Here is a 288,358-nt window from a genome sequence, read left to right on the forward strand (position 1 = left end):
AATCCTTTCTCTATACACCATCAGCTAGAATACTGGAAAAAAGAGACTCAAACGCCACAGGTATTTTACTTATTAAAGTACATCTCCTGAGGTACCCAAGTTTAACTTACAGAAAGGTCAACAGTGTGCTTTCCATCACTCAGGACTCTGAAGGTGTGCCTTGAATCCTGTCCTGAATTCAGTAGCTGCCACATGAGTCACATTATGTAGTTAACCCTCTCAGCCTCCGCTGCTTCAGCGGTAAAATGAGGATAATTATTAACTCAGAGTTGCTGCGTACTCAGTAACTGAAGTGCCTGAAGGTTGATCAGGACTCTATAAATGTCAGTCTTTTTTTCTGGTCTTTCCTTGGTCTCACTGGGAACTCAGTTAAGAATGCATGAATATACAGAAATTACTGGAAAAGTACATTTAGGCTCTAAGTTAAATTTTAGTAAAGGATAATGGCATTTGATTAAATGTCTGGGACATGAATAGTCATTCCCCTTGTTGGTAAAATGGTCACCCATATCAACTTTTAAAACTAACTCATAGACTATAAATCCAACATATCCATTTAGTATGTTAAAAAAAATCTAATCACAGATGCATCCTAAAGGGTCCCAATCCTGAGGGAAAAAAATAAAATAAAATAACAATCAACCCAATCCAGGACAGCACCTGTGAAATTGTCTTGCAATCATAAAACCAAGCATCAATCTGGGATCAAAACAAAATGCATTTGTAACTCACTCTCACCTTCCTGTGACTGACAGACAGTTATTTTTTAGGTGGTTTCTGTTTAAATATGGAATGAAGGTTGGATTATATAGCACAAGGACCTGCATCCTGGCTGAGAATGTTTTTACCTCTAAAGTTTCATTTAGGGTCAAATGAGTGGAAACCTTACACTGTCAGTTACCGTTTAACCGTTGTGCAGTAGTTTAAGCTAAATGTTAGTACTACATCTGGAATGATCGTGTCAGTAGTTTAAAAAAGCAGCACAGTTAACACTAGAACAGCTGTGAAGAGCAATGCCTTTCATTTTACAAATGTTGTATTTGTACTAGTAGATATAAATAAGGTTCACTGAGAGGAATCCATGTTACTATCTAATTTGTTCATTTCTTTATATTAAAAAAAATTCCTTTTGAGATCAGCCTGGGCAACAACCTAGGGAGACCACCTCCCCTCTGACCGCCCCCGCCCCGGCCGCCATCTCCACCCCACTCCCCATCCCAACACACACACAAATCCCAAGGCTCTTCGCCTACAAACACTCTAGCTTGATGTTTGAGGTCAACCAAACTCTGGCATCAAATACTCTCTGTGGAAACTCCCACCCTAACACCTGGTACTTTTCCACTTCCCAAGTTCTGTCATTGCTGTCTCCCAACACTCTTTGCTCCGCCTTGAGATCAAATCCACCTCCCTGGTGTGCTCTTGCAATGGCTTCCGGGCAGGCAATGTTGGTGCTCACTGGTATTTTTACATCATTTTTGTCTTTAGCCTTTACTTGGCAGTTATTAGTTAACTTTTTAAATGTACCTGCACATGCTATTAACTCTCCGCTCAGCCTGTAAACGCCTTAGGGTTAATGATATGCATTTACATATAACAGGTACTGGAAATATTTAAGATATTCACATTTGAAATGTTTCATTTTCAATCTTTTAAACAGTACCTGATAAGCCATCTCACAATTTAAAAGTAAAAAAAAAATTTAAAAAGTAAAAAAAAAAAAAAAGGCATCTCATAATTTAAAAGGATGCTCAAATCTATTAAGACAATAAACAATTATTTTGCAAAGATACCAAGAATGCCCCAATTCCTTTTAGGAAAATCTAAAGACTAAGATTTTCAAAAAGAACATTGGTACAAAAAGCCATAAAACCCTGAATCTTACATCCAAGGAACATTACAGTTCTTTCAAGAACTCTGTGGTGATAAAGAAAGGTTTGGAATACTGCAAATTTCCATTTTAAATGTTAAGAATAGCAATAAGCAAATAGAGCCAATCAAATTTAACAGAATAGAAACTATGTTTCCACTCCTGGTTAATTACTGATGTTAGAATGTGGAAACATTTTTAGTGTCAACATATTAGATGACAATTTTTCACAGTGAAAAAACCTATTATAGGGATCTTCAACTGGAGGCTCATTCTGTATATATACTCACTACATGTTGTAATTTATTTTGAATACTGTATTAAGATAACATTTTTGTAATAATGTAATTATTACAAAGTTAGTCTTTCTACATTTTTTTTTTGAGACAGGGTCTTGCTCTGTTGCCCAGGCTGGAGTGTAATCGTGTGATCACAGCTCACTGCAACCTCTGCCTCCCTGATCCTCCCACCTCAACCTCCCAAGTAGCTGGGTCTACAGGTATGTGGCATCAGACTGTTAATTTTTGTATTTTCTGTAGAAACAGAGTCTCACTATGTTGCCTAGACTGGTTTCAAAATCCCGGGCTCAAGTGATCCACCTGCCTTGGCCTCCCAAAATGCTGGGATCACTGGTACAAGCACCGCACCCGACCCTCTGCAGCTACTTACTATTCCTAAGCATCAGCCCTCTCATCTCTGAAATATGGCTCTTCCTGCCTACCTCAAATATTGGCTGTAAAGATGAAAATAAAACAATGAAGATAAGGGTTTTGCAGAGCTTCTGGTCCATAACAAGTACTTAATACTTCTTTTGGACACATATTTAATAAGTGCCTACATGTACCATATGCTGATCTAGGTGTTGGAAATTCCTAATAGAAGAAACTCCTTTTTCTCATGGAGCTTACAATGTTGCTGCCAGTGGCAAACAAGTTGACCTATAGTTACGTCAGGTGGAAACAAATGGTATGAAAAGAACCTGGGGTAAGCGGATGGAAGAAGGGAGGAGGTGTTTGCCTGCACAAAGGCGCCATTTTACATAGGGTGTTAAGGGACACCTTCTAAAGATAAATAGGAGCAGGGGTCGCCGATGTATGGGGAAAAGCTTTCCGAGGAGAGCAAACACCAAGGGCAGAGTCCTGGGGAGGGTAAGCATGTTTGGAATGTTTAAGGATCCAGACGGATTCCACGGGGGTGCAGCCAAGTGGGCCGTGGGAGGAGAGGAAGGACATAAGGTCAGTGATGCACCAGGGGCACACCTGTCATCTTGCAGGCCTTGGTAAGCTCTTCGGATTTTTTCTTTCTTGAGATAAGAAACCTTTGAGGGACTGTCAGGAAGTGAGGTGATCTACATATATTTGAAAAGGTAACCTGCCAGGCACGGTGGCTCACGCCTGTAATCCCAGCACTTTGGGAGGCGGAGGCAGGCGGATCACCTGAGGCTGGGAGTTCGAGACCAGCCTGACCAACATGGAAACCCCCGTCTCTACTAAAAATTCAAAATTAGCTAGGCGTGGTGGCGCATGCCTGTAATCCCAGCTACTCGGGAGGCTGGGGCAGGAGAATCACTTGAACCCGGGAGGCAGAGGTTGCAGTGAGCCGAGATAGCGCCATTGCACTCCAGCCTGGGTGACAAGAGCGAAATTCCGTTTCAAAAAAGAAAAAAAAAAAAAATAACACACAGTAACTATTATCAAATGCTGTAACCGTAAGTGATTTAATACATAGGAAATGAAAATTGCCTATCATTTTTCTTTAATCTGGTTTAAATGGTTGAGGCTTATGACACTGCTGTTTCTACGGGTCAAAAATGGTGGAATATTGTCATAAAATTCAACCTGATTTAAAGGATAGGTCAAGGAAAAAAAGCAAAAAAAAAAAAAAAAGCTTTAGAATAAAATATAATTGGATTACAATCCCAGACACAAGACTCATTAGCTATATTCTTGCGCAAGTTACTTAACTTCATCTTTCCTGGGTTTCCGCTTATTTGTAAAATAGGGATAACAGTCTAACCTAAGCCCAAGTGGTACTGATGATTAAATGAGATATGCATGCAGGACATTCAGCATAGTGCCTAGAAGCTTAATAAATAAGCAAGCCATTAAGAAGGGGATTGCATCTTTTACACTAGCAGCATCAAAACCTTGATTTTGATTTTTCTAGGTACTGAAACAGCCCTCATTACTTAGAGACCATAGCTTTTTTGCAAGTTACTATTCCCTGCATTTACAAAATTCATCTTTAAACAGGCTATTCAGTAAGTACATATCCTATGGCTCTAAAACAGACACGGCTGTTGCAGAATTTGAAACATCTGACAGTTACATTTTTAATGTTATCTACCAAGGCTACTACATCTCCTCTGTCAAAGTAACTTAATTTTAAAAACGAACTCTGTGCTTGTTAAACGAAAAGGCCAGAAGCTACTGGCCACTCAGCGTTCGTTTGAAATTCTTACAATGCCTTCAGTACAATTCAAACTTACAGGTGATTCTCAGAATTCGTGTGAAGCAACATTTTACAAAAAAAAGTCAACTACGTTCACTGTTAAGTCAGAAGACAGAATGATTAACAGAAAATTTCAGCCGCGAATTACTCTCACATGGCCAACTGGATATTAAGTAACTTTGCATTATTTTAATGGAATGTTATAAAGGATTTGCAACAAAATGCAGACGTAGATTTAGGGACTGCCGACTTCTATAGATCAAGGACTTCATTGTTGCAGCTCAGGAAATTCTTCCAAACAAGTCTAAATGTTGGAAATCCACCAAACTGCAGACAAAGACCTCTTGCCTCCGTATTCTTTCTTCATCTGTAAAAATGTTGACTTCTGCTTTTCAGACTACGCGCACAGGCTCTTTATTTCCTACTGCGGCTTCATTCCCTCACGGAACACTGACGCCATCGCGAAGGAAGCATTTCGAGCACGATTGACGCTCCCCTTATTATTTGCTGAGCCGCTGCGCTCGGGTCTCGCTACGATTTGCTTTCAGAATAACGGAAAGGTACAACAAGATCGCTTCCCTGCAGGCGCGTCACCCGCGTGGCCCGGACCCCCCACGCCCGCCCCGTGGGTGCGCACGCGTGTCCGCGCAGGCTTCCCCCCTGGCGAGCGCGAGGCTCCTCTCCGCCGTGCTGCTTTCTAGCCTCTCAGCAAATCACAAACACCGAAGCGAGCCACGGCGGCGACGGGAGGGGCGTCGCGTGTGCTTCCCTCGGCGACAAAGCGGCAGCCGGGCGCGCCGGCCGAGGGCGCCCGGCGCGGAGTCCCGCAGAGGCGGACGCCGCGGCACGCGCCTCGAAAAGCCTCAAACTCCTATACTCGGCTCCCCCGCCCCACCCCCGCCCGCCCCGCACCCAAGACCCGCGCCGTGGCGGGCTCGACGGCCAGGGAAAGCCCACCAGCCATCCGCACCGTGGGCGACGGGCCAGGACCCGGCCCTAAACAGCCAGACCCAGCCCTTGGGCGGCTGCCGCCCCCAGCCCCGCCCCCGCCCCACGCAGGCGCGCTCCGGGCCCCTCCCCTCCCCCACCGCGCGTTCGCGGGTGCCGGCGGGGGCGGAGCGACCCTCGGAAGGGGCGTGGCCACCAGGCTCGACACGCGCACGCGCTCTGGAGCCCCCACGGCTACGTGTCGGGCCACGTGATGCCCACCCCGAAAGTCCCCCGTGAAGCAACAGGACGTTAAAAAAAAATTTCTCTTCTGCGGGGTGGATAAGAGGTTCTGAAAAAACTATAGTAACGGGAGGCGAGGCGGAGGCAGCGCTGGCGCGTCCCGCTGGAATTCCTCTCGCCTGCCGCGCCAGCCCCGACCGCGCCCGCGGCCCCACCCGCCCCGTACCGTGGAAAGCCCCGCGCCCCCCCGCGGCCGTCGGCCCCGCAGCCCACACCCACCCGCCCAGGGCGCCCCGCACGGCGGCGACCCAGTCCCTGCGCCCAGGCCCGGGCCCGCCGAGCGCCGCCTCCCGTCACGCTCCCGTTGCCCCCGTCGCCCGCCCCGCCGGGGAGGCAGGGAGGAGGGGGCACGGCGCCGGCGGCTGCCCGGGTCGGGGAGCGGCGGGCTGTGGGCAGCGGGAGCGCGCCGGCCGAGCCCCGCTAACGGCCGCCCTGCGCGGCCCCGCCCGCCGCCCGCCCCCGGCCCTCCCCGCGCCGCTGCCCCTCCCCCCGCCGCCGCCGCTGCTGCCGCCGCCGCTGGCAGCGCCGCCTGAACTGAGGCGAACTCCGCCGCCAAGTGAGTGAGGAGGAGGAGGAGGAGAAGGAGGAGGAGGAAGAGGAGGAGCGCAGTCAGAGCGCGGCGGCAGCGGCAGCGGCAGAGGCGCCGCGGCGGGGACCAGCCCAGAGAGACCCCCGAGCCCGCGGCACAGGCGGCGGCGGCGCTGAGCGGGCTCGACCAGCCGAGCAAGCGGCGGCCCCGGCTCCTCCTCGTCCGGCGCCAGCAGCCCGCGCCCCGCGCCCGCACTCGGCCAGCCGAGACCCGCCTCCCGCCCGCCCGCCGGCCTCGTGAGGGACGCGCCGAGCCGGGCGGCCGAGAGCGGCGGCGGCTGGGAGCGCGTCGGGCCCGGGCGGAAAGTGCCTGCGGGGGGCGGGCGAGCGCGCGGTGCCGGCCGCCCCGGGGCTCGGCGCGGGAGCCAGAGCGGGAGCCGGCGCGGAGCGGGACGCCGGGTCCCGAGCGGCCCGCGGCCGGGGCTCGCCCCCGCCCCTCCCTCCTCTCCGGCGGCGGCGGCGGCGGCGGCGGGCGGAGTGAGCTGCGGAGCCTGGAATATGGTCGGGGAAATGGAAACGAAGGAGAAGCCGAAGCCCACCCCAGATTACCTGATGCAGCTGATGAACGACAAGAAGCTCATGAGCAGCCTGCCCAACTTCTGCGGGATCTTCAACCACCTCGAGCGGCTGCTGGACGAAGGTGAGCGTCTCCAGGGCCCCGGCCCCGGCCCCGGCCCGACCCCCGCCGGGGCGGCCCCTTTCCCCGCTTGGGATGGTGGGGAGGGCGGGAAGGTCACGGCCGGGCGGGACCGAGCGCCGGGGGGACGGGGAGGCCGGGAGGGCGCACAAAAGGGGCGCCGGGCCGGGCTTGTGGCGGGCGGGCGGGCCGGGGTGGATCCGCCGGTGCCGGACGCCCCCTGCCCGGCCGGGACCCCGCGCCGCTGGCGTCCAAGTTTGCGCGCTGCAGAGGGCTGCGGGGTGAGCCCTGCGGCCCCTCTAGCTTTGGCGGTCACATTTCCGAGAGGCCGGCGGGGGCCGCGCGGACTCGGTGGTCCTCGCCGAGCCCTCCCGAGAGCAGGCCCACGCCGCGCCGCCGGCCTGGAGGACGCGTGTCCCCGGCGCGGGCCCCGCTCCTTCGCTCGGCCTCCCGAGCCTGCTCTGCGCGGACCCCCGCTGCCCCGCGTTCGGGAGCTCTCCCCTCCCGTGAGGACTAAAGCGGGGTTTCGTGCTTGGGGAGTTGGTGCAGCTGGTAAATACTAAGTGGAAGTCAGCGTGGGGCTCGTTAGTTTAAAGAAATTCCGTAGGAGACCGAAATTATGCTGGCGTAGCCGACAGGGAGGACGAAGTGACGGCGAAAAGCACTTTTTTCCCTTTTGTTTGGGGAAGCGAGAACTGTTAGGGAGTTGAACTTCACTTTTCGGGGGTGGGGGGGGGGTGGAGTGCGAAATAACGCGATGACAGATCGGAGCGCAGCTTGAGTTAGAAGAACTTGGGCGGAGGGTTTGCTCCCGGGGACGCAGCCGCCTGAGTTTGTAGGACAGGGAATCGAGACGTTTGGAAAGGGCTAAATAAAATTGAGCCAAAGTTTCCAAAACGCTTTATGGAGCGCTGTGGGGAGTGAAGAATGACAAGAAGATTAATGTTGACCAATTCTGGAATTTTCTTAAGTTCTCATAGTAGTACCTGAAGTATTAATTTCTAGTAGCTGTGGGTTTCTGTGGACGCCTAGAGAAAAAAAAAAAATGACCACAAAAAAGTCTGTTTCGAAAATCGACTAGCCAGGAGTTTTTTGTTTGTTTGTTTGTTTTTTGTTTTTTCTGCTTAGAGGCATCACGGGAGGACTGTGTAAAGGAAACTGAAAACTATAGGTTGAAGAGATGAACAATGGAGTTTAGATTTTTCGCAAGAATTTCGAGATTTTAAAAATAGAGTCGGGCAACAGGAGTTTGAAGCTTGGGGAGTTGGAATGTCACTAGAGAACAAAAGGCCGGAAATGTTTCCATGATAAAAAAATGGTTAAAGAAAAATCCCAGGAGTTCTGTTGTCTTGAAAGTCATAGAAACAACTTAAAAGTAGAAAATGGTTAGGTGTTACGGCTTTCTCGTTGTTTTGCTTCCGTATGTTAAACATACAGCACTCACCAACATTGAAATGGGCATTTTCCACTGTTGGAACAGCAAATCTGTTAATTTCAAGTTGTTCCACAGAAAACCTGAGCTGTCCCTTTAAGGAGTTCTGCTTTTCCTATTTGTGTTGGCATTTGAAAGATTGTGGAGGCAGAAAACTTTCTGGAATGTCAAAAAAAAAAAAAAAATTGCTGGAACTCTTAAATTGAGTATTTCCAAATGTGAGCGCTAAGGGGCGCCAGTTATTTTTTAACCATGAAAATGGTTGGAACAAAATGTGTAACATACTCAATCTGACCTACATTAAATTTAGTTGAAACTTCAATTATAGATTATTTGATTTGTCATCATGTGTTTATGTAGCGTTTTCGAACATTGAAAATACTTTCCTTAAAATTATTGGCATAACTTTATGACGTTTCAAAAATAACACTCTATCTTCTCCTTGGCATATTTTGGTTAAGTTAAAATTTTAGTAGTATTAGTAACAATTTCTGATGAAAGTTTTTTTTCTTGAGTGCAGTTGTTTAGAAGGAATCCTTTATCGACGATAAAATGAAAATAGGCCTTGACAATATTTAGGGTTAATTAAAATTAAATTGCATTCCTGAAATGTTGAATTCAAAGACTAATAGGAGATTCCGAAAAAAAGTTTGAAAATACTTTTACCTTATGTATACTATTTAAAAAGCTGCATACTTTTGAGTTCTTTAGTTTTAAAAAGTTTCTTGTGCTTTTATGTTGATCTAAAATCTCTAAATTTAGAGCTGATTCCTTGTTATCAAGTTTCCAACCTTAGGCTTTAATAATTTTTAATCTTTCAAATCCAGAAATTTCAATTATGTCATTGTCTCTAACAAAGGCTTCTCTGTGGTTGGAAATAGTACTCGTTTGCGTTTTAAACGTAGGAGACCACTATGATATCTCCTAGATAATTTTGTTTCCCCTTCCCCTTTTAATGTAGTTTACTCCATCTCTCATCTTAATCTATCTTTAGTTTTAGCCTTGTCAATTTCCCAGTGTAAAGATTGCTTCTGTGTGGCATATGGTATGTTTAAAATGGGCAATATAATGACGAGGAAGTTTGATTGTTTTTTATCAGAGCAGTACAAACATGCAGGAAAAAGGGCTATTCCTTAGTGTGGAATAAGCTGCTTCCTGTAATTGTTAGCCTTGTTATAAACTTAATTTGACTTAAGAAAAATATTGGTTTCTGAAGTCCATCACATTTTTTTTTTTTTTGGATGATTGTGAAATTTGGCATCTTGTGCCTTACCCCTTTGTGGTTTGTCATTGTCCAAAACAAATTAATCATGACTTTTGTTTCTGGTTAGGCATTACTTTTTTGTTGTTGTTTTGCCTATAATGCTTGGCTGAAAAATTACTTTTACATTTAGATAAAATTTAGTAAAAATTTTACTTTAGTGATTGGTTTAATGAAGTTAACATCGTACTTAGAGTAGATGTATTTTCTGATAATTAGGAATTTTAAATGAGATTTTACATTTTTTATTTTAAAATATTTTTCAAAGAATAAGCTTTTAAAAAATGTGCTTGTCAGCCTAAGAATTTCCATTTGGCTAGTTACAAATTTGAGGATTAAGTGTGCTGGTTTCCTAGTTGATGAAGACTTGGATGTTTTAGAATATTTCAATTCCTTGCCAAGTTAACCTTTAGTCTCTATCTTGACTGTGGACAGTCCTTTTGTTTTACTGCTTGTTTTTGTTTTGTTTTGTTTTTTGCTGTTGCCGGTGGTGGGGATGTGTGTGCCAGCTCTTCCACTGAAGTATCTTCAACACGGTTGTTTTTTAAAGTTGTGAATACATTTTAGGTTGGGCCCGTCATATAAAGGGCATAAACTTGAGTTTGAAACCTTTTATTGAAGATAGAGATGATTATAGGATTACACATAAAGCCTAGGTCTTAAACTGCCCTACCTTTATAGAGACGTTTTCAACTGAACCCTTAGAGAAGATAATATATGGTTTTTAAAAAAACAAACTTTTTTTGTCATGAGAATGAAACAACAGTAGTTGAATGCAAATTTTAATAAAGTTTTGTAATTTAGAATCCAGAAGGTGAAGAGTACAGTCTATTAGACTTAACAATCCTGTATTAGGGGAAAATGGAGAACTAGTATTTTAAAAGCAGATTTTGAGTTTTCAATTTTTTAGGTGGAGGAGGGGTTAAAGCTGCTGATACAGAAATAAAAAATGTGTAATGAGGAAGAACAGTCTAAATCTTTTTATGGTGGATATCAGAAAAATTACTGTGTGGCTCAGAAAAGAGAGCAGATGGATTAGAATGCCGTATTACTGATTTGAAAATATATTTTCATTTTCTGATGGTCTTTTTGTGTTTACAACAAACTTTCTGTCTGACCTGTTTAGTTTGTACCCTGCCTGCTCCCTCTCCTTTAAATATATGAGTAAAAATATTTTGTTAAAACTTGCTTAAATGGTTGCTATTTTTTCATGTTAATGTTTATTTTCACTTCTTTTGCCTCTGTTATTGGATGTATCATGAGGTTTTCTTACCATCATTTTTTTTTCCTGAGAATTCATTTACAAAAGCTTTGACTTAAGAATTATATGGTTGTTGGTATTGAGAGGACTCTTGCTATAGAGATTTCTTACAAAAAGCTTTTCTTTTTGTCTGAAGAAGCAATTGTTGTTGTCAGTAATCATCTTCTGTAACAAACAGGTTTTAAGGTGAAATAATCTGTTCTTTAGGAACTAAGATTTTGCTTTTGTACACAGCCCTTGAATTAGTGGTAGCAAGAAGGAAGCTACTATTTATAATCACTTCTTTCCATTATCTTTTCTCACCCAGGAGGTGTCAGCAGCTATATATTGGCAGTCACGGAAAAGATCAATTGTATCATTATGGGGCATTTATTAAACATTCATTCTGTACTTTTAAAGCTAAATTCCCCTGTAGGTGGAAGGTGATTCCTTTGGAAACTGTATCCAGTTTACATGTTTTGTAGTAAAAGTTGTATCCGACTGTAACACAGTTGATAGAAATAGGTCTCTTTGCTAGTCACATTTACTAGCATATTTGGGATGGACACTTTTTCTTAAATGACTGAGAATGTCAAGTTAAATCAAGTTAATTTGACTTCTTAAATGCTTTATGCACGTTATATTTCTGTTAATGCTTCACTAGTCACTGTCGCTGTCCTGGAGCTGATTGAAATTGGTCAGTTTCCCATAAGAGCAAATGGTTTTTGGTTTCCTTTTTCAGGGAAATAGATTTCTGTGATGAAAAAAGTGAAGTATAATAAAACCCTCATGCTTTGACCCGGCCTTCACTGAAGCATGATTCAGATTCTTTTTCTGAGGCCAATATACTTAGACATGTAAGGGCTTTTCTTTTGTTTTTGTTTTTTTTTTTTTTTTTTCTTTTTGGTGGTTTTTTCTTTCCCTTTTTTTTTTATGGTTTGGTTTGGTTTTTATATCAAGGGAATTACACCAGTGTGATCATAGGAGCAACTTTTTATAAACTGACTGGAACTACAGTTTAATTTACTTGAGAAATTCGGTGTAGCTAATACATTTGTTTGATTTATTTGTTTGATGTTGCAGTTGTAAGCAAAATTTGCCCTTCTCTGTTGGAGATGGAAAATGCTGTGACATTGTTGGTTTTTGTTTGTTGATAACTTAAAAGGCAGCCCACTGAGCAACTTTCTGCTATTGGTATGTCAGCTGTTATGAACCTATCCAAGGTTCTATTTTAAGGCCAAGGGATGGGGAGTGGTGAGTGGGCCTATGTTACGAGGTCACACAGATATATACCGGCTTTTTATTTACATGATCAACGGGACTTCATTTTTTTTCTCCAGTCCCTCCTGTATTTGACATTAAGACAGCTTAATGTGAATTTTAAGTGCAATAATGTGTTGTTTACCCTGAATGATAACTTTTAGGGAATATTTATACCCCTTTAAAAAAGTTTTGAGCCCAAAATAGCTAGATTATTTGGTGTTTTACAGTTATATTTTTTACTTAACAGAAAAGCACAACTAACAATAAACTTTTATAGTGGATATAGTTTGTTATGTTAGTGGGACTGTTAAGAAATTTGTTTATAACCCCAGTCTGTGTTAGGTACTACCTTCTATGGAGTGATCATTATAGTTAGCATTGGAATATTATTACCTGTCTGCCCTCTTAAAATTACTTTCTTGAAGGTGCCTACCTTAGAGCCTAGCATACACTTCTCAGATGTTTGTTGAATTAAACATGTTGACATCTTACCTCCTTTTTTGATTTCTAGTTTCTCAAAGATAGGGTATGTGCACATGGTTTAAAAAAAATGAAAATCCGGAGGTGACATTAGAAGTACTGTCTAATAATTTTAAGAAACGAAGCAGTTGTGTGATTGTTGATAGTTTTGTGCCCTTAGAGGAAAAGGCACTTGTATTTTTTCTTAAAAATAACTTAAAAAAATGTCATGTTATTTGTAGTACTTGCTGCCAAGGTGCTTAATTTTACTTTAATGTCATTGTTGGGAAGGAGATTTAGGAAGATAAAATTGCTTTACTTAAATAGTATAGTTTCTTGTCAGTCCTTATACCAAAGGGTATCAATTCATAAGCAGAGATAAACTACCAGTGTTCATCTCAGCTCTTGGAAAATTTTGGCATTTATGGAATTATATAGGTAAACTTTCCCCACCCTGTTAGTTACCCTTTTAAAAGTCCCCATGTATATAGTTCTTGTACTCCATGCAGGGCACAATAGATAGGAATGATTTCTTGTCCCTAAGTGCTGCTTTGGTGTGTTCAGGATAAAGACGGTATTTGAGTGATTTTAGTTTAAAAGAAAGCTGAGTATAATCATATGTGGCTGATTGTCATTTAACACAAATAGTTATGTTTTTAAACACAGATGTGTCTTTAATTTTAAACAGTGCCATTACTTAGAAAACTGATAAATTGAAGCTTTCACTTAGCTGAAACTTAGCTCTTTTATTTCTTTTTTTTTTTCAGTTGGAGTCTCGCTCTGTCACCCAGGCTGGAGTGCAATGGCGTGCGCTCGGCTCACTGCAACCTCTGCCTCCTGGGTTCAAACAGTTCTCCTCCCTCAGCCTCCCGAGTAGCTGGGATTACAGGTGCCCGCCACCAGGCCCGGCTAATTTTTGTATTTTTAGCAGAGACGCGGTTTCACCACGTTGGCCAGGCTGGTCTCAAACTCTTGACGCCGTGATCTGACTGCCTCAGCCTCCCAAAGTGCTGGGATTACAGGTGTGAGCCACCAGGCATGGCCAGCTCTTTTATTTCTAAACTGTTTATTACTGTGCTTTAGCAGTAACAGTGTTTGAAAATCTGTGATGAATTTTTAAAAAATATATTGCAGAAGTATTTATCTAGAATTCTTACAATTAGCAAGAAAAGGACTGCACTTAATGTTTTCGTCTTCAGTTTCTTGATGCAGAAACTCTAGTTTGAAAATCCAGCAATCCTATCAAGTCTAACAGAATAAATTATGTTCATAAAGTTGCTTCATGTATTAGTCCAATATTTTTATAGAACTAAATTTTGAGGCTGGGGAAATGAATCGATTGTAAGATTTATATCACATTATTTATTATAAGCAGAATGTGTCATATTCTGCTTAGCAGATAAGCACATATTGAAGTATCAGAAAGAACATCATTAGTCGGGTGTGGTGGTGTGTGCCTGTAGTCCCAGCTATTTGGGAGGCTAAGGAGCGAGGATTGCTTGAGCCCAGGAGGTCAAGGCTGCAGTGTTATGATCGTGCCACTGCACTCCACCTTGGGCAACAGTGAGACCCTGTCTTAAAAAATAAAATAAAATAAACATCAAAATGCAGTTACATCCATAAAGTGGCTCCACATTATGGTCACAATGTAAGTAAACGGCATGTGTGTGCAGGCATTTATATCTGTAAGTGAAGACATGCAGTGAATGTGAGCTGGGCTTTGTGAGTACTGGGGCTGGTTAAGTTCCAGCTGAGAAAGGTTGGCCCCTGGATTGAATAAGTAGCAGGCCTTAAGTAAGCACCTTGCTTTTGCTTTAGTGCAAGAGAGGTCATTGTAGAGACTGGGCCTGATCTCCTGGTCAGTAGCAAATCATTGGGGAGCCCTTGGTTTTTAAGCTGATTTTATAGTTTGAAATATATAGGAAAAAAACAAACAAAAAATAGTAAATTTTAAGAGTAGAATTAGGGAAATGCATAGTAAAAAAACAAACATGCAATTTTAAAATTTGAAACCGAGCCAGGCGAGGTGGCTCACGCCTGTAATCCCAGCCCTTTGGGAGGCCAAGGCAGGTGGATCACGAGGTCAAGATTTCGAGACTAGCCTGGCCAATATGGTGAAACCCTGTCTCTGCTAAAAATTAGCCGGGCATGGTAGAGTGTGCCTATAGTCTCAGCTACTCAGGAGGCTGAAGCAGAAGAATCGCTTGAACCTGGGAGGTGGCGGTTGCAGGGAGAGGAGATTGTGCCACTGCACTCCAGCCTGGGTGACAGAGCGAGATTCCATCTCAAAAACAAATAAAATTTGGAACTTTTTCATAAACTCTTCAATGTCATAATTTTACAGGGTCTTAAAATTACCTTGCAGATTATATCAAAGAATTGTGTTTTAGAGCTGCAGGGGACCTGAGAGTTGGGAGTATATCTTCATTTCATAGATGCAGAGACTAAGACCTGGAGTGGTTGTGACTTGGTTTGTCTCAAGACAAGTCGGCAGCAGAGCTAGAGCAAGACACTCACTTCTCCCCTCTGTTCCATTTTGTGGCCTGTTTCTCCACAAGGGGAGCTGGAGGGAAAAACCTAGAGTATTTCCATATGCTAAAAAGCTGCTGCTGTTGCCTCAAGTTGTGAAGGTAAAGAAGAAAAAGCAAATGGTTTTTTGCTAATTCTGTGATATGCTGGTTTTGAACAAATGATGGTCAGATTCTTAGAACTAGAATTTATTTTTAATGATAACTTTGTAATTAAGAGGCTAAAAGTGAGAAAGCCATTTTTAGAGGATTTCAGCTCATTCACTTCTTTGAAAGCAAAGGCTAGAGCCTCAGTTTTTTTAATAATGTAGTAAAAATTGTTGCTGCTATTATTTTTAGTACTCAAGAGGAAACATTTTTGATTGGGTGATTTCATAGAGAAGTATACTATTGCTAAGTGATTCAAGTCAGGAATGTATACTTGTATCAGTTTTAGATCAGCGTGGGGTAAACAGCCCAGTGATATATCAGGTAGATAACTGAAGAGTGACACCCAGGAAATGGATGGTTATGAATTAAATGGAAACGGTGCTGCACCAGGTAGCCACCAGGTAGCTACCACATCGTATTCCTGATGCCAGCATCTGGAGGATGATTGCTCATTTCAAATAATTCAAACAAATTAAATGTAAGCCACAGTTCTTTGCTGTGTTACAGTAATTGTATCCCTTTGATACAGTTGTTACATGGCAGGTGAATACATTTTTTTAAGAAAAAAAAATTTCAAACTGGGATCAAAAAAATTACCCTGAAACCACATCTAATTGTCTGTTGTCGCTGATTCCACCATGGTTGCAGTGATGCCATTATCATGAGAGTATTCAAGTTTTAACTCTGTATGTGTGCGCGTGCACATGTGTGAGCCAGCATAAAGATGAAATGAATTTATGTTTTTGTGCATATGCTAATGAGACCCTGTGGTGAAGTGGTAAGCATTCTTATACTATAAACCTGGGATCTAATCATGACTCTGCAATTAACTGGTTTGCTATCTTGGACGAGATAACTAATCTCTCTGAACCTCAAGCTTCTTCATCTGTGAATGAAATTATCAACCGCCCTGCCAACCTCAATCCAAATACTCTGAAGTTGATGCGTATTCAGAAGAGCCTCTCATACTATAAAGTAGCAGCATCACTGCCTTTTTTTTTTTTTTTTTTGTGAAACTTGCTCTGTTGCCCAGGCACTGGATCTTGGCTCACTGCAACCTCTGTCCCCCAGGTTCAAGCAATTCCTGCCTCAGCCTCCGGAGTAGCTGGGATTATAGGCGCGCACCTCCACACCCGGCTAATTGCTGTATTTTAGTAGAGACAGGGTTTCACCATGTTAGCCCGGCTGGTCTCCAACTCCTGACCTCAGGTAATATGCCCGCCTCGGCCTCCCAAAGTTCTGGGATTACAGGTGTTAGCCACTGCCCCCGGCCTGCATCATCTGCTTTCTATCAACATTTTAAAATTGTTTATGATAGGATAAACAATTAGATAAGCAAAGCAGCTTTTAGAGAATGAGAAAAGGAAAATGTATCCATGTAGGTTCAGCTAGTTTTTATGTGCATGAGAATCACTACTAACATTCTGGTAGTTTAGAGGATGTCACTTTGAGCTGAACTATCTAGTTATGTTTATTTGAGAAGTGGAACCTGAGTTGGTATTAACAGCTGGTATGATTTAATGAGGTGAATGGGAAGGTGGAGGATGTTCCAGGAGAAGTGAAGGTGCAGCAGTGCCAGCACCATGGTGATGGGCAAGGCTTAGGAAATAGGTACGGATTTAGTTAGTTGGAATGGCAAATGCATAGATAGAAGTAGTGGAAATAGAGACTACAGAAAGCAGACCAGGTTAGGGCTAGATTGTGGTGGGCCTTGAAGGCCAGAATACATAGTCTGAATTTTATTCTGAAGGTTGTAGGGAATCTTTAAGGCTTGGATTATTTGGGAGTGTCAGAATGAACTCTTTGTGCATAAACTGAGAATGTATACAATATATATGGGTTTAAAGTAGACATTGGATGAAGTGTGAAGAGTCAAACTATTATGTGGTTAACCCATTAGGAAAATTTTTTGAGTAGTGATATTTTCTTAAAATAGTATTAATAAAAATATTTATATTGAGTTTTCTGTATTTTAAACTCCTTAAATATTTTTTAAAGTGTGTTTTAACTAGAAAGAAGTCTTTCTTTTCCTTACCTACAGGTTGGTGTATTCACCCTGAAGGATTGAGAACATGTGGGGCTCATTTGTTTAGCTGTCAGCCCAATTTTTAGAGAATTGAGCTTTCATTTCTATATGAGCTAAAGACAATTGAAGAGACTCTTGGAGAAAATCTTAGGAATTCTTGAATTAATTTGCCTTGAAGAAAATTTTGTCCCAATTTCAGAGATCCTTTAAATATGTTTTACCAAGCTTGATGCGGACTTTTAAAATTTAATTGTATTAATTTTTGTGTTTAGTTATTTTAGGTAAATGAGAGATATCTTGACATTTTATCCATAGAGAGATACATATTTGTGTGTCTTTAAAAGTTAACACTTCCTTACATAGTGACATTACACTGAACAAGATGGATTAATCCTACAGATAATGTAATAACCAGTCCATATTCAGATTTCTGTAGTGGATCCCCAGATATTCTTTATAGCTGGATTGTTCAAACCAGAATCTTATTCAACACCGCTCATTAAATCTGGTTGTTACACCTTTTTAAATCTAGAACCATCTCTCTTTTTTTTTTTTTCCCAAATGACATTGATTTAACTAGTTTAGGGCTTGTTCCCTTATGCCCTGTGTATCTATTACATTGGAAGCTAGTTCTAAAGTAGGTTCAAGTATAGCATCTTCCACTAGAGTACTTCATAGGTGCTGCTGTGTACTTTGTTTTATCACATTAGGAGGCACAGGTTCTGCCATCAGATAAGGAAAGATTGATACCTGGATTAGAGTGGTGATAGATGGCTCCTTGTACTTTAAAGGTAGTTGTTGTTTTTTCCCTCTTGGAACCAGAAGGTGCCCCATCGACCAAGGGTGCCCCATCAACATTCACACCATGGTTTTGACCAGTTTTTTGCCTGAATCAGTTTCATTAGAGCTTGCACCATGATGATATTTTAATTCTGCCATTCTTTCTGCAATTACTTGGCATCCTTTGAAAGGTACAGCTTTCTGACCCCAACACGGAAATACATTGCAATTTTGAAGTGAGTTTCTAATGGGGCAAGCCAGATATGTGCTGCTGGTTATTATTATTTGGTTCTCAAAGTAAAGTGTTGATTTGCTAGCTGCTTCAAATGGAGACCAATGAATTTTTTCTCTTTTCTAATCATCATTGTAGACTCATGGATTTCATAGATTCAATGTACTTAAGTCAGCTATAATTAATTTTGATGTTAAAATTATTACAGCTTTAGCCATTGATAATTAAACTGGCTCCTGTGTCTGTTGAACTCGTGCTTGCTTTCTGGGGCAGCGTTATGCCCCAGGCTCCCCTTGTGCCTTGTCTGCCTTGCCTGTTCTGGATCTAGACTTGGCCATTTCTCCAGTAGGAATGGTATGAAATACTTGAATTTAGGTCTTAAACATGTTGATTACTCTCAGGATGTTATTACTTCTGAGCCATTTTCTATGGAGAATTTTGACTTTAAAATTCATCCATTCATTTTTATATTTTCAATTCAATTTTAGCGTTATTGTTAATTTTATATCTTTTTTTCTGGCCACAGCTAAACTAATGTTGTTCTTGATAGTGACATACTTTTTTGCTTTATTGTACAATATTAAGGAAAATACTTTCAAAATAACAAAATTGATAATATTACTAATAACAGTAAAACTATCTTTAAAAATTTTTAATTTGTTTTAGACCTGTTACCAATAATAGATATAGCCAGTGACGCATTTTTCTGGTTGATGACAATTATTTTCCTTTTCTTGGGGGGGGGTCCTCATTCTGTGTATACTAAGTTTTAATTTCTACTAAATCTTGTTTTTGACTTTTTGATGCTGTCATTTATTAGCTGTGTTCTTTTGTTGTACTTACTGCTTCTATTAACTTTTATGCTCAGAAGAAATGGAAAATACACATATATTTTAATGTCAGGTGCGTGCGTGCGCGTGCGTGTGCGTGCGCGCGCATGTGTGTGATGGCAATATGATCCAGAAAGATAACTTACAAGGAGATGGTTGTTTATACTAGTGCTTTGTATCTTAAGCACGAAGGGTAGGGAAAAAAGAATATGACAGGCAAAATGTTTCAATTTAGTGAATTCTTCTGAATGATATCGGTAAAAGAATATATATAGATCTTTAAAGCTTTTAAAGTCGTATGAAGTGGGGGAAACCTCATAGGTAGAAAGTAAGTCTTAAAATTGTATTTCTTAGTAGTTGCAAAATCTCTACTGCAAACTTGTTGTCATTAAGAACTTTTAGTAGTAAGGAACTTATGTTCCAGCAGATGGGGATATTAGTACACAGAAGAGAGCACTCAGTGATTAAAATGTGTTGAGAAATAACCCTTTTGCCATAATAGGAAAATGTTCTCCTTTAAATTGTAAAGGAAGAGTTGCTCAGGAATATGACAAATAACAGTTACCGAATTGAGTATTTTCATTGGCATGTGAAAAAGTTGTCATAGTTCTTTAAAGAACTTGTCTCTTTAAGAGACTATATGTTGGTATGTTGACCATATTAAATGTAACTAGTTTAGGACATCAGATTGATTGCAGCTATTTTCTGAAATAGTTTCTGCCTTTACAGCTCAGTTGTTTGAAGGGTTTTTGTTTTGGTGGGTGACTGAGTCACATATATTGAGAGGTATCCTGTTTGTACATTTTCTTTGTAATTATAAAGTCTTTAACCAGGCAATTTATTTCTGTTTATTAAAATAAATCAGAAGAAAATGTGTCATAGTTTATGTTATATGAAGAGAAAGTTCTTTTGGGGATCATAGTTTTATCATAGTAATAAAAAATTATCAGCAGTAAAAAGATAATCTTATCTCACTTTTTATTATAGTTTATAGCATTACGACATACTTTGTTAGTTTTTTTAGTAGGTAAATACTACATAGATTGCTTTAACATATGCTTTGCAATTGTTGAAATACTGCTCATTTAAGTTCCTTCTTAGATGTGATTCAGAAGTGTACGTTTATTTAATGTATTTAAGTTATATTTTCCTAGTTCAGTTATATTGAGCTTTTTTTTTTTTGAAACTGTCAAGGCAATTTAAAATACTCTTGCCTTCAATGACTTGAAATTGAACTCTGCACAGGAGAGAAGAATATGTCTTGTTTCTGTATAGAGAACCAGGGAGGAAGAGATTGACTTTGCCACCTTTGTAACTGATAATAACTTGCATTTTAGTCCCTGCTCCCCAGCCCCACTTTTTTCCTTTTTTGTTATTCCCAAAATGTAGAGAATTGGAGATCGATCCACAGATTTTCAGTTCATCTTTGGCAGTAGCATGGTTTGTAACTTTTTTCAGTCCTGGGAGAGGCAGTGGTGAGGGCACAGAGATAGTGTAGCACATTGTCTTTGAACCTTAATGGGAATTACTTCTTTTCAGGGAAATATAGGGATGGCCAATTTTGTCTATACATTTTAAGATTGTTCTTAGAGAGTTTATGAGAAACTTGAATTTCTTTCAGTAATCCTAAAAACTGTTATAAAGAACTTATTTATCAGAAGAAATATTCCTTATTGGGAAAAAGTAAAATATATCAATTAAAAAGTTAAAAGTACTCATCATGCACTGATAGCTGCTCTTAATGTTTTCCTTCTAGTGCCCCCCCCCACACCACCAGTGTTTATGGATGTAGCAAAATTGGAATTACGGTTTTTAAAAAAAATAGTATCATGAGCATTTTTCCTTGCCATTTCATATTCTTTGCAGATATGTTTATAGTAATATATTTCATGCTGTCGAGGTATATTATAATTTACTTATCTGTTGGACTTGCCACTTTGCTTTCAGGACATGTGTGTAATGATAGCATTAAGTGGCTTCAGAAGTTACTTTTTTAAAAGCCTTAAGTTACAAAATATTGTAACTGGGCATTATGAATACCAGACTCTTATTTTTGCAATGTAGTTAATCTGAAATAAGCATTTTATGTTGCATTGCAGTATAAAATGGTTGTTGGGATGCAGCATGTGATTTTCGAATAATGTCAGAGTTGCATATTTCATGTATTAGTTTTTAGTGATTTAACATACTTAATTGAAACTTTTCATTCTATTCTAGGCTGTTTGGTTGTATGTTATTAATATGTGTGCGATGTTATGAGGGACACATTAAAGCTTCAAATTCATTCCTTCAAGTTATCTCAGTAGTTGCAAAGAATATAAAAATAAAAGTAACAATAGAAATATAAACATACCAAGAAGACTAAAGACTGGTGCTGAAGAGGCTGCTTTTGGCTGAGGAGGCTATGGAATGTTTCAGGAGAGGAGGTAAAATTTCACTTGGCTCTTAAAGGACAGGTAGGATTGAAGTGGAGAACAGGTAAGGGAGTGGTGTTCTAGACACAGGGAACAGTGTTCTTGAATGTGGGAACATTCTGAGTAGGGAGGTAAATAATTCTCTATTAGAGCTTTTTATACCTTTGGTCTTAGCTTTTTCCTTTTTCTGCCTCCATATGTCTGTTTTGAGTCCAGGTTTTCTTATCTCTATCCTGTACAGGCATTATATTATAGAGTGATGTATTAATGTGGTAGATCACTATGATTGCTGCTGTCCTTCTCTTCCCTTCATTTTCAGATGTTCTTTTTTCTTGACTTTGACTCTCTTTAGGTTTTTGGAGAAGAGGGGTATCTTACTGCCTAACTTTTTATTTTAACTATTGTTTATCTGTATGCTTAATTTGGCTTTTTATTTTTTTTGTTTTCCTAGTGCATTTGGATTTTACTTAGCTTTTATTATGAAACCATGTGTTTCAGTTTTTTTCTGTATGTGTAGGTGATTGTATGGGCTTATGAATTGATCAGGAGCATGGAGGAAGAGGTACATCTGGATTAGTGAGTGTGTGAATTCTTGAGCTGATGGGCCTAAGCTCTAAAGGATAGATGAGTTGTCAGCATATTCTGGTCTAGACAGTATGGCATAGTTTTTACCAGTATGCCTTCTTTTCCCCGTCTTGCCAGTTTGCTTTTTACTCTGATGGCTTGAAAAAGTATAGGTTAGGTTGGAAGTGAGAGAACAAAAATCTGCTAATTTAACTCTGAACAAGGAAGGCTTTAGGCTGATGTTTGAAAAGTGTGTTCCATGGAATACTGGTCTCCTGAGGTAGTCTGAGAAAAGAAGGGTTCTGTAGTCCAGAAAGTTCTGCATACTCCTTTTGCGAATTCAGGATGTGTTGCCATATTGTCTCCAGGATTTGCAGTCAAGAAAGTTAACTTGGTTTAACTGAGCATTTTCTGAAATTACTTGGTTAAGGAAATATGTTTTTTCTTCCTTTTATTCTTGGTACTAGTTCTGAGGACATGTTACGGGAAATTTTAGGGGATTGTTAAAGACCTGTGGATCCTTGGGTGGAGGCAGGTTTAAACAATAATTGGGAATCTTAATTTTGAATGAGAATGCTGGCTCAAGTCAAATCAAAGTACCCCTTGGAAAAAAAAAAAAGTTATATTATTCCACTTAGGTTGGGCTTCAGGTTTCAATTGAAAGGAAGCAAGAAAACTGTCCTTGTCTGGCTTTCATTAAATAACAATTCAGCCAAATGATTTCAGTGATGAATTTTGTTTAACTCAAATGCATTTGTTATTTAAATAAAAATTAAGATGTGCTGTTTTTTAAAAATATAATTCTCTAAATGAAAAAATTAACATCGAATCCTGCCAGCTTAAACATCAAACTGAAACTTACTTTAAAATAGGTATATACAGAGAAATATGCTCATGTTGTAACTCATGCCTGGTTTACATTTAAATTTTTTTAAATTTGGGAATGACTGAATTGTGAGGTGAAGAGGAATTAGTAAATTTTGGAAAGAAAAATACTTATCTTTGTTAGGTAACTTAAACAAACATTAAGATGCAATTTTGTGAGATCTGTCAGTAACTGGTTGAGTTTTTTCTATGATCTTAGATTTTAATCTATTAATAGAATATATTATCTCCTCTCATTCAGTTATATCACAAAGTTTTGGTGACCTTTGTAGCCTTTATAAAAGGGAAGTCTAAGGGTGGGTAGTAGAATAGCATTTTATTTGAAAGGCCCTAAAGATTTTTGTAAAAAAAAAAAAAAAAAATTCTTATTAGAAAAAAACCCCTGTAATTCTGCAATTTTAAGGCAGGCGTTTATTTTAGAAATCATAGACCCATTCTTCATTATATATGTAAATGCTGTTCCTTTACAAAGGATATGAATAAATTTTATAGTTTGGAAACTGCTGGTTTCAGGCATGTTAGATAATTTGGCTCTTGGGACAGAAATATATTTAAGTTACATTATTAACAAGTAAGAGTACCTTTGAGCCTGATCCCCTCTAAGCAGAATAATGTTATGACTGATAATTGTGTAATGTGGCTACCTTCTGATGTGAATAGTCTTAATTAATTTAATTCTGTTTTGCTAGAAGTATCTACCCTCAGCGTATTTTAAACTCTTCCCCCAAATAAGAATACAATCAAGCATCTAATGCACAGTCATATTATCATTAAATTGATGTTAAACCAAAGACAAACGTTCTCTTAGGTAGTGTCCATTAGCATTTTCCAGCAGGGTGAATCTAGGTCTAGGAACAATTCACTGAATATTTGCCTAAGGGTTTCACTGTCCATGTTTTACACAATATAAATAATTTAAAATCCTTTAAAAAGAAAAAAAAAAAGAGATGGGGTTTCACCCTGTCTAGGCTAGAGTGCAGTGGTGCTATCATAGCTCACTGCATCCTCTAACTCCTGGGCTCAAGTGATCCTCCTGACTCAGCCTCCAGAAAGGTAGGACTGCAGGGGTGAGCCACCATGCCTGGATAATTAAAAAAAAATTTTTTTTTGGTAAGAGACAGGGTCTCACGATATTGCCCAGCCTGGTCTTGAACTTAAGGCCTCAAGTGATCCTCCCGTGTCAAGTGTCAGCCAGTAATTTAAAATGTTTTGTTAAGACTAGTCTCTTGAGGCCGGGTGCGGTGGCTCACGCCTGTAATCCCAGCACTTCGGGAGGCCGAGGTGGGCGGATCACGAGGTCAGGAGATTGAGACCATCCTGGCTAACACAGTGAAACCCCGTCTCTACTAAAAATACAAAAAAAAAAAAAAAAAATTAGCCGGGCGAGGTGGCGGGCGCCTGTAGTCCCAGCTACTTGGGAGGCTGAGGCAGGAGAATGGCGTGAACCCCGGGGGGCGGAGCCTGCAGTGAGCCAAGATCGCGCCACTGCACTCTAGCCTGGGCGACAGCGAGACTCTTCAAAAAAAAAAAAAAAAAAAAAAAAAAGAGTAGTCTCTTTATTTCCCCAGTTCCTTATAAATCTGAGTCATTTGCTTTGGAATAATGTGATAAAAGTCTAAGATAAAGGATTGCCAGACTAATATTTAGACATGTTTGTGTTGATGTTCTGTACAGGTTGTAGTTTTATAGGCTAGAATAGACTAAATTTTAAAGGGTGATTAGTTAAGAATAGACTAAATTTTGAAGGGTAATCTGAAAAGACTTTATATTGTTCTTTTGTAAATGTTGAGTAAAAGAAAATAACCCAACAGGGTAGTGAGTAGAGAGATAAATGAATCCCTTAAGAGAATGATAGTAATAAAGGCAGGTGGAAGTAAGTTCAGAGTTAGAAAATCTTAGATTTGTTTTAGGTTATAGGAAAATTGATTTATTTTACATGTTGGTAAAAGGCACAAGAGGCTTATTTTTACATTTTACTTTCATCAAAGTGAAACTTTTCCATGTGATTTTTAAATTGGAACGCATTAACTGAATGGCATAGGATATATCATAGTGATGTTGTTTAGGTACATGGTAACTGCAGATAGGTCTCAAGTTGACCACGTTTGAATGTTACATTATTACTTTGTGGATATTTAAAGACAGATGGCTTGAAGCCTGAGAAGGGGGAAAGAGTGAAAGTATAGGAGCAAGTGGTGGTAATTTAAGAAGATCCTCAAGTAGAAGTCTGATTTTGTGATTTCAGAGTCTCTTTGATTGTTAATGTTACTATTATTAAATAACAGGTACGTATATCCTAACAGTATAAATATGAACCAGAAAAATAGTATAAGAATGAACCACAGGCCGGGCGCAGTGGCTCATGCCTGTAATCCCAGCATTTTGGGAGACCGAGGTGGGCAGATCACGAGGTCAGGAGTTTGAGGCCAGCCTGGCCAACATAGTGAAATCCTGTCTCTACAAAAAATACAAAAATTAGCCGGCTGTGGTGGCACGCGCCTGTAGTCCCAGCTACGGAGGAGGCTGAGGCGGGAGAATCGCTTGAACCTGGGAGGCGAGGTTGCAGTGAGCTGAGACCACGCCATTGCACTCCAGCCTGGGCAACAGTGAGACTCCTCTAAAAAAAAAAAAAAAAAGAATGAACCACAAAAGGTAGTGTGTCTTGCACTTTTAAAATGCTACCTATAAGGGTAAATATTTTGTTATGAACTCAAAATATGTACATATACATTTATATAACCCAACAATTGAAATGAAAGTTTCATGAAATAATACTTGTCTGTACTACCTATGATGCAGTATACTATTTTTCTATTCTATTTCATTTTTAAAAAGGTTGGTTGTGATTGATAATACTGATTTAGTGGCTTGTGTGCTGTGCAGTCTTAGCAAAACTGATGTTGACTCCTGCTGTAATTTAGTTTTCAAAAAAAAATTTTTTTTTTAATCCAGGTCTTTGCTGGGTGCTGGGGGGATACAAAGATGGATAAGACATAGTCTAGTGCTCAAGGAGCCACACAGTGGCATGGAGAGTAATGAAAATAGAAGCTGCAATGCTGTAACTGCTCTAACAGAGGCATGCCCAGCCTGAGATGGAAGGGGCCACATCATTTCCTAGCAGGAAGATGGCAGTTTCTTCTAGGTTCACAGATTGCTGCATATAATCTGATAATCCCTCTTATGACGGGCTTACCTTGATGGGAAAGTTAGTTTTTTACCTAGATTTTATAAAAACTAAATATCAAGTTTACTTGAAAATAAGATATTTTTGAACTTTTAGCTTACTGGCCAAGTTTGTTAAAAAATAAATATTAATCTCGGCACTTTGGGAGGCTGAGGTGGGCGGATCATGAGGTCAGGAGATCGAGACCATCCTGGCTAACACAGTGAAACCCCGTCTCTACTAAAAATACAAAAAATTAGCCGGGCATGGTGGCGGGCGCCTGTAGTCCCAGCTACTCAGGAGGTTGAGGCAGGAAAATGGTGTGAACCCGGGAGGTGGAGCTTGCAGTGAGCCAAGATCGCGCCACTGCACTCCAGCCTGGGCAACAGTGTGAGACTCTCAAAAAAAAAAAAATAATAAATAAATAAAATAAATGTTAATTATATAGATAATCTTTAAAAAAATTAAATTTTACAAATGAGTAATATTTTCCTAAATATGTCATAGGAACTAGCTTTAATATTATTGTTGGAGAAATACTTCTTTCCTGACTTTTTCCCCCCTTGGTATTGTGACTTATTAAGAAAGGTAAAGTCAGGTAGAAGTTTAATATAAAAATATATTTGATTATTTGTACAGATGGTAAATTAAACTGTAAAATAAACCATTAACTTTTTAATAATGGAATAAAAGATGGATACTTAATTATCTAACACTTAAAAATGATTTTTTTTTTTTAAATTGCAACCTGTGTATATTCTGTATATTGACTTTTTATCTCACGGTGAATTCACAATAATACTGAATCTAGAAGTTAATAGTTGCATATTATCCAAAAAACATAAAGCATGACATTTCTGTAGAATTTAGTTTCTGTAAGTTACGCAATTGTTACAGGTTTTTCCTGTGAAGGGTAGGCTACTACATCAGGTTGAAGAAGCTAATGTCGGAGTGAATGTGGTGGTTGCCTTAGAATGATTTTGCCGGTAGCAGTGAAAAATGTTTTCCTTATAGTTCTTGTGCAGCAGGCCATGGAGTAAAGCACATTTTTATAATAAAGGTGATGAATTTAATCGCAAACTGGCAGCCAAATGGAAATTGCAGACCTTGATACTGGGAGAAAATTGCCTATAAAGCAACTCTTGAGAGAACAGGCTTTAAATTTATCTACCCATTTTGACATTGAGGAGAACATTGGAATCATAGGATATTTTGCTTGGCCTGCTTAGTTCAGATGAATGACACTTGAGTATTCCATTTAAGTGTTAGAGATGGTTTAAAGTTAAGTTTTATACATTAAAGCCTTTAGCACATGCATTTTTGTATTTATAAAGTATTTAAAATTTTGCTGGCTTTTAACATTTTAGTAGGTGATATGCCTAATGAAATCCATTTGCCACGTTTCTAGTCATATGCTGTGTATTTCATGTTTCTGCTGTATATATGAGGAACTGCAATCTTAAAGGATATAGAATATTGTGGGCCTATAATTAACACACTATTGACAGAATGTTTTTCATATAAATGATCAGTCTTTACTATTTTCTATTGTATTTAAGCCATTTATATTATAATATTTAAACACAGAATGGTAGAAAATTTCTATTATGGGAAAATCTGGGTTTTTGTCTTTTTTTGCTCTAAGTGACTAATGTTTGTAATTTCTTAGGAATAACCAAACCCTTGATTCAGTACACACTATTTAAAGTGTTTAATCCAGAATTTAGCTGCGTTGTAGTGTGTATTTTGAGATGCCTGTTCTGTCCTGCAGTATACATGCTTGTTAACAGATAGCTAATGTCCAAGTTCAGAGAATTATTTGTGGCTATTGGAAAAATTTACCCATCCAAGCAAGGTAAATGTTTAAAATGTAAAAATGCTGATGTAAAATATAAAAATAACATTTCTCATTATACTTATTGAAACTACTGGGGTTTAAAGGGAAAGAAGTGTTAACTTCTAGAAGATTATTAGATTTTACTTCCATCCACAACCCTGATTCTTTTGACTGTACTTTTGGGCAGCATGGTACATTATGTAAGAAGAGTATAGCTGTGGTAGATCTTTGTTCTCTTTAGGTATAGAATTGGAGAAGTTTTAGTTTAAAGCAAGTGTGAGAGCTTAATATTTTGATGGAGAAAGCAAGAAAAATGTTTTGCAAATCTCTATTCAGGGAACAACTTATTAAGGTGGTCATGAGACTGAAGGTATGAAAAGGAAGAAAGGGCCAGATGCGGTGGCTCACACCTGTAATCCCAGCACTTTGGGAGGCCGAGGTGGGTGGATCACTTGAGGCCAGGAGTTCAAGACCAGCCAGGCCAACATGGTGAAACTCCATCTCTACTAAAACTACAAAAATTAGCTGGGCCTGGTGGTGTGTGCCTGTAGCAGGAGAATCTTTTGAAGCTGAGTGGCCGAGGTTGCAGTGAGCTAAGATCACGCCATTGCTTTCAAGCCTGGGCGACAGAGCCAGACTCTGTCTCCATTTAAAAAAAAAAAAAAAAAAAAAAAAAAGGAAGAAGAAATAGAAGTATTCCTTTTCTTGCTAAAGCAAGAACCAATAAATTGTTATCTTTTTCATTGAAAGTAGTTCCATCTAAATTACTTTAAGAGCCTGACTTTTTGGAGAATGATTACATTCATAGGAGAAGAGCGTGTAATGTTGAAGATACATTTCAATGTTTAGCCATCTCTTAAATTTCCCTGGAGAGGAGAGTTCAAAATAAATCAACTCTTTAATTCCCTTGTCGGTGACATAGATGCTTGGTCATTTGTTTTATTTAGCTGAAGGAAGCTGTGGCAAGTTGAGAATTCAGAGGTAAAGCCTTTGTGAGAGAGATGTAGTTTAATTACTTTAACTCTAGTTCTCCTGATCCAGGAAAGCTTTATTTTTACTTTCAGATGAAAACTAAAATTTGTTGCAATTTAACGTGTAACATGAAGCTAGAATAAGGTATATACATTAGCTATATATGTATATAATTTAAATGATATAAGTGATGTATGTTTACATATAGTACTTATATTAAAATGTTACTGTTTTTCTGTAATAGGCTATAAATTTAGTGTATTGATTATCGAAGTATAATTAGCTGAATATAATTATTTGTTTATGAGATGATACTAAATTCAGTTCCCATAGATACTGGTGGTGATTTACTTTTTAAAAAGAGTTTTTCTTGTTACGTGCTTAAATCCACACCCCAAATGTAGCCATAATTGAGTTCAAGATTATTTATGCCACAGTCTGAAAAACACCTGAAGTAATTGAGATTTTTGAGTGATTGTGAATGGATTTTAGAATCATGTGTTGAACAGTGACACCACTAAATTAGCCATAGTAATGTTACTGTTTCATATTGACAGTTTCAGATGTGATGCTTTTCAGTTTTTTGTTTTTGTTTAGATAACTATTTTAGGGTTTGAGTTATAGTTATGCAAATTTACATTACAGTAATGCAAATATACCTTCCAAATTTATGTCAATATGTATTAGAAGTTAAATGCCCTCCCCTCCCATCTCTGTTTCCCTCAAATTATTCATTTGAGGTTAATTTTAAACTCCGGAAAAGTGGTTAAGCCAAAAAAGGTCAGATCCTGAAAGAAAAAGCTCTGACCTTTTAAAAAGAGTGTTGGAAAAGTATTTGACGGTCATTTTCATAAGCTAAATGTACTGTGAGATTTGTGTTTGAGTAGCTTTTAAGGTTTTCTGGATTATGTGGTTGAATTTTAAGGAAGAACTTAGTAAAAATGAGTTGGGAAAGTTAAGCTGTTACATTCTACCTCCTTTTACTATGTATAGTAAATCTACATGTGAGAAGTCATTTGCAAACAGCATTTGTTAGGTGTCTTTTCTAAGTATTTTTTATGCCTACAAAGTCTGGGAAAAGACCATTTTCAGATTTCAGATAAATAATTATCAGATCAGTAGATACTATCTTTCAGATCTGTCAGAATACAGTATTTCCAGAATATATAATTTTACATCATAGTCATCATTTATAATGATATTGATGACCAGTACTATTATTATTTTAAAGTGAAAGATATATATACATACACATACACATAAAGTCATGAATTGCTTAAAGACAGTGATTCTGATAAATGCATCATTATGCTATTTCCTTCTTTTGCGAACATCATAGGGTGTACTTGCATAAATCTAGATGGTATAGGCTACTACACACCTCAGCTATATGGTATAGCCTTTTTTGTTCCTAGGCTGCAAAAGTACAGCATGCTGCTGTACTGAATACTGTAGGCAGTTATAACACAATGGTATTTGTGTAAACATAGAAACATTCTAAACATAGAAAAGGTACAGTAAAAATATGATATAAAAGATAAAACATGGTATACCTATATAAAGCACTTACCATAAATGGGACTTGCAGGACTGGAAGTTGCTCTGGGTGAGTCAGTGAGTGGTGAGTGAATGTGTGAAAGTCCTAGGATACTACTGTGGACTTAATAAACATTTTGTTCTTAGGCTGCACTGAATTTATAAAAGATACTTTTCTTCAGTAATAAATTAACATACTATAACTTTATAAACTTCTAAATTTTTTAAACCTTTGACTACAATTACAGCTTAAAATACAAATACATTATACAGCTGTACAAAAATATTTTCATTATATTCTTATTCTATAAGCTCTTCTCTGTTTTTGAATTTTGCTATTTAATTTTTACTTCTGAGACCTTTTTGTTGAAGACAAACACATTAACCTAGGCCCACACGGGGTCCAGATCATCAGTTTCATCTTCTTTCACCTCCACAGCTTGGCCCACTGCCAGGTCCTCACGGGCAAGGGCTGTATTGCTTACCAGTGTGTCTCCAGCACAGTGTCTGATACCATAGAAAGATAGGAACTATTGCATTAATAGTAGCAGATTCTTGAGCATGTATTACATGCCAGACACCTACAAATATTTGTTGTTCAAGTGGAAGAATTTATTCTATCAAACTCAGAATTTTCGCTCTAGAATAATCCTTTGTGTGTGTGTTTTTTTTTTTTTTTTGATGGAGTCTCACTCTGTTGCCCAGGCTGGATTGCAGTGGCACGATCTCGGCTCACTGCAACCTCCGCCTCCTGGTTTCAAGTGATTCTCCTGCCTCAGTCTCCCGAGTAGCTGGGATTACAGGTGCCCGCCACCACGCCCGGCTAATTTTTTTTTTGTATTCTTGGTAGAGATGGGGTTTCACCATGTTGACCAGGCTGTTCTCAAACTGCTGACCTCAGGTGATCCACCTATCTCGGCCTCCCAAAGTGTTGAGATTACAGGCATGAGCCACCACATCCTGAATCCTTTTTTTTTTTTTTTTTTGAAACAGTGTCTCACTCTCTTGCCCAGGCTGGAGTACAGTGGCTTGGCTCACTGCAACCTCCATCTCCAGGGTGCAAGCAATTCTCATGTCTCAGCCTCCCTAGTAGCAGGTATTAAAAGTGTGTGCCACCAAGCCCAGCTAATTTGTATATTTTTAATAAAGATGGGGTTTTGCCATGTTGACCAGGCTGATCTCAAACTCCTCACCTCAAGTGATCTGCCTGCCTTGGCCTCCCAAAATGCTGGAATTACAGATGTGAGCTACTGCGCCTGGCCTAGAATAATCTTAGAAGTCCTCATGGATGAGTAAATATGGATGGTGAAAAGCTTAAGTGAGAATGCCTCGTCTGATTTTCATTCCACTTTTAATTTGAATATACCATTTCCTTTCCCCCCTCATTGTATATGTCTCTACTTTTTTGTTCTTTTCTTCATTCATAGTTCTAATTTCTACTCACTGCCCCATCTTTTCCCTCTTCTCTATCTAGCTCTTACCATCTGTCATCACTGCTTTTCCCACTATCATGATCACTCACTCTAGCAGCAACCAAATTTAACTTTGGGGATGGAGCAATAGTGCTGGAGAGGCCAAATGGTATGAGTAAAAGAATACAGCTTTTGGAGTCAGAGCTAGATTTTCATCTTTATGTGGTCTTTGGTGAAAGTACTTAATCCCCAAATCTCTCTTTCCTAACTATGAAATGAAGGTGAAAATGTTACTTATCTGTAAGGGAATCTACCTGATAATACTGGAATAAAATGCTGACTTCCACCACAGAGTTCTTGGGGAGGCTTTTTATGTGGAAAGACATTAGACTTCATTACTCTGAATTCTGGATTTGTATCTCCTAGCCATATAGACTGAATGACCTTAGAATCCAACATTAATGCTTTTTAATATTGGCATAACTTCCTTAGTTTAAGTTATATGATGAGATGTAGAAACTCAATAAAAGGTAAAATTATTCTTTGTGTTGTGAAGTATGTTTAGAGGTTTCTTTTAAGAGGTCATATTTTGCTACTCTGCTTCAACTGTAGTTTTTGTTCATTTAGTTTGTTATAGAACTGGGACCATGTCTGTATTTGCACATGACTATATTCCTACGGCCTTGGCCAGTGCCTGGTACATAGTAGGTGTAAAATACATAGTTGTTGAATACATAGATGAAAAAATCATTATATTGTATCATTGATAAGACAGTTTTTTTTTTTTTTTTTGAGGCGGAGTCTCGCTCTGTCGCCCAGGCTGGAGTGCAGTGGCGCAATCTCGGCTCACTGCAAGCTCCGCCTCCCGGGTTCACGCCATTCTCCTGCCTCAGCCTCTCCGAGTAGCTGGGACTACAGGCGCCCGCCACCACGCCCGGCTAATTTTTTTGTATTTTTAGTAGAGACAGGGTTTCACCGTGGTCTCGATCTCCTGACCTCGTGATCCACCCGCCTCGGCCTCCCAAAGTGCTGGGATTACAAGCGTGAGCCACCGCGCCCGGCCGATAAGACAGTTTTTTTTTTTTTTTTTTTTAAAAACAGATGATACTTTATTCAGGTCAGTTCAGTTTTGTTAAGTTTTTACTTTTAGGAAATTAAAAAGCTTTTATTTTATTATGTTCTGAATATATTTTTACTAAATGTACTTTGAGTACAGGGTTAATCAGGACTGTGCAGGCTGTGAGTATAGGGTTTATGATAAAGCTCAGTAGGAGTGAATGATTGCAGTCCTTTCGTGCAACCCTGGCAGGAGCAGCCTTTTCCTTATTGGCTCGGTTTTTTTCTTAAAGCCAAGACTAGTCGTATATTTAGATGCCTGTATATTTTATTTTCTCATCTGACATAAGATACACTGGAAGAATTTAGCATTGATGTAATAAACATATGTTATTAGCAAAGTGTTCTAAACTTCTCAAGTCCAGAATAAAGAGACCAAGCCATTTGCAGAAGAGCACTGTGCATTTATATTACTTTAAAGGGAAGAGGAGTAAGCTAGCTAGAATTGTCAAGCAGATACCATATTGATGCTTGAGTGAAGTTACAAGAAATGTTTTTGTAGCTTTGCATGTTTTTGTGCTAATAGTCCTAATATTTGTTCAAAAGGTGTTTTTTCTCCAAGGATGTAGACGTTACAAATATAGCAAAAGGCAAAAACAAAGCTATCTGCCCTCTCAGTTAACATTCTAATGTCAACAGGCAATAATCAATAAACAAGTACAGTAATGTATTAGGAAATATGAATTATAGAAATAAATTGAAGAGTAAAGGGGATCTGGAGTGTTCCTATGGATTGAGGCAAGTTGCCATTTAAAAATAGGAAGATCAAGGTTGGACTCCTTGAAAAACTGGAGCGGAAATCTGAAGGAGGTGTTAGTGTGAGCCATACTGCTCTCTGGGGAATAGCTTTCCAAGGCAGGGAAAGAGTTAGTGCAAAACCTTGAGGGCAGGACTAGCAGTTCCTTGTGTGGACTGTAGCCAGGGACGGAGGTTAGGTTGGTTAAGGAGACTAGGTCAGAAGAGCAAAAAAGGTGAGGGCAAGGGGAGCCTGTGTGGATGCTGTAGGCTATTGTTTATCTTTGTAAGGACCTGGGATTTTATACCAACTGAGATGGGAAATCATAAGAGCAGTGGTTCTGGGCATCCTTTTAGGGAATCTGTGAAATCAGACTATTTTTGTGATAATAAGGTGTTATTTGCCATTTTCACCACCATTTACATACGGATGTACAGTGGAGTTTTCCAGAGGCTGCGTGCTATGTGATGTTGCAACAGATTAAATTCAAGAGAAGAGAGAATCCAGCTGTCTTTATTAAAACAGACATTTAAAAGATTGCAAAAGTATAAAACTGACTTTTTCAGTAATTTGTTTAGTTGGAAAATAGATTATTTTCTGTAAAATGTGCATTTTTGGTTAATATGTAGTAAGTTTACTAGTATTTTAAAATGAATAAAAATAATTTAAACATTTTTAGTTTTAATTTCTAGTATGGTAAGTTTTATTAGATATAACTTTCGTGAACAGGGATCTCTTTGGGCTCCTCCAATTAATTTTTAGAGAGTGGAGTCCTGAAACCAAAAAGTTTGAGCAGAGGGGTGACATCTCACTTGGATTTCAGCAGGCTAACTGCAAAGAATAAAGAATAGACTGACCAAGGTAGTGGTGGAAGCAGGTGTAGACCAGTTAGGTTAAGATTAGGTAGGAAATGATTGTGGTTAGAGCTGTAATGTTAGGGCTTGTGGTGGTGAAGTGAAATTGGGGATATAGTCTGAAAGTTGAGTACACAGTATTTGCCAGTGGATGGAATATGAAGTGTGAGAATGGACTTGACATTGTGACATTGTCCGAGATCAGGAGGAACAAATTTTGGGGAAGGCTTAGGAGTTTGGTCTTGAATGTATCAAATAGGTTGAGAAGGGAGTTGGTGATAGGATTTCAGTGTGGAGGGTTGGTCTGGAATGTCCATTACAAGGGCTTTTGTTGGATTGTATCAGTAATATATATATTTTTAAATATAGTATTTAGCTTCTATTCGAATCAGTTATACTTTTATAATCTCAACACAGAGTGCTGTATTCTGCATTGAAAAACTGATTAAATTTGCTTTCCAAGAATGTGATTATATGATAGAATGTACACTTGAAGAGGCAGTAAGAAAGTAATAAATGTAGATTTGCGGATAGCATGACATGACTTAGATTTTCTGAATCTTTGTAAAGTAAACCAACTGGTTTAATTAAAGGAGATCATATTGCTTACCATATTAAAATAATGTTTTCAATACCAATTACTTTGACATTTGAAGGCACTGTGTAATATGTTGCTCTTGTTACAGACCAAGATATTTTTGCTGAAGTTTTATTTTTCTAATTCAATGTCAGTGCTTGTTGTAGGTCCTTTTGGAATATTGTGTATAGTAGATTGTTTCTTAAGCCTTTAAAAAAACTCTTCACTGGGTACGGTGGCTCATGCCTGTAATCCCAGCACTTTGGGAGGCCAAGGCGGGTGAATTACGAGGTCAGGAGTTCAAGACCAGCGTGGCCAAGATGGTGAAACCCTTTCTCTACTAAAAATACAAAATTAGTTGGCGTGGTGGCGAGTGTCTGTATTCCCAGCTACTTGGGAGACTGAGGCAGATAATGGCTTGAATCTCGGAGGCAGAGGTTGCAGTGAGCCAAGATTGCGCCACTGCACTCCAGCCTGGGCAACAGTGTGAGACTCCGTCTCAAAATAACAACAACAACAACAATTCCTCTTGGCTTTTTCATCCTATGAGAGAATTCCCTTGCAACACCTGTGAATGTCTTTTGACATGTATTTTCTTTTCTAAAAATGTCATGAAGTGACAGACATGTATTTGCTTTGTTTATGGAATTAAGGTGATACTGAGGTAAACCTATGCTACATGATTATAAACCTTAGGTTCTTTGTGTATTGAACTTAGGTGAAATTTTGAATACAATTGAAAAGGTTAATTAAAAATCAAATAAATTATTACCTAGGAAAAAGCAATTTACTCCTACCTCCTACACAGACGTAACTCCTTCAGAATTTTTGGGGCATCTGTTTCATTTTCACTCTGATTTACCAAATTCCTTTTAAAGCCCTAAGGGATTTGGAGCTTCAAGAGGGCGAAATACGTAGGTACAGACCTTTCCCCACTTCTTCAAGAACAAGTGTAGAGGAATCTCATTACATGAGGATTTGGTGTTTTACGAGGATGTAATTTAAAGTAAATTCTGGTGGCCAGTAGTAGTTTAAGACATTTTAGATTATGTAGTTCTGGCAGGAGTAGGATTGTCTGGCCTGGAGTTCTCAACCAGTCATTGAGTATATACAGCCCTTGCCTGTGGGGGGTCAGTACAGAAGGAGTGCAAAATGGAATTCTCTGTAAGAAGACAAGGAGATGCATTTTAGGGCAGATAGAAGCCATAAATGTGATGTGGTCTAACGTGCTCATTTTGCAGATGAAGAAAATGAGACCCAGAAGGTTCAGTTCGAAGGCACACATCTCAGCTAAATCATGCCGGGGAAGCAGGAGTAAAATCCAGGTTGTGTAAACTCAAGGCCAGTGCTTTTTGCCTTACCACATGTATTAGGAAGATAGGCTTTTTATAGAAAGGTCATTGTTTTGGATTGTAATCTTTCTCCACCTTCTTTAAGGAAGGTTCAAAGTGTGTGTGTGTTCTTTTAAAGCAGTATATTAAAGAAAATCTAATTAAAATTTACAGATAAAGTTTACAAAGCTTTTGCAAGGAAAGTCATCTGTAGTTGAGGTTAACATTAGATCTTGTATCTGTGGATATTTGTTTTGGAGAAGAATAATGAATATATTAAGCACTTATATTTAACCTGTATTTTGGATGATTGGTAATGATTGCTTATTTGAAGAAAGCAAATATGTATAATTAAAATTTTAACAACATTAAACTGTAGAAGATAACTATTTTGAGTGATTTTTTTCCCTCAGTTTTCTTTATCTTTTGTCACAGCTTTCATACTTTGTCACAATTATTTCCCCCTTCCCTCATTAGAATAAATAACCCCAAAGTCCGTAGCAAACACTTTTTAATTATTATTATTATTTTTGAGACAGGGTCCTGCTCTGTCACCCAGGCGAGTGCAGTGGAGTGATCATGGACCACTGCAGACTCTACTTCCTGGGCTCAAGCCATCTTCCCACCTCAGTCTCGAGTAGCTGGGACTACAGGCGCACCACCACACCTGATTAATTTTTGTAGTGATGGGGTTTACCATGTTGCCCAGGCTCACTTTTTAATTTTTAATTCTTTATTTTGAAATAAATTTAGACTTACATAACAGTGGAAAAAAATAATGTGGATGTTAACTCATCTAATCATAGTATAGTTATGGGAAGCAGGAAATGAGTATTGATACAGTGCTGTCACTAATCTGCAAATCTTACTCAAATTTTACCTGTTTTCCTACTCAGTTGGTTTTTCTGGTCCAGGATTCCACATTGTATTTAGTAGTGATGTCTGTTTCGTTTCCTCTAATCTGTGGCCATTTCACATTCTTTCATGACCTTGACACTTTTGAAGAATGCTAGTTATTTTATAAAAATGTTCTTGAATTTGGGTTTGTTTGATGTGTTCTCATGATTATAATGAGGATCATTTTTGGCAAAACAATCAGACACAAGCGCTGTTGTGCTCATCGCAGTGGATCGTGCTGTGGAGTATATGTCTTTTTTTTTTTTTTTTTTTTTTTAAGATGGAGTCTTGCTTTGTCACCCAGGCTGGAGTGCAGGGGCGCGATCTTGGCTCACTCTAGGCTCCGCCTTCTGGGTTCATGCCGTTCTCCTGCCTCAGCCTCCTGAGTAGCTGGGACTACAGGCGCCTGCCACCACGCCTAGCTAATTTTTTGTATTTTTAGTAGAGACGGGGTTTCACTGTGTTAGCTAGGATGGTTTCGATCTCCTGACCTCGTGATCCGTCCACCTCAGCCTCCCGAAGTGCTGGGATTACAGGCGTGAGCCACCGCGCCCAGCCGTTGTGGGGTATATGTCTTAATACTGGTGATATTAACTTTGATTAGTTGGTTAAGGCGATGTCTGTCAGATTTCTCCACTGTAGTTTCTCCTTTTTCCTTAGTAATTAATAAATGCCTTACAGGGGAGATACTCGGAAATCGTACAGCTATCCTTTCATATTTTTGCTCACTAATTTAGCATTCATTGAATGATTTTTGTTTGCATTGATTGTTACTAATTAAAATTATTTAAGGAAGATCTGTCCCCTTTCCCCCTTGTATTCATTTATTCAGTTATTTATATCTTTTCTTACGGGTTGTAATTCATTACTATCACTATATAAGTAAAAACTTTTAAGAAAAGTTTCTGAAAAGTTAATACCTTGAGATAATTCAAAATTCAGAGACTCGTAAGAGTACATTTTCTTCTGTTATCTTGGGTACCCGTTTCCATTGCCAAGAGTTTATTCTTTCAGAAATATTAAAGGATTGGGAAAAGAGTTAATAATAATTGCTGGATTCTCAGGTATTTCTTTTTACCTGGATTCTGATATCGAACTAGCTTGCTGTTGCATCTTCTTCGGATATTCATTAAAATGTTTCTTAACTAGTTCGCCATTAGATTTAAATTTACATTTTAATACAGTGACTATTATATATAGATGGGGACTGGCTTCCCTTGAGTATCCTAAGGAACGACATGACCAGAAGACCACATTTTCTATTAAATGAATAATAGTTAAATATTAACATGTAAAACTAAAGAGGTTTAAAAGTAAACTCTTTTTGGTAAGTTGAAACAAAAGTCAGTTTAAATGAGAAAGGCTGCCTATCCAATTAAGTAACTGGTTTTTCAAAAGTGAATGAAGGCCCTCCCCACCAAGTCCCCCGCTCTGTTCTGTTCTTTTCAGTGACCTGTTTTACTTTCTGTGCCTACCGGCAGTATCTGTTTATTCATTCAGGATGTCACTTTAGGAACCTAGACCTGGAGTTCATCCACAGAACTGTGTTCTGTTAAAATGGAGTGAAAGAAAAGCTAAAAAGACTTTTTTTCACACACTATTAAAACAGCGAACATACTGGTCTACACTTATTATAATACAGCCAGCAGTACATCAAAAGGTGGCTTGTTCCATTTTATTTCCATTCTCTAATTACTGTTTCTTAAAATGAATTTTAAGAGTTTCTTATGCCAGGAAATCCTCTATGAAACTCTTAAGTAAAGCTGGTTAGACTAGCTGTGACTTGGTCCAGTTTCTTTTATTTTTTTTATTTACCTTTTCTTTATTTTTATTGATAACATATTTTACATATTTATGAGGTACACATGATTTTTTTTTTTTTTTTGCTATATACATAGAGTGTGTAATGATTAAGTCAGAGTGAGGTCTCCATCCATTGAGTATTTATTATTTCTGTGTGTTGGGGATAAGTCAAGTTCTGTCTTCTAGCTACTTTGAAATATACAGTGTATTAGTTAACTAGTTGCTCTAATCTGCTGTTGAACAGTAGAATTCATACCTTTATCTAATTATATGTTTGTACCTATTAACATACTTCTGTTCATCTCTTCTCCTACTCATCCATCCTTCTCAGCCTCTGGTATCTATAATTCTACTCTGCCTTTATGAGCTAACTTTTGTAGCTTCCCTGTATGTATGATTGTGAACATAACGATATTTGTTAATTCTTTAATCACTGAGCATTAGTTGTTTTTTCTTTTTATTTTGGGGGGACAGTAAAAAGGGTATTGTAATATGTCCTCCTTCAGATTCTGGTGAAGACCAGTTGAGTCACATAAAAAATAACTAGATCCCTTTATTTTTAGAGTTGGGAGGCATGAGTTATAACATCTTTATTATGCTACTGTTTTTATATAGGCAGTCCAATGCTTGCAGTGTTTTGACGTAAGCTTTCTGCTTTCTACTCTCCTAATAGGTGATTATTGTAAGAAAAATTTATATAATAACATGAAAGCTAAATAGTCCTCGTAAATTCATCTCCCAGAGATTATTACTGTTAATAGCTGTATCTTTTTTGACTTCGTTGTGTCTACCAAAAAAATATATACTTAAGTATAAATTTGATCATATAGTAGAGGTTCTTTTCTATAACCCTAGGAACGTGTGCAACTTACTATTAGGTACTTCTGTAATACAGAACTGCTGCTGAGAACAATCAGGGAAATCGAATTAACATTGTTACAAGGTTTTTGCTGTTTCGTATTTTTGCATGTGAAATTTATCGCCAATTGTGGACAATTGTTAGTTTTGGTAGTACAAAGAGGAGTTATGATTAATTTAATTTTGTAGTTTTTGTTTTTGGACTTAGGATTGTGAAGTACAGAGTACAATTTAACCCCTGGAATAAGGTTCCATCTAGAGAATTACTGATAGCTTGGGTTTTTTTTTTTTTTTTCTTGCCAGTTTGAAAGGAATTGCTTTGAAATTAAATCAGATTTATTTGGTTGTTACAGTAAGCAAACATATTTCACTTAATAGTCTGTAGTCTAGGCCAGGTGCAGCGGCTCACGCCTGTAATTCCAGCACTTTGTGAGGCTGAGGCAGGTGGATCACCTGAGGTCAGGAGTTCGAGACCAGCCTGGCTGACATGGTGAAACCCCATGTCTACTAAAAAAAAAAAAAAAAAAATTAGCTGACCGTGGTGGCGGGCACCTGTAATCCCAGCTGCTCGGGGAGGCTGACACAGGAGAATCGCTTGAACCCAGGAGGCGGAGGTTGCAGTGAGCTAAGATTGTGCCATTGCACTCCAGCCTTGGTGAAAAGAGTGAAACTCCATCTCAAAAATAAATAAATAAATAATACATACTCTAGCAACTTGCTTTTTAATCTAGTTGCTCTCCATACCTTGTGAACTTGGCCTCTTAAAAAGAGCACAGTGAAGTTAAATTCCATGGGTTGTTCTCAGCTCAAAAATAACTTTAAAACTTTCTCTGTATTTAGTCAAGCCTTAACTAAAGTTTATTTCTTTTTACAGAAGAGATTGTTGTTAACCCTAAATTCATAAAGTTACGTACCAGCCGCATCTTTATGAAGTGGCAGTTCTTCAGTTTTAAATAGATTACTAATATTATTGTTTTAAGATTTAATAAGTATTATCTAAATAAAAACGAGTAATTTGTTACTAAAACCTAAAATAACTAAATCTTAACTTTGCTGTTTGTGTTAGTGTGCTACTTTAATGTCTAGCAAGAGGTAGGGATTGCAGACAGTGTGGAAATACTGGAGCCTATTTAAGCTTCAGATGAAAGCAGTCATTTTAATTTACCTCATAAAATGTATTTTATGTATATCAGATTATGTATGTGTTTATATATAGTTGTCACTTTACTGACAACTAAGATTTTCCATAAGTTAATGGAAAATGTTAAAAAGCACAGTATGGTCAAACGACACAGTGACCTTTTCATTCCTTTATTAGCTCCTGCTCTAGTACAATGATAAGGCAAATTTTGTTGATGGATTCAAATGTAATGTACAAAGAAACAGCCGATAGATACCCAGTGAAAAAATACATATGTCTATAACGTCAGCATTGCAGATTGAGCAATCGAATCGGCTACCACAACACTAAGTATAGGATGCATTTTATGTGAGTTTTTCTTCAGTGTTTTAAAACTGTTTTGTTTTTACAAATCCTGAAAGTAATTCTTCGATGCATTTTGGTTTTGAATTTTACTTTTCATTAATATTCTGTTGCTTATGATTGAGTTAGTAAATATTTTCATGTTTCATTTCCTAATTTTGATTTTCTTAGTTTAAATTTGTTGAAAAATTTCTAAACCAGAAAGTAATGTAGAGCTGTATGTTGATTCTTTGGCTTTCCAGCATTGCAGTATTGATTTTATACACAGCCTTAGCTATGTATTTATATATATTGGGAAATGACTGCTCAATGCTGTAATTTAGATTTCTCACCCCATTTTTTTTTTATTCTCTTAACAGTTTTTCCTGTTGTCCTTAATTCCAGTGTTCTAGTTTTCCAGAGTGATTGATCTGTTAATTAAGTCCAATAATTCATATATATGTAATTGGATTTAACATATATATGTGTAACATATATGTATAACATATATATATATAACTATATATATGTGTGTATTTTTTTTTTTTTGAGATGGAGTCTCACCCTGTCACCCAGACTGTAGTGCAGTGGCACGATCTCAGCTTACTGCAGCCTCCATCTCCTGAGTTTAAGCAATTCTCCTGACTCAGCCTCCCGAGTAGGTGGGATGACAGGTGCCCGCCACCACACCTGGCTCATTTTTGTATTTTTAGTAGAGATGGGGTTTTGCCATGTTGGCCAGGCTGATCTTGAACTCCTGACTTCAAGTGATCTGCCCACCTCGGCCTCCCAAATTGCTGGGATTACAGGGGTGATCCACCACTCCCGGCCCAGTAATTCAGATATTAAAAGGATGTGTACAAAAGTAGCAGAGTGCACGTACAATAATTTGGATACACTAAAAGAGTAGTGGTAATGGAAAAGCCAAAGACAAACATGAGCTGAGGCTGTTGAAACATAAGAATGACTTTAAAACCTTTTAGTGAAATCCATAGTTGGGTGAATTAAGGGGAAAGAAAAAGGAATAAAGGTCACATAAAACAGAACTGTGCAGTGACATCGGAGCAGAATTAACTGACAGTTGAGCCTTAGTTTGGAAAAGAAAAGAAATCAAGATAATTAAAGCAGAGAAGTGTGACGAGGCAGTAAGTAGTAACAGGTTTTCAGGCCTAAACAAAAAATAGTTTTCAGCATAGTGAAATTCGGAAAAAAAAAAAAAAAGTAAATTCAAAAAATTGTAGAAAATGGGAGGAGCCTAAATGCTGTAAAGGCAAATACTCCCCAAAGCTGAAAAATGTGTATTCTAAACTTGATGGCATAACCTGTAGATTCCTAAACAGATTATTTCCAATTTAAACTGGTGGCTCCAGAAGGAGGTTCTGGTCCCATTGTAGCTTGGGATTTCATCAAGTAGCAGATAAAGATGTGCCTGTATTTTGGGATCTGGGCCAAAGAAATCTGTGCTCTATAAACTTGCAGTTGGATTCTTGACTCAGAGACTATTCATCCTTAAAGAATATCAGCTGATAGATTAATATCAGTCTGATGAAGGGGTATGTGTAGCAGAAAATAACCAGGAAAAAAATTGAAATCTTCTGTTGGTGTCTGAACAAACAGTTGTGGAATTATGGAATGGTAGAGATTTGTCTTAACACCATTAGCAAAATATCAGCAGTGTGCTGTGTTTGCTAAGGAAGTAAAGATATTCTTAAACATCATCAACTCTTAAACAGTGATTATGGACGGGGCAGGGTTTGGGACTAGAAGTTGATAGCCTCAGTTGGCTTACCCATTGATCATTATGGAATGTTGTGTACAGTATAGGGTTTTGCATATTAAAAGGGACCTAGACAAATCAGAGTGCATCTAAACAAGTGGGAGGGTATAAAACCATGTCATTGGTTTAGGGAAGAGGACATTTAGATATTTTAGAATTTTTCAAATGTTTGTGGGGCTGCTGAGTGGTGGCCAATGGTAGAAATTTTAGGAGAGCAGATTTTGGTTTATTAAAACAGATTTATAATATTTGAGATCTTTAGAGATGTCTAAAAATATTGGGGATATTTAGACAGAAAGTACATGCCTGAGGTTCATGTTGGGAGAGTTTTTGTACTACGTGTGATTAAGCAAACGGTTTTGAACTTTTAGTTCTCTGCAACAACTGCTGCGGGTTGATGAAGGTAGTGCGGTTGGTGGTGGGGCATTTGAGTGTTGTAATGTTTGATACAGCAAAATAGTGTGTACAACGTATTAGTTATGAAGCATTCCTATGTTTCATGAGAACACCTGTGAAGCTATTACTTACAAAAGGACTAAAGCATTTCCCAAACCCATACTCGTTGCATGTTTCCATAGTAGTTTGGCTATAATTGTATCCTCCTGCTAGGATAACATTCTCAGAAGCTGTGATTGCCACGACTTACAAATGGAAAGTTTTAAAGGCAAAACTTTTAAAAACAAGATTATGGAGAAAAAGAATAAATGGGGCTCTTGTATACCAAGATTGGAAACCAGTGGATTCAGTTCATTCATTGAGTAAGTATATGAAGCACAGACACAGAGAGGTTGTAAGAAAGAGACTTGTCTAAAATCACAGTTACTGTTAGAACTGGAATCAGAACTTGTTCTGACTCGAGTGTTCTGAATAACACCAGGAAGTGCTGATGATTTTCTGCTTTTTTTTCCCTGTTTATAAAGGTAGTACATAGTTGGCCAAACTCAACAGCGAATAAGATTGTAAAGTCTTTGAGGACCGGAACTATGTCTTAGTCACCTTTTCATTCACATCATTACTGTCCTATACATTAATTTGTGTTCTGTTATGAAATTGAGTGATATATCTTAGAGACTGAAAAAAATCATGGTAGAAAGACTTCTTATCTGTCTTCCTTATTAGAATAAGTTCTTTGAGAGCTGGAACCATGACTTGTTTAACTTTAATGCTCCAGAAACCTAGCTGTTTCTTGCCTTTGTTTACCCCCACCAAGTATTTATTGAGGGCCAGCTGTGTTCCAGGCACTGTTCAAGGACCTGCGGACACACTGGGTAACAGAATCTCATGGAACTTTGTGTTATTAATCAAGGAATCACATAGGTATTTATAAAAATACAACTTAAGTGGTAGATGGATTGTATCATCTAACCAGATAGATGCTTATATATGAGGACTGTTGGTTTTATACATTATTTATTTATTTATTTATTTATTTTTTTAGACAGTTTTTTGCTCTTGTTGCCCAGGCTGGAGTGCAATGGCACCATCTCGGCTCACTGAAACCTCTGCCTCCTGAGTGCAAGCGATTCTCCTGCCTCAGCCTCCTGAGTAGCTGGGATTACAGGCGTCTGCCACCATGCTCAGCTAATTTTTGTATTTTTAGTAGAGACGGGGTTTCACTATGTTGGCTAGGCTGGTTTTGAACTTCTGACCTCAAGTGATCTGCCTGCCTTGGCCTCCCAAAGTGCTGGGATTACAGGCATGAGCCACTGCGCCCGGCACGTGTATTTAATTTTTTAATCTAGTCATTTTATCTGAATTTTCTGATAACTTGCAATAGATTCTTTTTGTTTTTTTTTTTTTCTAAGTTTGATAAATTTGTTTACCTGGAAAATCAGTATTTTTTCTTCCCTAGATTTATTATATTACTATGGTTACTTATAATAGTAGATTTTTCATTAATGAACTATTCTTGCACTCAGGGTATAAATTCTACTATGTCTTAGTGCATTTTTCTTTTTCTATTTATTTCAGATGTTTGCATCTGTATTTTTTTTTTTTTTTTTTTTTTTTTTTTTTTTTTTTTTTGAGACAGAGTCATGCTCTGTCCCCCAGGCTGGAGTGCAATGGCGCGATCTCAGCTCACTGCAAGCTCCGCCTCCCGGGTTCACACCATTTTCCTGCCTCAGCCTCCCGAGTAGCTGGGACTACAGGCGCCCGCCAACACGTCTGGCTAATTTTTTGTATTTTTAGTAGAGACGGGGTTTCACCGTGTTAGCCAGGATGGTCTCGATCTCCTGACCTCGTGATCCACCCGCCTCGGCCTCCCAAAGTGCTGGGATTACAGGCTTGAGCCACCGTGCCCGGCCTGCATCTGTATTTTTAAGCAAATTTTATCTATAGTTTTCTTTCCTGCTGTGTTATTCTTAGGCTTTGATATTGGTGTGGTGCTAACTATATAGTAAGAATAGGTAGTTTCTGAAGAAGATATTTAAATGATAATTATACAGAAAGTGCTTTTTTAGTCCAGAGACCTGGCTAAAGGATATATGTGTGATTTTAATTAGATTAAATTTTTCTAATGCCCCTTGGTTAATTACTTGTTGTAATTATGTAAATGATGTAAGTGAGCATGTGTTTAAATTATTACTTGGTTGTTGAAAACTTGAGAATTGCTGTCATATGTTAATTTAAGATAAACACCAATTTGATACTGGACATTATTAGGAAAGATTTAATTATGAAGCTAGAAGTATAAAAAGAACCTTAGGAAATAATAAAATTCTGCCCTTATCATGTAGTCAAATCCAAGGTAATCTCTAGATTTTTGTTGATTTTATTTGCTATTCAGAGAAAAGCATTTGGTAAGCTTTGACAGGCAAATTGTTATTTAAGAGATAAAATTTGTAATATGAATATTGGTATCACTGAAGCAGAAAATGTATTACAGTGCCTTTTTTAATTGGTTGAGATTTTATAACTGGGTAAGAGTACCTTTGATCCTGCCTTTTGGCTGTGTTGGATTTTATTTAACCGAAACTGATTTAAATAACTAGTTAGAAAAATTAAAGAGTGCCTTCGTATTTGGTAGTTCCTAAGGAACTATCAATAGATTGAACTTCCCCGTGTTTGGAAAGCATACAAAATACATTTAAAAAATACATTTTATTTTTAAATACTAATGGATGCAAGCCTTTCTCCCAGGGAGGACACAGTCTATAGGATAGAGAGACATTACATCTGCATCTGGCTAACCTTAATAATGACAACCCTTATTAGGCAGTATGTTCCAATGGACAGGAACCTGTCTTCTGGTGCATACTAGAAGCTTAATAATTTTTGAAAAGATCCATTTTCTTTATGGGACTTGGCTCATTAAAATAGAATTCTCCTACTTTAAAAAAATGTATATGTATATCCAAGAACAGCAATACAGGTCTTTAAAAACAAGTCATTGATTTTAGGTATCGCTACTTCCTTTTTTGTATTTAATATTTCAGTCATTAACCCAGTGTAGTTTGAGCTGTTACCATCTTTCCCTTGAAACTTCTCTGATCACCAGTGGCTTAGTGGTCAAATCCAAGGTACCATCTTTTGCTGTTTATCTTACATTCTTTTGGAGTATTCGATACTGTTGATCACCCTGTCCTTGAATCTGTCATTTCTTAGCTTCTATAACACCTCTCTTCTCTAGTTCTCCTGCCTACCTCCATTTCTTCTTGGTTTGGATCTTTTTTTCCTTACCCCTTCCTTTTTCTCAAGTGCATTCTGTCCTTCTTTCTCCTGTTACTTGCTCTAAGACATCTTTTCTGATAGCTTTAACCATTAAATTTGTATATGAAACTCAGACTTCTGCTGAACTTGCCGTCTGTTGTCTTTTGAACATCTCTGTTTGGATATTCTAAAGATACCTAAAAATAATCGAAGTGGTCCAGTTTAAATATCCTTCAGACAAATTAGTTCTGAAGTACAAAAGAGGCTTTGGTATTAGTTTTGTCTGACAGGCATTCTTATAGGTGTTTACTGAAGCTATCATTTGGAATGACTGGCCTCGTTTAGACTTGGAAAAATTAGATAACCTAACAAGTCCATATTATACCAGTTAGGAAGGAGCTCGGGCTTTGAAGTTAATTTAATAAGATATGTTACTTGATTCGTATAAAAATTGGTTTGCGGTAGAAATTAATTAAGGCTATAGTCGTGTTAAACATGGGCTTAATCCAGAGAATGATGGAATAGGCCAGGAGCTCTTTATTCGAGTTTTAACGCTTTGTCAATGAAACCCTCCCCTGCCCTCTCTTTTTTCCTCTGGACTAGCAAGAATATTTTTTTTGTCTAACACATTTAAAATTTTTACTTTTAACAGAAATTAGCAGAGTACGGAAAGACATGTACAATGACACATTAAATGGCAGTACAGAGAAAAGGAGTGCAGAATTGCCCGATGCTGTGGGACCTATTGTTCAGTTACAAGAGAAACTTTATGTGCCTGTAAAAGAATACCCAGATGTAAGTATATTTTGTTGTTTTATTCAATTTTGTTCTGCTGCACATATTTTGGGAAGAGATATATTTGGTGGTAAATACTTAAGCATTATTAACCACTTTAAAAAAAATGCAGTCATCAACTGAAGTGTGAATAATTTGGCATGGATAATTTAAAAAAATTCTTTCTAAATATGTTTCCATTTGATTGCTGCTATGTCACTTTGGAAATGCACATGGTAAAGACTCTTGGGTTTCAAAACCGGATGAGGAATTGTGGAAAGCACTTTGGCCTGTCACAGAGCACCAAGCACAACTTCGCTCATCTTTAATCTGACCTTCAAGAAGCCACAGCTTGGGCCGCAGCATTCTTTCTGTAAAATGAAGGTGTTGGACTGTAAGGTTCCTTTCAGCTCTAAAATTTTATTGAAACCACTGATTGTAATCTGATTTTTCCCCCATCTTAGTCCATTGTTGAACTATTCTCTATAAGCATCTTGTTGTGAATAGGCTCCTTGTCCTATATCTGTTAATTTCTAAATAAATCCAGATTCTTTGCTTTTTGTTACAAAGCCCTGTATGATACGGTCCATTCTATTTCTCTGGCCTCATCTTAAATGATTTTCCCTCTTCTTTACCACACTGTAGTCACATTGGCCCTCTTTTGGCTTTTAGAACAAGTCAAGTCTATTCCCAGTCTTAGGGACCTTAATTTTAGTTGTGCTCTGATCTCTACTGGATGGCTGCTTCTTGTCATTAAGAATTTAGCTCAAATGTCACTTCAGAGAGGCTTCCCCTGACCTTTTTATTTAAAAGCCATCTATCTAGCTACTCACTGTTTCACATTGTCTTTTTTTTCTTTGCAATAGTACTTATAATCGGGCATTTTTCTGGTTTATTTTCTCTCTCTCTGTCTCCCCGGAAGAATATAAGGTGTACATAAAATAAGAACCTTGTCTTTGTTATTCACTGCTGTATCCCTCATAATATTGGCACATAATAGGTAACAATACTTGTCGAATACACCAAGAAAAGATGATGGCTTTTTGCTAAGTTTCAGAGGACTTTTATGAAAGCAGATGAAAAAAGAAGTTATTGTAATGTCAAAAATATGATGTTGTGCTCTATGATTCATTAGTTATATGGACAGAATACTAGTCTGTAGATGAGAAATGTCTTAAGTTGAATTAATAGGAAAAAGCTTTGATATTTTAGTTACATTACAATTTGCAAAAATTGATCTGATACATTTTTTTTAAAGGTTATATACATTTACTCTGGTTTTATAGGTATTTTTGGTTGCAAATACACAAATAGTCTTGGATAATGTAGGAAAAGAGGAGTTGGTTGGAAGATTATTGAGTAACACAGAGGATTAAAGGAATAGCTGGAAAACAAAGTGCCATGTTAGGCTAGGAATCAGGGCATCTGAGAACTTGAGCAGCAGGAGTTTGTGGAGCTTCTCGGTTGAGAGCCTTGCTGACATAACTTGGCATTGGTGCCTCCCAGACTTTATCTTTAAAATTCAGATTCTTAGAAGAGTGAATGTGTTTTGGGCCTTTCTGACTGGGGAAGTGAGGTTACCTACCATTACCTAGACAGGACCACTGTGAGCCTACCCTAAGTATTAGGATTATTCCTAGAGATGAGAAATTGTGATTTGGGCAGCTGTTCCAATTGGGGTCTACTGCTGTTAGGTTTTTCACTATCCTGGAAAGGATAGCAACTGTCTGTTTTGCTTATTTAAACGTTAAGGGATAATGTTTCTGCAGTGGGCATTAACATAGAATATGTAAGACTATAAGACCTTGATAGAGAATATAATGTTAATCTATCTGGTTCCATCTCTTAAAAGAAATCCTATTTAAGGAAGGGGTATTTATGCATTCTTTAAAAGACATGGGTTTCATACAGTCTTCTAAGTCAGGACTTGAGTCTAGAGGGCACCTGTTCACTATATTCTTTCCTTCCTCCTCCAGTTGTGACTTCTTGCCACCGTGAACTACTATTACCGACAGTTGCGTTGGAGCGTGGCATTTGTCTTGATCGGTGATTCTCAAAACACAGTCCTTGGACCATAATATCTACGCTTTCTGGGAACTGTAAATGTTCAAGCCCCTTTCTAGACTTATTGAATCAGAAACTCTGGGGTAAGGGCGAGGCCTAGCAGTCTGCCTGTTAAGCCCTGTAGATAATTCCGATGCATGCTGAAGTATGAGAATCACTCCTCTAATTTTTTTTTTTTTTTGGAGAGGGGACAGGGTCAGCCAGGCTGACAGGTAGGTGATCATGTACCTGGTCATTTTGCCAGCCATCGTTTCAGGAGGCCTGAAACGGTAAGTCGTGAAGTGATGAATTAAACAGTGTCACTGGTCTCGTGGAGTGGACATTTCAGTGGCAAAGACAAACAGTACACAAATGAATCTATAGCTGTAATCAGTGTTATGGAGAAACATAAAGTAGGGTAGACAGATGAATAGTGACTGTGTATGGAAGAAGGTATTCATTTTTAAGGGTAATCAGGGAAGAAATCTCTTACAATATGATGGGAATGGAGAGACAGGAACAGAATGATGGGAGGAAGGCATGAAAACCATCTGGGAGAAAAACATTCCAGGCAGAGTGAACAGCAAGTACCGCTGACTCAGGCAGGAATGTGCTTGGGAAGTGTTGTAAGATATGAGGTTAGAGAGTTAGCACAGGGGCAGTGTCATGCTGTGGTCAAAAGTAGGAACTCAGATTCAGACTTCCAGCTAGTTTTGCTGCTTGTTTTTGTGACTTTGGTACTACACTTGATCTTAACCAAAAGGCCAGGAAGTGATGATGTTTTGTGACTTTAAGCAGGTTACTTTTCATTCCTGGTGTTCAGTTTTCTCATTTCCGTAATGGAGATATTAAACCTCTGACAAGATTATGAAGACTAAAGAGTTAATATGAGTGAAGCAGTTGGAAAACGTCTTTATGCTATATGTCACAAGAATGTAAGCTCTATGAGGGCAGAAATCTTTTTGTCTTTCAGTGCCATATTTCCAGTGCTTAGAATAGTGTCTGGTAAATGGTGTATGCACAGTAAGTATTTGTTGCGCATATTTGTATGAAACTCATTCTTACAAATATTTTTAAACTTTTCTTTTTCTTTAAACCTGTTGTCTTTTGCATTTGCACATAGCACCTTACTTACAGAAGTCAGTGTTAAGTTAGAGATGTGTTTTGGACTTAGCAGTGCAGAGCTCTGAAACTGATAGGAGAAGAAAGTCTCAGACTCAAGGTCTGAGAAATGAAGCAGTGCTATAGTCTGTAGCCCTTTGCAACGTTTTTGAAGTTTGGCCTCATGATGTGAGAATGAGAGGCTAATATGAATAGGCCACTGAAAATGTATTAAAATTTTTACAGAATTAATATTTACTAATAAAGCAGACTTCTACTGCATCTCTACTGTGTACGAAGCATGTCCTGGGTAAGAATATTTAATTCTTTTGAAAAAACTCTTTGATATAGTAAAGACAGTGTTTTTTAGTCAGATAGGCCTAGGTTTTGAATTCTGGCTTATCCTCTTATTGGCTGTATTTGTCAACAGTTGCCACAATAATGCTCCATGATAAAACACTCTAAAACTGGGTGGCTTAAAAATAATAATCATTTATTTCTGTGCTCATGGGTCTGTATGTTGGCTGAGGGTCTACTGATTAAGGTGGAACCTAGCTTGATTGAGGCTAACTGTAGGTTGGTTTAGATCTTCTCCGTTTATGTTCCTGCTGGGCCCAGGCTAAAGCAGTGGCTGCTTAGGGCATGCTCTTATGGCAGGCCACTGGAATGCAAGATCTAAGCCAAACTGCATAAGCATGTATAAGGCCCCTGCTCTTGTTGCTTTCCGTTAGCCCAGTGATTCTCAGCTGGTGGCAGTTTTACCTATGGGGACATTTGGCAATGGCTAGAGATACTTCTGGTGTCTAAACTTGGGAGAGGGAGTACTATTGGCATCTAGTGGGTAGAGTCCAGGGATACTGTGAAACATCCTGTAATGCACAGGGCAGTCAGCCTCCGTGCACCTCCAGCCCCCCAACAAAGAATTATCTGGCCCCAAATGTCAGTAGTGCTGAGGTTGAGAAACCTTGCATTAGTGTTATCAAGTCACTTCATTTACAATGAGAAGGGGACTGAAATAAATATTTGCCGAAAAATAATTGAGATGATCACATTGGCTTTGAGCATACGCTTGCTTTTTAGAATCTGTTTGTCTATGAAGTTATAAGGTTCACTTCATAGGATTGTTTGGAGGAGTAAAGGTAACAAATGTGTGACACCTGATAGAGCAGGCACTCTATGGTTTTTGTGATTACACATAAGAAAAATAATCCTGTTCTTGAAGGAGTTCAGTCTTGTATGAAGGATACAAGATTAAATTATTTAAGATTTTAAGTTTCTCATGCATTCATAAAACTACAAACATGAAAGAACATTGAAGTTATATTTAGACCATCAAATTGTTTATTTGGCTGGTCAGGTTTTCTTGTTTGAATCCATGGAGATGTGTTATGAATGATTATGAATAGAGTTAACTGATTTATATAAGTAAAAAGTGTTATATTTTGAATGAATCAGTAATAATTTTGTCTTTAAATTTGCCTGGTTATCAATTTCAAGTTGTTAGAAATTGTTCTATAGGATCTGCCAGAGTAGTAGACTTGGTAAATATTGGCAAGGTCTAGCTGTTGATGATAGTAGTCGTCCTGTTAAATACGTGAACAGATTAGATTGGTAAACTGCTTCCTTTGGACATGATTTGATGATTAAATTGTAGTGAGACTTCTTGGAGTTTTACGTGAATATAATTCTGATTTTCTGATGTTTTTAAAATGGGCTTTAATTTCGAATAATAGCTTTGAAAGGCATCTCTTGGGTCTAGGCCATCATGAATACCCATATTGTCAAAGGTTTTGTAAGACAGACAAATGTCTTTTCAAGGATTGTGTTTTCAGCCTGTAGGATCCCAGCCTGGTTGCTGTAGTTAGTAGTTTAGATTCATAATGTTATTCACAGTACACTCCACTGTCTCTCTTATAATAATACATGTTGATGATGGAACATGAGTTGTAAGTTCTCTTTCTGTTTCATTTTCCTGGGTTTGCAAATCAGCTTAAGCTAGTCATAGCTTCTGAGTTAGTTAGCGTAGGGTTGTTATTTGTCAGCAGTCTTGAGAAGTTGGTGTCAAATTGGTTGTTGAGCTGGCATTTGTTTTAGAGGGATTATGGGGAGAGGCACCAATTCAGTAAGTTATCTTTCCTTAAAGTCTTTGTTCCTTTGACCATTGTGGCCTTCTTATTGTTGAAGGATTAATCAAGAACCTCAGGAGTCTTGATGTACACTACTTTCACTCTCATTCTTCTGAATAACAAATGATATTAAATCAAAATTTAATGATATTCAAAGTCTCCTTTTTCAGTACCCAGGTTAACACTTGATTTTTGCCTGAACGTGATCATAATTTTGTGAGTGAATATAATAATGCTTTAAAAATATGATCTGCACATCTCTCTTTGATAGTTTGCACAGAAATCTATTTAAAGGTAGTTCTTCTCATAAGGTTAGTATATATTTTTATTCAGTGGAGTTGTGAAGTGATTCAGATTACATATTAAAGTTTTAATTTAGCAGTGTGATTTGATAATATAGGGCATATCTTTACGTTTTAGGTAGGGAAACTTATTGTTGATGTATAAGTTCAACTAGATCGGTTTAGTAAAAGCCAATTTATGACTCTTTGTTTTGTTTTGAAGTTTCTTCTTTATTTCACTCTGTAAGGGTATATTTAGGGCCTGTTGTGTACCTAATATTTCACAGGCTTTTTATGGTTTGGGATATACCAAATTTCTTAGGATGTTAGTAAATAATTACAGAAAGGGTTACAGGACAGTCTGAAAACAATACATTTTGTTTAGCTGATATTTTTCCAATGTTTAACGTTTCTTTAAATAATAAGGCTTCTCTGAGTTTTAAAAATTCAGGCACTTTCTTTTGTAAATAATATGTTTTAATATTTGATCGGAACTAGTGCTTAGAAGAACAAAATAAAAGATGGGGTTGTTAGGGAAGAATTATTCAGATTAGACAGAGACGTTTATCTATGGTTTATCTAAAAAGAGTTTAATATTAGGATTTACTCTGTTAAAATTACTGCTACAAAGGACTTATGGATAATTTGATATCTACTCATAGGTATTCAATCTCCGTATCTCTGAGATTCTTGCTGAAATAGCCAAAGTATGTAATATGGAAATCGAGAAATCTGCTTCTCAGTGCTATCCATATTCCAGGAACATTGAGCTGTTTCTGATAAAGATTAAAGGAAAGCTCAAGGTGATGATCTACTTTCAGCCCAATTTGAGAGAGCAGTGTCTCTGGGAGTAAAATGGCTAATAACAGAATCTTCCTCATCCTAACGCCTCAGAATTGTCACACATGAAATGGGCTATGAAGCAGTCAAAGGTTATACTGCTTGAACTCTTCCACTCATTTCAGTTCCTCTTTATAACTAGGTGACCTAAATTTATTTTGTAAGTTAATGAGACTGTGTTTTCTTTTGATTTCAATTTGGGCAGAAAAGTACCTTAGTTTTTGAGATCACGTGCCTTTACTTTAGGGATGTTGAGGTTGAGTTTTTCAGCTACTAGCTTTTGAGCTAAATTCAGTTAATCATTTCACTGGGAAAAAATACACATATATTTAAGTAATTTTTGTTTCGTTTTATCTTAGAGACAAGGTTTCATTGTGTTGCCCAGGCTGGTCTTGAAACTCCTGGGCTCAAACAGTCTTCCTGCCTCAGCCTCCCAAAGTGCTGGGATTACAGGCGGGAGCCACCGCGCCCAGCCAGAAAACATTTTATGTCTTAATAAACCCAGGATTTACAACAAGGTAGCTTACAAATAAATTGAGGATTTCTTGAAATCTTGTTTTGTCTGCCATACAACACTGCTTTTCCCAAGTCCAAAATCAGTGTCATCAGTAAGCAGCCTGTCTATCATAAACTTGAGCATCTCCTTGTTTCATATTGGTATAATATTTTCTTTATTATTTGGTAGGGAATTGATTGACTTTGAAAACTTCTATGCTGTATTGTTTGGAGTTACAGAACAATGGTTGTTTTGATTAGTTTCTTTCCTTTGTACTTTTAAGATTGTGTATAAATTTGCCATGTTAAGGGCAGATTAAAACAAACCTCTTAAAATTTGAAAAGTAATTAGAACTTGAACACTAAAAAGGATATGTGAATATAAAACAGCAAAATTTTGGTATCATTTCTTCATCCTGGAAATGTTTGTGTGTGGTCTGTGGTACGTAACAGGGCACAGGAATATGAAAAGACATAATTACTCTCATGGTACTGATATAGCCACAATCCAGGTATGGAATAATGAGAGCTTGAACTCAGGCAATGGCAGTCGAAATGAAGAGCACAGATTAAATAGGGAGAATCTTAAGATTTCTTTATCTTTTACATGTGAAGGCTAATGAGGGAAGGGCCTTGCTGGTATTGCCATTCATTGAGAATAAAGATGTATGTGATGAATGTTAAAGTGGTGACAATCAGTAAAAGATATGAAAATATTGAGAAGCCCGAGATGTGATTATCTGAAATGATATAGTAATGATATGTTTGGGATATATGTGGGTGGGGAAGAAATGATAAAAACACAACTGGACTAATTCTGAAAGTAAACTTGGGATTTGAATAGAGTTTCTGTAAACTGAGTACTAAACATTTTGAAAGATTAACAATAATGAGAAAACTAACCATGAGTTTTTGTTGTTATCAGGGTATATGTTAAGGTCTTTAGAAGAGAGGCATTATACTAAAGTGTCTGAACTCTAGAATCAATCTAGGTGTTCTAGGATTTGGGCTGCTGATGTAACCTCGCATGTATTAGATGTAGGTGGTAGTGGTAAGCACTGCGCAGTGGTGTTTTGAGGATTAAGTGACCTAATGCATGTAAAATACCCAGCCCAGAAGTTGGCTCATACTTGAACACTCAAAACATACTGCAGCATACTCAACACCTAAGAAATGTTGAATAACGTAGTCCTTGCGCTCGTGATACTTCCATTTGACACCAGCAGCAAAGGGGAAAAATTAATAACCAGTTATAAACAACATTTGAAATCTGTGGTATGCAAATTTGGATATCCTAAATTATGGTGTATCATTCTTTGAGTACCAATATAACTGGATAATAAGCTGAAACCATTCAAAACAAATATAGGTGAGGAAGATAGATTATCACTCCAGATGCTAAGTAACAATTAGAAAAAAGATTATTTAACCAATTAATAAAAATACGAAGGCAGTAAAGGTCAACAAGTGTTTTATGACGAGCAGAAGACACGCAGAAGACAGTATCTGTGAGAGTATGAGATCCAATGCACAAGGCCTTTTAAAAGATCCCAAACTACTTTTCAAACCTTTATTTTTGCTGCTACCCGTGTTTTCCAGCCACCTAAGCAATTCACTCTTCTGTTAAAATGGCAGGTACTTTTAATTTTTCTTCCCTGTAACACCTCTTTTCTTATTTCTTCCTTCCCACCAAACATGCCCAGCTCCTCCTCATCCCACGATATTGAGCTCTAGTGCTCCTTTTGCTGTTTGTGTGTGCTTTGACTCCTACAGACAGTTGTTTCCCCTTAGAGCACTTTGTACCCACCTCTTAAGCTCTTATCACATGGTATGTAGTGATCTGCATGATTCTTGTAGGTCATTCCCTGAAGTCAGGAACTCGCTCTTAACTTTTATTTTTTAAAAATCTATGATACCTCGCACAATACATAGCCCATAGAAGAAACTATGTAGTGAAATTACATAGTGATTTTTCATTCTCACAGTAAAAATTTCCTGGGATTTTTTTTTTAATGGGTGGGAAACTACCTGGAAATAGTGGATGCCAGAGGCTTGAACAGAAGGAATGAAATAATAAAGATCAGAGCAGAAATAAATGAAATAGAGAACAGGAATACAACAGAAAAGGTCAACAAAACTGAGAGTTGGTTTTTGAAAAGGTAAACAAAATTGACAGACCTTTAGTTGGACTAACCAAGAGAAAAAAAAGTCAAAATAAATGAAGGAGGAGACAATACAACTGATACCATAGAAATAATAAGATCATAAAATACTACTCTGAGTAAATATATGCCAAAAAATTGAACAAACCAGAAGAAATGGATAAATTCCTAAAACATACAACCTATCAAGACCACATCATGAAGGAACAGAAAGTCTGAACAGACCCATAATGAGTGAGGAGATTGAATCATTAAGTGAAAACCTCCCAACAAATAAAAGCCGAAGAGCAGACGGCTTCACGGGCAAATTCCTCTGAACATCTAAAGACGAATTACCACCAACCCTTCTCAAACTTCCAAAACACTGAGCAGAAGAGAACACTTCCCAGATTCATTTATGAGGCTAGCATTACCCTTAACCAAAGCCAGATAAGAACATTATAAGAAAATAAAGTTACAGGCCAATATCCTTGATGAACAGATGCAAAAATCCTCAACAAAATACTAGCAAACTGAATTGAATAACACATTAAAAGGAGCGTACACCATGATCAAGTGAGATTTTTCCTCTGAATGTAAAAATGGTTCAACGTATGCAAATCATTAACTGAGCTACACCAAATTAACAGAATGAAAGATAAAAACCATAAGATCATCTTAAAAGATGCAAAAAAGGCATTTGACAAAATGTAACATCCTTTCACGATGAAAATTCTCAACAAATAAGGTGTAGAAGCAATATGCCTCAACATAATAAAGGCTATGTGTGACAAGCCCACAGCTAATATCATACTTAATGGTGAAAAACTGAAAACTTTTCCTCTAAGATCGGGAAGAAGACCCTTGCCACTTCCATTAAATATGGTAAGTTCTAGCCAGAACAGTTGGCCAAGAAAAAGAAATAAAGGCAGCCAGGAGTGGTGGCTCATGGCTCTGATTCCCAGCACTTTGGGAGGCTGAGGTGGGCGGATCAGTTAAGGTCAAGAGTGGAGACCAGCCTGGCCAACATGAAACCCTGTCTGTACTAAAAAATACAAAAATTTGCCAGGCATGGTGATACATGCCTATAATCCCAGCTTACTCGGGAGGCTGAGGCAGGAGAATCACTTGAGCCCCAGAGGTTGAGGTTGCAGTGAGCTGAGATTGCACCATTGCACTCCAGCCTGGGCAACAGAGCAAGGCTGTCTCCCTCAAAAAAAAAAAAAAAAAAAAAAGTGAAAGACACCTAAATCATAAAGGAAGAAATAAAATTATCTCTGCAATGGCATAATCTTGTATGTAAGAAAAACCCAAGACTTCATCAAGAAATTTGTTCATTTAGTCAAGTTCTGGGATACAAAAATCAACATACAAAAATCAGTTTTCTGTCTATACACTAACAACAAACTATTCAAAAAAGAGATTAAGAGGTCAGGTATGGTGGTTAACACGTGTAATCCCAGAACTTTGGGAGGCCGAAGCGGGCGGATCACCTGAGGTCAGGAGTTCGAGACCAGCCTGGCCAACATGGTGAAACCCTGTCTCTACAAAAAATACAAAAAAAAATCAACTGGGTGTGGTGGCGCAGGCTGTAATCCCAGCTACTTGGAAACCTGAGGCAGGAGAATTGCTTGAGCCTGGGAGAGATGGAGGGTGCAGTGAGCTGAGATCACGTCACTGTACTCCAGCCTGGGTGACAAGAGCGGAACTCCATCTCCAAAAAATAGCATCAGAGAGAATAATATAATTAGAAATAATACCCAGGAGGTAAAAGATGCTGGCTCGCTGAAAACTATAACACTGATCAAATAAATTAAAGATGCAAATAAATGGAAAAATATTCCATGTTCTTAGATTGGAAGATTATTGTTAAAATTTCCATACTTCCCAAAGCAATCTATAGATTCAATACAATTCCTGTCAAAATTCCAATGGCATTTTTCATAGAAATAGGAAAAAAGAATCCTGAAATTCATGTGGAACCACAGAAAGCACCTAATAGCCAAAGCAATCTTGAGAAAGAACAAAGCTGAAGACATTGCAGTTCCTGATTTCAAATTATATTAAAACAATTTGCTTCCGGCATAAAAACAGACCAATGAAACAGAACAGAATCTCAGAAATAAACCTATGAATATAGAGTCAACTAATCTTTGGCAAGGGTACCAGGACTACACAATGGAGAAAGAATCGTCTCTTCAATAGTTGGTGCTGGGAAAACTGGATATTCACATTCCAAAGATGAAAGTGGACCCTTATCTTACACCATACATAAAAATTTAGTCAAAATGGATTAAAGACCTAAATGAATTCCCCGAAACTGTAAAACATGTAGGAAAAAACACTGAATTATAAAGGTATTTGATACTGGTCTTGGTAATGATTTTGCTAGATATTACACCCAAAAAACACAAGCAACAAAAGCAAAAATAGGACTACATCAAGTTAACATGCTTCTGCACAGCAAAGAAACAACAAAATGAAAAGGCAACCTACAGAATGAGAGGAAATATCTGCAAACCTTATATCTGCTAAGGGTTTAATATCCAAAAGATATCAGAATATTAACTCAGCCCAAAACAACAAAACAGCAAAAAAAAAAAAAAAATCACATCACCCAATTTAAAAATAGGCAAATAACTTTTAGTGATTTTTTCAAAAGAAAATATACAGATGTCCAAAAGGCTTATGAAAAGGTGCTTGACATCACACACACATGCACACACACGTGCGTGTACATGCATGGGCACAGTAGCTGTGTGGGTGATGAATGTGTTAATTAGCTTGATTGTGGTAACCATTTCACAATGTATACCTGTATTAAATCATCATAAGTTAAACCTTGTTTGTTATATCTCAGTAAAGCTGGAGGGAGGGATTCAGTCACTAGATTGTAAGTTGTATGCAGCACAGGAACTCATACGTTTAGAAATTTCTCATATAATAAGCCTGACTGGCTGTTCTCAGGATAAATCCCAAAGGACAAAGTCAGTAATAAAAAACAAAATTTATTATTTCCACTTTCTATTTCAACATGGAAGTATGCAGCTTTAAATTTTTGTTTTTACATAGCCTTGTAAGAAAGCTTTCTTACACAGCACTTGTACATAACATGTGCCATGTGTGCCATGAACAAAAATGTTTATAAAGGCCTAATATGTGAAAGGTTTTGCCAAATGTTTCCTGTAATGTTAATTATATTTTATAAATTAGCTATTTCTCCAGGAGATATATTTAGCCACTTATTTATAAGAATTAATATGAAGGTAACAAGGCATAAGATGCTTGTTTTCCCTCAAAATACAAGACATTTCGGTATATAGTCCCCAACTTATAATGGTCTGACTTAGGATTGTTTACAGTGGTTCGAAAGTGATATGTTTTCAGTATGCTTCTCAATTTATGATGGGGCCATCTCCAGATAAAACCATTGGAATTGAAAATATCATAAATTTTAAACTGCAGTTTCAACTCGGTGGGTTTATTGGACTTAACTTCATTGTAAGTCAAGGATCATCTGTATTCATTTTGTATTTTTAATTAAAAACAGTCGTGCTGTTAATATATAGACACAACTCTTCTCTCATCTTACATACTTGTATAAGATAGGCCCACTAGTGTTGACTAGATTGGGTGTGGTCCGTTTTTTGTCTTCTGCTAAGTGAAAGACTTTAAAAAATATACATATACACTTCTGTGAATGTATTTGTTTCATACCCACTGTGTTGCTTATATGATATAATGGAAGATTTGTAAGGCATCTAACTAAAATCACCCTAAAAATAACTAGACACAATATTTAAAAACAGATTATCAATCTGTTATGCAAAAAGCAATCCAAAAAATTGCATTTTTTAAATGAAAACTTGGTCTCTCTCCTCACCCCCAAATTTTAGGCAGAGATTACACTTTATCAGTTCTTAGAAGTGTTTCACTTGAGGTGCTTTTGGAAATCCATTTTTTATTATCTATTTTGGTAATGTGTCGCAGGAGTTTATCTTTAATTATGGAATTTTAAAAAGGTTAACGGGTTTTCTATAATGCTTTACATTTTGTTATCGGGAAAAATCTATCATTTCCATTTAAAATGAAGTGTGAGCAGCAATGAACAGCATTAGAAATAATTGTTGTTAAACCTCTTCCTTGTAAATTAACATGCCACTTGGCAGAAATATAATTGATGAGCCACAGAGAAGGTCTGTATTTAAACAGTAGGGTTAATGAATATCTTTTTTTCCCCTTTTTCTTTCCCTTCTTTTGGCCTTTAAAGTTGCACTTAGCTCAGGCTGTTTGAAATGATTTTCTTTGAAAGTGTTGTGACATTGTTTTAATTGAATGAAGCTGCAGAACTGGCGTGATAAATCAACACAGAATGAATTTTAATACAAGGCAAACGATATTAACTTGGAAATTGGTTGCAGTAGACAAAGCAGCTGCTATGATTAGTTTTTTTTTTTTTCATTCTCTACTTATGACGTTTTGAGAAGGATGACCTTGACAGTTTCAGCTGTACCAGAGTCCTGATGGCTTGCACCTTAACATCCTTGAGCTGTTTGTGGGTTCTTGGGGCAATAGTGATTGTTTCATTTTTTAAGGTTAGTAAAATTTTGTCACAGATTTAATGTGATTTTAACTGTATTACAAACATTTTTAATTTAGTAAATAATAATTGTGAGGATTAATTAGCTGTGGTAGAAGCCCTTTTCTATGTAATCTTGATGTGGTTCCAGCCAAGGAGGTTAATACATGAAAAGGGTGGGGTACGCCAAACAAGGCTCTATATGTGGTGACAGAGTGTAGGGCAGCTGGTTTCACAAAGGGTACGGGTCAAAACCAATTACATATTAGTTATTTGTACTAAAGTATCTCTGTTCATAATGTGTTTTTCCCGACATTTTTGGGCCATATGTAAAGTATATAATGTGTATCTAGTTTGTGACAATTTGGAAAAAGATCTGCATAGAGTACAACTATTATTGAAGAGTAGCTGGCAAGGTTACTTATTTAAAGAAATAGCCAAGGTAACAAATGTAGTAGAGGCATTTTCACAGACTTCTTGAGAGCAGAGTTTCCTTATTCTCAGTCCTTCACATTTACTTCACTGCTTGCCACATAATAAGCCTTAAGTAAATGTTTTGTTGAATTGAATTTGAAAATGAAAGGCTGTTCTCTATTTTACTGAAAAACAGTGGGTGAGTGATAGGATGTAAAGATTATTATCGCTGTCCAGGTTGTTTGGAGGAGCGGGGAAGTGAAATTTAATGTAATCTGTGACTTACATAAACTGGTTAAGTGATGATGTTGTAGAAAAAGTAGGAAGAGCTTATTGGAGATGAACATAAGGCCAGGCATGTTGATAGATTTTCTGTTATGTTTCTTTTTTCTTTTATTCAGATCTTCATTTCAACACATTGTTACACCATACTACCTTATGTCAATTCTAGACCTCTTTAGATTAAAAAGCAACTGTGCAAAAAGTGCCAGTAGACTTATGTTTGTTAAGGACTGACAGGGTAATGCAGACCAGCTGAGCAATTCCAGGAAAATAGGATACAATAGGAAAAAAAATAACTGAACACATCAGGGACCCAGCAAGGTTGTGAAGAACTACTAGTTCATGGTCTTCAGGAGGTGAGATGATCAAGGATATAACCCTGTTTTGGGGGATCTCTTTTTCTGCTGAGCATGTTTGCAGAATCTGGAGAGGACAGACGAAAGGCTGAGCTTTGGGGGACGGCGTTTGGAGTCTATAATTTGTCTATGTGAACCTCCCTTGCCATGCCCTAGCCTAGTCTTTGCTTGGGGTAGGGACACTGATGGATATGTACTTTAGGAGTAAGAATGTAGGAGGTTGCAGGTCCTCACAGAGACAGTATCTCAGCTCAAAATTGTCTGTCTCAGTAAGTGAAATTGCATTGATCCTGGGTTGCTAGTAATAGTAGGTGCCTGGCAGAAGCTGATATGTATCTTCCCTGGAGGAAGATACTATTGTCTTTGGCCTTACATTATTTTTATAAGCTATTTAGTAGGTGTATTTTCTGACACACACTAGAAAATAAGCACACAAGGAGACAAGATGACATTAACAAAAATCTGAACAAACAGTCTGAAAAACAATAGAAACAAATCCACAGATACTCTAGATTTTAGAATTTCAGACCCAGACTTTATAAGATCTGTAAGTTTTCAGTGTAGAAGAAGACAGAAGAAAAGGAAGAGAAATGGAAGCTATAAAAGAAAAACTAAGCCAGAAAATTATTTACCTACTATTAACTCAACAGGTGGGTTTAACAGAAGATTAGAAGCATTTGAAGAGAGAATTAGTAAACTGGCAGATAGCTCAGAAGAAAATTTTCAGCATGGAGATACAGAGGGATGGAAAAAAGTAGAAAGGAATGTGAAAAGTAAAAGGAATATAGTGAGAAAATTTAATATACGTAGTCGTAGTATTAGAAGAAGAGGAGAGGTGGAATGGGACAGAAGCAGAGTTTGAGGGAAGTGTGTTTCAGAACTATAAAACCAAAGAAAGAAATAAAGTCACATTGTGAAATTGTGGTTTTCTTTATATTTATCATACTTACTGATAAACATGATAAAGGAAACTACACCTCAGCATGTGATAATAAAACTACTGTAAAGTAATGATGAGAAAATCTTAAAGCAGCTAGAAGAGAGAAAAGGTCACCTTCAAAGGAGCAGCGGGAAGACTCAGTTCACTTCCATTAGTAACAGTGGAATGAATCCGGGAGATGGTGTATAAAGAATCTTTAAGATGCCCTTCAAAAATAAGACATTTTCAGATAAGGAAAAATGGAGAGAGTTCATTACTAGAAGACGTTCACTAAAGGAAATGCTGAAGGTTGTTTTTTAGGCAGAAGAGTGATGACTGAAAAGTTGAAGATGCATAAAGGAATAAAGAGCAACAAAAATGATAAAATTGTTGATAAACTTAAATGCTTATTTGTACAAAGTGAAAATAATGGCCTGTTGAGTTTAAAATACATACAATTTGAAAAACAAAGGCATATAAACTGGATTGAGGATAAATATTGCACTTTCTGAGGTCCTTGTATTTGTATGGGAAAAGGGTAAAAGTACAAATGAACATGAATGTTGATAAGGAAGCATGTTGTAAATACTAGGGTGAACAGGCATATAACTTCCAAACTATAGAAGAAGAGAACGAAGAAAATATGTTCATATGCAGCCCTCCCTCCGCCCACATCCAGGAAAAAGAGGCAAGAAAGAAAAGAAAGTAAGTAGAGGACATAGAAAACACTTAGTAAAAAGATTTAGTAAACCATGTAGTATAAATTGGCTGTTCTGTTAAAATTCAATGAAGAAGCAACTCATTTAGATGATTTTTACAGGAGTCCTGTTTAAAATAAGGATAACAAAAGTTTGAAAGTAATAGGATCAAGAAAAGACACATAAGAAAAATTAATAAAAAATTCTATCTATATTAGTATCAGTGTAAGCTTAATGGCAAAAGGCATCTCTAGAGATAAAGAAGGCCACTTCATAATGACAGGAAGATATACACTTGACCCTTAAACAATATGGGGCTGAGGGGCACTGACCCCCTTTGCAGCAAAAAATGCACGTATAACTTTTAACTACCTCCAGACGTAACTACTGATAGCCTACTGTCGACTGGAAGCCTTACCGATAACATAAACAGTCAATCAACACATTTTGTATGTTACATGTATTAACACTGTATTCTTACAATAAAATAAGCCACAGAGAAGAAAATGTTTTTAGGAAATCATAAGGAAGAAAAAATATACTTATTATTCATTAAGTGGAAGTAGGTCACCATAAAGGTCTTCATCCTGGTGGTCTTTACATTGAGTAGGCTGAGGAAGAGGAGGAAGATTCAGGTTTGGTCTTACTGTCTGAAGGGTGGCAGAGGCAGAAGAGGTGATGGAGGTGGGAGGGGTGTCATACTTGGTGTAATATTTATGGAAAAAAAATAGACCCACATAGTTCAGACCTCTTGTTTAAGGGTTGGTTGTAATTGCCTTTATACATAATACAGCAAAAATATAAGTAAAAGGTGAAACAGATAAAATTTAATCACACCAGACTTTGCATTCTTTTTAAGCACCTATGGAATATTTACAAAAACTGACCATATGCTATGCTGAAAAGCAAGTTTGAACAAATATTAAGGATGGCTATTACATATAATACGTTTGCTGATTACAATGTAAGAAGCTAGAAACAAAACTATAGGAAATTATGATATGTTGAAATGAGAATAATATATTTAAATATTTAGTAGATGTCAAATTACTTTGACTTTGAAAATGAAACTGCTCCCTATCTGAATTTGTGGGATACAACTAAAACCAGTTTAGAGGTATATGTAAAGCTTTAGATGTATATGTTAGAAGGAATACAATAAGCAAAATATTCATTTCAAAAAATTGGAAAAAACAGATTAAACGAAGGAAGTAGAAGGAAGGAAATAATTAAATGAAGAGTAGAAATCAATTAAAGACAAACACAAAATGAAGTAATTCAATATATCCGCTAGCTAGCTCTGTATTATAATAAATTACTCCAAAAACTTAAGTAAACCACTTGTTGAGCTCCTGAGTCCTCCTTCCAGTCAGCTGTAAGGTCAGCCAGGTGGTTCTACTTCTGGGAGTTGCGTGGTTGCAGATATTGATGATGACTGGGTCACTGTCTTTCATTCCCCAACAAGTTTTAGTCCAAGCTTGTTTACATGGGGGAAAGGGGCTCTAAGAGAGTAGAACCACGTAAGACTAACACTGAGGCATATCATTCTCACCACTACATTGTATTGGCCAAAGCAAGTCACAATGCTACCCTAGATTCAGGAGGTGGGAGGAGGTGCAGATACCCTTTGCAGATGGCATGGACACAATGAGGGGCAGAGAATTATGGCCATTTTTGAAATCAGTCTACCTCAGTCAACAAAAGCAGGTTCTTTTAAAACACTTTTGAAGACTGATCAAGAAAAAGGAAGATACAGGTAACCAGTCAAGAATAAAAAAATGGGACATCGTTTCAGATCTTATTGGTATTAAAAATAATTAAATTAGACATCTATTTTAAATCAACAAATTTGAAAATTTAGACAAAATGGACACAACTTAAAAATTGACATACGAAGGAGTGGAAAATCTGAATCCATAATTTAAAACCTTCTATAGAGAAATCTCCAGGCTCAGGTAGCTTCACCAGTGAATTTTATTCATTATTTAAGGAAGAAATAACAGCCATATACAAGCTTATCTGGAGAGTGGAAAAAGGAGGAATACATTCCAACATGTTTTGCAACCAGAATAACCTTGATACCAAAACCTGAGACGTGTATTATGAGAAAGAAAAATTGTGGGCTAGTTCTGTTTATGAATGGACATTTCTTTAAAAAAAAAAAAAAATCACCAGAATGCCAGGAAACAATTTGCTCAAGTTGAATTTGCTTTAGATTGGTTTAACGTTTGACAATTAGTTGAAATCCGCTGCAATAACAGAATTAAGGAGAAATGTTGTTTTAATAGATAGTGAAAAATGATAAATTTAGATATTCACTTGTAGTTGAAAACTCTTAGCAAACTAAGAAATAGAAGGGAATTTTAATGTGATAAAGTGTATCTTCAAAAAGTTTAAGATTACTTTAAACTTTATGGTGAACTGTTGAAACCTTTATTCTTGAAATTTGCAACAAGTCAAGGATGATACACTTTTATTTGACTTTGAACTCAAGGTATGCTGACCAGTACTGTAAGGATAGCAAGAAAAAGAAATAAAAATATATGATAGGAAAGGAAAATAAATAGAGAACTGTCATTATTTGCAGGTGATGTGATTGTTTAGCATCCAAAAGAATCTACAAAAGATTTATGAGAGTCAGTAATGAAGAAATGCTGGTTATAAGGTTGATAGAAAAAAACCCAATTATATGTTCATATATCAGAAACAGAAAATGAAAACTTAAAATTATGATATACAGTAGCAGAAAAAGCCCTGTAAATTTGTAGGAATGAATCTAACAACAACAAAAGTAAAAACAGGTAAAGGCACAATCAAAAAAGCTCTATATTTTTGAGGCTGGACGTGGTGTCTCCAGCCTGTAATCCTAGCTGTTTGGGAGGCTTAGGCACTGGGGTGGAGTCGGGGTGAGGATGGCTTGAGTCCAGGAATTTTGAGATCAGCCTGGGCAACATAGTGAGACCTGATGTCTACAAAAAAGTTAAAAAAACAAAACAAAACAAAAAAAAAACAGGCATGGTGAGGCTGAGGTGGGGAGGATTGCTTGAGGCCAAGAATTCAAGGCTACAGTGCGCTATGATTGTGCCACTTGCACTTTAGCCTAAACAAAAATAAACTTGATGTTATTGAGAGAGATGAGAGATAACTTAACCAAATGGAGAAATTTTACCATGTTTATGGTTTTTGAAGAGTCTGTATTATAATGTGATCTCAGTGAAAATTCTTGCAAGTATTATTTTAGAAATTGACCGACTTACTCTAAAATATGTGGAAATGTAAAGGGCCAGGAAGAGCTAAGACACTCCTGAGGAAGAGCAAGAGGGAAGAACTTGGTGTACCATATAATTTACCATAATTAATACAGTATGATATTAAAGCAAAGATAAATAAATGGAATAGACTAGAGCGCTCCAAAACAGACCTAAGTACTGTCAGCTGTTTGTATCCTCAGGTTCCACATCCGTGGATTCAACCAACCTAGGATCAAAACTTTTAGGGGAAATATTTCAAATGGTTGCATTTGTACTGAAATATACAAATTTTTTCTTGTCATTATTTCCTAAGCAATGCAGCATAACAGTGATTTACACAGTATTTACATTGTATTAGGTATTTTAAGTAATCTAAAGATGATATACATTATATTGGAGGTTGTGCATAGGTTATGTGCAAATATGACACCGTTTTATATAAGGGACTTGAGCATCTGTGAATTTTGGCATTTGTGTGGGGACCTGTAACCAATTCTCCCCACCCCAGATACCAAGGGATGATTGTGTAGTTAAATATTTATGACAGTGATGACACTGTGGAGCAATTGGAAAAGAGTAGTCTTTTCAATAACATTTCTATTCAGTAACATTCGTATATTTAATAACATTTGGATATTCATGTGAGAGAAAAAAAGAAAATTATCTCATACACAGACATCAATTCCTGGTACACTGTAGATGTAAATTCGAAAGACTTAACAATAAAGCTACTAGAAGATAACACCAGAGGGTATCTTGGTGACCTTAGGGTGGGGAGAGACTTCTTTTAAACAGGACACAGAAAACACTAACCATGAAGATAAGGTTGAAAATTTGAACTATGTTAAAATTAAAAACCTTCAGTCATCATAAGACATCATTAAAGAGGGAGAAGACGAGCCACAGGATGGGAAAAATACTTGTCAATTGTGTAACCACAAAGTAGAAATCAATAAGGAAAAGGTAACACAATAGAAAAATACAGGAAACTTCAAATGTCCTCCAAAAAATGCATATCCAAATGGCCAACAAATGTGAAAAAATGCTTAGCTTCATTAGTAGTCACAGGAATGCTAATTGAAACATTTAATACATACACTAGAATGGTTAAAATATAAAAACACTGATAATAAATATTGGAGAGGAAGTGGATCAAAATAAATTTTTATACTATACGGAGGGATAAAAATATGTACAACCATTTTAGAAAATAATGTAACACTATGTACTAAAAGTTTTTTTTTTTGTTTTTTTTTAATCATCTCCTTTGTCCTGTAGTCTTTTTTTTTCTCAAGGGTCAGTCTCTTGTCCTGCTTCTTTATCTTGTCCTGTCTCTCTCATGATAGAGCCCTTCCTGAACCTTTGGTCAACATTGTTTAAGTGTGAAACAATGAAAATTTGAATTAGGAGCTTGTGTTCATGAACAGAGCTGTCCACTGCCAACCTTAATTTGGGGTGACCACCTACAGTGCCAGTCTTTGAGATGGAAGTCATGTAATGGAACACAGAATTCTTTTCGTGGGTTATTTCAATTTTTCTAGAGAAATAACTAGCCCATTACCTACAGGTCAGAAGCCTGGCCTTTCGTGTTCTGTGGGCAGTGATGGTCGCTTTGTTCTATGTATTAGTTCCACCTTTTCATTCTTGTTTTCTGCAAAACTCAGTGTCTGAGTGTCCAATCTCTCTGGAGTTCTGTAGGGCAAATTTGCTGCTGATCACATCTTCTAGAAATGACATTCCAAGCTTAATTAAGAGTAAGAGCCTGAGGTTTTAAGCAAAGGATTTGTATTAGACTTGGTAGGCTCTTGTGAACTATATGGCACACTTTTTATTGCACCTTGTGTATGTATTGTGCTATAAACATACATATCTGTGCATGCCATCATCACTATAGCTCTATCAGATAGTATTATCCCCATTCTGTAATTGAGGCTTATTTGATGTGATTTTCAGATTCCTATTTTTTTTTTTTGGAGACAGATTCTCACTTTATTGCCCAGGCTGTAGTGCAGAGGCATGATTTCAGCTCACGGCAGCCTCTACCTCCTGGGTTGAAGTGATTCTCATGCCTCGGCCACCCAATTAGCTGGAATTATAAGCATGCACCACCATGCCCCGCTAATTTTTGTATTTTTAGTAGAGATGGGGTTTCACCATGTTGGCCAGGCTGGTCTTGAACGCCTGACCTCAAGTGATCCACTCCGCCTCAGCCTCCCAAAGTGTTGGGATTACAGGTGTGAGCCACTGCGCCTGGCCAATTATCAGATTCGTAATTACTATTTTCATATTTGGGCTTGGATACCAGCTAGAATCTGTGTGCTTTCAGAGTTTAAGCACATAACCGTAGTATACTACTTGAGTTTATTTAAATTGGAGATGTGGGAAGGTTAAGTTGATGAGTTTCTAAATTGGAAGTACTTTGTTAAAATGGATCATGGTAGGGGTTTAGGTTGGGTAAAGAGGTAAAATTACTATATACTGAAGCACTGGGCAAAGATAAGGGACTTTATTTGAATATAAAGAGCTATTAGCAGATTTCAGAATCTAGGATCTTGAAGAGCTAAATTAAGTGCTTATAGATAAGTCTGTGAGTCTCAACAGAGGGTGAAATAAGATTATGAAAATCCCCTCGGAGACTTTCTTCGAATGATATAGGCATACTACCTACCACCTTTCATTTGAGAATCACTTTTCTAAGGTGTGGCAATGCAGAATAAGAGCCAGTGGAGTACAGATGATACCAGAAGTACCCAGTCTTAAGCCCTGACGGCAGTGGATTTTCTAGCATTTTACTTTTATGTAATGATATACTAACAGTTGGATAAATGCAAGAAAAAAGTAGGAGACCATATGCATAAGAATCAGTACCTATTTGATTGAATAAGTAAATGAAAACCACCTGTGGAATTTTGTGGAACTGATAGCAAACTCTTACATTTTGGCCTTTTATGCAGATGACATGCAAATGAGGAAAATTTGCTTTTCATGATTTAGCCCATTTTTCCTATTGGCCTTAAAGAAATAACTTGTATATATGAATACTAGGAATTTCTGTTGAGCGATGGTAATTTTTTATTTTTTTATTGTACAATTTTTTATTTATACAATTATTTATATCACTGTCCTATTTAGTGATATTCAGAGTTTAGGTTTCTTATAAGTTAAAGGTAGAAAGGAATATGTACTCTTAAGACACATTTAGCATAGCCAACGCATAATTTTCGTAACATGTTTCTGAACAGTTGCTTTGGAGAAAGTATAATTTTTCTTAGGTAAACAAAAGAGGACTTTCCACCAAGGATTTTGGTAGAAAGGGCAGTCCCTAACAATTTCTTCAACACTGTCATTACAAAGAGACAGTTGGACATTTTGTGGAAGGGACTTGTATTCTTGGCTGGCATCTGATATTTTGTCAAACTCTTTAATACTCTCTGTTTTAGGTTATTTGTTGATGGACAGTTGTATCTGTTCTAGCTGTATGCTGTTCCCAGTTCATAGTTTGTGTTAATACTTGTGAAAATATAATGCTAAATGATGAGCTATTGTAATTAGACCTGAGACATAGCAAGAAATTCATAAGGGCTCTAGATTTTATTTCAACTTAGTATTAAAAAGACATTTAACTTCAGTAAGTAAATGTAGATATTCTTCATATTTTAAGAGCTGTAAGTTCCAGCAAGTGAATAATGTATGGTGACCCTTTTTTTTTTTTTTTTTTTCCAGTTTAATTTTGTTGGGAGAATCCTTGGACCTAGAGGACTTACAGCCAAACAACTTGAAGCAGAAACCGGATGTAAAATCATGGTCCGAGGCAAAGGCTCAATGAGGGATAAAAAAAAGGTAAGCCCTTGAAAATGGTCTGAGTCTTCATGTGAGTAACTTACTATACTTTTACATTTTAATAAGAAAATTTCCAGATTTTTTATGCTTAAAACACTATATTCCAGGCCCAGCATGGTGGCTCACGCCCGTAATCCCAGCACTTTGGGAGGCCGAGGCAGGCAGATCGTCTGAGGTCAGGAGTTCGAGACCAGCCTAGCCAACATGGTGAAACCCTGTCTTTACTAAAAAAATACAAAAATTAGCCGGGTGTGGTGGCGGGCGCCTGTAATCCCAGCTACTCAGGAGGCTGAGGCAGGAGAATCACTTGAACCCGGGAGGTGGAGATTGCAGATCATGCCACTGCACTCCAGCCTGGGCAACAGGAGGAAAATTCTGTCTCAAAAACGAACAAACAAAAAAACCCACTATATTCCACGTCAGGAACTTTTAAACTTTTTAAAGGTGTTGTCATGATTTTCCCTTGTTTTTCTTTTTTGTTTCTTTGTTATTTTTGAGACAGAGTCTCACTCTGTCATCCAGGCTGGAGTGCAGTGGTACAGTCTCGGCTCACTGCAGCCTCCGCTTCCTGTGTTGAAGTGACTCTCCTGCCTCAGCCCCCTGAGTAGCTTGGATTACAGGTGTACACCACCATGCCCAGCTAATTTTTGTATTTTTAGTAGAGATGGGGTTTCACCATGTTGGTCAGTCTGGTCTCCAACTCCTGACCTCTTGATCCATCTACCTCAGCCTCCCAAACGGCTGGGATTATAGGCGTGAGCCACCACGCCTGGCGATTTTCCCTTGTTAATTATCATTTTTTACCTAGCAAATTAAAATATCAGTTCATCGTGTTACCTTCCTTTGTTATTTACTTTTGGGAAGCTGCCAGTTTGGAATTAGTCAGACTGTAATGTGTGTAAAAGTATATAAAAGTTTTGAAAAATCTGAAATATTTCTTTTGATGAGATTTAAATAAGAATGGTCAAATAACTTTGGATGTATGTCAGATCACTGGGAGAGTTACAAGAGAGTTAGAAGACAGAAATCTATTAAAAGGAAGGCTGTCACTAGCCACATGAGATACACTTTGGGTTTCATCAACATTTTCTGTTGATTTTACATTTTAAAGTATATTGTTTCTGTTTCTGTGGGTTTTTTTCTCCTGCCATTTCTTCTTTTGCTGGTTTAATTAGTAAAGACCCAACTATCTAAATATTATTGTTAGGAAGATTTTATTTACCTAGTTTGTCTTATCCAGCAATACTGTGAGGCAGGATAGTTTTGAATTTCTATTCTTGTAAAAATTGGTGGATTTAAAAAAATAGATTTTGATGGCCAGAGATTAAAAGTGTTTTAGGAAGGTTTGGTCTGTCTGCCTGTCTGTCTGTCTGGTCTGTCTCTCTCTCTCTGTGTCTCTCTGTCTCTCTTTCTCTCTCTCTCTTTTTCTTTCTTCCTTACTTTCTTCATTTCTTTCCATTGACTTGAAGGGGCTATCTAGGAATAATGTGTGGTTAGCTGTGTTAGACCAGTACACTGAATCGCTTTGTGGAACTTACGGAATGAACACCAAACCCACAGGGTATCTGATAAACTTGTTTTCTGAGCCCTCCACCTCATGTCTTTTAAGTCGTCACGTAAGCTGACTGGATCTCATTCATTTTTGCTCCTCATCAGTGATTTAGTAGCCAAGAAATCTGGGCAAAAAGTTCTCATAATAGTATTTAAAAATCTTATTATAATATATTTTTTGTCAGCTGTGTTTAAAGATATGTTCATGGGAGTCTGTGAGTTCTCCTTGAGCAATTTTAGATGTATTAAATTTTTTTATTAGAATCTTTAAAAAAGTGCATATTTTGAATCAGTTGAGTGATAATCTTTTCAAATGAATGTTGCCACAAAGTTTTGGTTCTCATGTTTGGACTTAGGATTATGTGGGCATTAAGTAATACTAGTTTAATTGCCTATGGACAATGAATGAAGTCTTGACAACTGACAGATATATAAATCTGTACAAAAAGATTAATATATATTCATCAGTTAAGCTATTCTGTCAGCCAGTTAACAAAACCCGTTTTTCCCTGCTTCTGAGTTTCTGTGAATTCTGCAGTAATGGCCCCCCACTCACCTTGGTTACTCTTTCAAGCCCTCACAGACAAAGAGCATTAGAGCTTGTAACTGTGTGATTATACTGTTGCACTCTTATAAATGTTTGTAATAAAAGTAAAGTCAGAGTGGAATGCTTGGCCATTTGGTAAAGAACATGAAAAGAGATGGAAACAAAAAGAAGTATTGATGTAAGTAATAAAGATAGCTCATTGAGAAGTATTTCAGGAGTTCAAGAGGAAAAGCCATTTGCTTTAAACTTTTCTACAGAGTTGTCCATATATATATAGACATGTGTATATATATGTGTGTGTGTGTGTATATATATAGTGTGTGTATATGTGTGTGTGTGTGTGTGTGTGTATATATACTGATTGCCTGTTTTACTTTTAACAAAAAATGCTATGATGGGAATGGTGTGTGCTGGTCTGAATCCTTCCCTACACTGGTAAACTCAGTGAGAGCCTACCATGGCTATTTTATGGAGTATTAATTTCCTTGGTGTTTGGTGAGTACCTGGCACAGAGTGCAGGCACTTGAAAAAATACCTGTGAGAGGAGACTAGTTCAGGTAATGAAAGGCTTAGGTGTACCTTCTCTCATGTTCCCCGAAAACGTTGGTTAAATAAAGAAAATTGTAAATGCTATGTACTTCTAATGCTTTGGGGAATATAGTACTATATTATTCTAAGCTACTGGTTTTAAGCAAGTAAGTTAATATGCCACTTTAATTTTCATTTTCTTGGATTGTTATTATTTCAGCATTATTGATGGGCTCAACAGCATTGATTTAGTGCATAAATACCCAGTGGAATGGTACTAGTTAAGATCATGGAACCAGGGCTTGAAAACTATTATGAACTTCTTGTCTGTACCGGCTGTTTTGTAAATGAAGAGACCAAAGCCTTGGGGAGGTTGAGTAATTTGCCAAAGGTCACACGCCAAAATGTGGCAGTCAAATTTGAAACTAGGCTGGGCACAGTGGCTCACACCTGTAATCTCAGCACTGTGGAGGCTGAGGCAGGAGGATCCCAGGAGTTGAAGACCAACCTGGACAACATAGTGAGACCCCCATCTCTACAATAAAACTTAAAAAATAATTAGCCAGATGTGGTGGCGTGCACCTGTAGTCCCAGCTGCTAGGTAGGCTGAGGAGGGAGGATGCTTGAGCCCAGGAGTTGAGGCAACAGTGAGCTATGATTGTGTGCCACTGCACTCCAGCTTGGGTGACAGAACGAGACTCTGTCTCAGGGGAAAAAAAAAAAAAAAGAAACTGAAGTCTGAGTTCTATTCTGTGGTACATTATTTTCTAATTATAAATCATTTCTGAGAGTGATAACTTCAGACATATTAGAACAACTTGAATATTGAGTATTAGAAACTTTGACTACCATTTCACACACCACTCAGTATACTTGTGACCCCAGATGTTGTGAGGGTTTCTCCTCACAAACCAAACAAATCTCCAGGAAACACCATCTGGATGTCCTCTAATTCAGTTCAAAACTGGGAATAATGTCACATACCACAGGTTGAGGGCTCAGTCCCCTAAGACTGCCTCCACTTCAGATACCAGTTGCAAGCCCCAGTGATGACCTGTGCTTTTGACTGACCAGCTATAAATGTGTTTTTTTGCAAGTCCCTCGTCGAGTTCAATTAATTTGCTAGAGTAGTTCACAGAGCTCAGGGAAACACTTTACTTATTTATTATAAAGGATATTACAAAGGATACCGATGAACAGCAGATGGAAAAGATGCATAGGGCAAGACATGTGGGAAGGGGCTCAGAGCTCCCATCCCTTCTCCAGTGTGCCACCTTCCGGGTGCCTCCATGTGTTCAGCTATTTGGAATCTCTCCAAACCCCGTCCTTCTGTTTTTTTATGGAGGTTTCATTATGTAGGCATGACTGATGTTCATCATTGACCATTGGTGATCGACTCAACATTCAGCCTCTCTCCCTTCCTTAGAGGTTGGGGAATGAGGCTGAAAGTCTCAGCCCTCTATTTACTTGGTTAGGGTTTCTCTGGCAATCAGCCTTGATCTTGAGACTATCCAGGGCCCCCACCATTTGTCACTTCATTATACAGAAAGACACAAACAGGTTCCAGACTACCACAATAAGGGGAACATTGCAATAAAGCTAGTCACACATTTTTTTAGTTTCCTAGTGCATATGAAAGTTATGTTTATACTATACTATAGTCTATTAAGTTTGTAACAGTATTATGTCTAAAAAATATACATACCTTAGTTTAAAAATACTTTATTGCTGAAAAACGCTAATGATCATCTGAGCCTTCAGGGAGTTTTAATCTTTTGCTGGTGGAAGGCCTTGCCTGGATGTTGATGGCATGTTGATGGCTGCTGACTGATGAGGGTGGTGGTTGCCAATGGTTGGGGTGACTGACGATTGCTTAAAATAAGAACAACGAAATTTGCCTCATGGATTTGTTCTTCCTTTCACAAAGATGTCTCTGTAGCATGCAGTGCTCTTTGATAGCATTTTACCCACAGAACTTTTGCTGTTGCTTTATAAACTAAGTTTATGTAATATTCTAAATTTTTTATTGTCATTTCAACAGTGTTCACAGTATCTTCACTACAAATACATTTCATCTCAAGAAATCACTTTCTCTGCTCATCCATAAGAAGCAACTCCTGATCAAGTTTGATCATGCAGTTGCAGCAATTCAGTCACATCTTCAGGCTACACTTCTAATTCTAGTTATCTTGCTCTTTCTACCACATCTGCAGTTTCTTCCTCCATCATACTCCTGAACCCCTCAGAGTCATCCTTGAGGGTTGGAGTTAACTTTTTCCAGACTCCTGCTAATGTTGATATTTTGACCTCTCTCCATGAATCATGAATGTTCTTAATGGGATTGAGAATGGTGATTCCTTTCCAGGAGGTTTTCAGTATACTTTGCCCAGATTTATCAGAGGAATCACTATCTGTGGCAGGTATAGGCCTATGAAAGACATTTCTTAAATAATGAGGCTTGAAAGTCTAAATTACTCCTTGATCCATGGGCTACAAAATGAATGTTGTGTTAGCAGGTGTGAAAACAACATTCATCTCATTGTAAATCTCTACCAGAGAGTTTGGGTTACCAAGTGGATTGACAATGAGCAGTAGTATTTGGAAAGGAATCTCTTTTTCTGAGCAATATATCTCAACAGTAGGCTTAAAATATTCAATAAACCTTTCTCTGCTGACATCCAGGCTTTGTTGTTCAATTGTAGAGCACAGGCAGGGTACATTCGGCTTTTTTTTTTTTTGTTAAAGACAGAGTCTCACTTTACCGCCCCGGCTGGTGTGTAGTGGTGCGATCTCAGGTCACTGCAACTTGCGCCTTCTGGGTTCGAGCGATCATGCCTCAGCCTGCTGAGTAGCTGGGGTTACAGGTATGCACCACCACACCCAGCTAATTTTTTGTATTTTTAGTAGAGATGAGGTTTTGCCATGTTGGCCAGGCTAGTCTCGAACTCCTGGTCTCAAGTGATCTGCGCATCTTGGCCTTCCAAAGTGCTAGGATTACAGGTGTGAGCCACTGCACCTGTCCCATTTAGCATCATTTTTAAGGGCCCTAGTATTTTTGGAATGGTAAATCAGCATTGGCTTCAACATAAAGTCACCAGTTGCATTAGTCCCTAACAAGAGAATCAGCCTGTCTTTGGAAGGTTTGAAGCCAGGCATTGACTTCTCTCTAGCTATGAAAGTTTTAGATGTCATCTTCTTCCAGTAGCAGTCCAGACACACACAGTACTTGTCATTTAAGTTCACTGTCTTATATGGGCATGGTTTGGTGAACCCCAGAACAATTACAGTAGTAATTTCAAAGATTACTGTCTACAGGTCACCATGGCAGACATAATAATAATAGTAATGTAAAAGTTTGAAATATTGTGAGAATTACCAAAGTGTCTCTTGGAGACATGAATTGAGCACATGCTGTTGGAAAAATGGTGCCACAAGATTTGTTTGATGCAGGGTTGCCATCAGCCTTCAATTTGTAAAAATGCAGTATATGCGAAGTACAATAAAAGGAAGTATGCCTGTATTACTTGGGAGATTCAGGGGTTTTAGGAGATTTGTGCCAGGAAACAAAGACCAAATATATTTATTTTATCATAAATCACAATATCATACTATCATTCTTTTGATTTTTCAGGAATTCTCCCTAGAGGATTTAATCCCATGTCTTATTGGAAATCTATATACTTGAGCAGATTACAAATGCTAGAGGAGTAATTTTGATGAGATTGGGTGCATTCAGTGTGGTGTGGTGTAGACTAGAGGATTAATTTTAGGAAAAGAAAGTAATTATGGTGTTTCACTTGAGGTTGCAGAGGCCTTATCTAGGGCTGTGAAAGAAATGTATTCATGCTAGGAGGCATGGTCCACGTTTAGAAACAGGTGGGAGTCAGCTGGTTCTAATGTAGCAAATGAGAACATGTAAGCCATTAAAACAGAACAGCGTTTTGCACGTAATTAGGTGCTTGGCAAATTGTTGTGGAGTGACAAGTGGTACATTGAAGTTCACCCTTTGGGTATATATATGCATGGTCATTGTAGGGGACACCATTTGTGGATTTGTCTTATCCGTCTGCAATTTGTCAGCTCTTCTGAGATCTCCCTTCTCATAAACAAGAGGAGAATAAGTAGCCATGCTTGTGGGTTCCTCCTTCTCACCTCCTTTTTCTCTCCTTCCTTCTCTACCAGTGTGTTGATGGGTGAAATGTATGCAGTTTATCAAAGCCGTGTCAGATGTTGCATCATCTGGAAATGTGCAAAGACTCAGCAATTCCAGTTCTAGTTCTTTGCTCAAAATGAAGGGATGTGCACTCTTTTTCTAGCCATTCCAGAGCTGCTAATAACAGTGGGTAGAGCAGGGGTGTCCAATCGTTTGGCTTCCCTGGACCACATTGGAAGATGACAAATTGTCATGGGCCACACATAAAATACACTAACAATAGCTGATGAGCTAAAAACAAACAAAGAAACAAAAACCTCATAATGTTTTAAGAAAGTTTATGAATTTGTGTGAGGCCACATTCAAAACCTTCCTGGGCCGCATGTGGCCTATGGACCGGGGGTTGGACAAGCTTGGGCTAGATGGAATCAGCCACTTCTACTATCTGTGCTGCATCATGTTCAGACCATGGGACAACCTTGGAAAAGAGTTACACTCTTCTAACAGAAATGGAGGCCTAAAGAAGTGAAGTAACCCACCCAGTTCCTCATTTCTACCTAGAGTACACGAAATAGAAACTTCTGTCTCTCACTGGATATTCAAATTCAGTTGTACAAATCATTCTTGTCAGAATGTGGGCTTTGAAATAAATTGGTAATAGTTTTTAACTTAATATTTGTTTCCCAAATGTATTTGGCCAGTCTCTCCTTTTTTAAAGATGTCCCTATAACTCCTTGAAGAACTACAGTGTTTTGTGGAACATGACTTATGAAATGTTATTAGAGTCATATTGTATAATTGCAGACATAGGTGGAATTCTTGAATTTTGTTTTGCAGGACTTGTTTAGGTAGAGCATTTAATAACTTTTACGTGATACTTTACATATACATTACAAATTGTTAAGTATCTCTTATAACAGATTTCTTAGCTCTATTTGTTATGCTTAAAATATATTTTAATTGGTCAATATGTTATATTTTTAGAAAAGTGAGAAAGTTCTAGAGGGTTTCAAGAAAATTAAAGGCTCCCGACATTCCATTAGTTTAGACACTATCCTTGTTTATAGTTTGGTATGTCTTGTAGATTGTTCTTCATGCAGTTATATATATGTACACGTGTGGTATATTAAGTGGATCATATTATATTTGCTGCTTTATAATCAGCATTTTTTTCCTGCAACTCTGTATCCTGTCCTATGTCAGTTCACCAAATAATAGAGCTTTATGCCTAAGACTGTGCTAGGTGATAGGAAAGTACACTTGAAGGACATTTCAAGGCAGCATTCATAGTGATATGCAAAAATAAATTTCCTTGAATTTTTGGGTGGGGGAACTTACAAGATTTTATTTTTATATGTTATTTTATATGTTATGTATATGTTATATATATGTATGTTATATATATACATATATACATATATACATATATATGTTATTTATATGTTATATATGTTATTTTATATGTTATATATAAAATATATATATAAAATATATATATACAAGATTTTATTTTTATATGTTATTTTATATGTTATATATTAAATATGTTACTGCTGTGTCAACACTTTGAAAGAGATAAATAAATTCAGTCTTGTGACTGATACACCAGAGTGGCTTTGGCAGTTGGTGGCATGACAACAAGTACAAGTAGGGTTCCAAACAGCCCGTTTTATGGATCTTGTCGAATACTTAGCTCTCTGACAAGCTCTAGCATGGATTTTTTTTTTTTTTAAGTTTTCATTATGCAAAATTTTAAGCAATGGAAAGACAAGTAGTGTAGTGAACTCTAATTTACCCATCACCCGGGGTCAGCATTGCCTCTCTCCTTTCAAAAGGGAACTCTCTCATTCCCCATTGCCTCGCTCCACCTTTTGCCTCCCAGATTATTTTAGAAGCAAATTCAGACATATAATTTCAACTGTAAATATTTTATTAGCTATCTCTAAAATAGAAGAACTCTAATGATAACGTGTTTGTGTTTTAATCTCTAGAAAATTATTTATCATCAAATATATAGTCAGTGTTAATAGTTTCTCTGGTGTCTCATAAATATGCTTTTAAAATAATTTGTTTTAATGGGCATACAAATGAGGGTCATCTACATTGTAATTGATAGATCTCTTAAGCCACTTCCCAAACCTCTATTTCTCTCTCTTGGCTTCACTGGGTGATTTGTCTTGAATTCCCGTGGATTTTGCTGGTGGCATTTTCGTGGTGGTGTTTAACATTTATCTCTGTTCCCCATATTTCTTGTAAATTGGTAGTGACAAAGGTTTAATTAGATTCAGCTCTCCCACCTTATCTTCCTCATTTCTGTTCTTTTTTGAAAGAATATTTCATAACTAGTGTTGTGATGGTAGTACATAAAGTCTCATTTCCTCTCTGTGATTTTAGCAATCATTGTTGATTGTTTTCTAGGTCCTTTTTTTCAGTGGGAGTTGCAGAATAGCTATGTTCTATCTCTTCATTCTTATTAGCTAGATACAGTTTTTATCAGAAAGGCGGAATAAATGTTTAATTCTTTATTTGCTAGTTTTTAAATAGTGAATTGATTCCCAGGAATCCTCCAGACTGAAAGAATGAGTGTTCCCCACCCACCCCCTTGGGTAGCACTACGAATGCATTTAAACAGTTTTATATGTTTCCGTTCATTGAAGATATTATTATTAACCGGCGCTCAAGTTGTTTGGCCATTGGAGGGACTTCTTCACATTGACTTCTAAATCTTTTCAACATAGTCCTAGTAGATGGGAATAGTAACTTTGCCTTCTAGTGTAGTGTGATACGATAGTCTGCACTCTTGTAAGAATTCTTCCTCAGACTTGGAATCAGCCAATTTTTTAGGGAAGCTTTGTTAACAAACAACAGTGACAAAAAAAAAGAGAGAGAGAGAGAAATAGTGCAGAGATTATAGTCTGGGCTCTAGTGATGCTCATTATTGTAGGCTTTTCAGAGCTGTGAAATACGAATATTTTCACAAGCTCATTCTCATTAAATTTAGGACTGTAATGTTTTTATTTAATCTTGTATCTGTATCTTCTTTTCTCACTGAAAATTCTGGTTCCTAATGACACAAAATAATGTTTCATTTGCTTTATTTCAAAAAAGGAATACAAAGCAGTCTCAGTAACTATAAACACTACTACCAATGATACAGTTGGTGACAATTTTACACTGAGCTCTTAATATTTTGAGGGTATATCCACTAGATACAAGTTACCATCTTTTAAAGCAGTTGGAATAATTTTTACTATGTAACAGTTATGCTAGTATATAGATCCATGGTTAGGTTCATTTGTTGCACTGGATTTTCTAGTTGTGGAAATTGCATAAAATATTTTCCTGTTTTCTACCTTAAAATGTTTACATGGTTCCAAAGCAAAATATACAAAGCAGAGAATTTTTACAAAGTATGGCTTTTATCTCAGGCCCATTTATTTACCTAGTCCTCCCTTTCTGTTTGGGGAGATTTTTTATTTTTAGTTTTTGGTTTATCCTTCCATTTCTTTTTTTTTTTTTAAACATAAACAGTTATGTAACAGTTGTTTTGTGTGTGTATGTGTGTATAATTTCTCACTCCTTTCATAGATTATTATACTCTCAGCACTTTTTAATACCTTTATTATTTATTTTCACTTAACAGTATATTGTGGTCATTTAATGGGAGTATATAAAGAACAGCCTTTATTCCTTTTTTTTGCCGTTATAAATAGGAATAGTGCTGTGTTGAAAAGTGTTTCTTGAAGTTGCTAGTTTATGTTTGGATAGAATTGTAGAAGCAGGATTGTGTGTGGTTTTATTAGTTAGTGCTAAATTCCTCCGTCTTAGGGTGGTGGTTTGCATTACCATTGGCAGTATATGAGAGTAGCAGTTTCCCCACAGCTTCACAAAGCTTTGCTCTGTTGTGCAGGAGATTGAGCATCTGTTAAAGGCACTTTCAAAGAAGTTATGCTGTGTGTGTGTGTGTTGTGTGTAAAAGTCATTACTGTTATGAACACTGTTACCATCTTCAGTTTCCCAACTATTGTTTGTAGTGCATTTTTTAATATTCTGACTGAAGCAGTTTATAAATAATGGTTAGACTTATTTGAAATGGTACCATTAAAACATGTCTTAAGGCACATCGTAATTGTAATAACTTCTGGCTGGGCTTAAGAAACTACTTACTACTTAAATGTTTTTAAGTGGAAATATGCTTTGATTTTTTCTATAAGCTTACAAGCTTTTCTCAGCTAGGGTTCCTCATCTGAACCACAGAACATAGGAATTATTTCATTTTATTAAAGATGACTCATCAAGAGAACCATTATAGTTACACAGGAGAGAAGTTAACCACATATAATTTTTATGTCTTGGGCTGGGCATTGAAATTTGATTCTCATGTGGAATTCTTAGTTGAGAAAGGTGTACTGTGTGAGAAATGTTCTTTTTTCTCACATTTTATATTACTGCCTCACCATCAAACCATATATATCTCCCCCTCTTCCTTCAGCCTCCCTTATTGGTACCATTTGACGAGATGATTAGGGAGTAGGAACTGTTACAGATCCTTTGTTAAAGGGTTAATCTTGCAAATTGCATACTTATCAACTTTCATGAATCCAATTGAATAGTAGAATTCGCTATGAAAACAGATGAGTTGCTTTAGAAAAGTGGCAATGAAATGTATACTCTTGTATAACCTGGTTTAGAGGGAACCTTATTAAGTCATCGAGTCTAAACCATATTTGTGATACTTAATTCCGTGATATTTCAGTAAGTAGTACTACAAATGACTGTTAGTCAGTTTTCATTACCTTCTGCCATAGTTAATTTAATACAGTCTGAGGCAGCAGTTATGTTTTTGAATGCCTGTGATTTTTTGCCCTCAAGGAACTTTCACCCCTGGGAGACTGATACATTGACAGTGAACTAATGCAACGGAGATGATACATACATTGTGCCACAGGAAGTTAAGAAGTAATGTGTTCTTTGAAGGTTGAAGGTTTTTTAAGGAAGCTGGAGAAGATTGAAGTAGGAGGTTCACCAGGCAAATAAGTAAAGTGGTATTCTAGACATCAGAAATAGAATCAACCAGGGTATGTTGCTATGTGGATGCTTGGTGTGTCTCAGTGGAAGGTATGGGGCACAGTGGAGTGTTGGTATTGGAGATGAGGCTGAGGTCTGAGGATAAAGGACCATGAACCTTATAGCCAAGTTTATTTCATTTTGAAAGCAGTGCATTGACACTCTTCTCTTTTAAAGATGAGAAGTTATATGACATATTAATTGTTTTGGAAAGGTAACTTGACAGTAGTGGAAGAGATGGACAGAAGTGGGAAGTGACTAAAGGCAGAAGACAAATGATCAAGTCTCAGACAACTCTGCCTAGAAAGTTCTTTCTTGTGTTAGGGTAAAATCTTTGAAACTTCAGTCCTCTGATCTTAATCTACTTTGAATTCAAAACAAATATAATCTCTTAAACTTTAGAGACTTTGACATATTTAATGACAGTGCTTGTCTTAAAGGTGTTCTGCCCTAGTTAAAAGTTTATTGCCTAGTAGCCTTAGTTCTCTTTTTTGTTAAGATGTCATGTGATATGGTGTTGAATTCAACTTCAAAAGTGGTAGATTGGTTTGTTTTTAAAGAGAAAAGAAGGCCCACCATTCTTTTCAGTGCTTTTCAAACTGTCTGTGGTAAGAGACCCACTAAAAAAATTCAATCCATTATATCTTTTGGTGAAATACAATAAAATTAGTTATCAGAGAAGTGGAATTTTAAAAAGACATATATTTAACCCCATTTAAAACTTTCTTTTATCAAGAGACATAAAATTATCCTGTCAGAATGCTCAAAGAGTTTCTGAACAGGCTTGATTTCTGTACTTGTAGGCTGCACTTCCGGCCGCACTGGTTTAAATGACAACTGTGACGTGGTATGTTTGTTTCAGGATTGTAAACTAGCTCTCTGGTGTCCCTCCTCCTCTACTTTTGTTATTCTCACCCCCTCATTATTTTTTATTTTTTATTTTTTTGCTCTGTGTTTATAAAATAAAATTCATTTTAGATTATTGACTAGATTATTTTTAAATTTGATTTCTGGTTACATGTTCATTAAGGACTCAAATGGCTTAGCTTTAAGATATAAGAGTACAAAACGGTGCAATGAAAATTAAATGTTTATTTCTGGTTTGATAATAATACAATTATAGAGTGGAGTCACTGCTTTTTGCCCATTGTTGAGAAAGATTGGGAAGACTTGAAATAAAAAATTTATTTGAAAATACACTTATTAAAATCTGTGAGACACCCTTTGAGAGGTAAAAAGATGGACCCAATGAGAATAGACCTTTGTTTTTATTAGTAAAGTAATACTTTAACCTGTAAAACTTCATGTCATTACTCAGCCATAGATATAACTCCAGGATGAGTTAATTGTCCATGTCTAATGAAATGAGACGTGAGTCTCAGTGAAAAGGGAGAGTCCATTTTATCACTAGATGCTCTTAATGAGCCTTTTAAAATTAAGTCTTGATTGGATTGCAGTCAATTTCGTTAAGGAATATTTGAGCATCTTGTAGTTGTGTCTTATGTAACAAATTTTCTTTTTAGAGGATTCAGCTCTCAGTTGACAGAATGAGTAGTGGAATGTTGCTGACGTGTATTTAATGCTGCAGCAATTGATTTTTTCAAAACCCATTAACCTTAGTTGAAAATGCTTTTTCAGTCATATTAACAACAAATTATTAGGCAGTTTCATAAGCCTAGGGAGCCATCCTATTCTGTCCTACTAGTTTTAGTTTTCTGTTTATTTCTTCAGTTATGAGAGAGCACTATTAAATTATTTTGTTGTTCTTTAGATTTTAAAACATGTAATTGTTAACTCTTGATTTTAAATACATATAAATTTTTTTTTTTTTTTTTTCTGAGACGGAGTCTTGCTTTGTCGCCCAGGCTGGAGTGCAGTGGCGCGATCTCTGCTCACTGCAAGCTCTGCCTCCCGGGTTCACGCCATTCTCCTGCCTCAGACTCCCGAGTAGCTGGGACTACAGGCGCCCGCCACTATGCCCGGCTAATTTTTTGTATTAAATACATGTACTTTTTAGTTTGGTGTTTTTAAGTCACAGGTTGTTATAGGACACAGTTTGTGGGGCTGTGTTTAATGTTTAACAACAATTGTGAATCTCAGATTATTGAAATTATTCTTCATTTTGTGAATTGTTACATGTTTAATTATTTTTAAAAACAGTAATAGAAATTATAGCAGATAGGGAAGAATGTTTTTAAAAAGGTCTGCTTTTTTAAACAAGATTTTTGGTGAATTAAAATAATTATAAGTTAGTCTAAATATAGAGGACTAGTCACTTCAAATAGAAAAAAATTTTCTTTAATGGGAAGGAAATTTTTAGTAATTTTATCTTTGTAACTAATAAGATTAATGTTTGAATAATAATTTGTGTTATCTCAGTAGTGAGATTATTGAATAATAAGAAACAAGTGAGTAAACGGATGTCTATATGGATGCTTCAGGATGTGTAATATGATCAAGTGTTACAACAGCACATTGTTTAGAACGTTTAAGATTTAAGATGAGTAAGTACTTTAAAAGGAGTCAAAAGAAGTGAAAGCAAATACTGAAGCTCATCTTTTATAACATAAAAATGAATTTTTTCTTAATTATGAAAGCCTTTCACGTTTAGTGTAGAAAAAATTTAGACAATTCTAGTATTTTAAAAATCTAATCTTCCCCATTTAGCGTCATTACTTATGTGTTAATACATATTTTGAGACACTATGTATTTGTGACCTGATATATTTTGTTTAAGTATATTATGTACTAAAAACGCATCTACAATACTTTTTTTTTTTTTTTGAGATGGAGTTTTGCTCTTGTCACTCAGGCTGGAGGGCAATGGGCGATCTCAGCCCACTGCAACCTTCACCTCCTGGGTTCAAGCAATTCTCCTGCCTCAGCCTCCTGAGTAGCTGGGATTACAGGCGCGTGCCACCACTCCCAACTAATTTTTTGTATTTTTGATAGAGACGGGGTTTTAATGTTGGTCAGGCTGTTCTTGAACTCCTGAACTCAGGTGATCACCGCCTCGGCCTCCCAAGGTGCTGGAATTACAGGCATGAGCCACCGCGCCTGGCCTACAATACTTTTTAATGGTTATAAGTAGCATTTAATTGTACATACGTGTATTGAGGTATATTGTTTATTGAAGTTTTAAAATAATTGTTTTTACTATGAAAATGCTGTGAAGAATATCTGTACATTATCATTAAGATAAATGTGACTGGGCACTGTGGCTCATGCTTGTAATTCCAGCACTATAGGTGGGATTCCACCACTGAGGTGGGAGGATCATTTGAGCTTAGGAGTTCGAGACCACCGTGGACCCTTCTCTAACTTAAAAGTACAACAAAAAAAGATAAATGTGTAGAATTGGTTGGTGGAAAATGCATTTCAAAATTGCCTTTCAACTTCACTGTTTGAAATTGTAAGCTCCCTCAGAAAATGAAAATGCTTATGTAATGAATCTTCTAAAAAATCACTTTTTTAAAGGGACAAAAATATAGACAAAAATATAACAGAAACATACTTCTGGTTAACAAGGTTAAAGCTTATCTATTTCACTTTTTTATTGCCTGACATTGCTGCCATCTCTAAACCCCCACTTTGTATTTTCTTTTAATCCTCATTTTGAAAAAATAAATTATACATACAGAATAATTACAAGGCTAACAAAGTGAATTCGTGTATACCCTCAACCTAAATTTGCCATATACCTTGGCGCTCCATACTGCAGGCCCCACATCCTCCAATTCAGCCAACCACAGATCAAAAATATTCGGGGGGAAAAATAATAAAAAATAATAATACAACAATAGAAAATAATACAAATAAAAAATATGGTACAATTATTCACGTAGTCTTTGCGTTGTATTCAGTATTTTAAGTAATCTAGTGATTATTTAAAGTATATGGAGGATGCGCCTGAGTTCTGTGCAAATACTGCACCTTCCTATATCAGTGACTTGAGCACTGGTAGGGAGGCGGTCCTGGGACCAATCCCGCAGGGATACTAAGGGACAACTGTATTAACGTTTTGTTCATTTGTGTGTACACACAGTGTTGATTTTTTATTTGGAAGTTCACCTACTTGCCTGAAACTTAATCTGTAACCCTCAAATCATTACTGGCGACACTTTCACGGTAATTCACAGACACACACACAGTGGCAGTAAAAATCCGAGTCATCCAAATGCTCTTGTTTGATGTTGAGATAGAACAAGATGACACACCACTACCTTTTTACTTCAGTTCATATACTATTAAAAAAAGTTCTTTTCATGGTCTGCTTAGTGTCACGTTTTGGGGTTTTTTTGTGTATTTTTTGTTGTTGTTGTTGTTTTTGTGTTTTTTGACTGTTTATTATGATTTTGCTGTTTAAAATGTCCCTCAAGCATAGTGCTGAGGTGGTGTCTAGGATTTAGGATTCCTAACAGCAAGAAGACTGTGTGTGATGTGCCTTATGGAGAAAATACTTACGTTAGAGAAGCTTAGTTCAGGCATGAGTTAGTGCTGTTGGCTGTTGAATGTTAAAGAAATCTTAAGGTGTCTTTTTTTATTATTTATTTATTTTTTTTGAGACAGAGTCACACTCTGTCGTCCAGGCTGGAGTGCAGTGGCGCGATCTTGGCTCACATTAACCTCTGCCTCCTGGCTTCAAGCGATTCCCCTGCCTCAGCCTCCCAGGTATCTGGGATTATAGGAGCGCATTAAAACACCTGGCTAATTTTTCTATTTTTAGTAGAGACAAGGTTTCACCATGTTGGCCACGCTGGTCTCGAACTCCTGACCTCAAGTGATCTGCCTGCCTCGGCCTCTCAAAGTACTGGGATTACAGGTGTGAGCCACCGCGCCTGGCCTAAATAAGGTGTCTTTGAACAGAAACACATATAAAACTGAATTATGTATTGATGGTTGATGAAAATGTGACCAGAAGTTTGTGGGAACCAACCCTGTATTTCCTTGAGGAGCAGTATTGGCTAATTCAGTGTTCCTGGTGACTTTACCACAAATAATGAGAGTTGACTTGCATGTGTGTGTGAGCGCGCACGTGTGTCTGTATGTATGTATATATATAAAATAATTATTACTGTTTGCTGAATCATTTGAGAGCAACTTGCAGACATTACGATCCTTCATCCCTGTCTTAGAGTGCATTTCCTATAACCAAGGACATTCTTTTACATAAAATTACTTTATCAAATTCTGAAAATTTAATATTATTACAATATTGTTATTTGATGGACATTCTAAATTCAAATTTTTCCAATTTTTCATTAGTTGTAAGTTCTTTCTGATTCAGAATCTAGTCCAGATCACAGATTACATTTATTCGCCCTGTCTCTTACAGTGTAATTTGGAACAGTTCCTTAGACTTTTCATTATCTTTTATAATTTGGGTGTGTCTTTTCTTCATGACTAGATTCAGGCCATGCATTTTTGGCAAGAATGTTTTAAAAAGTGATGTTGTGTCCTTCTCAGCCATCACATTAGCAGTTAGATGATGTTAATTTGCCTCATTTTTGATGTTGGTAACTGATCATTTGGTTAAAATAGTGTGTTATGTTTTGTCACTGTAAAGGTAACTTTTTCGCCTTTTAAATCATATCTGAGGAGAAATACTTTGAAACTTTGTAAATATTCTTCCCTAACAAATTTAGGATTGTAATGTCTCTTGTCCAATTTTCCAGTCATTCCCTTTACATTTGTTAACATTTAATTGTAATGAATATATTGCCTGTCATTTCTAATAGGTTAAGATCTCTTTCTGTATTACATGTATTCTTCCATATCCCATTCGTTTGTTGATTTTAGAGTCTCTCTCCTTGACTTTTACACTGCTTGATATCTTTACTTGGTTAGATGGTGATAGTAGTGGTTGTGGTGACAACAATAAGTTGATGTTGTTATTGTTAAGGGCTTCAAGACACTGAGCATTGATTTAGGCATTGTTATCAGTCCATGTGAATTAACCCATTTAATCCTCTGAAAGCCCTATGAGGCAGTTATTGTTCAAATTTTATAGATGGGGAAATGAAGCGTTAAGGAGGTAAAGTACCTTCTGTGGCTGGTGAGTTGCTTGGCCTCAAGATATGAACCCAGGCTGGCTTGAGTTTAACTACTACACTGTACCTTTCCTCTAAGTAGTCTTCTGATTTCCTTATTTCCATTCTTCCGCCCTTTTCTCTTTTCAGCAACCAGAGTGAATTTAAAGAATAATCTTCTAGCATATTTTCATGTATTCAGTTAGAGTCAGGTCTTTACTGTGGCTAAAGGCCCTGCGTGGCCTTGTAGCTTGCTCCTCCCTAGACTTTTCTACTCTTTGCCTCCTCTTTGTGTATTCCTCGAACATACACATGGTCTCATCATAGGGCTTTGGTGTTGCTACTCCCTCTGCCTGGAATACTCTGCCCTTATGTATGTGTAAACTTGATTTATCCGTTTATTTCAGATCCTGTTGAATCTCACTTTTCAGAGAGACTTTCCATAACCACTTGGCCCCCATAGAGTAAACCTTCTTGCCCTTTTGCTTTCTTGTATTTCTCATCTTACCATCAACAGCCCTGATATGTTCTACATATATATTACTATCACCCTCACTTAAGGGAATATGTTCATTGAGAGCAGAATTGTCTCTTTTATTCATTGTTCTGTCCTCAGTAATAAAAGTGTACATACCTGCCATGTAGTTGATACTCAGTAAATATGTGTTGAAGGAAGGAGTAGTTTGTCTTTTAATTTTGCTTATAATTATTTTGTGTAAAGAATTATTAACTGAATAATTTTAAAGTATATTTTATTGTGGTTTTATGGATTCTGTCTTTAGTGTCGTGCTTTAAGGCCTTTACCTTGTTCAGTAGTTTATATAGATATTTGCCATTTTGTGCCATCATTAGTTTTGTTCTAGCATTTGTTCAGTCAAATCTTAAATTCTTTTGGAAATTCATTCTCTAAGGGAAGACTGTAAATTTCGCTCTTTATCAATTGCTTAGCTTTTTAAAACAATTTTATTGACTTAAATTTTTTAAAATTGCTTTTAATATATAGTTTACTTTTTTCTGTATGTTAAAAATGAAAAATTCACACTTGAAATTCTTAATTCAGTAGCAAATTTTTTTTAACTTATTAACGAATTTTTTGGTGCAGTGTTTTAGTCTTTGGAGGAATTTGCTCTTACTGTATGAGTAAGAATTTACTCAGGCAATTAGTTTTATTTTATCTAGATGTGCTATATTTGTTACCTAATGACCTGGGAAAAAATAAGTAGATATTGTTTGTTAAAAAAAAAATCCATGTTTTTGTTAAAACCCCATTACCTTCATATTTTGATAGCATGCTAAATTTTCTTCTCAGTATAGCTTTTTGGAAGAGCGACATTAAGTTTTGATTTGCCGAGGATAGTTTTAGCTATATTTATTGTCTAGTTGTAATTACTAATAGTATCTCCATTCACTTTCAGAACATTCTGGTTGGGATGCAGACTTACATAGTCACCTTCAGATTTGGGTGTTGTTTTACTGTTTGTGACTTCTACAAAACACTAGTGTCATTTTTAAATCTACTTTTGTTACTAGCCATCATGGGATTTGTTAAGGAGTGATACTGTTAAGGAGTGATACTGCGGCCTTACGAAGTTTTTGATATAAAATTAAAATACTACTTTCAAAATTTCTGTTACTGTATTGCTGTTAGAATAAGAACTAAATTTCGTATGATCTTTGAAGAAAATAAATTATGGAAAAATATGTAAATCAGCAGATCTTTTTGTTCTCCAGTAGTCTTATTTGCTTATAGGATTTAATTCATGTTCTTCATTAGTTTGCTCCTACCACAGCCGTGGTAAAAAAATGTGTATGTGGGAGGCAACCTCAACTCCTCTCTGCCCTCAGTCATTTAACAAATTTGCACAATTGTGCAGCTCAAGACTCTCTGGTGCTCTCACTGCTTCCCCACCACCATTGGCTGAATTTGTGTGGGCATTATTTTTCACCTCTACTTTCTGTAGTCATCTCTTTCTTACTCTCCTCCTCACCCCACCCCAAATAATTTGCACAATTTTAATGTATTTTTCAGTTAATTCCTTTTTTTTTGTTTCTACACAGGAAGGTTAGTATCTTATTGGTATATTTGTTTGTGAGTGTCCGTCTTTTTAGGTATGTGTAAGTTTGTAGTCCTCTGTACTGGGAAATAAAATAATGGTTTCTTCTCATTGCCAAGCAGTTAAATGACTTGTTTCCATTACCTGATTTATCTTTAGTCACTTTCAGTTCTTTAATTATTTAAGCTGTATAGATAATTTATAAAATAAACATAATTTCCCTTATCAGTTTTTGAACTATCCATTGGGTACAGGGCAGTTTTCTTTTACTTGTTGATATAAAACAGCCTAATAGTTTTGTATCAAGGCTGTTTTAACCACTTGTTCAGAACTTTGCATGTATCTTAAAACTTTAGTAGGAACTTGTAGCTATGTAGAAACATCTCAGACCACATTGCTTTAGAATTTAAGTTTTTTTTTAAATGTAGTTTTTATAGCTCATTATAATTATCAACAGACGATAATGAAGTCACCATTGAGAACAGTGCATGAATTTATGTTTAGAGCATTATGCATGTATTAAACTAACTAGTGGAAGAGCCTTTAAATAAAAAGTACATTCTGTATACTTGACATGATGGCAGAAATCATTTGGCAGGAATTAAACATTGATTATTGTCCTAATCAGATCTCCGATAGAAATTTTTCAAAGTGCAGCATTCTGCATGATCAAGGTTGAAGTGCATATAAATATTCTAGAATGATTTCAATGTCCTTTGTCACCAGTAATTAGCAGATTCCTTATGGGAATCTCTGGGACTAAGTTCAGGACACTTGCCATCCCTAACCTCTCTCACCTCAACTCAAGCCTTGAGCCCTGAGTTTGTTTAATTGAAACTGCTTTAAGCATACCCAAAAGGGTGTTATGAGAAAGAGTATTATCATTTCCCAATAAACTAGTCTTAGCATTACTTGTATAAGTGAAATGTTTGGACCTGTGCTGTCAATTAGAGTACTGTATTAGTTCATTTGTTCTGCTCTAACAAAATACCTGAGATTGGGTAATTTATAAAGAGCAGAAATACATTTCTGACAGCCCTGGAGTCTGGGAAGTCCCAAGATGATGGTGTCACTGACAGGTCTTGTCTGGTGAGAACTCAGCCTCCCATTGCACAATGGTGCCTTACTGCTGCATCCTCCAGAGGCAGGGAATTCTGTGTCCTTAAGGGACAGAAGGGACAGAGGGGCAAGGAAGTGACCAAACTGTCTCCATCAAGTCCTTTCTGTCAAAGCATTAATTCGTACAAGAGGGCTCTGCTTCATGACCTGAACACTTCCCAAAAGGCCCTAGCTTCTAACACTGTTGCATTGGGGGTTAAGTTTGTAACACATGAATTTTCGGGGACACATTGAGACCATAGCAGGTCACCACTGACAATATACAGATATTTAAATGAAAACTGAATAAAAGAAGAGTCACTCAGTCACATAGTGACATTGACATCCTCAATACTGATATGTGATTTTAGCTACCGTTTTGTACAGCACAGATAAAGACCATTCCCATTGTTAAAGAAAGTTTTATTGGACAATGTTGGTTTAGGCAGAGCACATTTATACAGAAAGTTGGAAGAAATAAAAGTTTGGACAAGTAATTCCGGTTTGTAATTTTATGTTTCGAAATAATTTTAAACTTGCAGAATTATAAAAATAGTACAAAGCTCTCTTACACACCTTTCACCTCACTTAGCCATGTGTAGCATTTTACCATATGTGACTCTTGGTGTATTGGCCGCCATGTTTGTGTCCCTCATCCCCCTTCACTTTCAGGCCCTCCCACTCTTCCTTTTGTTCTTATGTCTGTCTCCCTCTTTCCCTCCTCTCCCCTTTTTAAGTTGGAGTAATTCCCCAGACTTTGTTTTTTTCCTCACATTGTTTTGAAGAATATTACACTAGTTTTTAGAAATAATTTTTTATGATTAAAAACTGATTCTAGATATTTGACAGGTTTGTACGTGTGTCTGCTGTTAGAATATAAAACTAGACTGTAAGCGTGCTCATTTTATTTTTCCATTGCCTTTGATATCACATGAATTTAGTTATACATATGGAGCATCCGAAATGCTTGGGATGAGGAATGTTTCAGATTTTGGGTTTTTTTGGATTTTGGAATATTTGCACATATACAATGACATATCTTGGGGATGAGACCGAATACTAAACATGAAATTCATTCATGTGCACATAGCCTGAAGGTAGTTTCATACAGTATTTTAAATTTTGTGCATGAAACAAAGTTTGTGTATATTGAACTATCAAAGGGCAAGGGTGTCAGGTATGCGGTTTTACACTGTGGCATCATGTCAGTGCTCAAAATATGTCATTTTGGAGCGTTTTTTTTTTTTGGATTAAGGATGCTCAATCTGGGCTCAATTAGTCACTGGTTTCAACGTGTTTTCTCTTGCTGAAAAACTCTTGCAGTATTAAAAATAATTCAGGAATAGTGATGATTGAACTTGCTTGACTTTTATTCGTGTTTACCTACATATATGACATTTGTTGGACCAATTTGTAATATTTAGATAGGCCACTGATAAACCAAAGCTAATCTAGACACAGCAAGTGAGGTTTTTTTGGCGATAAAGAGATGAAGGTAGTCATTGACTCCTCACTTTTGAGGAGTTGTCCTTTGATGATATGATTAAATGAAAAAGAAGAACATTTTATCAAGTTGGCAAGGAAGACTAGGACACTTTGTGACATTTGATTAAATATATGCTAAAATGTGAATTTGTTGCATTAGCATCACTGACAGTGTACGTTTAGTTTAACATTAAATGGCAAATAATTCAACAAAGTCCCTTGTCTCCCTCATACAATATTTCCAGTATCTTCTGTGTTGTCAATCCTGTCCTCGCCTTCTAAAAAATCAAGCTATCTTTATTCCTTTCACATGTTCTACCCACCCGCCACCCCCTAGACTATTCTTTCTTCTACTTTTCAAAGTTTGTTAAATAGTTTAGTAAGTATTTTTTATTTCCTACTCTGGACTAGACACAAAACTGGATGGTTCTTGTTCTCATGGAGCATAATTTAGGAAGACAGAAGCTAAACAATTAAATGAACAAGGTAATTTCAGATAGGGATAAGTGCCATGAAAATTACAATAATGCCAGGCAATATAAGTATGGGCTAGGTGGAAGGCTTTTAACTAGGAGGGCCAGTGAAGGACTCTGAGGAAGTTACATCTAAACAGAGACTCTAGTGGGTGGTTGACATGGGGAGGTCTGCAGACTGAATGTTTCTGGGTGAAGTTAGAGCAAAAGCAGTCAGTTGGGAATGTGATAGGACTGTCCAAGGAATAGCAAAGTCAGCATAGGTGGAAAGTGGGAAGAGAAGACGTTTATGTCCCTGTCCACATGCTTCTCTATAGGCTTGGTAAAATTTTATTGGAAGTACCAGGAAGTCAGTTGATGGTTTTAAGCAGAGGAGTGATGTGATATTTATTTTTAGCAAGAGTTGTCTTTACGATTAGAGACATGTATATGTGTAGGGAGTTGGGCAAGAGTTGAAGGAAGGGGATTCATTAGTTGGCTGTTGCAGTTGTTGAGGCAAGAGATGGTGGTGTGGACTAGGAATCGTCTTCACATTCATTTTATTTCCATGCTGTTAGAATTCTTCAACATTTGCTAATCTTGGCTGAATTTCCAAAGCACTTGTTCTCTAAATATACAATGTAATGTTTACATTTATTGTTTGCTTTTGTTTCCTTACCCAGGCTGTCTTCTTCAGGAGGGACTAATTTATATTTCCAGTTTCCTCAATGAAGTGTGGACATAATTGGTGCCTACTAAAAAAATTATGTTCTTCTTACTACAGAATTTTACAGGAAATTTCTTACTTTCTGAAGTAGAGGAGCATCAAATAATGCAGACACTTACAAATTTAAATAAATAACTGAATAAAACTTAAATTACAGAATAGAGAAAAAACCAACAAATACTTTATGAATTAGTTGGAGTCGAAGTTAAGAAGGAAAGTTGAATGTAAAACCTAAAAGTAAAATTAATTGCTAAGCTAGAGACAATATGTGAGCATATTTTGCAAAGACTGTTGGTGGCCATATTAGGTTTTCAAGCCACGCCCACACACATAACTGACAATTTTTGATACTTATGAAGTACAAATTCTCCCCTCCAATGTATGCGTGATTCTCCACAGTAACACCCACATGTAGCTTCTGATATAAACTCATAAAGTAAGATGAAAATAGTTTCTCAGTCAAATGGTTGGAATATTTAGTAATACTTGGTAATATTTTTTATTTTCTTAATAATAGGTGTCATTTAATACAGTGACTTTTAAATTATATATTAAAAGAAATTTTTAAAAGTTTTATGGCAAGCTGTGAAATACTCAAATGGATAATGTGAATTAAGCGTGTTCTTTGGCCACTCAAAGCGCTCCCCACCCAACAGTGGCATGGACTGCTCACTAGGTGGCCAAAAGAGAGATTTCATTTATGGGTGTGTTTTGAATGTTTTAACATTTGAAAAAAAAAAAAACAAAAACCCAAAGCATTTGAGGCAGAGATTTCTTTAGACAATAGTTGTTTAATGAGCTGCCTGTATATACAAGAGAAGAGAATGGGCCTGATTGCTCACAATCTGATGTTTGAAAAGTATTTTTCTGGATCTTATGCATTTGCATATCTAATTGCTATGTAATCAAAACTAAGTGAACTGTAGCTACTTGAAACTCTAAAATGAAAGGCAATCATCTTATGGGGAGGAGGGAGAACCCCATTCCATGCAAGTTAGCCTGAATATTAGCATTATAGTCTTCTTGTGTTTAATTATAGGTGTCTGTCTGAGCAGTAAATTTATGCTTGTGTAATAAAGAAGTGAATGTGACCCTGAAACACCAGCTCAGCTTTGTTGTAACTGAGCATTGGCTTTGAGAGAAGTTAGCATCCACTGTGTATTTTGGTGATAAGGGATTGTGTCAGAATGGCTGTTAATTACGTACTTTGTGTGATACGGAAAGTAGTGGTTCTACACTTTCCACCAGTGACAGCACTCAGTTAAAACTTGTATTAAGCAGCTATAATGCCTTTATTTATCTGTTTGGAAGACATGAGGTGAAGAAAATTAACTTTATTTTTTCCAGCTGTTTGTTGGCAGCTTTGTTTTTGGTAAATCCTTTGAGGATAAAAAACTGTTTGTTATAAGATGTGTCCTATATGCTTTCATAGACTTTAAATATTTTATTTTTTGCTGCCTCACAAAAAGGTTATTAAGAGATATTTTATATTCTTGCCAGGCATGGTGCCTCACACCTGTAATCCCAGCACTTTGGGAGGTTGAGGTGGGTGGATCGCTTGAGCTCAGGAGTTCAAGACCAGACTGGGCAACACAGCGAAACCCCATCTCTACAAAAAATACAAAAATTAGCCAGGCATGGTGATCTGTGCCTGTGTTCCCAGCTACTTGGGAGGCTGAGGTGGGAGGATCACTTGAGCTGGGGAGGCGGAGATTGCAATGAGCTGAGATTGCACCACTGCACTCCAGCCTGGGTTAAAGAGTGAGACCCTGTCTCAAAAAAAAAGAAAAAGCTATATATATATATTTTTATATATTCTTAATATTGGTTAAATGTCATTTAGAAGCCTTGTAGACTAGTTAAAGCTTTTTATATGTTAACCCATTTGAACCTAATGTTGAGTCAGTAAGCACTTCTTGATGATTTAAACTCTGAGAGAGCAAATTCAACCTGGACCAAAATTAAGATAAAGGGAACGTTTATCCCCCCCCCCCCCCAAAATTTCTGTGCTTCAAAAAGGGGCTCCATTGTAGGTTGAATCTAAGAGAAAAATACTGATTGTATTTATGGCAAACTTGAAATTTATATTGTCGTTTTGAACTTATTTTATACACGAATTCTCTAATTTCCACAACTCTTTATTTATTTGGTGGTATGCCATGGTGTGTATTTGCTGCATTTTCTTCATCCACTTTACTGTTGATGGTCGCCTTGGTGGTTCCGTGTCTTTGCTGTTGTCAGTAGTGCTGTGATGAACATGCAAGTTGCATGTGTCTTTTTGGTAGAGTGGTTTGTTTTCTTTTGGATGTATACCCAGTAAGAGGATTGCTGGGTCAAGTGGTAGTTCTGAGTTTTTTGAGAAATCTCCAAACTCTTTTCCACAGCGGCTGAACTAATTTACATTCCCACCAACAGTATATAAATGTTCTCTTTTCCTCGTAGCCACAACAGCATCTATGGGTTTTTTTGCCTTTTTCATAGTAGCCATTCTGACTTGTGTGAGATGATATCTAATTGTGGTTTTGATATGCATTTCTCTGATGATAGTAATGTTGAGCATCTTTTCATGTTTGTTGGCTCTTTGTATGTTTTTTTTTGAGACGACACTTCTCAAAAGAAATGAGATGAAGCTGGTCTCGAACTCATGAGCTCAGGCAATCCACCTGCCTCTGCCTCCCAAAGTGCTAGGATTACAGGCGTGAGCCACCACGCCTGGCTGTTAATTTTTGTATGTAGTGAAAGATATGGGTCTAATTTCATTCTTCTGCGTGTGGCTAGCCAGCTCTCCCAGCACCATTAATTGAATATAGGGAGTCTTTTCCCCATTGCTTTGGCCCACTTTTTAATGGAGTTGTTTTTTGCTTGTTGAATTGTTTAAGTTCCTTATAGATTCCAGATATTAGACCCTTGTTGGATGCGTAGCTTGTGAATATTTTCTCCCATTCTGTAGGTTATCTGTTTACTGTCTTGATAGTTTCTTTTACTGTGCGGAAACTCTTTAGTTTAATTAAGTCCCACTCGTCAATTTTTGTTTTTGTTGCATTTGCTTTTGAGGGTTTAGTTATAAATTCTTTCCCAAGGCTGATGTCCAGAATGATGGTTCCTAGGTTTTCTTCTAGGATTCTTACAGTTTGAGGTCTTACATTTTAATCTTTAATCTGTCTTGAGTTTTATTTTTAACTGTTATTTTTTGGAGACAGAGTCTCGCTCTGTCACTCAGGCTGGAATGCAGTGGCTCGATCTTGGCTCACTGCAACTTCCACCTCCTGGGTTCAAGCAATTCTCCTGGCTCAGCCTCCTGAGTACCTGGGACTACAGGTGGCCACCACCACACGCAGCTAATTTTTTTTTTTTTGTATGTTAGTAGGGATGGAGTTTTTCCATGTTGCCCAAGCTGGTCTCAAACTCTTGAGCTCAGGCAGTCTGCCTGCCTCTGCCTCCCAAAGTGCCAGGATTACACGTGTTAGCCCCTGCCCCCAGCAGTTAATTTTTGTATATTGTGAAATTTGTGGGTCTAATTTCATTCTTCTGTGTGTGACTAGCCAGCTCTCCCAGCACCATTTATTGAATGGGGAGTCTTTTCCCCATTGCTTATTTCTGTCAAAATTCAGATGGCTGTAGATGTTCTGGTTCTCTATTCTGTTCCATTGGTCTTTATGTCTGTTTTTATACCAGTACCATAATGTTTTGGTTACTGTAGCCTTGTATTATAGTTTGAAGTTGGGTAATGTGATACCTCTAGGTTTGTTCCTTTTGCTTGGGATTGCTTTTCCTATTTGGGCTCTTTTTCGGTTGCATGCGAATTTTAAAATAGTTTTTTCTAATTCTGTGATAAGTGATATTGGTAGTTTGATAGAAATGGCGTTCAATCTGTAGATTACTTTGGGCAGTATGGTCCTTTTAATGATACTGATTTTTCCAATCCATGAGCATGGGATGTTTTTTCGTTTGTTTGTGTCATCTCTGATTTCTTTTAGCAGTGTTTTGTTTTGTAGTTCTCCTTACAGAGATCTTTTAACTTCTTGGCTAGATGTATTTCTAGGTTTTGAGGGTGTGAGTGTGGCTGTTGTAAATGGGATGCATTGGCTGTCAGCTTGAATGTTTTAGGAATGCAACTGATTTTTGTACATTGGTTTTGATCCTGAAACTTTACTGTGAAGTCATTTATCAGTTCCAGGAGCCTTTTGGCAGTCTTTAGTGTTTTCTAGGCATCAGATCATATTGTTGGCAAAGAGAGATAGTTTGACTTCTTTTCCTATTTAGATGCTTTTCCTTTCTTTCTTTTACCTGGTTCATCTGGGTGGGACTTGCTCCTCTTCTTTTTAAAAATGTTTATTAGCTCTGAATCCAAGCATACTATTAAACCCATTTTAAAAACACTGCTTACATTTCTTTGCCTTCTGAAAACTGTTTCCTAATGTTTTGAGGAAAAAATGGGTGCCCTGCATTCCAGCAACTCCAGCTCCAGCTGTAGCTTAAAGGGCCCGAGGTACAGCTTGGCTGTTACTTCAGAGGACACAAGCCCCAAGCCTTGGGAGCTTCCACGTGGTGTTGGGCTTGCAGGTGCACCGAACACAAGAGTTGAGCTTTGAGAATCTTTGCCTAGATTTCAGAGAATGTATGGAAACGCCTGGATGTCCAGGCAGAAGTCTGCTGCAGGAGCGGACCCCTCATGGAGAACCTCTGCTAGGGCAGTGCAGAAGGGAAATGTGAGGTTGGAACCCCCACACAGTCCCCACTGGGTCATGGCCTGATGGAGCTATGAGAAGAGGACCACCATCCTCCAGACCCCAGAAAAGTAGATCCACCGACAGCTTGCACTATGTGCCTAGAAAAGCTGCAGGCACTCATTGTCAGCCCATGAAAGCAGCCAAGGGGGCTGAACCTTGCAGAGCCACAGGGACAGCGCTGCCCAGTGCTGTGGGAGCCCATCCCTTGCAACAACATGTCCTGGATGTGAGACGTGGAGTCAAAAGGAGATTTTGGGGCTTTAAGATCTAATGACTGCCTAGCCAGGTTTTGGACTTGTATAGGGCTTGTGGCCCCTTTGTTTTGGCAAATTTCTCCCATTTGGAATGGGAACATTTACCCAATGTCTGTATGCCCATTCTATCTTGGAAATAACTAACTTGTTTTTGATTCTACAGGCTCATGGGAGAAGGGATTTTCTCTGTCTCAGATGAGACTCAGACTTTGACTTTCACGTTAATGCTGGAATGAGTTAAGACTTTGGTGAAGTAACTGGTGGGATCTTATGGTTGGTTATGAAATGTGAAAAGGACATGAAATTTTGGAGGGGTCAGGGGCGGAATTACATTCATTGGCTCTGTGTCTTCACCCAAATCTCATCTTGAATTGTAATTCCCATGTGTTGAGGGAGGGACCTGGTGGGAGGTGATTGGATCATAGGGGTGGTTTTCCCCATGCTGTTCTCATGATAGTGAGTGAGTTCTCACGAGATCTGGTGGTTTAAAAAGTGTTTGGGAGATGTGTTCCCACCCCACCCGCCTCCATCACCTTGTGAAGAAGGTGCCCTTTTCCCCTTCCACCATGATTGTAAGGTTTCTGAGGCCTCTCCAGCCATGCAGAACTGTGAGTCAAACTACTTTTGTTTATAAATTACCCAGTCTCAGGTGGTATCTTTATAGCAGTGTGAGAGCTGACTAATAGAAGTATCAGAGAGATTTTCATTATTCTTGTGAGATTTTCCCAATTGAATTGACATTTCAGTTGTTGGTCTGTTGAATAATGAATGCACTATAAAAGTGGTTGTTAAAATAAAAATATATGATAAGGGATCAAGATCAGTCAGTAAAATCCATATATGGGAGTTTTATGATTAAGAATATTTCTATATTTTATGCAGGACATCTGTAACCACAGGAAATTTCACCGTACAAATGAAGAAGAATACCCTTTTATATCACATGATTTGTGATCTCTGGAAAATCTCCCAAGCACCTGGTTTCTAGATTTTATTTAGATTTTTCAATGTATTTTCTAAGTCTTAGGCAATATTTTCAGAAAAGTTAGTTCTTTCCTATTCCTTTGATCCTATAACATAACCACATCATTACTTAAGCACTTAGTCTGCTATAGTGGATTACAGAGTTCTTTAAGAGTGGTAACTCTTATCTTAACCACTATAATGTGCATAGTGCCTGGCACATTGTAGACACTTAGGAATGCTTACTATGACCCTTAGTATTGTATATTTGAGTTAATTGCTAGAATTTTTAATATCTCCTATTGAATTTATTAATACTATGTTCATACATAAGTACACCCCTTTCAGTGTTGTGTTTTAAGATTATATTACCCACTTCATTCCTCCCATCCCTCACTCTCACCCAACAATGGCAACTTTGGCTAACATGTTTGTGCATAGTAATCCTGTGGCCACAAGCACATAGCTGTAAGCAAGGACTGAACTAGAAGACCAACTTGATTCTGGGATGATTAAGGGAAAAATGGCTAGGAAATTGACTTTGAACATGAGTAATGGACATTGAAGCCAGTCTCACAAGACTAAACTATGCTTTGGGTATGCTGTATCACCTGTGAATACAGCCTAAAAGTTATGCCTGTCACCTAGGAAACATTTCTGGTTGCAGGAGGACTGGAGATAATATTGTAACTAGAACTAGGGCCAAGCTGCCAAATGGCCTGAATACTGGATTATTGATATTTCCATGGAAGAATGGGCTTTGAACTGCCAAAATAAGAACTTGAGGGTTTCTGTTTCCAGTAATGAATGAGTAAATTTCTATCATACTTAATCCCCTGCAATAAGCAACTCTAAAATATGCATGATAAAAGCCAGCTACTCCAAGGAACTCTGTAGGATGGGTATAAGCAGAGTCTGAAATAGAGTTGGTCCTTGGAGGAAGGAAGTTAGTACACTGAATACTAGTTTTCCTGGCTTTTAGCCTGAGGCAAAGCGCATTAGGTGGCACTAATTCCAACCTAGAGAAATCTCTGCTGATGGAGAAAGGTAAAAAGAAGGGAAAGAAAAGAGAACAGGAATCCCCAAATTGTAGCTGACCCCAGGATTATATGTGCAAAGAAGGCATAAGCATCTCATCTAAAGATGTGAACTAAGACCAGAGTTGGCACCTGAGAAACAAAGTGTGCAGCTCTCAATTGAATCAAGATATTGCCTACTACAAAACAAAACAAAAACAAAACCAGAACCAGAAACAAAAGAAAAAAATCTGTCAAAATAATCTAGAATCAGCATACAGTTTAAAATTAAGCTCTGAAAGTAAATCATACTCTCAAAAGAAAATCAGCTGATACCAACCATTACGTTTTGGAACTAAGAGACAGATGTTTTGTTTTTGTTTTTTAAATAGCTGTTAACTATTCTCATAAGGACAAAATACAAAAAGACAATTCTTACAGAGAAATAGAAGCAATAAAAGGAACCAATGGAAAATTTAGAACTGAAAAATAGAATATCTGAAATAAAATTCACTAGATGACATAACTGCTGAGGAAAGAGTATGTGAATTTGAAGAAAGAGCAATAGAAATGTTCCATTGTAAAGAACAAAGAGAAAAAGAATTGAGAGGTAGGAATGGCATGTGAAGTAGTCTGACATACGCATAATTGGAGTCTCAGAAAAAGAGGGTAAATAAGACTGAAAAAAAATACTTGAAGAACTAATGGCTGAAAAATCTCACAAATTTGATGAAAGACATAAATATACAAATTCAAGATGCTTAAGAAACAGCAAGTAGAATGAACACAAGGAAGCCTACACTGAGTTACATCAGAGAGTAAAACTGTGAAAAGCCAAAGATTAAAGAACCAATCATGAAAGCAGCAAGAAAAAATTACACATCATATATAGGGGAACAATGATATGATTAATTGCTCACTTCTTATCAGAACATAGTAGAGAGCCAGAAGAGAGTAAAATATCTTTTTTTCTTTTTCTTCTTTTTTCTTTCTTTCTTTTTTTTTTTTTTTTGATGGCATTTCACTCTTGTTGCCCAGACTGGAGTGCAGTGGTGCGATCTTGGCTTACTGCAAGCTCCACCTCCTGAGTTCAAGCAATTCTCCTGCCTCAGCATCCCAAGTAGCTGGGATTACAGGTGTGCCACCACACTCAGCTAATTTTTGTATTTTAGTAGAAATGGGGTTTCACCATGTTGCCCAGGCTGGTTTCAAACTCCTGACCTTAGGTGATACACCCACCTTGGCCTCCCAGAGTGCTAGGATTATAGGCATGAGCCACCGCGCTTGGGCACTTTTACCTTTTAAGAGATGTTTTGCTGGCCGGGCACGGTGGCTCACACCTGTAAACCCAGCACTTTGGGAGGCCGAGGTGGGTGAATCACCTGAGGTCAGGAGTTCGAGACCAGCCTGGCCAACATGGAGAAACCCCAACTCTACTAAAAATTGAAAAATTAGCCAGACGTGGTGGCGGGTGGCTGTAATCCTAGCTTCTCAGGAGGCTGAGCCACAAGAATCGCTTGAATCCGGGAGGTGGAGCTGCAGTGAGCCAAGATTGTGCCACTGCACTCCAGCCTGGGTGACAGAGCGAGACTCTGTCTCAATCAGTCAATCAATCAATCAATGGTAAAAGTAAGAAATTGCCAACCCTGAATTCTATAACCAGTGAAAATGTCTTAAAAATAAAGGTGAAATAACAGAGCCCTCAGAAATAATGCTGCATATCTACAACTATCTGATCTTTGACAACCCTGACAGAAACAAGAAATGGGGAAAGGATTCCCTATTTAATAAATGGTGCTGGGAAAACTGGCTAGCCATATGTAGAAAGCTGAAACTGGATCCCTTTCTTACACCTTATACAAAAATTAATTCAAGATGGATTAAAGACTTACATGTTAGACCTAAAACCATAAAAACCCAAGAAGAAAACCTAGGCAATACCATTCAGGACATAGGCGTGGGCAGGGACTTCATGTCTAAAACACCAAAAGCAATGGCAACAAAAGCCAAAATTGACAAGTGGGATCTAATTAAACTAAAGAGCTTCTGCACAGCAAAAGAAACTACCATCAGAGTGAACAGGCAACCTACACAATGGGAGAAAATTTTTGCAACCTCCTCATCTGACAAAGGGCTAATATCCAGAATCTACAATGAACTCAAACAAATTTACAAGAAAAAAACCAACAAGCCCATCAAAAAGTGGGCGAAGGACTTGAACAGACACTTCTCAAAAGAAGACATTTATGCAGCCAAAAAACACATGAAAAAATCCTCATCATCACTGGCCATCAGAGAAATGCAAATCAAAACCACAATGAGATACCATCTCACACCAGTTAGAATGGCCATCATTCAAAAGTCAGGAAACAACAGGTGCTGGAGAGGATGTGGAGAAATAGGAACACTTTTACACTGTTGGTGGGACTGTAAACTAGTTCAACCATTGTGGAAGTCAGTGTGGCGATTCCTCGGGGATCTAGAGCTAGGAATACCGTTTGAACCAGCCATCCCATTATTGGGTATATACCCAAAGGACTATAAATCATGCTGCTATAAAGACACATGCACACTTTTGGCACACTTTTGTTGCACACGTTTATTGCGGCACTATTCACAATAGCAAAGAGTTGGAACCAACCCAAATGTCCAACAACGATAGACTGGATTAAGAAAATGTGGCACATATACACCATGGAATACTATGCAGCCATAAAAAATGATGAGTTCATGTCCTTTGTAGGTACATGGATGAAACTGGAAAACATCATTCTCAGTAAACTATCACAAGGACAAAAATCCAAACACTGCATGTTCTCACTCATAGGTGGGAATTGAACAATGAGAACTCATGGACACAGGAAGGGGAACATCACACTCCAGGGACTGTTGTGGGGTGGGGGGAGGGGGGAGGGACAGCATTAGGAGATATACCTAATGCTAAATGAGGAGTTAATGGGTGCAGCAAAACAACATGGCACATGGATACATATGTAACAAACCTGCACATTGTGCACATGTACCCTAAAACCTAAAGTATAATAATAAAAAATAAAATAAAATAAATAAAAAAATAAAAATAAAAAATAAAGGTGAAATAAAGCCATTTTGAAATGAAAGATAACAGACAGAACTAATTGCCAGCAGATAAGCACACCAGGAAATGCTAAAGGGAATTTTACAGGCTAAAGAGAAATGAGAGCAGATGGAAAGTTGATTACATAGAAATTTTTACCCTGATACTGGGAAATATCTTCATAAAGAGGAAAATAACCATTTTTTTTTTGCTCTTTCCCCCTTCTTAATTTCTTTATATTACATATGACCATTTAATAAGGGGGGGAAAATAGTATTGTCCTGTGGAGTTTTTGACTCTTGTATGTGTACACGTGGACCTATATGGTTACAGGTGTCTACATATTATGTGAAACAGTATAATATTAATTGTAAGTAGGCCTTGAAAAGTTAAAGATTTGTATTGTATCCCCTATAGCAATAACTGAAACAGCAATGCCAAAAGGTATATGTAAAGAGCCTTTAAATATAACTTAAAAACTGAAATGGAATTATAAAATATATTGAAATAATACATATATATATATATATATAGATATATTTTTCAAAGTCCAGAAGGGAAGCTAAGGAACAAAATACAGAGGCTACAAAAAGAAAAACAGTAGTAAAAATGGTAGATAAACACCTAATCACTCAAAAATTGCATTAAATAGAAATGGAAGAACCACTTCAATTGAATGACAGAGATTGTCAGATTGTCATCATGGATTAAAAATTAAAAGCAAGGCTGGCCGCAGTGTCTCATGCCTGTAATCCTAGCACTTTTGGAGGCCAAGACAGGCCAATTGCCCTGAGCTCAGGAGTTTGAAACCAGCCTGGGCAATATGTTGAAACCCTGTGTCTACTAAAAATACAAAAAATTAGCTGGATGTGGTGGTGTGCATCTGTAATGCCAGCTACTCAGGAGGCTGAGGCAGGAGAATCGCTTGAACCTGGGAGGTTCAAGTGCCACTGCACTCCAGCCTGGGCAACAGAGCAAGACTCTATCTCAAAATAACAATAATAATAAGTAAACTAAAAAGCAAGCCAGGTGCGGTGGCTCACGCCCATAATCCCAACACTTTGGGAGGCTGAGGCAGGTGGATCACTTGAGGCCAGGAGTTTGAGACCAGCCTGGCCAACTTAGTGAAACCCTGCCTCTACTTAAAAAATACAAAAATTATCCAGGCATAGTGGTGCATCCATATAACCCCAGCTACTTGGGAGGCTGAGGCAGGAGAATTGCTTCAACTCAGGAGGTGTAGGTTGCAGTGAGCCAAGATTGTGCCACTGCACTCCAGCCTGGGTGACAGAGCCAGACTCATCTCAAAAAAAATAAAAAGTAAAAAAAAGCAGGCCCAACTATGTACAGTTTACAGAGAAATACTAGACACAGGTAAGTTGAAAATAAATAGATTGAAAAGCATATTTTAAGAAAACAGTAAAAGATTGAAGTGACTATATTAATATCAGGTAAAATAGATTGCAACAGAAAAATTTTGTATCAGGTAATGTGGATTCTTCATAGTAACAAAAGTTCATCAGGAGGATGTATCAATCATGAGTGTATATTTATTTAATGCAGAATGACTTAATATGTGAAAACTGACTAAAAGCAGAAATAGTTCCACAATCAGATTGAGATTTTAATGTAACTCAGCAACTAATAAAAAAAATCACTCGGAAGATTTAAACTTTATTATCAGCCATTCTTGATCTTATTGATGTTTATAAAATATTATATTTTACAGCTAGAGAATTCTCATTCTTTTCACATGCATATGGTACATTCATCAAAACAGCACATACTGGGCCATAAGGTACAAAGGATTAAGATTATATAGAGTATGAGCTTTGACCGCAGTGGAATTAAATTTCAAGTATTTGGAAAGTGACACACTTTTTTTGTAATTGGTCAAGAGATGTCAAACGGGAATCAGAAAATATTTTGGACGGAGTGATTGTGGAAATGCCAGATAACAATTTATGAGCTGAAGCTAAAGCAGTGTTTGGAGGAAATTTATATATTTAATTGTTTATGTTGGAATAAAACTACAATGATCTAATTTCCTACCTAATTAAATGTTTAAAGAAAACAGCAAGGTAAACCCAAGGTAATGTAAAAAAAGGAAATAATAATAATAAATTCTTGAAATAGAATACAGACAAGTAGAGAAAAATAATGAAACTAAAAAGAGTTCTTGGAAAAGTTAATTAAGATAAAGCTCTAATTAGACTAATCCAGAATAAGAGAGAAGACACTAATTACCAGTATCTTTAATAAAATAGGAGACATCACTGTCGATCATATGGACCTTAAAAGGCTTTTTAAAAGAATATCATAAACAGCTTTAAGCCAGTAAATTAGACAACTTAGTTGAAAAGAATAAATTCTTTGGAAAACACAAATTATTACCAAGGAGCAATAGAAAATTTTAGTATTCCTATATCGATTAGAGAAGCTGAATTTGCAACTAAAAATTATTCCACCAAGAAAATGTGAAGCCTAAATGGCCACACTAATAAATTTCATCAAACTTCAAGAAAGAAATATTGTGAATCTTATGTAAAGTCTTCCATTAAGAAAAAAAATGAGAATACTTCTTAACTCATTTTATTATAACAAATTGGTAACTACCATTGTTACTGTGATACCAAAATTCAACAAAGATAACAGCAAAACAAAGAATCAGTATTCTTCATGATATAGATGTAAACACCTGCTTTTGGTGGGCTGGATTTCAGAAGAGGAGCCCAGGGCCAAAGTCCCCACACTTTTTGAGCAAGAAGCAGACAAGACAGTCCTCTACCCTTAACCTCCTCAGTTGCCTATGTTACTGCAGAAACTGCTCAGCCAGAGGAGATAGATAACCCTTGCACTCTGGCACACAGTGGGAACATTGAGGACTGCTTAGAGCTCACCCAACAGTGGTTAGACAGGAACACCTGTGGCCTACTGCTGCCTAGCTTATGGCATTAATGAGACACATCGGGTTTCAAAAAAACCTTAAAATACTTCTTAAGAAATGTCTTAGAATTGGTGACACACTGTAAGTAAGTGAAATCAAGGGCCAAATTTGGAATACTGTAAATATTTAAAAAATCATGGAAAATGCAACAAACATCTTTAGAGCTATAAATTTGAAAACTGATATAATTTATTTATCTTAAAGATATATATTTTCAAATCTATATAGTAAAATCTAGTTAGAAATCCTAACTTTTTTTCTGGTGGAATTTAATGAATTGATTACAGAATTCTTGTTTTGTTGTTGTTTTTTTTTTTTTTTTTTTTTTTTTTTTTTTTTTTTGAGACGGAGTCTCGCTCTGTCCCCCAGGCTGGAGTGCAGTGGCGCAATCTCGGCTCACTGCAAGCTTTGCCACCCAGGTTCACGCCATTCTCCTGCCTCAGCCTCTCCGAGTAGCTGGGACTACAGGCACCCGCCACCATGCCCGGCTAATTTTTTTTGTATTTTTAGTAGAGACGGGGTTTCACCGTGGTCTCGATCTCCTGACCTCGTGATCCGCCCACCTCAGCCTCCCAAAGTGCTGGGATTACAAGCGTGAGCCACCGTGCCCGGCCTGATTACAGAATTCTTAAGATAGTAAAATTGCCCATTGGTAATTGGGACAGTTCTAAAAGAAAAATGGAGGAGTGCTTTCAGAGCATTTAATTCCTATCAGTTTCATAATTGTCTGTATGACTGAGGGATAAGCAGGTTGACCAATGGAATTAGACTAAGCTATTTTACTAGGATATATATGTGTGTATTGTGGAAAGAAAGAGGTAGATGGAGAGAAATTTACATGAGAAGTGGGAAGCATGAATTTAATAAATGATATTAGGATAGTTGAATTTGCATATGCAAAAATAAATCTTTTGATGGATCACACGCCCAAAAATGAAGAACAAAAAACTCAAACACTAGAAGAAAACATAGGAGATACATTTGTGACTTCATTGTAAAGCAGGATTACTGACTAGAAAACTTATAAAGGAATATCAATAGCTATAACTACATTGAAATGTATTTAAAAAATCATTTTTATGCAAAAGACACCATACCCCATTTAAAAGACAAGCCACAGAGTGGGAGGACATTTGCAACGTATGTAACAAAATGTGTGTATTTAGAATGTATTAAAAATTCATTCAAAAACAATTTTAAAAGATCACAAATTCAATTAAAAATGAACAAAGTATGTGAACAGGCAATTCACAGGACAGAAAACCTGAATTAACAATGAACATTTGAAAAGATGCTTTACCTTATTAATACCCAAGGGAATGCACCTTTATGTTTAATGAGAATAATGTACCATTTGATGTCCTCAATGTTATCAAAGCTATGTCTAGGATATGGAGAAATATGAACTCCCACACAGTGAGGTCAGTGTAAATAGACACAGGCATATTGGAAAGCAATTTGGCACTGTCTACTAATAGTGTGTGTTTTTTTTAAGAAGGTCCTGTTTGTGGAAATTTCAGTTTCTTCAGAAACTCTTGTCACATGTGTTTTGGAAGATGGGAATGAGGATATTCACTGCAGGGTTGTTTATAATAATAATAAATTGGAATCAGTATAAATGGCCATAAATGGAGAGATGGAAATATAAATTGTGGTTCTTCGTGTAGTGGAATATTTTGGGGCAGTCAAAATGATTAAATTTGATCAAATACACTTGATTTAACACATACTACATCTTGATACTATAACGTTCAAAAAAACAGTTTTAAATTTTTCTGTATATTTTTGATTAGTGATAAAAATATATTGGTGTGTTATAACAAAAGGGAAACTTACACATAATGATATGGCAATAGGTCATTCTATATGTGAAGTGGAATTTCAAGTGATCTTATTTCTAGTTTATTAAACTTTCAGGAAGCACTTTAAATATTGAATATTTGACTTTTTCTAGCATAGGTAATTAGTGACTGTTCTATTTAAGATACAAAATAAGTCCAGCAATTGACATTTGCTATGTAATCAAAGCTTTTCACTTTTCATTTTTATCTCAAATTGATCACCTCTTTGTGGTATTATCTGATTATTTATCTCTCAAATCTGTCACCTCATTGTGATGTAATCTGATTATTTATCTCTCAAGTCTGTCACCTCATTGTGATATAATCTGATTATTTTTAAAGAGAATACCTTTTGATGGGATAGTAACTAAATGTGGTTGTATTCTAGGATGTTAGGGTGAACTAAGATTAATATTGTTTTGTGGGTCCTTCATTAATGTTTTTCCTTAGGAGTGCAGGCTATTTTTAGAAAATCTAAAGTACATATATGCACACATGACACTCAACAACATACATACATTGTACCCCTCAGTGTCTACCTGTTGCTTGCAACTCAATTATGGGGCCTTTTTTGGGAAAAATGTAGAGTTTCTAAAGCTTATTTTATTTATTTATTTTTTTTTTTTTGAGACGGAGTCTGTTGCCCAGGCTGGAGTGCAGTGGCGTGATCTGGGGTCACTGCAACTTCTGCCTCCCGGTTTCAAGCAGTTCTCCTGCCTCAGCCTCCCAAATAGCTGGGATTACAGGCGCACACCACCATGCCCCGCTGATTTTTGTATTTTTAGTAGAGACGGGGTTTCACCATGTTGGCCAGGATGGTCTTGATCTCTTGACCTCGTGATCCACCCGCCTTGCCCTCCCAAAGTGCTGGGATTGCAGGCGTGAGCCATCGCGCTCAGCCTAAAACTTCATTTTAAATTAAGCTTGAGGGCTTTTATGGTCTTTCAATATACCTTTAATACCTTGATGACTTATTTCAAGAAAGCTTTTTATTTTTTCTGGTTTTAACTATTTTCCATCATATTTATTGGATTAATCTGTTTATTAAATAAAATATATTTTCATACTGAAATGAATACTACTTGCGTTCTTACTAGTGTAGAGGTGTAGGCTAGAGTATTTGACATTCTGGAATATATTTGAACTTACTTGGCTTTAAAATACTCTTTATCATACTATAACTGTTTTGAAATACATATCATAATGTTAGCCTTTTGGGTTCATGCCATGAGCTGTAATTATGGTGTTAATGGCTTAATGGGATGTTTTAAGTTTTATTTTAGAATTTTTATGAAGGTGAAGCTTTAAAGAAAAGCTTAACAAGTTTCAACCAGAGAAGCAGTAGGGGACACACACATACACACACACACACACACACACACACACACACACACACACACACACACACACACACACTAGCTCTCTCTAGCTCTCTCTCACTCTGTCTCCCTTATTATGAGGGATTGGCTTGCATAGTTCATGCTGACTAATCTAGAGTCCACAAAGCGGGCGGTAAGGAAGGAAGATCCAGAGGGCACAGTTGTAAACCCAGTTGGTGTTTGGAATATCTGAGCTTAGAAAAAACCAAAGCCCTCTTTTAAAGACTTCTAATGGAGTAAGTCAGGTTAACCCAGGATAATCTCGCTGTTGATTAACTTAAATTCAACTGATTACTTTTCTTAATTACATCTGCAGAATTTCTCACAACAGTATCTAGAGTGGTTTTTTGTTTTTTGTTTTGTTTTTGGTTTTTGACGCAGTGTCTAGCTCTTTGGCTCAGGCTGGAGTGCAGTGGCTTAATCTTGGTTCATTGCAACCTCCGCCTCCCAGGATCAAGTGATTCTCCTGCCTCAGCCTCCGAAGTAACTGGGATTATAGGTGGGCACCACCACGTCTGGCTTAGATTAGTTTTTTCTTGAGTAGCTGGGAGAAGGTATGTGTATGCTACTAAATGGCCACTGTTTTCCATTTATAGTCCACCTCTTGAAAAAGTATACTTTATAGACCATCCCAACTGGAAACATACAAGAAATGAAATTCTGGAAATTTCTGGTTTAGCCTAGCTAAGCTGACACCGCAAAGCCATCACACTGGATAACTAACTTTTTTCCCTAAATAGTATCTCCCTTCGTTTTGTCGATTGATACTAAAGGATATTTTCATTGATGAGTGAGGGATATAAATTTAGGTGTTATTAGATGATACACAGCTATTTCTAGAAGGTTAAGGTCAGTCCGGTAACCTGGTCCTTTTTTGGCTTGTATTTAGCTTATGTTTAGTAGTAAATGGGTTTACCTGCCCCTGTCCTACATGTTCTTTGATTTCCTCCCTGGCACCAATTTTATGTGTTTAGTGTACAAACTCCTTTTAATATTTGTTGTGAAGGAAAGTGGTAATTCAGGAGGTTTTTGCCAAAGTAAGATTCTAGTTTATTAGACTTTGTGTAATCTAGAGAGATGTCTGATTCTTAAATGGAAAAAAGCTATAGAAGCTGGCTAGGGAAATCTTGTTTTTCAGGAAAAACTCACATCAGCAGGGGATAGTTGAGTTCATTTCTTTATTTCCTTATTCAACAGACTTAAAAAAATTTTTCCTTTGTGGTAGGCTGTGTGCTAAGTGTTTGAATATCCAGTCAAATATAAGATACAATCAATGCCTGCCCTTTCGTAGTCAGGATGGACAGATACAAATTTTAATTAGAAGGGGCCGAGGTAAGCAAAGTTGGAAATCGTATGTTTTACGTAGATACTGTTTTTTGTGGGGCCATGTTCTTAGTTTTTTCCAGTAATGGGTATAATTGAGAAGAGCCACAGACTCATTTCTAAAGTAGTAATTCAGGCTTCTTGCATATAATTTTCAAAATTCTTAAAAACCTTATGAACATTTTAAGGAAGAGAATATTTTGTACCTTTTTGTGAAGAAGGCTTTATTTTGGCTGTTGATATCAAATAATATTATATTTCAGTGATGAGCAAGAGATATAAATTTAGGTGTTACTAACTGTTGTCATTAAGGTCAAGTTTTATACATGTAAATTGTAGTTTATGAGCTGCAGACATAGAGATTGAGGTTTCATTTATTCTGTAGTAGATTGTAGTAACTACTCTTTCAGCATGATTTACAAAGAAAATCAAACTAATTCAATTTATAGATTGCCCTTTTCCATAGAATGTCAATTTTGTATTTTGGCAAGAATACCTGTGAGGTAAGCCTAGGAAGGCACACAAAAATTCTGCCATTTCCAACTCTTCCAAAATGTAAATAGGTATTTAGAGTTACACACCTTGTATGGCTACATGAATTTATTTATAGTCTTTTCTTTTTAGAGTAGCATAGCGACAAAAGTAGTCACTGCGCTTTCTGTTCAGTGTGAAGATCTGTTGGTATGTGTTCTGCTTCATTAATAAATGTAGAGAGCTGAACTAGAGAGTTGATATTCATTGAACATGATATATCCTCTCCCTTTCCCCAATCAGATTCTTTTCATTTCACTGAATAAACATCTGAGTATGAAAGTTATTTCAAGAAGTGCTGGGCAGGAATCCTAACCTTAAGTAGCACATAGTACTATGAAATGAAAAGATATGTAGACATACAGAGTTCCTTATAAACATATGTCATTAATAAGAACACATGAGTAGGACTGTTGGAGAAATTCGGGACAAAAGAGCTCTTAAGACAGCTTGACAAAAGGGGACCTCAGAGATCATGCCAGATTTCCTGTGGGCCTTAAAAAGAATGGGTGTGATGATATTTCTATGTGGCACAGTGGCGACAGAGATGAAATAAGGAGTCAAATTTGAGTTCAGTTTCTGGGCCTTCTATTTATTGATTGAAGGACTTAAGACAAGTTACTTTCGCTGTTGAAATTTTCACATCTGTAAAATAAGTTAATATCTACCATTCAGGCTTACTAGATATTAAAAGTATTATTTTTAGTATTCTTTTTAATACTATTTTAGAATACAGGCAGTTGATAGATCCTGAGGTATCTGTGGTCATTTTCAAAAAGATGTTTTCTCCAATTATAATGATTACTATTAACATTTAAATTGACCCTTGCTCTCATAATTAACCACAATAATTATTAATGATAGCTTACTTTTTAAGCATTACAGTTATTTTATACGGTTGTTATAAAAGTTTGTTTAATATCTCAGAAAATGTTTTTCATTGCATTCACATTTTAGTGTTGTGATGAATGTCATGTTATATCTGTTTCTTAATTAAGGGGAAGTGGGCCAAAGATATTCTGAAAGAGTAGAGTTACTTTTTCTCTTAGGAAACATGTCTTTAAGCACTAGTGGACAAGTAACGTACTCTTTGAAAATACTTTCTTGTCACCAGTGAAACATTTTAGAGCTGTTATCAAAGACTGAAGCAAATAATTTTTGATTCTATAGTTATATGGGTTGATAATAGGGAGAGGAATTGAAGAATTTCAATTTAGCACCGTATCTCTGAAACTTGAACATACTTGAAATGATTTCTAATGAAGGAATCAAAACATGGATTCTCTGAACTTTTATTTTGTATTCCTCTGAGAGATTACTGTTTTCTTGGCTGATGTAGTTGAATTCTTAGGTATTTACAGTAAAGTATAAGATAAAATGGTTAACATTTAACAAACTCATCATTATAACACTGGATAATGTATAGAATATGTAAAAAGTGGCATTTATTTAAAAAATCATGAGTGTAACAGTCTAGGTTTTAGCTAGCAAGAAGTTCAGGATTTTTTTTTAAGTAGTGTTCAGGGAAATTATAAATGTCGGTTGCATAATTGTAATTCATGAAGGAAGACATTCGTACAACTGTTTTTTACCTGTTTTCAAAACTATAGAATAAAAAAAGGTGGTACGAGATTGTCCTAAGAATTATCCTATTTTAGCTTGACTACCACCTATTAGCTACAAGGCTTTGCAGTGGTGCTGTTAGCTAGGTTCATATCACCTATGTCCAAATCATGCTGGCAATATCATTCAAGAATGATTTTTTTAATGCTTTCAAGTTATTAACATATTTGAATGTACATATCAGTCTTACCCAAAGGAAGTGAAAATAATTCAGTATCGTCAAGAAAATGAAAAAACTGCATTATTTAATATACCCTGCTGTATTAACTGTCACTTTTTATAGTTTTGCTAATCAAATTATGATGAAGGGTTATGAGAAATATATCACTTTTTATAGTTCTCTTTTTAGCCAAATTTTAATAAAAGATTGGAAGAAAAGTCTAGGATTATTACAGGTTTTGGATGACAGAGGTGATGTAAGTGTAGGAGAAATGTATGCCTAGAGGACTTAAAGTCACCTAGTTTTTCTAATGACGTAAAATTACCCTTGCTTTTTTTCTGCTGAGAAGAATGGGTGTGTGAAATATACGTTAACACTTTGGAATTTAAGTGAAGAATGAACTCCATTTAATACACTAAGCATTTGCACCATCTAGTATTATATTTTTAATCTGCATCAGACATTATGTCATCCGAATATCAGCCCATGAGTATAGAGGTATGCTCTTCTTAGTAGCTATACTTGCTGCGACCTGACTGTGCACAAGGAGTACCATGCTTTGGATCCTTCCCTATGAGAATCGCTAGGGTGTGTTGTAGGTACCTGTCTATATATTTTTCAGTTGAAATTAGAAGGATAATCTTCCAGATATTTAAATGTGTTAAACCTTAAATGTAACAAATATTTTAGATAAACATATGTAGACTATTAAGACTGTGTTTGATTCGCTCTTATTACTCTAATCTTAATTCTAGAACTTTCAAAGTTTGAAAGTCATTACCAAGAAAAAAATTATGACATCACAAGTAATTTGGGGCAGGCACTTGGATATATATTTTTTGAGACAGAGTCTCACTCTATCGCCCAGGCTGGAGTGCAGTGGCACAATCTCGGCTCCCTGCAACCTCTGCCTCCTGAGTTCAAGCGATTCTCCTGCCTCAGCCTCCCAGGCAGCTGGGATTACAGGTGCATGCTACCATGCCCAGCTAATTTTTGTACTTTTAGTAGACAGGGTTTCACCGTGTTGGCCAGGCTGGTCTCGAACTCCTGACCTCAAGTGATTTGCCCACCTCAGCCTCCCGAAGTGCTGGGATTACAGGTGTGAGCCACCATGCCAGGCCTGTATTTTTTAACCCAGAGGGATCATTGATTAATTGCTAATTTATTTTTTACTGTGGCTTTGATTTTGAGGCTTCTTAATTGAGGAAGCAGGATGTGCTTATGCTTGATTATGTTAATATAATGACAGAAAGGACATCCTGCAGTGGAATTAAGGGGAATCCCTGTTAGCTGAAAAGCCCTCTTTTAAGGAAGATACAGGAAAGAACAGGGATAGGAGTTGCATAGTAAAAGTGTTAAGTATTATGTGCTATCTTCAACATACTTTCTTTAATCCTTGCAACCTTGTAACCTTTACAAATGAGAAAATAAGATTTCAAAAAATAGTTAACGTTTTGTCATATAACCTTGATCAGTCAACCCTCATATGTGCTTTTATGTAACACAGTGAACTTCGGTGTCACTCCCTCAATTGCAAATAAATAGTTACTAGTCTGTAGGCTCCTTGAGAGCTTGCATGTCTGTTCACTTGCCTGTCATAAACCTTGTTCACTCACAGTAGAAACTCAATTATTATTTATGTATTTATTAAATAAATAAATGAATACGTGAGTGAGTTGCTCAAGATTACAGGGACACTGAAATAAGACTGGCATTTGAGTCTGTGTTCTTTCCCGCACTCTATTTTCTACCTTTGTCTGGTTTTTTAGGGGGTATGGAGTCTGGGGAGAGACCTTTTTGTGCGTTTGTTTCTGAGTAACCAGTTCTTTTCATTTTGTCTCTATTCTCCAGTGAGCAAATGAAAATTCAGGGTTTGGAGCAAACTTTTAATGCTCCGGTTATCAGTCAGCAAATATGAGTACTGAATAAGTATTTAGCACTGTGATAAGTCCCATGGAATTATAAATTGTGTGCCTATTTCCTTGCTGAGGATCTCAAAGTTCATTTATGCCAACATAGCTCTTCCATACACACATAAATACATATTCCTGGACATTGTCATAAGCTGGAGTCATTATTCTACACAGTTGTGTTTTTGTCATTGCTTTTCAGTGATGTGTGCACGATTACATGAAGACAGCAGCGAATTAATATTTGGGCAGTACGAACACTGTAGATATCCACAGTGCTGTTAGGTTGAATAGGACATCGCAACCTACCAACTACAAATAATGGAACTCCTGTTAGTCTTGTATCTTAACATTCCAAGGATGAAACACCTTTTATAACGTAATGAGCTATGTGCTGTTGTTCTCTTACATTTTGGAAATCCTAATATGTAACATTAGGCTGTGATCTTTTGCTTGATGAGGAAGTAAGGCAGACTGTATGTGGATCCTTCAGCATAATTCTTACTTGGCTTGTGGTTGTAGATCATGGGACTCTGGTTCAGTTCTTTAGTTTTGTGTTTTTCATTTTAATTTCACAGAAGGCAGGTAAAATACTCTCTTTCAGTGTTGCCTGAGTTTTTAAAGTAAATCTTAAATTTTTCAGGTATTTATTTTCCCTAACTAATGTAGAAAAATACACATGTAGAATGCACGAGAAAGCACCGTATGGCTTAGGAGCTTAGTAATCACGTAATCAGTACATTTTATGTTACTTGCTATTTTCAGTTTATAATCTAGGAATTTAATAATAAATGTCTCTTAAGTGCTTACTATATGCAAAACATTTTGGTGGACATTTTAGGGAAGTGGTTTCTTATATAGAAGGACAGTTTAGCATTTGTTTAATAAATGCATAATTACAGAAACCATGGATTCTATAGTTCCTTTTAAATGATTTTATAGTATGTTAATTATGATAGTATGCATATATGTTGAGAAACTAGTATATTTGTATTTGACATGATTTCATTTGTAGAATTCAGAGCTACTTTGTTTATACATATATGAGACAAATACAGAAATTAATATTTTTAAAACTGATGAAAATATCATAAAAGACATGCAGGTTCAGATCTGTGCAGGGCAGAAGAGAAATAGAAAGCTACTGGTTATGTACCAAACTTTTCTTTTTAAATGCCTTGTGAATTATACAAAAAATTAAAAGGAGCAGTCTTTGCTTTCTAGAGCTTACCATTATGTACACTGGAATATTAAAGTATGATCTTAAGTATCATTTTAGAGCCATAAGATTCGATGAAAGCAAAGCGGGGCTTAGGGAGAATGAATTTGGATAGAGTAGGGTAGTGGGAAACAGTTAAGGAATAGGTAGTATTTGAACGCATTCTTCAATTTCATTAAGTTTTTATAAATTCCCTTTACTATTCATTGTCCATTTTGTGTACTGCTTGTGACATAATAATAGTCACGGTTTATCCCACTTTCCAGGAAACTCTACCAGTCCTCCTTTATGTGTCATTTCTAATCCAAACCCTTCATGGAGGCAGGGTTAGTGCTTTGATCGGCTGAGCTCTCTTGCAGTCTGAAACCCCGAAGATTACAGTTGTGTCTTTATTAAGCTTTTTCCTAAAAAATATATTTAAAAATAATTTTATTTTCATGTAATGGTTAATAAATTTTATTAAGTTGGTTAAAAAATAAATTATCTTAAGCTACTCTTTTTATTCTGAAAAGTACATTTCCCATTTTATTTTTCTAAATTATAACCACTAGTCGTGTCATTTTGTTGTTCAGTCATCCCTTCCCAGTATTTCTGTTTAATTTTCTTTTTTTTTTTTTTGAGACAGAGTTTTGTTTTGTTCTTGTTCCCCAGGCTGGAGTGCAGTGGTGTGATCTCGGCTCACCACAACCTCCACCTCCCAGGTTCAAGCGATTCTCCTGCCTCAGCCTCCCTAGTAGCTGGGATTACAGGCATGTGCCACCATGCCCGGCTAATTTTGTATTTTTAGTAGAGATGGGGTTTCTCCATGTTGGTCAGGCTGATCTTGAACTCCCGACCTCAGGTGATCCACCCGCTTCGGCCTCCCAAAGTGCTGGAATTACAGGCATGAACCACCGTGCCTGGCCTTCTGTTTAATTTTCTACAATCATCTATTCTAGATTCTAGCCTGTCCGTACCATAGTTACATTATGCTAATATTAATTTCAGAGCTCTTAAATGATGGGTACTCGTCCATGTGCTATCTGAATGCTAACATTTAAAACTCATTGTAGCTCTGAGATGTAAGTACTATGTTTATCTCTCTTTTATAGATGAGGAAACTGAGGCATAGATAAATTCAAGCATTTTGCCTAACACTAAACAGCTATTAAGTGGTTAGTAAGTGTGGTATCATAAATTCCTTACAGTATCAGAAAATGAATATTAAACATTCGCATTTTAAAAATCTTATTATAAAACATTTGTTTTGAATCTCTGGGATTTATACCTAAACAGAATTCCCTCTGAAAAATGGAGCATTTGCACAGTGAACTGTGTGCTGCCACTCTCAACATCAGTACATGAACCTGTTACTGACCTGTGCTTGAGACAGGCTGTATCTGGATTTTTCAAAACATCTTGTTTCCTTTTTTTTTCCCTTCTCTCTCTCTCTCTCTCTCTCTCTCTCCCCTCTCCCCCTCTCCCCTCTCCCCTCTCCCCTCTCTCCTCTCTCCTCTCTCCTCTCTCTTCTTTCTTCTTTCCCTCCCTTGCCTTCCTTTTTTTCTTGGCAGAGTCTTGTTCTTGTCGCCCAGGCTGGAGTGCAGTGTCACAATCTTGGCTCACTGCAGCCTCTGCCTCCCGGAATTCAAGCAGTTCTCCTGCCTCAGCCTCCTGAGTACCTGGGATTACAGGCGCCTGCCACCACGGCTGGCTAATTTTTGTATTTTTTGTAGAGATGGGGTTTTGTCGTGTTGGCCAGGCTGGTCTCAAACTCCTGACCTTGTGATCCTCCCCCCTCCCCGCCTCGGCCACCCAAAGTGCTGGGATTACAGGCGTGAGCCACCGCGCCCGGCCATCTTGTTTCTTTTTATTGTTTTCAATGAAATAATTGTAATCTTGATTATGTTGGCTTTTGAGTATTGTATTTAGCCTTCTTAATAGGTAGTTGTCATGTCTTCAAAGGCAGACGAGTGTCATCTGAAGTCAGTTTAACTGAGTACATTGAGTCAGGTTTATGTCCATTAGTTTATCTCATTTTTAAATGAGAAATAGGTGATTATAATAATGCCTACCTCTAAGATTATTAAAAGGATTAAGTTATTTTGCCAATATCAAGTGCTGAGTGTAAAGCCCTATATGTTATTTTTTTGTTTTAGTTGATATTGATCACACTAACTTTTTGTATCTCATGCTGTGCTCTAAGGAGCACTTATTAAAAAGTCTGTGCTAAAGGATATGGAAATGAGTCTGATTCCATACTTCTTGAAACTTTTTAGGAATCGTACATATCAGACTGATTATGTCAAAAGAAAAAATAGTAGAATGGGAGTATTCAGGGAACATCCTGTCTGGGAGGACCTAGAAGGGGTAAATTTGATTGAAAGATGATTATTGAAACTGGGATTTTGATGATTTAGGAAGGAAAATGGGTATAGGTAGAAATGTCTTTTATTTATGTATTTTTCCCCTGGTATACTATCAGTAAATATTCTATTGAGTATTTTAAAACATCACATTCTAAAACAATTATTTCATTTTTCTATGCCTTGAATTGTGTATCTTCAGTGATGGTGAGAATAACACCTAGTGTACAAAATCTCACATACGAATTACTGAAAGGGTTCTTTTAATGCTGTGAGGAAACATTTTGTGCTTCCGTGGGCAGTAACTAATTTTATGTGGGTGCTTGTTAGCAACAGGAGCTCAGCCCAAAGTCTCTATTATAAAAGGATTTCCCAACAATCATTTATTTCTATCATCACTATTTTTGTTAAATATTAGCCAGCTTTAAAGTTGTTGGGAAATAACAAATCACTTGATGATTTTTGTCTTTTTATGGGAATCTTTTTGTACATATTTAATTCACTCTTCTCAGCCTTGACTATGTTTCATCAGGATCATATTCAGCTTTTCAACTGATCTTGTTCAGAATTGTTTCTGCATGCTAAAACTAGCTCATATCTAGAGAAATCTCACTCATTTTGGTCATCGTGGGGCCAGAATAGTATTTGGCTGGTACTGGGGTTACATAAATTTAGTTTAGACATAAAGTAATTAACAATTAAATTAGTGGAATTAATGTATGAAAATTGGAAGACACACCTGGCAGTCAATAAGTACTGTGTCTGTAGGAGATAGATGTTATAGTCCTGTTGTTTTTAACGTGGAAATTATTCGGGAAAAAACAATAAAAGTTATTTGAATTTAGCAACTTGTTCCTTTGTGCTTAATTTAATAAGTATTTGTTGAATGCCTGCTGAATGACTTCCTAGATGATGATTTCAACGGACTGAATATAAAATTATCCTAATCTTCATATTTTATTAAAAAGTCATTTGCTTTGAAAATGTAGTTTTTGTTGGACTCCCGTTCAAGTTTTTAAAAGTTTTTTGAGGTCTGCTTTTATAACTGAGTCAGTGAGGAATTAAATTGTGTGAAATCTACTTTATGCCCAGTTTCTCAATGAACATTTCTTAAACTAATCTATAAGATTATATGTACAACTGGAGATGGTAATATGTCTAAGCTTTAATATTTGTCTTAAAATGTATATATTCACAATATGCCTGTTATTGGAACCTTGGTTTTCATCAGTATGTAACACTTTTGAATTCTGTTTGGAGGGGTTTTGGCGTATGAACTTTCACATTAAGAGCACAGTAGGAGCAGAAGTCTTGTGCTCATTTGCTTGACTACAAATGCATAATTAAAAGAGTCTGTCAGCAGGGGTGGGACAATCAGTATGCTCTAATGCTTCAGGTTATAGAATCCCTTTGTTGTTCAAACAGGTATTGTAATTAGAGCATACTCTTAAACTTCATAGGGCATGATTCATGAAGTTTTTCAAAAATCCAAAAGTAGTTTCTCAAATGTTGAGATTATTTTTTTACTTTGTAGTTTTACATCACTGTATACAGTGGCTTCAAAAATGAATGGAAGTTATTTTATTGAAAAGTAGTAAAATTTAGTTATAAACAATGGTGTTAATTAGTCCTAACTTAGTAATAATGTTGGAAATACACATTGTATATTAAGATCTAATTTTAGTTTTAACAACCTCACCTATTCGAAGCTTTAAAGACTAGAGGAATTTTATGTAAGTGAAATAGCTACAGATTTATCCTTTTTGTATATATGTATCATGGTAATTTGATAGGTGAGTCTCTCATTTAGGGAGAAAGTGTTTTTATAGGTGCAAGAGATGTGTTGTACCAGATGTTTTTCTCCCAGTTCTTGACATTATTCTGGATGTGACTTACTCAGAAATTCATTTATGGAGAAAGAATACTTGGCATGAAGTTAGGAGATAGGACAAATACAGAAAGACAAAACCAAATCTACTAAATAATCTCATTTACCCCTTTATCTGCCTTCAAAGTCCCCACCAGCTCTAAAATTCTGTGAGGACAAGATGTGCTTAGAATTCTACACAAAAATATTTAAAGGTAAAAAGGTAAAGTAAAAAATTCTAGAGATTCCACTATTCTGTGTTCTGTTTCTAGTTTTTCACTATTTTATGATGCTGTTTTAGGTCAATTTCTCATGTAGGTGATATGTTGTGTTAGGAATTAGTTGTTGAGGGTGCATGCTGTAAAGTTGCTCTGGCTAGGTATGGTAGCTTGGTGGTACAACACTTACTGCCTGACTTGACTAAATCATGTTAAATGTTGGTAAGACCGATAGTCCTATGTTATGTAACTTACGAGGATTGAATGAGGTGATGTATTTATATTGCTTAGCATTGTCCTTGGCAAGCAGTGTTTGATAAAAGCTTAGTTGCCATCATCATTTTCATTTTTGAGTTTGCTTATCATCACCTAAGTCTAATTTATCTCACCATAGTATACTTGTCAAGAATATAGACCATAATAAAGAGTCATTAATAATTGTGACTATCTGCTCTGCAGTTAAGTGTGAATGAATTATAAAGTTGCTTAATATGCTACTAAATTTTAATTTGCTGTATAAATAGAGCTATTTTCATTTCCTTGGAACCTCTCTTGTTATTGCACCCTACCCTAAAAGATGGAAGGTTAGTGGTTTTGAGCTCTGAACATACTGATACATATAGTATTTATATGTAATTTGCCTTTGCTGTTACTTTGCTGTTATATTGAGATAGAACTTTAGTCTTACAGTTTTTAAAAATACTTTTGACCCATCCTGTCTCCTGTTCTTCTGATACATCAAAACAAGGTAGCATTGAGGTTTTAGAGTAAAAGAAAAGCAGACTTTGATGGGTTGTGGAAACCAGACCTCGTAAGTATTATTGTAGAAAATCTGGGAGAATTGACTAGAAGTAAGAGAACAAGAAATGGAGTAAAGATTGTCATGTACACCTGGTAACTAAGGAGAAAGAAAGAAGCAGTCCCAGAAACCAAGATACATGAACAAAGGTGAATATATGAAGGATTAGCTAAACAGAATAATCATTAGTACAGCAGAGCACTATGGGAAAGCTGCAGCATATTCATGCACAGTTTGATATTTGATTTTAATGATGCTCTTCAATCATAAAAGTTCAATTATTCAATTCAGTAAATACTTGTTTAGAGCCGGATATGTGTAAAATCAATGTGTACATACTGTCAAGAGTATGAAAATCAGTGAGATGATTCTGATATTCAACTTGGAGCAAACTTTCTAATAGCTAGAAAAAGACAATGCACAGATAACTAAGTTACTATATTATACAGAAAATAAAAGAAATAAAAGTAAATATTAAAGAAAGGGAAAGGAGGCATTCTAGACATAGGCGATAGCTTCCATAAACTTATGGGTATCAAAATCCATGTTTGGGGAGTGGCCAATAATATAGCATGGAGTAAATCTAAGCGTATCGTGGGAAGTGAATGAACACGGCACTTCAAATTAGTGTGGATAGATGTGAATGGTGCATGTGCAGCAGCCAGTCTCTGTCAAAGCACAAGTAAGCCATGACTGTGTTTCAGAGATTTCCTACAAAGCCTCAAATTCTAAAAATCCACGCTGATTCAGAAAATTCATTCAGGATGACTAATAGCTGAGACATTAATTGTGGACAGATTTGAAGCAGGGAGGTATGAACCTGTTTGGACATGTGGAGTTCAGACTGCTTTAGAGATTGAAGTATACATTTCTAGTTGGCAGTTGAATTTGGAGGTCTAGAAATCGGGGCAGTACTGTGCTGGAAAATGTAAATTTGGGATTATATTGATGCAAACTGTGTTATTCTATATTGCTGAAGATTTAGTGGCACATATATTATGAAATGATATTGCATTTGGTAACTGTAAAACGGACGTTATAGTAGTCATGAGCTATTTTTTTTCCACATCGATATCTCAGCTATTAACCCCTGAAAGATTATTTGAAACATAATTGTAAAAAGAAACGAATGCCTCATAGAACACAGTCTCTAATACAGCATTTTTGGTGTGCGTCCATATCATCATCCTTCCTGTCTGCTTATTTCAACCTTTTCTTTGTCCTGATTTATTTATTAAAGTGAGAAAATGGGTTTTGCGAGTGGATTCTTACTATGGATATTTTGAGTTCAGAAGTAACCATCGTATAATTGTATCTACTTACTTTATGACTAACAGAGGACCTTTTGGGGTGTGTGTTATTGATTTCTCTATAAAATTTTCCAATCCCAGATTGCCTTTATAATCTGCTTAAGAAACAATGAGATCACAGGGAGAAATAGTATTTGTATTAAATAATTACTAAGCTGCAGACTCACTGAAGGAATTTACTTTAACTCTTCTTGAGTTGGAATGGACTACAAGTAGAATGAATGTGGCTTCTGCGTAGAATGACCTCAAAGCCTTTTTTTGTGTGACATTTGATATGCACGTGGATGAAAGATTTTCTGAGGCCTGATGTGGAAAACGGGTTGGTGGGTCTCTCTCTTCACACTGCGCCCCCTCCAGAACACTAAAAGAGGTGCTTTTAGTGTTTATTTTCAATTGCTACATTGTTTGATTTTGAAGTGTCTGCTTCATTTATTCCTTGTGGTGAAAACTCAGTGGGTCCTTTTCATCTGGAAGTTCAGATCCCTCAGTTTTGCGTAAAATGTATATCATTGATGATTTTTCTCCCTCTGCTTTCTTTTTCTTTATATTGGTAGTTGGACATCTGTCTTTTCAGTTTCTGAACCTCTTGGACTAGTCCTCTAATATTATACAGTTCTGCACCATTTTTTTTTTCTCTGTCTTTTGCTACTTAGAGGGAGAGTTCCTCAGTTTGTCTTCCAACCTTCTATCAAGTTTTTCGTCTTTGCTCTCATGTTTTTTGTTGCAGGAGTTTCTATTTGTATTCAGAATTTTTAAATAGAGCATTCTTGTTTCAGCATTGTAGCGTCTTTTCTTAACTCTCTGAAGGGTCAGTTGTTCAAGTCTCCTGTCCCCAAGATGTGGGCCTGGGTTCCCTTGCTCTGCATGTGGAGCAGGGGAGATGGCTGGCCAGCCCAGCTGTCAGAGTGGAAGTTACCCTGTCAACTGTTCTCCTAATGCAGTTTGAGCAAGTGTTTTACTTCCTTTTGGAATCAGTTTCTGGTGCTGGGAATTAGGGAGTGCTTGATAGCTAGCCATTTGTGGACAGGGGATATGGGAATTGAACTGCTTTTCAGTGAGAGTTCATCTAGTCCTGCAATCTCAGCCCCACCCTCACCCCTATTTTCACTGCTGCCCATTTCCTCAGTATTTTTTGGGGGGATTGCAAGGAAATAAGTTTCTTAACTAGAGTCTGCTAAATTTTAAGTTAACCATCTGCTTTCTAGATTCTTAATTTTTAAATGGTTTCCTTTCCCATTTTCTTATTTCTTGTGAGTTTGGACATTTTATTTATTTATTTATAATAGACACAGGGTCTCACTGTTTCCCAGGCTGCTTTGAACTCCTGGGCTCAAGCAGTCCTCCTGCCTTGGCCCCCCAAAGTGCTGGGATTACAGGCATGAGCCACCGTGCCCTGCTGAGTTTGTACATTTTAAACTCTGCGGTGTTGTAGAAGAATTTTTGGTGGGAGTGTTAAGTACACGATTCCATTAATTTCTCCATCTTTGAAAATTTGTGCTCCTTCAATTGTTTTTAAAAGTGTAAGCAAAAATGTTTATTTTGAAGCAAACAGGGTAGATGTAGCTTTCTCCTATTTTTGTATTTTTAATTATCATTTAAGTTGTTGAATTAGTAAGAGTATGCATCGGCCAAGGTGTTTTACACCTTAAAAATGTATTCTTGCAATAAAGCAAAATGGCGAATAATAATGCAACTTTGTTTCTATTATGAAAATAAGTATTCCTTTTAAATTCTCTGGCTTTTCTCCATGTATAAAGGTTTCTGTGGCAAGTCAAATTTTAGTTTTTATTCTTAAGCTTTTCTCAAATATATTTTATTATAAATGTTCCTTAGTTTTCGTTGTATTAGTATCTATATGCATTAGTGTTTGATACATACACATAGAGCTTTTAATGTCTTTGTCTATTTATAATAACATCTGTATCACTTCTAGATTGGTTTGAGTGGATTGATTGGGGGGGGTGGTCTCATGTATTGCATTTTTCTTGCTGCTTTGCATGCCTGTTAATTTCTAATTGTATGCTAGACTTTTACCTTGTTGGGTGGATATTTTTATATTCCTATAAATATCTTTGAGCTTTGTCCTGGGACACAGTTAAGTTAGTTGGAAATAATTTGACGCATTTGGTCTTACTTTTAAAATGTATTTAGTTGTACTGGAACAATGCTCAGATTAGGTTTGGTTTTTTCCTACCACTGAGGCAAGACCTTTCTGTGTCCCTTACCCATGGGGAATCATTCAAGTCTTTCAGTTCTTGTTCTTTTCTAGAGCCAGGCACTTTGACCTGGAATCCTTTTGGGTGGTTCCTTCCCTGGCCTCTGGAATTTCCTCTCAAGTATGCAATGATCAGTGTTCAGCTGAATATTTGAGTGGCAGCTCTCCCAGGACTCTGTGAGCTCTGGCTGCCTCGGTTTCCCTGGACCCTTGCTTAGTCTCCTCATGGAGTCGTCTGGAGACTCTCAAGCCAGTGAGTGGGGGCAGTCATAGGCTCACCGCAGTTGTTCCCAACTCTGCGTCATTTGTCCTTAGTTGTCTGATGTCCAGTGGCTTGAAACTTGATATGTTTTGCCAGTTTTTTGGTTGTTTCAGCAGGAAGGTGAATCTGGTTCCTGTTACTATATCTTGCCTGGAAGCAGAAGTCGCTTATATATATGCATTTAGTCAAATAGGTGCACTTTTAGGTCCACCAAATAATACCAGACTAGTAGCTTTTGTAGGTCTCTCTCCAAAAAAAAAAAAAGATAAATAAAAATACAAATTTTGGTGAGAAAATACTGTTAGCATTCTTGAACATAACAATTGAAATCTGGATAACAAAACTAATTTTTCTTGCCACAGTTAGAGGTATTAATACACATTTTATTTCTTGCCATACAGATAACCCTGAGGTTTCCAATGTCTTGATTCATTGACTCCTTGGTTTCCCACTTAGTTTGCATGGTATACCCTAGTCAAAAAGAAATATTTCAGAGTTCTGTTTATTAAATATTTACTCTACAAACAACTTAATTAGTATTTATATTAAAAACAGTGAATTGAAACAGACTATACATTTTATTTGTAAATAACCACATTTTTACTAATAGCATTTGTATTTTCTTGAGTGCTGTTCAAATTCTCAAACTTTGGAATTAAATTTTTATACTGCCACCCTCTTTTCTTGTTCCACATTGATTTTTATATGTACTTGATTTTTATTACAGCAACCGCTAAAAACCTAGCTTTGTAATTATGACATCATCAAAAAGAATGCAATGTGACCTTATGTTGAAACAGTCAGATATTCTGAGCTAGTGGTTCACACAGTGTCGGACAGATGGTACCCCTGTAAAATGCTGTGCTGACTCAGAGTTCACTCTTTGGAAATACATAGATGGCCCAGCATAGGATTGTGTCTGATTTTTTTTTCCTGTATCCCCTTACAATATGTGGATGCATTTTCATCCTAAAGGTGTGTTAATTAAAAATAAAGCAGAAGCATTTACTGTTAAAATTTATTTTTAGCCTTATTGGCTAAGCTCAATCATGTGAATTGTTGCAGAAAGCAGTTTTATTATGCCTGCTTTATTTTCTTTTATTGGAATCTAACAATTAGGTAAATAGTAACTTCTAAAATAAAGGTCCAACAATAGCAGATATTTATTGTTTGCCTTTGGTACCTCGCTGTGTGCCAGGTGCATTTATATATACCATTTATATACTACTTATATTCTTATTTTATTTAAAAACACTTTCTCTAAAACTTAAAACAGCGATTCTGAAATTACGGCCAACTCTACTTAACCTTCCTGTAGCTTGACCAGGTTTTCAACATGGGGATATTTCTTACTTAGAAGACATTAAGGAAATATAGATATTCTCTGTGAAACTAGTATTTATGACTTGATATAATTAAAGAGTAGCCTTACAGTTAATTTTAAGATATGGTCTGATGGGAATATAAATAAAACTATTTTCATAATTACTGCATGAAATACTTAAAACAAGTGGTAGTCATCTTACGCAATAACATATATATGCAAAATACCTTTTCTAATGCTGAATACAACCAGTGTCATTAAAAGCAGTTGTAATGAAGTGGAAAGATCGCTGAATTAGAGAATGAAAACTTTGATTCAGCTCCTAAATTGACAGCCTGTTAGCTGTGTGACATTGAGAAGTGACCCCGTTAACCTTGATGACCTTCTGTTTACTCATAAGTAAAATGCAGAAATAATGACATGTTTCTCAAAGTGTTTTTCATGGTAATGTAAGGACAGTATCAGATGTATGTTTCTTAGTGCATAGGAGCACGCTAGGGGCTGATCTTTAGCATCTGGTTCTGTGCCTGGTGGTAGATAGTGCTCAGCAAATACTTGTTGAATTAATTATCATTTGACCCAGTAGTCTCACATTCAATCAAGCTTTGAGGACCCAGAAAAATAATTCAAAGACGTGTGCCATCATAGCAAAATAATGCAAACATAGCTGAAATAATTGACAACAGGTTAGTATTATGAAAGATGTACTCTCTCTTTAAAGAGAATAATTTTAATCATGTACTCTGTAAATTTTTTAGGAGGAGCAAAATAGAGGCAAGCCCAATTGGGAGCATCTAAATGAAGATTTACATGTACTAATCACTGTGGAAGATGCTCAGAACAGAGCAGAAATCAAATTGAAGAGAGCAGTTGAAGAAGTGAAGAAATTATTGGTACCTGCAGTAAGTAATAATTTCCAGACCTTAGATTTGGGCCTCGTCCTTTTTTGTCAGTTTATTTTAAATTATTGTAATGTTTATAAGGAATAGGTTACTGGTTATTAGAAATTTAAGCATAAAATTAAAAACACCTGACTGATATTTCTAATATAATAAAAATGTGAAGTTCATATTTAAGGGTCCTTTGACATTAAAAGGGGTTTTGGAGGGTGACATCTCATAAGAAATTATCCAGATGCTTTTGTGTTATCAGTTCTCCTTCCCTCCCGGTTTCTCTTTCCCCATCTCTTCCTTCTGCCCCCCTTCCTTGGGTTGGCTCCTTATTGTTACTTAACCCTTTAATATTTTTAGTAATAATAATTGCACCACTCCCAGTGTATTATTTTTTTTAAATGGGAAATGAAAAATAAATTACTGGTTTTCTGGGCCATTAATTTTTTTTTCTTATATTAGTAAAACTATGTGGAAATGTGGACCCTAATTTGCTATTGGAAAAACTAGGGCCGGGTGCGGTGGCTCACACCTGTAATCCCAGCACTTTGGGAGGCTGAGGTGGGTGGATCGCCTGAGGTCAGGAGTTCGAGCCCAGCCTGGCCAACGTGGTGAAATCCCATCTCTACTAAAAATACAAAAAATTAGTCGGGCGTGGTGGCAGGCGCCTGTAATCCCAGCTACGTGGGAGGCTGAGGCATGAGAATTGCTTGAGCCTCGGGGACAGAGGTTGCAGTGACCTGAGATTGCACTGCTGCACTCCAGCCTGGGTGTCAGAGTGAGACCCTGTCTCAAAAAAGAAAAGAAAAAACTAGGAATACTGTTAGTATTGTGTCCAACAAAAAGTACTGGTATTTACCTAAATGAGTTATGGTACCTGCTGCTTTTTATTTCCCAGATAGCCTGTTCTTTATTACCCTGATAGTTTATTCAACAAGTAAACTCACAAATCATAAACATTTCCCATTAACTTGATGAAATTAATTGCTTGGAATAAAAGAGTTTTATGTAAATTCTCTTGATAGATTTTATTTTTTTTTAATGATCAGGTTAAATATAAACTGAAATCTGTATTTGTGTACTATTAAACCATGGAATCTTTCTCATTTTCCTTAATTGTGTGGTATTGAAAAACTATAGAAAAGGAGATTTTTGAAAGTATACTGGGCAATTAGTGTCATGATCAGAAAAAGTTATTTAACATTGACTTTTACTGCTTTAATAACATTTTCTTTTCTGTAGCTTACTTTATTGTAAGAATACAGTATATAACATATAAAACATACAAATATATGTTGATCAACTATCAGGCTTCCAGACAACAGTGGGCTATTAGTTACATTTTGGGAGACTGGAAAGTTACACAAGGATTTTTGACGCAGTCTGTGTCCCTAACAACCTAACCCTCCCTTGTTGTTTGAGGATCAACTGGATATTGTTAGTATCTTTTAAATTTTCCATTTACCCAGTCACCTATAATCTCTTGTCTTGCTTACCATTTTTATTTCTAGTATTTAGCATAGAGCCCAGCACATAGCAATAACATAGTAAATTGAAAAATAAATGATTGAATCTTGTCATAAGGTAAAATCAGTTCCTTCATCTTCACTATAGAAATGCATAAAATAACTGAGTTTTCCTGAAGCATCAAATGATTTGGGTTTTTACTTAAATAAATGTGGGAGACAGAATACATCGTATTTTTGAGAACTCACTTCCTAGTTTTTGAATCCCAGCTTTGTGACTTTTAACTGTCTTCATTTTCTCATCTGTGAGATTGAAACATGGCCAGGCATGGTGACTCATGCCTATAATCCCAACACTTTGGGAGGCTGTGGTGGGAGAATCATTTGAGGTCAGGAGTTCAAGACCAGCCTGGGCAACATAGCAAGACCCCTTTATACAAAAAATTTAAAAAGTAGCTGGGTCTGGTGGCACTTGCCTGTAGTCCCAGCTACTTGGGAGACTAACGTGGAAGGATCGCTGAGGCCAAGAAGTTGAGCTATATGATAGCACCACTGCACTCCAGCCTGGGTGACAGAATAAGACCCTGTCCCTTAGGGGGAAAAAAAAAAGATTGGAGCATTATAAATCCCTATACTTCTTGTGAAGATTAAATGAGATGATACATGGAGAATACTTAGCATAATACCTAGCACATACATGCTCTATAAAAGTTTGTTGTTTCTATGTGATGTTGTCTAAGTAATACTGTTTTGCAATTGTATTCTTTACAAATGCTGATGCTAAAATGAATGCATTAATTCAAGTTGGAGAAAATGTACAGAAATAGTAGTTCCTTGCCAACTCACTGTTTACTGTTTTTGCAGAAGTTGCTTTGACTTCTATGAAAATGCAACATAAGGCTCATAAGTTTATCATTGCCTAAATATTTTCAAAAGCAAATATTTTATCTTGAAATTTACCTTTAATAGTGAGGCTCATAATTTTGTATTGTTGACAGTTTGAATAGCAGATGCTCAGTTACCTTGTGGATTAACAGAAATTGCAGGTCTTTTGGTTTGGAATTCTCAGTTATGCTTTTCTTGTTCCTTCAGTATTCTGTTGGATAGTTCAGACTTTCCAACTTGTTACCATGGTCCTGAAAAACACCAAGTTCAGTCAGGTTACTTCCTGTCTCTCTCAGATTTGCTTACCTTCCTTCATCCCCATTGCCTTTACCTACTTCAAACCATGCCTGTATCAGAACCCCACAACTGGTATTCCTTCTTCTGGGGCCTCTCAAACCCATCTTTACTTTGCAGTCTATTGTTACCTTTCCCTGCTTAAAGATTTTTTAGTGGTTCCTTCTTACTCTGAGAAAAGAATACAAAACTCCTTAGCATGGCCTACAAGTTTCTTCATGATTTGCCATAGCTTACCTTTCAGGTTTCATTTTTTTTACTTTTTGCTATACCTAAAGCACACACTCATATGTACACATCTTCCTCACCCTACCACAGATTGAGTTGTTCTGTATTTATTTGAATTTCTTAAACCTTCAGTCTTCTCACCTCTGGGCCTTTGTAGTTCTTTCAACAAATGTTAATTGAATGCCTGCTGTAGGTTAGACACTGTGACAGCTGGCAGGATACGCCAATAATAAATACAAGCTGACCAGCAAAGTGCCTGCCATCCTGAAGTTTACCTTCTGATTGGGGTTGGATTACTGACAATGAGGAAAACAAATATAGGCAGTACTCTGTTGTAACAAAGTGCTGCGAAGAAAAATAAAGCAGAATAAGGGTATAGAGAACTGGGATTAGGGAACTACTATTTTATGTAGGCTGGTTAGAGAAGGTGACATCTAAGAAAAAACCTTAGCGAAAAGTGCAGTGGCCCTGAGGCATTTTCAGAGAGTATCCAGGGGTCCAGTGAGGAGCTTAATGAGCAGGCTGAAGAGCAGTAGGAGGTGAAGTCAGTGGGGACGGGAGGCACTGGCAGATCTAAGGCCTGTAGGCATGGTAAGGAGATTGGGTTTTAGTCGGAGATGAGAAGCTGTTTATTGGAGGAGTTTGAGGAAAGGAGGGACAAAGTGTAATTTGTATTTCAAAGGATCATTCCAGCTGCTGGCCTGAGAATAGACTTTGAGGGCAGTGGGGAAAGCAGAGATTCCAATAAGGAAGTCTTTGCAGTTCAAGTTAGAGATGAAAGTGATTTGGAGTAGTGTTGAAGGTGCTGAGAAGTAGTCAGATCATGGATTTTTTTGAAGGTAAAACTGATAGGAATTTTGACAGACTTGGTGTGATATGATATGTGATAACTTCAAGCAATTGGAGTTGTCATTTATTTACACTTTTACAAGAGCAGGTTTGGGAGGAAAGTCAAAAAATTGGATTTGAAAGTGTAAAAGTGGATAGCAAATGTTGAATGGGCATTTGGTTATAACAGTCAGGAATTAGGTGAGAAAGTGGAACCTAGAATATATAGAATTAAGAATTATCATTAGATCAAAAGCTTTTTGAGCCATGAGACTGGATGTATCATCAAGAAATTGGATAGAAGTATAGAAGAAAAATTGAGGACTAAGCCTGGGGTGCTTCACCTTGTAACAGGAACAGGAGGATCCAGCAAGGGAGAGCAAAGCAGGGAGCTCCTGGATTTGGAGGAGAGGTGTTAGCCAGTCCTGGAAATCACGCTTAGACCTTATAGGTAGGAACAGAAAATCATCAGCCATTGGATTTGGCAAGTAGTGGTCATTGGTGACCTTGCCAGTCAATTTTTTTTTTTGGAACAGTGGGGATAAAAGTGTCACTGGCATGGGTTCAAGAAAGAATGGCACAAGAGGAAAAAGAACCCGGATTTTTTCCCCCTTGAGATTTTATTATGTTTATAAATAATCCTTCCAGTACTTTGGCCTCTCGGTTCTTTTATATTGCTTCACCTCCAGTGATCGTATCTTCCACTCTACCTCAGTCACCCAGCCTCATGGTAGTTCCTTAGACCTTTTTATTACCCCTAAAGACACCTTCCTAAAGAGGCAGCGGCAGAATGTCCAGTAGTGAACATTTCCCTTCTCTTCAGTGGAGGAGATGCTGGATCAGTTCGGCAGAGTTAATTAACTTGTGCATATATACTTGAAGGATAAGTCTCTTGAAGTGGAATTACTAGGTTAAAGGGTAAGCGCATTTTAAATTTTCTTATTTTATTCATGTTAAAATTTCTAAGTCGCCTTCAAGAAAATTTGTACCAATTTACTGTCCTGCCAGTATTGCACGAAAATGCCTATTTCTCAACACACACTCAAACCCTGGATATTATCAAACTTTGATCTTTGCTTTTTCTAATAGGCTTTTTTTAAAGCCCTTTAATTTCAAAATGTGAGTAAAATCTCTTGGTTCTTATAACTATTATTTAGGTCAGTTTTTGTATTAAGGAGCTTTGTGATACTTATGTAACATGAGATACTTTTGTAATGTAAGAACTTTATTTTTATCTTTAATGTTCACATCTTGAACTGTTTTTTTTAATGGGAAATATTCCATTTACATTATCATATAAAGAATGAATCAGTTCTTTTTTTTGGAAAGATAAAGTTCTTTTTTAGAAAAACAAAGAGTTTTGTGTATTTTAATCGGTTTGTGCCCATTTTGTTAGGTGTTGTATAGCAAAAAACATCTAGTCCAGGCTTGAGGGTCCTAGCAGGGTGGGGAGTAGGGAGGGGCAGACTTTTTGCTTAATATAAACTTTCATAAGGAAATGTAATATTTTGTATTTTTCCATCTGCTGAAAAGACTAATAAATCTGATTAAAGATTGTACTTCCTTCTCTTTGTGATGCAGTTCTATTTTTTAAAATAATTTTAAGATTGTAATGTTTCATCAGTTTGCATAACTTTACATGTAACTAAATGTTTAGTAAATCAGTTCAAATCTTTTCAATTCGTATTTGGGTTTCAAAACAATCTGGTAGACTTCTTTGTTTTTTACCAACAAGCGTGCAAACTTAGAGAAGCTTGAGCATTATAAGGGCAATTATACTTGTTTCTTTTCAGAGAACAGTTCAGTATTGTAATCATACTGCAAAAGTAATAAGAGTTTTGAGATAATCACACACCATTTATTAGTAGAATCAAATAATATTTTACCTGGAGAACATGTTTACTCTGGAAATGACACCAGTTTGTTTCAGATGTTTCTTTGATTTTGATGATCAATTTACTTTATTCCTTTTTGTTTCCTGGTGACAAAATATGAAATAACTAGGCAAGAGTTGTTTCTTGAGTTATATGTAGGTTTTTATCTAGTCTAAATTGGTTGACTTCAAATATCTACTTTTTTTTCTTCTTGATCCAATCTAGTTCTAGAGTTTTATCAATTTTATCAACCATTTTCTAAGTATTAGCTTTTGGTTTTGTTGATTTTTCTCAATTTTTTTTCTGTTTTATTGATATCTGCTTTTACATCTTTATTCTACCAAGGTTTAATTTTACTTGGGGACATCTTAAAGGTAGAAGATCAGTGATTTGGGACCTGTCTTTTGTACTTCTAAGACTTTTAAGGATATTCATTCCTCTCTGAGTAATGCTTTAGCTGTATCCAACAAATAATATTATGCTGTGTTTTCATTATCATTCAGTGCAAAAGTTTTTTCCAATTTTCTTTGTAATTTCTTCTTTGATCCGTGTTTTATTTCCAAATGTTTCCAAATATTTGAGACTTTTCTATTTATCATATTGTTGTAGATTTCTAATTTGTTATGCTCAGTATGTATTTGGTAAGACAGTAGTCTTTTTTAATCTAATAATAACTTTTTGATAGCCCAGCATATGGTCTGTTTTGATGAATGTTTCATGTACACTTAAAAGAATGTGAATTCTGCAGTAGTTGGGAGTATATTCTGTATTGTTTATAGATGAAGATAGTTGAAAATACTCAGATCTTCTCCTGTGTCTACCCTTTTTTTTCCTTTTCTCTAGTTTTGTCAGTTACTGAAAGAGGTTTGTAAAAATCTCCATTCATTCATTATAAAGATATACACACCAATGTGTTCTTGATGGCACTGAAAGTTCAAAAGAATTTGGTGTACACATGTACATGCATGCGTATCTATGTATGTAATCTGTCTATTACAGCTTATACAACATGTATGAACATGGTTTGGCATCATTAAAAAGTTTTACTCTATTTCATTTCATATGGTAGTAACTTTTTCCTTCTTTTAATTTTGAGGTCTTTGTTTTTTTCTCCCCAAATACCAGTTATTTCATGCAGCATGTTTTCTATAAAGATAATACTAAACAGTATGGCCTACTTGCGTTAGAGAGACTTTGTAAAGGTAGTAATTATTTTAATTATGTGGACATGCAAGGCACATACATGTTTCTTCTTCCTCTTTTTGCATTTTATGTGTTTAACCATGTAAGGGTTGGTTACTTGCAACTGCATGTCATTTGCAAGTTCAATTTGTGATCCCAAAAGGCACCATACCAACAGAGAGTACTTCTGTTCCCTCCCTACAAAATGTACCCTGTTTGCTAGTCATGATCTTGTCAATATAGGTTTTTATTTACAAGGAATAATAGCCCCCCAAAAAAATAAAATAATATAACATTACTAAAAAATAATATGTATAAAACTCTCTCCCCACACACGAGCACACATTGTGGGAATGCTTCTCAGGTATCAGATACCATCCTTCCTCCTTCCATTAATCCTCATTCATCTAGTTGGAAAGTAATACATGATATTTCTTAGTCAAGAGTTTATATGGATACATATTCTGTGATCTTTTGTGATCTTCTCAGAAGAGACCTAAAAAACACAAGAATGGTGAAATTGGAGGAATATTATGCTGGATTATGTTGATATTAAGATTGAGAAAGTAGAGATGAGGGATCCTATATCTTGTTTTCACTGTAATTTTCCCACAGTTTTAATAGGAAGTGGGGAGGTAAAAGATTTCCATTGGGGAGATAGAATACTAAGCTGAAAGGGCTAGACATTAAGTGATTTCAGGCAACTGAAGTTCATTGATGTTGTCTCATAATTTAAAACAGACTTTGGCACACAATATGTCTGCAGACCTAGACATTTCATAAAGTGTTGAAATAACAGGTCTTTTTCTTTATGGTGAGTAAAATTGTGTGTTTGTTTTCTCTGTATGTTTATAGGTATTTGAGAACTTGGATACAGATCAGTTTTTAACATATAGCTGATCTCTTTATGTACATGGAGGTCAGTACTATAAATGATCTAATACATGACGACAAATTTCCACCTGTGGGTTTTGAAATTTAAAGTTGTTGTCAGGAATATTATGACATTTGAAAATAGTCATCAAGACAAATGTTAATTTTAATTCATTTTCAAAAACACTACATGTTATAGAAATTTAGGATAATAGGCATCTGTCACAAAATGCACTTTTTAAAAGTTTGCATTTTGTGTTCCCCAAAGGTTCTTTTCTGTCTGCCATATGCATTTGACTCATAATTAACTGAGTATTAATTATAACCTGAAAATATTGAGTTAATGAATGAGAAGGTAACGGACATCATGACCATAGAGATATGGTAGTTTTATCTTTGATTTAGTTCTTTAACCAAATTGTTAATGAGTTGATGGTACTGCATTTATTTAGTTCTTGATCAAATATTGATCATTGAAATTTGTGGTATTGTTGGCCTTCTTTTCATTTTATTGGGAGAGAAGGAGAGGTATTAAAAGATATATTAGAAAACATCTAGAGATAATGTACTGGCTCCTTGATAGAGCTGTAATGGGAAAGAACATCTCTCATGTAAAGAAAGGTGTTGTTACTGATTCCTACCTTGCAGAGCCATTTTAATCTGAATGGGAAATCTGTCTGGGGACCCAGAGTGTGGTAATTAGCAGTCTCTTCAGAGTGTCAGAGCAGAATTACCATTGTAATGGTTTAGCTGCAGGATAAAAGGATTGAATTTGGGACTGCCTGTCTGCCAACCTAAATGAGTTGCCATGGGAATTTTCAAATGTGAGAGGCGTTTACTTAAAGCATTTTGGCGGGTTTGAATAAACTCATAAATTATAGGTTTGAAAGAAGCCAGTCCTTGCTTTCTCTCATATAGGCAAAACTGTATAGAAGGCTGATAGCTTCTTAAATTCTTAATGAGAATGAGTTGATCCATGTTCCCATGCAGGCAACCAGCTTATTCAGGCTTGTTTTTTCACTAAATATGGTACAATAAGCACATTTGAGGAAAGACATTTTGTTCCAAGTCTCTAGAGGAAAAAAGTGACAACTCTAGATATAAATTTCCCATCTTAATTTAACTATATTTTCAGATAATGCTATTATACTGATTCTTTGTTTTGCTTTAATAAACATTAACTAGATACTGACTGTAATTTTACTCAGTGCATGTAATAAATACATATTTTTATCTTCATCATAGTTTTTCTCACAAAGTAAGAACATTTAAAGCCCTTTTGGAAAATAAATAAGATACTTAGGTTTATAAACTGGATTATTCAGGTTGCATGTAACTACAACCTGCATATACATGGGTTCCGCACCCATGGATTCAGCCAATGAGGAAATTGCACAGAGTTTCAAAGAGAGCAAAAGTTAAATTTGCATCCTTCAAGCACTACATTGAATCCACATGAATGAAGTGATATGTGGGTGTTGCATTAGGTATTATAAGTAACCTAGAGATGATTTAAAGTAGACTGGAGCATGTGCGTAGGTTATATGCAAATACTATGCCATTTTATGTCATGGACTTGAGCATTCATGGATTTTGGTATCTGTAGATTTTGGTGTTCTGGAACCAGTTCCCCGCAGATAATAAGGGACAACTGTACTTTCAGAGAGAGCTTCAGCTCTCCCGTCTCTCAAAAGAATTAGATTTTGGTGTAACGACTTTTTAGTGAGAAAATGTTCGTGCAAATGTCTAAGGTGATGAACATCACTTACACTTTGTGTGCCCTCACTCATCCGCAAGTTATCAGCAATAGTAGTTCTTACGTTGGTGGTTTGTATCTGCCCTTCAGAAAAACACCCAAAGTACAATTTAAGCCAAAAATGTTGAGACTGTAAAATACTTTTAACAAAATAAACATGGTCTTTTTGGAGGTCTTAACATTGTCAAGCCATTAGGGTACAGTTGCATTAAGCAAATAATAATTTGGTTGTTACTAACCCTAGTGGCCTGAAAATGTGAATGCGTCTTTCAAAAATGTTTCACCAGGGAAATGTGGGTATTTTGAGGGAGAGAACAGTTGTTCAATTCAGGTGAGAAAGAGTAAAATTTTTTAAAGTACAATAAATTTTTTGTTTATATTTTAATCTTTACTGGTCAGTATGTAATCACACATCAGTGTAATCTGATTAAAATCCTGTAGCTCTAAGATAACTGTTGAACCATTAATAAAACTTGAGTCATTGACAGATAATATCCTAAAATCTCATTGAAGCGTAGAACGCAAAGACCTAAGTAGTCCTTACCAGAGATCTCTGTAATTTCTGCAGAGCTCCTTGGAATCACAGCCATCACCTTTGTGTGCTGTGTGTGAGGTACTCTCATGGGTGTGTGCTGCTTTGGGAAAAATGACGGCGGAGAAAAGCACTGCAGAAATTTAAATGTGCTGATTTTCTTTCCTGTGAAGAGGGACAATTCTAAGTAAAATCCAGTTCTATATCAGGGTTATAATTTTTATATTCTGTCTCCATGTTTCAGGTGTGTGACTTATTCTGCATTAGGACAACAGGCACATTGTCCTAACTAGAATTTTCACAAATAATTAAAAGCACCATTTATTTGGGTACAGTCCACACAGACAGATTAAGAAGTTTGCCAAGGTATAGGTTTTAAGACTTCCCTCAGCATCGTACCATAATTATCTAAATCATTGAGCAGCTATATAAAGCTTTGCTTACTGTCTCTCCAGCCGTAATGTTGCCTGGCAGTGACTCTGGCTTAAACACAACAGAGGGCTTTTCCTTAAACTTGAATGTTTAGTTTGATCAGGCTCCTTGGTGATAAAAAATCTGTCTTGTTTCTGGGAACTGAACAAGCTTTCCCAAAGAGAGACTCTGTATGAATAACATCCTCTTGATTCTTGTAGGGGTTCATTGAGGAACCGCTTCTTTCAACACAAGGTTTTGTTCAGGTTGACAAAAGGTTTATCTTGTAATTCTAAATTTTAGGCGTTGCAAATATTAAAAAAAAGGGACCCTGGGCATAGAATAATAGGGTCTAGGAAATATATATTAAATTAAATATCCCCTAGGAAATATTTTTGCATTTGTAAAGGAAGTCCTTTTACTTTAACTGTGTATTCCATGCACCCCTCAGAATTTGCATGTTCAGTTTGTAACACTTTATAATTGCTTGTACCTATTAATTTAAATATTAATGTAAACTATTATTTTATAATTAATATATAATTATATAATTATATATTTTATATATATTTCAATATATATTATATTTAATATATATATTTCAATATTTATATATATATAATATATGTGTTATATATAATATATATAATATATATTATATATTATATATAATTATATATATATATATAATATATATAATATATAATATGTATATTATTATATTATATATATTATATATAACAATATATAGTATTATTATATTATATTAATTAATATATAATATATATTTAAATATTTAAATATATATTAAATATAAATATTTAAATATTTAAATATATATTTAAATATTTAAATATATTTAATATATATTTAAATATATATTAATATATATTTAATTAATAAATATAATAATTATATATTTATATAATTATATAAAATATTAATATTATGTCCCATAAACTTCTCATTGGTTGGGATAATGCATTTTAATGTTTGGGATTTTTTTAAATTTATTAAATGTATGATATTCTATACAGATACTGTAAAATTAATTTCAATACATATTTTTTAATAATTATCATTTATTAGAAAAATAGGTGAGTGATTTCTCAGTGTATTTTCTTTAGTTCAATTATTTTCATACATCCCTTTAATTTGTTTGCATGCCCTTCTGATGGTGGGTAAGTAGCATCATGTTCCTTATATATAGGCAAAGTATTTGTAATCATTCACTTTATATTAGTGTGCATTCAACTTGAATTAGTAAAAACGTTAAGAAAATCACATGTCCCTTACTATATTTAATGTGCCTGTATTTTAATTCATATTTAATTTTTCTTTACTACATTTCAAATGTTTTAGTGTTTTGATATTTATAAGTAAAATTAAGATAGTAACCATTGTGACATTTTAATAGTATATTAAAAGATTCAAATAAGCATTTTAGTATTAAGATTATTTCAGGTAAGCTTTTGGTAGCTCATTATAGCTTGATTTTTGGTTGTATTTTTAATAACTGTATTTTGAAAAATTTGAAAGTGACTATTAAATTATCTTGCGTATTCGTCACAAGGCTCCTTTATGGGAATTAACTCTGGAACCATATTGCCAAATTATATAAATAAGTAGATGTGTTTTGTTTTTTAATTCTCTTAACGTTTAAAACCTCTGTGGAGAAAAACTTAATCTTTAATGTATAAATAAAATATAAAAGTATTTATCAAAGTATCTTTAGTTATGCCTTTAAACTGACATAGCCTCAGCTTATTTTTAGTAACCTTCTTTGTAGAGTATAATATTTCTGAGAAAGTTAGCTAATTTAGGAATTAGCTTAGTGACAGTAATTTATGAATTCTCCTGTCAATTTAAATAAAAATACTTTGATTTTTTAATTTAGCATTTGTGGAATTATAACATACTTGGGAATATTTCTTTCAAGGGTTGAACGACTGACAAAAGAAATTCACCTCACAAACTTCTATTGAAAAACTGAAGTTTACAAGGCTAGAAAACAAGACTTCAGTATATACACTTAGATTTCATAATGTAAATCAGAATAGAACAAAATTACTGTGTTCTTAATTGCTTTTTTGATCACTTGATGTCTGCTCTTCAGAACTGTCATGCTCTCACCAGAATTAAAGTATCTCATTTACAATTTGTTCTTCCTGGATGGTCTCTTCTGTAACCATGCCTCCAGTTACCACTGCAGTGCTGATTATTTTTCAGTGTGCTTCTAATCTGGAATTCCAAATCAACCAACCATTCAACACCTCCATGTGGATGCCACATAGGCATCTCATACATAACATTTTGAAAACTAAAATCACACTCTTCCTTGCCCTCCCCGTATCACAATTCTTCCCTTGTTTTCTCTGTAGAATGATACTTGTTGCCTAGGACTCATCCACCTTCCTTCCACCTTTTTCTCTCCTGCCCTCACTGCTTCCCATCTATATCATCACCAAGTTCTGTCTGATTCTACCTCCGAATAGCACATATCTTTTCTCTTGTCACAGATGGAGTAGGTCTGTTACCCGTGGTGCTCCTTCCTATCCATTTTCTACTTGAGGCCAGAACTATCTTTTTAATATATAGAAATGTCATCACACTCCTTGTTTTAGGTTTTCAGTGGCTTGCCCCATGGTAAAAATGTATGGCATTCATAGCTTATCTTCATCTAACATGTGCCTACCTTTCCAACTTTGTTTCATGTTATTGCTCCTTTACACTTACACCCACACATATTAAGTAACTCGCAGTTTTCAGAACACTATGTAGTGTATTTTGGCCATCTCCAGAAAGAACTCCATGATTTATATTCTGTTCTAATATTGTAGTAGAATGCATTGTCTATGATATATAATATAATATTCTATAATAATAGTATAGAATAATTAGAACTGAATTTTTGTTTATTTGTTTATCCCCTTGCCCCTGACTGGGCATTTCAGTGACATGCATGAAGTCTGTTTCATCTTAGTATCTCTCCCTCACTGCCTTGCACATACATAGAAAGTGATCAGTAAGTGTTTGTTGAATTAATGATTGAATATTAGTCCTTTAACAAAGCACTTGTTGTTTGCTTTTCATAGTAAAAATGGAACCTAAAAACACATTCATGTAAAATCTTCCACAAGTCACTTACCCCTTTTTGCCTCATATTTTAAATCACCTCATTAGGTTGCTCTGTTCTAAATCAATTAATATCTATATACGTGTGATGGTCATACACATACGTAAGCCTACCCAAAACTATTAAATTTTACACTTTAAACAGGTAAATATTGTGGTATATAAATTATGATGGTAAAACTGTTTTTTAAAAGATTGTAATAGAACATGGTCAGTTTGGTAAGGAACTGAAAGAAGGTATGTGTGGCCAAAGTGCAGAGAGTGAAAGATTGAAGTGAGGTACCCAGTGAGTAGACCTAGCATGCTTGAGGATATTGATCTTATCTGAAGAGGACTGGGCACTACTGAAGAGTTGTAAGAAGTGAGCCAGGTTTATTTTCATTTTGTCAGTATCACTCTGGCTACAAGGTGAGAGAACATCTTAATGGGCCAGAGTAGATGTGTGAAAGGAGACCCGAACGCTGAGAGTTGGGTTAGAACTGGGTAAAATAAGCAGTCATATAAGTGGTAATATAGACTGGATGTGGTGAATGGTGATTGACAAGAAGGTACCGTTTGTAACTCCAGAATTTTGACTCGTATAACTGGATGGATAGTGCTGTATTCACTGTAATTACAGAATATGGTTGCTGACTGGGTAATTTATAAAGAAAAGAGGTTTAATTGACTCATAGTTCCATATGGCTGGGGAGGCCTTAGGCAACTTACAATCATGGCGGAAGGCATCTCTTCACAGGGCGGCAGGAAAGAGAGAATGAGTGCCGAGGGAAGAAGATTTGACCAGAGAAATGTGGGAGGAGAAGCCAGAGAGGTTGGGGCGGGGAGCGGACTTGAGGTTGGTGATGATGAAATTTGAGCAGAGCCAATGTCTTATTTTCCTTAGCAGTCCTGGAGGGGATATGCAGGAAGCATGGACAGAAAAGGGTAGGAAAAGGCTTGGGAACATCCCAGAGAAAGTGTTCTCCTGCACTCCAGTGCTGTGAATAACTTAAGACTCAGTAAAAGACCAACAGCTAGAAAATTTACTTCCTGAAAACACTGCTGGGCATGGTGGCTCACGCCTGTAATCCTAGCACTTTGGCAGGCTGAGGCGGGCAGATCTCTTGAGGCCAGGAGTTTGATACCAGCCTGGAAAACATAGTGAATCCCCATATTTACGAAAAATACAAAAAATTAGTTGGGCGTGGTGACGCACACATGTAATCTCAGCTGCTCCAGAAGCTGAGGCACAAGAATCATTTGAACCCGGAAGGTGGAGGTTGCAGTGAGCCAAGATCGTGCCACTGCACTCCAGCCTAGATGACACAGTGAGAACCTGTCTCAAAAAAACAAAACAAAAACATACTACATGGTATTCTTTACTTGTCTGTGGTTTTTAAATGAACGTATATTAACATGCAATTGTAGTAATGTTTCACTTTGTTATTCTCTACCCCTTAAAGAAAAAATTACCTTCTTTTACAATCTAACACACTACTATTTTAGCAGGTGTTTTAAGCATCTGTTTGTATTTGTTGAACAAATATTTCTTAACATTGTATATACCAGGAACCTAATTGTATACTTTTCAGAGTTAAACTATGCAATCTGTTCTTCAGTAAATGAAGAGGTGTAGTCCTAATACCATGCAGTCAAATCCATTAAAAGTTCTTCCATGGGAAATTAGGAGAGTTTCAAACTCGGAGTGTCTTAGTTTGATTTCTGTTCCTTATAGCAATACCTGAAACTGGGTAATTAATAAAGAAAAGGAATTTATTTCTTTGTTATGGAGGGTGGGAAGTCTAAGGTCAAAGGGTGGCATCTGGTGAAAGCCTTCCTGCTGGTGGGGACTCTGCAGTGTCCTGAGGCAGCGCAGGCACTACATGGTAAGGGGGTAAGTGAGCTAATGTGTTCACCCAGATCTGTCTTCCTCATCTTATGAAGCCACCAGTTCTCTTCCTGTAATAATCCATTAATCCACTAATCCATTGAGGGACTGATGGCAGAGCTCTTATGATCCACATAGAGGATTAAGTTTCAACATGAGTTTTGGAGGGGACATTTAAACCATAGCACATAGTAACAAAGCTACTTTTTCTTACAGGAATTTCAGTAATCAAAGATTTGGGGGGAAGCTATATGGCTATTAATATAAAACTGAGTTTTTAACAGGGCAAATCCAGAGTTGAATTACTTCTAACTCTGGTACCAGAGCAGTTGCCTTTTTTTCACCACTAACAAACTGTTTCTTAAATATTTGTACGAAATATTTAAAGCACCAGCCACCCCAACAAAGAGCTGCTTATGGCCAGGCGCGGTGGCTTACGCCTGTAATCCCAACACTTTGGGAGGCTGAGGCGGGCGGATCACGAGGTCAGGAGATCGAGACCATCCTGGCTAACATGGTGAAACCCCATCTCTACTAAAAATACAAAAAATTAGCCGGGCGTGGTGGCGGGCACATGTAGTCTCAGCTACTCCGGAGGCTGAGGCAGGAGAATGGCGTGAACCCAGGAGGCGGAGCTTGCAGTGAGTGGAGATCATGCCACTGCATTCCAGCCTGGGCAACAGAACAAGACTGTCTCAAAAAAAAAAAAAAAAAGCTGCTTATGTTGGAGGACAGGGGCATAGATCAAATTTTAACCAATAATGGCCAGCCAATGTGAATGTTACCTAATTCATTGATTCCTGATTCCATTTCTTATGAAAACTCATATATTAGAAAAATACCAGTGCTTGCATATCTGTGTGCATAAGGATATAGGAAAACACAAATCATTTTCTCCTAGTATACTGTCACGACACTGAGCGCTTCTGTGATCTGTGGTCATCAAAATTTGTAGGGATTTCTCCTCACCACCAGCAGCCAGTCGGTTCTGACACCAGATTCCTCAGCAGACACCAGCTGGGTGTCCTTTGATTTAATCCTGTTCTGACACTGTCCACCTGGAGATAGCATTAGGTCCCACAGGTTGAGGGCTCCAGTTCCACAAGACTTCTCCCACTTCAGGCACCAGTCACAAGTAGTAGGTGGTAGCCCATACTTCTTCCTTAACTTACTTTATTCTAGCTTAGCCTAACTCTGAGGTTCAAGATTTTAGTCAGTAATTTGTGTTGAAGATATCATTAGACATCTGATGAAACAACAAAGAAAAAAGTTAAGATGGGCAGCAACCAAAATTAATTACCTCCTCTGGTGTTACCACCATGACTACATCTGAAAATAGTTTGGGTATAAGTGAAAGTAGCAGTCATGACATAAAATTGTTTTAAATGTCAGGTAGTTTTCTACCTCTACTATTCTGTGAGGTTGTCAAGATTGTGCTTGATAGCTTAGAAATCTCATGAATATCTCCTGGTGAAAAGCATTTACTTTGAAGAGTCAGAGTCACTTTGAAAAGTACTTCATTACTGTGATGAATACATTACACAGCATTACCTTGGAAGTCTTGCAAGAGCAATTGGAGTGAATTAACAATTTAACCACAGACCTTCATGGGTAAGTTTAATACAGTTAACTCTCTAAAATTGTATGCAACATTTTTTGCTTACACAGTTGACTCTTGAACATAGTAGGGATTAGGGGAACCACCCCCACGTGCAGTTGAAAATCCACGTGTAATTTTGACTCCCTAAAAACGTTGCTCCTAATCACCTGCTATTGGCAGGAAACATTACTGGTAACAGTTGATCAACACATATTTTGTATATTATGTATATTATATACTGTATTCTTACAATAAAATAAGCTACAGAAAAGAAAATGTTATTAAGAAAATCAGAAGGAAGATAAAATATATTTGCTATTGAAGCAGAAGTGGATCATCATAAAGTTCATTCGTTCGTTTTTTTTTTTTTTGACAGAGACTCACTCTGTTGCCCAGGCTGGAGTGCAGTGACAAGATTTCAGCTCACTGCAAGCTCCGCCTCCCGGGTTCACGCCATTCTCCTGCCTCAGCCTCCCGAGTAGCTGGGACTACAGGTGCCCGCCACCATGCCCAGCTAATTTTTTGTATTTTTTTTTTTACTAGAAACGGGGTTTCACCGTGTTAGCCAGGATGGTCTCGATCTCCTGACCTCATGATCTACCCACCTCAGCCTCCTAAAGTGCTGGGATTACAGGCATGAGCCACCGTGCCTGGCCTTATAAAGTTCTTTATCCTAGTCATCTTCATACTGAGTAAGCGGAGGAGGAGGAGGGGTTGGTCTCACTGTTTCAGGGCCGGCAGAGGCAGAAAAATGTCTGTATAAAAGTGGACCTGCATGATTCAAGCCCATATTGTTGAAAGGTTCAGCTGCGTACTCATGTATGTTTTCTAGAGAAGGAATCTATAGTTACCATAAGATTCTTAAAGCTGTTGTGATTATCTCCCCAGGCCTTTTCATTTGGTCTTCCACCGCAGCCTGTGCAAACTCCCATCATAATCCCAGTTACACATCATTTAACTTCCTTTACCTTTCTATTTCAATGCTCATTCTGAATATGAATGAGTTTAATATATTTTCACTTTAAGAACTTTTTGTCAGGCAATCATTACAACATCTTTTAGGTTCTGCCCACCTCTAAGCCCCCTCACCACCACTCCCGCCACAGTGGGTATACTTTTCTTAGTTTTTGCCTCTCTATCCTACTTCTCAAAACTAAGAGATTTTTAGATAGTCATAATTTTCAGGTTCTTTTTTTTTTCTTTTGAGGTGGAGTTTCACTCTTGTTGCCTAGGCTGGAGTGCAATGGCACGATCTCGGCTCATTGCAACCTACACCTCCTGGGTTCAAGCGATTTTCCTGCCTCAGCCTCCCAAGTAGCTAGGGTTACAGGAATGCACCACCATGCCCAGCTAATTTTGTATTTTTAGTAGAGATAGGGTTTCACCATGTTAGTCAGGCAAGCCTCAAACTCATGACCTCAAGTGATCCACCCACCCGGCCTCCCAAAGTCCTGGGATTAAAGGCATGAGCCACCATGCCCAGCTCAGGTTCCTATTTTTTATCTTCTTTTGTAGAACAAGGCTCTATTAAACTCCCAATTGGTATTTGTATGTCCCACCTTCCAGGCCAACCATATCATCTGATAATATCCATCTAAAATAACAATCAACTTTGGAGGTGTTTTTTTTTAAATCTATAAAATGATGTGGCTCTACTAATGCTAGTATGTAGCCGGAGTTGTGGATCATACAAATCTTTCCAAAGTTTATCATGCCTATTAAGATTACTATTACTATTAATAAAATCACAAATTGTATCATACTGTATTTAGCATTAGAATAAGTAAGTACTTATTATTGAGAGTTGGCTTTTGTTTTTCTGAGATTATTACTTTTCAATGGATCTGTTTATACCTTGTTGAAGAGAGGCAGAACATATTGTCCTAAGGTACAAATCTTTGTTAGTTTTATATAGTTTTAATGGAGGAGGAGCATCATATTTGTGTGTGAGTGTTTTAAGCTTTTCTGGTTAAAGTGCCTGACACTTTCCCTTTACCTTGCTTTATCTGTGGAAAGTTATTGATTGGTTACACAGATATTGAGAACTGAAAAAGGAGAAAGAGAGGCTGTAATACAGATTTAGAGACTGCAAAAAAGCATCTTTTACCCCAGGGCTGGAATAAAAGAGAAGAAAGCCTGTGTAATGATGGAACCAAGACCCTGGCTTGGTGTCTCTCAGCTAATTCAAGAACCTCAGGAGCTGAGAGGAGAGAACCCTGGCTGGCTGCTTTTGGTATGCGTGGAGGGAAGGGGCTGCACGATGAGACTGGTTCTAGAGGTGCTGGGAAAGAAGCATGGAGCCAGGAGAGAGCTGCCTCTGGCAAGTGCATAGCTGAAAGGAGCGCACATGGGAGGGAGAACATCTCTCTCCCTCATCCAGCTCTTCAGGGTCGGCCGCTTTAACACCCACACTATGCCTCAGTTCTGAGAACCTCACAGAAAACCAGCTGGCAAAGAATTAGTTGTAGAGCCCTACATTAAGCATTGGAAAGAATATGGCAGGTCAGTTTGGAACTTAGTTAACTGCCACATCATCTTGGAGAAAAATTCAGAAATATGAAAGCGTATTTTTCTACCAGCTGTATAGGATACATTGGAATAAGTTGATCAACCAGATGAATATTCAGCTGTCTATCTGACATCTCCACTTAGGTGTTTAAGATAAGTATTTCAGATGTAACCTTTCAAGAGAGAACTTCTGATTCCATATTCCTCAATTTTTATCTCATTACATGGAGCCACCATCTACTTTATTGCTGAAATCAAGAACCTAAACAACATTGTTTAATTTCTCCTTTTCCCTTACCCTCTGTGTCCAACTGATCATCAGGCCCTGTCAGGTTAACATAACTCTTCTCATCTCTGTTACGACCTCCACCCCAGTCCGGTTCATCCTCTCTGTTGCCTGGACCATATTAAAGCTCCTGACCCATCTCAGTAATCAGGCTGGCGCCCCCAGCAGTCCATCCACAAAATAGCAGAGTGAGGCTTTTAAGACAAATCCTTTTTTGTCACTTCCCTCTCATAAACCACTTTGTTTAAGTCAATCAAATTATTTGTCATCTTCTGTCTGCCAAAGCCGTCGGAGCAGATCAAGGTGGTAATTGGCATCAGAATTCTTTATAAAATGTGGTCACTCTTCATTTTTTCTTTTCTCTGATATTTGTTATTCTCCAAGTAAATTAGTCATGTATTTTTTTGTTTGGAAAACCTTTTCTACCCATTATTTCAAACTTATAGAAAACTAATTCATTTTTTAAAATATGTTGAGCACATTCATTTTTGCAAGGCTTTGGGGGCTACAAGGAACGTGGGTTTATTGGTTATTGGTTCATTTATGGATACAATTCATGAGAAATTTCTTTAAAAATCAAAAAATAGAAAAACTGAGATAGCACATGGCTATATATGATTGATCACCCCAAAAATAAGCAGCGTGAATTTATAAAAGCAAGACCAATATGCCTGAGAGTGCTTAGAAAAGCCTGCACTCAGGAGAATCACTTGAACCAGGGAGTTGGAGGTTGCAGTGAGCCAAGATCACGCCACAGCACTGAAGCCTAGCGACAGAGCGAAACTCCATCTCAAAAAAAAAAAAAAAAAAAAAAAGCCTGCACTCTGGGAGAAGATGATGATCTATGTTATTGAGGAACACATAGGATGCTTCTAATAGGAGCCTAACTTGGAGAGGAAAGTACCAGGTCTACTCAGGGGGATTGTGGACAGATGATTTTGACTAATGCAAAATATTTGCAAGCAAGATTGCTCATATAAACTGTTCAGTGCCCTGAATGCTGGAGAATTTGGGCCTTTGTGATAGGCAGTGGTTCGAATTATGTTTTTAGTTGACATAGTTTTAATGATTTGGAAATGCACATTTGTTTCAGCTCTTTGGTGATTATTGTAGTTTTTTTTAAAGTATATAGATCTAAAAATACTAAATAAACATGATTTTCTTACTTTCTAACATGAGGTCTGATGAATTCAAAAGATACTTCCACTTAAAGGCATCATAAGACTGGAGAAGGTATAATGTAATGGTTAAAACATGAGGACTTTGAATCAGGTATTCTGGGTTGGAAGCCAGGTTTGCAATGTGAACTTTTGTGACTTTGAATAAGCTGCCTATCCTGCGTGAGCGTCAGGGATAATGCACTGCCAATACCACAGATTTGTTAGGAAGCATAAATGATTGAATAATGAAGACCTAGTGTCTAAATCTAGAAAAGTTGAACAATGTATAAATTACATTAAACGTGACCTGTTTGTATCCTTTTTAACATGGCTATTAAACATAGTTGATGATGGCCAGGCGTGGTGGCTCATGCCTGTAGTCCCAGCTCTTTGGGAGGCCAAGGTGGGTGGATCACCTGAGATCAGGAGTTCGAGAGCAGCCTGACCAACATGGTGAAACCCCATCTCTACTAAATACAAAAAATTAGCCGGGCGTAGTGACATATGCCTGTAATCCCAGCTACTTGGGGGGCTGAGGCAGGAGAATCACTTGAACCCAGGAGGCAAAAGATGCAGTGAGCTGAGATTGCACTCCAGCCTGGGCAACAAAAGCAAAATTCCATCTCAAAAAAAAAACAAAAACAACAAAAAAGGCATAGTTGATGATATATCTATATCTTAATATGTATAAATTAAAATATGTATATTTATACATACCCATAATTCGTCATCCTTAATGGCAAGCCTCCAGAAGTGCAGAAACCTGTGTTTATAGTTGCTTCATCCCACTTAGTGTGAGTATTTTTCTGTTTGTTACAGATTGGATTATAGGAGTATCCCCCAGACTCTGCCGGGTGTTAAAGAATCTGTGGTATCTTTCTGTAAATCTGAAAAACTGAAATTCTCAAGGCACTTCCCTGATACCACAGGTTTTAGCTATTAGCAGGAGTGTATTCTATTTTTGAGCTTTTACATTTCAAAAGTAAAGACATTCTTTGTTGTGCTTTAATAATCTTTCCATATTTTCCATACAAATACAAGGGAAATATTCATCTGCCCTATGACCCAGCAACTCTACTCATAGGTATTTATCCAAGATAAATGAAAACTTATATTTGCAAGGAAGCCTTATATGAGAATTTTCAGAGTGGCTCTGTTCACATATCCAAAAAGTAGAGACATTCAAATGTCTGTAGCAGAAGAATAGATAAATAACATACTACTCAGCCATTAAAACAGATGAACTACAGCGACATGCAGCAATATGGATGAGTCTGACAGCTGTCATACTGAGGGAAAGAAATTGAGCACAAAAGATTATATATGCCTTCATTATCTGAAAATCTAGTCTAGGCAAGTTAGATAGATGGTTAGGGCTTGTGGTACAAGGAGACTTTCTGGGTTTGTGGAAATGTCCTGTGTCTTCAATGGAGTACTATTTAGCCATAAAAAAGAATAAGATCCTGTCATTTGCAACAACATGGATGAAACTGGAGGTCATGTTAAGTGAAATAAGTCAGGCACAGAAAGAATCTTCACATGTTCTCACTTTTTTGTGGGAGCTAAAAAAATTAAGACAATTGAACTCATGGAGATAGAGTGTGGAGTGATGGTTCCAGAGGCTGGGAAGAGTGATTGGGAGGGCACAGTGGGAATGGTTGATGGGTACAATAATATAGTTAGAATGAAGAAGATCTAGTGTTCGATAGCACAACAGGGTGACTACAGTCGACAATAATTTATCGTACATTTGAGAATAAGTATAATTGGATTGTTTATAATACAAAGAAAGGATAAATGCTTGAGTTGATGGGTACTCCATTTACCCTGATGTGATTAATATGCATTGTATGCCTGTATCAAAATATCACATGTACTTTATATATACATACACCTACTGTGTGCCCACAAAAACTTAAAAAAAAAAAAAAAAAGGAAGAAATATCGTGATTGGATATTGCACTTAAGACCTTGGGAGTCCACTGCATGTGAATTTTGCTTCCATTTTTTTAATGATTCTTGAATATAGGGAAAATACTTAGGAAATCAGAAGCTATGAGATTGCGGATAATCACTTGAGTTCAGTATTACAAAATATGATTTTAATGACCCATTTTACAAATGTAAAAGTTAGTGTTCTGTCTCTGTAGGGTTGCTCATTCCCGATCAAGGTTCTGCAGGGTACTTTGTGAACTATCTGGAGTTGACATGTACAACTTCAGGATGCCCTGTTTGATCAGTTATAATTTTTGAGAAAAAAAGAGGTCAGAAAAACTGGTCTGAAGACTGGCTCATAGACGCTCTAGAGCCTCTAGACTGTAGAAGAAACTTAGTTTTCTCATCTGAACTTACATTTGAAAAAGAGGTGACATATACCTTCAACAGTGTTTAGGCAGGTACATACTAGCAAATCTCATTGTCAAAACCACGACAGTAACATTGAAATAACCACTTCGATGTGAAAGTAATTCTATAATTAACCCTGTTGTCTCTTTTTTTTTTTGGAGACAGAGTCTCGCCCTGTTGCCTAGGCTGGAGTGCAATGGTGCAATCTCGGCTCACTGCAACCTCCACCTTCCAGGTTCAAGGTTCAAGTGATTCTCCTTCCTCAGCCTCCTAAGTAGCTGGGACAACAGGCACCCGCCACCACGCCCAGCTAATTTTTGTATTTGTAGTAGAGACAGGGTTTCACCATGTTGGCCAGGCTGGTCTCGAACTCCTAATCTCATGATCTGCCCACCTGAGCCTCCCAGAGTGCTGGGATTACAGGCGTGAGCCACCGTGCCCGGCCCGCGAACCCTGTTGTCTCTTAAGACACACAAGATCATGCTCTATGAATACAGAGTGGTGGGGAGTGGTCAGGACATGAGGGTCAAGCCCATCCTGGACTGAGACCACCTAGAATCAAATTCCAGCTCTGCCAACTAAATCCTGTGCATTTCTGGGAGGCATTAGTGTACCCTGCCAAAATGTGGCGGTGATCTGGTGTAACATACCATCACCTCCAGCAACACCATATGGCAGACTACACCAGGATCTCCTCCTATGCCGCTCTTATTTTTATTCTCTTGGGGTGATCTCTCCTGTTTTCATTATCCTGCACCCTGCAGATTACACAAGTGTGCACACACAGTGGTGATCACATGCATTTCATCCATCTTTTTCCTCTGTGGTTTTCTCCCTTGTTTGACACTCCATTGCCAAATAATGAATAGTTATTTTGCTATCCAAAAGGAGCAGTTCAGTGCCAACATGTTTTCAAGCACCTGTCCTTCTGCAGGAAACTCTTCTTTCATCTTTATTTCCTCTTCGTTGGAAGTAAATTTGTCCTCTTATTTGCTGACATTTTCAAACTTGTACCACTTCTTTCTCGCTATGGTAGATGACTGGAGGTAAACCTACTGCTCTTCTTTTTATTTTTTTATGTCGAGTATAATTTATAATACTTGTGGTATTCCATTTTTATATATAAATTTAAATTTGAAACTTTTGGTAAGTATTCATTTTCAGCTGACTAGTTTTTAGCAAATAAGTTTAAGAAGTTTTATTATAATGGATTTGATTCTTTTCAATAGTAGCTTACTTATTTCGTTTTTAACAAATAATTTCTGTATCTTTCAAAGATCATACTTAACTTTTTGTATATCTTTGTACAAGTTGATAGTCAAATTCCACAGGCCTGCAAGTATCTACTCCCTGTAATCTGCTGCAAAGTAGGTTTTTAAAAAGTTGGCAGTAGCACATCAAAACATTGTCTTTGTTTCACTCATATTTTTCTTTAATTCTTGTGATTTACTAAAAGCTCACTGAACAGTTCCGTTTACTATATATTATAGTATACCATTCACCATTGTAATGCCAAAAACAGAATTTTGTGTGTCATTACAGCTATGATAGAAAGGAGTACTGAGAAGTCTGTGTCCTGGTCGTCCTTCCCCTTTTATGAATCAGAGAGGAACAAAACCATATCAGAAAATTATTTCATTGTGTTACTTTCATTGTAAATATCACAAAGTCATGTAAAGTTACTGGGATTTGATGATACATAAAAGCGGGGGGCACTTAGTTCTATCTCTACACAGACTTTGATAGATGGACCCTCATCTACTGCTTGCTTTGACTGTGGCTAAAGTTTATGTTGGACTTAGACATTTGGGATTTGGAAATAAAGTTAAAGACTTCTCATACCAGTCACTTATAACTTCTAGCAAATAACTTGGGGGTGGGCTGTAGGAACATGGGGTTAGGCAGTAGTAACAAAGAAATAAGCCCTATTCTCATGGAGCTTACTTTGGGAGTGGTGATACTCAACAGACTGTAATTTGAAGTAGAAGCAATTAACTTTGTCGATAGGTTCTTAGAGATACAACTTTAAACAAAATGAGTATATTGCAGCCTCTTTTTTCATCAATGTTATAATGAAACCATGTTGAAAGCAATGGCGTTATTTGAGGACCTGCTGTCCGTCATTTCACTTAAAGTTAGTTTTGAAGAACGTATTGACCACATTAAGTGAGGATCTACTGTAATCTAGGGATGGCCCCTGGAGAAGGAAGGTAGCATTTAGGTTGAAGTTTGTGGGGATGAGGATAGGTAGGATTTGGAAAGAGAGAGGGGCAGAGCAGTGCACAGGGGAGCACTTAGGATGGAGGAAGTGGAAATATGCACAGAGATGAATGGCGGAGAGCAATCTGGTTTGACTTAGGATGTTACTTACATATCTGTGTAAAGTAGTAGATTAATGGGCTTAACTTGAGAGGATATTTTGGGACCAGATTATAGGCAACTAAAGTTTTTTTATATTTTTAGATAGTAAGAAACCGTGAAAGTGTTTTGAGACAGAATGTTGAGAAACATGATGAAAATTGTGATTTGGGCAATTAATCTGGCCTTTGTGTAGAGATTGATTGGAGAACAGACACCATTAGCAACATGTTTTAGTAGTTTGGGTGCGATGCCAAAAACGACTGGAACAGTGAATGGAAAGAGTGGGACTAATTCAAGGTAAATGGGGTGGCCAAACATTTTGATGATTAGAGACTATCCTGATTTACGTTTGAAGCGTGGTTATTATTAGTGCCCCTTTTTGCTTTTAAATGTTTTCTGCTTTGGACAATAAATCATATGGTAACCCTAAAGATAGATTGCTGTAGCATTGATAGCACTTGCTAATTAGATTCAAAGGAGACAGGGATGGTGGTGTAAGAGAGCAGAATATATGGTTTTTTTAGAAGTTATTATTTCACTGAGTTTTCCTTTTTTGAAGAATTAAGCATAAAATTTCCTTACCTAAATTCTACAATCAAATCTTGTATGTTTAAAATTCTTTGTGTGCATGCACGTGCGTGTTTGTGTGTGTGTGTTTAACGAACACATTTGAGTTTTGGAATATTCAGCAAAATGATAGTTGCTGGCTGTGTGCAGTGGCTCACACTTGTAATCTTAGCACTTTGGGAGGCTGAAGCAGGAGGATCACTTGAAGCCAGGAGTTTGAGAGCAGCCTGGGCTACAAAACGAGACCTTGTCTCTACAAAAAATAAAAAAAATTAGCCAGGCATGGTGGTGCATGCCTCTAGTCCTGGCTACTTGGGAGGCTGAGGTAGGAGGATGGCTCGAACCTAGGAATTTGAGGTGGCTGTGAGCTAGGATCATGCCACAGCACTGCAGCCTGGGTAAGATACAGAGCAAGACCCTGTATCTAAAAACAATAAAATTAATTAAAATAATTTTAAAATGATAGATGCTGAAGAGAATATGTTTAGTCTTATCTCACATTTTCATTCATTTCTATTTAAAAGTAAAGCTTTTTAGGAGAACTTTAATAAATCGGTGTAACTGACAAAAATTTACAAATAGAATATGCTGTATATCAACATGCCTTCACTGAGAAAACAGAGAAAGCAGGCTCCATTATGTTAGCACCTTTTGGTTCCTGATCATTTTTTCCCCTTATTAAAACAGGTGACTGTAGTCACATGATACTTACTTTAAGGCTTATGTGTAGGTATAGCTATTATATTTGTGGACAGTCTCAAATGCTTTCATCTCATGTGTTTTCCGTGTATAGGCAGAAGGAGAAGACAGCCTGAAGAAGATGCAGCTGATGGAGCTTGCGATTCTGAATGGCACCTACAGAGATGCCAACATTAAATCACGTAAGAATGAGCTCTGAGGCCCAGGGTTACTGCTATCTGTGTTGTTTTGTCTACAGACTTTTTTCCTTTTTGCAACACAACACAATAATAGTTCATATAAAGTGAACAGTTAAAGTAATTCTGTCACTTGATATGGGACTGACAGTCCTATTTTTAATGCTTTCATGAATTGAGGACACTCTTGATTTTATTTTATGTCAGCATGTTGAAGTTTTAGGTTGATAAACTTACATTATTTTAACGAAATCTCAATCTCTAAATTCAAGCGTTTAAGAAATTTTCTGTTTGGTTAACTACAGATGTAAGGCTTCCAGCTTACCTTGTTAAATTTATGCAAAATACAACATATTGAAAGCTTATTTTGAAAAAGTGAATCTGAAGTGTATCTGAATGAAATGACCCTCTGTTGAGTTCTGTCCTTTCACTTTGCTTGCATGTTTTCCCTCCAGTATTTTTCCCTGTTGATTTCATATGTGAGTTCACAGAGATCAGTGGGTGATAACTCTTTTTCCGTCCTAGTTTTGTTTTTATATGTATCTGTGCATGTTTTTATAAGCCATAAGAGGATAGCTTTTTTATGTTTAAAATGAAATATTGTGAAATTTATATTCTGAAACAACTTAAGATTCATACATGTCATTTATATGAACATACCATGTTTAAATTACTGATTATTTAAAACGCATAGAATTTTAAAGTTCTAGCCAGATTTACAAGATGTAGGCAATCTAGTGGGTTTACAAGTAGTTACTTTACAAATTGTTGACATTAATTTACTCATGAAAATGTGAGTATATCATTAATAGGAATTTAGAAGTAGGGCTTTTTAAGATTTTCTATGACGTTAGTTCCTAAAGATGCAGGAAATGTACATATATACCTAGTGGTTACTTGACTAAATGCAATAAAAATTATTCTTTCTTTACTTAAACGAAACTAAAGCTGTACTTTAGAAATATACCAAAACTGAGTTTCTGTGGACTCCGATTACAAATTATTTTTTAACATCTGTTAATGCAAGTGTTTCATTGTGCTTCTGCATGTACTTTAGTCTTATGAAATCTTAAAAACAGATATATCAAATTGTATGAACTAAATATAACCTATTTAATGGTGTCATTCATTTTTTTACAATGGCTTTTTAATTTTTGCATATTCTTAATCACATTGGGAAAGGGAAGGCTGTTTGCATTTGATTGGTGTGCTTTGGCATTTTTGTGTGATCAGCGCATGTACTAATGATTTCCTTTTATTTTTCTTCTTTCCTGCTTTTTCCTTTCTTTTTCCTACTCCCCTCTCATTTTCCCATATTTTATACTGCTGTCTCTACACTTCCTTCTAAATTTCTTTGCTTACTGTAGCAGCCCTTGCCTTTTCTCTTGCAGCAACAGCCCAGGCTGCTCCAAGGATCATTACTGGGCCTGCGCCGGTTCTCCCACCAGCTGCCCTGCGTACTCCTACGCCAGCTGGCCCTACCATAATGCCTTTGATCAGACAAATACAGACCGCTGTCATGCCAAACGGAACTCCTCACCCAACTGCTGCAATAGTTCCTCCAGGGCCCGAAGCTGGTTTAATCTATACACCCTATGAGTACCCCTACACATTGGCACCAGCTACGTCAATCCTTGAGTATCCTATTGAACCTAGTGGTGTATTAGGTAAGTTCTTTTCCCCATGGGGTTAACAACATTCTCTTTATAAATATTTTTGCTCTCCCAGATTTTGAAATGATTTTATCAGTTTTAGAGAGGCAAGACAAGTTTCCATTAGGGAAGACTGAAAACTAAATTTTGTTTTATAATTGCACCTTAAATTTATTCAGATCCACTTTGGTAACTCAGGTTCAGTTTGGTTGGGTAAATCTGTTGTGTACATTTTAACAACTACTTTTACATTTGACATTACTGAGGTCATTCTGAGTTTTAGGTCCCACCCCATTGGCCTGTCACCTCCATCAGCTCCACTTCTCAAACTTAGATTTATTTTATCTCACAGGTTTGTGTAATTGTTGGAAAATTTTTAAATTTCTAAGTGAAGGTGGTTTGAGATCTTCATAAAATTCATATTATTGTATGTGTTTTATAATATTTGTGATCACTTAAAATATCAGATAAATACAGTCATGCATCGCTTAACAACGGGGATACAGTCTAAGAATTGCCTTGTCTGGCAATTTCATCATTTGGTGTACATAATAGAGTGTACTTACACAGACATAGATGATATCGTTTACTACACACCTAGGCTGTGTGGTATAGCCATTATAATCTTATGGGACCACCATAGTATGTGTGGTCCGTTGTTGACCAAAATGTTGTTATGCGGGCATGACTGTAGTTGTATTCTTAAGATTTTTCAGTTCTTGTCTTTTGGAGTCCTAGTCATATTAAACAATAAGAGATACTCTTAATTTCAGTAGTACAGTATGGAATAGTTAAATAAATACCAAATCACTGAATTCAGAATCTCACTTAAGGCAAAAATTAAAATCATAATATAAACGCTTGGTTTTACATGAACAAAAAGTGGTGTGCTCGAAAAAGACATTACTGATGCCTTTTTTTTATAGAGTGGATTGAAATGCCAGTCATGCCTGATATTTCAGCCCATTGACTTGCTGGATGAAGGACTAGAATACAGCAGCTGTTATAACACGACCAGTCAATGTGGAACAAACTGTTTCTGTGCAACCCCTTTGTTTTACCAGACAAAATTTGAATACTTTTTTCCTGAATTGTATATGACCTTGGTGCTGCATGCATGCTGTTGACTTTTAGGACTTTGATCTTTTAAGGATTTTTTTTTCCAGCATTAATATTGATTTATAAAGATTTGAAAATCTTTAATGAACTGGAGAACACTAAGATTTAAACTCGAAAATTCATTGTTCAAGTAAAGAAAGCCATTATGCTCTGTATGTTATCTGTGTGTGTGCATGCACTCAGGTGCCCTTTGTTTCATGAACAAATACATTTCATTGTACATGTTTTCTGTTTAAATCATTGTATAAAGTAATTGCAGGTCAGAATTATACCACAGAACTGTTTATGAGAGGCTTGTCTCTGTTGCACATTTCTTGAAGCATTTTTAAAATAACATGTAACCTGTAACCTTGTTGTTTAAGTTTTCTTTTCTATTAATACTCTGTCCTGTGGTCCCGTGCATGCTCCTTTTCCCAGAACTCCTCTCTGCTGCACCCACAGCATCTGTTCCCGAGGAGTTATGACTCTTGACTTCCTGCAGGGCTGGGGCTCTTAGCCACCAGCTGCTGTTCCAGCACTTTCAGTGCAAGATCTCCCTGATTTTGCCACATGGAATTGTACTCGTATATGATTACCTTATCTCAAATGAATAAGGGGTGATGGACCAGTTTACTGCTTAGAAATAGCAAGAGGCACTGCAGTAAAACTTGTTTCTCATTGTAAAGCTTCATGTCTTTTGTTTGTTGGAAAATTTTTACTTATAAAAACTTAATTATTAGACTGGTAAAGACCAAAATATGCAGATTTCTAATTGGCATTCATAAGGTTGAATAATAAAAAGTGCCAAATGAAAAAATCTATTATGGTTAATTTCATTTCTTGCTTTGCCACCTAAGCAGTAAAACATGATATTGACCACTTGGAGAACTCAGAAAATTCTTTTAAATTTCTAAGTTATAATAAATTTGCACACAGATAACATGCATGCTATTTATGTCACATCTCACATTAAATTATTTTAAAATAAGCAGTGCCCTTCAAAACAGATGCAGACATGTGTGTTGGTAGTAGTGAGGAGATTGGTATTAGCATCAAGTCTTCATTGATGACTAATTTTTAATTCCCTTCCTTTTATCTTTAGGTATGGCTTTCCCAACGAAAGGCTAAGAATTCAAGAACGGTCTTAACTGAACCCTCATCAGATCTGAATTTAACAAATGCTTAGTCTCAGCAGCCTCCGGGGGAAAAAAGCTTAGCCTAGCAGTCAGTGACTTACTTGCACTTTTTGCACATAGATATAAAGTAAAATTATGTTATTAATTTGGTTTAGTCTGTAATATTACACAGTAATGGTAATTTATAAAGGAGTGTATAGTAGTATACTGACTGCTAAGTGTACTATACTGTTTGCTTTACTAATCACCTAATTCATTGCAGTTCATACTTATTGACTCAGAGTTTAAAACCACAATCTGTAGGCTTTAAGAATTGCTTTTAAACCTTTTTAAGTGATAAACTCTTGAAGTGGTCTTAAGGTTAGCAAATAATTGTCAGTATTAAACATGGCATTATTTAAGTAGTCCTGCTGCAAGAAAGGCACTTCAGTGAATATGTGACTAGTAAAGCTTAAATATGTTTGGATCTAATAGAGCTCATGAAATACTGTAACTTGGGGATTGTAAATGAATGGATAAAATAGGTTAAGGCCCAAGATGTTTGAAATGAATGCAATATTAATAGATGCATATATACGTGACATATTGTGGTTAATTTTAAAACTACTGTGCCTTAACGTGTTTCTTAAACTTTTGTAGTAAATGAACATTTGAAATCCATTTTGATAAACCTGCTGTTAATGTTTTTTCCCCCCTTGTGAATGTTTTCTAACTTTGTCTTGGTAATTGCAATTTAACTAGGTGCGGTGGCTACTAAAGTTCGAAGGCACGATATGCGTGTCCATCCTTACCAAAGGATTGTGACCGCAGACCGAGGTTAGTTTAGTTCTGCAGTTCTTGTCTATAAGAAATGCGTTGGGTGTCCGTAAAATTTGCAACACCACACCTGATGGAAAAATGTAATTGCTTACCTGCACACAGTTTTTTTTCCTTTTCTAAATTTGTTTGTGATCATTGACAGATTTAAGGGTTGGGTTTTTTGTTTTGGTTTGGTTTTTTTCTCCCTTCATATTTTAACTTATTAAATCTTCTATTATTATGTACTATGATTTATTCCTACTAAAATACAAATTAGTCAATTTGGGGAGCTATTAAATTTTGATGTTGCCTCAGTTATTTTCATTAATAACTTTTGCTAAAATTTACCTTTTAAAAGTTCTGAAATTTGGGGTTGGTATTGCAAAATGAATTGAACGGATGGTGCTTTAATGAGAGAAGTAAAGGAATATATGCCTCCTGTGTACTTTTGGAGAAAACTGAAGATTTAGTTTCCATTTTTCTTTATAATAAAATATTTGAGCCACTGTATAAACGTGAGGGTGCACATGTCAAGTACTTAGCTAAAATCAACAAAGTGAGGACTGTGAAGATAATTTTCATGTAGTTGGATTTTTTTTTATATAAATTAGAGCGTCAGTTCCCTTTTATTCTTACATTCTCTTGCCAAAATGGATCCTTTGATTTTTGTCATTTGCTGCTAAAATATATTATCTGAAGGTAAACTGTCTCTTGAAGTTCTGTGGTGATATGAGATCCAGCTGTGTGAATAATAATTTTTGACTAACCTGTGACTGGAAAATAAGTCTTCATTTTTCTCCTTTACAACTTTTATAATTTGTGTCCTGTATATGCCCTTGGACCCTTTTATAAATTATTTTTGCTTATTGAGGAATGATATTTTCGGTTTATTGACATTGAATTGTTTTCTAAGTTTTTCCATCACAAGATAGGAATCTCAAGCATGGTAGTAAAAAAGGATTTTTTACAAGTTTCTATTATGGCACATTTGTTTCCTACAAATTAAATTGATCAAAGTCTCAAATATTAGTGGAGGAAAAAGTGCTGGATTTGTACTTCAATTGTACATCTTCTATGAATTTATGAAGGACCTACCTGCTTCATGTGATTACCTTGAGTACTGATGATAAATACTAGACACAGCTGTTGTCCACATCAGAAATAACATGCCTTTCCCAAAGACATTGTTAATATTTGTTTAGCATAATCCATAAAGTATGTCGAAGACTTTTAAACTAATGTATACATCACTAACAGTGATTATTCAGTGAACAAAATAGACCCCAGCTCCGTGGTCGTCTATGAAGATGATACTCCTTGTAAGTGTTCTGTATGAGCACGTCTCATAGGGATGGGGAAATAGTTTTTTGGAAAGTCACTTGAGTTTTAAAGAAACTGGACAATTCCATGAATAATTTGAGGTTTTATTCATATTGCTAATGTCTACAATTGTTCTAAAGAGTATTTTAAAGTAGTTTTTTCCCCCAGCTAATCTTTCCCTATATGCCCCCTTTTAGGAGATTTCTCACCATTTTGCTTTAACACAATAATTATTGGCCTACTTAATACTCCAGTGCCTTGAGATAGTTGGACATATTTGAGGAAGATTTTACTGTATTTGGAAAATTACGACACATTCCATGCATGGATCTTTTGTAGTTACGTGTTTTGATTAGTCCTGTCACTGTTTTTATTTAAAATGCAGTGTCAGCAAACCGAAATGCTCATTTCTTTTTTAGTAACAGAATACTCGTATACTTATCACTGTATGCACTCATTGGGTCTAAGGGAGATGTCTGAAGTCCTTCGCTTAAATTATTTTATGATACTACTGTTTTCTCTATTTTTGAGGTTAAAATTATTTTAAAAAATATTTTGAAGAGAAGTTTATTAGTATAAGCATTCATTTAATGCAAAGAAACTCAGCCCTCGGACATATAACCATGTAATTCTATATGAACGTTTAGAGTACTACATGGTTGACCAATATCTAGTTCTTTACTAAAAGTAAACTCACCTCTTTATATATATTTCAAAACTGAATTTGAAGCCTATTAGAGACCAACTGACCTTTTAGTTGTAATGAACCGTGTGGTCTTGCATGGTGACACACCTGTGTAGGAGGCCGAGACTTGGCAGAGGATGTAGTCTAGGTGTCCTGGTATATGTAAATGGTCACTCACTTCGTTTATATATTCCACACTCAGAAAAGAAGTCAGAAATTTTTCTGAGTAATACAAAAACCATCACTTACATAATTTGTATAAGAAACTTTAAACAGTTTTAATCAAAACTATGAGTAACATCAAAAATGCTTTAAGATTTTATATTTTGGAATACCTGTGAAGTAGTATGACTACATCATGTTAAATATTTATTTTCTTCTATGATTTTGGAGCAGCAATTTTTATTTTAAATAAAATTCCACTTTTAAGAAATTCAGGGAAGATTTGGTCACATTGAAGATACAGTATTTTTATAGTATTTATAAACTCTTCTAAATGATAGACTATAGAAAGCATTTTTGTCATATGAAGGTAAATCAGTCCATTATTTTAGATCATTTAAACTCTGAACATTACACCTTCTGGGCTTTGATTTACGAAGTGGCACAGAATCTAACTTTGCACTGAATATCTTTTCATTCACATCTCCTCTGCCTTAGTCACAATGGCAACAGTACAGAAAATTCTATCAAACCTCAGAATATAGTAGAAATAATTAAGCTGTTGAATGAGTCTTAAAAATTATACTACTGTTAAGTGGACCAAGTTTGGTGAAGCAGATGTGACAAAGGTTGATTAAGGAAGGAGCAACTCAAGGACATTGGGAATGATGACTTTTCCACTTGAGAACTACTTTATGTTTTACTGTAATTTTTAAAATTTTTTTGTCCTTTTTGTTATTTTGCAAAAGAAAATAGTATTTACAGGTGGCTTCTTTTAAAATATAAAAATATAAAGCAGGAATGTATATGAAATGTCAGATTTTATTGTATTTGCAGAGTATTAGCTTTGAAATTGAATAAAGAAAGCTGTTTGTAGTTTTAAAATGCCTTATTGGTATCAATTAGAAATTTCTTCTATTTTTTGATGTACTTAGAGCTTTTTGAGTGTAGAATTTTAAATGGCAGGATTTTACAGTGTTTACATGCAAGTGCATTTTATAAGTGTTCTATATGTGTAAAATAGTATTTTCAACTGGAAAGTGTTGGCTAGTGCAAAAGGCCTGGCCATTTTCTGGTTCCCATGATGTTGCCTACACTGCTAGACTACAGTTTAGTATCGCTTTGTATCATGAGGCCAAGAAGTTCCATGTTGTTTGTAAATAGAATAATTGAAAAAGCAATAAACATTTATTGAACAAAAGAAACCTTGTTTGGCCCAGAGTTTATGTTGAACCAAATGGTTCATAGAATTTTGAATTTCTTTAGATTCATTTCTGTTAATCATCAGTTATTAATAATCACATCCATCATTAATAGTTGCTTTAATGCTTGCATCTCAGAGAATACTAATGCTTAATAGCAGTCAGATACTGATAACTGCACTGACTGTTTAAAAATTCTGTATACCAAACCTATTCATTGTTTTTCAGTTTCCTTCATTGACTGCTACTAACTATTAGTTGTTAGTTGTATTTTATTTCTATTTTTTCTTGTTAACCAGTTTTTTTTTGTTTTTTTTTGTTTTTTTGTGGGAGTGGGCTCTTCTTCATTTGTTCAAATCATGATACGAAATTGTCATGATTTTAATTGTATTCTGTAGATGGTGTCAATCAGTTTGTCAGAATTAAACATGCTTTTTTTTTTTTATTAGTTGTGATTAGTTTTTCATGTTGTCATTAAGCCGTCACTAGCTGAAACTAATCTCTTCTCTATCTTTTCTTTTCTTTTTTTTGTTTTGTTTTTTTTTTGTTTCTAACCACCCAGCCGCCACCGGCAACTAACCTATGACCTTCTGACCTCTGAACTCTTCACCCAATGATGACCTGACCATGCCTGCCTGCTGATCAGTTAACTGGTAATCGCCTTTGCTTGCCTGTCGTCAGTGCAGCGAGCTGAGGCACTTGTCCGTTCGTCTTACCATCTAACCAAACAAAAGACAAAGAAATTGTTGTCCTCCAACTCAGCTTTTTTTTTTTTTTTTCCTGTTTGGGTGAAAGTGGTTCTAGAACCTGCACTGAATAGTAGTAAAGCAATAAGGCCCAATTCATCCCACAGCACTGATCATCTTTTAATATCCCACCCTAAGCGAACGGTAAGAAGGCCTCTCTTAAGAAGGGGAGACAGATGGCCCTTAACTACTCAATGACAGAGGCAGTTACTGTGAGAGACTTCTAGGAATCTTTCTCTTCTCATAGCGAAGTCAAAGCTCTCTCTGAATGTACTGTGTGATGATGCATCATGCATGAACCTTCGGTCAGGGATATCATTGGTGAAGTGATTTCAAAAAGTATTCAAAATTTGATATGCTGTTTAGTCACTACAGTGCCCTCAAAGGGCAGAAGTTGCAGCCTTTTTTATATTGCCTGCCAAAATTTGAAGTATTAGGAGAAAGTGTGCCATGAGAGAAAAACTTGAGTTTTGAAAAGTAATGCAAATAACAAAACTGCAACACTATTTTTAAAAAGATAAATATCTGAGTTAAAATTACTGAATCTTTATTTTACACCTAAAAAAATATGAGAACAAGGTACATGCATTATGTGTCACATTACTGGGCAAACTGTTCAAGTATTTTTTTTTAAACCTCCCTGTGTAGAAAAAAATCATTAAGGATGTAAAAGCCATGCTTGCCTATTGCTGTATACATGTAATGAAATTGTAGATAAAGTGTAGTGCATTGAAACAAATGAACAAAAAGTAGATACTTTTACTATACAAGGGTGCTGGTGCAGAAAAAAAATATATATATTTTTGGAAATGTAGCATTTTATACTTTCAAGTGTTATAAAAAAAAAAAAGAAAAAGAACAAAGAAACCCTTTATTTCATTAAATGATTTTTTCTGGTGGTTGTCAAGAAACAAAAGACCAAAAGAGCCTTTTTGTCTTTCTTTTTTATTTTTTAAGTATTGGAATAAGTCTAAAGAAAAGAAAGTGCCTTATTTTCCTTCATGGTCATTTAGTCAAGTGTCTCATAAAGATCAGCTCCTCCCTCAGAATACAAGTTAATGCATGTTACTCAGTCGCCCAGTATGTGAAAGAAGATATGAGGGAGACAAATGAGTTGATGGTTTGAATTATATGATTTTTGCCACGTTACCTTGATGCAAATTTGCCAAATCTGATACTGTGAAAAGATTTGATAACTTTTCTAATGCCTGACTAGTAAGTTTTAAAACATCTTTCTTTAAAAAAAATAATTTAATACTTTTCATTATTCCAGTCTTCAATGTTAACCCAAAGGATTCTGAGATAAAAATTATGTGTCATCTGAACTTCATTTTGCAGACAAAATTAGAGCTTTGTTTTATTTGGAGAAGGGGGATGCATTCATTTGGTTTTGTTTTTTGTTTTTAATTAATTGGAGATAATAGGATACCTAGCAAATGTTTTCACAAAAGTAAATCTTTGTGATTTTCATTCTAGAAAACAATGTTTTAAATCATCCAAATTTAATCATATGTCTTTATATCATACCAGATAACTGGTGTAGTGTATCCTTTTACTGTTTCAGTAACCTCTGCCTCCCCCACCCCTTAACTTTAAAAGAATGTGAAAAACTAGCATCACAGTGCATATAAATACTCAACCACATTTCAGCTTAAGCTTCTAATTTCTCAAGAAGTTGAAACAGTTAGTTATGTAGTTGAAGCAATTTGTGTGCAAAGCCTACATCTAAACACTTGAGTGAATAATCGTTAACTGTTCAGTACCAGACGTGGCAAATCTCAAGTGACAGTGGACTCCCACCCCAGCTTATCAACTCGTCCCCTCTTCCACACCTTCCCAGCATCACAGTCAGAGGTCAGCAGGAAGCTGAGTCATTACCTTCTTGGTGACCTCCCCCACCATCTTGTCTCACTTGGAAACCGTTGTCAGTTTATTTACTATGCAATAGACATTCATTGTTTTGTATCCAGCTAGCTTTGGTTTAATATACCACTGCTTTGTCTTTCTGTTACACATACAGTTTTGATTTATTTACAATATATGCTGTGCCATTTTGATTTTTATATTGTTTGGTTGGTTGAATAAATTTGCGACACTCAAACACTTGAGGTGATAGTTGTTAAAAACAATACCAGTATTTGATCCAGTTTCATCTCAACTGTGTTATACCTGGATATTTTAGATGTTTATCAAAGGTCTTTTATGGGGAAGAAAGTAAATGTATGAAATAATAAATGTGTGACATTTGTAGGTAATGTTGGCTCTGAACAAACTTTTGAAAACTTGGTTGACAAAATTTTGGATCAACTGAAAAAAAGCATGACTTTTGAAATCTCTGAATGCCTTGGTTCTCAGTATTATCATTCTTTATTGAATTTATTTCTTATTAAAATGTAGTTTTTAAGACTTTTTTCTGACAGTATTATGTAATTTTTTTAGCGTGGGTAGATGGGAGTGTCGCTTGTATGTTATCGTACAGCTGACATGTATTTTTGTCTATTCTTTATTATCTTAGTTTCATGCTATGTATGTACCATAACCAACCTATTGCCTATGAGAAACATGTAAGATAATGTATTTACAGCCATTGTTACAAGTTTATAATGTATTTTTCTATCTTGTTTTATATGTATGTTATATAACATTCAAAAAGAATTTTTTTCTTGATTGAGAAAAGGATACAAAATGCAAAATCCACAATTTTGATAACTGAAAATTGCCAATTGTTTTGCAGTACTTTATTATATTGGGTGTCTTGTCTTTTTTGGGCTTTTAGTTAGCTAATGAATGAATACATTAGACACTTTTGGGTTTTAGTTGGGATTTTACATAGCTTGCATTTTAATTCTTTGGTTCTTTGCTGTTTCTATTAACCCATAGCATTATTTTAATAAATGTTATAATACCAACCTACTAACTCTGGACTTTGTCTGTTTATTAACCTTTATATGTTTAATTAAAATAAACAAATAAAGACAAAAGAATGTAAAGTCTTGAGTTACTGGACTAACCCTGAAGAACGTGACCACAGATAACATAGTGTGACTTGTTTTTATGTTGTTTGTCAGCTGACAGTTTCGCACACTACTGTTAAAATGGCTTTGGTTATTCAGGTCTTTTAGCTTGGGGGCGGGGGCGGGTGTAGGTGCAGTAGAGATGGGAACAAAGTAGCCTTTGTTTGAGGCATTCTTCTCTTGCCACTTGCCTTTCAGCATCTGCATTACTAATTCCACACCTTATTTTTCCTTCTCCAAAATAATCACTGTCTGCTCACAGCATCGAGTAAAAAGATAAATTGTAATGGTATATACCTGGAGAAACCAGTTTGATTCTTTGTTGAACCATTTCTTTTAATTTCTGTAAATAAGTAATTTTATGGTCACATTGTAAAGCAGAGAAACTGTTGATATTTTACCTTTATTTAGATTTTTGTTTTAACTTGACCTTTTTCCTTTGGAAAGCGTTGAACTTGTTTAGCTAACTGCTCCTATTAGGGGAGCTTAACTTGGGTAAAGCCAAAGGCCCACTGGCTGTTTCTCATGGTGGCCTGAAGCCCCGCTGCTTTCCAGTGAGGAAAAGAACCCTCAGCACGTTACTGAGTTTTCCTCAGGTATTTTTTTCTCTGTCACCTACTTTACAAATACAGTCAGACTAAAACATTAAACAAGAAGTTTAAGGGGGAAGAACATTGGGATTTGAAAAGTTGTATATGATTAATTTCTTGCATGCAAATCATCTTAAGATTTCTTAAATATCTTTATGCTTTTCTTGGCTGGAACTTGGGTAAATTAACCTGTAATTATGAATTCTTTAGTTTAACTAAAGGTGCATTTTTATTTCACAGATTGATAGTTGCTTTTTTCTGTGAAACAGTTCTCCTAGATAACAAAATCCTCAGGATGAATTTTTGCATTTGTAAATAACAATTTATCTTTGTAAATTACATTTAATTTATTTAGAGTTCTAAAATTGAGGGCTGAAATGAATGACATGTAATAGAAGGCAAAACTGTACCAATACGCTGTTAACCAATCAGACTGTCAAGGTATTCTCATTTCATAAGTATATATACACACATATACATATAAATAATACACAGAGTAGTGTTAGCTGATGTGAGTGATAACAGCGAATCACCATTGAGATGGTCATTTGGATCATGTAAACAAACCCTGTCATGTCTCTGATGGGAGCGGTGGGTGGTGTACTGTTGTTAGGTAGACAGATCTTTGAACATGCTACTATTTGTAAAAGTGTCCGTTGCCATAACAGTTCATGTAGTAGTCTGTGAAAATTTGAAGCTGTCTGTCAAGCTGCTAATATACAAGTTGTCATGGTACCATGTCACTTAAATTGATGAATTTCTGTGCAATTTACTATTCTCTGAAGCCTATGAATGCAGCATCATCTCATTTTCAGTGAAGGGTACTTTATGTATAATTATGTCATTGCTACCTTTTATGTAGGAAATGTAAAAAAGTTTTAAAAGGCGAAAATAACATTACAGATTTCGTTTTTCTACAGGTTACAATATTATTAAACATGAAACTACCAAATTCCTAGAATAGTAAAATTCTAGAGTCAGTTGATTGATTGAAACTATTTGACAAAACAATTGAAAGTTGAGCTTTCAGTCAAGAAGTTGGTGAAATTAATGTCCTTAAACTTTTCCTTTAGGCAAAACGTCAGGGAAAACTTAACGTGAAAGTAGTTACCCCCATACGCCCCAGTGCAGTAGCTCCAGGTGTAAGAGGTCATTAAGGCACCCTGCCCATAAAACCAGAATGTGTATACGCACACACAATTGGTGTCTGGTTATGGTTTTCTAAACACTACATAAGGATCTGAATTTTTTAGTGTGCCAAAAGCAAATGATAGGTTTAAATGAAATTGCTCACTACCAAATCAAGACTCTTCATAAATATATATATATATGTGTGTGTGTATATATATATATATGTCATAACACTTTCACATGTGACAGCCTAAGGTTTCTTTAGTTTTAGGGTGGGGTAGGGTGGGAGTGGTTTTGCATGTTTGACCAGGATGTGATGCCTGTCTTTATTCCTTGATAAGAAGTAGCTGTTACAGCATTTCAAACAGATTATTTTTGGTAGAATAGAACTTATTGCCAAATGATAATTTATTTAGCAAAAAGTATTCTCCAACTTTTCGAATTCACAAATTTTCGAAGTGTATAGAGTAGTTTTTTACATTGTCACGAATTCCTTAATACCTTTATTTAAAATGGAAAAAATATGGACAATATTTTGGAAATATGTGCTACACATCTAGTTTTATCTGTAGTTTAAGTGATGTAAACTGAGATGCCTTTGATATGAAGAGATTTACCAACATATGCACTCGTGCCTTCAATACGGAATCAAACTGGTTAACCTTGGCACAGTCCTCTCCTTGTGTTTCTGCTGCACTAATTGCCGGGGGGTGGGAGAGAAGGCGGATGAATTAATTCATAGTAGAAGGAGGCGATAGGTGCAGCAAAGAGCAGCCACAGTATTGATTCCACATTATAATTTTGTTTCCCCTTCTTGGCAAAAGACACCACATTGTGGGAAGATCTCAGCTTCCAGGGTAAAAGTTAATTTATAACTTAAAAGTGCTATTAAGTTTTTATTACCAAATATATCTCTTATGGTTTATATTGTAGTGGTATGTATGAAACATTTAAAATTTTACTGTGGAAATTGTGTATATATATATCTATAGAAGTCAAAATAGGTGTTCACAGATCACGTGTGAACGGAGAACTGCGTATGACTGTACATGAAATGCAATAAAGCAACTGGAAAAAGTGCATGTGCTTCATCCTCTCAAGCCAACTGCAGCTGGAAAGTGCTGCTTATCCTCCACCCCCAGAAAATGCATGTATCAATATCAGAATAAAGAACGCACGCTTTCAATTTTATTGAGGCTTTCAACACTATTTAAAAGAAAATGTAAGAATTTGACATTCTGGAGTTATTATAACATTAGAAAATGAGCATAACATTCACTCTGATTTTAGTCATTAAGGGATATTAGTAAACAGACTGCTACAATGTTCCACAGTTGGACCGTGCATCCAAAATAGTTATTTTTTATCTTTAATAAATGGTACAGGTTTCATGTAGTTTTCAAATGGAAGAAGGAAGAAAGGAAGGCTGACCAAAACTTGATTTCATCAGCTTCGTGAAAAGGACTAGTGTCATTAACCTGTTGAACAGAATTGGTTTATCAAAAAAACATTTCCAGTAGTGTGAAACCTTTACGATTCTTTAACATCTAAATGTTATGAGTCCTTGTACCTTAAGTTTTCCAGTCTTTCTTATTTATATCATCTCCAAGTACCTCTGGCTCCTTTCCTCTTGCTCACTGGAACCTTAGTTTTCCTCAACAGAATGCTTTCTTAAAGTAGCCCACAGGCGCAGGCACCCTCGAACAGACTAGCAGCCCAAAGGTGTGTTCGGTTTGGCTTATACAGTGTTTTGCTTTTTAAACTACTTGCCGTAATTTAAAAGGGGCAACACGAGACTTTAAAAAAAAAAAAAGTCTGATTGCCCATATTAGATTTTTTTTAAAAAAAATTCTTCACAAAATCTGCTCTTCCTGAAAGGTCAAAGTGTCTAGAAAGCCCAAACATGTATTCTTACGTAGTAGGCGTCAGCTGAAACTGAGTAATTAAACGGTCCCCTTAAGCCAAGTATTCCCTGGTTAGTCGCCACCCCACCACTCCTTCCTGTCTCTAGTGTCACACTGGGGCTGTTGATTTTCTTACTCTTCTCTTGCTTTAATCCTTCCCCCCCGCTCCCCGGCTCCTGTGGGTATCTGTGCTTGTCTCCTGGTCCAGGATGGTGATCTGACTTTCAAACCAACTTCTCAAAAGGGATGACATAAAATTGGTTTTGATGTTTTTCCTCCTGAAAAATCAGATGAATATTTTAGTCACTGTTACTCATGCACGTTGTATTTCTTATGTTTAAAGAAGTACTTAAGTGAGTGGAAGCACTAGACATCTGGATTTTCTTCCTAATGTAATTTTTAATGATTACCTCTTTTATACAATAATTTGTGGTCTTCTTAGAAAGCAGTTAAACTAATTGACCATCTAATAGTTGTACTATACATATATCTAAAATAATAGTCATGGTAAGTTTGGCATCACATCTTCCCCAAAAAATGTTTATTAAAATTAGATTATTCCAGTTTAATGCTATTTTGTGAACTATATACCCTCTGAAAGTGCTTATTTTTACACGCTACACAACAGTTCCAATTTTAAAGAATATCTCCTAAAATTGGGATGAAGATCTACTATAGTCTGTGTTTTAAAGTATGCTATACTATATTCATTGGTTACTTAACTGGATATTAATATAAAGGTTATTACAAGAAAAAGATGACTAAGAGCAAAAGGAGAAGAAAATATTTGCAAGTGAATCCACAATTCTTGCAGAACTATTTGAGTTGATTAAAGATTGTATGTTCACTCCTTTAACTTAGAACTGTCAAGGTTGGGAATGATGAAAGTGCCTTGGCTGTGCTTGAAACCTGAAGTTTAGTGCTTCCCTTATTACATTCATTGTTTTCAATGATTGATTTATAAAATTAAGACATACTGGTAGTACAAGTTGAAAGTTGGTTTGAATACATTTTAATTAAATAATATGTTAATATGCTTTTGTTCATTGCTTTCTCACTGAGGTAAAACAGCATTAAAAAGTTGTCCAGAATTTAAACTGACTCTAGATTTCTAGATTCCTAGGCGGCGGGAAAATGTAAAACTTTAAAAGTTCATGAGCGGAACGCAATGCAGGTCCTGCAACTAAGAGTTAAATGTGACTCTCAGGGAAAAAAGCTAGATTAGCAAATCAAACATACATATGCCTCATCCAGAACATCATTCAGGCATCAGTTTTGGGGCTACTAGCAGTAAAGTTGGTTTTAAATGAAATAAAGTGGGAAAGTTTGATATCACTTCCAGAAGTGGTCTGTCATCAATAAGTGTTGGTGTTGATTCTAAAATGAATTAGAAGCCTCCCATTACTCTTGGAATTAAAGCAACCCGGTATGGAGAGAGATGAAAGAAAAAATGTAGTGTTAGCTTGACTATGTCCTTTTCACTGAATTCCATATGAGTCTATTTGGCAGAGAAATTTTGTACTCTACAAGGAAAACATTACTGATGGGGACACCACCAATAATGTACATCCCATTAAGCTAATAAATGCTGAGATGGCCGTGTGAATACCTTGAAAAGTGTGTTAGTCCATTTAGTGTTGCTGTAGCAGAACGCCTGAGGCTGGGTAATAACGAAAAAAGGTTTATTTGGCCCACATTTCTGGTGGCTGGAAAGTTTAAGATTGGGCAGCTGCATCTGGTGAGAGCCTCATGCTGCTTTAATTCATGGTGTAAAGCCAAAGGGGAGTGTGGACCAGGTGCACAGAGATCACAAGGAAAGAGAAAGCAAGGGGAGGCCAGACTCAACCCAGTCTCCTAGGAACTCATGCATCCCTGCAAGAGGGAAAACACCCCATCCGAGGCGGGCATTAATCTATTCATGAGGGATCCGCCTCGGTAACCCAAGCACCTTCTATCAGCCCCCACCTCCCAACACTTCCACACTGGGGATCAAATTTCAACAGGAGTTTTCCTGGGGACAGACTCCACCCAAACCACAGCAAAATGTGTGACCCAGTTTTTCTAAAATGCTTGTTACAATTTGCTGAAGAATCACTACCACCATCCTTAGCTCCATCCTAGAGAGGTTGTAACAAAGAAAAGTTATTGAACTAGAAAGCAGAGTGTCCAGCCTGATCTAAAAGAAAGAAGGAAGCCAGGTGCAGGGGCTCGGCCAAGGCAGGTGGATCACCTTATTTTTATCTATGGAACCCCACATTTAAGTACATATGCAATGAACCGGGAAGAGTTCATGTTATTAAGGGAAATATTGGGAAGCTCCTGCTTTCCTTACCACTTTCTCCCCTCAGCTCAGAGGAGTACTACTGCCTTCAAAACGGCATTGAACAGAGCTAATGGAAAAGAAAAATAGAGACAGATGTAAATTTAGTCTAAATACGAACTTGAAAAATGAAGTTGGATACCACACCCCCTCCCATTTCTTAAGTATTTTTTCATTTGTCATTCTTCTAAAGCCAAAGGTGATGAAAGTCATGCCTGCTGTGAGATCTGTATCCATTCCAGCAGGTTGCTTGCCAAGAATTTGGTAATAGTGTCAACATGAGCCTTCTTGCTGAGAGCCCTCAGCAGGCTGTGAGGAATGCCTGAAGAGTTTTATGCACAGGAGGCTCTTGTGCCGCTCCTTTTCAGTGTGAATTACTACCTGTTTCTCATGAATATTTCTTAAAAGTAGAAACTGTAGAATTCTGTAATGGAATTAAAATACAGAAATACCAGAGGAAAAAATTTTAGGCTATGTATAGCAAAGGGTTGTTGTGATACCCTGTTGTATATCAGTGGCTATAAAAATCAAATATTAAGGGGAAAAAAACACTAGAAAGCACCCCAACAGAAATCATGCATGCTTTGCACTTGCAGGTTACTCATATTGATGAATTAGCACCACAGTCAAATTTCTGAGTGCTTAATTGGTGTTAATTAAATGATGCAATCAGTATTTCTGTGTATATCAAAATGTACAAAAACCAAACTTGTGCCTTAAATTTATGTTAGTCAAATATGGTAAAGTGGTGTAATAGAATAGATTAATCTCTTACAATGAGAAACCAAGGGGGATCAACATACTTGAGTACATGTTCTCAGAAATACTCCCTTAGTGACCTACTGGGGAGAAATTGCTATTGGAACTGGCAAGCTTCAAACACATGGTCTGGGTAGACAGTAAACACAGGGTATTTTAATGGAAGACATCTTTTATTTTACAATTTTAGCCTCTCTTTTAAACAAAATGTCCAAGTGTTTTACTCCCACCCGTCTTTAAGTTATGCTCTTCAACATCTCTAAGGAATTTAAAAGTAAAATATTTGTGAGAAGCCACGAGTCAAAAACTATAACTTGATAAGTATACATGAGTGTGCTTTTTTTGTTTTGTTTTTTGTTTTCTTTTTCTCTCAGAGCAATATAAGCTTGCTTTCCACAGTTGCACCAGGGACTGTCAGAAGCATCCAAGTATCTAAATGGTTGGTGTATTGCAAAGCACACTGGAAAACAGAACCTGCTCCTGAGGAGTATATGTGTTTTTCAGTAGGGCTATAAACTCTATGGTCATTATCCAAATGCAGATTTCAGTTCCGCATGTGTATTATGCCAGGTTGAATTGGCATACGTGTGTTTATGGAGACAAGTTATCTTTAGCAAGGCTGCTGGCCATGTCAGTTTTTTGTCTGTTTTCTTTCATCATAGGAAACATCCCAAACTACTAGAGATTATTTTTTACTTTGTTTTTTAAACACTGGTCATTCTGGTGAAGTTTTTTGTTGTTGTTAATCTAATTTTTTTTCCATTGTATAAGTGTTTCCACTTTTTGGACACAGAGTAAATTTCACCTAAGTTATTTCATATCACAGAAAATGTAATAGGGGTTGATTAACAAAGTAGATTTAAAATATATAGGAATTTTGGGACTGAACTGTCAATTGTTTCAATAGACAAATCCAATTTAGAACTCATGCTGATTTTTTTAAAAATTCCAAATACGAGTCAAAGAACTTTCAAAATAACTAAGTGATTTTATTCACTCAAGAAGTATTTATGTGCTAAAGTGATTGGGCTGAATACCATGCCTGGCCTCTGGGTAGACAAGAGTGAAGATACCATTCCTGCTTCAAACAGCTCACAGTCCCAGGATGGAGAGAGAAATGGAATATAAAAGCATGAGGATTATACAGCAGAATTCCAAGCCCCAGTTTTATGCAGAACATCGAGTAAATGATTCTCTTCTGTGAAGACAGGAGCTAAATGTTTCACAGTATGTTCATTTCAGAATGATGGCTAAACTTTAGTAGAAAGTCTTGCTTCTTGGTATAGTCATATTTGAAGTAATCTTATTCCTTGATATCATATTGATTTATGACTTGCCAAAAATATTTTTTGAAAGCCACTATGTTTTGGCTGTTGGGTTACCAGGAGGAATTACCATTTATTTTCACCCACCTTTGGCTGCTGCTGAGAAAGACATTTCTCCAGCCCTGGTACCTCTCCCTCTAGGCCTTCCTGGGGGCTTTCTTTGGATCCAAAGCCAAGTCCTAGTGTGATGTATCCCTGAGGGTACAATCCTCATAGTCCTAGTACTAACGCCATTACCAGTCTCAAAGTCTTCCATATTCCCATGAGATACCATTTAACATTAAATTCAACCACTGTCCTTTAACCTTTTACTATGATCTTGTCTGAGAAGGATTTTATCTAAAAATAGTAGCTTTGCACTTTATCTCTGCAGTCTAGATAAATTTAGGATAACATTCCTCTTCCTTCAGGCTGTTTGTCCTTTCGTTCGTGTGAAAGTATACAGAGGACCCTTGAAGGTGGGAGCACCATGGTGTTTTTCCTTGAGTTTCCTATCACTAATGTTTGATTGCAATTGGAATGGAAGTGCTCCATCAATATTTGTTGAGTGAATAAATGCCACTATATCCCATTTCCTACCTGTCCCTACAGAATTGTCAAGTCAACCAATAGACTTAGCCCTGATACTGGTATCGAAGCCAATTGGCTGGCTGGAAGGCCGGCGAAGGCAGCGAGTCGCTCACAGGTTCTAAAGTGCACCAGAGCCTGGTTCGTGCATGTCATCAAGGCCGTGCCAGCACTGGCTGTCCCATCGTCAGCTCTTCCACCTGCAAAAGTGAAACTGTACTCCTTACTCATATTTTAATCTTCAAGACTGTCTTTGATATTCACTTTAAGCATGTATCTATATTAAGTTATCGTGGGAGAGGCAGGGTATAGAAAATGGTTTAGTCCAGTTTCCATATCTGAGAGATAACTCAGGATCTTTTTGTAAGCATCAAAAATTAAAAGATGTAGAATTTTAAAAATTGATCAAAAGCCTTTAGAAGTGAAAGCAGTTTTGTTGATCATAAGAACGAACACTCTATTGATTACAGATAAGAAATCAGAGGCCCAGAGAGATATATGATACCCCTAAGTTCATATACGTGGTGGACAGATTGGAAAAAGAATCTCTTGTATCAAATCCGTGCCACATGCTGAGAGTTGGCGTCCTCTGAGCAGAACCTTCTACACGGAAAGGCATGGTTTTCTCCCTGGGCTCTGGCTTCATTAACATGTGGCTCTCTACTGTACTGACACCTCCACACTTTATAACTGTTTCAGGCGGTATTTGCTAAAAGAAAGAAAAAACACTGCAAACAAAAAGGCATCTTTCCAGCTGGGCACGGTATCTCACGCCTGTAATCCCAGCACTTTGGGAGGCCGAGGTGGGTGGATCACGAGGTCAGGAGTTCAACACTAGCCTTGCCAAGATGGTGAAACCCCCTATCTACTAAAAATACAAAAATTAGTTGAGCGTAGTGGTGGGCACCTGTGATCCCAGCTACTCGGGAGGCTGAGGCAGAGAATTGTTTGAACCCGGGAGGCAGAGCTTGCAGTGAGTCGAGATCGTGCCACTGCACTCCAGCCTGGGCGACAGAGCGAGACTCCGTCTCAAAAAAAAAGGCACCTTTCCAAAAATGTGTCTTGGAATTCCACTGTTTTGGAGGTCATACAGAATGTGTCTAGCCTCGGAAGGGTAAAGTGGGAGCTCGCTCTTCCCGTTTCTCAAATGCGCTTGGCCTGGGAGAGGTTCCTGATAAATAGCATCTGAGTGAGTGATGGGCCTGCCTGAACTTCCGTCACTTCCTGTCAATTACTGCGATGGCCTCACCCACATTCCCACCTCTGGTCCCAAGTCCATTCATCTTCATGCTTTCTGCAAACTCCTGCACAGCTGACAAAATTCCCTCCATCATTTTATGACCCTCCCAAATGCCGTATCCATTCTTTTTTCTCCACAAAGGAGAAAGGTAAGGAGAAGAAAGGGGTATATTGAGAGGCCCGGCTCCTGCCAAAACTCGGGGTCAGGTGGGCTTCCCACAAGAGGGCTTCCCAAAGGTTTTCCAATCATGGTACACTCACAAAATCATATTTGAATGGGTGACTGGGGTCAACTGATGAGGCTGCTCATAACTGGAGGCAGCCGCTCAGGGTTTAGCAGCAGACTGGACATTTCAGATGCATTTGGAATCCATTCCCTTCGTGCCAGGGCTGGGGAATGGGAGAGCAGGACCCCCGCCACTCTGTGGAAAGGTAGCATCCAAGGTGACTGCACCAAAGTTGAATATAGTTGTAAACTGGGATTCTTCCCTATTACTGTATAGAACAATATGACAAATGTCACGTATTTCATTACTTAAGATTTCAAACCATTTTAGTGACTAGGAAGTGATGCTAATCTATATCTTTTTTCTATCAAGACATAAGATACTATCTACAAGATGTGAGTTTTAGTCTTCTTGGTATCCAACATGTAAGTTCCATTCATAAATCATCGTTCACCTACTTAATGACCCATAGCAGTAGAACATTTTATCAAGAGTTGACCTCTGGAAAATCATTTTACACCACTGTACACGCTGATGAGAAAGCTATAGAGTACGGAAGATTTAGAACATTCTGAGTGTAGTAAGACGAGTGTTTTTCCTCCCTTTGACTGGCAGTGATAATGTTCACGTTATCAGGTGTTTGAAGGACTATTTGGGTCAACTAATTATTTGATCCCTACCTGCCACAAACCTCCTTTTCAAGGGACATGGATTATTGATTGGAGATTTCCACTTGGTATCAATGATGCTGAAATAACCAGGTTTTTTTTTCTTTTTTCCCTAGTAACCTCATTTACCATTGAATTTTGTGGGACTTTAGTTTATTTGAAGCTAGCATTATCTGATTCTCTTCCCGCAGAACTTAGCTCCCCATGGATTATATGACCTAGCATAGTAACGAGGAGGGTTCTTCTTTCGCTCTATTCAATGTTCTGTCGACTGACAATTTAGTCCTAGTGGAGGCATTCATACTAATGCTTTCATCACACAACTGGGACTTCGCTGGGCCTGCGCACTTCAAAATCTCTTACAGCCAACGTGGGTTTCTCCAAATGGTGTAGCTGGCTATCTGAACATAACTGAAATTTCTACTATTAGAACACTATATCACATCTAAATTGAGGCTTAGACACAAACTTTTGTTTATTTAACCCCAAAATCATTCATAACCATAATTACTAGGGAGTGCAAATGCCTGTTCTCTAAAACAAAAGCTACAAATCGCCTTACCGCTAATATTTGAAATTACTTACAGAATATTTAAAAGCACACTACTAAATATGTGTCTCACAATTTTTGCCTTAAAAAGTTTTCGGGCTTCTAGCGGGAGTCCTACAGTTGTTTTAACAACAACAAAAATCAGTTGATCTTGACTTGCTTTCATTGATAAATCTTTGAAAAGTATAGACTTAGATTAGGACTGAGAGAATTGAAATACAGTGGCCCCTTCTTATATATGAGGGATACATTTTCAGACCCCCCAGTGGATGACTGAAACCACAGATAGCACAGAACCTGATTACATTATGTTTTTTCTTTTTTCTATTTTGAGACAGAGTCTCACCGCTGGCACAATCTCAGCTCACTGCAACCTCCACCTCCGGAATTCAAGCAATTCTCCTGCCTCAGACCCCCAAATAGCTGGGATTACAGGCACACGCCACCATGCCCAGCTAATTTTTTGTATTTTCAGTAGAGACAGGGTTTCACCATGTTGGCCAGGCTGGTCTCGAACTCCTGGCCTCAAGTGATCCACCCGCCTCGGCCTCCCAAAGTGCTGGAATGACAAGCGTGAGCCACCATCCCCGGCAATGTTTTTTGTTACATATTTGTATCTATGGTAAGCTTTCACTTTTTCACTTAAACGCAGCACTTACAATTCTCTTGTCCCGTCTGAATTGCAAGCATCACTGTTCTTGCACTTTGGGTCCGTTATTAAGTAAAATAAGGATGACTTGAACACAGGAAGTCAATCTGATAACTAAGACGGCTGCCAAGTGACTACCGGGGGCCGGGGAGGTGTCTACAGCAAGGATATGCTGGACAGAGGGATGACTCATGTCCCAGGCGGAAAGGCGCAAGATTTCATTGCACTACTCAGAATAGCTTGAAATTTAAAACTTAAGAAGTGTTTATTTCTGGAACTGTCCATTTAATATTTTTCTAACATAGTTGACCTTAGGTAACTGAAACTTCAGAAGGGGAAATGTGAATAGGGGGGCACCATTGTAATCTAGCTTTAAACACTTTTCAATAATCAAGAGGTGCACAGTATAGACTGAACATGCATCACTCAGCACAAGGCATCTAGTGAGAAGCTGCAAGGATCATGTCGATGACTTTACTGCGTGTGCTCTCCTGGGAATGATAGTGTTGCTTATCACTCAGAAAAACTAGCAAACGGGGAAGTGAGGATCTTTAAGAAAAGCTGATTCTCACAATTCTTTTGGGGAGGTTTGTACCATGACTTAGAATCCTATCTCCCTCTATATGATGTTCGGTTTTCTCCTCTACCTTGGAAGGGGAGAAGGACTTGAAGTTATCTTCTTGAGTTCTCAGTTCCTAAGTCATACTTGATAGTGTGCTTTTTAGCCATCAGCGTGTGATTTTAAGCATTAGGAGTAAGGCCCCACCACCACCCCGACACACTTTTAAATAATGAGACATTCAGACCGGGCACGGTGGCTCACGCCTGTAATCCCAGGCACTTTGGGAGGCCTGGCCTCACTTGAGGCCAGGAGTTTGAGATTGGCCTGGCCAACATGGCGAAAACCCATCTCTACTAAGAATACAAAAACTAACCAGGCGTGGTGGTGGACGCCTGTAATCCCAGCTACTTGGGAGGCTGAGGCAGGAGAATTGCCTGAACCCAGGAGGCAGAAGTTGCAGTGAGCCAAGATCACGCCACTACACTCCAGCCTGAGCAACAGAGAAAAATTCCGCCAAAAAAACACAAAACAAACAAACAAAACCCAGGAGCTTGCCGTCTGGGCAGCAGCCCACAGAGCAGTAGCTCCCACACTCCAAGCCCCAGACCTGCCTGGGAGGACCTGGGAATAGACCTTGAAGATCTGAGGGTTTACCCTCGTGTGAAACCCCATTCTGTGCCTGGCCACAGATCTGTCTGGAGGCCAGTGTGGCCAAATAGTAACATTTTAACCACAGGGAGTAGAGACAGAAAGGGAGGCTTTCCCTCTGTGCCCCCCTGGCTGCCCTTTCTTCTCTCCAGCAGAACAGGTTCGAGCTTTTATCATTATTCCAAAAAATTTAATATTTTTGAAGAAGTAGGAAAGTACTTGTACTTGTGAAACGCTCAGAATTTCCAATTAGAAAGGTGCATATTTAAGGTGCTGCATAAATCTTTCTCATGTATCCATATTTCTCTGTCAGCATAACGGAGGCTCTCTGGAATATGACTGCTTTCTTTCTCACTCTGGGGATTTTAGACAGGTAACTTCAACCTGAAACCTCACGTCTCCCATCTATAAAATGGGGATAAAGTACCTATGTCACAGGGCTCCTAAGAGGGTCAACTGAGATAATTAACATAAACCTCCTAGCACATTGCCTGGAACTGGTGTGTGTTCAGTGAGTATGTGCCATTATTTTCCTCTATTGTTTCCTGTTGCTAAATTAAGAATGTGTATTTAGTCAAGGCACAGTGGTTCATGCCTGTAATCCAGCACTTTGGGAGGCTGAGGTGGGTGGATCACTGGAGGTCAGGAGTTTGAGACCAGCCTAGCCAACATGGTGAAACCCCGTCTCTACTAAAAATACAAAAATTAGCTAGGCATGGTGGCATGCACCAGGAATCTCAGCTACCGAGGAGGCTGAGGCAGGAGAATTGCTTGAAGCCAGGAGGCGGAGGTTGCAGTGGGACAACATCGTGCCACTGCACTCCAGCCTGGATGACAGAGTGAGACACTGTCTAAAAAAAAAAAAAAAAAAGGGGTATTTAATCTACCTGGAGTCACTGGGAAGTGAGTCATTTCCCGCCCTCTTTATAGCCTTGAAGATTTTATGTGTCTTCTTAAGAAACTCATGTACTTTGGGGTGCCCATGTTACATGGTGTGTAAGATGTTTTACACATTTTTGTACATGATTAAAATAATGTGTGTACTTTATAAGTAAGCTGTAGTTTTCAAATAAAATCTAGCTAAACTCCTACCACAAATGTAACAGGCATATAAAATTGTGATTACCTAAAAAGTCACTATTATGCAATGATATTTAAACCTTATATGTCCTCATATTAAATTCTACTTTGTACATTGAACCGCAGTTTATGTGACCTGAATATTTATTTCAAAGATAAACAGTACCTACACATTCTTCCAAGGGTTAGATTAGGTTGTTTATTCCCAGGCATCTTTTTCTGTTGTATTCGGATGAGACACAGACACGTTAGACAATTTCATCAGTAATGAACAGGAAACACACCAGATGCCAGCCTCGTGCCAAAGACTCCAACTGATCACCAAGAAACATCTGCCAAAATGCTTTTTAAACTCTTAGAGCACAGCTGTGTCTGTGCACCCTGCTCCCTCAGTTAAGCTTCCGCTGGCATGACCTGCAATGACCGGCGGGGCCCAATGTGCTTTTTCCCTGATAGTAAAACTTTCTGAAAGTTTTTTCTTGTGTCCCTGTGTCCCTGTGCAGCCCTTGAGTCAGGCCACCTGCAAGGGAAAACCTTGACCGATTCACAAGGACACATTCATCGCTTTCTCAGGACGTGACTGGCGCCACCCTTATTCTCTACGGTCACACCTGTGTGCGGCCCACAGGGAGCCCTCTTTTGAGAAATGTGCACGATGACTTAGAAGGCCTGGTGGGCCACTCGTCCCTTTAAATTGAGGGCGCATGTAGAGTAAGCAATCTCATCTGAATGCCACCCGCTTGGCGGGCTTTTCCTCACCCCCTTACTGTAAGGCACCTTTTGCTTTACTATCTCCCCGGGGCGCGGGCCGGGGTGCAGACAGAGGCTGGCTGTGGTCTTTGAAAGCACCGTTGACTTGGTTCGGGGGCGACCGCACACAGGACACCATGACCCTGTTGAAGGGATTAGGTCTTAGATTGCCTTGTGCCCACAGTTTTGCTTTGCAAGGAGTCTAGCCCCTCTGAAGAATGTGACAGAAAATGTAGTACTAACAATAATACTCCCTGGAATTGTACATAGGCCTGCTTCTTTAAAAGAAGAGAAAGGAGTAAGGATGAGGAGAGAGCCAAGGAATAAGGGTGAACAGAAGACAAGAATTGAGATTTGGTCCCTGGGAGAGTCAGAGGAGAATTCAGTGAGAAGACTGGGAAGATGAATAGACCAATCAAACAATCCTCCCAACTGGGCAGCTGGAGGAAAATAAGGAGGAGGTAAAATTGCTGGTGTCAGTTTTTTTACACGTAAACTCTTACATTCTTGGGCTTTATATAGTATACTTTTTTAGTTGAACAACTGCTATAAATACGCATTTTTTTGTTTGAGTAGATTAGAATGCTTGTTACAAAGAGCCTTGTAATTGGCATTGTAGAAGCTTTCTGGGCTCCTGACTCTAAAAGAAGAATTGGCACAGGAGTGGAATTGCGGTGTGGAGGAGGGCTGCTTTGATGAACAGGAAACCACGGTGGAAGTTGTTCAGATGAATGACGTGCTGAGCTTGGAAATCCCATTTCTAAAATAATGGAGGTGTGATAGTGATGCCATAGGTCAGCTGACTAGAATAACAAAATTGAGTTGAGAATACAGCTGAGAAAACTGTTGAAAATCAGCCACGGAGTTGTGCTGGGCAACCTCATGTTGTACTCAGGATCTTAGGAAGTCTTTGCATGACCCAGGATTTAAACGCATTCATGAAGTTAAAGGACTGCTTCCTCCCTGGCCACGAAGAAACCTCAGGGACAAGAAAGGAATGAGCTTCAGTCTGAAGCTGGCATGAACGAAGGCTGGAAAAGAGATCACTACAGTTACAATTGCCAGGTGCGTCACCAGAGGCCGTTTCCATGTGACGTTCTTGCCACAGTTTAGAATTAAATTTAATATCTTCTCCTCCCCTGTAGTGGGCGTGCCCTCGAACCTCCAAAAATGCTTGAACCCAACAAGCCCAGCACTGAGCTGTCTCTCCATCTAGACTCCCTTCCCCTCAGCTATTTCCCCCTCACCTTGCATTCGCTGGCCAAGGTGGAACCCTGGAAGTCAGCCTTGCCCCCCGCATCCCAGCTGCCCTCCCTCTGCTCTGTTGAGAGGTGAGGCCAGCTGGACTTCCTGGGTCGAGTGGGGACTTGGGGAACTTTTCTGTCTTACAAGAGGATTGTAAAACGCACCAATCAGCATAAAACACACTAATCACTGTAAAACACACCAATCAGTGCTCTGTAAAATGCACCAATCAGCAGGGTTCTAAAAGTATCCAATCGCAGGGAGGATTGAAAAAAAGGGCACTCTGATAGGACAGAAATGGAACATGGGCGGGGACAATAAGGAAATAAAAGCTGGCCACCTCAGCCGGCAGCAGCCAGCCGGTGGGGTCTTCTTCCACACTTTGGAAGCTTTGTCCTTTCACTCTTCACAGTAAACCTTGCTACCGCTTACTCTTCGGGTCAGTGCCATCTTTGAGAGCTGTAACACTCCCCAGAAGGTCGGCGACTCCATTTTTTTTTTTTTTTTTTTTTTTTTTTTTTTGAGACGGAGCCTCGCTCTGTCGCCCAGGCTGGAGTGCAGTGGCGCAATCTCGGCTCACTGCAAGCTCCGCCTCCCGGGTTCACGCCATTCTCCTGCCTCAGCCTCTCCTAATAGCTGGGACTACAGGCGCCCGCCACCACGCCCGGCTAATTTTTGTATTTTTAGTAGAGATGGGGTTTCAACATTGTTGGCCGGGCTGGTATTTTCATAGGTAAGTTAAACAGAATCCTTTCCACATATCAATTCTAATAATTTGTTAAAGAAAAAAAAATTTTTTTTTTTGAGACAGAGTCTCACTCTGTCACCCAGGCTGGAGTGCAGTGGCACAATCTCGGCTCACTGCAACCTCCATCTCCTGGGTCCTGCCTCAGCCTCCCGAGTAGCTGTGATTACAGGCGTGCGCCACTATGCCTGGTTAATTTTTGTATTTTTAGTAGAGACGGGGTTTCACCACGTTGGTCAGGCTGATCTCGAACTCCTGACCTCGTGATCCGCCTACCTCGGCCTCCCAAAGTGCTGGAATTACAGGCGTGAGCCCACCCAGCCACAAACATTCTTTTCTTCCCCGAGGCTTTCAGCACGTCACCTCCGAAGACCACTGTTTGCTCCCTCCTTTTGCCTGCCTAACTGATCCTTGCTTTTCGGCACTTAATTGGAAAGTCTTGTCTGAACTGCCAAATGGGTTAGTTGCTTCTTCAAGTACCTGATGGCTCCAATGAAGCACTCTGGGAATATTTGCAGCACTTTTCTTACCCCGCTATTGCCTGTCCTCATGTCTCTCTCCCCTACCTTGTCATGACGTCCTGGAGATGGGAGCCTGTGGGTTATTCATCTTCATGTCTCAGCCCTCAGAATAGGTTCTGACACTTCAAAGGTCATTAATAAATGTTTGTTCTAAAAGCGAATGAGTGGTTTCTGTTTAGAGTAACATGGCACACTGGGTACTCAGAATATGTTCCCATTGAAAACAGCAAAAAATGTTGGATAAAATATATTGTCAGTTTTGTTGGATAAAATATATTGTCAGTTTTTTAAAAAGCATTAACAAAAGAGTAAGAGAGTAAGAAATCCTCTGGCTAAAATTCAGATGAAGTCGTGAACGCAGAGGAATAACCATAGTACTGAGACTAGTTTTGGCTAAGGCGGTATTAGCCGACCTGTGTACGTGCTTCAATTTTTATCATTTTTTGAGGCACGGAATACAGGAGTCAATACCTGGGGTCAAGCCAAGGTGGGGTTCCAGTAAGAGGCCTTCACCCCATAGTGCTGGGACTCCTCAGAATAAGGGCAAATTAGAAGGGACTTGCCCACCCGCAGAGGTACACAAAGGACTGCTAAGAAAGTGCCTGCTTGCAGCCTTCAGTCCGAATGGTAGAGAGAGAAAAAAGAAAGCAAACATTGAACAGTTTAACCACAGCTGCCTTTACACCAATTTGTAGCCAGAATTCAAACCACCTTACTGGACTAAAAAATAATCTCAGGCCAAAGATTTCAAGAGGTACCTTACTAACACTTTTTAGAAACAAACACAAATCTGCTCTGGAAAAAATTCCTTCTTCATCCCAGGCTTCGGAATATATTAACAAATACAGTTCCAGGACAAATGGCATCTGGCAATCAGAGTGAATCAACAAACAACAAGGAAATAAGGCACCATGAGTGAAAACTAGAATGTGTGTTGATATGGCTACAGATACAGATACAGAAGCAGATATATAGAGTCAGCAGAATTAGAGTCACAAAGATTTCAATTATGAGAAGTATCAGACACCGATATAAAATTACTGTGTTTAATAAATTTAATGAAATAAAAGACAAGCTTGAAAATATGTATGGAGAACAAGAAACTATAAAAAAACATATAAATAACAGACAAACAGAATGTCTATTAATGAAAAATGTAAGAATTGAAAGGAAAATCCCAATATATGGGCTTCGTGGAAGATTAGATACAGCTAAAGAGAGAATTGTCCAGATGTATCACAGATAAATAGGCAGGCAACATGAATGAGAGATTTAAAAATATGAGGATAGACTAACTTCCAATATACACCTAGTCAGGGTTCCAGAAGGAAAAAGAGAAATCAATTAGGCAAAGCCAATAAGTAGACAGTGACTGAGAAGTTTCCAGAACTAATGAAAAACACCAAATTGTGGTTTCAAGAAGATCAGTGAATAAAAGAAAATCCACATCTAGACTATCAAACTAAATGTTATAATCAACCAAACTATTTCAAGAATAAGTAAAAAATACATTTTCAGATAAACCAAAAGTAAGAGAGCTTGCCAACAGACCCATGCTAAAGAAAATAATGGGCCGGGCGCCGTGGCTCACGCCTGTAATCCCAGCACTTTGGGAGGCTGAGGCGGGCAGATCACGAGGTCAGGAGATTGAGACCTTCCTGGCTAACAGGGTGAAACCCGCCCTCTACTAAAAATACAAAAAATTAGCTGGGTGTGGTGGTGGGCGCCTATAGTCCCAGCTACTCGGGAGGCTGAGGCAGGAGAATGGCGTGAACCCGAGAGGTGGAGCTTGCAGTGAGCCGAGGTCACACCACTGCACTCCAGCCTGGGCGACTGAGCGAGACTCCATCTCAAAAAAAAAAAAAAAGAAAGAAAGAAAATAATGTTGTTCAGACAAGTGATCCTTGATGAAACACCTGATGTGCAAACAGAAGTAAATATCACAAACAGTTGTAAATACATTTTGGTCGTATAAATAATATTTGGGGGTTTAGCAAAAGCAAGATAAAATGAAATACCCAATAACAGTGCATACATTAAATGGGGGAATGGAATTAAGATATTGAATCGACCGGGTGCAGTGGCTCACGCCTGTAATCCCAGCACTTTGGGAGGCTGAGGCCGGCAGATCACGAGTTCAGGAGATCAAGACCATCCTGGCTAACACGGTGAAACCCCGTTTCTACTAAAAATACAAAAAATTAGCCAGGCGTGGTGGTGGGTGCCTATAGTCCCAGCTACTTGGGAGGCTGAGGCAGGAGAATGGCGTGAACCTGGGAGGCAGAGCTTGCAGTGAGCCGAGATCGTGCAACTGCGCTCCAGCCTGGGCAACAGCAAGACTCTGTCTCAAAAAACAAAAACAAACAAAGATACTGAAACATTCAGATTAGGCTGGTTTATTCTCCAGTAACAAGCAGTCTTGAAGTATCAGTGGCTGAACACAGGGAAGCTTTATTTTCCCTTGTACTGCATGGCCCATGCAGGTTGCTGCAGTGCTCATTTAGTCAAATGACCCTCAACGACCCAGGGTGACAGAGTATTCATCTCAACACATCTTTCCAAGCTCATCATGGCAAAGGGAAAAGAATAAGATGAATTAATTCATTGGCTCTTAAACACATATGACCTCCTTCACCTCTTATTGGCCAAAGCATGTCACATGGCCATATCTAAATTCAAGGCATCGGGTGAGGAAGGCAATCCTACTGTAAGACCAAAAGGAAGAGCACTGGACTATTTACGAACACCTCTAATGATAAGTTCTTGTGTTTCTTGGGAACAGGATAACAGGATTTCTCCAAAGAGGATTTGTGTTTATTTCTGTAAACATGATAGGACATGATAAGTCAACCACAATTAGAATAATTACAGTGTTATAACCTCCATTCTTAAGGAAAGAAAAAATAGGATGAGAAAAATTTTCATCAGTCCAAATAAGACAAAAAATTAGAGAGAAATAAAAAGCCAGGAAAAATAAGAAGTGCAAAATAAGGTAGTACATATAAATGCAAACATACCAGTTATAACAAATTTAAGTGAACTAAAAGCTCTAGATAAAACACAAAAACCTTAGACTGGACTTTTAAAAAATCTAACTATATGTTGTTTATAAGAAACAGATCCAGGCCAGGCATGGTGGCTCATGCCTGTAATTCCTGCACTTCAGGAGGCCGAAGTAGGCAGATCACTTGAGGTCTGGAGCTCAAGACCATCCTGGTCAACATGGTGAAACCCTGTCTCTACTAAAAATACAAAAATTAGCTGGATGTAGTGGTGCACACCTGTAATCCCAGCTACCCGGGAGGCTGAGGCAAGAGAATCACTTGAACCTGGGAGGTGGAGGTTGCAGTGAGCCAGGATCGTACTACTGCACCCCAGCCTGGGCAACAGAGCCAGGCTCCATCTCAAAAAAAAAAAAAAAAAAAAAAAAAAATCCAAAAGACAAAGATGTAAAAAGATTGAAACTTTAGAGGATGGAAAAAATTACCAGCAAAATTATAAGCAAAAGAAAGCAGAATTTCTACATTAAGATGGAGTTGAGACAAAAAGTTACTAGAGATAATGATAGAAAGTTTAATCTGTCAATATTTAACTACTTTAAAATTTGAGGCAGTTACAAAAAACAAAAAATTATCAGAACTATAAGGAGAATTAAGCCAAACCACTTTCAGTGTGAGAAATTTTAATGTAATTTTCTAATAGTTAATCAAACATGTACACAAAATAAATAGTGATAAAAAGAGAAGATAGAATATTTAAACAATATGATTAAAACTATTGACCTGTATTACCTGTTTAGAACACTGCTCAGCAACTGCTAGATACACATTAACTTTACACTGTGTCAAAGCAAGTCTTCAGAAGGACTGAAATAATTTAGACTATGTTCTCTGTCCACAGTCCTATTAAGCTAAAAATCACTAACAAATGTATAATTAGAAATCCCTCATAAGTTGGGAAACAAAAAAACAAACACACTACTGAGGTCATGGGTCAAATAAGGAATCATAGTGAAAATTAAACCTACTTTGAACTGATTGGTAACAGAAGTACTGTATATTAAAATATGTATGAAATAATGAAAGCTGTAAATAGGGTATAAGTTATAACTTTGGGTATTTATATTACAAAATAAGGAAGGCCAAATGACAGAGCTAGGTTCTGGTGGGAATATGGTGGCAGCCACCTCTTCATGTTTCTCCTCCTAAAACCATACAGAGAAACAAGGAAAATGTATGAAAACGCTAATAATATACACCTTTCTGAAAGACTAGAAGATAGAGGAAACCTGCAAACTCCATAACATCAGTAAGTTTTGGGTAAAAAAAACCCACCACCACCAGAAATAATCAATACAGAGAGCCATTATGCTGGGGGCAGAAAATAAGTGGGTATTCCCAGAGGCTTAATGGAGACACAACCCAGAAAACATTAGCAAATATTTATCCCAGAAGAAGACACCAACTTGAATGGAAAGTCTGCTGGCAGATCTGAGAATGAATAGGACAACACATGAGTACTAGGAGAGAGGGAAGAAAAAAGTATGGAAACTGCATGGAATCAAGGGTCCTTAGACTAACGAAATTGTCATTCTAGCAACAAATGAAGTAACTCTTTAACTGAGAGACCAAGAAAAGTAGCCCTGTAGCAAATTCACATTCTCCTATTAAGAGCCAGCCCAGTAAAATCCAACTCACAAAAATATGAATTTTACAAGTAAAAATTCTGCATCTGTAGATACTATAAGAAAAAGAAAATTAAAGCTTCTTGGCAGATGGGAAGAAAATCAACACCAAAAAAGCAACAAATTCACAAAAAGAGGATAATTGACATATAACATTCCAAAATGAATTTTTAAAGAAAAAACATCCCATAAAGCAACTGCACCTCTGGAAGAACATCATGAGAAATAGCATTGAAAAAAATCAGAGAAGAGATGATTGGAACTCTGGAAAAAATCTGAAGAAAAATGCAAAATCATTTCATATTGCAAAGTGCACAAGGGAGACTAGCTATCATGGAAGTAAGAGTAAGGGACAGAACAGATAGAAATGAGAAAAGTCAAAAAAATGGGGAAGAATAGATTAAAGGAATTCGAGGAAAAAAATGATAGACTAAATATAAGCAAGAGAGATCTAACATTTCTATAATTGACATGCCCAAAGAAATAAAACAATGAAATAGAGCAGATGTTTAAAACTATAATTCAAGAACACTTCCCTAAAGATTTTTTAATTGAGGAGAGTGAACTTAACGTCTATATGGAAGAGATACACGCTTGAGAATGTTTAAGAAAAAGAATAGTAAGAGAGGGCTTGACCTAACAACTAGTGAAATTAGCAAGCCACTGTATTCAAATCAGAGCGGGAACTGCATAAGAAGAGACACTTTATCAGTGAAACAGCTAGAGAGTCCAGAAATAGATCTCAATTATATAAGAATTTAATATGTGACAAAGTACTATTTTAATTCAGTGGGCAAAGAGGATATTATTTAATACAAATTCTGGCATTGCCAACCATCTGTTTGTAAGAAAGTAGAAGTAAATAAAATATATAAGACCTCATATCACACCCACCAAAAATTCTGGGTGAATTAGAAATTAAATTTTAAAAATAAAAAGAACAATCAAATCTCTCAAGAAAAACTAGGTACTACATTTACAGTCTAGGGGTGAGAGATACTCCTATCTGGCAATCTTGACACAATAATACACTTATGTGAATACATAGAAATTAGAAACTTTTGTATGGGAAAAGAAGTTAAAAATGAACAGAAACAGAAAAATATAAGCATTATGGAGAAAGGGGTTTGAGCTCTATAATAAACAGAGGAGTCTAAATAATTGGCAAGAAGGGCATAAACCCTCAATAAAAAAGTGGGTAGGAGATTTGCAGAGGCAATTCACAAAGGATTGAATTCAAAAGGTCAAGTCAAAAGTATGAAAATGCAAAAGCATAGTGGCAGCCTGCTCCCATGATATTTTTTTCTCAACCATCAAAGAGTTGGCAAAAGAGAGAAACAGAGAGAGAGAGAGAGAGAATGCATGAGAGACAGGCTGCTGCCGTGAGGCTGTATGGATATGGATTATTTACTGTAAGAGCCCCACTCTTGATAATTGGGCCCATGGAAGCTAGAGCATCAATTCGTAAGCATATTTGTACAAGGATATTTATCACAACATTTTTCATAGTGGCGAAGTCTAATGAATGTTCAAAATAAGAAAAATCATTGAATAATTTATGGTACAACCACTTGGAAATTTAGGCAGCAGTTACAAAAAGAATGAATTGGAATTATAACAGGTGAGTTAAAGGGATTTTTATCAGATATTATTCAGTGTGGAAAAGCAAGATTCAGAAAACTCTCTATAATGTGATCGTGCTTTGATTTAAAAAAAACCAAACCTTCATTATGTATGTATAAGTATATGCACATCATAAATATGTTTACATATGAACATGGAGAAAAATATTTAAAAATGTATAATAGATTGTTGGCACCATATGGTGGAGATGGTCATGTCTACTGGTCCCCAGAACTCTGCTTGCCACACTGGTTTCCTTGCCATCTGAACCTGACCATCAAACCCATGCCACATTTTAAAATTTTTTGTGTACCCACTTCCAGATAACAATTTCTGCATTGGTTGGGTAACACAAACTGCTATAAAAGTGACCAAGAAATCTAATGGCTCAAATTAGGTAGGAGTTTATTTCTTGCTGACATAACTGTCAAAGGCACATGTTCAAGGTTGACTAATTCTGGGAAATAGATCATGAGAGACCTGGTGACCTGTATGCTGTGGTGAAACATTTGTAAACTATTCCTGCAGGAACTTGGAAGGTGGACCACATGCCTACCCAGCCTGGAGCTCCAGGAAAAGCAACTGTCAAATACCAGAATTTGGGTGTGTGTGGCCTACTCTTGGCTGCTTTTAGCAAGATATTAAAAGAAAGAGGGAGCTCAGAAAAGAATGGCCTGGTGAGTAGGAAGAGGTGGAGTGGAGCAAAGGAAGTATAGGGATTTGGGGGCCAGACCAGATGGAATAGCTACTGCTTCTGTACCCCAAACAGCAGGTGATAAGATGATGCCCATTGCTGAAAACCTTTCCACATGGCTTCTTGCTAAGAAAAAAAAGTAGGGGGAATCATCCTTGTAGAAAAGCTTGTTGTAAAGATGGAAGTGAGGGAGGAGACCAGCAGGATTTGTTTTCTGGTCACAACCCTGCTGACCAAATCAGAACCTGGTCCACACAGGATAAAGTGAAGAAACTGACAGGAACCAGCAAATGGCTAAGAAGGTGATCCCTAGCTGCCCTCACTGCTCATTGGCATAAGATACCACCACCAGCACCATGACAGTTTACAAATGCCATGGCAGTGACCTGGAAGTCATGCCCCTTTCCATGGCAGCAATCCAGAAGTTTCTGAACCTTTCCATGGCAATGACCTGGAAGTCACTGCCCCTTTCCTAGAAAGTTCTACATAACCTGCCCCCACTTTACATTGACCCGATCCTTAATTCGCATGTAATTAAAGTGGGTTTACATGAGTATAAGTACAGCTGCCTATAGCCCATATGCTGCCGACTCTGGGAGCACTGCATATGAGTTAGCCAGCTCTCGAAGCAGCAGTGCAGTTCAATCAAAAATCTAATTCTTCCGTGGGTACAGCCAAGAACCCTCCCGGGCTAAGCCCCAGTTGTGAGGCTCACCTGTCCTGCGTGGGAAGGGTGTTGCCCATTATTTCAGTTGGCCTCAGTTCAGCTGTCATTACACTGAGAGAAGGGCAGGTGCGTAAGGAAGGAAAGAATACAGAATCAAAGCTGACTTAAGAACTACAAATAGGTGAAGCTTTGGATGTACTAATCAGCACATGGAGTGGCCTAAAACCAAATGCACTAGAAGCTTCTGAAGAGTCTGGGAGAATTACGTTGTCAAAGGAACCTCAAGCCTGGCCTGCGCTGAGTGGGTGTGCAGGGATCTGTGCCAGTCTGAGCCTCAGGAGGATGCCTGGCATTCCAAGCTTGTCCCAACACCACATGGACTGTGTGAGTGCCGTGCCCCTGGGGAGGGCACACTCGAGGACAAGGCTTCCCATAGGAGAAAGTGGACCAGGGATTTCCTCCCAGAGGGAAAAACTGAGGTCAAATCAAGGCACATTCCCTCAGCCAGGACAGTTGTTATCACAGTTCCTGCCCAAGCTGGACCCCTTGTTGCTATGGACCAGCAACAGCCATTGGTTTCTCTTTCCTCCCTTTCTGCATGAGAATTTCTACTGAAGTTACCTGTGTCTGCTCCAGCACCTGTTAGGTGTATGTGTGGGAGGCCTGAGTATTACCTTTTAGTTTATGGATCACCAGACCATGAATGATGTCCATGCCTGAGGAGGAGGATGAAGTCACCGGGTGTCCTCTGCGCTGAGCTCAACCTAGTTCCTGAATGTGACCTAGACATAAGCCTGTCTGCTTTGGGAAGGGCCGTCAGGGCCATCTACATGTGGACGAAGGGAGTGCACACAAAGAACTGATGGCTGGGATGTGGAAGTCCAGGTGGGAACCGTGTTCTATAGCCTCCCCACCCCCCACCCCCATCAACAGCTAAGTGTGTTTCCTCAACTTGGCTCCCTCCAGTGCGATGCGAGGGAAAGGGTGATGCACAATCCCCGCCTCATGTTCATGGGCTTCTGCTCATCCCCTCTCCAGGCTGAAATGGTGACGATGATCATGGCCTTAGAGAACACGCATAGAAGACAGCAGAGCCTCCATCATTGGGTCCCCGAATAACTGTGCTGAGGACAGCCACCTGCCCACTGAGACACCTGCACTGAGTCAGTTGCACAAGGCATACGCCTCCATCTAGTTTGAGCCATCATTTTGTTTTTAGATATGACAGCTGGTGTAACCCTGACAATACACATAGTTTATTGGGGGAGGGATAGTGTGGCTTATGAGATGGTGTATTTGTTTCTTATGGTTGCTGTACCAAAGTACCATACATTTAGTGGCTTAAAGTGACACAAATCTGCTTTTAGTTCTGGAGGTCAGAAGTCTACAATGAATTCGCAGGACTGAGTTCCTTCCACAGGCTCTGGGGGAGAATCTGTCTCCTCGCTTTCTCCAGGATTTCGAGGCTGCCACACTCCTTGGTTCATGGCCTCTTCCTGCATGTTCAAAGCCAGCATGTGGCCTCTCCCCTCCTCCCTGTCCTCTGCTGCCACCGTCACACTTCCCTCTGACTCTGACCATCCTGCACCCATCAAGACCCTGCTGACAACATGGAGCCTCCCTGGAATAATGCAGGATCATCTCCCCACCCAGGCCATTAATTTAATCCCATCTACAAAGCCTTTTGTCTTGAAAGGTGACATTCACAAATTCCAGGGGTGAGGATGTGGACCTCTTTGGGGGAAGCCATTATTCCATCTCCACAGAGAGGGGAAGAGGGGAAGGAGGAGGGAGGAGAAATTAAACCAAAAAACCCATGAAAACAAAAATGTCCCAGCATTTGTCTGTTAAGAAAAATTGTATGCGTATGTAAAAAAGTAATTTTTAAAGGGAAAAATATTTGAATAAATGAAGAAGAAGAGGAGGAGGAAGCAGAGAAAGAGAAGAAAGAGGAGGAGGACAAGGAGGAGGAAGAGGAAGAGGCGGAAAGAATTAGATACTTTTGAGGAAAAATGTAACCTAGTATATCCATTCATGCCTCTGGGCAGGAAAAGGTATTTCACGAGAAAGCATTTCAAAATTAGATTTCCTTTCTTATGGTTTGAGTTCCGGTTCCCTTGTTGAGAATAGAAAAACAAGTAAAGGCATGGATGGGATTTTTATTTTTAAAAAGTTCCCAAGGTGCTGCCTTTCTAGAACAGAAACCTGCTACTCTCTCTTCATTATAGGCTCAGAAATTCTTTTTTGTTTTGTTGTTCTGTCTAGTGTTCATTGAACAGCCTCTGCCTAACCGCCAAGCTCAGCTTTATCTGATGTGTGCCTATGGACAGGTGCTAGGAAGATCCTTCGAAAGCTGAGTATCTTTTAAAGATGATATTGAGAAAAAGTAGCACCTAAAATAAAATTCTTAGAGCATCCCTAGGAGAAAAATTAGATAACTATTTGTATCCTCTTTTTCAATTCAAATTTTCTGGAACCAAGAGCAAGATGACGGTGTGAGCTTTTTCCTTTATTTAATTCAAACAAAATGTTAAGAATAAAAATTTCCTTTCCTTCTGGTACCGTTTTCTCACGCTTGAGACGGAGAGTACTCTCGTGGAGGCCACCAATGAAGTATCTCTAGTTCAGGAGCATCCCGGGACAAGGATGTGTATCATGTTGCAAGGGCACCTTCCCCCAGAATCCCAGCTTGCCACCAGAATCCTCCTCCCTGCAGCGCCCGGGCCTCACTTTAGACGACCCTCTGCTTGGAAATCTGTCTGTTGTCCCTAATGTAGAAAGTGGGCTTGCCACGGAATAGGGATCCAATGACCCAGTGGAAGGAAACGGGAGGACCGCAGTAAGCACGTGAGCTGGGGAGGCAGGCATGGCACCGTGCAGGTGGGTAAATGGCGGGGGATGCCAGAGGAGGCCCGAGCTTGGGCAGAGCTCACAGCGCAGATGAAGGGGTTGTGGGGAGTCAACCGGGGTGAAGGCTCAGAGCAGAACTCTGGTGTGAGGGTGATTTGGTGCTTTTTTAGGCTAAAGCTCCAGGTGTTGGTCGGAGGTCTAATTTTATTCCTTGTTTTCAGATTTTATTTGGAGTCCTAAACGGAACTGGTGAAATTGAATTGTGTGTGTGTGTGTTGCTATAAATGTCCAGCCCAGTGGGAATACAAAGAGGTAATTATTGTTGCTAAGCTCTTATTATCCTGGTGGAATTGAGAGCAGCCACCGTTTCTCTCCAGCTTTTCTTGATCTAATCTATTCAGCCAGTTCTGTGGGATTCAGTGAAGATTTGTGGCAGGAATTCCTGAGCTACACATAGGGGCAGCCTGTGGCCACTTGCTATGTACCGAGTGATGGCATTACGGGGAAAGTTCTCTAGTTGGAAGGGATGTCGGAATCTCCTCTGGCCTAACCTCTCGTCCAGTATGGGATTGTAGAAGCCTTTAGACAGAACATAAGCCCCACCCACTCCCTTTGTTCTTAAACCTTTGTAGTGACACAGAGTGGACTTCGTCAAGCGGTACATTTTCAGCTCCAATTATAAATGGGTCTTTCTTTTTTCCTTTCTCTTTCTTTCTTTTTTTCTTCTTTCTTTTCTTTCTTTCTTTCTTTCTCTCTTTCTCTCTTTCTCTTTCTTCTTTCTCTTTCTTTCTTTCTCTTTTTTCTTTCTTTCTCTTTCTTTCCTTCTTGAGACAGAGTTTTGCTCTTGTCACCCACGCTGGAGTGCAGTGGTATGTTCTCGGCTTACTACAACCTCTGCCTCCTGGGTTAAAGCAATTCTCCTGCCTCAACCTCCCAAGTAGCTGGGACTACAGGTGCCTGCCACCATGCTCGGCTAATTTTTGTATTTTTAGTAGACATGGGGCTTCACCACACTGGCCAGGCCGATCTCGAACTCCTGACCTCAGGTGATCCACCCATCTCAGCCTCCCAAAATGCTGGGATTACAGGCGGGAGCCACTGCGCCCGACCTTGAACTTTCTTTACGTACATTGAAAACTGTCTCTCTGGGTCTTCTTCCCATTGGCCCAGGATCTGCTTTTTGGAGCTAGAACCACTAAGTCTCTCTCTAGCCTGTTAAGTCCTTCAAAGAGCTAAACATCCCTGATTTGTTTTTTGTTTTTTTGACCTGTTTTTTTGGTACGGCAAATATTATCATAGTCATATCTTTAATGGGTGAAAACATTCCTGAGTTTCAATCAGTGATGGTTTATTCCAAGGAATATTTGGTATATGAACATCACAGCACAACATGAGCACCAAGATAACCACTTCAATGATTTGACTTACAAGATTTTTGACTACCAGGTTGTTCTATTTCTGGAAAATAAGAAGTACAAATTGGATAGGTAAAAATCAAGGAATGTTTTTAGGAATATAAATTTGCTAGGTTCCGAAAGATGTCAAATCAAAGTAACCAATGGGGCTATGTATGATCAATGGTCACCAGAAAAGGAAGCAATACCATGAAAATGGAAATAAAAGTTTTGCATTATAGAAAATAGACTATTTAATTATAAGCCTATCTCACATGTATTTAATACTAATACTGACTTTAACAGCATGCAGAATATATGTCCATAAATTTCCTTTTTTTCTTTTCTATTTCTGATAAAGAAGGCATATGAGAATTACTGGGTCACTGCCTGCTGGAGCTGTGAGAAGAAGCCACAGTCCTCCAGACCCCAGAATGGCAGATCCACCGACAGCTTGCACTGTGTTCCTGGAAAAGCCTCAGACACTCAACACCAGCCTGTGAAAGCAGCCAGAAGTGGGGCTATACCCTGCAAAGCCACAGAGGCAGAGCTGCCCAAGGCCATGGGAGCCCACCTCTTGCCTCAGTGTGACCTAAATGTGAGGCATGGAGTCAAAGGAGATCATTTTGTAACTTTAAGATTTAATGGTTGCCCTATTGGATTTTGGACTTGGATGGAGCCTGTAGCCCTTTGTTTTGGCCAATTTCTCCCATTTGGAACGGGTGTATTTACCCAATGCCTGTACCCCCATTGTATCTAGGAAGTAACTAACTTGCTTTTGATGTTACAGGCTCATAGGCAGAAGGGAGTTGTGTTGTCTCAGATGAGACTTTGGACTTGGACTTTTGGGTTAATGCTAGAATGAGTTAACACTTTGGGGGACTGTTGGAAGGGTATGATTGTGTTTTGAAATGTAAGGACATGAGATTTGGGAGGGGCCGGGGCAGAAGGATATAATTTGGCTGTGTGCCCACCCAAATCTCATCTTGAATTGTATTTTCCATAATCCCCATGTGTCATGGGAGGGACTTGGTGGGAGGGACCCCGTGGGAGGTAACTGAATCACGGGGGAAGTTACCTCCATGCTGCTGTTCTTATGATAGTGAGTGAGGCTTTCTCCCTTTCGCTCTGCTCTTCTCCTTTCTGCCATTATGTGAAGAAGGACGTGTTTGCTTCCCCTTCTGCCATGATTGTAAGTTTCTTGAGGCCTCTCCAGCCCTGCAGAACTGTGAGTCAATTAAACCTCTTTCCGTTATAAATTACCCAGTCTCAGGTGGTCTTTTATAGCAGTGTGAGAAAGACTAACACATCTTTCCATTGTTATTCTCATTTGACCTTGTAAATAATGCAGAAAAGGAGAAAGCGCTTTCCTCATTTTCATATGGGGAAGAGGGAGGCTCAGAGGTCAATTGCCTGAAATCATGATGCAGTTGGCATCATCGAGGTCCCCGGCTCAGAGCACAGGCTGGGCAGAGGCGAGTGAAGCCACAACTCTGAAGAAGTGTTTCCTGAAACTGCTGCACCCACACACAGAGCATAGATATCTAGATGAAAGGGAAAGACAGTAGGGGAAATGGCTTTATGATTGCAAATGGGTCTTTGCTCTTCATTAGCACCTTATTTATTTAGGCATCTATATTTATTTATTTGTGTATTCAGACAGGACCTGGCTCTGTTGCCCAGGCTGAAGTACAGTGGTGTGACTGCAGCCCACTACAGCCTTGACCTCCCAGGCTCAGGTGATCCTCCTACCTCAGCCTCCTGTGTAGCTGGGACTACAGGCACATGCCACCATGCCTGGCTAACTTTTTAACTTTTTTGTAGAGATAGGGTTTTGCTATGTTGCCCAGGCTGGTATCGAACTCCTGAGCTCAAGCAATCTGCCTGCCTTGGCCTCCCGAAGGGCTGAGATTACAGGCATGAGCCACCATGCCTGGCCCCAGTGCCATACTGAGAAGAATCAAAGACATCCTCGCTGACACCCAGTGTTTCTGGAATATTCTGTTTGTCTTTCCTGGCAAGGCTTAGGAAGGCACGAGGGCCCGCTCCAGGTGGGGTGATAAATTATGAGGTTAGACTTGGAACAAGGGTACTGACATCTCATGAGATCCCCAGACAGAAACCATTTGTACCACGTCTCCTGGGACCAGGTCTGGGGCGGCTGCAGGATCTCAGGAGCCTGTGTATTGTATCTCTGGGTTTCCCTAGGAACATGGCGCAGCTTCTCATGGTGTCCACTTCTCTTGCAGGCCTATTCCACCACTCTCTCTTCATTTTTTTGCCCCTCGTGGCTTTGTCACAAGCCGAGTTAGGTTTTCTCTCGGCCTCAGCTACCTCATGCCTCCCACAGCTCATTCGCCCCTTCCTGGCCTCCACACAGCAGGTCAGCCTCCATTGCCCCCCTCTCTGTGTCCCCTGACTTGCACTTTCTTGGCTCAAGTCAAGGGCCCACCCTTGGTCCAGTCATCGAATATCAGAGAGAATTTCACTGCAGAGTGCAAAACAAGGCTGTCCCATTGAGAAAGGCTATGGGCAGAACCCAGTGCCACGATGGACCCAGCTCAGAAGCCATGCAGAAGATTTGGACCTTGTGGCCACGAGCCCTCAAGTACTTGTTCATCTGCAGTCCCAAGAAATCTGTATTTCCTCTCCAGTAAGGATGTTCCCTAACATCGTAATGCAAATCACTTGAGGTTCCCCTGTGAGCAACTGAGCTATGAAGTTCAGGATCTCTTAGCCTCCTTCAGCTTACCGGAGTGAGGGTGGCCCTGCCCACTCTTGTTGGTAGCCAAGGACTTTGACTTGCAGGGAACCGCACTGAATGCGAGTTGCTAGCTTCCAGGTGAGCATCTTCCGAGAGCCGTCGGATGGGTGCTGTGACGATCTGTTCAGCCCATTGCAACACTAGCTCCAACTCTTGGTTTAAAAAGTAAAGAGATGCTAAATCCAACACTTACACATTTTCCTCAGTAAGTTACTATTATCCACAAGCCTTTAAAAATATGGCTTGCTCGGCCGGGTGCGGTGGCTCAAGCCTGTAATCCGAGCACTTTGGGAGGCTGAGGCAGGTGGATCATGAGGTCAGGAGTTCAAGACCAGCCTGGCCAAGATGATGAAACCCCGTCTCTACTAAAAACTACAAAAAAATTAGCCAGGTGCAGTGGCAGGTGCCCGTAATCCCAGCTACTTGGGAGGCTGAGGCAGGAGAATCACTTGAATCCTGGCGGCAAAGGTTGCAGTGAGCCGAGATTGTGCCACTGCACTCCAGCCTGGGAGACAGAGCAAGACTCTGTCTCAAAAAAAAAAAAAAAAAAAAAAAAATGGCTTGCTCAAGAAGGCATTAGAGCTAAATCATCATTTATGTTTGTCACAGGGGTTGCAAATGTATAATGAGATTCCAGAGTTAATGTTTTGTACAAAGCACTTAGGAGAGCCAGGATGAAATTTGCTCAGAATTCTGATGTGGTGTTTTAATTAAAGATAGTTTCTAATCAAGGGTGGAGCAGAGGCTACTTACAAATGTCAGTGCATTGTCCAATCCACTGGTGCAGGCATGGGCAGGCAGCCTGTACTGCTGCCGGTGGACAGAGTAGCAGCCAGGAAAATGCACTCAGCACACGGGAGTGAGGTGTTCACCTGGAGGTGCTGCTAGCCACCTGGGACCCTGAGTGTGGCTACACCTGTGTCCCTGTGGATATCATTCTGGTGTGGCACCTCATGCAGGAGCCATGTTTCAGTGGAGCTGTGTGATGTCAAAGGGGTGCTACTGATTTTATGCAATAGACTGGGAGAGGGCTGGGCAGGTGAGCACACAGGTGTGACCTCAAGTGAGCGTCAACATCCCAGCCTCTGCATCACTCTGAGGATTACAGCTTTGTAGCTTCGTATCCCTTTTCAGCAGGAGCCAGCATACGGCTCCTCGCTCATTTCCCTGTGTGCTGGCATCGCTCATTTTCTTTTGCAGGGACTTGATCTGCTGAGAGAGTGACCTGGGCCCCGGCACTCCCTGCAGCATTACTCCAAGCAATAACATTAATGGGGGTCTCATGTTAGTATTTGAAGAGTCATCTGCTTCTGAAAAGGGTTGACGCAAAACCGCAATGTCTAGGCAGGAAGTGGCCAATTGAACCAGGGCACGAGCTCTCATTTCATTAATGCTGTTGCTGTGAAGCCAAATTTCAGCTTATGAAGTTAATTGAGTAAAATACTGAGAAACAGGCCTCTTAGTGCAAAGTCGCAGTGACCAGTGGGTCTGGTGGGAATCATTCATGTACAGATTTGATGAAAATGATTTGTAGGGATTTCCTTGCATATTTAAAGTCATACATTAAAGTTTTAGATAGCTTCTATGGTGGCTCTGGGACTGTCCTAGACCAAAGTATATCCTGTTAAACTTCAAAATGCATTTTGGGGGTATATCACAGAATGATAAAAGCACACTTTGTTTTCTTTTTAAATCCAGGTCTCAGGCCTCCTGTTGGTTGATGTCAGTCATTTTACTGTTAAATTGCATCAATGTCTGCACAGGCACATTTTTGTGTGTGTGTGCGAGTTGGACCTGTAGATGAGAACGAGGTTTCCCCTTCACCGATTTAGAGAAGGCAGCAGGATCTCGAGGCGAGCCTCAGGGAAGATGAGGCTCTGGATGGTTCACCAGAAGGCTTCTCTGGCTCCCGCACCTCAACCCCCACTTCCACTTCACCAGCACCTTGGTTTTCTGGTTTCTGAAAGCTTTTTGCTCTATGATCCCTTCCTGTGGAGTCAAGTTCTGTCTTTCATTAAAATGCACATTCTCTGGGAGAGGACACATTTTAATCCTTATTGCTCATGACATTCTTCAAGTGGAGGCTGAGGACAGGGAGCTATTTCAGGAAGGGGGGGTGGGGACCAAGCCTGTTCAGCCGACAATCTCTAAGGAAGCCCGGCCTCCAGCCGTGCTCGCTGCCTTTCACCTGCGTTAGTTTTCTTGTTCCCATCCAGAACTTTCCCCTTTGAAGCTTCAGTCACGGGATAACATCACTATGAAACTACATCTTATATTTTAACATGTTGATTTCAACCAGCTTTTGTCAGCATTTTTGTCTCACTTGTATTGTTTTAATATAAAAAGCCAAATAGTTTTTCCATTTTCATGCATGATAGTCACGAAAATTATTTAGCAGCCTTAGTTAATAACAGTCTGTCATCTAGAAAACTAGTTTGCATTTGATTTGGGAAAAAGATTTTAATAATTAAATATGATCAATAGTGGAATTACCATTCTAGCGAATATCTGAATCTGAGAACGATGTCAATTTGCGCTTAGTGCTAGCACTATTTATTTCTTCAATGGCTCTTGTTTTAACAAGCTTAGTCATCTTTATTTCTCTCTGATTCCATCTTCTTTCCCTTTCGTATTGCGTTACTCACATAAACGCTTCTGGAGTAAGGCAGGAGGGAGATATGTATTTTTCCCACTTGATATTAACGTTAGGTACGTCCCTTTAGTGATCTCTTGATCATTCATATAGTGTGTGGGGTGCAACTTTTTTTTTTTTTTTTGAGGTGGAGTCTCGCTCTGTCGCCCAGGCTGGAGTGCAGTGGCACGATCTCGGCTCACTGCAGGCTCTGCCTCCCGGGTTCACGCCATTCTCCTGCCTCGGCCTCCCGAGTAGCTGGGACTACAGGCGCCCGCCACCATGCCCAGCTAATTTTTTCTTGTATTTTCAGTAGAGACGGGGTTTCACCGTGTTAGCCAAGATCGTCTCGATCTCCTGACCTCGTGATCCGCCCGCCTCGGACTCCAAAGTGCTGGGATTACAGGCTGAGCCACTGCGCCCGGCCGGCGCTGCAACTTTTTTAAAGAAGTATACCCAATTGAAGAAAAGAGGGTAAATCCCACCATCTTAAGTTCATGACTCAGTCAAGGGAACTGGGCTTCGTTTGTGCCTAGCCCAGCACTTTTCACTTCCACTCGGTCGGTTCTTTACTAAGGCCAGCAACGACGGCTGTTAAGTGGAAGGTGGTCAGCAAAGGTACTTAGGCCGGGTCCTCCCTGCAGTATGACTCTGTAAAAACAACCCCCAGAGCTCTCTTACTTGCCGTTCGCTTATCAATATGAAAATACTGCATATTTCCCACAGAAGTGTTTTCATACGAACACTTTTGTCTGATTCTTACAGTCTCCATTTGAACCATCATTGTGAAGGCCTCTGCTCTTCTCCCCAGGGACAGAGCCTTTCCTCCCTCTGAGCGCGTGGCCACCAGGAAGGTTACTAGTTAGAGGCACCAGAAGAGGAGCTCGTACTCCAAAGAGAACAATACCCCCAGATACACCAGTGCGTGCCTCTGCAATGCAGATGGAAGGGAGGACTGGCCGCTCACACTCTCCCGCCCCCAGCCCATTTTAGGTGTCCTGGGAACCCTGCCCTGCCTGGGGCCCACTGATGCTTTCAACAGTCTCAAGGACAGAAAGTAGCTGGGCTTAAATCTTTATAATTGTTTCCTGTTATTTCTACTTATAACAAAAGCAAAATTTATATGTACATTATATGTATATATCATATATATCTACATATAAGCGTACATATACATATATGTATACATATATGCATATATATACATATATACAAAATATATATTTAAATATATACATATACAAAATATACATGTATATATATTTAAATATATACATATACAAAATATACATGTATATATATTTAAATATATATACATATATACAAAATATAAATGTATATATTTAAAATATATATATATTTTGAGATGGAGTCTCACTGTGTCACCCAGGCTGGAGTGCTGGTGCAATCTTGGCTCACTGCAACCTCTCCCTCCCAGGTTCAAGCAATTCTCCTGCTTCAGCCTCCTGAGTAGCCGGGATTACAGGCATGCGTCACCACACTCAGCTAATTTTTTTGTATTTTTAGTAGGGATGGGGTTTTACCATATTGGCCAGGCTGGTCTCAAACTCCTGACCTTGTGATCTGCCTTCCTTGGACTCCCAAAGTGCTGGGATTACAGGTGTGAGCCACTGCGCCAGGCCAAAAAAAACATATTTTTGTTTATAGCCTGTAGCTTCAGGTTGAGAAACTGTGTATGCATTTAGTGGAGATGAAATTTACTGACAATTAAATCGGTTTCTAGGAAGCATGTGTAGCCCTCAATTCCTTTCCCTGGATCTGCACACCTAGAGCTCCGGGAAGACCAGGCAGCCCATGAGGTGAGTGGACCCAGGTATGGGTGGGCTATGGGTGCAGGTGGACCTCAGGTGTGGGTAGACTATGGGTGCAGGTGGACTATGGGTGCAGATGGACCTCAGGTGTGGGTGGGCCCACAGGTACAGGGAGACTCTATATTGAAGCTGCACAGCTGCCACTTCTGCCCTAAAGAGTGCTCCCCTGGGGGAAGGTAGCCAAGCAGGACAGTGGCTTCTCTTGCAGTTTCATACATCATGCTTCGGAAATCTTTAATAAACAGAATGTCATGCAAGAATGAAAGCACATAAACAAACTTCTCAGCAAAACCTCGTTTCCCCTGCCTGTGATGTTGCTGCTTGTTATCTGTTCTGCTCCAGCGTCGGTGATGGGCAGGCTCATTCCAGGCAGCATGGGATATGGATTTTGCAGAGGGGCCACCCTAGCCGCCTCTCCTCTGCTGGGACACCCAGCCAGCCTCGAGGGCCTTTCCAGGGACTCTGTGAGGAAGGGATGACCGGAGGGGAGAGGAAAGAGGCATTTCCACAAAAAAATTTTTTTAAAGAAGACAGAATGAGAGCTGCTTTTCTTTAGTACATAGATTAATGGAAGGAGCAGGTGGAGACACTAGGAGCTAATGAATCTGACGTCCCACCTGCAGCTGAGGACTGAACGCCTGCCAGCCCCCTTCTATGGCCGTCTGTTTGGGGGTGCAACAAGGACGTCTTGTGCAAAAGTCTTCCTTGCTTTGGATATGAGGACTTTACAGATGTCATATCCATAAAATCTTCCTAAAGTGGGGAAGGGACAGGGGAAGACCAAGAGAACAGGGGTGTCATGCCTGCATTCAGATAAATTGACAGGAAAGTTCATTTTTGTCTTTACTCAGAAAGCAGTGTGTACGAGTGGTGACATAAAACTAATGTTAACTTCGCAGCTGGGAGATGCACACGCCTCAGGGCGTGTCCGAGGGCAATCTGTGGTGAGCAGCTGCTCTGCCAAATCCACCAGGAGCAGGTGAACACAGGAGCTGAATCCCACTTCATGCCTCACTCAGGGCAGCCCAGGTTGCTGCTGTGTGATAATACTCATCATCATAACCACAATAATAACACAGAGAATCCTATTTAATAATAACAAACATGATAAACACCGTCAAGATGGATGACAGATGTTGCCCCTCCATGAAGCGCTGAGTGCATAGCACGTGTCGAGCCAGTGCTTCATTTGCATCAGTGTCTCAAAGTGTGGCTGCATCAGAGTCACCTGGAGGGCTGATTACAACACAGGCTGCCATGGCCCAGCCCCAGAGTTTCCAATTCAGCAGGTCCGGGGCAGGGCCTGAGGATTTGCCTTTTTAACCAGTTCCCAGGTCATGCTGGTGTTGCTGACTCAGGGAGGACACTTTGAGAACCACTGATCTACATTAATTAATTTAATCCTTATAACAAGCCTATAAACTAGCAGTGCTTATTATCTCCATTTTACAGTTGAGGTAGCTCAGACAGAGAGGGTTTAAGCGACTTGCCAGTACTCCAATCCCAGTGGGTCTGCCTCTGAAGCGTGTGCCTGGGACCACATGCTCCATGGGACATAAATACCACATGAGGTCAGCAAAAGTGGCTGTGCCCTGAAGTGTCATTTTAGAGCCCCCAAACACGTGGGGTTTAAAGAGGCCTCTAAAAGCCAGCCTTGGTCATGGTCTTTGAGAACTACCTTAGAGTTCCCATAATCTCTCAGTGTTCCCATAATCCCTCGGTGTGCCCATAACTCCTTAGAGTTCCCATAATCTCTCAGTGTTCCCATAATCCTTGAGTGTTTTCATAATAGCTTAGTGTTCCCATAATCTCTGTGTTCCCATAATCCCTGAGTGTTTTCATAACTCCTTAGAGTTCCCATAATTCCTCAGTGTTCCCATAATCCCTCAGTGTTCCCATAATCCCTTAGTGTTCCCATAACTCCTTAGAGTTCCCATAATTCCTCAGCGTTCCCATAATCCCTGAGTGTTTTCATAACTGCTTAGAGTTCACATAATCCCTCAGTGTTCCTATAATCCCTGAGTGTTTTTCATAACCCTTTGGAGTTCCCATAATCCCTCAGTGTTCTCATAAAAGTAACAAGCTTTCTCCTCACATGGAGCGTGGAGGGCACCAAGTAATAGTAGTGATAGTAATGGGCTTGCAGCTGTACTTGATTGCCCAATAATAAACTTGAATCCTCTGACACACTTGTTTCATGGGCATGACTGCTCTTTTTGGCAAGAGGGCTCAGATAGTACCCTTTGCTGAGATAAATGGAAGGCACCAAATTTTATTTCTATTCTGCTTTGCCTAAAAGCAATTATTTTCAACTTTCTATTCTCATACAAAATGTTTCCAGAGCACAATAACTAACCATTGCTAATGAATTTAAATATTGGTCTATTTCATACATATATTTTCATTCTAAGTGTCTTATGTTTTAATTTAAAAAATCTTGAATGATAGATTCAATCTCAACATCAGCCTTAAACCACCTGGAGGAGAACTTAAACTTTACAAGCCAGTACCTGGAATGGGTCCTTTACAATTTGAGTGTTTTAGAACTTGTTGGAGTCCCCAGAGTGCCCTTTATCCGCTATCCATCTGCACAAGGTGCCTACAGACGTTTCTTGTTTATCATTGAACTTTGTTTTCAGACTCTGAATCTGGTCTCCAACCAGAGGACAATCTCTCCATTATCTCTAAAGGAATACAACTCTAAAATTACCCCAGGGATAGAGCCCAGTTGCTCTGTGTAGCCCACCTTGGAAGCAAAGGCATTCTTTTAGCCAGGCAACTATTTTAATCTGCAAAAGAGGCACATAGTTGAGCATGCCTATGATACCCTGCTATGGTTTGGATATCTGTCCCTCCAAACCTTGTGTTGAAATTTGGTCCCCAGTGTGGGAGGTGGGGCCTAATGGGAGGTGACTGAGTCATGGGGGTGGATCCCTCATTAATAGAATAATGCCCCCACTTGTGGCTGAGTTCTCACTAAGAGTGAGACCTGCTAATTAAAGAGAGCCCGGCCCCTCTCCCCTCTCTGGCTTTCTCTCTCACCATGTGATCTCTGCACATACCAGCTCCCTTTTGCCTTCAGCCATGAGTAGAAGCAGCCTGAGGCCCTCACCAGATGCAAATGCTCAGTTCTGAATTTTTCAACCATCAGGATTGTGAGCCAAATAAATCTTTTTTCTTTATAAATTTCCCAGCCTCAGGTATTCTTTTATAGGAACACAAGACAGACTAAGACACACCCAGATGTAATAAAAAGACACAGTAAGCCTCCCCAAACTCAACTGCTTCATTCTCACACTGTCTGGACTGCAGGTCACCCAGGCTGGCCGTCACAGGCTTGGTGGGGCTGAGCAGCTGAAGGCAGCAGCCACCTGGGATCTTGCTCTTCTCATGGTGGATGAGTGGATCACACGCCAGGCGCCTGCTGCCTCGTGCTCACTAAATTCACTAGGCCAAGCTATGCTCACGGCAGAGCCTTTTTCAAAGGACCAAAGAAGTATATGCTCCCTCAGTTGAAGGAGGAAGAGAATATTTGCTGAACAATAATCTACCCTATCAAACTTACCGTGTCTTACAGTTCCACGAAAAAAAATCGGTCAGTTCAATGAGAAATAAATTAAGCTGGTAATTTGCATAGTTTAACTTAATAGCTGCTTTCTTGCTGGAGAAAGCTAGCCCTAGGGTGATGACGTTGTTGAACACTGGCAGTTTTAATGTTTTTCCATCTGATTCACAGGAGCTAGTGAATCCCTGAAGCAGACAGTGTGTGTTCTACAGAGGGCCTTTCAGTCTCTATTTACTGACTTTTAGTTTTACCATAATTGGGATACACATGTTCTGGCTACAGGACACCAAAGCTGAGAATTGTTTCGGGCAAAAACATCTATGATGTTACCTCAAAAGGCAAATCATACCACCTGTTTGAAAAGAGCTAGATGAAACAATTTGTCTTAGGCTAATTTTTTTCATTTTTAGCTTCTTTTAGGGCTTAAGCTTAGGCTTTCATCAGCCTAAGATTGGCTGGGTTGAAAGACATCATCATTTTCCCTGTTGCAGGTGCAGGATATTAGGGTGGGCCCTGTCTCTGACTGCTCAGCTCAGCCTCCACCCCTGAGAGTTTGACGGCCCTGAGCCTGGAACACCATGAGAAAAATGGAGTGAAAAGGAGTGTATCTCCTGGATGTGGGGAGGCTCTGAAAAGCCTGGAGCTTTTCTGTGTTGTGCCTGATCCCAGAGTCACTGGGACAATGGCCTTTAACTTTCTTCTGGGGTCATGGGCCCCTTTGAGAGTCTCACGGAAGCTATGATTTCCCTTACAGAAAAATACACACACGCACACACACACACACACACACACACACACACACACACATTTACCACTCTTTAATATCACCTTGAAATGCAACCCTTGAATCTCATATTCTTTTCCAAAGTTTTAGATGCAAATCAACATAGACACTAAGACTTTTTTTAGTATAGATATACACAATCTCAAGTTCCTACTTAGATTCGCCAAGGTTTATTGATTTCTGAGCCCATGGTTGGGGTTCATTTTTTGCTTTGTTAGGTGTGTCCTTGAGCATTTCATTCAGCAAAGGTTTCTATGGGTAGTAGTTCTTGTCTACATGTGTCTGAAAGTGCCTTAATCTCAGCTCAATCTTGAATAAGAAATCAGGTGGACATGGCCTGCTCGGTGCAAAGCTCTTTTTCCCTAGCACTATGCATGTGCTACTCCACTGCCTCCTGGCAGTATGAGCTCCTATTTCTTTGGTCTGTCTCATGCTGGGTTTCTTCCATCAGCTAAATTTCCTTGCGCCGTCTGTTACTTCTGTTTGAGAGCTTGTAGTTTTTGGAGTTTCCTCCTGTGTGCATCTCTCTCAGCTTCCTTTCGGGGATGTTTCATGGTTTCTGGTTGGCGGAGAGATTTTGGTTGCTCTGAGGAGCAGGAGGCATGGACAGTCCTTCAGGATGGGTTGTGCCAGCCTTGATCTCCTGGCTCCCATGGAGCTGTGTGGTCTTGACCTCAATCTGTTTGGGCTTATAGTGGGGTTCCTGTTTTGAGTGAGCCTGTGTACTTTAAAATATGTGTAAGATATTTAATCTCTCATGTCAATGTGTTTGGAGAGAGGTGAAGAAGATGAAGTTCTCTGTGTGCTTTCTTCCTGCTGAAAGGTGGCCCTCCAAAAGATATGTCCGTGGAAGTCTGAGGCGGGCAGATCACTTGAGGCCAGGAGTTCAAGACCAGCCTGGCCAACATGGTGAAACCCTGTTTCTACTAAAAATACAAAAAAAATTAGCCAGGCATGGTGATATGCACCTGTAATCCCAGTTACACAGGAGGCTGAGGCAGGAGAATCACTTGAACCCAGGAGGCGGAGGTTGCAGTGGGCTGGGATCGCACCATTGCACTCCAGCATGGGCAACAGAGCCAGACTCCATCCCCGCCCCCAAAAAAGATATGCCACATCCTAACCCCTAGATCCTGTGAATGTGGTCTTATTTGGAAAAAGGATCTTTCTTTGCAGGTGTAATTAGTTAATGATTTTCTGACAAGATCTTCCTAGATTATTCAGGCAGGCCCTAAATGCAGGGACAATTGTTCTTAGAACAGACAGGAGGGCAGGAGACACTCACACAGAAGCAAAGGCCTGTGATGATGGAGGTGGAGACTGGAGGGAGGCAGCCAGCAGCCAGGAACACCTGGAGCCACTAGAAGCTGGGAGAGGCAAGGGCAGATGCTCCCCAGAGCCTGTGGAGGAAGTGTGGCCCGACTGGCACCGCGATTTCAGGTTTCCGGCCTCCAGAACTGTGAGAGGATAAATTTCTGTTGTTTCAAGACCCCAGTTTGTGGTCACTTGTTACAGTAGCCCCAGGCTGAGATCAACTTTAATGAACATTTATTGATTTTATTTTTATTCTTTTTTTACTTTTATTTTAGGTTCAAGGGTACATATGCAGGTTTCTTACATAGGTAAACTCGTGTCACGGGGGTTTGTTGTACAGATTTTTTCATCACCCAGGTACTGAGCCTAGTACCCAGTAGTTATTTTTTCTGCTCCTCTCCCTCCTCCCACCCTCCACTCTCTGATGGGCCCCAGTGTCTGTTGTTCCCCTCTTTGTGTCCATGAGTTCTCATCATTTAACTCCCATGTATAAGTGAGAACATGCGGTATTTGGTTTTCTGTTCCTATGTCAGTTTGCTAAAGACGATGGCCTCCAGCTCCATCCATGTTCCCGCAGAAGAATGACCTCATTGCTTTTTATGGCTGCATAGTATTCCATGGTGTATATGTACCACATTTTTGTTATCCAATCTGTCATTGATGGGCGTTTAAGTTGATTCCATGTCTTTGCTACTGAGAACAGTGCTGCAGTGAACATTGACGTGCATGTGTCTATAGAGTAGAATGATTAGTTTAAATGGGCAGAGCTGAGACCTGTGACTGTTTGTCCTTGCTCCATTCCAGGCATACGGCTCTCTTCTGGTACCCACACAGTCTCCAAGCCTTGGCCAGAGAGGAGTGGCCTGCCTTTCCTTTTTGGAAATGTCTCCAATCAATCTCTTGTGTATCGCATTATCTTTCCGGCATTCTGCCTTTCTCCAAACGCCCCTGTGCGTTTTCAAGGTTTATAGACGTGTATCTTGAACTTTAGGTGTTGAGATTTTTGGTCACATCTTTGACAACACATCTGCAGGAAGAAAGTATGAGTTGATCAAAAAGGAAGAAAAAGCTACAAAATCCAGGGCATTATTATTCAGAGGACATTTTCTGGTAGAGTTATGCTAAATTTTTTCCAATAAATTAATTTTATAGACTTTTAAGAGAGAGCTTTTAGATTAATGGAAATATTACTTAAATTTAAATTCAGCCCATTAAGTCATCATTCATATTGTTGTTGTAACATCATGTATTTCATGTTCATGACACACACAAATAAAAAAGAAACGACCCAAGAAAGTGATTTGCTTTACTGTTTGGGATGACCAGAGCCAAATGCTTGAAAAGATTTACCCTTAGTGGCTAAAGCTGAGAGCTTTCACCTGGAGCTGCCGCGAGCTGCCAGAGCAGAGGATGAAGCATGGCCGGATGAAGCTCTGCAGCCTCAGGTGGCGCTCTTCAGTGCGACAAGGAGGAAGCAACTTCCGTATTCCTCACGCCGAGTAAGAACGCAACTTCCTTACGCGCGTCTTTTTTCTATCTTCCTCCATTCGATTTTTCTTCAGTTTCCCTAATACATTAATTAGCTCTCTGATTCCTATTCTAATTCCTTTGCTCATTTTATTTTCTTCTCTGCTTCCCTCCAATTCTGCTCAGTTTGTGCTACCCCTGAGTCTTGAAGACTGACATTTTCTCTGCTCTCAACTTCCTCTGCTCTTTCCCATGCAGTTCCGGTTCTCACTGTGGCCTTCGGCTCTACCTAGTGCTTCTGTGCACATTAGAAAAGGCATGCCCATTTTGGGCCGGGCGCGGTGGCTCACGCTTGTAATCCCAGCACTTTGGGAGGCCGAGGCGGGCAGATCACGAGGTCAGGAGATCGAGACCACGGTGAAACCCCGTCTCTACTAAAAATACAAAAAAAAAAAAATTAGCCGGGCGTGCTGGCGGGCGCCTGTAGTCCCAGCTACTTGGAGAGGCTGAGGCAGGAGAATGGCGTGAACCCGGGAGGCGGAGCTTGCAGTGAGCCGAGATTGCGCCACTGCACTCCAGCCTGGGTGACAGAGCAAGACTCCATCTCAAAAAAAAAAAAAAAAGAAAAGGCATGCCCACTTCGAATGGGTGAACTGGAAAAATGCTTCCTGCTCTGGGTGGTCACAGACCCATTGTAATAGTCCATTCGCACACTGCTAATTACCCACGGAGACTGGGTAATTTACGAAGAAAAGAGGTTTAGTTGACTTACAGTTTCACAGGCTGTACAGGAAGCATGGCTGGGAGGCCTCAGAAAACTAACAATCATGGCGGAAGGGGAAGGGGAAGCAAGCACCTTCACAGGGGGGCAGGAGAGAGAGAGAGAGAGAGTGAGAGAGGGCGAAGGGGTAAGTGCCACACACTTTTAACAATCAGATCTCGTGAGAACTCCTCACTATCACAAGAACAGCAAGTGGGAAATCCACCCAATGGTCTAATCACCCCCCCCAGGCCCCTCCTCCAATTCCACATGAGATTTGAGCAAGGACACAAGTCCAAACCATATCACCCAGATTGTTCTGGACTGAATATTTGTGTCCCCCCAAGATTCACATACTGAAATCCTAACCCCCCAGGTGATGGTATTGGGATGGTTTTAGGGATCACTTTTGGGAGGTGACCAGGTCGTGCAGGTTCATCAGGGAGTTTATACGAGAGCCTCCAGAGAGCTCCCTGGCCCTCTTTCTGCCATGTGAGACACAGTGACAAAATGGCCTTCTATGAACCAGGGTGTGGGCTCTCACCAGACCCCAATCATGCTGGCACCCTGATCTTGAACTTCCAGTCCCCAGACTGTGAGAAGTAAGTTTCTGGTGTTCATAAGCCACCACCTATTCAGTTACAGCAGCCAGAATGTACAAAGCCACATATGCCCAGAGCCCAATCAGGGGTACGGGGTGGATCTGCACCCCCATTTAGCCCCATGACTGAGTGACTTTGTGCAGCACAGATGCTGCACACTCATCTTGGTGTCCCTGCCCCGCCGTCTCCACTGCCCCTTCCTCAATCCGTTGGGCTCATTGCTCCTCGCTGGCCTGTCCACCACTGGACCCCCTGCTCTGCCTTTCACATGTGCTCCTTGTGGTGCTCTTGAGTCCTTTTCCTCCTTTTCTACACGTCCCGTGGGCGTGTAGACAAGACTGCTCTCAGGTGTGCCATGGGCCCCTCAGCCTGGTATATGTACCTGGCAGGATGTCGCTGCCACCCCCCAGACTCCTTTTCCAAGAGCTCCATAGGTGACTGTTGAATGGATGAACACGTTGCTTCCTGATGTTAGCCTAGAGCTGCTTCCTTGTAAGTTGGGCCTAAAGGTTTCTTTGTACATAGTGAGCTATCACTTAGCTGGACGTGTAAACAGACTGTAATTAATCTACTCTTGTATCAGTCCCTGAGTTTTGGCCAATCGCAGGTGGTCAACCACTCAAATAAGGCAAACACCCAGCTGTCACCAATCCGGCTGTGTCTGCACCTGACTTCCGTTTTCTGGGCATCACTTTCCTTTCTCTGTTCATAAATCCTCTCCAACTCTGTGGCAGCACGAGAGTCTCTCTGACCCTATTCTGATTCGGGGGTTGCCCGATTTGCGAATGATTCCTTGCTCATTTAAACTCTGTTAAATTTAATTTGTCCTAAGTTTTTCTTTTAACACTGCCAACCAACCCATCAATCAATCTCCCGTGGCTTTCTCTCCCTGCTGCTGCGTGGTGCTGAGGAAGTTGTCATACGGACGAGCTGACAATCCAAATTCCTGCAGGAAGACGTGGCCTGCCTGCCTCAGTGCTGCTGGGACAACCTTTGACTCATTTCAAAATGACCTCTTCTCGGCCAGGCGCAGTGACTCGCGCCTGTAATCCTAGCACTTTGGGAGGCCGAGGTGGGTGGATCACCCGAGGTCAGGAGTTCAAGACCAGCCTGGCCAATGTGGTGAAACCCCAATCTCTACTAAAAATACAAAAATTAGCCAGGCATGGTGGCTCATGCCTATAGTCCCAGCTACTCAGGGGGCTGAGGTAGGAGAATCACTTGAACCCAGGAGGTGGAGGTTGCAGTGAGCCGAGATCACCCCTCAAAAAAATAAAAAAAAAAACACAAAAAACCCAAAAAGCAAACAAACAAAAAACCCCCAAAATGACGTCTTCTCAAAGGTCCCACAGAATGTATCACCAAAACCCCCACTCTTCTCCAACTCCTCCATGAACGTCCAGTTTCTGGAAGAGTATGTCTTAACTCCTACCTTACCAAATAAACTTGCAGAAACTCGAGGCCATCTGAGTTCTTCCAACTTCGATGTTCTTCATTTTCTTTATATCCTCATGCACTTTCGATGTCTCCTTCACACCTCAGAAAGAGATGAGTTCTTTCTTCTCCACCAGGCTAACCCTTCCATGCAGACCACAAATCAAAGCATTGACCGTCTCTTCTGCACATGGGCTGACCCTGTCTTTCCTGTGGATTGAATCTCTGTGCCTTCTCCTTTGCCTCCATTCCCCATGCTGGTCCCTTTTCTGGTCCTCACTGCCTCTGACCTGGCTTTGGCAGCAGTTTCTCATCAGGATGGACCTTCTCCAGGTGCTCCTCCTTCAACCCTTACACACTCTAGCTTAGTCCTTCAAACGCACATTTTTTTTTTTTTTTTTTTTTGAGACAGAGTCTTGCCCTGTTGCTCAGGCTGGAGTGCAGTGGCACAATCTTGGCTCACTGCAACCTCTACCTCCCAGGCTCAAGTGATTCTCCTGCCTCAGCCTCCTGAGTAGCTGGGATTATAGGTGCGCACCACCATGCCCGGCTAATTTTGTATTTTTAGTAGAGACAGGGTTTCACCACTTTGGCCAAGCTGGTCTTGAACTCTCGATCTCAGGTGATCTGCCCTCCTCCGACTACCAAAGTGCTGGGATTACAGGCTTGAGCCACCACGTCCAGCCCCAAAGCACAATTTTTGTTAAAGCACTTCCACTCCAAAGGAAAAAAATAAGTTAAAGCCTTACCAGTTTCTTATACACAATGGATTCCAGATTCCATAGCCTGCCCTTCATCGGTCTACATAGTCTGAGTTCAATGGGAAACTGCAGCCTTAATTTCCATAATTCTCTTTCCCCATTTTTACCACAGCCATTGGAAATGTTTTCTCTTGTTCAGTTGTACCTGTGGTTGGAGCCTCATTTTTTATTCATGTGTATGTGCTGCGTGACGTGCGTTTTTCTCAGCTTCCACGTACCAGAATGTTATTGAACTCTGTAGTGCAGATGAACAGCCATCTTTTCCTCTAAGCCCGTACTCTACCCTCCCTGTGAACAGAGGCCTCTGCCTTCTCCGAATTCATTCAGCCTGTCATGATCTCTTCCTTGTGACCTTTCTTTCTTCTTGTGATTCCGTTTGTATACACATGCCTTATCACCCCTTCTGAACTGTAAACTTCTTGGAGGGCATGACCCCAGTAGGGTCATCTTTGTGTGTTCAAAGTCCCAGCACACTCCGTTCCCCACAGGAGGGTTTTTTTTTTAAATTTAACTCAGTATTTTTTCTTATTTACTTATTGTCCATCTACTGCCTGTTTCTTAAAAGCATTTAGGGCAACTTGGCCGGGCGCGGTGGCTCACGCCTGTAATCCCAGCACTTTGAGAGGTTGAGGTGGGCGGATCACAAGGTCAGGAGATTGAGACCATCCTGGCTAACACGGTGAAACCCCGTCTCTACTAAAAATACAAAAAATTAGCCGGGCATAGTGGCGGGTGCCTGTAGTCCCAGCTACTCAGGAGGCTGAGGCAGGAGAATGGGGTGAACCAGGGAGGCGGAGCTTGCAGTGAGCTGACATCCCGCCACCGCACTCCAGCCTGGGCGACAGAGTGAGACTCTGTCTCAAAAAAAAAAAAAAAAAAAAAAAAAGAAAAAAAAAAAGCATTTAGGACAACTTACAATAAAGGCCAAAACGTAAAATGAGATTGAGAAAATAAATCCAAAAATCAGAACGCACAAGAGACAGTGGTGAGAGGTTTGAGCAGATGATTCACACACACAAGGTGTTGAGCTGGCTAAAGGTGCAGGGAAAACCCTCTGCTTCACTAGCAAGCTAAGACACAAAATGAAAGTAGCTGGCTGGGCACAGTGGCTCGCACCTGTAATCCCAGCACTTTGGGAGACTGAGGCGGGCAGATCTCCTGAGGCCAGGAGTTCAGGACCAACCTGGCCAACATGGTGAAATCCTGTCTCTACTAAAATACAAAAATTAGCTGGGTGTGGTGGCACACACCTGTAATTCCAGCTACTCGGGAGGCTGAGGCACGAGAATTGCTTGACCTGGGAGGCCGAGGTTGCACTGAGCCGAGATCACACCACTGCACTCCATCCTGGATGACAGAGCGAGACTCCATCTCAAAAAAAGAAACAGAAACAAAAACAAACAAACAAAAAACAACGAAAGTAGCCATGTATTCCTAATTTTTAACTATTTTGTGGGCAACCAGTAGAGGAAGATCACAGCCCCCAGTGTGGAAGAGGTTATAGGAAGTGACCACTTTTATGTACCAGTATTGGTGTTTAGTTCATCATAAACTTCCTGTAGGCTACCTTGTCAGTGTTTACAAAAATCTAAATATTGTTGGGTCTAGCAATTTTACCTATTAGAAATATATATATATATATATATATATATTTTTTTTTTTTTTCTTTGAAATGGAGTCTAGCTCTGTTGCCCAGGCTGGAGTGCAATGGCACAATCTTGGCTCACTGCAGCTTCTGCCTCCCAGGTTCAAGCGATTCTCCTGCCTCAGCCTCCCGAGTAGCTAGGATTACAGGCACCCACCACCACGCCCAGCTAATTTTTGTATTTTTATATTTTTTTAGTAGAGATGGGTTTCAGTGTGTTGGCCAGGCTGGTCTTAAACTCCTGACCTCATGATCTGCCCACCTCGGCCTCCCAAAGTCCTGGGATTACAAGGGCGAGTCTCCACACCTGGCCACTTCTTAGAAATATTTCTATGGAAATAATTGTGGATAAGCACAGATATTAAGTAACATAATTGAAATATAACTATTTGTCTTTTTTCTTGCATTGAACACATTTATCCTATTGTCATTGAGATAATTATTATTTGTTTCATCCCTACTATATGGAGTTTCAAAATGACAATATTGACACTGTAACTAGTGAAAACTAGAGACAGCACTTTAGAATGGCTTTGAAGTGTTTTGGGCTTTAGGATATATCCCATTAGGGACATACCACCAACATATTGTGTTTTAAGGTTATTATAAGAATTATTCTCTGTGTGGACATGGCACCAATTGGATATTCTTTTGATTTCTTTTTAGTTTTATGAAAGATCACTTTTTAAAAAATTTAATTGTGCTCTTTAAAATTTGAAAAACATGATATGGATTCAAAGCCAGCAGTCTTTGGAGAGGTGTCTTCAGTGAGGTCCAGCTCCTGTCCTCACTCCTCCCCCATGTCTCCTGGATTCCTACCTCGCCCCCCGCTCCTGCCCCCCCGCCCCCCCGTTTTTTTTTTTGAGACAGAGTCTCGCTCTGTCACCCAGGCTGGAGCTCAGTGGTATGATCTCAGCTCACTGTAACCTCCACCTCCCAGGTTCAAGCGATTCTCGTGCCTCAGCCCCTTAGCCCCTTAAGCAGCTGGGATTACAGACATGTGCCACCACACCGAGCTCATTTTTTTTGTATTTTTAGTAGAGACGGGGTTTCACCATGTTGTCCAAACTGGTCTCGAACTCCTGAGCTAAGGTGATCTGCCTGCCTTGGCCTCCCAAAGTGTTGGGATTACAGACATGAGCCAGTGCTCCCAGCCTTCCTTTTTTTATTTATTTTTTTCATCAATGGTAACATCCTGGTAATACTGTCCTCCATCTTCATTTTTCACTTAATCTATCTTGTAGATCACTGCACAGCCATAGAGAGAATTTGCTCTTCCTTTCACAACTACATAGTATTCTGTCGTATCAGGGTTTAATATATTTTACTCCCTATCAATGGACATTTCAGTTAACAGTCTTTATAATCATGGACAGTACCAAGTAAGTGGCCTTGTGAAGGTGTCCTTTTGTGTTTTTGCCAGGATGCCTGTGGTACAGGCTCTTAGATATGGGACCCATGGATCAAAGAGGTGATGCAGATGTCATTCTGTCAACTCCTGCTGAACCCCCTCTCCAGGGGCCGTGTTATCCTTTGCGTTGGTACCAGCAGTGGATGAGTGCCTCTCCCTCCAGCTTTGTCCGCAGTGTGTTGTCGAGCTGTGAGATTTCTGCTAATGTAATTGATGAGAAATGGCACCTCAGTATAGTTTCAACCAGCGGTCCTCTTATTTTTAGCAAAGTTGAGCAGCTTTTCCTCTGTGTCACTTGCGTCTCTTTCTAAGGAACTGTCTCTTCATATGTCTTTCCCATTTTCATTTAGTCTTAAGGGTGAAAACAATTTTCATTCCTGTTTTTTCCTGCTACATTCTTTGACTGTGAGGAGATGGTGGGACCCAGGGAACAACATAGCCTATCAAAACGGAAGCCTCACATTTACATAGTTACTGGTTTTATTTAAAGAACTTGGACTTCCTCAACTGTCAATTAGATCTAATGACTGATATTTCATGGTGTCAATCCCTCCAGTCAAAGATGACCAGGAGCACACAGCTGTGGTTGACAAGTTGGGTTTTTTCTTGAGGGAGAACACACACCAGCGGGAACATGGGCACTGCAGTAAGCGGGTGTGAGAGAGGACTGATGGGACCTGGGCTTTGGCTGGATGATTCTAGAGCCTTGAGAAGGCAGAGCTTTGCTCTGGACAGGATGCTGCAGGAAGTGGGGGTGATTGCATGACCAAGCATCTTAATAAATCTCCTCTACAGGAGGGAAGACCAGACCAGGCTAAGGCTATCATTGGTAGAGAACTGGCCGTCACGCATATTAGCCTGGACGCGGGAATGCTGGCTATTTTGTGGCCCAGACAATGTCTGTGTTTTGTTTGTGCTGAAGGTGCTAAACCGTTAGAAACCACCACGCTCCAATCAGCTCCCACCAGGCCCCACCTCCAACACTGGGGATCACAATGCAACATGAGACTTGGGTGGGGACACAGAGCCAAACCGTATCAGGAATCATCTTGTTCGTGTCTTGATCCATACTGGTTACAAAATGGCCTTGTCTGTACATGTGTGATGTGACATCTTGTGAAATTGTTCGGCAAGAGAACACCAAAGCTCGCCAGGCCAGCTCGCAGCGGCACCAGCGCCTGGAAGACAGGACCTGGGCAACTCTGCCGTTCTCAGTGGGCGCCTGCAACAAAGCCTTGGGCCCTGTCCTATTTGTAATGTTGTAGTGCTGAGTGACCTATTTGTAATGTTGAGTGATTATAACCCTGAGGGAGACGACAGTGCCATATTTTGGCCCTGATTTCACATCATATTGTGTAATATGTCATCACACTGTGTTCCACCTGAGAGAGGGTCAGCGTCCAGGACACAGTCACTCATCTTCCCGGCTCAGTCTTTCAATATCCTGGAGGTCTTGTTTAAAGTGATTTGGCCAAAGGGAGCGGAATCTGGCTTCCAAGAAAGAAATCTGACTCAGGAGGGAGAAAAGGAGAGGAGGAGGGGACAGAGGCCATCTGCCCTGGGGGAGGGGGAGTCAGCTTCAGAGCTGGGAATTTGGAGGGCTGGGAGTCCCCCACTTTTCTACTCTTTTCCTTAAAATCTGCCCCCCTCCACTTTTAAAAGTGTATCTTCCTCTAGGGTAAATGTAAATAAATAATAAACCAGAGAAAAGAGGCTTGAGCACACTTGTAATCTGGGGAATTGGAAGTAAAAGTCATTCTTCTGTTTCAGAAGGTTCTCACAAGGAGATTGCAGTTACCACGCTTCCTGAAGTACATCTTAGTCTGATGAAAAACTTTAATACAACATGTAAGACTCTGGAACTTCTCATGACATAAACAATTCATACTTTCGGTTTTAAAAATAACATATTAGACCAATGAGAACGTAGACATTTAGGTAATTAGAAGGAGCTCCACACACGAACACCTAAGATGGGATTGCAGCCACCTGGAAAGTGACATCACTTTTCTGAACTTTGCTGTTTTCATTGACAAGAAATCCTTCTCTTGTAGTTGTGATAATGATTAAATGTGGTAATATGTTTTTTCCAGCATCTAGTGCACTTCCTGACACATAGACACACACAGTAAACAATAGTCAATCATAGCAATAATGACTCTGAATATTCTGCCTCCATAAAAATATTTTCTACGTGTCTAACAAATTACTGATATGGCCATATTCTCTCTTCATAAAGTGACTTAAAGTTGTAATGCAAGGGTCCTAACTGGGTTTGGCTACTTAGCCTGGATGCCAAAAGTTAAAAAATAATGAGAGTGCTAGAGTCAGCAGAACCTCGGGGAGGCTGCACTCACTCTTCTTGAAAAGGAAGTTGCAACCTGCCCAGCTGCTCCTGGAACCCCGTGTGCGGGGTGGGTGGCTGCTGTCGGATCCACCAGGTAGATACCTGGAGAGCCACTCCTTCACTGTGAGAGTCTCACCTGAGCACGGCCTCGCCCTGGGTTAGGGTGTGTCTGAGGAGGAACCCTGCCCACTTGTCTAACCTCACTTCTGGCAATGATTTTTCTGCCCCAAAGATACCAAAGAGACAGTATAGCCTCGAAACCTGTTGGGGAGAGACCAGAACCAGGCTCTCCACCTGCTGGGACCTGAAATGAACAGCACCTTCTTAGGCACCTCAGCACCCTGACTCCAGGGAGCGGTCCTGTGGGGGTGGAGTCGCTATCAGCCCTGTCAGGGCCTCAGGAGCAAGAGTGGATTTGCCCCTGGCAGGGAGAAACGCCACTTCGGAAGGAAAGAAAGGAAGTTGTGGATACTTGGAACTTATCTGATTGGATTCAGCCTTTTCCACTGGAGAAACAACTTTTGCTCCTCTATCTAAACCTTCTCCCCTGCACGCCATGTCTGTCATGTACTTGAATCCAAAGATCCAAGAGTTTCCAAAGCTTATTGAGCAGAACCAACAAAAGCAGCATTTAAAAATATATCTTCTTATGGCTTCCGTGAAGTGACCTCTGAGAAGAATCCAATCGATAGTGTTTTCAACCACATTAATCTGGACTAGACGATACTGTGCCCTTAGTCTAATGCATCGACTACTTGCTTATTGATAGTAAAGCGAATTGCCATATATATATATATATATATTTTGATGGAGTCTCGCTCTGTTGCCAGGTTGGAGTGCAGTGGCGTGATCACGGCTCACTGCAACCTCTGCCTCCTGGGTTCAAATGATTCTTGTGCCTCAGCCTCCTGAGTAGCTGGGATTACAAGCACGCACCACTACACCTGGTTAATTTTTGTATTTTTTGTAGAGACAGGGTTTCACCATGCTGGCCAGGCTGGTCTCGAACTCCTGACCTCAAGTGATCTGCCTGCCTCGGCCTCCCAAAGTGCTGGGATTACAGGTGTGAGCCACTGGTGCCCGGCCACCAATTATATTTTGAGCGTGTCTGAAAGTTGCCAGTCTTTACCTTCGGCAGTGGTGTGGAAATGGACAATATACGTTTTGGATGGCTTCTTTTCTTTGTAAAACATGAAATGCTTTGGGGATGAAAATAGTTACCCGGAGGCCATGTGATTTTAAAAAAGTTGTTGAAGTCTTAAATAATCCAGAATTATTGACTCAAAACTCACTAAACACTTACCTGTTGAGCACTGTGGCATGCAAAATAATGGCCCCCAAGTGGTCCTCATCCCAATCCCCAGAACCTGGAAACGGGTTAGGCTACACGGCAAAGGGAAATGAAGGTTGTAGATGGAATTAAGGTTGGTAGTCGGCCAACTTTAAAATAGGAAGATTATTCTAGATTATCTGGGTGGGCTCAGTGTAATCAAAAGGGTCCTTAAATGTGGAAAAGGGAGGCAGAAGAGTCAGAGTCTGGGTCATAAAATGGGAGAGAGACTTGAATGGCCATTGCTGGCTCTGAAGATGGAGGCACCATGAGCCAAGGAATGTGGGCAACCCATGAAAGCTGGACAAAGCAGGAAACAGGGCCTACCTGTCTACCCCAGGGCCTCCAGGAAGAAACTAGCCCTGCCCACACCTTGGGTTTAAGCCAGTGAGGTGTGTGTCAGACGTCTGACCTCCAGAACTATAAGAGAGCCAATCGGTGCTGTTATAAGCCATTGCATCCGTGGCGCATGTTTGCAGCAGCAATAGGGAACAACACCAGCACCTTCCACATTCCAGGCTCCCGCGCTAGGCCCTGCCACAGTGGACTCCTGGTCTTGGGGGAGAGGAAGCCAAGGTGCTTGCATGCCACAGGGTAGCTGCTTAGAGTCCAGGTCCTCTCTTCACCTCAGTTCCTATCCAATAGTGCTGTGTGACAGGCTGTCAACCTGGTGAGGGAGGAAGCAGGGTAGAAAATCACTGAACTCAGTGAAAAAGAAATCATGGCATTCGGTGGAGAAGAACTGGTGTTTGAAATTGTTTATCAGACCTCCTTCTTACTCCTGTAAATTGCATTACATATTAAGAATTTTTGTTCCCCACAGGTTGTTTTGACAGCGTGTAGACACAAGGTAACTGCTTTCCAATCAACTCCTTCTTCTTGTGGCCAACTTAATTGACTTATGTTCAGCGCAATCCGACGAGAGGTTACCCTAAGCATCTGTCCGAAGGGTCTGGCTGCTTGGCCGTGCCCCCCGGGTCCTCCTGCAGGTCAGGAGCAGCCCTTTGACTTGTGCGAGGCCAGGACCCCTGCTCGTTGGTTATGGGCGCTCCTGCTGCGAACTGGTTGGACTTGGTTTTGTCAGTGGGCACTGAAGGAGAAAGGGAAGGTTTGGGGTCGGGACAAGGGACTGAGCAGGACGTGCTGACACTTGGGAATGCTGGCAAGCACGTCAGGGCAAAGCGCTGAACCTAAATCCGACCCCGGAGGAGAATCAGGACCGCGCGGAGGGTCCCGGGGGCTCCGCGTGCTTTTCCACCGCTGAGGCTCGGGCAGCACTCGCCGTCTTGGGGCCGCAGCGGGTCCAGGCCAAGCACACAGATGAGGGCGCCTTCCCGCCGTTAGCTGAGGGTCGGACTTCCTACCTCCAGAGCGGTAAGACAGCCAGTCGGTGCTGCTTTAAGCCACGACATCTGTGGCGCGTTTTTGTAGCAGCAATAGAGAACTAACGCCAGCGCCTGCCATGGTCCAGGCTCGGCGCTGGGTCCTGCCACAGCGGACTCCGGGTCTCATGGGAGGGGGAGCCAGGGCTATTGGACGCAGCCGGGTAACTGCTCAGAGGGCTCATGTCGAGCCCCTCGGTTCCCTCCATCCACGCGAGTCAGGCGGCCTCTGCCGGGCGGGAGGCGGCAGATGGGTCCTAGCGGACCCCGCGCTCCTGGGGGCCTGGGGGTGAGGCACGGCCCCCATCCTCCTCTCTCCGGGGCCCCCGTCCTTCTCTCCTCGGGCCTCCATCCTCCTCTCCCCGGGGCCTCGTCCTCCTCTCTCCGGGGCCCGCATCCTCCTCTCCCGGGGGTTCCATCCTCCTCTCCCGGGGGCTCCATTCTCCTCTCCCCGGGACCCGTCCTCCTCTCTCCGGGGCCCCCATCCTCCTCTCCCGGGGGTTCCATCCTCCTCTCCCGGGGGCTCCATTCTCCTCTCCCTGGGGCCCCGTCCTCCGCTCTCTGGGGTCCCCATCCTCCTCTCCCTTGGGCCCCTGTCCTCCTCGCCCCGGGGCTCTGGTCCCCTTCCCTGGGGGCGGCTGCTGCGCTAGCGGCCGAGGCTTCCCGTTATCCTGCAGTCAGCAAGTCATCACCACCTTGTGGGGCCCTGGAGGTGCATTTTCCTCAGTCGCGCATTTGTCTCGGGGGCTCCCAGCCCTGCCTTCTAAAAATGCTTAGACGGGAGGGGTCACCAGCCCTGCACGGTGCGCCCAGCTTCCTTGGTCTCACTGGAGGCGACACTCTCTTGGAGGGGCTGGCGTGCAGGGGACTGAGCAACAGACCCCCAAACGATCAGTTACTGCTCCTCAAAACAAATCCATGAAGGTACAATGCCTTGCGTCGTAGAATGAACTTATTTTTTTCTATCCATGTTCCCACTTTCTTTGCATGTTTTATCTTCTCATATTCTAGTAACTTTGGCTGCTGGTGCCTTTCATTTTTATTTTTATGTATTTTATTTTATTTATTATTATTTTGAGACGGAGTCTTGCTCTGTCGCCCAGGCTGGAGTGCAGTGGCGTGATCTCAGCTCACTGCAACCTCTGCCTCCCGGGTTCAAGAGAGTCCCCTGCCTCAGCTGGGATTACAGGCGCGCGCCACCACGCCCGGCTAATTTTTTTTATTTTGGTAGAGACAGGGTTTCACCTTGTTGGCCAGGATGGTCTCCATCTCCTGGCCTCGTGATCCGCCCGCCTCGGCCTCCCAAAGTGCTGGGATTACAGACGTGAGCCACCGCGCCCGGCCGCCAGGGGGCTTTTTGAAAAGATGGTTCTCTTTTTGTTTGTCTTTCAGTAACCTGATTAACTGCACGCGTTCATTTATTCAACCATTATTGCCATGTGGCCACTTTGAGTCTGCCGTTTTCATGTGAAGGAGACACGGTCCCTGCCCTCCTGGAGTTTATATTCCAGCAGGAGAAGAAAGGTGCAAATGAAGCAGTGAACATCTCTCAGGAAGGGATGGATGCTCCCAGGAATATCAAGCCAGCAGGGAGGGGAGCTATATATAGAAGGGGAAGGGCCTCAAAGGGCATTGTGGGCAGAGGGAGGGACCCAGCCTCCCTGCAGAGCTCACATGCAGCTGGGTAAAGTCATGGGATCCAGACAGAGTGTCCTGTTTCTCACACAGGAAAACTCACTCCTCCATATTTTTATATAAATTATCAAGATGTTTCCCGCAAAAGCAGATTTTGGGAGGGCTTGAGCTGTCGGGATGGTTGCCTCGGGTTTCCACGTTGTTTTGCATGTGGAGACAAAGTCTGATTCCAAGCCTTCTTTATGAGCACTTCTTAAAACTTATCTTCTATTTGCAGAAAGCGACCACTCCCTATGGCTAATATTGCAGAGGTTGTTAGAGCAAAGTTTTCACTCAGGGCTAAAATTGGCTGAGATGTGTGGTGATGCTCAGTGTAGCCTCCCAGTGGGGCAGGAGTGAGAAAAAATGTCATGATCCCATAATATACCCATAATAATGGAAGCATTAATTTACCAAATAATGGGCTCTTTATATTTTTCACAGAGATTGCTCTGTCAGAACAGCTAGTGCATAAGATATGAAAAGGAACAATCTTTCCAGGTAGTGTAGGGAAAAATGTAGTTTTGCAACACTTGATAGAGCAAGAGGCCAGAAATTGAGATTGAGGGAGGATGTTGGTCTCTGTATAAAGAACATCAATAGTACATGCAAGAAAATATCTCCAACTTTTGTTTTCTTTTTTCTTTCATTTTAAGAATTACAAAATGATAAAGTCTTAAAGTGCAAGGAGAATGTGTTAAGGTCCTGCTTATAAGCAGGGTAGAAAATGAAAAAGGTGATTTCAATGGTAGAGGATGACATTAGCTTTTTATTTTTTAATGAACAGCTCATAAAATTTCTAAATGAGTAAAAATTAAATGAATAACTAAAAGGCAATTCTTCCCTAACTTAGGAAAAATCTGAAATTCCATTTCTCAAGAACATAGTACATAGGTGATGTCTTAGTTATCAATTACTATATAAGAAATGACTCCTAAGCTTAATGGTTTTAAATAACAAAGCTTTCTTATCTCAGCTTAGCTGGCTACCTATCTCTGAGTCTCCCAGGGGGCCACAGCCAAGGTGTCAGCTGGGGCTGCAGTCTCATCTGAAGGCTTAACAGGGAAAGCATCTCTCTCCAAGCTCACTTATGTGGTTGTCAGCAGGAGGCAGCTCCTCACTGGCTATTATCTGGAGGCTAACCTCAGCTCCTTGCCAGGTGGGCCTCGCCACAAGGCAGCTGACACCATGGCAGCCGGCATCTCTGATATGGTTTGGCTGTGTCCCCACCCAAATCTCATCTTGAATTGTAGCACCCATAATCCCCATGTGTCATGGGAGGGACCTGGTGGGAGGTAACTGAATCATGGGGGCGGATTTTTCTGTGCTGTTCTTGTGGTAGTGAATGAGTCTCATGAGATCTGATGGTTTTATAAAGGGCAGTTCCCCGGCACACACTCTCTTGCCTGCTGCCATGCAAGACATGCCTTTGCTCCTCATTGGCCTTGTGCCATGATTGTGAGGCCTCCCCAGCTATGTGGAACTATGAGTCCATTAAACCTCTTTTTCTTTATAAATTACCAACTCTCAGTTATTTCTTTATAGCAGTATGAAGATGGACTAATACAATCTTTCAGAGTGAGCAAGAAGAGAGGCAGAGGGAAAAGGCGTGGAAGACAAAGCCTCCACCTCTTTGTAACTTAACCTCAGAAGTGACATCCATCACTTTTGCTCTGTTCCATTCATTAGAAGCCAGTTACTAGGTCCAGTCCATGCTTGAGGGGAGGAGATTGCACAGGAGGTGAACACCAGGGTTTGGGGGTCATTTAGAGTCATCGTAGAGGCTACTGACCACAGGTGATATCTGTGTACCTGCTTAGTTGTGATCAATCTGCACTAGCAAGAAAACTTTCCACAAGTCTCAGTACATTAATGCTGCTTAAGCAGAGAAATTTGAAGTGAGTTCATATCATTTTTTGGAAGAGCCGAAAGGATATTTTGGGCAAAAGTATGCTCGTGAAAGTTATGGAAGAGGGAAGAAGGGAGGGGGTGAGCCCTTTGAGGGACTCCAGGCTGAGCCTATGATCTAACAATACATTGAATAAATTATTAATAACTGGTCATCAGAAACAGCAAACTGCTTTCCACTCCCAGGCCTTTTGAGCAGGCACTAGGAAAAGCTATAACGTTGCTGGTTTCCCAAGTCCTGGGCGGTCAGCAGGCTGCATATCTGCAGGCAACTGTCCCATCCCGCTGTGTTCTCTGCTCATTAGCCTCTGTGCTTCCTGCTTTCCGAAGAGTGAGTGACAAAGGGATAGATGCAGTAGCTATGACTTTCAGATCACAAGCTCGGGTGATCAAGAAAAGTAAGCTACTGAGTTTTTCAAAAACCAGTTACATAATTTCCACCTTTCTAAGCCTCAGTTTGACTCTCTCCACTGCTGTTTGCTAAGCTGCTCCTGAGTTTCAGGGACGGTGAGGGAGAGCTCCTCCAGGGAGGAAGCACTGGGGAGCAGTGTTTGCTCCTTGGCTATCACGTCCACGCTTGCACCTGCCGAAATGTTCTCTGCTCTGCTGGGTCCCCGGGGTCTGAGGATGAGTCCCCAGCCTCTGTCTGTGAGGCCCTGGGGCTGTCATCTCCATGAGAGGGAGGTAGCTGGGGCTGGCCCTGCTGCTCTGGAAGTTGCTGCAGCTCTGGCAGGTCCCCGAGGCTGGTCCAGGTGCTGCTTGCCCAGACTTGCCATGCAGCCCTTTCTCCTTAGGGTTGGCATCTTTCCAGAGCTCTACCTGTGCAGGAAAGGTACAGGTCTCCATACCCTGGGTCACAGACGCCTCCCTGGCCTGCGGATGAATCCCCTCTCTTGCCCCCTGTGGTGGGTGAAGGAGAAGGACCCCTTCTCAGATGCCTGCCCTGAAGCTCCACCTCCCTTTGATTTTTCTTCTCAGCAAGTCACTTTCTGGATGGGGGTGGAAAGCGTCACTCTGAGCCGTCACAGATTTCTCCAAATCTTTTGTGCTGGCCCTAAGTGCTTTCTGTGTCCTTCAGGGCCATGCTTTCAAACTCAAAGGCCAAGGAGTGTGTGCCTCCCTGTAGGCTGCAGATTTCCCTGGAACTGGTGGCTGTCGGGGGTCGGTGGTGGTGGCGGAGTGTTCTGGGGGGCTTGAAATAGCCATGTGTGCCTGGGTGAACCAGTGCGTGACTGTGTGTGCCTGCATGTACAACTGAGTGTGTAGGAGTGAGTGTGAGTGAATGAGAGTGTGGATGAGTGTGTGAAAGTAAGTGTATGTATGAATGACAGTGACTGCGTGTGAATGTGTGTAAGACTGAGTGTGAGTGTGTATGAGTGAGTTTGAGCAAACAGTGTGGATGAGTATGTGAAAGTGAGTGTGAGTGTGTGTATGAATGAGTGACTATGTGTATGAGTGTGAATGAGTGTAAGACAGTTTATGACAGTGAGTGTGTAAGACTGAGTGTATGAGTGTGAGTGTGTATGCGTGTGAGTGTAAGACTGAGTTTATGAGCGAGTGTGTGTATGCATGTGAGTGTGTATGTGTGTTAGTGAGTGCGTATGCATGTGAGTGAGGGAGTGTGTGTGCAGTGGTTAACATCTAACAGACATTTCCTGGCCACACAAAGGACATCGAGGAGTCTGGGGTCCTAACTGAAGCTGGATGGGAACGGCCGGGCAAGGCCTAGTGAGAAGTCAGGGAGTGTGGGGGAGTGGAGACTGAACACAGGAAAGATGTGTGGGTCGTCTGGCAGAGAGACCTGAGAAAAGATCGCTCCCTGGTGTGTGTGGCTGTCAGGCAGCCCCTTAGCCCCAGGGATGAGGAACTGAGGCTAGAAGAGGGTGGAAGCATCAGGGAGGCAGGGTCGGTGTGGGGTGGGGGCCCTGCTATTCCCAGGCCTCTGCAGGTGGGCAGAAGCCCCCAGTCGCTGCCTCCAGGGTACTGTCCTGCTCTTGCCTGCAGCTTGAAAGAGGAAGGCAGATCAACACAAAGGCTGTGAGCCCCGCGATGCATCTGGGGACATTTGCATCAGCTCATGTTTTCAAATGCGCAATTACCCTGGAAGACTCTAGGCTGGGGAGAATCTACCTCTTCATAGTTGTGTGAGCGGGTGTGTGTATCAATGACTGACTTCAGATTTACAAGCAAGACCTTACAGTCAATTTTTTACGTAACTATGATAATCAGAGTTTGTATTTTGGTTCTGATAGAAGAATGAAATGATACAATCACAGGGACAATGACTTTTTAAGATCGTGTGTGTGGATGATCTTTCCACTCTATGGCCTTTTGTTAATTGCAGTTATTTTTTCCACAGATAGACTCTATGGGGTCAGGCATGTTGAGTGATTCTCACATTTAATCTTGACCGTGGTCAGTCCTGCATGGCAGGTATCCTCACAAACTCCGTACAGGTGAGGAAACGAAACAGAAGAGATTAAGTCACTTGCTCACGTTCTCCCAGCAAGAAAAGGTTGAGAGCTGGGCTTTCACCCTGCAGGTTGCGTGGAAAACCTTTCCCATCCGCGCGTTCTGCCTGGCTTCCCTGCTCTGCTCTGCATGGGGAATATCGTCTGGACTCCTTTCAGAGCCCCTGACCAGGATTTGAGCTTGTTGAAGATAAGGACCTGGAACACAGTAGGCAGTCAATAAACACTTTTTGAATTAAACAATTAAACATAAAGACATTAAGTAATGTGGGTGATGAAATACATATAAAAAAGTGGTTTTGTGTTGAGGCTGAAAGTCATTTAAAAAATGCAGTGTTCTATAAGAATCTGATATTTGTGAAGAAATAATAAATAGCTTAGGTGCTAGGAATGCAAATTTATGACCACCTCAGACACCTCTGGACATCGACAAATAACGTTTGTTCAAACACCAGTGGTTTTGTTATGAATTATTTAACTTCTCTTTCAACATGGAAAATAATTCAGATGTGATTGCATCTTTTTCTAATGTCAAATGTGCTGTGCCTGTACGGGTGGGAACCTGGAGTTGCTGGATAAACATGGACTGGCCAACGCCACGTGGGTGTGCAGGTCTGGTGACCCTTCCAGTCTCAGGAGCGCTCCGGGAAGTCACTGAGAGAGAGAGGCATAGAGTGGAGTGAGAAGGTGATGCTGCCCCAAATCTGGATACTTGGAAGCACCAGATGATTATCTACTGAATGGGGACAGTGTCTCCACGATCGTTGGAAGCAGTGAGTGCCGTGGAAGATGTTGAGAAGCAGGGACCACTCTCAGGGGCTCCTGGGATGGCCAAGGAGCCGGGAGTCCAGGCAACCTCAACAGGCTGTGGGGATGGGACCCAATCGCTCACAGTACAGAGGGAGCTTCACAGGGATTACATCATCCCAGTAGCCCCCTGCGAGGCGCTACCATTATCCCCATTTCACAAACTGGTGAGGTAAGTCTCAGAGAGGTAACGTAACTTCCTCAAGGCTTTCCAAGGAAACTGGAATTTGCACTCAGATGTTCTGACTTTTGAGTGTGTGCTCTTCACCCCAGCACAGTGCTGTCTTTCTTTGGAGTCTGGTGGTGGATCTGAAGAGTTCTGTAAATTTTGCATTTCACTTCCCATACTCCTTATCTCAGTCTCTTTCATGGGATGACTCAGGTTTTGAAACGGGGACCTGAGAAAGATGTGAACCCCCAAGATTCTGCCTTTGTGACCTAGGAGCACCTTTAGAGCAGAGAGCAATGGACTTGGTCTGTGTTAGCTTGACTCTTCATAGCAATTATAGCCTTGACTGCAATTCAATATTATATCCTGGGATATTTCTGTGTTTGGTAGCACCTCAGCTACAGATACGGTCCACCCACAACAATGTTCTTTATGTTGGGACATCTGGGATTAACTTTTTGAAATATCGTGCCAGGAAGGATTTCATGTTCCTAAAGAATGGATATGTAACCTCTGTTCTGGGTCCACCACGAGGGCCAAACGTAGTGCTTAATTCAACCCCAGTTTAAAGTTAATCCCATGCAACCTCTGCATATTTGGGAAAAAAATAACAACATGGATTTTCATGTATCTTTCCACTTTCCCTGAGAAATTTCAGATCACTTCAAGTAGCTTTTGTGCATTTGGAAATGGGAACTTACCATAAGCCTTTCTAAATCTTTTCTTGGAAGTATGTAGGAGTTGAACTATAAACGTAAGAACATAAATATTTCGCTCATTACACAGACCTCACCACATACCACACAACATTTTGTTATGAGTGTGGCCTAGGTGACAACATCCACATTCTGTGTCTCCATGCACCACAAGAAGTAGGGGTTGGCAAACTACAGGACTTGGGCCAAATCTAGCCCACTGCATATTTTTATGAATAAAGTTTTATTTAGAATACAACTACACAAGTTTATGCATGTGTTGTCTGTGGCTGCTTCTGGGCCACAATGGCAGAGTTGAGTGGTTGTTACAGAGACCTTACGTACAGCCTGCAAACTCTAGCATGTTTTCTTCCTTCCTTCCTTCCTTCCTTCCTTCCTTCCTTCCTTCCTTCCTTCCTTCCTTCCTTCCTTCCTTCCTTCCTTTCTCTCTCTCTCTTTCTCTCTCTCTCTCTCTCTCTTCTTTCTTTCTTTCTTTCTTTCTCTTTCTTTCTTCCTTTTTTCTGAGACAGAGTCTCACTCCATCGCCCAGGCTGGACTGCAGTGGTGCAATCTCGGTTCACTGCAACCTCTCCCTCCCGGGTTCAAGCAATTTTCTTAATTTTCTTTCTTTCTTTCTTTCTTTCTTTCTTTCTTTCTTTCTTTCTTTCTTTCTTTCTTTCTTTCTTTCTTCTCTTTCTTTCTTTCTTTCTTCTCTTTCTTTCTTTCTTTCTTCTTTCTTTCTTCTTTCTTTCTTTCTCTTTCCTTCCTTTCTTCTTTCTTTCTTTCTTTCTTTCTCTTTCCTTCCTTCCTTCTTTCTTTCTTTCTCTCTCCTTCCTTCCTTCCTTCGTTTTTTTTTTTTGAGACGGATATTCGCTCTTGTTGCCCAGGCTGGAGTGCAATGGCACAATCTTGGCTCACTGCAACCTCCACCTCCTGGATTCAAGCGATTCTCCTGCCTCAGCCTCCCGAGTAGCTGGGATTACAGATGCCTGCCACCACGCCCAGCTAATTTTGTATTTTTAGTAGAGACAAGGTTTCACCATGTTGGCCAGGCTGGTCTTGCACTCCTGACCTCAGGTGACCCACTCACCTTGGCCTCCCAAAGTGTTGGGATTACAGGGATGTGAACAACCGCACCAGGCTTCTCTAGCATGTTTTCAATGTGGCCGTTTACAGAACAAGTTTTCTGACTCCTGGAATAAAGTGTAAAAGACAGGCAGCACCATAGAAGTTGCTGTCTAAAGAGAATTTCAGCTAACTGGCTAGATAGTAGGAACACACTTAAATTTTTTTGCAAGTGGTGGGGGCAAGTAGGGAAGTAAATAGTTCTGCTATAAAGCTCTTCATTTTACATAGAGTGCAGTGAGGTCCTAGATTCTGAAAACAGGGGTTCCAGTAGAAATTCTTCCACTGAACACGTGTCTGTGGGAAACGACTTCACCTTCACAAGAAACCTTAGCTGCTTGACCTACCTCTTAGCATGGCCGAGAGGGTTGAAAGGAAGAATGGAAATGAATTTCTCTGCAAAGTGTTATTTTTGTGGCAGGTTGGGCTTAAGAGCTATGTTTAGCTCTGGACAATGATATTTTTCAACATCTGTTTGTTCAGGGATCCGTTTAAACTAATAACTGTCTAGTACCTTCCCAATCTACCCTCAGTTAGACTTCCAGAGTAGTTTGTTAAATTATGTATTTATTATTGTAACTTTCAGTTCACATTGTGTGGGAGAGAATTAGAATCTATTCATTTTGAAACTTGAGGAATGGGAATTGACAATATAGATATGGAAGCCACAAAAGGAAAAACTGAAGAATTGAAGCAGTATGATGTATAAATAGGGCAATTTTTAAAATATTTGAGTTAGCCAAATAATTTTCTTTTTTTTTTCCTGTTTGTACTGTTTGGCTGTGTAGACATGGCCTTAGTTAAATAAACTCATGAAACATCACCACATTGGGAAAAATCTGTATTAAAATAAAATTTAAATGAATTTTCAGTATGGATTGGCTGCAAGAACCCATAAAGATTTATTGCCATTATTTCAAACATCATTGAAATTAGACTTAATTATGTGTGCAATTTGCTGGAAATAGCATTTTAGCATTTTTGATCAAGTATATGCCATTAATTTTAAAATAGAAATGTACCAAGCTGGTTTTTAAAACATCTCCCAAAATATAATTTCTAAAGCACTTCTTTGAAAAAGTCTCTCTTCTTCCTAGCCTCATCCCAAATGTTTTGCCATTCCTAACTCTTAAATTGGCAAACAGATTATTTTTGTTTCTTTGCTTATTCCTTTTTAGACCATGACAATTTTGAGTGGCCAGATGGGTTCGGGTGACTGCCCAAGATATTCACATTATAGGAAGAAAGGAAACAGCTTTGCTCTTTGGTAATTTCAGACTTTTAAAGGACACAGGTTAATGGCTTTTTATTATTGGGTTTTTCTTTGGGGAAAAGTAATCTTGTATTTTCTCCAGGTATGCCGGTGTCTACACGGCACACGGAAAAGATGAAATTTGTCAAGTTAATTCACTTGGATGTTTCAACTGAGTAGTCATCCTCGGCAGCACGCTTTGTAAGAGCTCATTTTCTATCAAGGTGACAGTGTTAAGTGTATGGAGCCAAAGCTCCAGAGGCTGTGATTTGTGTTTGCATGCTTGCCTTCTTCATGGAAATCTATTTCACGCAACCGAAGTGCATCGACAGTGTAGCAAGGCTTCACCTCGTGAGCTACGTGACAGGAGCTTGTCCTAGAATCATCTCCAAGGCCTTCCTCCCACCGTCGCCCACGCCAGCGCTGATATTCCGGCTTCCCACCTGCCTGCTGCCCTGAGCCTCTGTTCTGTGGTTCCTGAGCCCCTGCCTTCTAGTTGGTTCTCTTTGCTGTCCATCCAACCGCCTCCATGCGTCGCCCCGTGTCCCGCCCCCTCCCTGCCCTTGAAGACTGACCATCCCGGCTCCCCCGATCGCCCATCATCTGCCACACACGGCACCCCCAGGCGACTCAGCGTTCGGGGAGGAGGAGACCAGACGGGGCCTTGGCTGGCATGGCCTCTTCACAGGGCTGCCGTGAACAAACTTCGTGACAGCGGCAGAGAGGTGGCCCAGGAGTGAGACAAGCAGGCCCCGGGCCTTGGACTCAGACATGCTGGGTCCGGTCAGGCCCGTGTGGGAACCAGTGTTTTAGGGACTGAGTACTCCGTTAGAGAAGAACTGATCCTAAAGAAAGAGTCAGGAAGACACGAGTGGGCCAAATAAAAGAGGAAGAGAGGCTCTCAGGACATCATGGCACTTGCTAGTTGGATTTGTCTCCCCGTCCAGAATTTTGTGGGCTCATGTCTGATTTTTTTTTTTTTTTTTGAGGTGGGGTCTCGCTGTGTCGCCCAGGCTGGAGTATAGTGGCATCTCTGCTCACTGCAACTTCTGCCTCCCGTGTTCACTCCATTCTCCTGCCTCAGCCTCCGGAGTAGCTGGGACTACAGGCACCCGCCACCACGCCCAGCTAATTTTTTTGTGTTTTTAGTAGAGACGGGGGTTTCACCATGTTAGCCAGGATGGTCTCGATCTCCTGACCTCGTGATCCGTCCGCCTTGGCCTCCCAAAATGCTGGGATTACAGGCTTGAGCCACCTGGCCCAACCTCATGTCTGATTTTTAAGAGCGAGCGAGCGAGAGAGAGAGAGAGAGAGAGAGAGAGAGTCGGAGAAAAGGGCGGGGGTGGGGGAGAGAGAGAGAGAAGAGAGAGAATGCTTACACGAACACACAAGAGAATGAAGTAAAAATAAAAACGCCAGTTGGTAGATTGCAAAACTCTTCTCAGTTTTGAGACTTTATTGTTCTTCCCACAGAGACCACCCTCACGGCCCCCTTGAATCCGAGCGAACCTTGTGAAGATTTGCTTCCACCAACAAGACGTGGACAGAGTGATATTCCCTCGGCTTTCACAGGCGTGCAGCCTCTGTCTCACTCCCTTGGAAGGCTGCCCTGAGAGCGCCACGGAGAGCACGAGGCCCACCTGCGGGAGGGTGAGAGGCCGCATGAAGGGAACCTGAGGCACTCAGCCAGGACCCAGCACCCATAGCCGGGCATGCTAGTGAGGCCCACTCAGTCCTTCCCAGCCAATAGTCCAGCTCGATGCAGCTGCAGGAGCGAGCCCAGGTGAGAGCAGTTGAGGAACCGCCCACCCGCCGACCCACAGAAGTGCAAACAGCCATAAACTGTGTTTAAGTCACTGAGTTTTGGGGTCATGTGTGGTGCAGCAAATGCGACGGAACCAGGCCGCTTTACTAAAGTCGCGGTAAGATCTGTTGGGCTGTGTCTTGTACTACTCAGGAAGAACACAGCGTTCTCCTAAGCGCGGAGGGAACTTACTGTCCCAGCACCTGGAGCGCGAATCCTTCCCGTGGAGGAGTGTTCTTTGCGCAGTGGGTTGATGGTGGGGCTGTGTGAGTCTTGGAGAACTGCTTTGGTGCAAAAAGGGAAACCTGAGGTGCCGAGGTAGCGGTAGCAACAGTTTGCTACATGAGGAATCTGCAGGAGCTGGGGGTTAGGGAGGGAGCGGGAAAGACGGAGCTGAGCACCGCTTTGGGAGGGGCGCCGGGTTTGCAAAAATGGCTGAAGGACTTTGGAGAGGCTCACAGTGGATTTGCTGCAATGTAGATGCCTCGGTTCCACACAGAGCTGATGCGAGTGTTTGGACACCCTGGGACATCTGAACGACACACGATTTCAGTGCACTGAGGACCTCAGAGGTTCTGACTCAGTGCAGGTCTGGTGACGTTGTGGTGGAAGCTCCTTTTCTCATCACCCAAAGGAGGCTAAGTGGGCAGGGAGGGCCTCATGAGCAGGCATCCCAGCGGGGCCAACCAGAGAGCAAGGGAAACGGGCAGGGGCCCCAAAGCCCCAGCTCAACGTTCGTTAATGCTGGTGTGACGTCTCTGGAGGGTGCCTGAACTAACGGGAGATGGGGGCCACACGGGGCAGGCAGAACAGAGACCCACTCTCGAGGGGAGAAGAGAAGAGAAGGTAGAAAAGTAGTCCTGCAATGTGACTCCGTTCTAAACTTGGCACCAGTGAGAATGGGGGAAGCAGAGACATGCAGAGAAAGCCAGAAATGCGGGGGACGCTCAGTGCGTGTTTTTGGCTGGAGTGAATGGTGAGTGGGCTCGGGAAAAACTCCGCTAGTCTGTCAATTTCCAGGTGGAGAATTTGCCATGACTTTTCTGGCTGACTCAGCTGATCAAAGTAGGTCCACGTTGTTTTCCTTTTTTTTTTTTTTTTTTTTTTTGAGAGTCTCGCTCTGTCTCCCAGGCTGGAGTGCAGTGGCGGGATCTCGGCTCACTTCAAGCTCCGCCTCCCGGGTTCACACCGTTCTCCTGCCTCAGCCTTCCGAGTAGCCTTGACCACAGGTGCCCGCCACTACGCCCGGCCAATTTTCTGCATTTTTAGTGGAGACGGGGTTTCACTGTGCTAGCCAAGATGATCTCAATCTCCTGACCCCGTGATCCGCCCGCCTCGGCCTCCCAAAATGCCGGGCCTGTTTTCCTTTTAAAAAAAACAACCGCACCCGGCCTGTTTTCCTTTAAAAAAAAAAAAAAAAAAAAAAAAAAGTGCTCCTATTAAATAAATAACCCCTTATTAACATTCTTCTGGGCCGGGCACTGTGGCTCACGCCTGTAATCCCAGCACTTTGGGAGGTCGAGGGGGGCAGATCACGAGGTCAGGAGATCGAGACCATCCTGGCTAACACGGTGAAACCCCGTCTCTACTGAAAATACAAAAAAATTAGCCAGGCGTGGTGGCGGGTGCCTGTAGTCCCAGCTACTGGGGAGGCTGAGGTAGGAGAATGGCGTGAACCCGGGAGGCGGAGCTTGCAGTGAGCCAAGATCGTGCCACTGCACTCCAGCCTGGGCGACAGAGCGAGACTCCCTCTCAAAAAAACAAAACAAAACAAAACCTTCTGAATAATTTCATGCATCTATATTAGTTTTCTGTTGCTGTGTACCATATCACCACACACTTAGCAGCTTAGAAAAACACGCACTCACTGCTTCCTAATTTGTGTGGGTCAGGAGGCTGGGTTGTGGGATACCTGGGGCCACTGCTCAGGGGCTCAGCAGGCTGAAATGAAGTTGGCTAGAGCTGGGTCTCCATGGACACTCAGGGTTCACTGCTAAGCTCGGTTTTCCTTGGTGGAATTCATTTCCTGCTGGCTGTTAGGTGGGGCTTGCTCTCAACCCATTGAGACTGCCTGTGGTTCCTTGCAAGGTGGCCCCATAGGCAGCTCACAGCACGGATGTTTGCTTTGTTCCAGGCCAGCATCTGTGACCTCACCTTCTTCAGAGTCCCCTCTGATCGGGTCAGGCCCATGTGGAATAATCTCCTTCTGATTACCAAAGACAGTAGGTGGGTGTCTTACTCACTGAGGCCCCCCTCACACTCCAAGGGTGGGCTCTGCAGGGTGTGTGCCCAGCGGGCAGACCGTTGTGGACCATCTGGAGTCTTGCCTCCCATAGTATCTGTGTGTGAGTAATTTGGTCTCAGGAAATTACTGAAGGCTCTATCTCAGCTTATTCACCCTCCGGTAACAAAATACCTTAGACTGGGTATTTAATAAAGAACAGAATTTTGTTTCTTACAGTTCAGGAGGCTGGGAAGTCCAAGATCAAGGTGCTGGCTGATGATCAGACACTGATCATTCAGTGTCTGATGAGGGGCAGAAGACAGAAGGGACAAAGAGCCTGGTGAGGCCCCACAAGCCCCTTTGTAAGGCACTAATCCCAGTCATAAGGGTAGAGCCCTAGCGACCATATCAACCCTTAACGCCTTCATCTCTTAAAACTATCACGTTGGGCGTGAGAGATGAACTATTTCTCATGGGCGCGGTGGCTGACACCTGTAATCCTAGCACTTTGGGAGGCTGAGGTGGGCGGATCACGAGGTCAGGAGATCGAGACCATCCTGGCCAACACGGTGAAACCCTGTCTCTACTAAAAATATAAAAAATAACTGGGTGTGGTGGCACATGCCTGTAATCCCAGCTACTCGGGAGGCTGAGGCACGAGAATCATTTGAACCTGGGAGGCGGAGGTTGCAGTGAGCTGAGATTGCGCCACTGTACTCCAGCCTGGCAACAGAGCGAGATTCCATCTCAAAAAAAAAAAAAAAAATTATCACATTGGGGTTTAAGTTCCAACAAAACATACACTTTGCGAGGGCACATTCAAACCATGGCAGGTGTCATTACAGGTTGCATTTTATTTCCTACCTTTCTCATGACAGACCTCAGAAGGACCTACACTCCCATATGACCTATGGCCTCTGATGTTCTCCTCACTCTGGCTACTTCGATGGTTCAAGGTCAGCCTGCTTCTCTGATTTCAAGGTTGAGGGTCTGGAGCTGACCTTCTCCAGATGAAATGGGGGAAAGGCAGAAAGCATTTTCTCTGTACTTTGGTTCTACAGAATTTACTTCTTGACTCCACAGTTGAAAGAGAAAAACTGGAGCAAATGAAGAGAACCAGGCAAAATAACCTATCAGTGCCCTGTACTCGGAAGTCATGCTTCAAGTGACAGGAAGGGACTATCTGCCATTGAGAGCAGTCACAGAGAACGTGTTCACCAGATAGATCCACGCCCGCCTTTCATGCCAACCCGGCTTCATGGGGGAAATTAGTTTGGTAGGATTACTGTGTCAGTCCTGGTACATGCTAGTGTGGGAAACCAAATATGAGTGTGTTTACATCTTGTTAGGTTCTCCTGAGATCTCTAGATGATATTTTTTATCTTTTTCTCCCTTTGTTCCTAAGTGTGCTGAGCTTATTTCAAGCACGGCCAATTCAAAATCAACCTCTGCCGTATTTCTGCAGCCGGGGCTCGGAGCACTGAGGTGATTCAATGCCGTAATTAACGTCAAACACGAAACAATCAGCGTGTGGGGGTGATCACGTCTAAATAACTCAAAAAGAAAGACCCGGTGTGTTTGGCATGTTTAGATACAGACCCTCACCTCGTTTGCCTTTACAGTGGTCTCACAGATTCCAGGTTGGTTTGTAGATGATGAACAATGAGCACATTACTCATGCCCTGAAAGCATGACATTGGCAAATCACATCGTTGCAGTCTTAAGAAATACCGCATGATTCTGTTTTGACATACTTTATTTTCAGGAAGGAGAGCAGTTATCTATATGGGCTCACCTCAAAGTGCCTACAACTGATGGAGCATTATCATATTCCATAAATAATTTGGGCACGAATGTCATTATAGGTATAAATCAAAAGGACAACTTTTGCTTCCAGATTTGCCTGTGTTTGTAAATTTATGTTGTATTTAGTAAGGAAGGAGGTAACCTGCAGAACTGTTCAAATGGTTTAAAGCTCACTAGCTGTTGGGAGCCAGGCAGCAAAACTAAGAAGCTGTAGCTTTAGTGGCTGGTGTTGAAAAGAACTGACGCTTACCAAGTAGGTGGGAGAGGAAGCCATTGTAGAAGCTGGCTATGGTCCAGAGCTGCAGTTCTCAAACCTGCGCGTGCATTGGAGTCACCCGGCAGACTTGCTGAACACAGGTGGCTGGGCTCCACCCCAGACTTTCTGGTTCACTGCATTTCTGACCTGGCCAATGTGATGCCGAGCCCACATTCAGAACCCTTCACCAGACAGCAAAGTGTTCCTCATGGGAAGAAAGTTGGACTTTGCTTTAGGGAAGCACTTTGATGAGACCCTTCCATTGACAAGTTCAAGACTCCTCCTTAAGCTAGTTCTGATTCAAAAGCAGAATTCAAAAAGTAGTAAGGCAACATGAAAGCGAAGTTGCCCTGTATAATAAAGCAAGGGGAGTTTTGTTGTTGGATGGCAGCTGGAGGGCAGAGATAGGACCGTGGATGATGGGGAGAAAGGTGAAAGGACCAGGGGTACAGTCTACAGTAAGATGGTGGCAGACCTGGCATCCACATGGTAAGAAACTTCCTGAGGCTGGAAAGGGCCAATGAATCCCCAGAAAGAGTGGCGTCAGATGTTCAATGTGAAGTTTTCCTGAACTGTGCTCCTGTTCTTCCTGTGATCCCCAACTCTGACCTTCACCATTATCCCCAGCATTTGCTGAAGATCAGGTCTGTTCACTAGCCTCGCTGAGTTCTTTAGGATCTTGCCACTCAGGGTGTGATCTATGGACCTACAGCAAGTTGGCCTTCCTGAGAGCTTCTCAGAAACGCAGAATCTCAGGCTCCGCCCCCGCCTACTGAATTGAAGTCCGGAGTTTAACAAGATCCCTGTGATGTGTTTGTGCATTTGTGTTTAGAGGAACTTTTAAGGCAGAGTTATCCAGACTTCTATGATATCACTGTTGCCAGGGACACTCTTTAGGCATGCAGATTTAGGGCCCTACCCCAGCCCTTTGAATCAGAGCTGTCCAGAGAGAGGCCTAGGAATCTGCGTTTCTAATTCTTATGACGGAGCATGTTTGGGAGGAAACTTCTTTAAGGGAATGCAGGGGAGCTGCTTTGATGCTTGGGTGGTTAAATCGAGGCAGGGACAGGAGGTCAGCCACAGGAAGCAGGCAGCAGGGGGGGATGAAAGTGAACAGAGAGTAGGACTTTGTAGTAAAAGGTGACAGAAGGACATAAACCCACTGCAGGAGCCTCAGACCACCTTGGCAGCATTAGGAAGGTCTCTGGATTTCCCCTAGACTGGTTGCTTTCAAGTGGTGGGGAGGGATTTAGCAACATCTGGAGACACTTTTGGTGGTTACAAGTGGGAGATCTCCCTGGCTTCTGGTGGGTAGAAGCCAGAGATGCTGCTAAACCTCCTGCAATGCAGGACAGTCCCCCCTACAGTGGCCCCAAATCTTAGCAGTGCTGAAGTTGAGAAACCCTGGTCTAGGGCTGTGGCTTTAAGTCTGGTCCTGAACCAGCAGCATCATATTGCCTGGGAATACGGGACTTGCTAGACACGTTAGTTCAACTTTCTTCCTCTGAGGGGCCGCATCTCAGACCTCTGGGTTCACACACCGTAGGGCCGGGGGCCAGCGATCCGTGGTTCAGCAGACACTCAGGCGGTTCTGATGCACACTACAGTCTGAGGACAACTGCGGACATAGGTAGAGTGGGGCTCCCATTTTTGTCCATACAAATTGCACAGCAAATGAAAGGGTGGCCTAGGAGGCTCAGCACTTGAGGCTGTTTGGGTTCAGCTGCCACACCAGCCAGGGAGTCTTGTGGACCAGCCTTGTCAGCACCCCTGTGAGAGGGTCTGCACAAGGGCTCCGCTGCGCCTCCTGGGATCCCCGGTGGAATGTGGCTTCCTGACTCCACTCAAGACCCAGGAATGTGCAAGCTCCCCGGGGGTCCCCATATTCTCTCAAGTTTGAGGATGGCTGCCTTGTATTCTGTACTAAAACAGAGGTCACTGTTTCCTCTCGTCCCATCTCTGGCTGCAAATCAATTTTTTTTTGTTTTAACGCTATACTTCACATTCAATTTAACCTGATTTCATGGATGTATAGTGGTGGATATAGTTACCCTCAGGGCCATAATGTTGCCGTGTTTCTGAACAGAGCCTGCAGCGTTCTGCAGAGGTGCCTTAGGGCCCTCGCCAGGCAGTGGCTGGGCACATTTGCTTTTATGCTGTGCTGGTTCCTGCTCTTCTCCTCCCCACAACCGGACACACTCCACTTTCACTGTTGTGTGAACTGGGCTTCTGAGGAGGAGACAAGAAAGCTTTCTTCTGCTGAAAAAGGATAGCACTTCCCAATTTTTTTTTTTTTTTTTTTTTTTTTGAGACAGAGTCTCTCTTTGTTGCCCAGGCTGCAGTGAAGTGGTGCGATCTTGGCTCATGGCAACCTCCACCTCCTGGGTTCAAGTGATTCTCCTGCCTCAGCCTCCCGAGTAGCTGGGATTACAGGCGCATAATACCACTGCACCCAGCTAACTTTTGTATATTTAGTAGAGATGGGGTTTCACTGTGTTGGCCAAGCTGGTCTTGAACTCCTGACCTCAAGTGATTTGCCTGCCTCGGCCTCCCGAAGTGCTGGGATTATAGGCATGAGGCACTGCGCCTGGCCTTCCCAACTTTTTTCTTGTCCGGGCACACCCAGAGAACGGAGCTATTTATGCAGATGGGGATAAGCCGAGGGGCTTTGAAGCCTTTGAACAAACTCCTTGGAGGCTGGAAGGTGTACGTTCAGGCCCACCAGCACTCAGTGTCCGGCATCCTGGCAGAATCCTGTGCCCCGCATGCTGGCCAGGAACACCCTGTACTGTCTGATTCCTACCATGACCCTGTGTGTGTGAAAGAATGAGGATCTGTCCTTGTGAGGACATCACCAAGGACACCTGCCTGTGGGCTGGGTACCCTGGGTGTACCAGGATGGCTCTGGGTGGCCTCAAGCCTCAGAGCCTTGCCTCGCTCCTTGTTAATTTAACAATTGTCCATGGAGCATCTCCTATGTGATAGATGCTGTGGCAGATCAGCTGACTTCTGGTGGCTCTGTAGCAAGGCTGTTCAGCGTGTCATGTGGGCGTCATCTCCACTCCATAAAGAGCAGCTAAAGCCAGAAGAGATGAAATGACTTGCCTCAGGTTACTGGCTCCAAGCTCAGCAAGATGTGCAATCTAGACTCTGCCTAGAGCTCCACCTGAACCCCACCATCTCTCCAAGTGCAATGACAGGTCAGGCTGTGATGTCCATTGGCTGTAGTGAGGACCGAGTCTCTGTTCTCAACCCCATCAGTGTAGTGTCAACCCCCAGGGCTAATTCAATTCATTTAAGTGAATATATCTGAGTGCTGACTGCGTGCACAGCACTGTAGCAGGAGTGATACACTCTGAGTAGCCGTTTATTTGAACAGGTAGAGGACTTGTCAGCCTGTCTTCTAGTTGTAGTCTTTTTCTTTTGAGACACAGTCTCATTCTGTAGCCCAGGCTAGAGTGCAGTGGTACGATCTCGGCTCACTGCAACCTCTGTCTCCCGGATTCAAGCTATTCTCCTGCCTCAGCCTCCCGAGTAGATGGGATTACAGGTGGGTGCCACTGCAGCCGGCTAATTTTTGTATTTTTAGTAGAGACAGGGTTTCACCATGTTGGCCAGGCTGGTCTCGAACTCCTGACCTCAGGTGATCCACCTGTCTCGGGCTCTGAAAGTTCTGGCATTATAGGCATGAGCCACCATGCCTGGCCTAGTTGTAGTCTTAATAATATTTCAAAAAGTGGAGGTTTCAATGCAAAAGAGATATTCCCCACCAAAACAAGGACGATATTGGGGAACATGTTATTTTCACGTGAGTTTGTGACAGAATAGCTAGGAGACCACCGAATGTTTGTTCCTGTTTCTGAGCACACAGCCAGACTACACTTATCTGCTCTCCTTGCAGTTGGGTATTGTGATGTTACCAAGTTCTGGTTGCCTGAACACAAGCAGGTGTGATGTGCCTCTTCCAGGACTGCCCCATAAAATGTCCCCACAAGTGATCCTTGACCATCCCCCCTCGTCTGCTAGCTGGACCAGGGGACTTTGGAAGGCATGTGTTGAAGATGGCAGAAGGGAAGGAGGTGGGCCAGCATGGGCAGAGCTGCCTGTTCACCTGCATGCCTGATGTCGGTTTCTCCCGGCAAGCCAACAGCGAGCGAAAGCAAACGTGTCCTGGAAAACAAATCAGACCCTCCTTGGTCTGAGTCCTGGCTCTACCACGTTAGCCTTGAGGTCTTCGGGAAGTTACTAAGCAGTGTGAACCTCTGTTTATTCTTCTTTAGAGGGAAGATAGGATCTCTGCTTTGCCACAAAGGTGACACTGTGGGAAAGGTCAATTTAGATCTTGGGAATGGTAAAGTAGGAGAAGCTGTGGATGAGTGACTCGCCAGATTGGTTATTAAACTTGTGTGGTTCAGCTTCTCAAGCTTCTGAACATTTCTGGACTAGATGCCATCATTTAAAACCCAGGAGATTTCACATAAAAATTTGGATTTTTCCACTTTTCTTGAAAAGTCAGAGGCTCTGGCAATACCTAGCAAACATTCTCAAACGGCAGTGATTGGCTGGAGCTGAGCGTACTGGCTTCCTCCCGTGGACAGTCTCTACCACTGCCTTACCATGGGGCCACATTAGTTACTTGCTGGACTTTACAGAGTTTGAATTTTCAACTCTGATATTATACATATGTATGCTTTTGTTATTAATACACTGGCTTACAACATATAAAATAATATCTACATTAAAATAAATAAGAGCTAGCTACATATTTAGTAGCTAGGTCAGCTAATTAAGCTTAACAACGTGCACCAGACTACATTGGGAACAGATGGTTGGACATCTCCCAGCAACAGCCATAAATGAGAGGTGAGGATTCTGCTTTTCAAGGGGGACTAATGGGAAGATCCTCAATTATTTGGCATTTTTTGCTCTGGGTCCTTGGCTTCAGGGTACATCTGTGTTGCCCTGAGCCAGACATCATGAGCCTTTGACCCGCTGGAAAGAATCATACCTTACCCAAACCTTGGGAAGCTGAGGAACGCATTTAGAGGTCATCTATTTGCTCTGAGCTGTGGTTTTCTCCAGTTTCTGCTGGGCCAGAGGGCAAGGAGTCATCACTGACAACCTAAGTGCACCCTGTGTTTAGGGGAGGAGAGTGGGCACCACATTCTCAGGTCTTCTAATAGGGTCAGCCCACAGGAGATGCCCATTATCTTAGTAAGAACCACAGCCCTAAAAACTGAACACCCTCCAGTGAAACTATCAGAGAAACAGGGCCTCCCAGAAAGTGTTAATGTGACTTCCGTAGTACAACACTTATCCTCAAGGACCGATTTTGGCAGTCCAGTGGGGAAACACAGCTTGCAAAGCAGTTAAAAGCCTGAGAGCCAGGAGAAGAACAACATTTGAGAAATGGATCACTGAGAACAAGTTATGTTTAATTCAAAGAGGAGCCAGAACTGCCAAGGTACTGCATTACTGAAGCTGGAAGAATCACACTTGCCACTTGGAATATAGTTAGAGACTTGATTTTGTGAAAATGAAGACTCTCCCTATGCAAGCAAAGAAAATAAGATGGAAACATTGGTGTACGGGGAGTCAACTAAAGGATTCCAACAATTTATTTCCATTCAGTTCAGTTCAAGAGTTCAGTAGTCATATATTATTCTACCTTGTTCTGAAATAGTGTATGTTTCCTATTTATTATCATGGTTATGAATAAAATAAGTTCTTTCTCAGGAAAGTATAAAGAAATTGTTCTTGTTGCAAGAAAACATTGAGGGACTTTTTGTGTGTGTCATCCTTGGGTCTTGTGCAAGATGGAAAGATGCTTTGTGGAAGAGATCCGAGGGGCATGGTGAATGGGAGCTGCCCATGAATCATCTGCACAGAGCAGAGCTGAAGCAGGGATGCAATAAGGGATATTCAAAGCAGGCTGACACAGCCAAACTGCAAAGTAATCCTTCTTTTATGCTCTGTGCTGGGCAGTCTGTTGAAAACATGCTTTGCAAATAGAGCTTTTGCAAAGAAGAATCCATGGTAGAGGTCAGAAGAAGGTCACAGAGGTGGTCTAAACTTAGGAATTAAGAACCCGGCAGAAAGGTGAAGGCTGTTCTTAAAGTGTAGTCCCCACACCACTACCACCACCAGCAGCGGCAGCCCCTGGGAACTCGTTGAAAATGCACATTCTTGGGCCCCACAGCAGACCTCCCAAACCAGAAATGCTTAGGGTGGGGCCCAGCAGTCTGTGCTTTAGCAAGCTCTCCCTGTGATTCTGACTCAGGCTAAAGTTCAAGAACACTGGGTTAAGGGGACCAGAGCTCATTAGCACAGAGAAGAGAAGGCGGAGTGGGGAGTTTAAACTTGGCAGTTCAAGCTCAGGGTTAGCAATGTGCTTCCTCCCATTCCCACCCATTTCCCCCAAGGGCAGGACAGCACGCGGTGGCGATGCCTATTACAAAGTGAACCCCAGGGGCTCATCCCAGCTGCTACCCCAAGTCGCCTGGTGGACTTTCCTAACAGCTCCATGCTAGGTATTCTGATTTCATTGGTGTGTTATTTATCTAGTTAAGCTCCTCAAGTGAATCTCATGTGCAGCCAGGATTGACAGCATGACCCCCGATAATGCAGAAGAACTGGACAGGAGTAAATGTGCTGCCGCCCTATCGGGGATTCACATGGGAGAGGCGTGTCGTCAAGGGAAGGCAGTTTGCTAAGGACCATTTCAGGTTACCAGTCCCGGGAGGGGGCCCCTGCTATCTCAGGACTCCCAAAAAGCCTCAGCTGGCCAGGCGCAGTGGCTCACACCTGTAATCCCAGCACTTTGGGAGGCCGAGGTGGGCGGATCACCTGAGGTCAGGAGTTCGAGACCAGCCTGGCCAACATGGTGAAACCCCATCTCTACTAAAAATACAAAATTAGCTAGGTGTGGTGGCGTGTGCTTGTAATCCCAGCTACTTGGGAGGCTGAGGCAGGAGAATCACTTGAACCCAGGAGACGGAGGTTTAACTGAGCCAAGATTGCACCACTGCACTCCAGCCTGGGCAACAGAGCGAGACTCTGTCTCTGTCTCAAAAAAATAAAATAGAATAAATAAAAAGTCTTAGCTGCCCCAGACAGCTTCCCTTGCCCTTGGTCCTTGCCCAATATGACAGCCTCGTTTTTATTGATCTTTTTAAAAGTGATATTGTCCTGGGAGCTGTTCTGGCCTTCTCTCTCCCTTCTTCTTGCTCCAAGGAGGATAACTTATTTTTCCTTTCTACCCTACTACACACTCAGCTTGACGGCACTTCTACCCCAACAATGTGGGTTTAACATGACTTGCAGCTAAAGAGAAGTGCTTTCTTCCTCTTGGATGTTTTCGTTTGGTTTTAGATGTAAGGAATTTATTTATTTATTTTTAACATTGCTCTAGATTTTGGCAAACAAAAAAAAAAGCTCATTGTAAATTACTCATATCTGCATTTTTTTCAACGGCCAACAAACAATAGATAATCAAGAGGAATTCCTGTTTCAGAGGTAAAATGAAACCTGAACATGTTTTAGGATGGGAGGCCCTGATGTTTTCTACTTGCCTTCCTAAATAAGAACCATCTTACTTGTAAGCCTGCCTCTAAAGGGGATAAGGAGATAGTGTGCCTGATGTATGCCACTGGTCCGTGTCCCATTCCCACCAGTGTTGAGACTAGTATTCTTTTCTTATACAGGGTTACGATAGCTTAATTTGTTCCCAGAATTTCTCTCTTCCCTGCCAAGGATTTCCTGCGAGGCACTCTTTCAGTGATGGGAAGTGGAGTTACTTCTCCTTCTATCCCTTCCTTTCCAGGTTCATGCATTTCTAATGGGGATGCAATGTCAGACAAACAACTTTGATCAATGCATATATTGCACGCTGGAGGATGGCAGTTTAGCCCCGGGGTGTTCTACCTCGGAGCTGGCACTTCACCTGTGCCCTGAGCAGGCTGTTCCAATGTTCTGTCTAGAAAGCAACTTCTGGACAGGATAGTGCAGTACGCATTATGTGACAAGTAGATCCCTTGACAACAGACTCATTCCCATGCCTCCTTTGCTATAAAGTAGGTTTAGTGTTCTGGTACAATGTTACATGGGATCCTGAACCAGTGTAGCAACACTTCGGTAAACCTTAAATAGTGGTTCCACCTGAGATCCTGCGAGCAGAAAAAGGCAAAGTCACAATATGAACACATTTATTTCTGTGAGACATAACCACGGACGCTTGAAGAATGAAAGGGATTTGATGTGGTCACCTTGCCACCAGATAGAGAGCTGGTCTCCTTGAAGAATGGCACCATATCGGGGCTCACCATTGGTCTCTCTTGCTCACAGGTTGAACATTCAGTGACAACAGTTACTAGATAAGTCCATAAGAGACCAGGCCACTGGTCTCCATCTCTGCCACTGTGACCAATATATCCATGTACTCATCGTGCCACAGGAGCAGTCAATGACAAAGGTTGGCTGATGTCAACTGGCCCATTAATTTTGTCTATTTGTTGAATTAGTACTCCTTCAATGTGGATAATTTCTGGCAGGTATTCACATGTGATGCAAATATCTTTACATTGTGTACCCACTCCCAAATGTCCGTATGCCTCTCTCTCAGACCTCTTTGAACCCCGCCTTCCAATCTTTTCCCATTTCAAGTCCCTGATCAATTAACCAGTCCATTTGCAGCTGCCCATGATGTATTTATAGTCTAACCTCAGGGCATTTCTCTTGGCACACAGAATGAATGATCAGGTGCATTGCCCAAAGCTCTGCCCACTGGGAGGGTTTTCCCTCAACACTGTCTTTCAAAGATACCTCTCATGATTGTTACACATCTACATACTTAGCTGATTTCATCAATAAGCCCAGCTCTGGCTTTTTCTTCCTCCTGGTTAAACAGAATTACTCCCTGCAGAGGTAGGCATAAACTGAGGGATAGGTGCTGGTGTAACAGTGCTGGATGCCGTTGAGGTCTGGGCTACCTGCTCATTGCTTCTGCTGTCTGGTCCTGCTCTTGTTGGAACCCAGATGAACCATCTTACAATGAAGTGTTGCTAAGTCTGCCCTGACATATGACTTGGTGGATCTGAGAGGCCCCAGCCTGCCATGGGCAGTCTGGTCACATGGTTACCTGGTGTCCATGGCCAGGCATCTTGCTTCCACTAGGGCTCAGTAGAACCTCAGGAGAGGTTTTTCAAACGCCATGTCATTCTCTGCTGCAGAAGACACATGTTTGCTCTAGAACCACAGGGGACTGCATTGTGATTCTCCCACTGGGCTTGCCCCAAACTCCACGTGGCACCTTTTCCTACCACTGATACCTGCAACACAACAGGGTCTGCCAGATTATATGGCCCAAGTGGCAGCACTGCTTGCATTACAGCCATGACCTGAGTCCTTCCTAGAAGGTCACCACTTGACCCAAAATATGGGTGGGAGAAGTATCCCACTTTTTACCACATTAAGATGAGGGAAAAAAAATGCATCTTAGAATTGATGATGGTGCAATAATTAATTTTGTGTGTTGACTTGACTTGGTTATGGTTCCCAGTTGTTGAATCAAACACTAGTCTGGCTGTTGCTGTGAAGGTAGTTTGTAGATATTACTGTTTGCAATCAGTAGATCTTGAGTAAAGCAGATGATGCTCAATAATGTGGGTGGGCCTCATCCAATCAGTTGAAGGCCTTAAAAGCAAAGACCAAAGTTTTCCAGAAAAAAAGAAATTATCCTTAAGCCTGTAACCTAGAAATTCTGCCGAGATTTCTAGCCTGATGCCCTGCCTGCCCTACGGATTTCAGACTTGCTGCCTTTCAATTTGCATGAGCCAATTTCTTAAAATAAAATAAATATTTTACCTCCCTGCCCATATATTCTATTAGCTATGGTTTTTTGGACTAGCACATATGGTATATATGTCTTTATGGAAAAGAGTAAAAAAGAAATCTGGGATGAAATAGATAACTTTCTAGAAAAACAAAAATAAAATATTGACTTAGTAAAATAATAAAATTACAATGTCTGAGTAGATTAAAATAAAGAATAATGGGAAACATGACTAAAACAACACAGTGAGAACTTGTCTTCCAAAGTGCATACACAGTTTTATGGACCAATTCTATAACATCTTCATAAGTACAAATGGGTAATTCCTATCCTATTAAAGTATTTCAGAGCACGGAGTAGGATAAAAAGTTTCCCATTTTATTTTATGGAAGCATAACCTTGATACTAAAATGTGCCAAAAAGGGTACATCATTAATAATAACAACAGCAACAAAAACATCTACAGACGAATCCTGCTGATGAATAGAAATATGAATTTTGAGTGATTTCTGATAGGACCTCTCTAAAGCATAATCTTAATGACACAAAGTTTGTTTCAAGAATATAGATTGGTTTGACTTCTAATAATGTAATTTGTTTTATTAACAAGTCAAAAGGAATACCATATCATTATGTTCTATAAGGATATTTTATAACATTGAAAAGCCATTCTTGGTTTCTTTTAAATACTCTTAATAAATTAGGAATTAAAATTTAATTGAATTATAAACATGAATTCAAGGCCTGTTGGATAATTCCATATCCAAGGCCTATTGGATATCCATACCCTGCTGGATAATTCCCTAGCATTGTGCCACTAAAGTAATCACAGAGCTTGTATATGCCTACGTGAGTCTGAGTCCATGAAAATCCATACAGGAAAGCACTTTTTGTTTCTCCCGTTGCCTGCTCAATGGTTGTTGCACAGTAAGGGATGATGTGATGGACAGCCCAAGAAACCCAATAGATTGCCATCCTTCCTTTCTTCTTGAGTAGCCTTCATTGCTGGCCCTGCTGAGTTGCTTTTGATTCAGTGAGTTACTACCCTTTAATACAAAAATCTGAGTGTGGTAAAAAGGAAACGCTAAATTTTAAGAATTACTGGCTGTCATCTGTCCAAATGCATAACGATTTTTTTTAAATCTCATTGAATTTTTTGTCATATTTATTTTAGATATCTCTTCCCAAAACTCATTTTCTTATGTTACAAGAGGTTCTTCCACAGCAGAAGATTATAGCAGAATGATAGAATTCACAATGAACTTGATGTAGTTTGTATGTGTTTCCCCTCCAAATCTCATGTAGAAATGTAACCTCCAATGTTGGAGGTGGGGCCTGGGGCAGGTGTTAGGAACATGGGGATGGATCATGAGTGCTGCCCTTGTGATAGTGAGTGGGTTCTCATGAGATCGGTTGTTTAAAAGTGTGTGGCACCTCTCTGCTCTCTCTCTTGCTTCTGCTCTTGCCATGTGCCATGCTGGCTTTCTGTTGCCTTCTGCCATGATTGTAAGCTTCCTGAGGACTCGCCAGAAGCAAATCCCAGCACCACAGTTGCTGTAAAGCTTGCAGAATCATGAGCCAATGAAACCTCTTCTCTTTATGAATCAGCCAGCTTCAGGCATTTCTTCATAGTCACACAAACATGGACTAACACAGAACTGTTAGAAAACAGATGCCTATCTAAAGTAGGAGGTTTCTGGTCATTTGCCTTTGAATGTAAATAAGAAGTCCTCTCCTCTATTCCATTTTGAACAATTTAATATGTTGTTAATTAAAGTAATGATATACTAATCACGACTTACTCTCCTTTCATGCTGAAAAATGATTTCTTTTCTATTCCCCTAAAACAACTTTGAAATAAATGAAAATGGGACCCAAATGTAATCTTTCTAATTTATTCCCTCAATATATTCTGCATTTGAAACTTCAGTAACTCTCTGAAGTAAATATTTGAGTATGTTTCTGTGTCCATTTCATTTTCTTTAAACTGTGCTGATGACCTTTGAGGCTGGAGAAGTGAGCTATAGTTATGAAGACTTTGTAAGCCAGTGGTATATCTGGAACCCAATGCGAGTGTAGACATGACTCTGAGATACCTGACCACCTCCAAGTTATTGCTTAATGGCACCTTGTTTATGCCACTTGGCTCCTTTGGATGGGTCCTAGTCCTACCACTTAGATGCCAATTTCATGGATCAGCACCTCCACCACCACCAATCCCTCACTTCAACTCCAAAGCCTCCTTGAATGTGGTGGAGTTTTGGAAGCTGTGGAAAGTCCGATGAGAATGAATGGGGGTTCACACTGCTGCCTGGTCCATCTCTGATTGCTCTTCAAACTGCTCTTCAAAACTCCCTGCTGCTAACATGCTTTTCTTTCTTATTTCCTTTCTTTTCCTCTTATTTTTTCTCTTCATCTTTTCTTTTCCTTTCCTTTTTCCTTTTCTCTTTCCTTCCTCCCTCCCCTTCCCTTTTTATTCTTTCCTATTTTTTAAACATCAGATCATAGGGCTGCATAGCTTAATGAGTCAAATAGCTCCTACTTCTTTCCCATTTTCCTTTCCCCAGAAACAACGAATTTCAACCCTTTTAGCTGATCCTTTTGGTATTTACCTTTGTTTCTCTGAGGAAAGAAATTGATATCAATATTTCTCATTTTATGTTAATATTAGGCATTATTCATTGACTTCATACAGTGCAGGATGAGGGTTTATTTATTTTTTTAACACCCTCCTGTCCTACTACACGTAAGCACACCTTCAGGCTCTTTTTTAAAACATTTGCTCAGCTTTCTAGGTACTTATCACCAATTGTGCTACAACTGCCCCCTGGCCATAGAAATCTTCTCTCATTACCCTTAAACATGTTTGCAACTCAGTGGATAAGTGCTTGAAGGGTTGGACACCTCATTCTTCATGATGTGCTTCTTTCACATTGTATGCCTGTCACCAAACATCTCATGCACCCCATAAATATACACATCTACTATGTACCTACAAAAATTAAAGCAATCCTCAGACACATGAGAAAGTTTATCAGCTTCATCTTCAGCCCATCTGTGGAGCACTCTGACCTGCTTCAAACTGTACTGATGCCCACCTGTCCAGCCACAAAGCTACCATTTTTGAACTATTTGTTGCCTTTTGGGAACTACCCTTGGTTCGTTCTTGTTTCAGCTCTCTGGTTTCCCAGACCCTAGTTTATGTCTTCCCTCCCCCCTTTTTTTTACTTTAATCTTTATTTTATGGAACACATCTTCCTATAACTTTATGAAAAGATGTAGTGGGAGGTACATCTTTGGAGAACTTACTTGTCTGAAAATATCTTTATTCTATCCTCATACTTGATTAATGCTTTGGCTGTTACTGTATTCTAGGTTAGAAATAATTTCCCATTAACACCGTGAGGGATTTGCTCCAGTTTACAATATTGCTGGTGAGAAGTTGGATGGCATTTTGATCTTTTGATGCTTTGTACCGTATCTGTTTTTTGTTTATTTTCTTCCTGAATCTATTTTCACCATAGTGCTGGACATTCAATGGTTCTTTCCAATTTGTAAACATGTGTTCTTCATTTTTTGAAAAACCTTTATTGAATTTTTTTTGGATGATTTCTTCTCCATTTCTCTGCTCTGTCTTCTGGAACTATTATTATTTGGACATTGGATCTTGTAACCCGTCCTCTACTTTATATATCTTAATCTTCCTATCTCTTCCTCCCTCCCTCCCTCCCTCCCTCCCTTCCTTCCTTCCTTCCCTCCTCTACCTTTTAGGAGATTTACTCAATGTTTAGATTTCAATGTTCTATTAGATAGGATAGGTTTGGCTGCTAAAGTTGAGACATAGTGGCATGCACAAGTTCCTTCTCTCTACATAACAGGCCAGGCATGAGTGGTCAGGGCTGATGTCATGGCTTTGAGGTGTCAGGGACCCAAGTGTCTCTACCCTGTAGCTCTCCCATCCCTAAGGTGCTGGTTTCTTTGGTGAAGTTCAGGGTGTTCCACTACCATGTCCATATTCTTGCTCTTGGTTAATGGGAAGACACAACTTAGATGCTGCACACATTATTTTTGTTCACATGCTCTTGGTCAGAGCTTAGTCACCTCACCACTTCTAACTATGGGGGAGCTGGGATGTGTGGTCTTTATTCTTGAATTTCATGTTCCCATCTAAAAATTGTGGGTTCTATTACTGTAGAAGAAGGGGGAGAATAGATATCAAGTGATAACTAAGTGTCTCTGTCACAGTTCTCACTTTTGGCAACCCAAATATCCATGTACTTTCTTCCCCCACTCTCAAACACATTCACACCTTCCTAAGAAAGAGAACTTCAAAATCAAATTCACAGACTGCATCCCACTTAATAAGGTTCCTGCCTGCCGGCCCACCTTCACTTGATGCCCTGTGGAACCAGGATATGTGAGCAGATAACCTCAGCAAAACTCCCACTGAATAAAAGGAGAATGGAGAAACCCACAGGAATTACTGTCCATTGTGACGCTCAAATCCTACTGGAGAATACGTGTTGGTGAGCCCTCCTGGCTACACCTGCTCTCTGGAGGTGCAGTGGGCTGGGCTCTTTGCAATGAGACTCTGCACTCTAAGAGATGCTTCCTTGCCCGTGATCCTCTATGTCCACATGGAGCATGTGCCCTGGAGACCATGCTCTTCTTTGGGACTAATGGCTTTTGTAGTCCATTTCCTGCAGGTTTGGAGAATCAAGAGTTTCTAACTGGTTAGAGAGTCACAGGCTTTTACAGATCAGTTTGTATTTCTTTGGCAATGCAATCTACCCCAAAACATACACGTCTTTCAGTCTATTTTCTCTAGCCAGTTCCATGTGTAGGAAACAGCCAGGAGTCTTATCTGGACAGTTTTTGAGCTTGATCTCTCTGTGTACTTTTTGCCCCAGGCTTCTGTGTTCTTCCCATCTTCTCTTTCTCTCAATGTAATAGTGGCCCCTTGAGGGTGTCTGAAAAAATGGGCTTGGGTGGAAGGCAACAGTTGTATTCTGATTTTTGCCTGCTGGGCTGGCTTCCCTGATCTGCCCAAGAACTCTTCAGGAGAGGTAACTGAGACAGGATTGGGGTCAGGCTTTTCTTTGCTGAGGCTCTCCCTCTTTAGAGCCACCCTGTTATCACCATTTCATCTTGGGTCACAGAACCATTTGGCATTTTTCAACCCTGCAAAGCTGCCAGTGCCCAGACTCTTAGCCAGCAGAGACTGCAGGCTGCAGAGGAGAAAGCTCACTCACCAGGGTTGCATTTCCTTCCATCTCTGTTTCATTTCCTCTCTCTCACAGGCTTTTCTGAAAGGAGCAATGAGCAGACAACACGTCTCAGCAGCACACAGTGTGGTGAGGCCAGGTTCATTGCCCCAGTGATGGGAAGGGCTTGGAAGGCAGGGCAGTGGGCCTCTGAAGGGGAGGCTGCATCATCCCACTGGCAGCTCCTGCACTTCTGTGTAGGAGGGGTTATGGGTAGGAAGACACTAGGGCACTTGTCTCGTGACCGTGTCTCAGAGTGGCATGATGTGCAGTAGTCACTGCAGGGAGTTCTGGAGGAGTTGCTGTGGATTACGGGGGTTCAGCTCCCCCTGGGCCAGCCTGTGCTTCCTCTCTGGGCTAGAGCAAGGGGGGCACCTAAGATGATAAGAGGAAGCTGGATCTTAGGCAGGTGATTAGGGCCAAACTCATGGTTTTGCCTGGGATCTGCTTCGTTTCCAAATGGACACAGGCAGAGAGAAGCTGTTGCAGAACTGTTTTTGTCCTTGAGGGTGAGTGAAGCTTAGCAGAAAAATTAGTCCCCTTCCCTATCTATGAATCTTCTCCCCCATTGTTAATGCCTGTTTTAACTGGAGCAGGTCAGTGCGGGTCAGGCGGATTCATGATTTTATGGTGAATGAACCAGAACAGATATGGGCCTGCTGGCAGGAATTCAAAGCTCAGACACTTTCCTCAGACCTCTGACTTGCATAATGAAAATTCAGCTGCTCAATTCAATTGGGAGCCAGGTAAACAAGAGAAGGAAGGGTGAATAGGAAAAGGTAAATTAAATCATGAAGCAAATGTCAAGTAGAGGTAAAAGTAGAAGTTAGGCCTGCCAGGGGGATGACTTTTGATTCACAATCAGTATTTCCTGCTACGTTTCTGATGGGATCAATTTGGTAAATGGAGGCTGCTGCACGATAGGAATCTGTAGAATCAGTTGGAGAAGGAAACTCCTGTAACTTCTCCCGCTGAGGAAGGATGCGCATCTGGTCTTTGTGGACTTGCCTGCTGTCCTTCCGCCGCCTGTTCCTGATGTGTTTGAAATCCCCAGCATTAACCGGGATTCCCTTCCATCACCGTGCAGCCTTGTTCAGTTCTGCTAGGGGATCAGTTCTCAGCACAAATAACCCAGCCGTCCTCCACTGCAGCCTCCGGAGACCCGGGACACGGCAGTTTTATTTGTTGACTTCCAACTTCAGTCCTGAGCGGTGGGCTTTAGAACGAGCCTGGCTGAGTCTTTTATTCTTGTGTAGACTGGTTTTCCTCTAAGACCAATGTCTCCTAGCCCTAGCAACTCCCTCCTCTGCTCCCGCGGAAAGCCTATGGCCCTGGGAGGGAATGTGTGTGGCAAGGACAGAAACCCAGCGTCCAGCTGCAGTGTGTGTGGTCCCCTGACACAGAGATGCAGATACAGTGACAAACAGCCTAGGCCACTGAGCCATTTCCCTGTTTACCCCTGGGCTCGGGGGTAACATATTCAAGGGACCTCTACACAGAAATATTGGTTAGTCTGTGGATTTGAAGCAAAACAGAGAAAGGGCTTGCCCGGATTCCTCCCCGCGCTTCATGGCAGGACCCAGAGTCCTCAGGCCCTTCTGGACTCCCGCCGGCTTCATTCCTAGACACTGAGCCGTGGTCCCTGCCCTCTGGTTGCAGGGATGACATGGGCATATAGAACGACAAACTCCAAAGCTGACTCAAGGCCACGCGGGGCTGAGTGTCGAATGGAAAAGGAACAGGAGGGCGGCCCGTGAGGTGGTGCAGAGCCCAGCGCTAGGGCCAGTGCGCTGGGGTTTCAGCACCCGAATGGCTGCTTATCAGTGGTGACTTTGGGTATGTCCATTGTCGTCTTAGTGCCTCAGTTTCCCCAACTGTGAATGGTAGCTAATAATAGTACCTACAATGAGGATTCGATTAGTTCTTCCCGGAAAGTCCTAAGCAGAGCGCCTAGCTCACAGAAACTGTTCCGATAAGGGCTAAACTGAAGAGCCTCTTTCCTCAACCTATACGGCGTCTATAAGTTCATGGGAATGAGCCCTCTCCTCTGGTTGGGCCGAGCGGAGGAGGCTCCATGGAGGAGGAACGATCTAAACTGGGCCTTGGGAGATGGTTAGGGTTTTGTTAGGTGAGGAAGACAAGGGAGGGGGCTCTAGGAGGAGAACTGCAAGAACAAGGCCTGGAGGCAGGGGAGGTGGAGGGGCCGCTTGCTTGGAGTTGGGGACTCAGCGCTGTTGGGTCGCCCGCTCCTGATGGTCACCTTTCTGGGTGAGGAGCTGGTCTGGATGAATCCTGAGAATGAATCACGAAAGGCTGCCGTAGCTTCTTATGCAAACTCCACTGGCGTGTGGGCACGGGAGCCAAGTTCATGTGCCAGAGAGAAGCCACCAGGGCTGGGGGCAGCAGAGAGTTGATTTTGGACAAAAGTGAGGGACATCAAGAGCAAGCTCGAAGCAAGCAATGGCTGAAGGCAGGGAAGGAAGGTATTATCAAATGTCATCATGGGGACACCATGACTGCCAAATGCCAGTCAGATCTGAGTCAGCATTGGGATATTTTGGGGACATCATGAAGACTCTGAAGGCTCAATGGTTTTCTCACCAGGACACAGTCCTTGCATCCTCCCCGAAGCCTTTCAGGTCATGCCCTTTGCTGAGCCCTCCTATGTGCCCACCTTAATGTCGCTGTGTCCGGAGACCCCCCACTGCTGGTTTGAGACAGCTCCCTCTTCCTTCTACCTGAGCAGTCCTCCTTCTGCAACCAAGATGAACACTCTCACCCACAGCTACAGCCTCCCCACAATGAGCATATCCCCTATTGTTCCTGGGCTCCTCCACCAGCCTTAGGCCTCATCCCCTCTTGGGATCATTGATGGCTCCTTTTCAACGATAGGAAGAAAGCTGAATCCCTGTGAATATGGTGTATATGGCATTTAGCAGCTTCCTGGGAAAGAAGGGGTACAAGTGGTCAGGACTAGTCCTGGATTGCAGCCTTGAAAATAAGGGACATAATTGCAGATCTAATTTTTGGCTGAGATTTCTCCAAGTGCCATATTTAATGTGACACCACCCTGTGGGGGTTGCTCTTGCCCTTGCTTGGTCAGAGGTATCTGGAATACCCAGAAGGTTCTCTTGAATTCCAGAGAGAAGCGAGGGCCTTTTTGGGGCAGATTGGACTCTCTGGATTTGGGCCTGATGGAGACAGCACTTCCAGGGTCAGCAGATACAGGCATTCTGGAGTGGGCTGAGAAGCGTCTTGCCCGCTCGCAAAGCGGCACCCATTTCCATGGGCTGACAGAGTCCTATGCGGCAGAGGGGCTGTGTCCTAGCAAATGAACGTATTTTGGGTGAAACACAGTTCTTCACAAACTTTAAATGCAAGAAGTTAAAGACTGCCCAGTTCAGATAGAATTGGCTTAAATAAGCAGACTGAATACCTGGCTCAGAACCTGCAAGCATGAGGATGCAGCAGGGCTGGACCAGGTGAGCGTCTCTGCCCCCAACCCTTATGAGTCAGTCTTTTAGGGCACAGCAAAGCCTTCATCAGTCTTGGTTTTTCTTGGGATTAAAAATAAATTCTGTAATGGATTTTGAGTATATGGTCTCTAGTGCCCTAATTTCTCTTGAAGAAGAGAAATTATCCAATAGGAAGGGAAATTGACAAAAAGCCTGTATTGACTCCATCAGTTAATCAACAGGGATATATCGGCGAGGTGATTAACTCTGCTAGAAGACCACAGCTCTGGCCAAGTCTATTTTAAATCCAAGTAAGGGTGGTAGGAAATGTATATTTTCAAGTCTGGCCTAACAGTTATAATACATACACAGATTTCATAGATTGATGCAAAGGAAAGGTATCTGGGGAGAGGCAGTTTGTGTCATTTATTCATTTGTTAAAAAATTGAGTGTTTGCTGTGTCCAAGCCACCATTTTTAGCATTTCGGGACACACACTTTACACACAGAGACACACACAGACACACACCCAGAGACACTCATACATACAGACATAGGCTAATACACACAGAGTCACACTCACACAGACACACCCAGAAACACTCATACACACACACACACACACACAGAGTCATATACACAATCACACTCAGACACACAGACAGGCACAGTTAAATACAGACACACAGACAGACACACACCCAGAGACACATACACACTCACAGATATACACTAATACACAGTCACACACACACACACCCAGAAACACTCATATACACACACACGCACACACAGTTATACACAGAGTCACATACAGACACACAGACATACAGAGACATACATATGCACACATACACACTTATTCTCTGCCCTTCAGGAATTTTACATCTATGTAGAATTTTTGACCTCTCAAGCAAATGCACAACAGCAATTTAAAACAATTTGGTTGTAGGGCAGAAAAGTGCGCTCTCTGTCTTTTGGGAGACTGGCCTGGGGAAGAAGATAATTGGGGCTAAGACCATCTATTACTTTCTACTCCAGTGCATGTGTGGTGCTCATCAAGTGAAAAACCACCCCCTCTGGGCCCCGCCCCATGGTCCTACTGGATTATATAATGGACCTCAATAACTCCAAATGAGCTATTATACTCTGCCATATAATTATATATTTAGGACACATGTAGGGTTAAAAAAAGAAATCCACAGGAAAACACTGAAACAAATTGCAGAGCAATTTCAGTGACTGATTATATTTAAGCTGCAGTGTGTCAGCTGTTCTCATATTTTTTTTTCAGAGTTCCCAAATCCGTTAGACAATATTCTGAAGCTATCAAACACTGGTCTTTATTTTTGAATCAAAGTCATTTTAGAAACCACGTCCCTGATCTTTTCGAGCCTCATAAAATATAAAAATGGCATCTCATTTATTTTTTTTGGACAAGCTTTTTATCTTCTTTGTCCTCTTCAGATAATAAAAATACTAACAATAACAAATAAAAGCAGTTGTCATTTACCGAGCTCGTGTTCTCTGCCAAGTACTGTGGTATGTATTTTACATCACCTCGTTTTAGTTTTCACAGCAAACTTAGGAAGGAGCCATGAGTTGTATGAAGTTCCTGTGGTTGAGGAAGTTTAAATATCATGTTTAAAGACACGCAACTCATAAATGATGAAGTTATGACTAGAACTGGGCTAATCTATTCTTATAAGTTTTAGCAAAATGACAGCTATAAATTTCCATTTCCTAGAGTATTTTTATATGTGTCGTCTCATTGATTTTTCACAGTCCTGAACAGAGATCAAGGCTCAGTAGAGTGTGGTTGCGATTTTACAGAGGGAAACCCGAGGCTCAGAGAGGTCATGATTTACCTAAACACAGCTCCCTTCCCAATAGGGCTGCTGAGGCCGTGGCCACGCTCTGCACCAAACAAAGCCAGTGTGCAAATTGGGCCATTGGACCCAGCTCCAGTGCTCATTCACAATCCCACACTGAAAAAAAAAAACAAGAGAACAGAACAAACGCACATGCAAAACCACCTATGGCATCAAGGAGGTTTTTTTCTTCAAGTGTGAGCCTGGCTGGAAAGCCTAGCAGAGAATGGGATTCTCTGCTAATTCTCTGCTAATTCTCTGCTAAGGTCAACAAGATGCGGCGCAGCCAGCGCTGGCTGCTACCTGCAAAGCTGCTTAGCATGCCCCATTGTGTGCCTGCCCAGGGGAGGACATGCAGCTCCAGGGGTCTGCTTATGATTCCTGCCCCTGCTTGTCTCTGCTGCTTGCTGCCAGAGCTGGCTGGACATGGAGAGCCAGCACTGAGTTCCATTGCTTCCATTTGGCACCAAGTGCCTGATGGAGCCGTCCAGTCTCAACAAGAAGGGGGCCTGAGGTGTTGGGGCAAAATGAGGGTCCTTGCTTGAGCTCACCTCGACTCTTCTCACAGGCCAGGCCATGAAGGGAGGTGAAACGGAGCAAAGCCAAGAGACAGGGAAAAGTGTGGGGGATAACCTGGGGGCTGGAGGGCTGGTTGGGGGGTGCGAGGAGCAGTCGCGGTGAAATCTGGCCTTACAGGCACGGTGCTGGTGGGGAGAACGTTAAAGGAAGTCGCTTTAATCTTCAGAATGAGCTCAGAGGTCCACAGGGTGGATATGGAACCCCTATTCATTCATTTAATATATGATTAGATGTCAGTGTTGTTGGAGTTACATTTTAGGAAATGACTATTCATAATGGAAGTCCTGGCACGGTTTCTTTCTAATCAGCAAAATGGGATGGTGGGCTCAGCTGTGGCACCCTCGCAAGAGGCTCTTAATTTACGAGTGATGTTAAATTATGCTGGCTGCCAGATAGTCAGATACGGGAAGTGATACAATAAGTCATTGGGGATGTGCTGGTTCTTCTTTTTTCATTTGACAACCACAGGAAGTGGCCATTAGCCAAGCCATCTGAGAGAAAGCATCTGATTGCTCTGCTACGTGCACAGTTTCTTGAGTAACTGCAAAAGCCTGACAGGAAGGACTGCAGGGGGTGGGGGTGAGAAGCAGGGTGAGGAGGAGGATAGAGATCTGGGGGTCAGGGCCCTCGAAAGCTAGCATCAGGACGGCTCACGTGGCTTGTTTTTCGCAGGCTCCCCAGGGACTATTCCAGGTTGGGCTAACCCTAGTCAGGTTTGTCAAAGCCCTACAAAAATAGTTCGTGTTATTTTTGTGGCAAATCATGCACAAAGAACTAATGAATAACTAATTTCTTACTTGGCTCTTTTCTAGAAAGGGTAATTCAATACAATGTGCTTTCCAGTCTGTCACGACGGCATGAGGGCAGAGGCAGATTGCAGGTGGGGCAGGACTTTGTAGCCAGGACAAACTTGACTGCAGAGGGTAGCCTGTTCCTCAACCTTCTGAAGCCCTGACTGAGACTTGAAACTGTAGAGAAATTAGCAGGATTCTGGGGAGAACAGAGTCTGGAGAGAACAGAATGGAGTGTGCATGTTTGAAGAATGTATAGTTTCTAACAGCAATTTCAGTGCTTGTAGGCAACTTATAAATATTCGAGAAAGATGCTGCCATACTTGGCTGAAAGGCTGACGGAGATGGTATTAGGTAACAGAAGTTACAGACAGTGGGGCCCTTTATGTATGAAGCTGATATTATAGGAGTCCCCTTTCCATCTGGGCAGTATGAATAGGCTGCAACTTACCCTCCTAGTTAGATCCTAGCCGTCTTAGCTTTCTTTCCTGGCATGGCCAGCCATTGCTTTTTGACCTCTTTGAAATAAATACTTTTATGCCCATAAAAAGAGTGTTTTTTTTTTTAAATTAAGAAAAAAAGACTTTGATTGGATGGTTTCTAAACTTTTTTGCACATCGGAGTCACTGGGTGATCTTGATAACATTCCAGTGCTTTTCTTTTCTTTTTGTTTTTGTTTTTGTTTTTTTTTTTGAGAGAGAGTCTTGCTCTGTCGCCCAGGCTGGACTGCAGTGGCGTGATCTTGGCTCACAGCAAGCTCCGCCTCCCGGGTTCACACCATTCTCCTGCCTCAGCCTCTCCAAGTAGCTGGGACTGCAGCTACCCACCACCACGCCCGGCTAATTTTTAGTATTTTTAGTAGAGATGGGGTTTCACTGTGGTCTCGATCTCCTGACCTTGTGATCCGCCAGCCTCGGCCTCCCAAAGTGCTGGGATTACAAGCGTGAGCCACCGCGCCCGGCCTTCCAGGGCTTTTCAAAGATCATTTTCTCCAACTCAATGTCCCTGCATTTTCCAGAGTTTGTTTGTTAGCATGGGGTAGCAGTCAGATTGGTTATTTTGCTGTAACAAACAACCCTGATGTGTCATGTTGGAGGGGCAAGGAAGCACAAGCCCATCTTATTCCCAGAAGGAAAGCCAGAAATATTTGTAGGAAAGTGATAGCTATGCCACAGGGATTATTGATTTTGCATTCTAGATTCTTTTAGTTTGAGTAATTCCTTCCAGAATTTTTTTTCTTATAATTTCGAGCATTAAGAGATTAATTTTGCTGCCTCAAAATGGAAATGCTTTCTGGAACCAGGAGGGCAATATGTCTGGTTTCCTTGGACACTTTTGTGACCATTTTCTTAGTTTTGATTACTCCAGCAGTTAGGATTTTTTTTAAAAAAACACAAACCAAAACAATAAATCCTACTGGTAGATCTGACATAGCTAGTGATTTTTGCACAAGGACAAAGGAAATCAAAGAGCATAGAGCCTCTGTATGGTTTTGGGAGAAGGTAATCTTTCCTCTTGGACTTGTACCCTCCATCTTATTGGCCAGGGTTATGGGCCATGACCACCTGGGTTGCAAAGAAGCCTCTCGCAGAGGAAGGGAAGGAGAAGGGAGAAATGTAAATGGCTTTGGTGGAACCAATGCACGGTGTGAACCCTCAGGAGTAGGCAAAACATGTGCTGTAAACTCCAAGTCTAGGCCTTGGGCTATTGTCCCTGATAGTTCAATAAAACTCTCAAGTTAATCCCTAATAAATTTGTGACTGGAATGGCCTGCAGGTTTTAAGCCATGAAAACAGTTCAATGACCTCACATTGCAGTGTGAGCATCCATTCGGTAACCTGGGTCACTCCTTACCATTTACCCACACCTAGATTTTGGATCATGGTGAGCTAAGCAGAGTTGGATAGAAATTGAATATCAAAATGGAAAATATCTATAACAAAGTGATCCATCTGAGGAAATTACAGTTCAGAGACATTTTATAATAGGGCTACAGAATATTGAGGCTGGATGGAAAATGCGCAGTGGAGCAGTTACAGTTCGGCATCCTCTGCTGAAGTGAAGCAGAGAATTAAGACAATTACCTACTACTTCAGACAAGAAGAGGTAGTGCTTGTCTTTCTGAAAAGAACCTTCCTGATCCTATAGCTTTCCCCAGGCCACCAAAGATAACATGAGGCCAGCCCCATATTCCCCCTGGACTATTGAGTTCATTCTAGAGGAAAACGGCTCTCAGGAGTTAATGGCATTAAGATGTGGCCTGGGCTCTTGGCTGGTACATCTTCAGTGAAAGCAGATGGCCACAATGGTATTAAAACTAAAGACTGCAGTAAAGCTTTTAATTGAAAACAATTGGACCCTGCTGGATGGTAATTACCTTGGCTGCTTGCAAATAATATCCTGCCCCTGATGCCATGAAAGAAAAGCTGAGACGGAGTGAACAGGACCTGCTTGATGTGCATCTAATAAGCATGGAAGTCCCCAAACTACTTTCTCTAGGGGTCCTCCAGTAAAAAGAGTTAGAAATGAAGAGGAGGGCTTGCTGTAGCACAAATTGTAAAGACAAAGCGTTCATTTAAAAAACAACCGAATGGGTCCACATTTACTTGGAGAGAATTGGAGTTCCATACCTTCAGGAGAAAAACAATAATGATACTTTAAATAATTCTTTCTTTTCTCAGTTAATGATAAACGCTAATGAGGAAGATGTTTCATCTGGTTGAGTTCCTTGTAGATCTTTGTGCTGCGATGCCTGAGAAGTCACAGGCATTGGGCAGTCGAGGCTGAACTGTAAGGTTCATTTTCCTCTTCATTTAAAGCTTTAACCTCTCAAAGCCACGACGGTTCAAATAATATTTAAATGTGGACAGTAGATATGCAGGAGGCAGTGACGTAATAAAGTTCCCAGGGGCTCAGGCTGGAGGTTAGATGCGTGGGCAAAGTTTGACCACAGGCTCCTTTCTAAAGAGTCTTAGAAGGGAAGACTAGGGGCGGGGTGGGGTGGGAAAGGTCTTAGGAAGCCAGGGGCTGAGTGGCTCCCAGAATCCACGCCTGAGATCTGAGTGGGTTCACTGCACGGGGCTGCAGCATCGCTGCTCCTGCGCGGCCTCCAGGTGGTCCAGGGGACCCTACTCACCTGGCAGGTGGGAAAGCCCTGCTCCTGGCCTTTTCCTGGATCCCAGCCAGCACTGGGATTGACACGCCTGGTAATCACGCACTGGCAGGAGGCCGCTTCCCTGAACAGCCTTATCTCAGCAGTAAGGGGCACCCACCTGCCCACCCACCCAGGCTTGCCACGGTAAGTCGCCTCCACCTCCCAGCGGCTCCGCTGAGGCTTAGGGCGGGCACCCGGGAGGATGCTGGCCCCGCCCCATTGACGTCATGCCACCATGTGACTCGCCCTGACCAGTGAGAGGCAAGCGGGAGTGACGGTTTTTCTCCTGCGCGGGAGCTTGGGGGACGCACCTGTGGATGCCTAGGCCTCTTCCGTTTGCTTCTGGGACTGGCGATAACTCGAGGTAGTGGCTACTGGGGCCAAGTCGTGGGTGACCTGCAGTGCATGGGTAGAGTAAGGTGCCTCCGCCCAGTCTAAACAGCCCTCCCCAGAGCTGGTGGGTTCCCAGGAGTGATGCCTGTTTGTCAGTGAGGCCCCGCGGGGACGAGGACGGAGCATTATGCAGCGCCTGCGCCCCCTTGAACTCTGCAGATGCCAGGGTGAGATGGGAGCACCGCGCCAGTCCCCAGGCAGTGCTGGGTGTGCAGTGTGGGGCCTGGGACGTCTACCTTCAGGCCGTGTGACTCTCGCTGGATTCGCTGTTCCGGGCAGTGCTGCAGCGCAAAGGTGCCAGGCCTGGCATGGAACCCAAGCCTGCGCAGAGCTGCGGCTGCGTTCACAGGGAACAGTGACCCCATCGTGGCAAAACATCCAACTTAGCTTCACATACATGGTAATGGTTTATGGAGCAATAATAAAGCACAAAACATAAAATCCACGCGAAAAGGAAAATGTGCATACACGATTTCTTTATAAAAAAGAAACACTGGCCGGGCGCGGTGGCTCATGCCTGTAATCCCAGCACTTTGGGAGGCCGAGACGAGCGGATCACGAGGTCAGGAGATTGAGACCATCCTGGCTAACACGGTGAAACCCCGTCTCTACTAAAAATACAAAAAAAATTAGCCAGGTGTGGTAGCAGGTGCCTGTAATCCCAGCTACTCGGGAGGCTGAGGCAGGAGAATCACTTGAATCCGGGAGGCGGAGGTTGCAGTGAGCCGAGATCGCGCCATTGCACACCAGCCTGGGAGACAGTGTGGGACTCTGTCTCAAAAAAAACCAAAAAAAACCCAAACACCAATAAAAGAAAAACTCCCTTAATTGTACTTTGGGAGCTGGGCTTGGCTATTTCCCTTCTAGAATATTCTCCTATGTTCTTGGCAGTCTAAGTTGTGTGCTGTTATGTTTGGTGGACATCACTTTGTACTCGTTACATTTAATAGGGGAGCAATTCGTTGGATTTCCCGAGGTCTGATTCGTGATGGTTTCTGAAGCAGCTAGTTGATGTTCAGTTCTGGAAAGTTCTCCCTTATAGAGCAGCGGGAATACTTTCTCGGATACCCTGTTGCCTTTAATGGCTCCACACATGATACCATTCTCTGCTAAGCAGCAGGTGAGCAGGAGGGGCGCTGTACAAGTCATTAAGTTCTCTCCTCCAAAAGGCAAGATTCTCTTGTAACCATCTAATATCTGGTCTTGACAGTTCAAAGATAAGAGCTCCCTGGGGCCTGAGACAAGCCTCTTTCTTTGGGGAGGAGCCAAGTTTTAGGAAATCTGCCTTCACATTAAAACACAGTTTCTCCTAGCAGCTCTGACTCGTTGGGCTGTGGGTCCTTGTAGAATGTCTCATCCCTCTTTATGTGGTACCTGTTTGAATGTTTGAAGGCAGTGACCCTCGTCCTCTGATTCATTTTCATCATGCCTTTTTTGAGCATGGGGATGTAGTCTTTCTGCGGCCTTAGCAGTCCACTGGGGACCAAAGGGAGCCCATGCTTTGAATACGATTTTTGAATCATTCTATTCGTCCTATTTAGCCCTGAACATTTCAATTTTGGTGGCAGTGCCAGAATATGTGAATAAAGGGCTATAATACACTCCTTGATATTGGATTTTGTTTGAGAAAGATTTAATGGAAAAGCAAGTTAGCTTGAAACATCCCATAATTTTTCATGGGTAGTTACAATAACTGCTTGCTGTTGGTATTATGCTATATAACTGCACAGTGTAATTGCTTCTTGTAGTCCTATAGTATCTGTTCTATGGCATTCTATTTTATAGGTATTTTTAAGGTGCATTTTTTATTGATTTGGCATATACACAGCAATAAACTGCTGTGGAATTGATTAGATAGTAGAGTGAAGCTGAAACATTTAGTGCATTGATTCTTAATCTGTAAAGATGTTTATTTGCAGTTCTGCATATATTTATTACTATGGTGTAAGTAATGTTAACATTAAAAAGAATATTTGGGGTGTGTGTGCTTCTAACAATAAATTAAAAGTTCCATTGTGTGTTAGTCCGCTCTCGTATTGCTATAAAGAAATACCTGAGACTGGGTAATTTACAAAGGGAAGAGGTTTAATTGGCTCACGGTTCTGCAGGCTGTACAGGAAGCACAATGCTGGCACCTGCTCTGCTTTTGGGGAGGCCTCAGGAAACTTTGATCATGGCGGAAGGTGAAGGGGGAGGAGGTGTATCACATGGCCAGAGCAGGAGGAAGAGCGAGGGTTGGGGAAGTGCCATACACTTTTAAACCACCAAATCTCATGAAAATTCACTCCCTATTGCGAGGACAACACCTAGAGGATGTTGCTAAGCCATTCATGAGAAATCCTCCCCCACAATCCATTCACCTCCCATCAGGCGCCACCTCCAACTTTGGGGATTACATTTCAACAGGAGATTTGGGCATGGACACAGATCCAAACTAGATCACACCATTAGCCCTTTCCAGATGCTTTCATGCTGAATGTAGGCCAATAGTAGAAAACAAAGTGATGACTAGAAGATCTCCTAGGCAGGGATGTTGATACCTTGCATGTTTATACCTTTTCCATGCCTTGCACAGTGCTGTGACAGTGTAGGATCATGACTAATGTTAGTTGATTGAATGACTCTGGGGAGGTTATTGTTGAGTCTTCCAGAACTAGTACAGTCAAGTGGTGAATTTTCTTCACCTTTATTTTCCTTGAGCAAAAATTGAATGATTCCTGTTGCCTCTTTGAGAATGAGCATCCTACTATAAAAGAGCATTTATAGGCTTTCTCACTGGGTCCTTGCTAAAGATTTCCTGCAGTTCTTTTTTGTGGTCTTCTTTAGTGTTTTACTAATGTTTTCTGATGACTGCTATAATTTATATATATGAATATTGTCTGTCTTTAGACATTATTTTATTTTGACTCATGCCTGGTCCTTCTTTCCATTTTGCTTCTATTGGTGACCAATGGTAGTATATAGTTAGAATACTGAATTTAACTTTGGGGATGGATGGCACAAGGAGACTGGTAACATGGAATGGAGGCTTGTTCTTTGAAATGACATTAACCTTTCAGGGTATCAGGGAACTATTTAGTGCATTGATCCCTCAGTTTTTGAATTGTTCTCATTTTCTGTTTCCACATTTTGATCTGGTGAGTAAAGATCAGAGTGAAGAGGGGGAAGATGGGATGTGATTGGAGATGGGAAAGATGGATGGAGAGATGACATGGGGAAAGTAGATCTAGTCTCTCTGGGTCCTGGCAAGCTCACAGATAGATGTGGGCCTATAAATGACTGAGAGAGCGTGATTTAGTTTATCACTGTTAGAGGTAGTTGACTGAGGTAGCCAGGAAATGTTATTCATAGCTCTCAGTAAAGTGAATAATTTACTCCCTTCCCTCTGATAGAATGAAATCTGTAAAGCCTTTGGGACTCTTTGGATAAAGTGCTCTACAAAGACGTCAGAGGAGTTTTGGTTTTATTACAGAGAAGCCTGGGATGGAAAATGGGAGTTAAGTTAAACATAAGGATTTATTTCCTGAGGGAGCCTCTTTTAACATAATTATTTTTAAGAAAACAAATATGTGATAAAAGAGTTGAAATCATCTACATATTATGAATTTGGTATAGTTACATTTTGAATGCAGGTACAACTCATTTTTTGGTAAATAATTAATATCGTATCTGTAGACTTGCAAAATCCCATATTATCACTTGAATGCAATGATTCTTACACATGGTCTCTTGCTGAACCTGTAGTTACTGGGTCTTACAGGTGTGCACAGCAAGCACACTGTACCAGTCACTGAGCTTTACTGGAAAATGGAAAAGCAAGTGGTGTGCATGTGTGAGTGAGTATGAGTGTGACTGCTACAGGAGGAAGGAGAAGTAAGGGCAGTGGGAGAGAGGGAGCAAAGGGAAAAGAGAAGGAATTGGGATTCTTTAGAGGAACTGTCTCCAAGTTCTCCATTTCTTCCTTAAGCTGAGGTGCTCAGATTGAACATGGTGTTAAGAGTATGACCATTGTTATTGGCAACAGTGAGTCATATTGAAGTGCCCATGTATTGTTGAATGGATGGGAACATGATGAGGAGCTAACAAAGCACTTTGTACTCTTTGGAGAATGGCGTTATGTTAATGTCATCCAAAATAGAAGTGATATTCAAAAGAAGGAAATGAGAAAAGGCAAAATGATATTTAATAATAGGAGATGGCTTTGAATGAGTTTAGCATTGTGGCCTGGTAGCATAATTTTAAGTAGGTCGTTAAGATTTCTTTTCTTTCTTTTTTCAAAATTGGTGTTTTCTTATATTTGCTACAATTGATTGTTAGTGTAATTGACCAAAAGATATTCTTGGACACTGCTGTGGAGTCATAACTGTAGAGGTGAGGTCTAGGAAGTGAAGGAAAGTGAAGGAAACATTTGAACTAATTCATGTATTATAATATACATAATGTATACTCATATAATATATTTATATGTAATTCATATTTTGTGTATGACATATTACATATACATATTACATGTATATATGTTATGTTACATATTCATACATAATACATAATTAATATATACATATAATAAGGCTGGGCATAAAATGTGACACCAACTGCAGGCCATTCATCCACCTGTCAGCCACCTCCCCGGGAGTGATCCACTAGCAAAATTCTTGCTTCCTGTTCCCATGACGTTATGTTCTGCTGGCCTAGAGGTCTTAGTTCCAGAGGGAGGAATGCTATCACCAGGAGACACAACAATGATTCCATTAAATTGGAAGTTCAGATTGCGACCTGGCCACTTTGGGCTTCTCCTACTTCTAAATCAACAGGCTAGGAAGGGAGTTACAGTGTTGGTTGGGGTGATTGACTTGGACTATCAAAATGAAATCAGACTACTACTCCACAATGGAGGTAAGGAAGAGTATGTGTGGAATACAGGAGATCCCTTAGGGCATCTCTTAGTATTACCATGCCCTGTAATTAAGGTCATGGGAAACTACAACAACCCAATCCAGGGAGGAGGACTACAGATGGCCCAGAGCCTTCAGGAATGAAGGTTTGGGTCACTCTAACAGGTAAAAAAAACCACGACCTGCTGAGGTGCTTGCTGAAGGCATAGGGAATACAGAATGGGTAGTAGAAGAAGGTAGTCATCAATACCAGCTACGATCATGTGACCAGTTGCAGAAATGAGGATTGTAATTGTCATGAGTATTTCCTCCTTATTTTGTTTAGAACATGTTTGTGCGTGTATAGACTTGTACTAAGAAAATCTTTTATTTCCTTTGTTTTATCATGTGACATAAGATTTATTGACTTCATATCAGCATTTAAGTGTTGTTAACTTTATGTAATAGCATTTAGGTTAAGGATTAATATGCTTCTGGTTGTATGAAGGATATATGTATTATTAGGTGTAATTATGATCTTACTATTGTCTTTCTTTGAAGATTATGTATGATTTCAGGAGATGTGTATGGGTTCAAGTTGACAAAGGGTGGACTTGTGATGATTAATATTGAGTATCAACCTTATTGGATTGAAGGATGCACAATATTGTTCCTGGGCATGTCTGTGAGGGTGTTGCCAAAGGAGATTAGCATTTGAATCAGTGGCCTGGGAGAGGCAGACCCACCCTCAAGCTGAGTGGGCATCATCTAATCAGCTGCCAGTGTGGCTAGAATATAAGCAGGCAGAAGGAAGGTGGAAGGAGCTGACTTGTTGAGTCTTCTGGCCTTCATCTTTATCCTGTGCTGGATGCTTCCTGCCCTCGAACATCAGACTCCAACTTCTTCAGATTTTGGACTCTTGGACTTCCGCCAGTGGTTTGCCAGGGGCTCTTGGGCCTTGGGCCACGGGCCATAGACTGAAGGCTGCTCTGTTGGCTTCCCTACTTTTGAGGTTTTGGGACTCGGACTGGCTTCCTTACTCTGCAGCTTGCAGACAGTCTATTGTGGGACTTCACCTTATGATCCTGTGAGTTAACACTCCCTAATAAACTCCCTTTCATATATATGTCAATCCTATTAGTTCTTTCCCTCTAGAGAACCCTCACTAATACACCAGGGTAATGGAACACTTAGACCACTTTCTTTGGAAGTAATAGTTACTATCAAGAAGTTTATTTTATTTACTTGTAAAACCTACAAAGTTGAGTGGCAACAAAGCGATTGATAATTTTTGGAAAACACTGTGAACGCACCCTGCTATCCCATAATTACTCCATATTCCATCTCATGAGGAAACCAGGCTCTGGGATATTCATCTGGTTTTGATCTTAGGGGTTACACACACAGCTCCATAAGATTATATGTGTGGTGGATGGAGATTCAGATTCCATTAAATAGATTGGGAATTATTGGACAAATTCTCCACTTAGGCTTCTGAATTCCAGATGGATAACACATTCAGGTGCTCAGTGGATGCTTGGCTATAGTGACTAATCCAGATTGCTGGTTTATCAGTTTTGCATGGTAGCTTTGGTTTACTGCAGGGTAAGAAAGCCCATAGTTTGTTCTGACATGCTAAAGAACGGTTTGCTGTTGAAGCAGTTTTCCTCTTATCCTTGATGATTTTCAGAAGAGAAAGCCTGTGAATCTTGCTTGGGTAGTTCATTTGAAACAGGTCATTATTCTTTTCATTAAGCACAGACAGGTAAGAAGGGTTTCCTGAAACATCTGGTTTGGAGCATTGGCCTCAGGCTCCTACATTCATGGTCATAATAAAATCAGGCTAAACAACCACCTCTGCAGTCATGCTAGAGAACGGGTTTTGCAGAAAAACAAGTAATGTAGCAAAATAGTGACAAATCAGTAACAAAAGACCAACCTGACTGTTGTTGCCTGGCTAACGGGATAAGGTGATTGTGGTTGTCATTTCGTCATAGTCAAGAACTGTTGCTTATTCATTTTCATATACACAACACTTTGAACAGTAGTTGGTATGTTGTTGTCAGCAGGAAGATGTTTGTTGAGTGAATAACTCAAAAAAATCAGAGGTATAACAGCAGCAGCAGCATTCTCTGAGAGACTGACTGCTCATTTAACTATTACAATACAGCATTAGCCATACACCTAATATGGAAAAGTATGCAGGGGTTCCTTGCTATTTTGCCACATAAAGATGGTAGTGGGCAGAATTCTAAGATGACCCCCAATGACCTATGCCCTTTTATAATCCCCTCTTCGAGTTTGGATGGGACCTTTAACTTGCTTCTAACTAATAAAATATGGTAAAGGTAAAGGGATTTTGTAGAGTAGTTAAGGTCCTTAATCAGTTGACTTTATAATAATCGAAAGGAAGATTATCCTGTGCGGACCCTAATTTGAGAGCCCTTTGGGTTCCAGTACCAGAGCAACTAGCAGCCCTGTCCTGACAGGGAACAAAGGGAGCTGGATGTGGGTGTTTTCAGTGTGCCTTTCATGGGACACCTCTGTAACCTGGTGGATGGCCTAATGCCTAGTTGTCTGACCCATGACCAGGGGGTTCCTTACATGGGAAACTTGTTTGTATTGGCAGACACCCTTGTGGCTCTGTGTGACCTGTGTCCAGTTTATGATTACCTCAATCCACCACCACAATAGGAAACAAGCTAAAAGATTTTTACCTACAGATCTTGGGCAAGGAGGGTGTGATGATGTGGGAGGGCAGTCCTCTATCCTCAAGTCAGGCAAGGCAGGAATGAAAAATTAGGCAGAGAGAGGGTGTGTGTGGCAACTAGCAGTATATATAAGGGAGTAGGCTGTGGACCCTCCAAGTTCAGGGGCAAATGCCTGAATCAATGGTCCCCTTAAAGGAAGTGGCAGGAAAGGGGGACCCAGTCTAATAGGCAGGAGAGATGCCTCTAAGTTCTCACCTCTGGCCACCAGCTTGAGCCATGTAGGTGTGGTGTCAAACTGGAAACTGCCAGGGGTCACTGAGCCCTGCTTCTGCATGAGAAAGTTAAACTTGCATTCAGAATGGACACTGAGGCAACACAAAATTATAAGAATGCATTATAGGTCTGACCGAATCAGGTGAGCGTTCTGAAAGAAACTTTCGGGGTCAGAAAGCTGAAGAAATCAGCTAGCCTCGAAGAAATGAGCTGACCTGAGTTATACAGCTGCGATGTAATGGATTCAGCCAATAACCCTGTGAACACGCCCAAGAACCCAGCCTCAGAGGAGCCTCCAGCCCTGGCTAACACTCTTGATTCCAGCCTTGTGAGATCCTGAGCAGAGAACTCACTAAGTCATGCCTGGAAACCTGCCCATAGAAACCACGAGATAAGAAGTGTGTGTTGTTTTAAGCCACTCAATTTGAGGTACTTTGTTACGTGGTGATGGAAAATGAATGCACAGGGCATCTGCAGATATTTATGGCGTGCCTTGTCTCTGTTTTATCAAAGTGCTGTGTATTTAGTGTCTGAGACATAGATAGCAGCGAACGCTAGTTATGCCCTGCAAGCTGTGTTTCCATTCATGTTAAAGTATCATCCTGTATGTAGCATCTTGAACCAAATGAAGATTTTGGGAAGAGGTTTTGCTTCCCCTTTTTTGGATGTTGTGAGTCACCAGGCAACTTCATTGATCACGTCAGACATCAGTGGATCAATTGGCACATGCAGCAGTCTTAAGACAGTTCCATAAAAGTTCTGTCAGCTTTTTACAAAATGTCACTTGCGATAAAATGTTGACAGTTCTTCGTATGTAGTAGCTGCACTTTCAGTATTGTTATGGCTGATAATAATGATGGTTAGCTTAAAGGACCACTCTTCAGCATCATGGGTTATGCCAACCAACCTTCCTTCCTTCCTTCCTTCCTTCCTTCCTTTCCTTCCTATTTATTTATTTATAAATAAAAGAGATTAACTCTTGCTCTGTTGCCAAGGCTGGAGTGCAGTTGTAGCTCACTTTAGCGTTCAACACCTGGTTTCAAGCAGTCCTCTTGCCCTAGCCTTCTGAGTAGCTGGGACTACAGGTGAGAGCCACTGTGCCCAGCTGGTTATATGAACTTTTAATGCAACATTTGTCTTCAGCTTGATACTTCTTGGATTGTTGTGTTTTCTAGTTTGGACCTGAGATTATTATGGACATGGCTGTCATGGCTTCTTCTAGATCATCATATGCAATGTGAAAGGAACTAGGGAAGTTATTTGAGTTATTTAGTCCTTAACATTATCTATGTAATACAAAAGTGAGCTTTTGTTTGAGAGGTAGGAAAAGACAAGTAAAAGAAAAAAGAAGATAGTGGATTAAGGCAGAATATGACTTGCATCAATGGGCAACTAGTCGTATTTGACAGAAAATGGAGTTTAAACACGTTTTTCTATCCTGATTCTTATGAAGTCTGAGAAGAGCTCTCTTCTAGTTTTAGATATTTTTAGTGTGTTTGCGTGTAGGAGGCAATCACAACTCAATGGAAATAAGTGGTGACGGATGCTTCAGGAGAGGGATTTGTGTGTAGATTGGCTCTCTGGACCTGCCCCCCTTCCATTTAGAGAGACAAGTTGGGTAGTTTGCACCAATTAGATACACTGATGTGAAATTTGGAAGGCATTAGTGAGGCAGAGACAATCTCCTTGCCCTCTTTTCGCTGCTTGGATTTTTTTGTATAGAGTGTTCCACATTTGTGCTCAGGCTGCTTCTGGGTTACAAGAGGGTGTTGTGGTTTTCGCTCTGGTATCAGCTTCCTAGTCCTTTGATGGCAGCTCCTGGAATGTATTCTTGAGCTTGCAGCTCTAGTGGTGGCTTCAGAAGAAGGAACTTCCCTTTGAGGGTAGTTCTAAATTGTTACCAGAGTCATATTTGTAAGTCCAACCTGGAAAGGTTCTTTCAGACCCTCCGGCAAATTTTAGGCCCCTCATTCCATGTGTTCAGTGCTTTACGGTTTAAAACACCTTGAGTAACTTGCACTGAATCCTGAATCTTGATGCATATGTCTAGTTTAGCATACGCACTGAATATTTTTTATTTATGTGTCCTCTTTTATTGATCAATCTTGCAAAAGGATTATCCATGTTTTAAGCCCTTGTAAAAATCCAGCCTTTGGTTTTGTTAATTTCTTTTTTTGTGTGTCTTTGTTTTTTATTTCATCATTTTCTGTTATACTTTCAGTATAAACTGTTTCATTATTTCTGTTTCATCATTTTGTGTTCATACTTCCTTTCTAAATTTTTTAAAGTTTTATTTTGTTGTTACATAACTATTTAAGTTTTATACTTGGTTCATTAACTTTAAGCCATTTAAAAACTTTGTTTCTAAAATAAGCACTCAAGCCTATACATTTCTCTTTGAGGATGGTATAGTTACAACATGTGAGTTTTGGTTTGTGATATATTTATTATTGTTTAGTCCAGAGCATTTTAAAATACCAGTTACGATTTATTCTTTGAACCAAGAGCTATTTAACAAGGTGTTTTTAACTTTATACATTGGTGGGGGGGTGCAAAAATTCTTTTTCGTTTTGATTTTTAACTTACTTGCACTGGGTCAGAGAATGTGGTTTGTATTGTAGTGAGTTTTAGAAATGTGTTGAAGTTTTGTTTATGGCCAGGAATATTTTTATAAATGTTCATGTGTTCTTGAAAATAGTTCTGTAGCTTTAGGAAGCAAATCGGCATAGTTATTTATATTATTCAAATATTCCATATTTTTCATATTTTTTATTGCTTGGTCTACCAATTATTTAGAGAGGAATGTTACAATTTCCCTCTATATTGGTAGATTTGTCAGATTACCTTGAAGTTCTACCATTTAAAAGTATATTTTGCAGTTTTATTAATAGGTGCCTACAGGGTTAAGATTTTAGAAATTTTCATAATAAAAATGATAACTAAAATTCATCATTTTATTATAGCCTAATGGCCCCATTTATGTCTAGTAATACTTATTACCTTAAAGACTATTTCTCCTATTAATACCAATTATTTTGATTAGTATTTTCTATGTTTTTTTTATTTTCAACTTTTCTAAGTCTTTCTGTCTTAGATATGTTTCCAGTATATTGCGTGTGTATGTATGTATGGGGGTGTGTGTGTGTGTGTGTGTGTATTTTTCTTTCCAGCTATACATATTGTGGACAATATATATATATAATTTCTCAATATATATATAATTTCTCTGACAATCAATGTCTTTTAACTCATGAGTTTTTTTGTCCATTCACATTTATTGTGATTATAGATATATCTTATTTATCTTGGCCATTTCATTTTTGTGCTTTATATTTGCTTTGCTTTTTATTAGTGCTTTTCTTTTTTGTTTATGTTTGGATTGACTGGCCTTTTCTTCCTTTTCCTTCTTTGTTGTAATTTTTTCTATAGTGATTTGAAGTAATGTATTATCTTGTAGTGATTTTCCAAAAATCACTAATATATATTTAAGCTAAAGTCTAAATTCAGTTAATATCTTTACTTTCTTCCTGAAGAATTAAAAAAAACTTAGAATGTCTTAATTTCAATCATGATTGTCCCAATTAATATACTATTGTTCTCCAGTGTTTTAGTATTTATTTTCCCTACTTGAGATTTGTTGGGTTTCTTGAATCTGAAGATTTATGTCTGTCATTAATTTGGAAAAACTCTCAACCATTATCTCTCCAAATATTCTGCCTCATTGTATTATCTCCTTTAGAAACTTCAATTAGATGTATGGTAGGCCATCTCACTCTATTACTGTGTTTCTCAATTCCTTGTTAATATTTTCTTTTTCGTCTTTATATCTCTGTGATTCATTCTGGAATATTCCTTCACATTTATTTTTCACTTCACTAATTCTCTCTTCAGAGATGTCTAATTTTCTGTTTTAACCCAACCTTTGCATTCCTAACTCTATTATATTAAATTTATTTTGTGTGTTTATTTTATTTTCCACCTTTTCCAATTTTAGAAGATATGGTTTTTTCATGATTATTAATTTTGCATCATGAATTTGGTATCTTCTTTAATTTCTTCAAACATACTAGATATGTGTATTTTATATATATATATTTTGATAATTCTCAATTCTACTTCTTTGTGGGTTTACTTGTTTATAGTAGCTTTTATCCTTGTATGCATTGCTCGACTTTGAATTGTGAAACATATGACTTGGAAATTAGTGTATAGGAATTCTTCGAGGTCTGGGTTTAAGGTTTTTGTCCTGTGTCTATCGAGACAAATACCATGGATCACAGAGCTACATAAGTAGGGTGAATTCTGACCCCAGACACAGTGAGTACCAGAATGTGGTTAGACGTTCTCAGGGAATTTTCCTCCCTCCATTCAGAGCCCATGCTGAAGCAGTCCTTTCATGCTGCCTTCTTCTTGTGGGTGTTGTTTACCGAGGGTCCTGGTGTTCACTGTGTGGTGGTCTCTGATCTGATTTAATGCCTTACATATACTTGCTCTTCTATTTTCCCCACTCAGCCCTCAGACATTAGCAGATTGCCACATCTTTCAGCCTTAGCCCTTGGTTACCTCTTTCTATTCAGGATTTGTCATTGTTTTTGGTATGTGAGAATGTTCTTCAAATTTTTGCCAGGCTAGTTATAAAAATATTTAAAAATGAATATTTTATATATTAGTTTTAATAGGTTTGTATTTGGAAGCTTTTAAGCATCTGTCATTGTTTATCTTAATGAAAATGGAAAGTACCAGAGTCCTACTGGAGGTTAGGTTCATCTGATGCAGGTAATTAGCCTGTAACTTCCCTAGAGCATCTATAATGCAGGACTTCCTGATGAAAATAAAAAGGATACATGTAGGAATTTAACTCAAGCTGGAGAATTCCAAGGTTTCAGTCACTTAAACGGAGTCACAAGAAGAGGTTGTTGTTCTGTTGTCATTTCCGTGGTCTCTTCAGGTGTAAGTCTGCCTGGAGGAAATAAAAGTCATCATAACAAAAAATAGACACCAATCAATAGAAGAATGACTGGTCTCATGGAAACCTCCTTCCTTCTTTATCATAGTCCTTATTACATCAGACATTGCCATGCAAATGCCTGCAAAACATTTGCAAAGTGAAATTTCGAGCCTTACAATAAAAGCAGGATTTATGAAATTGCTGAAAGTGATGTTGGAGAACTGTTCAAATCTTGTGCAAAGCCCTTGAAAAGTGAGTTCCTGGGAAGGCTATACTAGCTAACATGTGAAGAGTAGAAAATTGATAAGGACAGTGATGTGATAAGTTTCAACAGATCAAGAGGGATGCTTGGAAGCATTGATGAAATGTGCTGTGATATTTTTGCAAAACTGAGCCTCTTTTAGATTGGGCTGAGGAAGTTGGGTATAAATGTAAGCTGTCATGCTCAAACACTGCCCCCATCCATACTTGATGCATTGTTTGTTTAATAAGAACCTAAAAAGATGTTAAATAGAAACAAAACAAATTTGTTTTGATTTCTAGTTCAAGATAAAACCTCAGTTGAACAGTTTGATCATTCAACTGTGATATATTGGTTTCTATTTTAAGTGGATTCACTTGGGGCAGCTTTTCTTTCTGTACTAACTTAATGATAATGAAGCCTCCTGTATGGCAGATGATCTGTAGCGTAAGTCTGGTATAGACTCCCAAGTCCTTTATATGATTGAAGCTCATAGGCAGGGCAAGAGTACTTACCATGCTGGTCTGGATGCCTCTTTTTTCTTATGTGGTCCAGATTTAGATGATCCTTTTCTCTGTGATCCGTGCACACCTGCACTTGGAGGGTCACTTTGGTGTACGAGGACCTTTATGACCTTTTAGGGAAAATTCAGTCTACACTGATAAATATTTAATATTTATGCAGAGTATAAAATGCTTCCCCAAGGTGTTCTTGAGGCTTCTGCTCCAGTATGGGCTATAAATTGCCCTACCAGTTTCTTTTCCTCTGGAAATGCCATTTTGCCCTGCATGGGCTTATAGATCAAATTGGATGCCTTGGCAGTTTCTGCCAAGTCTCTGTATCCAGTCGTTGACATGCTGTGGTAATGGAGAATGTTTTCTCTTGTTCAGAGGTTAATGGACACAGTAACTGCTTGTTGGGATTCAGGCTGAGAATGGATTCTCCAGATTGGGTAGAGACCCACTCGGTGTCTTGACCCTTCATGAGTACGTAGCAGAAAGGCTATAGCAGTCCTTGGATATTGATATCGGTCTTTTGGTGTCCAGTCTGAGGGGCAGATTAATGGTTAAATGTATAAACTCAGGGATCTGAGAGCCTGCATCTGAATCCCAGTTCTGTCACTTACTAGGTATGTGGCTTAGATATGTGACTTAACCTCTTTGTGTTTTGATTACCTCATCTACAAAAAGAGCATGATTATTGTTCTTACCTAATAGATTTCTTATGAGGACCAACATGAGCCACTGTTTGGGATATGGTTAGTAAGTGTCAAGTAAGTATTTGTTAAAATAAATTATATAAATCACAAAACTGAGAATTGTGAGATTTTAGACATCATACTGAGAATTAATTCTGAGATTTTAGACATAAAGTCACATAGAACAGTTGAAAGGAGTGTGTGTGCAAGTGCGTGCGTGTGTATGTGTGCATGTATGTGTGTGCGCACGTGTGTGTATGTGTATGTTTGAAGATGATTCTGAATTAGGGAGTACTCAGTAGCATTAAACCCTCCTCAGATGTCAGAGTCCAATATTGGCACATAGAAAGTGAAGGGAATATTTGCTGGGACTAGATGATTCTAAATTATTCACGAAGGCTTTGCAATCTTGAATCCTTTAATTCCATCACATCTCTAGTACAAAAGGCAAAGCCAATGTTTTCTGGTTATAGATTTTGTAAAATAAAATCCTTCGGCTGTGCCAGGCTGGTGAAACTATTTTAATATGAGGTATCAGCTGCTGTATCTATTGCTTCAATTAAAGCCTACCACTGGAGAAAAACCAGGGGAAACCCAACTCCATGAAAAAAAAAATCATGAACAGAGGCGTTTTTAATCTCTGGCTTGCTGTTAAGCTTGTGGGACTGTGCTTTGGGATTTCTATACAAAGACAAAGGCTCAAGCTGGTAAATGAATTCTTTCCTAAGTGAGGCAATACCAACTAGTCCTTAGAAATGAACACTTCACATTTTGGGGGTTTTCTTATTGGCCCAGTGCTCTCATTACCTTTCTGGCTTCTGTGCCTTTTTGCCCCTGTGGCCCTTGCCTACCACCCCTCCCCTCTGTTCTTTTCTCACCTCTCCCACCCCAGAAGAGAGTACACCCCTTCGCAAGGCATCTGCCCAGACAAAGGCAAGTCTTTCTCCCCACATGGACTCTCACAGCACCATTTTCTCTACCCTTCATTTGGCATGTGGAATGCATTGTTGGGTACAGTCCATCTCATATTATCAGCTATGTGACTTCACAAGGATAAGACTTCTATTTACACTTCATTAAATTTCTACACTTGCAAGCATAACAGATGCTGAATAAACAGCTACCAAAGGATTTGATTCTGGGACCCTCAGTTCCAGTCCTGGCTCTGCCACTAGCTTGCTAAAGTAATTTTTGATGTATTAGCTACACACACTGTTACTCATACATGCCTTAAGTAATCATGGTCATAATAACAGCAAAACAGGTAACACTGAATTCTTATGTTTCAGTATTCTAAGCATTTTACATATGTTAGCAAATTTAATCCTTACAAACAGCTATAAAGTAGGTACTCTTTGTCATCACATTTTATAGATGGGGAAATTGAGGCACTGAATAGTTGAGTAACTTGCTCAAGAACATAGAACTAGTAGTGACAGTCCCAGAGTTCAGACCTAGGTAGCCTGGTGGCTCAATTAGCTGACTCCAGTAACAACAATAACCTCCCGTGGCAGCTTTTGATGCTTTTACTTGGCGAGGCTACGGTCTAACGATGCAGTCGGCCACTAGTCTAGGTGTTGCCCTGAAGGGATTTTGCAGAAATCTTCTACTTTTGTAGAAGTCCCTACTCAGTTGACTTTAGGGAGGTTATCCTGGGTAATCTGGGTGAGCCTGACTTAGTGGGCCCTTGAAAGCAGGGCTGAGGCTTTCCCAGAGAGAGGACATTCCACCTGCTGATCCAGCAGCCCTGTCCTCCCCATGGTCTTCGTGTCCTGACTCCTGTACTGTGGATTTCAGTGTACCCAGCCCCCACAGTCCCCTGGATGGTTCCTGGTCTTTGATCCTTCCATGTGTGTCTTGTACTGGCTCTGCTGCCTTGCTTGGACCCTGACCAGGACACACTTTGACACCCACCTAGTACTCCAGAGTTTGCCTGGAGCTGTCATAGCCCTCACCTGGGAGCACACTGTCCCCTTTAGGGGCTCTCCAGCATCCCTTGTGCCTCTCATGAAGATCTTCCCTCCCTCCATTCTGTCTGGTGGGCTCAGAAAACCTAGAAAACTCTTCTTTCCATTACAGATAATTCTATCCCTTCCCCACAGTGGACTGGGAACAGCTTGAGGGTGGTGGCCTGTCCGTCTCTTGCATCTGCCATCAAAGCCAAGAGTGACGCTGGCTCATGCCAAGTGCTCCATGTTTGCAGATGAGAAGGATTGAATATCTTGGGCCAAGTTGAAAAAGGTGACCTTCTGGCTTTCATGGGCAGGAATTGCTTTTCTTACTGGGTGCTAGTAAGTGCTTTAAATCTGGGAGACAGCAGAGCTAGAAACATTAGGATTGTGGTAATTCACTAGGGATATTTATTCTAATAATTGACTTTCAAATTTTACCCCTTTAACTGCCATGCTTAATCTTTATTCTCCCAAGTTAAAGTTTACTGCATTTCCCTAGGTTTCAGAAGGAATGAGTGACTGTGAGTATGTGTATGTTTTGCCTGGGCACAATCATTCATTAGTGACCTAAACTTGCATGAATAAATGTCCATTCACAGTAATCAGAGGTTATTGTGCATTTATGGAAATAACTGGATCAAAGAGTTCTTTCTCCAGAATATCGAGGTCCCAAATTAATTGAAATATCATCAGAGTAATGTTTTAATTTTCTCTCTCTGTTCTGTCCTTTTCTCCTTTTGTGAAACAAACAAACATGACCTCCTCCAGTTTAGTAATTGTGTTTTCTGAAATAGAGGTGGTAGCGTGAGAGTATTCATCAAAAAGCAGTGAGCTCGATCAGACCGAGGCATGATGTTGAGAATGGCATTTCTTTGATCATGTTCCAGGGCAGAGTGGCTTGGTTTTGTGTCCTGGGCTCAGGATACGGAAGGCGTGCCCACTGGGTGGGACTGCGCTGGTCTGTGTGTGTGTACTCATTGCCATTCCCTCCAGCATGTGACGACTTTATCAGGGAACTTTACTGTAAATAAACATGATCAAGTGAAGCCTCTGCTTCAGGGTAAGACAGATGTGGGTACCACACAGTCTTGCTGCAAATGCATATGTCAGCTGTGCCTATTTGAAGAAAATTCATCCCCAGGCAGTGTCTGATGTATATGGGACATGAACTGTGCATTTCCACATGTGGATGACTCACGTGGTCCTTCCAGGGATAAAAGTCTCTTATGAATGTGCTTGAATGGGATTAAGCACAAACTAGTTTGGAATTTGAGGGAGAAAATGGTGTTGGTGAAGTTCACTTCAGTGGTTTTCTCATAAAAGTAGAAGAAATCAAATACTTTTGATTCTCCTGCCTGCTCTGAACATTTGTGTGTGCACGTGGGTGCTAGTGTAATAGCCAAAGATGTGATATCTTGATTTTGACTTCAATTCTTGTCATTTTCAAGGCCTAATTCATTTTCATCTTTCCTAAGGATAACCCATGACTTCTTTCAAAATCATTAGAGAAAGAAATGATCTTCCTTAACGATGTTCAAAAAACAGAGGAGAGATCAAATAAAGGCATAAAGGCATTTATAAACATGCGCTCACCACTCTTGAGCTCACTTTAAAATTTTCTGTTCAAGCTGTTGTATACAAAAATACCCCAGTCTGCTCTGAGGGTTACCAATGTTTTAGAGATTAATCAGGCTTGGGCTCTCTCAAGGCATGAACACTTTGAGAAAGAAAGAGCTTAGTATCTTCCTTCTTGAAATTTGTGGCACAGAGTGGGAAGACTGACAAAAGTTGGAGCAAAACCCAGTGTGCTTCTCTGTCTTTGCGGGAGAGTATTTCCCAATGTTACCAGTGAGGAAACTGAGGCCTGAAGAGCTTAAAACTCTTTTTTCACTCTATTGCTAGAGATTAGGACGTGATTGTTCCCAGACAGGGCTGTTAGGAAAGAAAGTTCACAGCAATTCAGGAAGCCCTTAGGAAGCTCCAGATGAAAGGCATTGGGGAGGGAGTGCAGCGTGGAACGTGACTGAAGCTCAGAATGGAGCAGACTGAAATAATTGAGATGCTTTTAATTCGTAAACAAGGTTAATCTGGTGTCCATCCAGATATTGAATTTCAAGTGGGAAGCTTTCAGCTGTAGCCGAGGCGATTTCTCAGGGTTTTTAGTCTCACCTGAGAAAAACAGTGAGGAAGTCGTGTTTAATCAGCAAGTGGTGGCAAGAGCACTGGCTTGGGTTGGCCAGGCCAGAGGTGAAAGCCCAGGCCCATCCCTCACCAGCTCTGCAGCCCCCGCTTGCCCAGCAGATCTGGCCCTGCTTTTGATCATCCTCCATAGTATGCCACGAAGCAGGCATTTAAATAAGCATGATCGTCCTCTGTTGGGAGATGTGGAAGCCATCTCCATGAAAGTGGCACACCTAGTCACTCATGGGTGACTGCTCTGTTCTGATGCACCCTGGCTATTTTCATATTTAGATGATTCTGCAGGGAAAACATTAAATTGCTCAGAAGGCTTGAAGGATTTCACTGGAAGAAAAATAATAGTTGAACCTAGTGTAGTGTTAATTGGTCCCTTAAAATGAAAAGCTACATTCAATTCCATAAAATGTCAATCATATCATTTATTCTACCTATTAAGTGTGTCACGAAGCACTCACAGTTGAGTGGGGGAGACAGACTCAACAAACAAACAATGTAGTGCATGGTTACTTGGAGCAAGTGACCTCAGACTTTGGTGGTGGAGGAGGGAGCTGGGAGAGGCTTCAATGTTCAGACTACTTTTGAGCTGAGTTTTGAAAGATATATATGGATTTGCCAGGGAGAGGTGGGGAAGGCAGGGCTGTTCAGAGGAGGAATATTTTTCATAAATTCAAGAGGGGATGGCACTGATTCTGGCTGGCCTTACATATTGGTCCTCCCTACAGATGTGATGACCAGAGCGTCAGGTTCTTCTCCTGAGGCTCAATAGGTAAGTTAGTGCCCTGTGCTGAGAGCCAGGGTTAAGGATGGAGCGGAGTTCTTTTTTTCTGGTCATAGTGGCACCTCTTAAGTGAAGACGAAGCCATGGACCAAGAGACCCTGGAAGAGCAAGCTCAGGGTGGGTCATGGCTCCCCTCGTAGGGGCACAGGCTGATTGCATAGGCTGGCGGGGCTGAGACAGCCCTCCTCGACTCATCAAGCCATGTGCCTTGCTTACGGCTGTGCCCAGCTGGAGAAGGGGGCCAGCCCAGGCAGTTCTTGGTGAGGGACCCTCAGGAGAGCAGAGTCCTGTTGGGTCTTCTCTCAACAGCTCCCAAGTGGAAGGTCTGTTTGTGGCAACCCCGTGACTCCAGGTTGGCTTGGAGTTAGGCCCACCTGACCATTCAGCAGCAGTGGTGTTCACATCAGGCCACAGTCCTGGGGTTTGTGGAAGGACTTATGCCAAACTGTAAGTCAGGGGACCACTTCACATCCTTCTGCTGCTGGGTTGTAATGAATATATAATTTGCCTTTTATGGAATGACAGTTTTCACATCACAATTTACTTTTTCTCTTTTCACCTGTCTTTATGGAATAATCTTTAGAAAAGAAAATCTGCTAAAAATAGGCTCTGAAAGCAACAGTAATGTCTGCTTCAAAATTCAGTATTAATATTTCTAAGCAGAATGAAAACAAATTTAACTTGTCATCTAATTTATTAAAGATAAAACCCTCAGAAAGTACTTGACACCTTAATTCAACACGGATTTTATAGATTGGATCTTTTAAAAACCACGCAACCATATGCATGTTTGTTTATGTGTGGACGCACACATATCTCAAATGAACCCCTTCTCTCAGTAACGGGGAGCAGGCTGGCAAATCCTCCCTTTCCACTGTTTCCAGCTGAGTTTAGAGAAGGGTGATGCAACTGTTGTTGTCCTCTTGTGTGCTATTACAGCACCTATGCTTCTTCCAACATTTATTGGACACTTACTGTATACCAGTACTTTGTCATCTAATTCTCACAACATCATACAAAGCAGGTGCTATTCTTACTCCCATTTCCCAGTTGAGTAAGCCGAGACTTAAGGAGATTAAATGAATTTTTCAAGATGAGAGGCAGTTGGCAAAGGGGACAGTCTGACCCAGCCATATGACTCCTGAACACATGGTTTCAAGCCCTCTTTTACTTAAGCTCTCCTGCTGGACTGAAAGCTCCATGCCTATCACCGTATATGTAGATAATGACAAATGTAGTTGCATTGAATTAAACTACAGAGTGTTTTACTTCCGTGCTCCAGATGATTAATGGGCGTCACTGGTTCTCAACTGAGGCCATTCTGCCCCTAGGGGACATTTGGCGATGTCTGGAGACATTTTTGGCTGTTGCAAGTTGGGGAGGAGGTGCTATTGGCATCTGGTGATTAGAGGCCAGGGATGCTGCTAAACATCCTACAATGTGCGGGACAGCCCCCACAATAAAAAAAAAATGTCGCACCAGAAATACCAGTAGTGTCGGGGTTGAGAAATCTGGTGTATATCAGTTTGGTAACTTTTTGTGAAATATAGAGGCAAGATGATCCCCAGCAATCATAGCAGTGAAAGGTTTATGCTTATCACGTTTTCTAAGGATAATTTTTTTGAACACTTCCATTGTTGAATCCTTTTTTTCAGCAATTGCCAGTTGTTAAAAATCATGACTCATCTTTGTCATTCTCCCAAGATACAACATTAGCACAAGCCAGGCTGATGCCTGGTGTCGTGGAAATACCGCACCAACCAGAGACGCGTGGTTTTGTTTAGGGCTTGTGCATTGTGAACTTGGTCTACATTTCATTGTATAGCATTAAAACTTTAAAGAAAAGTATACAAGCATACTTTTAGCATCTCTACTTCCTGAATAGCATGTTTATAAACATGGGTCAACTGGATTAAAATAACTGCATGTGTAGAGTCACCAAACACAGTAAAATTATCACTAAATTCTGCATATTCTTTACGTTCACTTGGAATTATAAAAGCAGATGTTACTCTTGTATGCTTAATAGTATTTGACTAGAATAAAATAAGTTCAAAGGCAGTGTTTTTTTATTTTTTATTTTTGATACTTTTAACGAGAAGCTTAAATATTGGTATTTGGTATTACATTCATAATTTATCCATGAGCTCTCAATATGTTATACCATTGTAAACAATCCTGTAAATAACATCTGCTAGATAAATATCTGTTTGTAACAATAAACCGTGATATCCATTTCTTATTTATTTATTTATTTATTTATTTTTTTGAGATGGAGTCTCGCTCTGTCGCCCAGGCTGGAGTGCAGTGGTGTGATCTCGGCTCACTGCAAGCTCCGCCTCCCGGGTTCATGGCATTCTCCTGCCTCAGCCTCCCGAGTAGCTGGGACTACAGGTGCCCACCACCACGCCCAGCTAATTTTTTGTATTTTTTTTAGCAGAGACAGGGTTTCACCATGTTAGCCAGGATGGTCTCAATCTCCTGACCTCAGGATCCACCCGCCTTGGCCTCCCAAAGTGCTGGGATTACAGGCGTGAGCTGCTGCGCCCGGCTGATATCCATTTCTTATAAAAAAAAATTTAACCACAGATCTCCAGGACTGCATTGCATTATCTGCAAACCCCTACTCAATTTATTAGCATTATGCTGTTTACTATAATCCTACATGTTGGCATTTCAGGTATAGCACTGTGGTCTTGAAGTGTGCTTGTGTTTCCTGGGTCATGGGTCTGCTGTAGTCTTTGCAGGCACCTAGCACACAAAGGTGGCACATGAGAGTCACTGAATGCATGCTGGCTAACCAATTTCTGCCATTATGTGGATTAATTTCTGGCTTCATCGTGTCAAGTTCATAAATTAGACATCAAAAATTATAAAATAGGGAATATGTTTTTAAATATATAATATGGTATTAAAATAATGACTTCAGATTTTGTCAAAACTTGTTAATGTGTGATTGGATTTATAAATGGAAGTTTAGACTGAAGCACCACTAGGATAGAGGAGAGATGGCAAAGTGAGTGGGAGACGAGTATTTATATACAGAATTTATAGGAGAAACTTTGCAAATGGATTCCATGAGCCTTGGGCTTCTAAACCAAGTAGAAAGTCTAAAAGGGAATAGAGGGAAGATGTGTGAATGCTTATGGAGAGATGCGTGTGGAAAATGATGTGGCTGTGTTGTGAATCCTCATTCCCTCACAGGGAGGAGGTGGCTGGGGGAGCCACACCCTTCATCTGTAGCCTAGTGAGAGGATTTCCATCAGCTGTTGCAGGGCTCTTGAAGTGTGTTCTTACACCTGGAAGATGCAGAGTACTGCTGCCTGAGAAGGATGAAGTGGGCTCTAGTAAGAGCATGGAGATGCCTGGGATCGCCCTGCACTCCCAGAAGTTTTTGGAGCAAGGGATGTATCATTGTCTTCCGATCCAAATACTGGCCATGTGAAAGAGCTGGTGTGGGACTGTCCTGGGTCTTGCCCAACAGTGCCACCTAGAAGGATGAAGGGACCCCAGCAGCAAGGAGCCGAAAGGGATGCTCCGTTTCTGGGAGCTGGGGAGGGATCTGAAGATACTGCCCCGAATCAAGCTGCATACACGTGGGTCAGCGGAGTGCAGGAGAACAGACTCAGAAATGGGAACCTGAAGAATACTGTGAGGTCCCCACGAAAGCATAAAACCACTCAGGCTAGCTAAGAATTGCCCACCCCTTTCCCAGACTCTTACAGGTGTGAAATACCATAACATATTAGCAAGTTGATCAAGAATCATAAAATGGATATTCCAGTTGCAAACCTTTTTTCTCATAATATACATGATGCTTTTTAAGTGAACCAATGTCCCACCCCCGACACACACACATATAGCACTCATATCTGTAAACACTCAACACCCAGGAAAGCCGGTCTGTATCCCGAGGCTGACCACAGATCTGTGGCGTCTATGGGCCAGTCTGATCAGATTCCCTCTTAAGAACTTAAACTGGAAGGAAGCAAAGAAAGTGTTGTTACTTAGTAAGAGAAAAAAGACACACAGGAGTTTCTGTGGCTGCCGATGGTGGAGCACTCACGTGAAGATCCACCTGCTTCCGCTGTGGGAGTCCGGGAATCTGCTTTGGATCCCACCCTGCACCCCCTTCTCCAACCGGAGGGCAGCTTCTTGTCACAACCTTATTCTAGGGCTCCATGAGGGGGGTCTCTCATCACTCCTTACATAAACAGCTCCTTATCTGTTCCACCTAGAGGGAATGTTTGTTCCTAGCAAACAAATGAGCCTAAACTAAAATATGCTGAAGGAAAGAAAACCTCTGTACCTGTTTGGAGAAGAAATGAAAAGCAAATTAACTTCTGAGGTATTTGGAATTAGTTTGGGGTTTTGTTTGCATGTTTGTTTTTCACTAGAAACCTAAACGAAAGGCAAAGTTGGTTTTGAAAGATGACTCATTTCTAATTCAAAGTGTTTAAAAACATCCTAGTTTTCAACTCTCCATAAGTCTTAGGCATTCCTGGGGCCTCATTCAGGCTCTGTGGGGCTGAGAAAC

General features: G+C 39.8%; 1 protein-coding gene and 1 long non-coding RNA gene across 7 annotated transcripts; one reads left to right on the forward strand and one right to left on the reverse strand.

Annotated features, from left to right (window-relative positions):
• Positions 1 to 6,081: 6,081 nt before the first annotated feature.
• QKI (QKI, KH domain containing RNA binding) lies at positions 6,082 to 171,233 on the forward strand. Of its 6 annotated transcripts, none has more exons than XM_030809944.1 (8): positions 6,082 to 6,779; positions 47,475 to 47,617; positions 70,846 to 70,962; positions 128,721 to 128,864; positions 155,805 to 155,892; positions 157,254 to 157,553; positions 160,514 to 160,588; positions 164,502 to 171,233. In XM_030809944.1, exons 1-8 carry the CDS (start codon positions 6,638 to 6,640, stop codon positions 164,516 to 164,518), a joined length of 1,026 nt encoding a protein of 341 aa, XP_030665804.1. In that variant the 5' UTR covers positions 6,082 to 6,637; the 3' UTR covers positions 164,519 to 171,233. The 6 variants fall into 6 exon arrangements, 5 of the variants coding, with proteins under 5 accessions (XP_030665804.1, XP_030665806.1, XP_030665807.1 ...); XM_030809945.1 differs by having other exon boundaries at positions 6,157 to 6,779; positions 157,278 to 157,553; XR_004029409.1 differs by having other exon boundaries at positions 6,178 to 6,779; positions 158,465 to 160,588.
• Positions 171,234 to 257,436: 86,203 nt separating this feature from the next.
• Positions 257,437 to 264,407, reverse strand: LOC115832506. The gene is made up of 2 exons (XR_004028024.1): positions 264,237 to 264,407; positions 257,437 to 257,729 (listed from the first exon to the last, which is right to left on the reverse strand). It is a non-coding gene; the product is annotated as an uncharacterized LOC115832506 (long non-coding RNA).
• Between the last annotated feature and the right edge of the window lie 23,951 nt (positions 264,408 to 288,358).

The sequence above is a fragment of the Nomascus leucogenys genome, chromosome 3 (genome assembly GCF_006542625.1).
Source record: "Nomascus leucogenys isolate Asia chromosome 3, Asia_NLE_v1, whole genome shotgun sequence".
Lineage (NCBI taxonomy): Eukaryota > Metazoa > Chordata > Mammalia > Primates > Hylobatidae > Nomascus > Nomascus leucogenys.

Bases quoted from the DNA above. Each gene is read 5' to 3' on its own strand.
- QKI (XM_030809944.1), top strand. From the start codon at position 6,638: ATGGTCGGGGAAATGGAAACGAAGGAGAAGCCGAAGCCCACCCCAGAT. The intron at 128,865-155,804 runs GTAAGTAATAAT...TTCCGTGTATAG, and splicing joins AGAAATTATTGGTACCTGCA to GCAGAAGGAGAAGACAGCCT. The intron at 157,554-160,513 runs GTAAGTTCTTTT...CAATTTAACTAG, and splicing joins TGAACCTAGTGGTGTATTAG to GTGCGGTGGCTACTAAAGTT.